Below are 288,358 nucleotides of genomic sequence, written 5' to 3'. Positions count from 1 at the left end.
CGTGATTTGTTTATTCAAAGAAAAACTGTGTTGATAGATTAGAAATAAACATGGTTTGAGTAAATTCAATGATTAATAACCAACAACCTTGTTTATTGATAACTTTGTCTTCGATATTCAAAATCACTCTTTAAACTTTATTCAATCATTCATCAAATCGATTATAAAAACAAACTCAGTTTACAAACTCACAGACATACATACTATATACATATTCTTTAAAAAAAATGAAATTTTAAACGAAAAGCATGTTCAGAACAGTAATTCATGGTGTGCCTTTTTATTACCGTGGAAACAGTAAACTACAATCACTGTGTATGTTATTGAAATTATATATGAAAAGCCCATTCTTTCTTATAGCTTCATAATTACATTATACTGTAAAATCATGGAATAAAACACAATAGATGTGCATTGTTATGCTATAAGGATCATGCACACTCATTCCTGTACGACGGTACATCCTATGGCTAAATCTAACACATAAAGCCACTACATATTTTATAAAATACACTATTTGTTGGTTTTAACAATAAATGATAAGCCCACACATTCCTTATACAAGGGTATATACAGTGTAACAAAATTATAAAAATCACAAAAGAAAACAATGATAATTTTTTGCTAGTATACATTATTGAAATACACTGCTGAAATTAAGCCTTTAAGACAGTCAGCTACAATAGTTGTGCGAGCGTGTTTAATTAATGTGACATCATCTTCAAGAATGAGTCTAACAGAGATAAAAGTGGCATGTTCATTTTCGCAAAAACTCGTATCAAAAATAAGCAAAACAGTACCATTCGTAAGTTTACACAATGTTCAGCTTCTTTTGCAATTTCCAATTATATGTTTTTTTTCTATTATTACTAAATTTGAGTTTAAATTCGATATGAATGCCTTCACATGTCTTATTTTCTCTCACATTCTGGGCCTTTATCTGCCTTTGGTAAAACAATAGTGCAATATTTAAGTATTCATATAAACATTAAACAGGACGTTCAAAACTAAAACTAACAAGCATTTACTCATACAAAGGTCCATTCTCTGGAAAAAATACACAGGATTTTAATGATCATGAAATGAAACTTAGATAAATGTATGTTTAAATGACAGACCCATTCTTTATTTTTACAAAGATACATCATAAAGTACAACTACAAAATATATGTAATTAAATTGAAACACATTCAATGCGCATTTCATATTGTTTCGAGTCCCACATTCTTCCTGGTTTATACAAAAAGTACATCTTGTGGAATATAACACTGGTTTAAAGAAGTGGAACCTAGACAAGTATTTTATAAAACGCAAGTCATTTATAGAATTATATACAACAAGCACGTTGGTAGCGTTACAAAGGTATAATATTAAATGAAAAGACAATTAATTTTTGATTTAAAATATAATTAACAGGTCCAGTTGTTGTTTCAACAAACAACTTGTGCAATTAAACATTGTTATAATATGTTGCAACACACAAGAGATACTGATATAAACAACAGGAATATATATCTTTTGAAATCATGTGGAATAAAGCACAATGATATTTTGTATAATTCATTTGGAATAAAACAAAATGATATTTTGTATTGTACATGTGGAATAAAACACAATGACGTTTTGTATAATACAAAAGTGTTAAATATACTTAACAGGCCAACCCTCTGTACATATAAAGGCACGTCCTGTGGACTTACGAAACCGATAGTTTGAATAACACATAAGTTAAGGTTGTTATTAACAGGCCCACGTTTTGCTTATAGAAAGATACATCCTGTGAAATAAAAACACAATGTTTCAACAATGCACAAGTTTAAATCATAATTATTAGGCCCACTCTTTGTTAATACAGAGGTAAATTCTGTGGAATAAAACACAATACCATTTTTTATAATACACAAGTTTAAAACAGTATTAACAGACCCACCCTTTGTTTATACAAAGTTTCTTTCTGTTGAATAAAACACAATATGTTTTTATAATACATAGACAATAATATATATATAATATAAAATATGTACATAATAATAAAAAGGCAAACCCTTTGTTAATACAAAGGCACATCCTGTGGAATAAGACATTTCTACAGTTTGAATAATACGCATTTATAAAGCATTATAAACATGAACACCATTTATTTTTACAAAAGTACATCCTGTGAAATAAAAAAAAATAGTTTCTATAATATAATAGTTTAAAGCATAATAAACAGCCCACCCATTCGTATTACAAAGGTTCATCCTAAGTATTAAAACATAGTTATAGTTTGAATAATACAAAGTTTAAATTATTATAAACAGGACCTACCCTTGTTTATACAAAGGTTCATCCTGTGAAATAAAACCAAAGATATTTTTATAATACACAAGTTAAAGTTATTATTTACAGGCTCACCCTTTGTTTACACAAAGGTCCATCCAGTTGAATAAAGCACAATGATAGTTTATGAAATACACACATGTTTAGATTATTATAAACCAGCCTACTCTTTGCTTTTATAAAGGTTTATTCTGTGGAATAAAACACAGTGAAAGTTTAAATAAGATACATGTTTAAATTATAACTAACTGGTCAACCCTTTGTTTATACAAAGGTCCATCCTGTGGAATAAACATTACTATAGTTTGTGTAATACAAATATTAACAATTTCATTAACAGACCCACCCTTTGTTTATACAAAGGTTCATCCTGTGGAATAAACATTACTATAGTTTGTGTAATACAAATATTAACAATTTCATTAACAGGCCCACCCTTTATACAAAGGTTGATCATGTGGAATAAAACACAAGTTAAATAATTAATAACAGGCCCACCATTTGTTTATACAAAGATTCATCTTTTGGAATAAGACATAACTATGACTTGTGTAATACACAAGTTTGAATTATTATTAACAGGCTATCCTTTGTTTATACAAAGGTTCATCCTATGGAATAAAAAAACAATGATAGTTTATGTAATATACATGTTTAAATTATTATTAACAGGCCCACCCTTTGTTTATACAAAGGTTCATCCTGTGGAATAAACAATAATAGTTTGAAAACCACACTTACTAAAATTAATTATTTACAGGCCCACCCTTTGTTTATACAAAAGTTCATCCTGTGGAATAAAACACAATGATAGTTTAAATAACACACATATTAAAATTATTATTAACAGGCCCACACTTTGTTTATACAAAGGTTCATCCTGTGGAATAAAACACAATGCCAGTTTTAATAACACATATATTAAAGTTATTATTAACAGGCCCACCCTTTGTTTATACAAAGGTTCATCCTGTGGAATAAAAAACAATGCTAGTTTGAAAAACACACATACTAAAATTAATTATTAACAGGCCCACCCTTTGTTTATACAAAGGTTCATCCTGTGGAATAAAACATAATTCTAGTTTGAATAGTGCACATGTTTAATAGTTTATAACATGCCCACCCTTTGTTTATACAAAGGTTCATCCTGAGGAATAAAACACAATGCTAGTTTGATTAACACATATGTTTAAATATTATTAACAGGCCCACCCTTTGTTTAAACAAAGGTTCATCCTGTGAAATAAAACACAATGGTAGTTTGAAAAGCAAATATGTTTAAATTATTATTAACAGGCCCACCCTTTGTTTATACAAAGGTTCATCCCGTGGAATAAAACACAATGATAGTTTAAATAACACACATATTAAAATATTTATTAACAGGCCCACCCTTTGTTTATACATAGGTTCATCCTGTGGAATAAAACACAATGATAGTTTAAATAACACACATATTAAAATTATTGTAAACAGGCACACCCTATGTTTATACATAGGTTCATCCTGTGGAATAAAACACAATGCTAGTTTAAATAATACACATATTCAAATTATTATTAACAGGCCCACCCTATGTGTAACATAGGTTCATCCTGTGGAATAAAACAGAATGATAGTTTAAATAACGCACATATTAAAATTATTGTTAACAGGCACACCCTATGTTTATACATAGGTTCATCCTGTGGAATAAAACACAATGCTAGTTTAAATAACACACATATTAAAATTATTATTAACAGGCCCACCCTTTGTTTATACAAAGGTTCATCCTGTGGAATAAAACATAATGATAGTTTGAATAACACACATGTTTAAATCATTATTAACATGCATACCCTTTGTTTATACAAAGGTACATCCTGTGGAATAAGACACTGTTACTCTTGATATAATACACACGTTATACTTATAATGAACAGCCTTTGTTCTACAAATGTATATCCTGCAAAATGAAACAAAACTAAGTATTGAAAATAAACCAATAGTGTGATATTTAAGTATTCCTATATACATTAAACAGGGCGTTTGAAATCAAAATAAACAAGCATTTACTAATTCATACATATGTCCATCTTGTGATATAAAATACTTGAAAATAATGATCATGAAATGAAACTAAGATAAATGAATGTTAAAAGCTTATTAATGATAGACAAATAAAATGACATTTATCTAAATAATTAATCAACAGGCCAACCCCTTGTTTATAGAAAATTCCATCTCGTGGAATAAAACACAAACAAATATGGATAATACACAAGTTTTAAATATAATTAACAGGTCAACCCTTTGTTTATAAAACACAATTATATTGTAAAAATATTTATGCGAAATACTTCAGAAACAACAGAAACAAGCTCAGTAACATAAACAAACGCAAAAGACAAAGAACATAAAAACAAAAATTCACAAACAAGAAACATGGATGAACAGCACAAAACAGCATAAAACTCAAATTTAAATGATAGTTGACATGTCCAAACCTTGTTAATACAATGAACAAAAATATAATTAGTATAATGAAATAAATAAAACATTTATTGAAAATAAATAAAACCCAAAAGCACATGACATCAAGATTGCTAATTTGAATTGACAGTGATCATCACATATTTACATAAATACAAATAAATAAATATACAACATGAATTCTAACCTTAAGCAAATTTCTAAGCGGCTTAAAATTAACAGTTTTGATCTGATACACACTTATATGAAAATAGAATATCTTTATAGCCTTAATTTTAAGCTAAGGCAAATTTGTTAAAGGCTTAAACTATTATGGGAAGCAATTTATTATACTCCTCCTTTGACTCTAAAAATATAAATACATTTTTACAGATTACACCAATATATCGCACGATCGGGAAAGACAGTTGAATACTATAGGAGTGTCAAAAAACAAAGAAAAATGGAAAACAAAGAAAAAAGTAAAAGCAAAATGCTCCATACACATATAATAGAGAAAAACTGCAATCTATATCTTAATTATTTACAGACAAACAATTTAATATTTAAACATTATTATTTACTAACAATTCTTTACTAACAATTTTATTTATAGCAAATGACATTTATTATTTCATGTACATTCAATAACACGTTGCTACAATAATTAAGGAAAAAAAGCAACAAATATAGCTCACATGACATGATATAGAATGCTAACGCGTCTGTCATACAAAAGACATAACAAGAATAGATATTTTATTGTCAACGAAACCTATTCTTCAAAAGACCAAACACCGAGGCAATCCTATTGGTGTATGGTTTAATCAATTCACTCGAAGTACTACTTTTGGCGTATGGTTAAAACAATTCACACGATGTAATCCTCCACGAACGTTATAACTTTATGAGCAGTTTCTTTTGCAAATGCGGCATCGTCTGAACTGAATACGTCGGAAGGCAACCTTTCCATTTCAACGGCATCTGGATATCGAAGTCGGAAGTAATGGCTTCCCGATATGTTCAGGCGTGATTCGAACTCTCTTACCTGAAATATGTTAATACCGTGATAACATAAATGATGGGTTACGCCGTTGAATGGTCAATGATAACAGATAACTTGGATATGAAGTATTTAATACCGAAAGTTCAAATTGCATTTAAATCCCTTTAGTACTTTACAAGAAATGGTCAGAACGAGGACTTGTTATGAGAATATGTTACGTGGGAATAACTTTATAGCGCATAGGAAAGGTCATTGATCACTGAGTGGTATTACCGTTTCTGTCATCATAGCATTCACAAATCGTTTTCTGACCAATAAAATTACTGTGCACAATCTGCTGATGGATGGACACATACCCTCAAATTTAGTTTTATTAGACTGGCTTGCATACTTTTTAGTTATTGCAGCGTCCAATTTATCCGAACGGGCGGACAGAGGGTAAACATACTGTACACTCCGATGAAGCCAATATGTACTTATAAGAACATAGCATACAAGGTAGACATTAGATATCTACAACAAAACTGTGCTGTTCTTCTATGTTTCTTGTTTGTGATTTTGTGTTATATGTCTTTGGCGTTTGCTCCGTGCCACTAAACCGGGTTTATGTTTAAACGTTTTGCTACTGAGCTTGTCTCTGCAGCTTTTTGCATAAATATTGGTATATATAGGGGTCACTGACTTTGCACGGTCAATCTCTGAAATCAATTTTGTCGGTTAGTGTAAACAAACGCAATCAATAGAAAATTCCACTACTTTTACATTCATTAACCAACAAAAGACTTAATTTAAGGAAGTTTACTTTTAAAACTGCCAGTTTTAAAATGAATACGCCATTACAATACATTCATTAGATTGTGAATAATTTTGTTAACATATTTTGTTTTTTATGTGACATATACAAGTAAAAGTTACTGCATACACTTATCGAATGGTTAGAATTAAACGCGAGTGACTAGCGTGGGTTGTTTAAACCTAATTTACGAGCGGTGGGTGAAAAACTGTTCTGTGTTATTTTATCTTGGACAAACTTAAAGAAGAGTCACAATAATTAGCGTATATAAAAGGGAAAACAACTAATAATTGTACATGTATGCTCCACATACTTGTAGCGAGGAAAAGCTCAAAGAAGAGCCACTCGTCAAGTTCCGCTTGCGAGTAAATATCAATACATACCTCTCCTTTAATTTCATCAAACTCATCTCCAACCATGAGGCTGCATAGGTCATGTGTCCATCGAGGACATCGGTTGGCATCTCTGGAAAATCTGGCAGCTTTTAGCGCTTTTTCACATGCCTGTAGGGTACAGATATATACTTAAAAATCCATTTTTTTGAAGCACATCAAAATGTATGCGTTTAAGTATCTTCCATGGCCGAGAGTGTAAGAAAGGTTCATTCAGACCCGAGTGTAAGGTGTTTTGCGGAAACAAGTTTACCGAGTTCCCGCAAAACTCGCTGCGCGAGGGTTGGAATGAACCTTTCTTACACTAGCGGCTATGGTAAATGCTTTTTCTCCCACCTCAGTTAAACAAAATTTAGTAAAAATGTATTTTTTGCTGAAACTCTTTTGTGCGTAGTGAAAATAAATGCGTTATGTTAAATCCTCGTAGGACAAGCTTAAGCGGAATTCTGTTTTAAGAAAGTGAACGTAGCAAACTGAAATATAGACGACAGCAATTCGAAGTATAACTGCCTTCTAAGACTTTGCTAATTCTACATAAATAATAAAACATGATTTCGTTATATATATAAATCACTGGTCAATAGTGTTTGCTATATATTGCTACATCAATAGTTCGGTAGGCGGTCAATTCCTCCGAATATTATTGCGAGTAAAAAAATTCTAATTTGTTTATTTGTTTATTGCGTATTCCCTCATTTTGCTATTATACAGTAATTATATTAATATTAAGTCACAAATTTATGAGAGAGCATTTAAGATTTTTTTAGTTAATTTCATTTTGCCAAATCATCAAAGAAGTTTGAACAATTATGACGTCAAATTTAATTAAAATTTATTGTAAAATTACCTCCCTTTCATATTAAAACAGAAGGATTAAACATCCTTAAATAATATAACCGGAAAACAACAGCTTAGGGATATTGTCAACGAACTATCTTTTGACTGATACCGGCAGTTATCTTTAACTATCCTAAAATACATTTCGATATAGTTTTAGAAGTTTATGAATTGATTTGGTTATACGCGAGTCTGGTAAATTGGCAACAACAGAATTGTGTCATGTGTTTAAAGTGGCGTTCATCGGTCATCTGTACAATGCTTTCAATATGTTAGATATTTGTGATTATTGAAAATTATATCTATTTCGGGAGTTATCGCTTTTATACTTACAAAATTCAAACTTTAAACTACAAGTATACCATATTGACATTTCAGTTGGACGTGTGTTACTGATACATTATCCATTCATTTTAAATATAGTTCATAGAAATGTGACAAATAAGAAATGTTGTTTCGAAGTATGGTTATGTATTATTCAGTTGACCAATTGCAAACTTTGTTTCAGTGTATGGTCATGTATTTGTTGGTAAGTCAACCAATAAGAAACTTTGTCTCAGTGTATGGACATGTATTTGTTAGTAAGTTCACGAATAAGAAACTTTGTCTCAGTGTATGGTCATTTATTTGTTAGTAAGTCAACCAATAAGAAACTTTGTCTCAGTGTATGGTCATGTATTTGTTAGTAAGACAACCAATAAGAAACATTGCTTCAGTGTATGGTCTTGTATTTGTTAGTAAGTCAACCAATAAGAAACTTTGCTTCAGTGTATGGTCATGTATTTGTTAGTAGGTCAACCAATAAGAAACATTGCTTCAGAGTATGGTCATGTATTTGTTAGTAAGTCAACCAATAAGAAACATTGCTTCAGTGTATGGTCATGTATTTGTTAGTAGGTCAACCAATAAGAAACTTTGTTTCAGTGTATGGTCATGTATTTGTTAGTCAACCAATAAGAAACATTGCTTCAGTGTATGGTCATGGATTTGTTAGTAAGTCAACCAATAAGAAACTCTGCTTCAGAGTATGGTCATGTATTTGTTAGTAAGTCAACCAATAAGAAACTCTGTTTCAGTGTATGGTCATGTATTTGTTAGTAAGTCAACCAATAAGAAACATTGCTTCAGTGTATGGTCATGTATTTGTTAGTAGGTCAACCAATAAGAAACATTGCTTCAGAGTATGGTCATGTATTTGTTAGTAAGTCAACCAACCAATAAGAAACATTGCTTCAGTGTATGGTCATGTATTTGTTAGTAAGTCAACCAACCAATAAGAAACATTGCTTCAGTGTATGGTCATGTATTTGTTAGTAAGTCAACCAATAAGAAACATTGCTTCAGTGTATGGTCATGTATTTGTTAGTAGGTCAACCAATAAGAAACATTGCTTCAGTGTATGATCATGTATTTGTTAGTAGGTCAACCAATAAGAAACATTGCTTCAGAGTATGGTCATGTATTTGTTAGTAAGTCAACCAATAAGAAACATTGCTTCAGTGTATGGTCATGTATTTGTTAGTAGGTCAACCAATAAGAAACTTTGTTTCAGTGTATGGTAATGTATTTGTTAGTAAGTCAACCAATAAGAAACATTGCTTCAGTGTATGGTCATGGATTTGTTAGTAAGTCAACCAATAAGAAACTCTGCTTCAGAGTATGGTCATGTATTTGTTAGTAAGTCAACCAATAAGAAACTCTGTTTCAGTGTATGGTCATGTATTTGTTAGTAGGTCAACCAATAAGAAACATTGCTTCAGAGTATGGTCATGTATTTGTTAGTAAGTCAACCAACCAATAAGAAACATTGCTTCAGTGTATGGTCATGTATTTGTTAGTAAGTCAACCAACCAATAAGAAACATTGCTTCAGTGTATGGTCATGTATTTGTTAGTAAGTCAACCAATAAGAAACATTGCTTCAGTGTATGGTCATGTATTTGTTAGTAGGTCAACCAATAAGAAACATTGCTTTAGTGTATGGTCATGTATTTGTTAGTAGGTCAACCAATAAGAAACATTGCTTCAGAGTATGGTCATGTATTTGTTAGTAAGTCAACCAATAAGAAACATTGCTTCAGAGTATGGTCATGTATTTGTTAGTAAGTCAACCAATAAGAAACATTGCTTCAGTGTATGGTCATGTATTTGTTAGTAAGTCAACCAATAAGAAACATTGCTTCAGAGTATGGTCATGTATTTGTTAGTAAGTCAACCAATAAGAAACATTGCTTCAGTGTATGGTCATGTATTTGTTAGTAGGTCAACCAATAAGAAACTTTGCTTCAGTGTATGGTCATGTATTTGTTAGTAAGTCAACCAATAAGAAACATTGCTTCAGAGTATGGTCATGTATTTGTAAGTAGGTCAACCAATAACAAACTTTGTTTCAGAGTATGGTCATGTATTTGTAAGTAAGTCAACAAATAAGAAACATTGCTTCAGAGTATGGTCATGTATTTGTTAGTAAGTCAACCAATAAGAAACATTGCTTCAGAGTATGGTCATGTATTTGTTAGTAAGTCAACCAATAAGAAACATTGCTTCAGTGAATGGTCATGTATTTGTTAGTAGGTCAACCAATAAGAAACATTGCTTCAGAGTATGGTCATGTATTTGTTAGTAGGTCAACCAATAAGAAGCATTGCTTCAGTGTATGGTCATGTATGTGTTAGTAGGTCAACCAATAAGAAACTTTGTTTCAGAGTATGGTCATGTATTTGTTAGTAAGTCAACCAATAAGAAACATTGCTTCAGAGTATGGTCATGTATTTGTTAGTAAGTCAACCAATAAGAAACATTGCTTCAGAGTATGGTCATGTATTTGTAAGTAAGTCAACCAATAAGAAACATTGCTTCAGAGTATGGTCATGTATTTGTTAGTAAGTCAACCAATAAGAAACATTGCTTCAGAGTATGGTCATGTATTTGTTAGTAAGTCAACCAATAAGAAACATTGCTTCAGTGAATGGTCATGTATTTGTTAGTAGGTCAACCAATAAGAAACATTGCTTCAGAGTATGGTCATGTATTTGTTAGTAGGTCAACCAATAAGAAGCATTGCTTCAGTGTATGGTCATGTATGTGTTAGTAGGTCAACCAATAAGAAACTTTGTTTCAGAGTATGGTCATGTATTTGTTAGTAAGTCAACCAATAAGAAACATTGCTTCAGAGTATGGTCATGTATTTGTTAGTAGGTCAACCAATAAGAAACATTGCTTCAGAGTATGGTCATGTATTTGTTAGTAGGTCAACCAATAAGAAACATTGCTTCAGTGTATGGTCATGTATTTGTTAGTAAGTCAACCAATAAGAAACATTGCTTCAGAGTATGGTCATGTATTTGTAAGTAGGTCAACCAATAACAAACTTTGTTTCAGAGTATGGTCATGTATTTGTAAGTAAGTCAACAAATAAGAAACATTGCTTCAGAGTATGGTCATGTATTTGTTAGTAAGTCAACCAATAAGAAACATTGCTTCAGAGTATGGTCATGTATTTGTTAGTAAGTCAACCAATAAGAAACATTGCTTCAGTGAATGGTCATGTATTTGTTAGTAGGTCAACCAATAAGAAACATTGCTTCAGAGTATGGTCATGTATTTGTTAGTAGGTCAACCAATAAGAAGCATTGCTTCAGTGTATGGTCATGTATGTGTTAGTAGGTCAACCAATAAGAAACTTTGTTTCAGAGTATGGTCATGTATTTGTTAGTAAGTCAACCAATAAGAAACATTGCTTCAGAGTATGGTCATGTATTTGTTAGTAAGTCAACCAATAAGAAACATTGCTTCAGAGTATGGTCATGTATTTGTAAGTAAGTCAACCAATAAGAAACATTGCTTCAGAGTATGGTCATGTATTTGTTAGTAAGTCAACCAATAAGAAACATTGCTTCAGAGTATGGTCATGTATTTGTTAGTAAGTCAACCAATAAGAAACATTGCTTCAGTGAATGGTCATGTATTTGTTAGTAGGTCAACCAATAAGAAACATTGCTTCAGAGTATGGTCATGTATTTGTTAGTAGGTCAACCAATAAGAAACATTGCTTCAGAGTATGGTCATGTATGTGTTAGTAGGTCAACCAATAAGAAACTTTGTTTCAGAGTATGGTCATGTATTTGTTAGTAAGTCAACCAATAAGAAACATTGCTTCAGAGTATGGTCATGTATTTGTTAGTAGGTCAACCAATAAGAAGCATTGCTTCAGTGTATGGTCATGTATTTGTTAGTAAGTCAACCAATAAGAAACATTGCTTCAGTGAATGGTCATGTATTTGTTAGTAGGTCAACCAATAAGAAATATTGCTTCAGAGTATGGTCATGTATTTGTTAGTAGGTCAACCAATAAGAAGCATTGCTTCAGTGTATGGTCATGTATGTGTTAGTAGGTCAACCAATAAGAAACTTTGTTTCAGAGTATGGTCATGTATTTGTTAGTAAGTCAACCAATAAGAAACATTGCTTCAGTGTATGGTCATGTATTTTTTAGTAAGTCAACCAATAAGAAACATTGCTTCAGAGTATGGTCATGTATTTTTTAGTAGGTCAACCAATAAGAAACATTGCTTCAGAGTATGGTCATGTATTTGTTAGTAAGTCAACCAATAAGAAACTTCGTCACAGTGTATGGTCATGTATGTGTTAGTAGGTCAACCAATAAGAAACTTTGTTTCAGTGTATGGTCATGTATTTGTTAGTAGGTCAACCAATAAGAAACTTTGTTTCAGTGTATGGTCATGTTTTTGTTAGTAGGTCAACCAATAAGAAACTTTGTCTCAGTGTATGGACATGTATTTGTTAGTAAGTTCACGAATAAGAAACTTTGTATCAGTGTATGGTCATGTATTTGTTAGTTAGTACACCAATAAGAAACTTTGATTCAGAGTATGGTCATGTATTTGTTAGTAATTCAACCAAGAAGAAACTTTTTTTCAGTGTATGCCTGTACAAAATAAAGGGGCGGACTTCGGGCGAAATCCCTATACGTTTCTAGTAGATTCTTGGCGTAAAATTATTTAGTCGTGTGTCCGTGTATTTTAATGCAAGTTTTGCACTCAAAACCCGATTTAGTTATTATTTAACACTTAATCTTGAGTATAAAACAATGAATTACTTAAAACACACATGAATAAGTATTGCCTTCGACGCTGTGAAACTGTTGTTGTTTACTATAGACTATAATCCATTGACTAAGACACTGATTTTCATTTAAAACGTGCATTTTAAATTACGAAAACTAAAAGTAACCTGAAAATTAATACCGGAAATAAATAACAACGGTGCGTCCTGCCAAATATTCCCGACAAAAAAACTGTAAACACTATATCGGCTGTTTTGCGCTTACCCGAACCTGATTTTGTCCTGACACGAGGAAATTTTGGTCGCGAAGAATGTAAAGCATTGAAAAACCTTCAAAAAAGGCGACGTTGACGTTGCTGGTTTAAATTATATGTAAACGAACGTCAGAAATAGAGAAAATTCAGAAGTAAACAAAAAAAGGAATATATGAGCGGCCAAAAAGTATGTGCGGACGCAAAAAAAGAGTTGTTTTTTTTAGTTCTTTTTCCGTTTTTCGAATTTTAGGTGCGGCTACTCCGACGAACAAATGATCAATTTTTTGAGGCCTAAGGACACTAATTGGGTTATCATAACATCAACCACTTATAGCAAGTGAACTAAACTAAGCCCAGTCGGCAATAAATAATTGACTTCCACTCGGTCAATATATACAATACTGTGCTACAGTATTTGACTCACCGATAAGCCTCAAAGGCTATCAACGGAATACAAGATCCAGGTTATAATTACTCGCCTAATCTTGCACAAATCTGGCCGGATTTCCCTTTGTGAGCCTTAACCTTTATTTATTCCGGTCAAGAATTTCACAAGATGATCACACGGAAACCATTACTGATAGACATACATGAACCGCGCTTTCGATCCGTCATTAATAACAGATAACTAGACTTTAACCAAGAAAACATTTGAACTTGCGAGAGTAACATTATAGTTAATACGTATGGTTGTGTATTGACCAACAGAGGGAAAATAAGCCTGAATGATAAGAATAACGCGGACTTGAGGATTCTTACAAGCTTTCGGTTCTCTTATGATTAAAGTCTTAACTTTTTTTAAATCTGGTCACCACTAGGAGGAACAAGTATGCGCGATAACAGGTGACAAATACTAGATTGATGAACAATAAGGAAGTACTCATTCTACTGGGAACTTTACTAGTGACTGGAATTAAACCTTATAGCCAATATGATAATTTAATTTAACTTTTATTATTCATGTAAATTATATTCGAAATGCAGAATAAATTGAATAAGCTTTAGTAGGGTAATTCACATAGTTTTCGCATGTAAAATATTGCGCACATGAAATTAAAATAAACTAAACTTCATGTGAAATATGTATGAATATCCGCCCGTAATATCATATCCATAAATTAAGTAACTATAAAGTGTACGTAAAATCAAACTCAGAGATACAGATTTGTATATGTTGATTATTGATCTGTCGATAGCCATGCATTTTTTACTCTGTATATGTGTGCAATTGTCATAAGTCATGTTGGCCAAATTCATTTAGAGTGTATCATGTGTTTGATTTGAAATAAACGTATGTTCTGATTTTTTTCAATTCAGTTACTCTATATGAATGCTTCAATAACTTTTATGTTAATTTGTCATATTATAATGACAGCAATTCAAATTATCAATCAAATTACAGATGTGCTTTTCGTGGTGTTATTGATAGGAACTTGAGTTGAGGCTCTTAAAAGAGCCGTCATCGTCAAGCGTGGCTCATGGCAACAGGTATATCATATTCAAGATTACCCTAACTAATATATTTGAAAGCAAATCCAGTGAAAGTATCCACGTTTGTTAAGTAAACAGTTAGCGAACTGATCATGACTACAGGTGCTTTATATTGTATGATATATCTAAATATTGTTTTATTTACTGACCTGGTGAAATTGATAGCAGATCCAGTTGAACCCCTTGAACGACTCCTCGGTATTGGCAATCATTACACTCGCGACTTTAAAGTCCGTTTTTGCTTGGCAAAGCCATCTGTCTGCTTCTCCGGGATTAGGAACAGGAAGATACTCTTTTCTACTGCCAGTATAAAAGCCCCAGGTGAAAAACGATTGATAATTGCGTCTTCTTTTTCGGAATTCTTCAGCAAACACCTGACCATCGCTTACAATCCTCGAACTAAAATTGCTGTAACGAGACACGAATGTTCCGCTTGATCCAGCAGAAAATTCGCTTCTTTCCAATTCAACGATTAGTTCTTTAATATAGCTAAATATTTCCGTCGCATAATCCTCTAAACCAGGATTTCTGTCGGGATGCCACCTTAACAATAGTCGCTTAATCAATATCTTTCTATCTTTTTCGCACATCTTAAAAGCTGCAGTTAACAATTCCCTTACTCTACGGCGATTTTCGTCAAGAGGTCGTGTGATTATATTTTGTGAGTCGTAAAGTTCCACTTCTGTAGTAGTATTTTGAGAATTTGGGGAAACAAAGCGATAAAGTTTGAAAATCGGCACTTCGATGAAACCTCTAGGCTCGCCAGCATTTACATTGTACCGTAACGCTATGTCTAAAGATCCCGCAACCTTTTGAATTTGACTCATGATATGGACGTATATATATGCGTTATTTCTATCATCTTCATACTCTACTTCCATTGCTACGAATTCAAATTCATGCGCTTTAAAGGGAACTATTTCCTGTAGTAGAAATGGGTAAAATTCTCGATTTACATAGGTACCAGGCTTTGGAAATACGGAAGAGGGCTTAAAATCGATTTCTGCAATGTTACGTCTATCAAGCAGTTCAGCAATTTGTTCAGGATCATTCCTGCAGTTCAATATTGCACTCAATATGTTACATTTGTCCTTGTCCATGATATGGTCAGTGCATTTTTGTACTAAATCGAAAATTCCGTCCTCCTCAGAAAGAATCATTTTCTCGTCTGTAGTGCCACGAGAGTCAAAGTACAGCTCAAAAGACGAGTTTTCCTCGTCACAATTTATATCCGTTATATAGCATTTCCGTTGCAAACTAACCCCATTAAGCACACTGCCTTTATATGACACTTTTGTTCGTAACCCATTCACTTGTTTAATGCGGACATTTCTCAATTTGTTTCTTGACTTATCTTCTAAATCAGTTGCTGGCTTTCCCTTGTTACTTAATCCACACTGAGCACGAATGAGCCTGATTATTCCATTAATAAAACTGTCGCTCCGTAAAAAGTACTGCCATTCATAGGACACAAGTGATTCAACAAATTCAATCGATTGTAACGACACTTTTTCACTCACGACTTTGCTTAAGAAGCATGGCTGCATAGAATTTGGCAATGTCTCAAACACTGCAGCTGAGTCTGTAAACTCTTCTATTTCCATTTCATTGAATCCAAGAAAGTAGTCAATGTCAGTAACATCTTTTAAGATTCCCGCGTATGTTTTGTTGTCACAAACAGTGATACTTGACGATTCCCTCAGTTTCATTACTTTGTTTGGTAGAAACAACTTTGCATTACTATCTCCAAGTGATCCTTCAAGTTTGAACAGAAGTGTGATCGTCTGTGCAACCTTTTTAAGCACCTGCAGTGGCAAACTTTGATCATCGTACTCAGTATGTATTGAATCCAGCACATTTACAAACTGTGATCTACAAACTTGACTCATCGCTCCGAGGTTTTCAAATAAGTCAATGTATTTTCGTAAGGATTTTGGTAGCTGATACAAATATGGCTTGATCTCAGTGCTTTTCAACGCGGAGGTTTCATACACCATATCGGCTCTTACCATAGCTTCGTCAGGTATATAAACAAAATGTGAATTCCTTAGTTTTATCAACTCAGGGCTGTTTAGATGGTTCATGAAAAAGTCGTAGAGTGGAGTGATAAACTTCAATTTGTCATGCGTCCTAGTAGTTTTCTTTTTGAATACTTCAGTCACATTATGACTATGCACAATAACTCTTTCTATTGACGGATATGTCAACACACCAAGTTCATCATGACGTTCATCTGACCTGGTATGAATATCACTGTGCAAAATATGTGTACTTGACCAACATATGTCCTGCCATGTGTATGCTGTTGACCCATTAAAACAAATGAACTCATTGGGCTTGCTGAACGATTTGCATATTGCGCTTCTGTCAGTGTTAACTTCATGAGAGTTAACAAACTTTACATTCTTAAGTTCGTCAAGGACGTTTGAGCTAAAGAAACTTTTTTCAGCATTCAAAATAAATGACGTCAATGTGTGTGATTTTCTTTTCAGTCCGTTTATGTTCCCTTGGACATTTACTGAATCATGTGCAATACATTTGGCGAATTCCAACACTTTTTGTTGTGTTAGCTTTGTGACAAGTCCTAATGCTTCAAGAAATCTTTCCCATACGTCTGTTCTTAAATGATTTGGAAGAAATTCATCATCTGTAAGCATTTCAACAAATACATTGTTTCTGTGGCTAAAGAATTCGTTAACACGTCGTTCTCGATTTCCAATTCGAATAAATGGAATGTCCGTGAGAAGACGAGTAATCTTCTTTGTATACCATGTGTTTTTCGACAAACCTGTACAAATATAATCTCGGATATATTCCAGATGTTTCATCTGATGTTCGGGAGGAATTGCTTGAAAATTTGGCACAATCATATCTGCATATAGTCGATTAACTTCAATGCATGATGAAATATGCTTCAACAGATAGGAATACTTTTCATAAAACATCACAAATGTCGTATTTGTAGCCTCGGCGATTTCTTTCATTCCATCTGGCGGAATTCTTGCAGAAAGAATTACAACATTATTCACGTTTTCAATACTAATCAAATCTCCGTATGCAGTTTCATACAGCGGCAGAGACCGTATCATGTTCACAAGATCGACATGGATAGCCATTGCTGTTATTCTTTCTGAAACATATCCAAGAATTTCGACAGCTTCAAAACGTGATATGGTGTCTTGCAGAGTCTGTTTGTAAAAATTAAGACACTTTATTAGTTCAAATGGATTCGAAACGGATGATATCATTGCCTCTAGTCCATATTCTATTTCAAATTCCATTTGTGTTTTAGTAATAAATAACCAGCTTGTGTCTAGTGTAGGAATATTGAGTCTTGAAATAATTCTATGGACGGTTTCATAACCGCTTCCATTTTTATACAACCTAAAAGGTTGTTCTAGTGGAATAAGCGAATTTAATGCATGTGCTATACCCTTTGATGGTAGGAAAGACCAACTTTTGAAACACGACACATTTTTGACGAATAGGTCAACCGAAAACACTTTGTTGCAGTCGACTGATTTCGCGTGCAAAAAAATGAAGAACATTCTCAGGTCAAAATTTGTGTCTTCTGACTTGAATGATTCCACCTCTAAATCATTGCCACCACGAAAAACATCTAAATCATATGATGAAGGAAGCAAATTACATAGATTTTCCACTCTTAACTCTTTTAACACTCCGGATTGGAAGATATATTTCCTGTTCTTCAAATAATCCACTACATCATTGTGAATAAATTCATTAGAAGATCCGGGTAACAGGGAAAGGTACTTTGAGCAAAATACCGGCCTATGTGAATCAAACTTATGAAGGATGTTGTCTTGTGTAAGACAGAGTGGTAAACCTTCTAGCATCAGTTCAACTGGACTTGACAGAAGGAATGAAATCAAGTTCTTAAAATGCTGGACCGACATAAAGCATGATTGCTCTATATTTTTACCACATATCTGCACATCAGTTTCACGAATGTACTTCAATGCTAAATCAGGTGTGCAATTTAAAACTTTCAACCCCACTTCTTCTATTGATTGTTTAACAACATCGGGACTTTCTACAATTTTCATTCCGATTCTCGCCATTATGGACTTCACCAGGTCTTGTTGTAAATGCAATACATCATGTGCCGTATGCGCTCCGTAAAAAACACCTCCTGCCTTATCGTCTTCACTGCGAGCTAAATGCGTCCATCCCAGTTCAAAACCAAGTGGTTTATCTTGAGAATCAGATGTGAGCAGAACCGGAAACAACTTACACTCTTGCTCCAAAATCATTTTGTAAACATTTTGTACGTAGTATTTCCATTTACTTTCTGTTGCAAAAAAACATTCTGGAAATTTGTTATTGTATAGCTTCAAAATTTTCTTGAGTTTCGCCTGAGTCATCCCTTCCCCAGAAAGATCACAAAGTATGCTCTGTACTTCAAGAAGTGATGTACAAAATGTTTCAGGCAATAGACTTGACAACAAGTATTTGTTCCATGTTTCGCTCACGCCGCTGCTGATTAACATCCGTCGTCCTCGATCTACTGAAAAATGGCCATTCACGTGAAAAGGAAGACCTGTTCCTATAGGCAATGGTAAAAAGCAGAAAGCCTTATGAGCTCGTGTTAGGTCGGATACTTCTGTTTCGAACATCGGTATGGATATTCCTACTGTTGGCATTAAGCCAAGATCCCTATCGGCGAATGCCGGCCTAAGTTTACATGAAGTGTCTTTCTCGTCTGGTTTGGTATCACTTGAAAATTGATTGCATACAAGCCATCGTTTGCACCGACGCTTGTTTTCAACAATAGACAGATTGTACGTCACAGAAAATTGATCCTCTAAAATATTTTTATATTTATCATCCATATTATTTTTACAAACTTTTCTTACATTATCAAAATATTGCTTTCTTTTAATTTCATCCGACTCTGTCAACTTTGCTTCTACGCTGAACTCGGTGCGTACCCTGCCATCTATGTACGTTGAAATTCCTATTGATTTGAGGTTTTTTAAAAACTGAAGACATGTAGTTGCCTCCTCTTGAAGCAGACCAAGTAATTTATCAATTTCATAATTATTTATACAATGCACGCTTACTTCTGACTTTTCTTGTCGCAATGGTAAACGAAACACTGTTCCGACATCGGATTTCATTCCTGGATATCCTTTCAAAATATCTTTAAATTCCTCATCCATGTCGTCGATGTCACATTTTATTCCAGGTTCATCTGTTTCAGGGATATCCTTAAACAAAGGATCAAATATACAAAGAACTCCTTCTTTTCCTAAGCCAGGACCCTTAGTGTAAAACGACGGTGTATCAGTGATATGATAAACTGCGTTAAACCCCAGTCCGTATTGTCCCGTTTTTGTTGGATCATCAGTTTTACTTCCGATTCCCAAATTTCTAATGCCATCTAAATCATTATCACTGAAATGTGAATTATTGTAAATACACAATGCTGGGCCTAAGACTTGGTTTCGTCCGATTGAATGTGCTATATTCTGAGTTTCAAAGAACTTGATGAAATTTATTTCAGTCGCACCAGCGTCATCAGCGTTCTGAATAAACTCCTTAAATATACTGGCATCACTAGGATAATCTCTAAGAATACCATTCAATCGTGTGGTCAGCTTTTCTCTTTGCCCAAAAGAAAATATTCCTTTCGAAAAACCTTTGATCAAACTTGTTTTCTTTGTTTGGACTCCAAGAGCCTTCGCGATATTTGGAGGCACATCACCATGTACTAGTCGGACCTTTCTAGTCCATCGAACAGCTTGATCTTCTAATGCAAGTTCATAAGTGGGGGCTAGAACATTCTTTTCATCCGGTGCAACGATGAAGTCCTTGTGTTTCTGCAGATCCTCTATTTTCACATGTTCAATTTCCATAATTGAATGCAAATTTCTAAGCAAGTTTATTATTAATTTAACTTCTTTGCCTTTGCATGACTTGTCTTTCCACAATAAACGTTTACTTTCCATGACCGCAATTATATCTTCCTTACTGAAGTGTTCTTTTACACCTAATTTTTTAAACAATCGCAATTCTAAATCCGACAAATTTTGCAAAAGGCAAAGTTCCGGCTTGCAATCTGTTTCCATGCTCATCGCGACTTGTTTCACGCTGTAAAATGATTTTCCATACATAATAATCTTCTTATTAAAAACACCTGACATGTTTTCACTTACACATTCCAGATTTTCCTGCAACGATGGTTTCGTCAACTTGTTATCCAATCTAGAGTACACCTGCTTCACTATTTGACTAGTTACTGAGTTATCACTTTCCTTCGAACCTTTATATTCGTCGGCTAACACATTTAATTGCTGCAACAACATATTTACAGTTATTCTCTCCTGCGATCTAATGCCTAAAAAACTTGATAATTCTTGCTTTATTTCAAAGCAACTTTTTACTACACATTCAACGGATCCAATTTCATGCACAAGGCGGCTTTCGTATAAAAAACATGGCCTCCCAATCAGAGCTCTTACAGATGTGTTGTATATCCTGTGCTCGTTGCATAAATGAGTTGTGACTTTTTTCAAGTCATCTCTATTTTCGGATTGGAATGAGAATTTCCATCCTGGCAATCTTGTTTGCACAGGAATAATAAATATGCCTCGAATTACTGCAGCAAGCGATGGGATTATATTCGACAAATGTTTATTTAAGTACTTTTTAACCGCATCTATACGTAGCAAAGTGCAATGTGAGCATTTTTGTGAAAACACTTCTATACTTTTACATCTGTCTATCAATAATTCGTCAGTCAACGTATCACACATCATACCTAATCTTTCTAATTCGTAAAGAACCATTTCATCTCTTAATCCATTGGTTTTAATCACATATCTTTCTTCACTTTCTACAAACAGTCTTGCCAAGTCCTTATCTGGATGAATAAGTTCTTCGATTCTTTTAAAACGTTCATTGGGTTGAGTGGGGATACAGGAAACACGTTTTAACTGTTCTTGAACGAATCCGTTTTGGCATAAGATTGCATGCCGCAGCATTACATTGCGCTCATCCGTTTTTCCTCTCCAATAATCATTCGCCATGTTTTCCAGCAAATGAATATACAACATTTTCTCCGTTATTAAAACATTTTCACAAGCATTGCGATTATAATAAATCAGAATATCGAGCTGTTTTGTAGGCAAATTCACTACAATCCTTTCATTAGGAATAGGAACAGATATCAAAAATTTAAACGCGATTGCGTTTACCGTTGTATTGTTTCGTATTGCTTTGCCGAGCACTAAAATACTACTGAACGGTAAGTATGATTGACTTTCCTTGCTTCTAAATACACGTGGGCCATATTGCAATTCACTTGGATTATCTTGCAAGACGGTCGTGTAAAATGCCTTAACAAACGGTTCGACTGCTTTTTCCCCAGGTTCTGGCCAAGTTCCGTAATAATGCGTGTCAGATACCGTCGAACCAAATGTGTCTTCATTGCCTAAGAAACGCAAGTAGTTCACAAATGATTGAACGGTGCATGTTGAAAGTAAGTTGTCATTCCATTGATACGAATTAACCGTCTTATCATCATCTGTCGCAAGAGTTAAACATCGTCTATTTGAAGTAACGCTAAATAATCCATTTATATGGAAAGGCAACTTTGTTATTACTGGCAAAGGCAAAAAACAGAACAAATGTCCTTCTTTGTAGAATCCCTGTCTTACATCAGATAATGAACGATGTACTCCCGTCTTAGAATAGATATCTGGAATAGCTATTGCCGATACAGGAATGGCTGTTTCCTCGGTACACTGACGTGCATCTGTCGAACATTTATACCAAGATATTACAAATCGTTCTTCATAATTATCTGTTTCGCAGGATTCAAAAAGCTCTGGATTAGAGACGTTTGTTACAAGTGAGACAACTTGAACATGTTCAACTGTTTGATGTGTCTGTGAACAAAGTTTCAATACTGAGAATCTGTTCTTAAGACTAGATGTATCACCTATTATGCTTTTATTCATCTCAAACACAGGCTTTACCTCGTCAGAAGAGACATAATCTTTTCGCAGGTGGAAAATTCTTATAGTCGTCACATTTTGTGAAAATAGAAGCAAGTCGCCTGCATGTTTTCTCAACATGTTTAGAAGCCCAATAACTTCATCCTTGTTGTAAACCCTTTTTGAAATCTCGCTTTTGTCGGCCTGGACTGCAGTTCGAAGCTGCAGACGAAATAGAGTTCCCTCAAATGATGTAAATGATTCACCTACGATCGAACAGCCGAACAAACCTTCAAAAGGCATAAACTGATCGACATGCCTCTTTACCAATGTGCGTTTAGACAAAGGTATCTTTATCCCCTTTTTGGGGTCGCTCTCGTCCAAATACCTCTCGTGAGGATCGAAAATGACCATATTTCGACCTGAAACAAAACTGGGAACATCTGTTAAATTGTAAACAGAACAAAATCCAAGACCGAATTTTCCAATTGTTGAGGTGTCATGCTGTTTTGTTCCTTCGTTTATGCGTGTTATGTTTTTGAAATCATCTTCGGAGAATGTTGTGTTATTGTAAACAAATAACGAAGCTCCTTGACACTCTGAAAGTTCCTTGCTAATAAGACGTTTTCTATAACCTATGTGGTCTCGTTCGTCGTAAAGAAAGCTTATTTCCGTGGCGCCTGCATCGTCAGCGTTTTGAACGAGTTCTTTAGGCACAGAGAGACCATCAATATAGTCCTCTTTCAAAAGCCGATTTAGTCGTGTTGTCAAACGTTCGTTTTGACCCCAATCTTTGACCCCGATATCTTCAGCATCCATTAATGATTGGCGTGTAACCGACTTCACTCCAAGATTTATTGCGTGTTCTATACACAATGGATGAACATATTTGAAAATTTGTTCTTCATCTGAATCATCAAACATGTCTCTTTCTTTGTCATATACACAGTTAGAAATTTGATCAAATTCAATTGTACATTCTTCATTTGTGTCGATCATTATTAGCACATTTCGTTCCATCCACTCTTTGTCTGCTTCATCGTTCTTAATCAACATTGCTAACTTTTCTAGAACATTGCTGACAAGCTTTTTGTCATTAGATACAACAGCTGCTTCATATTGGCCATCTAGATACTTTGTCTGTATTTCTTGCAGGTATTGCGTTAATACAAGCTTATCTTGAATGAGGTTACTTCCTAAGGCCTCCAAAATGCCGTGTACGTCGCGGAAGTCGTCAGGAATATATTCGAAAACCGGACTAAGAAGGATTTCGCCAACAGTGTGCTTCAAGATCGAGCGCGATGGGCCCTTGAATCCCTTTTCGGTCCAGATTAAGGTATTTTCTTCAAATATCTCTTTTTTAATCACAACATCGTCTTTCTGCTCCCTTAACTCTAAATATATACCCTTTGTCACTTTTGCGACATCATGTTGAGTATCAATAGTGCATTTCCCTCTGACAACAATCAGGTTATTAATAAGGTCCTCAATGGAAGGCGGTTTAGTCCATTCATAAAATTCTGCAAGCTCTTTGCAATTCGAATTGATCAAAGGCTTTATTGAACCGATCAGCTTACTGTATCGAGCATCTCGTAAATCAGGTGGACAATAAAGGTGTTTTAAATCTTTAAATAGCAATTCTTTGGGGTACTCTACATTGCCAATGACATTGCTTATACAAGGAAAGCACTGTAGTTTCCGTAACGCATCTCCAAGGCTTGTTGTGATTTTGTTCCTAACATGCACGATGTTCTGAAGAAGATTTGGATTGTTCTCGATGGTGTTAAGAAATGCGTTGGCTTTATCATGCATTTCAGCTTCAAATACTTCACTTTTTTTAGACGAATCTAGTTCTTGTGCAACGCCTAACATGTCTTCTGCGCTGACACACTTTACGGATTTCAAACTAATTGTTCTTAAGCCATCTAAGAATGCCCGGTTATCGAAGTCCTGTTCTGGAAGAAATACATCTTGTTTCCAAAAAAGCTTTTTCAGATTTTCGTCTGTGTGATCAAAGAAATGTGATGCTCGTTTTAATTTGCTATCATGTTTGATAAAAGCGATGTCTGTTGCCATTTGAATAATATCTGTTTGTGGTTTAAACATCTTTATATTCTTCAAAAAAAACTTCATGAAGTCGTCAGTGTCCGATGCGTACCCTCTCTTTGTTATCTCTCGTAGTTTCATCCTTACAAATTCATCCATGGTCAATTCAGTTATATTGAACATTTTGATCAATCTGCTGTTTGTCTTATCACGTCTAAAACACTGAACTGGAATATCAATATCTCCAGGTAGTTTATTTTCAGTCTTTATATCGATAAAAAACCCTGCCAATTTCAGCTTAGCATATTTCTCGCATCCCTTGGTTTTTGATATCATTTTAAATATTTCAAGCTCCTCTAGAAAAGACATTCCGTAATCTTCTTCACTGTAACATAAGTATTTCACGAAGTCTTTCCGTGTTTCGTCATCTGCTTTGCTATTGAATATAGTACGAACAGCCAAAACATTGTCCTCTTCAATTGTATCGAAACATCTTTTGAGTTCGTAGTGGTTCAGCTGAGAAACATAACCATTCAAATGTCTTTTCGGCAGCCAGTTCGGTAAATCCTCAAGCACGGTTATTCCTAGAAGCTGCAATGCCTTCTTCACATTTCCATTCATACCTTTGCTTATGTTGTTCAAATCACTCAGGACATAGGGATACGTTAAAGGCACCAGTTTGACAACGTATGTGCCATCAAATGTCCCTTCTTGTAGTAGTGGTAGAAGTCGCAAATCTTTAAAACGTTCTAAACCGTGTTTAGTCACCAAGCTCCAGACTTTTTCAAGCCACAGTAGACTTATCTTCGAAGAGTTGTCCATGTCTTTGTCTACGAATGCTTGTAGACTCTCTCGCAGGAAAGTACGGAGTGCGTCGGAAGAAAAGTTTGAAATGCGATAGCTCCCTAGAAATGAAACTAAATTGCATTGGCGCTTAACCCAGTCACAACAATATCCAAAACAGGTGTACAATATACATTATAATAATAGTTTCGTGTTTAATGAAGACAAAAAGACACGACGCAATACGACGAAACCAGATACCAATGATAGATAGAAGAACTTCAGCCTTCATTGTGATATTCAGTTTCAACCGTTTTTCTATTTTTAGTAACAGTGACCTTGACCTTGACACCAGGGGCCCAAAGCTCAATCCACTGAAGGTATCCATAAACTCATCCGGAATACCAAGTTCCGTCGAGATATGTCAACCCTAATTTAAGTTATTTAGTTTCAACCGTTTTCTATTTTAGTAGCAATGGCATTGACCTTGATCCAAGGGGTCCAAAACGCAATAACATTAATAGTCTCGATAAACACTTAATAAAAAAACAAGTCCAGTCAAGATTTGTCAACCCTTATTAACGTTATTCAGTTTAAAGTTTAAACCGTTTTTCTATTCAAGTAACAGTAAACTTGACTTCAGGTAAGTTTGACGCCGCCCGTTCTCCCGCCCGAAAAACAACATACGTCATTCTGATTACCAGGTACTCTATGTATACATGTATGGCATTGCAGAACCAAACTCGATTGTTTCATATACCTGACGGTTTTCTTTAAAGAGTACATATATAATTTTCAAATGATGAAGGCGCTTGGCCAAATTGGTAAATGGATTGGACATATACAATGTTTAACCTAGGCATTTAATGAAAACATTAGATACTTTTTCAGAACTGCACTATCACAAATGGACCGTTTTATAAGACTAGGGACAAAATATCAGACCGAAGTTGTTTTACATATTTACGTTCTTAAATGTTTTATGCAGAAAACATCATTTTTCTGAAAGCTTGAGAAAGGCCTTTAGACAAAAAAAATCGAACGTAAATATTAGAAAATTTAACCTGATATTTTCTCACCAATCCAGATATTAACGAAAAAATGTTTAATTCCAAGACAAATAAATTAAAATGTTGCCAGAACGGTCCATCTGTAAAAGTGCAGCTAAAAGGTGTTGATATATTTAATCAATATTTCATATATGATATGAACACTTTCGTTTTTGATCATCAATATCACTCCTCTGCAAGCATTTAAAAAGAAAATGTTTGTTATCTTCCCACTTACCTTCTTCAATTATAGACTGGAATGCTATGTCGCTTTTCGATGATAGAGTTGCCATAACGAAACGGTCTTTAAAATCGGGAAAAATTTCAATAACTTCCGCACTTGTAATGAATAAGGCATTCCCTTCTTTTTGAAAGCTGACCCATGTGCCATTTGCAAGGGGCAATAATTTCAGTCCTTGCAGTAGATTAAACTGTTTATCAGCTGAGAGGTAAACTAAAAGGTCTGTTTTCATCTCATCAGCAAGACATTGGTATGCGTTCGATTCTTGTAGAAAGCGAGTAATCAGATCCGGCGAGACACAAATAACTGAAGTGGTAAAAACAACCTGCAAAGTCTTCAATGTAGTTTCATCAAGTTCAACATAAGACTTTCCCATTCGTTTCATAGAGGATCTCACTGACGTTTTAATTTCTTCTGCGTCAAACGTACCAGCTGTTCCAAATACGCATTTCTGACACACATCCCATCGCCCAACATCATTTGCAAAAACAACATCTTCGGTTTGCATACATTTTATGCCATTCGTCGCAAAACGTTTCCAATTGTCATTAACATTGTCGATATTTGGTACAAGGTTATACACAATTTTGATATCGTCTTCTGAATTTCCAGAAGTATTACTTTTATTGACTGCAGCGGCGTACATTAATCGGTAAGCTCGCGGCAGTACTTCAGATGTCATAAGGTGATTCCAATGGACATTTTTATCGTATTGCTGTTGGTTTTTATCTTCATCAGTTTCCCATTTTAAGTGGTGTCGATTGGAGCTAAGGGCGAAGAACCCGTTTACATGGAATGGTAACCCTGTTAGTTTCGAGCCTTCTTTCGGAAGAGGCAGGAAACAGAATATATGACCATTGAACTGAGAAGTCGTTGTCATAGGAGCAGCAACGCCAACATATGGACTTAGACCAATGCTTTCATCGTTCATAAGTCGGTTAAGCTCATCCGAAGCCGATTCACTAACAACGTAATTGACAACAAGCCAAGTAGTATTTGAACTCGAACTTCCGTCAAAGAAACATTCAATGGGAACTTCCATAATTGAAGAAATGTCGGCGCTTTTAGGTGTCATACTGCTCACTTTGTATGCAAATGTTGCTCTCTGTGCCAAGCATTTCACGCCAGAGTCCGCTATTTTAACCTTTGCATAAACTTTTCTCTCTGGCGGCTGGGACTGATTATCCGTAAACAATGTCACCTCCGAAAGACTTTTCAAGAAAAGGAGGATGCTAGATGAATCCTGTTGAAACGCCCTGAATAAATTCATTACTTTTTCCACCGTGTACACGTTGTCTGATAGCGTAGTCGGAATTTCGCGGAGAGGAAACCAGAACAGCGTTCCTCTGAAATATCCGGATGAGAGTGTTTCTCGATTGAAACCAAATTTACCATCAAGTGCTTGTATAAAAGCGTTTGTATCAAACCCTTCCATTTCGCCTAGATCTCCTATTTCCATTGGTGCCGGTTCGCAGCCAGCCGGATGAAGCGGGTCCATCAACAGCATGCGTTTCCCACTGATTATGCAGGGGTTATCTGTAAATATAGATATTACATATGCTATAACTTTGTAATGCAATGAAAACTACCGGGAAAAGGAACAAGAACAAGATCTTACAGACACTAAACGAGAGACACACGACATCAAAATACAGCAAAGACAATCTGTACATGCATTATTCTGGAATATTGTTTGTGCTGTTTTTCATGTTTATTTTTTTATTTGACTATGACTCTGAATTGACAATTTGCGTGTGTCTTATAGGCTTCCATTTATGTTACCAAAACGCTAATATTATCAAAACGCTAAAATATAAAAGTAGCCTGTCAAGTAAAACATGGCATAGTGTTTATATATTATCTAATTTGTTATAATTAAGTAAAAGGTATAAAAGCGGAAGGTGTTACAGGCCTACGGTACTAGGCAAATTGCGTCGGGCGTTACACTACATCAGTGGACTGTTCAAGTAGTCTCTTCGAAAACAATTTAACTGGTTTCTATCAACTCTGTGATGTTTACATTGTGTCTTTCGTTCAGTGTCTTTATTGTCCTAGCCTTTTAATAGGTGTATGCTTATGTTTTATGACTAAAGCCGCAGACCTAAAGGCTAAAGTACCGCAAATCGAAATCAGGCATCGTCGATCAATCCTTCTTCTTGAGATGAGACAGTCAAAAGAATTAGTGGGCTGTTGTATCAAAGTGGGGCGTATGTTGTTTTGCGGTTTGAAGTAGAGCACATTAAAAGATCACTTTATTTAAATACGTTAATAAGATTGCAACGTTAATGTGAATTTTCTAGCTAACCGAAGAAGCTTAAATAAATCTTGGCGATGACCGAGGCGAATAGGTTATTAATAATTATAGATAATAACGCAAAAAATGGAAATGTTGACTATCATTTACCAACTACAAAACGTCAAAACGTCCATAGCCAATATCGGGTTTATTTTAATTAATTTTAAACTAGCAATAAACATTTGATCGATATGAAAGCAATTTTCAAATCATTTTCCTAATAGGTATACGTTTGTCGGTTACTATTATAAAACTACTTAATTGTATTAAAAATTCATCATTTTACTTTGCGTTTTATTAGATAATGACAGTCAATTATCGGCTACTGTTTACAATCAGGCGTGTTGCGCCTACAGCCTTTCAACGCTTTCAGCGCTTTCAATACTAATGGGCTTGCCCCTGCAGTTTTCGTTGTATTTTTTATCATATCAACAAAAAGTTTCATCATTTTCAAGCTTAAGAAAATTGTAACAAAATATTTCAATGATATGAACAAACCTGTTAAATGAAAAACTGATTTGAACCCGAGTCCGAAACGTCCGACTTTTAGTATGTCAAACTTTTTTACACTGTTATATATCATGATGATTCCTTTCCAGTCTTGTTCAGCAAATTCGGCATCGTTGTGAACGCACAGGGCTGGAGCCTACAGTTATAGCAGTTGTCATCATAATCAATAATAGTATCCGCATTGTTGTTATAAGTATATATAAATGATCGTCAGATGAATTAACACATTAAAGATGCACTTTTACTTCCAAATAAGATTTACCACAATTCATAATATTGTTTTAATCATCCAAAAAGGATTAATAAATAGTGGAAAACAATGATTCTTATGAAGGACACTGGGTTTAATTTGAAAGAAATGAGCATAAAACAGGGTAGTTCAACCTTTTGAGACTATAGTAGACCACAGTTATTCTTTTAGCATTCACCAATCATTTAATATTTTTGCGGATTCTGCTATTTACTACACATTTAAAATCTTCTTATCAGTAGTTGATATTTTCCATAAATGTATTATTAAGTAAGTAGTTAAAGGCTTATTAGTCAAAATGGATGTTTGTTATACATGTGAATGCATTGATTTTAAATAATAGTGTCGCTTAAATAATGGTCATCCCTGTTATTATCACTTTCGTAGTTGTCATTCGACTGATAGCTCTATCATGTACATGTATAAGGTTCCATACAAAACTCTGAAATTGGTTGTCAGTGGCCGCACCAATTACTGAATGTACAATATTATACCTGAAAGAATTTCTTGCATTGTGCAGGACTTGTTTCGTCCGTCCTGTTAAGTCTTCTCTCGTCCAGAAGTATGCCCATCGTTCTTGCCCCTGCATCCTCGGCGTTTTGTATCAGTTCCTTGAAGACAAACATTCATATTGTAAGAAGGAATAAGATAATTATTTTGGCCAGAGTAATGAGCCATGCTAAACATGTGCATATCGTCATAGAAAAAATGTATTTCCTGCTGATTTGAATGTCTTGGAACAGTTCTGGGTTTATGGCCAATATTAAGATTCATGCGTGATGACAACGCTGGTGCCTGCGCCGATGATGACAAAATGCTGTCACAATATGTATATGAAAAATAACAGAAACAAGCTCAGTAGCCAAAAGTTTAAACATAAACACCGTTTAATTTAACAGGGTACATGCCAAAGACTTAGAAGACAAAAACAAAAAATACAAAATATAAACATGGAACAAAAGCACAAAACTCTACAAAGAACACAGTGAAAACTTATTTTATACCCTGAAATCAAATGACGAAAAACATATCCTCATCTATAAATGTAGCACAATATTGTAGAATATCGTTTGTTGGATTGATTTTTATTATCGTAAACGGAAAATGAAGAAACGTTTTAAACCTTCAATATTTGTCCTCCATCTGGATATTCTGCTAGAATATACTTCAGTTGTTCAATAACAGTCGGCTGTTTGAAGCTTGATATGACTGGTTTCTTCTTTTTGACCACGTCTGCCTCCATGTCTTGACTGGTTGATTTCCTCTTCCCCTTCCGTCTGCCGTCACTTGTTGAAGCTGAAAAGATTAATCACGTGAATTATCAAGCAATAAGCTTTAAATAAATCCGATATTGTCACTTATTGCTAGGGAAGTCACTGTTGCTTAGAAAAAGGCAGCTAAATACGGTCGTGGGAGACTCAGACACAGGAAAGTAAAATTGTTATGCTGTTGTAAAAATGCTATTATAGAATCAAAGATGGTAACAAATGCGGAACCGTAACAAATTACCTGATATCAGGCACACATTTGGTCAAATTAATTACATTTTCGATATTTTGGAAATTTAAGAATTCAGTTTCTGAGCCTCAGTCAGACTAGAAACGAAAATGCTTACAGACCGAGGCCCGCGCCAATTATGCACAAACGGGCACAATGTGAACATACTTTTTATGGGACTACAGAACAATGGTACATAGAAAATAGCTGACCTTTGGGCAATGTCACTTCGGAAAACACTTTTTAAAGATTGTCCGTACAATGGTCAATGAAAACCAATTGACTTGCATGGCGGGGCCAATTTTGACCCCAGAGAAAGAATCTAAACAATCCATGCAAAGGACTCTAGTCCTTTACGCATGACAAATTGTTCACCCAAGGGTAATGAGTTAAATAGTCTTGTAAGAGGCATTATAGCCAATGCTACATCCAACATATCTGACATGTAGGCTTTGTCGTTTTGGAGTGTATTTTCCAAATATACGTCAATGTTAAAGAGTGACCCTCAGGCTCCAGGGTCATGATTAGAACAATCGAGAAAATGCTGCTCGCCAAAACACTAAGCTAGGGGTATAATAATTTTGGAAAAAAATATAGCATTTATGTTTTCTCTTTTGGTTGCCATGGCAACCAGAGCTCTAAATGGACATATAACAAAAGTATTAGCCATAGTTCATTCTTGTTGAGTTTGATTTTTTTCCAAGCGGCATAAAATATATCGTATGTAGAAATTGTTAACGATGGACTTTGGACAATCCACCTACAACAAAAGCTAACCTTTGAGAATACCGTGATCAGGTAAGTTTAATGGAATTTAAAGCTGCACTCTCACAGATTGAACGTTTGTCAACTTTTTTTATTTTTTGTCTTGGAACGAGCCAATTTTTGGAAAAATCCATTAAAACCAGTTATGTAAGAGTGCTGACAAAAATAAATCGCAGATTTTTGTATTTAAGTTAAAAAAATTATGTATTATGCATTTTTCTTAACCGGTTTAAGCCATAAAACATTAATTTTCGAACGGAAATATGACAATCGACGATCTGATTTTTTGTCAGCAATCATATATCATTTGTTTGCAGATATTTACGCAATTTTGCCCTTTCCAAGACAAAAAAAAGTTGTAACAATGGCATATCTGTGAGAGCGCAGCTTTAATGTAAGTAATAGATTTAAACACGTGTAGCAATTTATATTAAAAAGTACCTATCACAGTGTATCGTCCACAAACAAAATTTCGGCAAATAATCAGTTGAAAAGGGACCATCACTCAGTAAAATTTGTACTTTGTGAAGAAAGTCAAACCAAAACTTTATTTTATGTTGTTGAACATATGCACTAACAAGTATTAACCTTTGTCCAGCCTGTCATAAATTATCGTCCGGACACCTATTTTGCAAATTATATGTTGAAAGGGGGACATAACAGCATAAAAACACATACAATTACATGAGTTATTGGCTTGACACCGTTTCCTAAGTTGAACCTGTACTTTATGGTGTTGAAGATGTTTAGCAAATACTATTTAAATGCTAAATCTTTTCCGTCCGTACACCTTTTTTTCGCAATTTCAAACAGGGCCTATAGCCCCGTTAATGATTTGTGGTTTGTAATCAAAATTGAAATTGACCTTTTTTATGCTTTAAACATATGTTCAAATGTATTTTAATCCGTCCAACCTTTCTCAAGTTTTTGTCCTTACACCGCACGTCTGGCTATTTTTTTAAATTTAAATTGGCCGTCAAATATAATTGGATTGCAACCATAGGGACACTTGACTTGTATTACATTGTGTTAAATATGTGTACCAACATTTACACCAGACGCCCGTTTCATGAGCTTTCGTCCGGACAAGACTGACTGCTCACTACCGGCAATCTTACTATTTGGTACCACCTTTCCCCAAACTGTATTTGACGGAGTTGTTGATATTTCAGAATTTATTTTGAAAAAGCCTTGTGTCATTACCGGCAGATTATCAAGTCAATGTGTTTATGAGGAAATCTAGTAGTAGTGTTAGTTGGTATATAGCAAAGTAAATGTAGTATACATTACCAAGTAGAGTTTCACGTTCTTTAAATATATTCAACTATTCTTTTATATCCTTAAGCATGTGATCAACCGTAAGTTGAACTTAAACTGTAAGATAAAACACAAACGTAGTTTAAAAACATTCAATAGATTCTTTATCTGCTATTTTGTTTATTAATAATGTTATTCGCTCGATATGTTAAACACTCTAAACTGTAGTCAATCCATTTGTGTTTCGTTATACGATAAAAACACAAGTAGTCGGTACTTTAAACCTTACAATCCCGTGAAAAGAGACAAATAAAATTGAAATCTATACCATATATATGTCTTTCATTTCCTTATCAGTATGCAACACCTGTTCAATGTAACAATATTAACATAGAAGTTTGGTTTTCTTGTTACAAAATACGTGAAATGCACTGATCAGAAAAATACCTTATTTTAGCTAACACTTGTTAAATTTAAAGTTTAAATTCGTGGATTTATAGCTTTACGGCTATGCATGCGTCCGTTGGCTGCCAAATACCGCCTGAGTCGCCCTACCCCCACTGACCCCCCACCCCCACCCCACCCGCAACAGTGCAGTATAAAAGAGAAATTTGAAAACGTGTTTTACCCCCACCAGTTGGTTAGGAATTAGGCCGAAAGAATAAATTTAGACCACCAGTGTGGTCGTGTAGCTACAATAAATGACACCTTCATTGCTACGCTTCTGAAAATTAAGTAACAAAAGACGGACCAGCCTCTGTCTATAAAAGGTCGGTCAGGGTCTGTACACTTCACCTTAGTTTTGATATATACAGTTGAGCACCGTTTATCCGAAATCGTAGGGACCCAACAAAAAATTCTTTGGAATAGCGATGTTTCGGACTAACATTTTTCCGCAAATGACAGAGTTCGCGAATTATAGATGACGTGAAATACTAAGTCGTGAAGATTGCAATGTCGGTTACACGTTACCAATACGATACACTCAGTTTGAGTTATCTTTCGTAAACAAAAGTATTTGTTAATCTAGTGTTTAATAATTTACGAATAATTCGTTATTTTACTTCTTTATTAAAACAACATAAAACCTTTAAAACGAAATGACAGCACATGTATGCATTCGGTTTGTTCGGTATCGGGTTAAGTGAGCAATGCGGCGAACGTATCAGATGATATAGATATTTTCGAATGATATTCAGATTGTGTTAACCAGCAAGTATATACACTCTACATCACCTAAATGAATCGCTCATCTTCTAACATCGACGTTTGTAACATATGCGTGCTCAATGTCATTCTTTAACAAGCGCTTATATAGCTCCATTGTCACCTCAAGCCGATGCCTGAGAGTATTCGCAGTATGGTGTGAAAAAACTTTGACACGAGTTCGAAATAAGAATTGATAAATAGGTGTGAAAAAACAAATCGGGACCGTAATATTTACTTCGGAATAGTGATTATTTCGAAATAGCGATTTCGAAATAAAGACCAACAATTTAGTTAAACAAAGAAGGAGTAAAATCGGGACGGGAAAATGATTTCGAAATAGCGATAATTTCAGATAAACGGTGTTCGTAAGAACGGTGTTCAACTTCATATATATATATATATATAAATGAATGTGAGAAAGGAAATGCGATGATGTTTACTAGCATGCTTTTTTGGACATAAGAATATTAGACTCAATCTTAATTAGTCGTGACCTGAAGCATAATCAACGTTCTGAAAGTAATGAGCAACAGGGAAAATCGATATGTTAATCAAATAAACTTCATATAATTGCAAGTCACCCAACAATTGTTTGTTAAATCGAGGACACTGCAATCAGTGTACACCCAACAGACTCCTGATATATATCGTGTTATGTTTATAAAAATAACTTAACCTATTTGATACCATATTTAGGTTAAGCACAAATATGTTCATCATCATCACCATCATCATCATCATCATCATCATCATCATCATCATCATCATAACCACCACCACCACCACCACCACCATCATCATCATCATCATCATCATCATCATCATCATCATCATCATAATCATCATCATCATCATCATCATCATCATCATCACCACTGGTATTGGTATTTACCCTCCAATTGACCTGTGGCCATAGCAACTATACAACATGTCGAAAACTACCACATACTCGAACATAAAAACAAACACCAATCAAAGCACTAAGAGTGCTGAATGCGGCAATGGCTCAATTATATACAATTATGTCAAACCAATGTCAAAGCATGTTGAGTAACGTCCGTAACTTTCAATGTAGCTCATAAAAAAACTTAATTTGTATATATTATGCATTCTGAACTATCTTCTAACGTACCATTTATAAATGGTGAATAAATCTGCCATAACTAGAACCCATGCATTACAGGATATACTCAATTCTATTTGTTCAGGTGTTGTCAAAAAAATATTACTCAATAGCTCAGAAGGACCCTGTTGGAATATATTTTGTGGAATAAATATTTTAATAATAGAATTATATAGAGATATATATAGTTGACTTAAATAAATTTTGTTTTTAACTAAATTACATAAAAATATGAATTGAACTGTTGTTTTTTCACACAAATAATATATGTTCATTCCTGGATCTTTTGATTAAAAAAAATATGTTTTAGATCACCGGCATCATTGTCATAAAAAACATTAGCCTATTCATATCACTAAAACTCAAAACATGTTCAAGAAGTGAAAGCCCAAAATAGGCAAATACTGAGACAAATGAACTTGGTTTTGTTATATATCAGTGTGTGTATACTACATGATATGGCCAAAAAAAATTGTTTGGTTAGGGTTACATCCTTTTCAAAAATAGGTAGGGTAGGTAGGCTTTTTATTTTTTTTTATTTTTTTTTTTTATTAGGCTTTATATAAGAATGTCATTTTCATCATTGGAGAATGGTGTAAAAGTTATCTTCTATATAAGCAATTAAGGTTTTAAACTACATATTGAAAAGCAAAAAACAAAAAAGAAAAAAGAAAATAATTTTTTTTATTTTTTTTAGTTTTTCATTTTTTTTTTTCAAACTGACTATAAAAACGTTAGGGTCGGCGCCTATTCCGTAGGTAGGGTCGGGTAACCCGAACCAAATGTATTTTTTTTAGGCCTATGTGCAGTCACAAATTGCTGCAACAGTAGGCAATATTCCTTTGAATGACTTAAAAGTTAAAACAGAAGACAACTTTTATTTTTCTTCACCATTTTGAATTAACTAAAGGACAGACAGCTGCAAAGAGCCCTGTATTTGTTTTCTTACTGGTGTTGATAAGGTGATTACTTTTTTTAACACTTAAAAGCTGCACTCTCACAGATTTACCATTTTGACAATTTTTTTATTTTTTGTCTTTAAGCCAATTTTTGCCAAAATATCTGCAAAGAAGTGATATAAGACTGCTGACATAAGATCTAAATAGAATAATTTTAATGGCATAAAGCATTACTAACAGTTTAAGAAAAATGCACAAGTATCCATTTTTAGCTCACCTGTCACTTTGTGACAAGGTGAGCTTTTGTGATCGCCTTTTGTCCGGCGTGCGTGACGTGCATCGTCCGTCAACAATTTACTTAAAAGACATCTCCTCCTTAACCGCTGGGCCAATATTAATAAAACTTCATTGGGATGTTCCTTGGGTGGTCTTCTATCAAAGTTGTTCAAAGAATCCAATTCCATGCAGAACTCTGGTTGCCATGGCAACCAAAGGAAAAACTCCCAAACCACAAGGCTTAGGCCGTTGATATATGGTAGGTATGATCACCAAATGGTCCTCTACCAAGATTGTTCAAATTATGGCCCTTGAGTCAAAATTGGCCCCGCCCCGGGGGGACATGGGTTTTCTCTATATGTTTATAGTGAAAACTTCAAAAATCTTCTCGTCTGAACTTACTTGGCCTAGAGCTTAGATATTTGGCATGATTGATCGTCTAGTGGACCTCTACAAAGATTGTTCAAATTATGGCCTTGGGGTCAAAATTGGCCCCGCCCCGGGGGGTCATGGGTTTTCTCTATATGTTTATAGTGAAAACTTCAAAAATATTCTCCTCTGAACTTACTTGGACTAGAGCTTAGATATTTGGCATGATTCATCGTCTAGTGGACCTTTACAAAGATTGTTCAAATTATGACCTTGGGGTCAAAATTGGCCCCGTCCCGGGGGTCATGGGTTTTCTCTATATGTTTATAGTGAAAACTTCAAAAATCTTCTCCTTTGAACTTACTTGGACTAGAGCTTAGATATTTGGCATGATTCATTGTCTAGTGGACCTCTACAAAGATTGTTCAAATTATGGCCTTTGGGTCAAAATTGGCCCCGCTCCGGGGGGTCATGGGTTTTCTCTATATGTTTATAGTGAAAACTTCAAAAATCTTCTCCTTTGAACTTACTTGGACTAGAGCTTAGATATTTGGCATGATTCATTGTCTAGTGGACCTCTACAAAGATTGTTCAAATTATGGCCTTGGGGTCAAAATTGGCCCTGCTCCCTTGGGGGTCATGGATATATTTATAGTTAAAACTTCAAAAATCTTCTCCTCTTAACTTACTTGGACTAGAGCTTAGATATTTGGCATGATTCATCGTCTAGTGGACCTCTACAAAGAATGTTCAAATTATGGCCCTGGGGTCAAAATTGGCCCCGCCCCCGGAGGGTCATGGTTTTTTTTCTATATGTTTATATTAAAAAAAATAAAAAATCACCTCTGAACTTACGTTGCTTAGAGCTTAGATATTTGGCATGATTCATCATCTAGTGGACCTCTACAAAGATTGTTCAAATTATGGCCTTGGGGTCAAAATTGGCCCCGCCCCAGGGGGTTAGGGTATTCTCTATATGTTTATAGTTAAAACTTCAAAAATCTTCTCATCTAAACTTACTTGGACTAGAGCTTAGATATTTGGCATGATTCATCGTCTAGTGGACCTCTACAAAGATTGTTCAAATTATGGCCTTGGGGTCAAAATTGGCCCCGCCCCCTTGGGGGTCATGGGTTTTCTCTATATGTTTATAGAGAAAACTTCAAAAATCATCTCCTCTGAACTTACGTTGCTTAGAGCTTAGATATTTGGCATGATTCATCGTCTAGTGGACCGCTACAAAGTTTGTTCATATTATGGCCCTGGGTTCAAAATTGGCCACACCTTGTTGTTCATTCACCAGACTCAATGTTATCATCACTGTTCAACATATCATCCTCTTACTTGATATACTCCATAAGTCCTAGCTTATTCCAGACTTCTAAAAAACCTACTTTGAACCATCCAGATTTCTTATCAAACCAATGTGCAATATATGACAGGTGAGCAATTCAGGGCCATTTGGCCCTCTTGTTTAAATAAAAAATTAAAATCGGTGATCTGATTTTTGTCAGCACTCTTATATCACTGGTTTCCATTCATTTTCGCATAAATTGGCTCATTCCAAGATAAAAAAAATAAACTTTTACAAAACGATCAATCTGTAAGAGTGCAGCTTTAATAGACCTGTAAAGACTTGTCATAGTGTGCCAAGAAACTAAACTCTCAATCAAACTTTGGTAAAAGATCAAATGCGGGGCTCTGTGTGTGCGGCAGAGACTGTGCGAATTTTTATTTAATATGATGAAGAGCTAGTTAAGTTATCTTCATATGAAGCAAAAAAATGTTTCAATACCCTGTATGAATTTTCTTCACCGAATATTGATTCATAAAAAAACTTGCTGTAGGGTGCGGAGCTACTTTTCGCTATATGTCTAAATGGAAAAATCTTCTCCTCAGGCTGGCCTGTTTTCCAAATAATGTCACAGAAATGTTCCTAAGGTTACCATCTGTCAAATTCCTTTACCATTATGTTGATCCATAAAAAATATGGTTTCAGAAGTGGGGGATTAGTGGGTGTGGTAGTGGATCTTCACCAAAAGTGTTCAAATGTCCCTAAAGTGAAAGCCCTGAGTTATTTACACCCCATAAAGTAGTAGTCTTACACATTTATTTGTTCATATTCTGTCAACAACTATGCCGTGTTATTTCAATTTTTATATAAATTATATTGTATTATGAAATATCATTGATAATATAATTATGTAGGATTTGAAAAAAAACAACAACTGCATACTGTTATAAATAAAATATGTATATTTTACCAATATATTATCGATGTTGGCCTGAATTTGTATTTTTCCGAAAGTCAATTTTGTTCCCCAATGTGCAAGGCACAAGCGGTGAAAATAATTCCAATAAAAGTCACTAATTATTATTATTGTTATTATTATTAATAAACTATTACTGTTTCAGGAGATAAACAGAAACACAGAGGTGCTATACATTCTGATGTAAAAGACAACAAAAGCATCTCCCATCATTTTGGCGTGGCTCAGATCAAGAGGAAAAATTAAAAAAGGTAATAACTGAGCAACTAAGAACATGCAAGTTGCACTGGTTAGAGTGTAAGACCCATCTCGCTTCATAAGAATTGATAATCATCAATGTATTAAATCAAGAAATTGAAATGTAAGTGTCTTGTCTTTTGCAGTGTTTTTGAAATAGAATTTATTAAAAAAAAAAAAATTAATACGATTGTGAATGTGTGATGTTTTCTTCTGATCATTCTCTCTAAAAACCAGATATAGCAAACATATTTCAAGTTGTTGATTTTTTTGTTTTACTTGTTAATATAGTTCTGAGGTTGTATTTTAGGCAAAGCCTTTTTATTCTGCTCAATACAAACTTATTTTGTAAGAATTATGGCCCTTTTTAATTTTTAAACAAATACATTTTTTTTATGTTTTTGTAAGCCCATTATAAAGGGACATTTAATATTTTCATCAGCTGCATTATAAAGTCAGACCAAAAGTGTCCAGTAAGTGTTCAAACAATAACTAATTTAGAATCCTTTCTCAAATCTGGTGAGCAATATATATAGGGCCATCTCTGTGTTTGTCTGACAAAAAAACAATAATCAATATTTGTGTTAAATTGACAAATATTGTTGTAAAATGTTTTGTGAAGACATACAATTAGATTACTTTTGGGTTAATAGGATTAAGGTTTCTGCACATAAAAATATTTAGAATAATATTTGGGTCAGTCGGTTCATGTTCAATATTACTGATAGTATAAGAGGAAGCAGTGACTTAAAATAAATTACCAAACAGTTTATGCTCAATTGCTTTGAGTTAACATACAAGATATGACACTTGGAATACTAGATCTTGGTGGCATAAATAAAAGACCTTGTTTTGTCACATTGACTTGTAATCAAGCACTAACTTCCTCTAAATTCTCTTCAGGTGATGGTTGGGCACACACAAGAAGACATAGATCACATTCGTCTAGCCATATGAGTAGACAGGAGTTTCACACTCTGCCAGACTTACTTCCTCAGACGAGCAGATTTAGGCTTCTCAAGATCACGCACTGCACACTAAGACATAGTCTTTGACTACAACAAGGCCTTAGGGGATGAAAGTACAGAGAGGTCCAATTGAAATCAATTCTGTGCTGTGTCATTTCTTCATTCTGGAGGTTGATGGACATGATTTATGGCATCAAGTGTGCAGTTTGTCAACTAACTATCAACACAGCAGTCTTGTTCACCAGCTGTGCAACTTGAACTTTTAGCTTTATTGCTTGAAGCCACTGCATAAGAGGAGGGAAGGTGCAGGCTCATCAAAAAGTCTCGAAGTTGAAACTAGGAAAAGAAGTTTGTCAAGAGTGTGAATATTTGCTTTGAAAACAATTGTTACAATGATTTAGTTTCCTTTGAAACTTGATACATACTATGTGTATGTTGAATGAATTGAGATGCTTAAATAAAGAACCGCTATTCAAATATCAGGAAACTGCATTTTTCATACTAAAGGGTAAAATGATGTCGCCATTTCCTGTATGTATTTAAATAAGATATGTTTCCACAATTAATATTTTTAGGGACTATTTCTCAACGTAATGAAATATATTAAATTTGTAGAGCGTTATATGAGCTTAATATGTGTTTTCTGTTTCCTTAAAATTGATGAAAAATTGTCAGAAGGTAATGAGACCAGTATCCATTACTGCAATTATACAATAAAAAATACAGGGACAAGCCCACTGCTCATATAATATGATTAAACCTTGTTTAGGGGCATGAGGCAAACAGAGTTACTTTCAAATGTTAAAGATGCACTCTCACACTTTGGATGTTTTGACAACTTTTTTTCATTTTTAGCTCTACTGGCCAAAGGCCAGAAGAGCTTATGCAATGGTAATGTGTACGTAGTATGTGCGTCTGTAAACAATCCTCGTTAACATGATACAGCCTTCAGTTTTGATTGTATGTTGATGAAATTTGTACAGTATCTACATATCCATTTGAGCTCGATTCCTTTCGAAAACCAGCCAGATCCGCCCATGCATGCCAAGATTATGGCCCTTGATAATAATAAAAAATAGTGTGTCAGTAAACAATTGCTCGGTAACACAATACAGTCTTCAGTTTTGATTGTATCTTGATGAAAGTTGTCCAGTATATCCATTAGAGCTCAGTTCCTTTCAAAAATCTGATCTGCCCATGTTTCCTGGATTATTGGCCTTGAAATTATTAGATGATGGGCCTTGATAGTATAAAAAAATGCTATTTTGTAATAAATGCTTGCGAATATGATACAGTTTTCAGTTTTGAGTATTCAGATACCCATAAGGGGTTGGTTCTTTTCGAAAACAGTGATGTTGACCACACAAACCCAGCCAGTAGAGCATAGGCCCTTTTTGGCCTCTTGGTTGTTTTGGATTGGTACCATCCAATCTTTGCGAAAAATGCATGAAAACCAGTAATATAAGACTACTGACAAAAAAATCAATCGCGGACTTTTCTATTTAAGTTAAAACATTGATGTTTTATGCACCTTCCTTAAACCGTTAGTAACATTAATCTTCGAAGGAAATATGAAATCTGGGATTTGATGTTTTGTCAGCAATCTTTTGCCATTGGTTTGCTGATATTTACGCAAAAATTTGCTCATTCCAAGACAAAACAAAAGTTGTTAAAACGGTATATCTGTGAGAATGCAGCTCTAAATGTTTTGGCAAACATGCTTTTGATTTGGCAGCACAATCAATCATGAAAATTGCTTGATTTTACTGCTGTATTAGAAATTACAGGGGTAATGGGGGATTTTTTTAGTGTTTTTATTGCTTTTTGTGATTCATACAGTCATACTTCATTCCTCATGGCACAACTTACAAATAGACAAAACAGGAAAATGGTCATTTTAAATGGTCAAGGACAATGCAAGTTGAACAATCATATTGTTCATGGCTTGTATTTTTGGTATATTTTGTTGCATATATGCTATAAAACAGTTGAAAGTTAAAAATAACTTCATAGTTGAAATGATGGCTTTGAATGGTATTGTCAGTTGAGAAAAATAGCACTATTAAGAAATATGTTAATGGTACTTTATTATTTTAATCAATTTTAGATATTTGTATGAAAATTATTATCTTATTTTGTACATGAGACCTTTTAAACAGTTATTTATAATATAACAATGTGTAAATGAAGCTTTAGATCAACACTTAAAGCTGCACTTTCACAGATTGTCATTTTAGACACTTTAAAAATTTTGTCTCAAAAGCTGATTTGGTTATCATTCCTTTAATTCAGTCATATTAGATAATTCACAATAGAACCAATCAAAAATGTTTGGTAAGACTGCCGAAAAGTTCATTTACATTAAATTGTTCGTAATGCTACTATACCCATAAAACATCATTTTAGCCATAAATATGACAAAATGCAATCTGATCTTATTTCAGCAGTCTTATATCACTTAAAATTGGGTCTATGCAAAAAATGGTCTATTTATAGACCAACAATAAAAGAGTGCCGTTAGTCAAAATGATCAATTAGTGAGATTGCAGCTTTAAAGTTAAATACACCTTTTTAAGACCGCTGTAAATAATTCCAATGGTTTGCCTCAATCTTTAAAGCTAGCATACTGTTTAATTGACAGCCATACTTTTTGTTTAAAAGTGTCATGATATGTTTGTACAATGTGTTTATATAATTCATTAAAGAAGTCAAAACAAATTTGTTTATCATGTAATTTGTTTTCTATTATTTAAATGACCCAGACGAAAATTGGGAACGTCAGTGCTAGTTCTTTTACTGCTAATATCCAATGAAGTTTCTATTGGTGTAGCAGCAAGGAGGTGTTACATTAAGGATGCATCATATAAACCAAGTTATACATTCATATGCACAACATACAGGCGTGTAGCCGCCTATACGTGAATACGCGACTGAAAAAAACATGGTTCTGAAAAAAAAACACCGAAGTAGCAGTATGCGAACTTGACTACATGATCCAAAAACTGGTTATTTTCCAGTACAAAATAATGCATATCGTAACGCCCCGAATGCACTAGATTGCACCATGATTTTCAAAATTTTCTGAGGGGGGCATGCCCCCAAACCCCCCCCCCCAGCACATTTATGAATCCACACGAATAGAGGGGTAGCTACGCCCCTGACATTATTGAAACCACAGTGTGGCTAAACAACACTTGTATGTTTATCCGCAGTGATCTCCCATGGAAAATGCAATCGTCAAAGAATCTAAAGGGGATGTTTATATGGACTAGATTTGAAATACACCAAGTGTTTAAAAAAGTTGATTTCAGTCACGAAGAGAATCAACCATACTCCTCACTTGTTGGAGTAAGATGAAAAGTCCACTTACCGCGGGAAAGAAAGTACATTGAAAATAATCATTTGATTCAATTGACTTTATCTTTTTATAAATATATGTTGCAATACATAAAATACGTTATTTTTTATAATTGTTTACCCATGTTGAATTTTATTTGGCAAATTTATTAGAGATTTATATATTAAGATACTCAGTTTTTTAGTATGTGAATGGTTTGGACCGGCTTCCTCAGCCGCTAAAGGGGATATGTTTATGACATACTTTTTTAAATCTTTCGAACTTGAGTTTTTGAGTGAATTTAAGCGAAGCGTACAGGGTTTTGAAAATGCATCTTTTACTTGGATTTTATAGATTGTTATTATGAAATAAAGTATTGTGAATCAAACTAAGTGTTAAAGCTAAGCTATTGATGGCTGGAACCCTAAATGTTGATATGTGCTAAAATATATAGTCTTTGAAGTCCAAAATTTTGTAATGCGTTACAAACACGATTCAACAAAAGGCTGTTGCACAATCAGTTGATTGACATAATCTTCGAGTATGTGTTATCTGCACCGGCATGGGCTTGCTCCCATCTTTTTTAAAAATGCAATTGAAGTATAAAAGAAAATCAACCTGGTTACTATTATTTCTGCAAATTCAATACCAAGGAGTAAAATAAATATAAGTGTTCATATGCATTACGAGAAAAAAAATATGTCTAGTGTCAAAACATGAGAGAGTCTCTTTGAACAGAAAAGTTTTGGCAGATACTCAGTCAGTCAGATGATCATAATTGTATAAATAATAGCTTTTAAACGTTGTCATTCCTGTTCATCAGAGGTCGGATGATAACTATAATGCATAGCATCATCGCACTGGAGTACGAGAACGTTGTATACAGAGTATGTTTAAACTGAACATGCGTCTGTTTATTTCGATGTCCTAAAACATTTTAACTGTTTTAAGGAACTATAACATTATGAAACAACAATTCTGATTACAGAAACTCATTGGCTCAATCTTTTCACATCCGGCCCTCCTTCGGAACAGAAATTGAATGGCTTAAAATGTTGGGCCAGGGTAGGTGTACTCCTCTAGTTTATAGTCCGAAATAGGTCATTTTTATCTTAACATTGTATTTTCCCCGATATTGACTGAGAATGTATAAACGGACGATTCAAAGGGGTGGAGGGACCGACCCCCCCCCCCTGAATCCCCCTGGTTTCTGCTTCTTACCCACGACTATGTGGGTTCGATCCCCACCAGGGGTACTATCATTCAGAAGACTACACATGTGACAGCATGACATAATTACTCTTTCTAAGTAAAATGTTTAATACATAGTAATAAAATACACCGAGCAGTATAAATATCATAATCTATATTGATGATGATTTATATATGTTCATTCATAAGACTATTACATACAGTACATGTAGTTATACCTGGTAATGTAAAAAATTCTCATTATAGATTATGACAGTCAGATAGTAAAACAGACTAATATATTATGTGTTAATTTTCAAAACAAATGTTTAAGAATAGATTATAATTATTTGTTGTTAATAATACTCCAATAAGAATAGTAACCGCAGTCTTTTCTGAACCATCTACCCCACCTAGTCTAAAATAATAGACGTGTTATACGGGATTCTTCCAATCCCTAACGTCTAAACGGGAATGTGCAAAAAACAGGGGTGTTTTAAAAATATTGAAATTGTTTTAAGTGAAGTATTTTATGGTTGAAATTGATCATAAAGAGTTATATTCATATTTTACCATGTAAGTGAAATGTTATTTTGCACTAAACAAGCATTTAATGCATTAAAACAAGTTGTTTATTTTTCCAATAAAACGAAAGTTGACTGACACAAAAACATTTATGCGAAGGGGAACAACTCGATACAATCGTAATAACTCGGCCTCCTCCGACAAAGCTTCAAGATGTACCTCGTTATACAATCGTAACAACTCGGCCATGGCCGAAATGTTCCGAGCGATTTAAAACTGTGCCCTGAAGCCTTGCAGGTGCCCTTCATGTATATATCGTTATGTTTTGACAGAATGAAATGAAAAAAAGTCGTCAAACTCATAATTATAAGTTGGATATTTATTTTTTTGTGTACGGAACTAATATAAAATAACATTATCTGGTAATATTTCTTGTTTTTATGATATTTTATAGACTCTATATGCTTTAACCCGAAATCCTGATCGGAACAACTACCCACTTTTGATACTAAACAATTTGTACGTGAAGGATTTGCCATATCAAAAATCTAAAAACAAATCCGCCAACGTACAATTATTTGGACTACTACCCCACCCACCAGAACTAACTGTCCAGGTAAACAGTCAAGCGATTTATAACTCATGACATTCAAATAATATCACAATAATGTAATATAAACTCATTAAAATAACAAATCTAATAAAAATAAATAAATTATAACAAACCTGGAATGATAATAAGTCCGTATTAATCGCTGTTATTATACTTCGTTATAACACGGAAATAAACCGGAAGTCACCATGCCGCAAAGGATTATGGTCTATTGAAAAGTCGAGAATGAATGGCCTCTCAAAATGACACAGTAACAGTTTCTAGCCAGGAAACGGACTCGAGAGTGATTTTATCAGCTAATCACCTTTATCAAAATCGAGCTTGTTTATTTTAGTTAGATTTAACCAATAAAGTTGTAACCCTTCATCGGTGCTTTGAAAAATAATTAAAGGACCCTGTTTGACGCAAGTGCTTGCGCTTTCACGGGTAATCCTTGACCGAGTGGTCTTAAGGAATACATTCAGTGTTCTCTAACCTTAAAGTCGATTAAAAATTCAATATTATAACCAAGTACCACCAGGAAGTATTTTTGGAAAATGCAAAATTAAGCAAACAGTTTGATTTTTTAGATTTATTAGTGAAATATGCATTTTGATAAAACAGTTTTCTGAAAAGGAATAATAAAAGTACACATCTGACGCAGTTGTATATAATAAAACTGCTTTAGATTGCACACAAGTTGAAAATGCCGATGGTATACGCGAAATCAGGTAACAACTAACATCTTGCATTGTTGTTTTCTTGAATATTCTATCAATATTAAATTAATTAGCAATTATATGATGACATGTATATATCCCAACGTTTTTAACCCAGCAGCTGTAATACTGTGGAAATCTCCAACTGGTGATTTCTCCAACTTCTGTGTTCTCCAACTTCTGTATTCTCCAATTGGTGAATTTTATCAATAGAAATTGACTGTGGAATTCTCCAATTGGAAATTTCTCCAATTGGAGAACCATTTTTACAAAATCGTAATTTTTGATTTTTTTTTAGATTTTAATAAAATTAATAACTCTAGTACTCAAAACATAAATAGAAATGTAATTTTCTGTTCCAAATTGTAATATTTGATTTTTTCCCCCGTTTCGGCTCATATGGAAAATTCTCCAATTTGAGTTTGGCAAAACCCCGCGGGGGACCTAAAATCCAATTGGTGGCCAACGGGAGAAATCAATTTTGGAATTAAAATTTTCATATTTCTTAAAACTTTTTTTTTAATTTTACTTAAAATATTTCTAATTTAATGGGCAAACTTTCTATGTGTCGCTTTTGAAGTTGATATCCAAGATAATAAAAAAACTAAGTTTGCAAGTAAACCGGATTTGCAAACTTATACCGGATGCTGTTAGTTACAGCAAATTACAAAATAAAGAAAACGTTAGTAAACTATAAAATTCACTTTAACTTATAAAAAATAGAAACACAAGTTGTTAATACAATATTTTATCCTATGGGTTATTAATAAGTTTGAACCCTCTGTTCGAAATGAAAAAGATAATTCCTCAATAATTTATTTCAGGCCAATACTTGAGTCATTAAAATACTTGAGTCATTAAAATATTTTTAACAAACACCAAAGTTTTCGGTTTCCAGACCTACCCTATGTATTTGCCCCGACCCTAAACCTTTTTACTGCCTTGAGAAATATTTTTTCAGGCCCAGTTTGAACTAAAAAAGAAGTAAGGCAGATCACAAATGTGGCAATGAAACTTGAAGAGTAAAACACATTTGCAAAATTGACAAAAATGACGTTAACAATGTTTTAACCTTAACATAGTTTTGAATAATTGGATCAATGTGTGTGTTTTAGTCTAAGTTCACTCTTTGCTTATACATAAAAAAATGTACATACAATAAAACACTTCTCAACGATTATCAAAACGTACAAAAATAAGACTTTAAGACATCTTTTATAACATATAATAGATGTTTGTTTTTCAGTATAATTAACAGATCCACCTTTCCTTATTCAAAGTCACATCCTGTGGAATTAGGATGCAACTTTCATTTTAGCCAATAAAATATCAGATAGGCAATTACTTATTTCTATACTTAATTATTAAGAATTTAAACTTTCGAGAGTGTTTAAAGGTCCCCCCTACTGCCACTTATAAGATGGACTTTCCCAGAGTCAGAGTTTGTGTTGTATCAGGCAATGAGATTATATTCTAAGTCAGTTAGATGACCAGAAGTAATATCTGAATGATTAAGAAGGGAAACTTTCTTATCGCCAATCACACTCCGCCAATGTTTAATCATTAAGAATTTACTTCATGTCATCTCACTATTTCTTCAAACCAATATGCAAAACAGTGCGTTTTAAATCAAAATGAACAGGCACATCCTTTATTTACACGTCCTGTGGAATGATACACAAACATCAAAAATGAAGTTCAAACAGACCCACTCATGTCTGATACAAAGATACATTCTATGGAACCTTAAAATGAAAACAATTTGCTTTTAAAAAATACACATCGCAAGCCAAACCATGTTATAGACAAAGGTACATCATGTGGAGACAAACACTTTTTCTATGGAGTGAAAATTACAGAAGTAAAAATACGTTAAATAATTTAAACAAATGCAAATCCTGTTGAATAAAACTCCAAATGAATGTTTGTTTAAGTTGCATACAACAGGCCCATATCTTGTTTATACCAAACATACATTATGTTATTGCGAAAATATATATATCATAAAATGATAACACAGCACATGTTAAATGTAAATTTAAATTAACCAACCAACTTTTTGTGTACGAGAATATGCATCCTGTGAAATTATAATATAGTATATGCTACATAAATGTTTGTATCAGTGTATAAACAACATGCCCATACATTGTTTATACAGTGATACGTTTACCATTGCAAACTAATATATCATTAAATGAAAATATCATTAATTTGTGTTTAAATTGTTTTTAACAGGCCCACTATTATATGCAATCAAGCACCATTAAAGTATGTAATGATACACAAGGCGCACTAAAATAAATGTATGGTAAAGATTATATACAACAAGTCCATCTTGTTTATACAAAGATACATTCTGACATTACAAAAAATGTACCTATAAAATGATAACATGATAAATGTGCGTTTCAAATTAATGCCGACCAACTCTTTGATTATACGGAGTTAAAGTATAATATAAACGTTTACAATTAATATAGCAGACCCATATTTCTTAATACAAAGTACATAACGAGTAGTAAATCAAAATCAAATATGGTATAATACACAGGTTAAAATCATAATTAACAGACCCGCTCTTTGTCAATTCAAAGAAACATCTTGTGGAATACAGAACAATCGAATATTGTATAATTGCTCAAGTTTGAAAGATATTTTATAGGCATATTCTTTGTTTATACACAGAAACATCCTGTGAAATAAAAACACAATTAAATATGGTAAAATACACAAGTTAAAATTATAATTATCAAGCCCACACTTTTTTTTACATATTTTTACTTCCAATGGAATAAACAAACAATCAATTTTGAATAATATATATATGTGTTAAATCTATAATTAATAGGCCAACTCTTTGCTTATACAATGTTCCATACTGTGAATAAAATACGATCAAACGGTATAATGAACAATTTAAGATTATAATTAATAGGCCCACTCTTACTTTACACAATGACACATTATGTGGAAAAAAATATAATGGAATATGGTATAATACACAAGTTACAATTATAATGAAAAGGCCCAATCTTTGCTTATACAAAGATACATCCTATAAAATAAAATCCCAAAAATGGTATAATAAGCAAATTAAAATAATAATTAACAGTCCCACTGTTTGCTTATTCTAACATGGATCCTGGGGAATAAAGTAAAATGCACGAGTTTAGATTAAAATAAACATCCCAAATCTGTTTCTATACAAATGAACTTCCTGTGGAAATAGAGCTCAATCAAATTTGGTATAACACACAAGTTTGAATTATAATGAACAGGCCCTCTATTTGTTTAAACAAAGAAACATCCTGTGCAATATAAACGCAATCACATATGCTGTCATACACAAATTTGAATTATAATTAAAAGGCCAATCCTTTGTTTATAAACAAGGTTCATTCTGTGGAAAAAAACACAATCAAATATGGTATAATACACAAATTTGTAATAAAATTAACAGACCCACCCTTTGTATATACAAAGTTTAATCCTGTGGAATAAAAACGCAATCAAAAATGGTGTAATACACATATTTGTAATAAAATTAACAGGCCCACCCTTTGCATATACAAAGTTTAATCCTGTGGTATAAAACACATTCAAATATAATATAATACACATATTTGTAATATAATAACCGGCCCATCCTTTGTATATAGAAAGGTTCATCCTGTGGAATAAAACACAATCAAATAAGGTATAATAAACACATTTGTAATATAATTAACAGGCCCACCCTTTGTTTATACAAAGGATCATCCTGTAAGACAAAAAAAAAACACAATGAAATATGGTATAATACAGATATTTGTAATATAATTAACAGGCCCACCCTTTGTTTATACAAAGGTCCATCCTGTGGGATAAAAACACAATTAAATATGGTACAATACAGGAATTTGAATAACAATTAACAGGCCCACCCTTTGTTTATACAAAGGTTCATCTTGTGGAATTAAAACACAATCAAATATGGTATAATATTAAAATTTGAATTATAATTAACAGAACCACCCTTTGTTTATACAAAATGTCATCAGGTGGAATAAAAACACAATTAAATATGGTATAATACAGAAATTTATAATTAAAATAACAGGCCCAACCTTTGTTTATACAAAGGTTCATCCTGTGGAATAAAAACACAATTAAATATGGTATAATACAGAAATTATAATTAAATTTACAGGACCAACCTTTATTTATACAAAGGTTTATCATTTGGAATAAAACACAATCAAATATGGTATTATACACTCCTTTGTAATATAATTAACAGGCCCATCCTTTGTTTATACAAAGGTTCATCCTGTTGGATAAAAACACAAATAAATACGGTATAATACAGGAATTTGAATTATAATTAACAGGCCCACAAATTGTTTATACAAAGGTTAATCCTGTGGAATTAAAACACAATCAAATATGGTATAATATAGAAATTTGAATTATAATTAACAGGCCCACCCTTTGTTTATACAAAGGTTCATCCTGTGGAATAAAAAAAATCAAATCTGGCATTATACACAAATTTGTAATATAATTAATCGGCCCACCCTTTGTTTATACAAAGGTTCATCCTGTGGGATAAAAACACAATTAAATATGGTATAATACAGAAATTTGTAATAAAATTAACAGGCCCACCCTTTGTTTATACAAAGGTTCATCCTGTGCGATAAAAACACAATTAAATATGGTATAATACAGAAATTTGAATTATAATTAACAGGCCCACCCTTTGTTTATACAAAGGTTCATCCTGTGGAATAAAAACACAATTAAATATGGAATAATACAGAAATTTGAATTATAATTAACAGGCCCACCCTTTATTTATACAAAGGTTCATCCTGTGTAATTAAATCACAATCAAATATGGTATTATACACAAATTTGTAATATAATTAATAGGCCCACCCTTTGTTTATACAAAGGTTCATCCTGACGGATAAAAAAAACAATTAAATATGGTATAATACAGAAATTTGTAATATGATTAACAGGCCCACACTTTGTTTATACAGAGGTTCATCCTGTGGGATAAAAACACAATTAAATATGGTTTAATACAGGAATTTGAATTATAATTAACAGGCCCACCCTTTGTTTATACAAAGGTTCATTCTGTGGAATTAAAACACAATCAAATATGGTATAATACAGAAATTTGAATTATAATTAACAAGCCCACCCTTTGTTTATACAAAAGTTCATCCTGTGGAATAAAAACACAATTAAATATTGTATAATACAGAAATTTGAATTATAATTAACAGGCCCACCCTTTGTTTATACAAAGGTTCATCCTGTGGAATAAAAACACAATTAAATATGGAATAAAACAGAAATTTGAATTATAATTAACAGGCCCACCCTTTATTTATACAAAGGTTCATCCTGTGTAATTAAATCACAATCAAATATGGTATTATACACAAATTTGTAATATAATTAACAGGCCCACCCTTTGTTTATACAAAGGTTCATCCTGTGGGATATTTTTTTTTTTTAAATATGGTATAATACAGAAATTTGTAATATAATTAACAGGCCAACCGTTTGTTTATACAAAGGTTCATCCTGTGGGATAAAAACACAATTAAATATGGTATAATACAGGAATTTGAATTATAATTAACAGGCCCACCCTTTGTTTATACAAAGGTTCATCCTGTTGAATTAAAACACAATCAAATATGGTATAATACAGAAATTTGAATTATAATTAACAGGCCCACCCTTTGTTTATACAAAAGTTCATCCTGTGGAATAAAAACACAATTAAATATGGTATAATACAGAAATTTGTAATATAATTATCAGGCCCACCCTTTGTTTATACAAAGGTTCATCCTGTGGGATAAAAACACAATTAAATATGGTATAATACAGGAATTTGAATTATAATTAACAGGCCCACCCTTTGTTTATACAAAGGTTCATCCTGTGGAATTAAAATACAATCAAATATGGTATAATATAGAAATTTGAATTATAATTAACAGGCCCACCCTTTGTTTATACAAAAGTTCATCCTGTGGAATAAAAACACAATTAAATATTGTATAATACAGAAATTTATCATTAAAATAACAGGCCCACCCTTTGTTAATACAAAGGTTCATCCTGTGGAATAAAAGCACAATCAAATATGCTATAATACACAAATTTAAATTATAATTTACCGGCCCACCCTTTGTTTATACAAAGGTTTATCATTTGGAATCAAACACAATCAAATATGGTATTATACACAAATTTGTAATATAATTAACAGGCCCACCCTTGTTTATACAAAGGTTCATCCTGTGGGATAAAAACACAATTAAATATGGAATAAAACAGAAATTTGAATTATAATTAACAGGCCCACCCTTTATTTATACAAAGGTTCATCCTGTGTAATTAAATCACAATCAAATATGGTATTATACACAAATTTGTAATATAATTAACAGGCCCACCCTTTGTTTATACAAAGGTTCATCCTGTGGGATAAAAACACAATTAAATATGGTATAATACAGGAATTTGAATTATAATTAACAGGCCTACCATTTGTTTATACAAAGGTTCATCCTGTGGAATTAAAACACAATCAAATATGGTATAATATAGAAATTTGAATTATAATTAACAGGCCCACCCTTTGTTTATACAAAAGTTCATCCTGTGGAATAAAAACACAATTAAATATGGTATAATACAGAAATTTATCATTAAAATAACAGGCCCACCCTTTGTTAATACAAAGGTTCATCCTGTGGAATAAAAGCACAATCAAATATGCTATAATACACAAATTTAAATTATAATTTACCGGCCCACCCTTTGTTTATACAAAGGTTTATCATTTGGAATCAAACACAATCAAATATGGTATTATACACAAATTTGTAATATAATTAACAGGCCCACCCTTTGTTTATACAAAGGTTCATCCTGTGGGATAAAAACAATTAAATATGGAATAAAACAGAAATTTGAATAATAATTAACAGGCCCACCCTTTATTTATACAAAGGTTCATCCTGTGTAATTAAATCACAATCAAATATGGTATTATACACAAATTTGTAATATAATTAACAGGCCCACACTTTGTTTATACAAAGGTTCATCCTGTGGAATAAAAAACAACAAATATGGTATAATACAGAAATTTGTAATATAATTAACAGGCCCCCCCTTTGTTAATACAAAGGTTCATCCTGTGGAATAAAAGCACAATCAAATATGCTATAATACACAAATTTGTAATATAATTAACAGGCCCACCCTTTGTTTATACAAAGGTTCATCCTGTGGGATAAAAACACAATTAAATATGATATAATACAGAAATTTGTAATATAATTAACCGGCCCACCCTTTGTTTATACAAAAGTTCATCCTGTGGAATAAAAACACAATTAAATATGGTAAATACAGAAATTTGTAATATAATTAACAGGCCCACTCTTTGTTTATACCAAGGTTCATCCTGTGGGATAAAAACACAATTAAATATGGTATAATACAGAAATTTGAATTATAATCAACAGGCCCACCCTTTGTTTATACAAAGGTTCATCCTGTGGAATAAAAACACAATTAAATATGGTATAATACAGAAATTTGAATTATAATTAACAGGCCCACCCTTTGTTTATACAAAGGTTCATCATGTGGGATAAAAACACAAATAAATATGGTATAATACAGGAATTTGAATTATAATTAACAGGCCCACAATTTGTTTATACAAAGGTTTATCCTGTGGAATTAAAACACAACCAAAGATGGTATAATATAGAAATTCGAATTATAATTAACAGGCCCACCCTTTGTTTGTACAAAGGTTCATCCTGTGGAATAAAAACAATCAAATATGGCATTATACACAAATTTGTAATATAACTAACCTGCCCACCCTTTGTTGATACAAAGGTTCATCCTGTGGGATAAAAACACAATTAAATATGGTATAATACAGAAATTTGTAATATAATTAACAGGCCACCCCCCTTTGTTTATACAAAGGTTCATCCTGTGAAATAAAACACAATCAAATATGGTATAATACAGAAATTTGAATTATAATTAACAGGCCCCCCCCTTTGTTTATACAAAGGTTCATCCTGTGGAATAAAACACAATCAAATATGGTATAATACACAAATTTGTAATATAATTAACAGGCCCACCCTTTGTTTATACAGAGGTTCATCCTGTGGAATAAAAACACAATTAGATATGGTATAATACAGAAATTTGAATTATAATTAACAGGCCCACCCTTTGTTTATACAAAGGTTCATCCTGTGGAATAAAACCCAATCAAATATGGTATAATACACAAATTTGTAATATAATTAACAGGCCCACCCTTTGTTTATACAGAGGTTCATCCTGTGGAATAAAAAAACAATTAAATATGGTATAATACAGAAATTTGAATTATAATTTACAGGCCCACAATGAAACACAATCAACTATGGTATCACAATCAAATATGGGAAAATTCACATGTTTAAATTATTATCAAAGGGCCCACAAAGATATATTCTGTGGAATGAAAGATTTATATATTGTTTATTACACAATGTGTAAATAAAATTATATGTATAATTACAAGACCCACTCTCTGCAAGCACAGCGTTACAACTTATCAAATAATAAATCAAACATGGTATAATGAATCTTAAAACTCTGTTTGTTAAATGTTTGAAATAACACCCCAACACTTTGTTTATACACAAATACATCATATGGATTAATAAATGTACAATGAAGTTACCGGGACCCTTTGTTTTTGATATATTCATAATCTATACTATATTAAACTATATCCGCCAGGCATGCAACACAAGAACGTTATAATCACCAAAAAGCATGTGTTCCAGCTTACAAAACAACAAACTAATATACCAAAAAACATTGTGAAATATAACGGATAAATTCGTATTAATCAAAGGTGAACTATATATTATATACACAATTATGCACATATAGTAAATAAAATAATCGCAATTAAAATTACTAATTAAAATTGCAATGATTTTGAAAATCGATTTTAACAAAAATATTTCACTCACATTTAAAGACATTATCATCTTAAAAAATGACTGCAAATAATTATCTAAGATAAATTACCAGTCTTTATCTGATATACAAATATGTGTACAAATAAAAGTAAAAATATTCTTAAATCTTCTATTTTTAGTAAAGTGACCTTGACCCTAGGGACCCCAAACGCAATCCCATGAAAGGTCTCCATGAACTCTTCCTTTATACCAAATTTGGTCAAGCTATGTTAACCCTGACTAAATTTATTCAGTTTCAACTGTTTTTTTCTATTTTTAGTAATAGTGACCTTAACCTTGACCGTAGGAACCCCAATCGCAATCCCATGAAAGGTCTCCATAAACTCTTCTTTTATACTCAGTTGGGTCAAGATATGTCAACCCTAACTATAGTAATTCAGTTTCAACCATTTTTCTATTTTTAGTAACAGTGACCTTAACCTTGACCATGGGGACCCCAAATGCAATCCCATAAAAGGTCTCCATAAACTCTTCCTTTATACTAAGTCGGATCAAGATATGTCAACCCTAACTAAAGTTATTCAGTTTCAATCGTTTTTCTATTTTGAGTAACAGTGACCTTGACCTTGACCCTAGGGACCCCAAATGCAATGCCATGAAAGGTCTCCATAAACTCTTCCTTTATACCACAAGAAATGTCAACCTTTACTAAAGTTTTCAGTTCCAACCATTTTTCTATTTTTAGTAACAGTGACCTTGACCTTGACCCTAGGGACCCCAAACGCAAATCCATGAAAGACCTCCATGAACTCTTCCTTTTTACCCAGCTGTGTCAAGATATGTCAACCCTAACTAAAGTTATTCAGTTTCATAGGTGAGTTTGACGCTGCCCTGCCGCCCAGCCCCTTGCCCGGCCGCCCACTATGTGGAAACCAGGATAACAATAAAGAAAGCAGATGACCCATAATCAAACTTGACTAAAAAAATATCAAACAACCATTCTGACAGATTTTTTGGGCATGTGACCTAGTTTTTGACCCCAGATGATTCATATTCGAACTTGAGCTAGAAATCATCTGACAAATTTCCAGGATATTTGGGCTGAAAATGTAGCCTCTAGAGTGTTCACAAAGTTTTCCATATTTAGGCTCTGTCACCTTGTTTTTGACCCCAGATGACCATATTCGAACTTGAGCTAGAAATCATTGAAACAATCTTTCTGACAAATTTTCAGGATATTTGGACTGAAAAAAGGAGCCTCTGGAGTGTTAACAAGATTTTTCTATTTTTGGGTCAAGTGACTTAGTTATTGACCCCAGATGACCCATATTCAAATTTGAGCTAGAAATCATCGAAACAACCTTTCTGACAAATTTCCAGGATATTTTGGCTGAAAATGTTACCTCTAGAGTGTGAACAAGGTTTTTCCATATTTGGGCTCTGTGACCTAGTTATTGACCCCAGATGACCCATATTCGAACATGAGCTAGAAATACTCGAAACAACCTTTCTGATATATTTTCCACAATATTTGGGCTGAAAATATTACCTCTAAAGTGTTTACAAGGTTTTTCCATATTTGAGCTCTGTGACCTAGCTTTTGACCCACGATGACCCATGTTCGTACTTGAGCTAGAAATTATCGAAACAACCTTTCTGACAAATGTTCAGGATATTTGGACTGAAAATGTAGCCTCTAGAATGTTAACAAGATTTTTCTATTTTTGGGTCATGTGACATAGTTTTTCATCCCAGATGAGCCATATTCGAACTCGTCCGTGTAATTACTGGGACAAACATCCTGAACAAGTTTCGGGAAAATTGAGGTAAAATGTGACCACTAGAGTGTTAACAAATTAGTTTAAACATACGACAGACGCCGGACATTCAGCGATCCTAATAGCTCACCCTCAACCCACGGCTAGGGTGAGCTAAAAAATCAGACTCGCTAAATATAAAAAAGTCCAAAACTACTAAAATACACCCCACCTACCCCCTACCCTTCCAAATGTGTGACTCAAAAACCCCTTTCATATTTTGAAGTGCATTATCCATTTATTGCATGTGAAAAATATTGAAATCGATACAACAAAAAATGAAGAACCTATGTCCAATTTTAAAATCAACAAAAATCCATCAAAATTTAAAAAAAAAATATCCAAAAAAACAGGTGAGACTCAGCATCTTAAGGGTACAATGTTTTAAAGTTCTAAAATGATAGCTTTGATAGTTTCCATGTGAGTGACTTAAACGCAAAACTTAACCAACGCCTCCGACGACGATGACAATTAGGTGACGACAATAGCTCATCATTTTTTTCAAAAATCAGACGAGCTAATAAATAAAATCTATATTGCTACTAACAGAGCAATGAAAATAACAAAAGATACTAAATCCTTAACTCCTGGAACATACTTAAAAGAGAACAAAACAATACGTCGTAAAATTCATCATCTGGTACAATTCAGAAATAAAAAATGCAATAATATCAATTTATATCATTAAGAGTTTTCTACTTGAGAGAAAACGATAACGTAACGATAAGCGATGTTCGATAACTAGCAGGTTCTATACCAAATTCACAACGGTGATTTCTTAAAATTTGCAATTGCATACAACACTATATATGAAAAAAATCTAACAGAAATAAAATATATAGAATGAAAGCACAAACAAATTTGATTTTTTTTTCATAAGGAGTTAGGGAAGGGAGTTTACAAAATGCCTTATATTACATCAACTGATACAGTTCAAACAAGCAAACGCGTTGAATTGATATCCTCCACCAGATAAGGCAAAGTAGATGGGGTGGAAATGACGTGTTGGTGAACTATTCCAACCGAAACATGCAATACGGCTGCAGAGTGATGGACTCTCATGAACATTGGATATGAGATACAAGTTTGTTTTGCAACTGTTTGAAACAAAGAATATTTTATATGGTAAAGCATTTAGATTTGACCTAATAACCTAGATTTTGACATCATGCTACCCAGTTTCAAACTAATAAAACAATCTCGAAGAGTGTCTGTTATGTCTTAGCATTGTGCCCCTAAACGGGATTATTGTTAAATGTTTGGCCACTGGGCTTCAATTGTGTTTTAATATACTTAAAGAATGTATAATATGAGCAAACATGCTCGGGAGATACTTAACATCTCAAAAAGATGTACCGGTATACCTCCGTTGGGTTTTATCCTGAGCAAAATAAATGTATCATTTCCTACATGTTGTGATGCATTTGTGAGCTGAGAAATTAAACAGGAGATTGTCTTTGTTAAATTAAGTAAAATATTATTCGTATCAATAAACGGGTGTGTTTGAAATTAGTACGAGTTTACGGTACAAAACCACTCCACCACTATTCGTAGGATGTCAGTTACAACTTTAAGTATCCCTTAAGTATATTTATAGTGTTCAGTAGGCCATGCCGAGTTCAATCTACATGGTAGGAAGGTAGGTTTGGGGTTTTAGGTTGAGTTGCTGCATAATGTAGTACAAAGAACAGACCAAAACATTTATTAACCAGAAGGTATTAGACACATGTGGCTGAATATAGTACAAAATAATGTCACCAATCAAGGTTGCATTGAACTTCATTTGTACCAAATTACAAATATTGACAACGGAATTTGTTCTTTTGATGTTAAAATTCCAAACAATTTTTACATATAGCTAATTAATGAGATATAATCATGGAACAGGTTATGAAGTATTTTATCAACCATAAAACATTTCTCTTTAAACATTTTTGAACCTGGAAGTATTGAGCCTTTTTAAGTTTAACATACCCGGATTGCTTTTTCGAGCACGTTATATATATAGCAAAGAAATTTGATAGTGTATTCCTACATGGTAGGTATGTTTATGTAAAGCCTTACCCTTTGTGATGCCTCTTTTACTACTGCCTCAGACGGTAGAACCTGAAATAATGTGAACAAGTGTAATGGCATAAGACACAACTTAAAGTGACACTCGTAATACATGATTGTCTTAAAAAAATGTTTTAGAAAGTTTTTAATTATGTTTACTTTTTCAAAATGCTATGTCTTGAAATACACTAATGCGTTGAATTGGTGTTATCAGTTTTTTATGAATTGGTTGGAATAATTTTATTTGATCAATAAAACATTTAAAGGGACTCGCTCATGTATTTGGACCGAATTTCTTTTTTTACGGAAATGTATCTTAAAACACTAACTTTTTAATTATTTTACTTTTTGATACCGAAATTCAAGAAGTATTACAATGTAAAGTATAAAAAACCTGGTTTCAGATGGAAGCGAACCCACGGCGGAACAGCCAAGAAAAAATAGATGGTTCAGAGAAAACAGTGAAAATTGCCATAGAGGAGTTATATTGATCGCAGTTATCAGGTCTAAAAGTAAATTTTGATAAAACAAAGTTAGTTTGGATTGGAACACTAAAATATTCTGCCAGCTCCATTAAAAAATTTAATTTGTCACGGGGTGATACAAGATTTAAATTACCTGGTGTACATTTTGATGTACATCTTAATGAAATGTGTGAACTAAATTTTGATGAGAAACTGTTAAAAGTAAAGAATAGCATAAGATATTGGAAAAGAAGAAAACTAACACCTATAGGGAGACTAACTATCGTAAAGTCTTGTTTTATAACACTATTTACACATTTATTTATTAGTCTACCCAATCCATCAAATGCTTTTATGAAACAACTCAATGATTTATTATCTGAGTTTGTTTGGGATGGAAAACCTTAAATAAAATGTACTGTATTTGTAAAACACTTAACTGAAGTAAACATATGATACATATGTATAGATGTTGCAAGTTTAAAAGATGTTTAGTTTAAAGATAAAATGGCTTAAAAACTATATTGTGATAGTAAATGTTTCAAAGTGATGGCTAGCTTATTTGATGTGGTTAAGATGTTTAAGTGTGGCAAAATGTTTTGTGAACATATTTGCCCCAAATTGTCAAATATATTTTGGAAAGATGTAATCAATGCATATATATGCTTTATATATATATATATATATATATATATATATATATATATATATATATATATATATATATATATATATATATATATATATATATATATATATATTTGCATATGCCTTTATTCTATAACCATTACTTTAAAAATAGAAATTATGTATTTATAAATACCTTATTTATTAAGGGATTACACTATGTAAAAGACTTATTTGATTTTAACGGTAAAATTTATGGTCTGAGTGCTTTAGAACTGATGGTTGGCAAAAAAATATGTTTTTTTACATTTTAATGGACTAAAATCTGCAAAAGCTTCATATATAAAGAAAAAGATCAATGTCTTAAGAGACATTGATTTTGCTTTTTGTAGTAATCCATAATAAATTGTTATTTATATCCTATTGTAACGGTCCGCTGTAGGCGGTGGATGTGCGTTCATAGTGTAACGGTCCGCTGTAGGCGGCGGATGTGCGTTCATAGTGTAACGGTCCGCTGTAGGCGGCGGATGTGCGTTCATAATCACATTCCGTATAAAACGGAAGTACGCTCGTAATACGTATGTAAACTTGGTTGGTAATATGCAAATTAGCAAAACCCGGTATCTGTGAGAATAGAGAAGTTAGTGTATATAAAGACCAGTGGACCCCTTCAGTGTCGAGCATGCTTTTCCCTGAAGGGATCTGCTGGTGTTTGTTTGGCTCGCATGTTACACTATTTTAATAAAGCACGACCTTAATAGATTTCTATACAAAACATTTATTAAAAACACTGATATAACTAACTAACTAGTCAACATAAGTGAATATTGCTATATGAAATACCAATTAAGGATTAAAATTCGACATGTTGCATTTTATTTGGGTATGGTATGCAATGGGGCTGTTTAAAATGGGTGGAGTCCGAAGGACTAAAATAAATAGATTATTCAAGAGCATTTTCTATTTTTTCTTTCTCTCGTTGTTCTCAACGGTGGGTAAATTAGAACAGCTATCGTAACCTAATTTTGTACAACAATGAATGCGCAGATAAAATAGTTCCTTATTTTTATGTTTATTTTCTATATTTTCAAGGTCAAGTATATCGTATAACTGTAGGGCTCAACACAATAGTGTCGTAACTCCATTTTTTTCACAAAATGATGTTTTTGCATTTTTCACATGCTTTAACAGTTTTCCATCTGTCATAAAAATATTTTTGAAAAAATATTAAGTTTTAAGTACTTATTTAAATGAAAAGTTGTCCAAAAGTCTTATCTTAATTTGACTATTTTCATTTATGCAACACTGTCGTAACTTGAGTTACATATAGTGTTGCACTGAAAACTATGCAAAGTTTGATTTAAAAAATATGCAACACTGTAGTAACTCAATGAATTTCAACAAAATGATGTCATACTAATGATGTTATAGTGCTGTGATGTCACTTTTCTCAGAAAAGAGTACAGCAACAGTAAACATATACATGTACAATTTAAAAATTATGAAATCCAAAGAAATTTGAAGATTTATTTGCGCCACATCTGAAGATAACAGTTTTATAGTGTGTTTTAATATCAATTATTCCGTATCCTAGTTATGTTTTGTAACTTGTGCTTTAAAGAAATTAAATGATTACCTTAATATTTGATATTCTGAGGCGATTTAAGTTATTGCAGTAGCATTTTAAGTGAACGAAGTCTTAGGCCTAACTTAAAAAATTGTTTGGTTGGCCTTTACCGACCCTAAATTTTACAGGTGGGTCGGTAGGTAGGAAAAATATTTTATTTTTTTCTGGAAAATATCCTAATAAAACTGACTTTTTCCATAACTTACTTATCAAACTTATAGGATATGTATGGTAGCATTTAGATAAATAAATGAGTCTTACTAATACTTCTATATCATAGTAGTTAATAGCTTGCATCTTTAATGTGGTATTGGAAATATAATATTTGTAGAAATAAATTACTTAAGGGAAAATATTGTGATTTGGATAAGAATTTTTGCTCCCTGAACTTGATAAGTAAAAATGGTTGGGAATCAAAAAATGCTAATTCAAATAAGTTTTTGTCATGTTTATTATCAATCTTTAGATTTCACATCATGCTCCAAGGCATCAAGGAAGCAAAGTGTTTTGTGGCAGAGGGAGACAATGTGTAGCAAATCTGGTGTGTGCATTAGTAACATCCTATACAATTCAACCAATTGACTGGAATGAGATAACGATGGATGAAATTTTAATTAGGGGTGACAAACTTTATAGGGATGTCAATTTGAAAAGGCTATACTGGTCAACATTCCTGATGTGCTGGACTTTGTTAACACTGTAAAGGAACAGTAACTGCATGGAACTTTAGGTAGAAAAAGTACCAGAAGTTCCATTATTGACTCTTCAAGATGCCCTAGCAGATACATTAGAAATACATTTTTCCCAATGCATATTCACCATGGGTGTTCCAGTTCGGCATACACATCGAAATCATAAAAAGCAGACAAAGCATCTTCCTTTTTTATCCCCATAGTAGGTCCAATAAAGGAATGCCAGTATGTGATGGGTCAGCTGTCCTGATGGGCCATGAAGATATTGAGAGCATGACATAGTTTATTGACCAGTTAGCCGAGTCTCTTGAGCCTGGGACAAGTAGAAATATACCGTTTGAAGTACTCAAAGTCAAAATGAAATGAATACTGAAGAAGATACTGATTCAGATTGGTCGGGGTTTAGTGATATGAGGGAGGGAGGGAGAAATCACTTGCAAACCATATTTAGCTAATAAGCATGTTTGCTAAGGCATGGCTCAGGAAGTGTCAGATGTATCTGACGTCAGCAGTGAAGAATGAGGTTTTATAGATGATGAGGACACAGACAGCTACATTTTAGATGATTTGTTTCTAAATGAGGCAATGACAGACTTAAATAACAGTTCAGAATTCTTTCAAACATTTGATTCGATTAGAGATGCTTGTGAAAATAATGTAAATGTTTGCGAGAGCTGGTACAATGATGATGTTACAGTTCACATCATGTATGACAGCATTGATGGGCATGATATTGAGGGAGCTGATGTTGATGGTTATGATGTTGATAGTTATGATGTTGATTGGGGTGATGTTGAGAGTTGTGATGTTGAAGGAAGTGGTATGGATAGTAATGTTATTGATGGGAATAATGTTGGTGGGAATGCTGTTGATGGGGTTGATGGCAATGACATTGATAGGGGAGGTGGTAATTGTTATGCTGCTGATGATGGACCTGCTGTTGATGGGGTTGATGTTAATGGTTATGATGATGATGCGGTTGATGGCAATTATGTTGATGGGGGAGATGTTAATGGTAATGATGATGATGTGGTTCATGTCAATGATGTTGACGAGGGAGGTGTTTATTGTTATGATGCGGATGTGGTTGATGGCAATTCTGTTGATGGTGGAGGTGTTAATGGTTATTACGCTGATGTGGTTGATGGCAATGCTGTTGATGGGGGAGGTGTTAATGGTTATGATGCTTATGTGATTGATGGAAATGATGTTGATAGGGGAGGTGTTAATGGTTATGATGCTGATGTGGTTGATGGCAATGTTGTTGATGAGTTTGATGGCAACGATGATGATGATGATGGTAGTGGTGTTAATGGTTACGATGCTGATGTCGTTGATGGCAATGATGTTGGTGTTAATGGTTATGATGTGGTTGATGGGGGAGGTGTTAATGGTTATGATGCTGATGTGGTTGAAGGCAATGATGTTAATGGTTATGACGCTGATGTCGTTGATGGCAATGATGTTGATGGGGTTGGTGTTAATGGTTATGATGTGGTTGATGGGGGAGATGTTAATGGTTATGATGCTGATGTGGTTGATGGAAATGATGTTGATGGGGGAGATGTTAATGGTTATGATGCTGATGTGGTCGGTGGCAATGCTGTTGATGTGGGTAATGTTAATGATTGTGATGCTGATTGGGGTGATGGCAATGATGCTGATGTTGATGAATATGATGGTGTTTTTTTAGGAAGATGATGATATGCCGTTGATTTATCTTGTTGACAAAGGTGAAATTTCATTAGCTAATGAAAGGCAACTCCCAATTCAAACACCGACCAATGTAATAAACAGATTTGTTAAGCTTGTGCATAAAGTAAATCATTCTAGATGTCCACCAGCCCTTTTTCCTCCCACTCCCGCATGACACTGCAGTGTCAAAGTCCAGGGTAGTCATCGCAAATAGGAAAACGTGATTATTTTGTATTGATGCTTGAAACACATGCATTCCACATATGTTATAGTCTGAAAATAGTTTTTCAAAGTCACCCGGAAAAAAATAGTTAATTTGTTTTTCTTGTTTTATTTGGTGTAATGCTGCTTTGGCTAAAACATATTTTCTGGCAATGACCTGAAGTGTTCTTGTACCAGTTGAGTAGAGCTATTAGGACAAGTGAACTTGTGTATATTAATAAGAACTACCCCTTTATGGTAACAAACCAAATATTTGAAAACAATGGTCAATATTGCCATTATTAGATTCCTTTGAAGGTCATTTTTTTCTGATATTTTCAAAATCATTTTTGCTGACCTTTTTTTTAAATGAAATTTAATTGGGCAGTCAGATGAAATTATCAAGAAAATTGCCAAATTTTGTCAGTTATATGGGAATGACTGTTATAAAGTAAAGAATATAAAATAAATGATCACTATTAAAAATTGAATGATAAAATTGAAAGTGTGCCTTAAAGCTTTGCGAAATGATGTTAATTATAGCTGTTTGGAATTTATGTTTAAATCATATATTTATGCTTTGTTAAAGCTTAAACTGTCTCCGTGGCCTAGAGGTTAAGGCCCCGGCCTACGGAACGGGAGGTTGTGTGTTTGATCCCTGGCCACGTCATATCAAAAGACGTTAAAAGTTTGTACAAGTAGCTCCCTTGCCTGGCGCTCGGCATTTAAAGAGTAGTGCTTGGAAAAGTGGTGTACTAAGAACTGGTTTAACACAGGAAAGTTGTACCCCGTGTATCGGTGCTTTACACCGAGCACGCAAAAGAACCAAGGGGTCTCTTCAAAAATGAGCTAGGGTATCGCACCCGGACATCCTTGTATCCCACCACTATCTCTTCCGCATGCTGTCCCTTCAGCAAAAACAAAGGACCCCGTTGGAAATAAGTGCTTGCACTTTCACGTTTATCCTTGACCGCAAGGTATAAATAAAAACATACATACATACTAGGGATTGAAAATCGGACCAAAGTCATAATCGATCATCGAAAATAATCGGACGAGCCATTTCGATCAATCATCGATTATATAATCGTAACGGAACAAGTGAATATATTACAAATATATCCAAAACTATATTGGTTTGTACATACATGTCTTTAAATGAATAAACATATAACAATCAGTTATGTTTTATATGCTGTTTTGTTAAACATTCCAGGTTACAATTGATTATTTAGTAAAATGTTTTTAGGAGATAACTTAATTTTAAAATAATTGAGAACAAAAACTTGATTTTTCCACACTACAAGTATATACCAGACAGTAGTTTTATATTTATTAAAAAAGGGTTAACCATAAACTGATGATTTATTTACATAATTATCAGCATTTTCATCACTTTAAAACAGATATTACATAATTTGAAACAAAAATGTAGTACAAAATGTATTTACATGTAGCATTTTAAATATTGTTCCAATCCTTTACATGAAATACTTATCAATTATCATGACATCATGTTGAGATGAATTTAATATTTTTCTAGCGAGATATAACATGGGGAAATGCTGAATAAATAATCATTTTTACTTGATAATTTTTTTTATATTTGATATTACAATAAAGATGTTTTTTTTTACTTTTAAAAGTTCGTATAAGTCCGTACCGTTTCCCGTTTTAAAGAAAATCAGTACATACACAACACGGTTACTTCCCTTTGCCGTACATTAGCGATAATCGATTATGGAATAATGAATTATCGCCGACCTCGGACACAAATAATCGACTTTCGACAATACACGATCATCGTTTTATCCCTAATACATACAAACGTTGATATTAAATTTTAGACACAGGATGAACAAAATCTTGTTGAGTAATTAAATGTTCAAAATTAATACAGTAATGTTGAGTTATGTTCTGATTGTAGCTTCATTGTTTTACAGCTTATACAGCCTGACCCTTTCCCATTATTTAAGTGTTAAGTTAGACCTCTATTAAACTCGAATTATGAGCAATTTCAAAAAGTGAAGCACTACCTTTTAACAATTATCAAACGTAAATTGTCCATTATCTTTTTAGTTATAAACCATATTCAACATTGATAATGACTAAGACAAAAAGTGCTAGTGTTGCATAAATATATTTTCTCAAACTGAAATAATATCAAGCTACGACAGTGTTGCATAAATATATACTTTAATGAAATCTGACTTTTGAGGTGAAAAACTGTAGTAAGTCAAATTTTCATCAAATTCATCTTGTGTTCAAAGTTGTAAGATAATATATTTCTTTTATTTAAAACTAACATACAGTACAGCATTGTTATGTTCAAATACTTGAAATATATCCAACACAAATCAATTAAGAAAGTTTTTTCCTTCTCCTGAAGAATAATGAAAAATGGAGTTACGACAGTATTGCGTTGAGCCCTCACTGTCAACTAGAAATATACAACTTGAGTTTTGAAAAATTAACATAACAAGAAAACAACAAAAATATTGTCACCTACAAATTAAGTTCTCATTATATATCGCGTGATACGCGATACTAGCGTTTGTTAAATCACGAGTTTTCAAATTGGAGAGAAATTCATCAATTTACTTGTTGAGCGTTATTTTTAATAATCAGTTGGTGAATCATGTTGGAATATGGTGTTGGACAAATCAGCAAGTGCATTGTCATTGCTTTGGAAGTAAACATTACGTCTCTGTGGAAACGACAGTGGCGATGGGTGGGGTTACGTGAACTTTCGCGGAAGGAAAGCCAGAGGACACGAAAAGACTCAGTGTTGAACTGAGCTCTTTCTTCTGGACGTTGCTGGGTGCACGACAATATGTTATTGTTTCATTTCCTCGATTTCACGTTTTGTCAGATGCTTTATTTTTACCAAATGTCAATTCCAAATTCTGAAATAAGTCGTCATCAATATAATTTTATATTTTTTCAACTGTTCAATCCATCATGAAAACATCTACATTAAAATCAATCAAATTATCGTTGAATCTTTGCTTCATCTTTTTTGGGATTGTTATAAAATACAGCCTGTGTTACAGCATATTTTACAAAAGAATGTACTCCATTAATCCGAATATTGCCATATATAGTATGTTTGTTATACTAGGGTCGGGAAATTATAATTTCAGTTTAGACTTATTGTTCCTTAAATTCAAAAGATCCACTTTCCTCTGTAAAAGAAAAGACATCATTCCAACAGTATCAGGGTTTATTAATAGCCTTAGACTGGCTTTGAACATTTATAACAACACAAAATTTTTAGATAAAGGAAAGTAGTTGTAGAATATTTTCTAATGTAACTACATTTCTAATAATTATGATTTACTAGAATAATAATTCAATATATAACTTATGTTGATAACATGTGATGCACTGGCATGTTTTTCGTTGTTATTGTTTTTTTCTTTTCTTATTTCCTCGGCGTTTAAAGTGATATAATATAAAACGCTTTATTATTGAGCGAGGCTAAATCACTAAAATCATAAATCACTCAACATAAGATGATCTTAGTTTTTACACACATAATGCACTAGTCAATTGTAACCAATTGTAACCAGGTTCGGGGGTAAAACCAGCTTTCTCCATTAAATGTGGAAACAACACGTAAAATAGCAAATGTACGCATTCATGTGGAGCGTGTCATTGGACTGGTGCGACAAAAGTACACTATTTTAAATGGAAAATTACCGATTGACTTGTTGATGACGAAAGATGCTGACAATACTCCAACTATTGACAAAATCGCTCATGTGTTCTGCCCATTAGTAAATCTGTGCGAGTCCGTTGTTGATTTAGGATGAAGTTTATGCATAGATGAGTGATAAGATTGTTTTGTTGTACATTATGTGTCTGGCATGTATATACATGTTATAATCATAAAAGCTTATTGTTATGAACTTTAATGCCATTAAAAAGAATTCAATACTTTCATTTGGGTTATGTTGTTGATTTTATGTTACTGAACAAATGTCAGGAGCCATGAAGTAACTGCTTACATAAATAAGTAGTGAGACGGTCATGCCTTCTGCCATCATCTGCCAAAATATCATATCATGTTATGTGCCAAGTTTCATACAATAGTTGCAGTTTAATACAATAGTTGCACAACCAGCCCGAAGCTGTTGTTATAGTCAGGTAAAATAAAATACATACAACATATTTCACATTTAATTCTCTTATCTCAATGTCATAAATGTTAAATAAACAGATTAATGCTACAAGACAAAGTAAACAAATGTGATGAGATATACATGCAAGAAAACAATGGTACCTTGCTCAAATCAACAAGAAGTGCATGGCTGTACATTTAATAACAATAGCTTTACAGCATGATGATGTCATAATTGTACTATGGCCAAGTTTTAGAATTTGTTTCTTTGAGGATAACAAATCTCCATGATAAGGCTCTGTGATGGGTTTAACGGGTCAGTGTGGCATGCATTTTGCATTTTTTAAGCAGTCATTCTACCTGCCCTGAAATCATACCAAGATTTTCCTCACATTGTTTTTTGGTAGCCTTTTCAACATTGCTCACTTCTTCTTTGGACACTTCAATGTTTATGTCATTGCACCTTTTAAAAGTTCTGCAAAGTTGAGCATCTTTTCCTCGAAGGTTAGTTAGCATTTTTGGGTACTTTGTAGTTACAGTCTTTGGTTTATATGCATTTGAATGTTCCTTCACAATTGACAGTAGAGCTGGTTTTCTACCTGTTGAAGCTAAATTTGAAAACAAATGATTGTAACTCATTATCAGTAGGTGCTGGAGTGTTACGTTTTAGTTTTTTTGGCAGATGGCTGAACATGTGCAGTACTGACATTATCACAGTGTTAAATCGCTTCTTCAGCACTGAAGTCAATGTTTCGTACTTCATTATACCTTACACCTTACAATGAAGTGGGTAACAGCCAATATGCAGGTTCCTGTGTTACTGTCCTTGAATTTCTTATCTAGATTGTCCCATTAACTGCAAGTATGTGTGCAGGATTCGCCCAATCCTGCCATGCAATCCCAGTGTGACGACAGCACCTTACCATTCTCTTCGGCGATGATCCAGGGGTTCAAGGCTTTTCACGAAGCCGCTGTGAATGGAGGACCTGAAAATAAAACATTAATTTCAGTAAAGACCTATGAAATTATTACACTTGACACATGACCAATATGTACCCTGCAATGAGTGTATCAGCCGCATACCGAGCTCGATTGGTAAATAAATTGATATGCAAGCAGGAGGTCACAGGAAGGAGCTTTATGCTGGGTACATTATTTTCATGAATATATGCCCCAATCAAGCATTTAATTATCACAGTTTAAAAACAATCAAAATACATATTTTAATATAGCACGGCACGGCATGCATGACAATTAACCATGGTGTAAATTAAGTATTTTGCAATCATTTTCTGTTTTAAAGCTGCACACTCACAGATTGAACGTTTTGACAGTTTTTTTGTCTTGGAACGAGCCAATTTTTGCGAAAATCCATGGAAACCAATTATATAAGACTGCTGACAAAAAATAGATCGCATGTTTTAAGTTTTATATTTAAGCTCAAAAAAAGGTGTTTTATGCACTTTTCTTTAACCGTTAGTAACGGTTTAAGCCATAAAACATTAATTTTCTAACGGAAATATGAAAATCTACGATCTGATTTTTTGTCAGCAATCTTATATCTTGGTTTGCAGGTATTTACGCAAAATTTTGCCCTTTCAATTATAAAAAATAAAAAAGTTGTAAAAATGGTAAATCTGTGAGAGTGCAGCTTTAAGCAAATATACAACTAAATCAAATTATATTTACAAAACTACAATGAATACATGCGTTTAGATGTTCACATATAACATACTTAACTTCAATGTCAGAGATTAGAAATTACATTGTTCTTACCTTTGCCTTAACAACATGTCGATCACTGCTGTTGAAATACCAGATACCAATCCACAAATAAACTGGTTGTATGCTTCAATGCCCTTGTAACATTTCAGATCATCTAAAGTGTATTCACTGGGAAAATACACAAGGAAGTTAACAATGTCAGGATATTTCACCGCTGGTAGTAATTTAACGTCTGGCGACCATGTTTTCAGTGTGTATGGGTCGGTTACCGCCAAAAGTTTCAGCTTTTCGCCATATCTTGCACTTACAACTGGCTCTATCTAGAGTATCGCTGTACGATATTTTGACTTGTTTTGATATATCCACTTCCTTGTTTGACAGCCGTAATCCGTGGCCAAGTTGATGTGTTTGTGAAACTACATGTATGCAGCCTGATGTATGTGAGTCATCATTGCGTAATGGAGAATGGAGAAGATGGCCGCCGTGACGGTGTCATGGTTAAAATCGCCCTTTGTTGCAAACGGTCTATATCGGGGAAATGGGCCGTGTTTTTACCTCTCAGATGGCAGCGCCAAAAAATTGCGGGGAATGGGCCTTACCTGGGATGACCCCGGGGTGCGGGGGCATTTGACGGGGATTTTACCAGCAGTTTGTTCCAGCTGGTCCCTAGACCTGAGGGGGAGGGGCGTGGTTACAATTGACTGGTACACAATGATTTGCTCCACTTGTCATAAAAAATGCATTTCCCAAAACATGAGCGAGTCCCTCGAATATTATAAAAAAAAATGACATGGAAAATTGGTCCTTGAGAAAAGAAAATTGGTCCTTATAGAAACCAAGTCAACATTCACTGCACTTAATTGATACAATAGCATACAGAAGTTATATACAATTACAAGTAATAACAGTTGAACACCATTGTCTCGATATCTTGTTATAAAAGTATTATGCAACAAGGTGCTATTCGCATGAAATTTGTAATTCATATCGAGCATATAAATAACATAAACGATAAAAGGGCAGCGTAATATTGATTAAAACTAGTATACTCACAAAACAACCCAGTTAATTTAAGTATCCGTATTAAATCAGTCAGAATAATACTGTGTACAGTAGTGTATTTTAAAAGCTTTACTCGTACCTCAATTTTAAGTGAGTATCGATAGCTGCTATCAACACGCACATATCACGTGTCTATTTTCAGAAAAAGGCCATGTACATCCTAACGCAAATCGAAACTAGATTTTTTTGTTGGGTCGGTATAAAACGCAGCGATTTGCGCAGGCTGCGTTACAGTATGCAGGCTGCGTTATAGGGTATAAAACGCAGAGGCGCAGCTACTACAGATATTAAGGTGCCCGTATTTATATATTAATTTAGGCATTATGGGGACCGCTGGATTAAGGCGACAAAAATTGGTCTCCTTAATATTTTCAGTCCAGATTTGATGTATCAAATGTCAATGAAAATGTCCATTGACAGTAAGTTGATAAGCTTGAATGTTTATTTACGAAATCATTTTATTGTTTTAAATCTTATTCTCTTTTACTTTTAACTGGGGGGGGGGGGTGCATTTCAATGAAATGAATTGAGTTATTTTTTACAGGTTTGTTGAAAATATGTGAAAAATATCACGGTTTTAATAACGATGTACAGTACAATTATTTGAAAGCAAAATTTTTAATTGTTAATGTAGCTTTAAATGTTAACTTCACTACCTGTGAAAAACTATCAGCACTACATCAAAAGAATGGTGTTTCCAAATCGGTATCGATCATTTTAATTAAGAAATTATTTCTCTTTAATCTGTTGTATGTTTTAAGTTATTTTGTGAATAATAAGGCAAACATAGGCAAACTGTTGCTAATGAGTAAAGTTTGATAAGTAAATATTTCATTTTCTTGGTCGAGAATATCACTTTCATAGTCGTTGCAAAATTAATTCCGAAAGATTGCCGTATTTTTCATTATTTTTCTGTAATTTGTGTGATTCCATTTGTAAATTTAAAAGGATTTTGTCTAGATTTGCATGCTCATATAGTTTAATATAGTGAAATATTTTTTTAGCTGGACTTTGTGTTTTCTAAAAGTTTCATTATGGCTTTAATTGTTGGACATTCGCAGGCGAAATCCTTAGGCAATTCAACCAAGTGTCCCGTGTTTTCATACATGTACTCTGGATTTAAAGCGCGTGATTTCCTGGATAAAAGTTTGGAATTTTATCCGTTGGTGCCAAAGCAGTCGGTAAGTGAGGAAGAAGATTATATTATATTTACTCATATTATGCGAAAAGGAAAACTCGATATTGAAAAGTTACTGACCAATTTCTTAGCTGACCAATGTAACGTATAAGGAAACCCGATATTGGAAAGTTGTACTGTTTCTATACGGTCAGTCAACTTTACGGTTCACTGCATAGTGCTGACCAATGTAACGTATAGGAAAACTTGGTATTGAAAAGTTACTGGCCAATTTCTTAGCTGACCAATGTAACGTATAAGGAAACCCGATATTGGAAAGTTGTACTGTTCCTATATGGTCAGTCAACTTCACGGTTCACTGCATAGTGCTGACCAATGTAATGTATTGGAGAACTTGGTATTGAAAAGTTACTGACCAATTTCTTAGCTGACCAATGTAACGCATAAGGAAACCCGATAATGAAAAGTTACTGACGAAATTCGTCCTTGTCTCCGAGATATTACCGAGGGGGCATAACCTATTCCACGCCCAGACTGCAGAACGTGTCGTGTACGAGTCCGGCTTTCTTGGGTACTGGAATGATGTCGCTTCCGAAGTTAATTATCTCCTACACCAGTGGTCGGCGTCATTTAAATGGGTACATATGCAGTGACCATTTTCCCGGAAGAGCAATGTACATGTCCGGCTACTTCGCGTTGTTATCACATCATTGCTGCGATGATGTCCATCGGTATGGAAATACCCGAGGATAAAAAAGTATTTAATCTAAATAAATTAAGGCGAAATATTAGACAAAAAGGTAGTAAAAAGTGTGGAACGAAAAAGGGAAGACAGGGAGATGTTGATATCATCATTAATCCAGCACCAGATTCAATTTTAAAAAGCGAACAACTAAATTATCCGAAAAACATCGGCGATAAAACCGGCACGAAAGAACAGTAAACGGAAATCAATTAGCCGTAAAAGTCTATTCTCTGAGTCAATTCCGATAAAAACGCTGATAACAACCATAAACACACCAAAACAATCTAAAAGCGAAAATAAACAGAAATGTGAATTTAACACCCCCGAAATCGATAATAAATTCCATAAAATGCCTGATCTTTCAATTATAGACGAAATTGAAGAATTTATCGATTTAAGCGACCGTCGCGACGACTACTTGCACATTAATAAAAACATGTGGATCGAAAACCTAAGGCTGACAAGTAAAGATAAGAATACCATAACTGACCATAACGGTAAACTTCACTCACAACATATGGAAGCAGTAAACAAACTTTTACGAAAACAGTTCGTACACTCAGTTGGGGGGTTACAATTAACGGAAAAGGTTCCACAGTTAGATAAATCTAAAAACATATGGGCTACTCACATTTCATTTGAACCATCAAGCAAGGACATCTCCGTTCATATACATCATACACACAAAGACCATTGGGTAACATCCATGGAACATAACAACAAGATATATCTCATCGACAGCTTAGGAAACAACCGGCCGAATGAAAGAATTGTCCCAGATGGGCTTAAAATACAATTATCACAAATTTATGGAGCTACGGAAGATTGTATTAATGTCGTCGTACCTACTGTTCAAAAACAAGACAATGCAGTAGACTGTGGATTATATGCCATTGCACACGCTACATCTTTATATTTCCAAAAAAAAACCTTGTTTTGACTTAATATTTAAATCACTAAAGCTCATAGAACATTTAGTATTCTGTTTAGAAAATCAAAAGATGTCCGAATTCCCAATAACAACAAAAACGATCAGCGGAAGGCGGAAAAAAAACAAAAAATCATTTCATTAGAAAATTATTGTGTGTGTGATTTACCTGCCTGCTTAGGTGATCAAGTACAGTGTAACAAGTGTTCCCAATGGTTTCATAAACATTGCGTAAAAGCACCAATCGATATATCACATTTAGATGTTGAATTCATAAGCCCAAAATGTTCTAAATGATTTCAAAAACCAACTATCTAGCATAAATAACTATGATTTACGGCACTTTTACAAAGTCAGAAAATCTCGAATTGTCTAAATAGAGTACATAGTTGGTATGAGTGACCCCTTTGATGAATCTGAAGAAAAAAATATATAGTTTAGGTTATTTTAGGTAAAATGTCACTAAATTTTGTAAAGGTCAAAATTCAGCTCATTCCCTCCAAATAACTGTGATATTCATCACCTAGAAATAGCAGAACAGAACGATCACCCATTCGTATTGTGGCATTTTGCATGAGTGTTAAATTCCCATACTTGATTATAAATGAAACAATGAAATATTTCCCACCCCTTATTCTGCCACAGTTATGCACCAGTCAAATGTAACCATGGCAGATCAAGGGAAAGATCATGAGAAAAAGGAAGATATCTGAGTATCAATGTTGGTTATACACATTTCTAATAATAATATTTCTGTGTCCAGTTTTGTGCAATTATATGTAATATTTTTATTTGCATCATGTTCGAGAATAACATAACAATGTTAAAAGTCATCATTAATAGCTCGTATTCTGTTTAAGGCCTAATACTTGAAAACTTCTTAAACAAAAAACAACAACATGAATATAAGTGATTGAACTACTTACCGACACCGATTGTATCATGTCAAACACAACATCCAGGACCATGAAGTCTTTGATTTTGTATCCTGGATAGCATAATGTCACTATATTTTCTGAGTCAATGTACTGATGTAAGCATTTAACTTGACTGTGTCCAAACACAGGGGGGGGGGGGGGGGGGGGGAGCTTATTTACCCTCGCCATCGGGTTATACCCATTCGGCGAGCACGCTACGTTTTACAGTATTTCCACAGATTTAATAACATTTAAAACATCTCGTCTTTAATCGTAGCGTGGGTGCTTTGGACTGTATATATAAAAATATTCCTACACAGTATGCAGAGAAATAGAATCAGATATTGACTTATTTTATTAAGGTGAGGATATGAAGGACCCCATGAATGTTGACTTAAAGTGTTGGGGAATGACAAACTACATGGGACTCGCTCACCACACTTCCTGAGATAAGGACCTGCATGTTGCACCCGACTTGTTACCTCTATGTGCCGAACATCTGTGTCATTTCAGAATCCCCTCTTAGAGATAAGGACCTGCGTTTTGCACCTCTTAGAGATAAGGAAATTGCGTGTTGCACCTGACTTGTCACCTCTATGTGCCGAACAACTGTGCCATTTCAGACTCCCCTCTTAGAGATAAAGACCTGCGTGTTGCACCTGACTTGTCACCCCTGTGCCGAACATCTGTGCCATTTCAGACTCCCCTATTAGAGATAAGGACCTGCGTTTTGCACCTCTAAGTGATAAGGACCTGTGTGTTGCATCGGACTTGTCACCTATATGTGCCGAACATCTGTGCCATTTCAGAATCCCCTCTTAGAGATAAGGACCTGGGTGTTGCACCTGACTTGTCACCTCTATGTGCCGAGCATCTGTGCTGGTTTAGAACCCCCTCTTACTTGATAAAGTCTTAGGTTATGGATGGATGGAGTCAGACAGAGCATTTGGAATATGCTCACCTTTGGGGAGATAAAAAGACAGATTTTGTAAATGTTTCGCACTTTATTAGCAAATAAAATCATGAATTCACAAATACTTATTTGCTAGCACAAGACAGGAATGTAAATACCCAAACAATTATTTCAAACTTCAGAAATAAATAACATATTCAGATCTTAAAGTAAATCTAAAAAATACAAAAATCACACAAAAGCTTAGACTTCAGTGTTTTTGTATAAACAAATTTATAAAAGTATTTCAGGGCCACTGTTAAAATATTATATAATAATTTAAAATGTTATATACATTATTTACATAAAAAGGATTCTCACCCCGGAGGAACGGTAAATTTATAATATACAACGGCTGGTGAATTATTAAAGCAACATATAAACAAACTCCCAGAAGCCCTTCTTCCCATAAATGTATGGGGTTTAATGCTTGAAAAATAAAAAAGGAATTAATTGTGAATGCTTGTGCTATTCTACAGGGGTGGCTCCGTTCAGTATGACTATTTTTCCCACCCCGGGATAGAGAAAAGAACGAGTTCGCCGGGTGCCATGATTTAGGCTACTTGAATACTCTCCATTGAAGGAGATACCATGTGGGAGGAAAGTGTCACGTGACAAATTCACTCAATGGCGGAGGATTAAACAGACGGACTATCGAAGGGTAATTTTACCGTTAAATTCACAATGATTGTTAAATAAAACACACACCACTAGTAGTATTTATATGGGTCAGAGTGTGCACAATTATATGACTACGATATATACTACTGATCGATAGGTATTTCTCACGATCGAGAGTATAAACAAACTTGATCAATGAAAATCACGTGACCGTTGGAATGTGTTTCCCACGGTGAATACTATAAAGATTATAGTAAGCAAAATTGTAAGGCTACTATTTAAGCTTTTAAAATTTGGTTGTGGTTGGTCAAAGTTTTGTTACTAATTTCCAACCTGTATAATTTGTTACTAAGAATATTTGGCTAGGCCTTGTATTATTCACTTAGTTTTTCAATTTATGATAGATAATTAAATGTTATTTTTGCTAGGAGTCTTGGGGTACTGAATGGAACCTTCCCGACACCTGACCTGGGTAGGATAAAGCTGCCGGTAAAAGGGGTAACATTAATAATTAAATAAGATAAAATATAAATTAAAAATGTAAATAATAGCTTAGATTATATATATATATGATGTTCAAAAATGAACAACATATTAAATTAGACTGTTCCTGACAGTATTTAATAGAGAATGCTAAATCCAGTTATGGGGCAATTAATTAAAAGTGCCGACAGCTTCCAGACAACCGACCTTTATAAATAAAAATAAAAATATAATTAAAAATATTGTAACATTTTGTATATTATGATATACAACACATTGTATATTATGTCTAAATTTTGTCGGTTATCTGGCAGTCAACCAGGAATTTGGCAAGTGACCTGAAGACAGACCTCTGGGCAGCCTTGCTGGGGTTTAGAATATTGTTTATATTATAATCCAAACCAGAAAAAGTTAGGGCTGCCCTAAGTTCTGCCCTCTGTCCCCTGTAAGTGTCACAGTGTAACAGAATGTGGGAAGTGTCACAGGTCACTCCACACCGAGCACAGTTCGGATCACTTTTGAGAATATATTTCCCAGCACTTCCTGGGAGAAGTGATGTGCCCAGTCTCAGCCTCGTTATGCATTTATCAATTCTAAAGAAATTAGAATATTTATTTGGAGGCTGGAGACTCACAGAGGTCCTATCAAATGTATTAATGTATGTTTTAGGTGTCCTCGCCGACCGCCATTCATTTATGACGTGCCGGCGGGCTAGTGAATAGACCTCTGTGGGTGCAAGAGGGACCGGATCATTCACCTCCACACGCCTGAGGCCCTCCTTTGCAAGCCCGTCAACCACTTCATTCCCCTTCAGGCCGACATGAGCTGGGACCCATACCATGGTAACCTTTAAGTTTTTCTCCAGACACTTATCATTTTGTTCCAAAATGTCTTTTATCAAATCAGGTCTGGAGCTGCTACCTCTGTTTTGTATAGACTGCAATGATGATAGCGAGTCTGAGAGGATAGCAGTATGTATGGGCTTGTTACTGATAACCCAGTCCAGTGCATCTTTAATTGCCAAAAGTTCAGCCGAAAATATGGAGAGATGGTTGCTGAGTCTTTTAATATTTTTGATATTTTTGGATGGAATATAAAAGGCACATGCAACTATGCCAGTTTCTGGGTTTTTAGATCCATCTGTGTAAATTTTTAAATGCTCAGCATAATTTTGATCAATATAAGAGAGAGTTTCAGGGGTGGTTTTAAACACAAATTTAATTTGCAGTAGTTATGTCCGTTTGTAAACAAGTTTGAGAACAGAATGACTAAAACTTTGCTGAAACATTACCAATCATTCCAGTCTTGATTTATTGAGTAATGAAAATTATTTAAATTACAAAAGAAGTTGTCAAAATATAATTTTCACAACACTTCCTTTTCTCATTGACACACTTTTTCAAAGCCTTAAAAGTCTTTTAAGTTACCGACATGATGAATAAACAGTAATTAACAACAATTTTAATGTCACTATGTGTAATTATAAGTTGTTTGCAACGCAAACACGCATGCATGCAAATTATAACAAATTAAACAAACAAACAACAAAATGGTAAAACATTTCTTTAAGGAACAATTAGCATCTTTTATTTCCGAAATTAAACTTACCTTATTGGAAATACACACTTTTGTATCTGGTCAATACTACCAATACGTTTTTTAAAATGTAATATCAATAAAATCAATTTATTCCTTCCTTTTGTAGCACTAAGAATGATTTTTTTTTAAAAAGCTGCGTTTTTCCTCTATATATATATATTGGCTGCGTTGCTGTGTTTTATACCCTAAAAATGTGTATAAAAATCTTGCAGCCTGCGTTAATCGCTGCGTTTCATACCGCCCGCCCCCAGGTATTGGTTATACTGGGGATAGCAGGGGAAATGGGCCATGTTTTTACCTTCGAGGTGGACCAGCAGTGCCGAGTGAATGCGGTGGAATTGTTTTTGCGCTGAAAACCGGGAATGGGCCTAACCTAGGATATCCCCAGGGTCAGGGGGCATTTGGGGGCTTTTACCAGCAGTTTGTCTGTGCTGAGTGGGAATTTTACCTGGGATTGGCTGGACCGAAAGTCAAAGTCCCCGCTATTAGCAGGACCTGGGGGGCCTATGCTGCAATTGACTGTTGTATTACTTGGATTATTTTCTTAACTTTACGACACACCCCTCTACAGTATATTATGGTCAAGTTAAGTAATATTTATTTACAGGAATTGGATAACTTAACAAGTAAAGTAAACTTTACTGAGCTTTTGAAACCGACATACATACTTATAAATCAAAATTGATATTTTAGGATCTACACTGAATAAACCCAAAATGTTAGTTTTGATTTGCTAAATTCGAATTGTATTTTTATCTATCCACACAGAATTTACAGTACCATCAGATAACAAATTTTCTAAATATTCTCTGTTTGCCAAATAGGGAAGACAGGTTAAAAGGTTGCTATCTGTGACCAAAAAAATACTGTTCAAAATTGCGAGTATCGATCATTTATCGTTCGTTCAGAACATGCAATGGCATAGTGGTTAGATAATCTGACAGTGGTGCTGGACGTCAGGAGTTCAAATATTGTCGTGAGTTCAATGTACCAAAAGAATACCTTTGGAATACACAATTATCTATAAAAAATGGCAGAGCAAAATGCTCATATTGAAGTAATAATGCCTTTGATCGAGCTTGGATAACTTGGTGATGAGGAAGCCTATGACACAGTAAGCGGTTCACACCCAGGGAAATTCTCAGATAGAACAGCGCTTCTGAACTTGTTTATTACATTTTTCATTTGTATTGAAACAGAGACAATTAAAGAAAAAACATTATTGCTGATCATCTGAAAACAAACCTTCTAACATTCAAATATTTAATTTGTAAGATGAACTAAGGTTTATATTGATTAGAGATTGCTTCAGTTGGATTTAAACTAACCACCAACAAAGATATATGCATTTAAATCACACAACATAAACAACTGCGCCACAGATCTTACCTGTATGTTTTGGGGTTTTAAAATTTAGCAGTTAAATAAAGATTAGCATACTGATAGGTCTGTTGCTTTAGTTGCTTAGTAAACATAATGTCAGTGATTTCATCACTATTACTATTAAAATATCAGTTTTCTTCTTCAAAGCTTCTCACATTTGCACCGTTTTTTACCATTCATCATAACATTGGGAAACAATTTTAATCAAAACTGAATCACAAAAGATAACAAACAAACACGGATGAAACATTTAAAAATACAATAGATTTCAGTTGGTTTCTATTTTCTTGTTCATTTTTGCTTGAAATTATTCTGATTGAATGTGATTATTGTTGCTTAAATTAGAACTTAACACTTTGTGAATATTTAAGGAATGCAAGGGTTCAGATTTCAGATTGCTCATTATTTCTGAAACACTAAATACTGTATTTGATTGTGTACGAGGGGTTATCAAGAATTACGTGGACTTCTTACATATTTTCGATATTTATCGTCTAAATCATTTATAAATTCATGAATATCTTGTACAAAGTGTTCTGCATAGACGATATGAATTTTAGGTCTGAAAATTTTATGAGTTTGGAAAATTACGGGTTTTAAAATAACAGTAACGCACGGCCGCGCACCGTCTAGAATCTACGTTTACAAACTTTTTATATATCTTTCACAACATGCTTTTCTTCCATGTTTATCTACGAAATTACGTCACATATTACGCTGACGTTATACTGACGTCATACTAATATACTGTTCAAATTTCTGATGCCATTTCCGTGTTTAAGGCGTTATTTTCTGAGTTGATTACAAGCACAGTCTGGAATACAATATGGCGTCATCACACTTTGTAGAAGCGCGAGCGGTAATAAGTTTTCGTTCCATTGGGGGGAAAAACAACACCGACTATGAAAATGATGGCCAAGATGAAAATGAAGCAACCTGTGTGTCGTTCATTAGTATTCAACTGGCATCAATGTTTTAGAGAAGGGCGAGATTCCATAGAAGACAATAAGGGAAGAGGACGGAAGAAGACGAGGGGCACGACGTTAGTGACGTCGGTGAAGAACACCATCAAAGGGGATCGCCGTTTGACAGTCGTGATGTGACATGCGTCGTCGGGGTGGGGTACGGAAGTGTGCAAAGGATTTTAACGGATGATTTAGGCATACGTATGGTTTGTGCAAGATGGGTCCCTGGATTGTTAGACTTGGAGACCGTCGCGCGTCTGCCATAATCGTCAGATCTGGCGCCAATGGATTGTGCCAGTATTCCCAGAAATCAAGAGTCAGCTTAAAGGACATCGTTTTAATTTATTCCATCAACTGCAAGTTAATGTGCATATTAAGATATCCACGTTTTCTATAGAGTGGTATTCGAATAACTATACGCAGTGGATTACGCGCCATGAAAAGTGTGTCACTGTTGGTGGGAAATACTTCGAAAAAATGTGACGCTTTATAAGTGCAACGTCACTAACGTCATTGGACTGCGCCGGTCGGGTTTAACCATATGTCATTAATGCATGTAATTCAGCAAATAAATTATGTTTTGTTCTGAAAATCTCAGGAATTGTACCAAATATGTTTTATGTATTGTATGTGACTTTTCTATGTTCTATGTGCAACGTATTTGAATTATTAAAAAAGTCCACGTAATTCTGGATCAACCCTCACTTTCTTGTTAAGCATTCATCCAAATCATTTGGGTAAATATTGGCAGAAAAACTGCTTTGGGATTTATACTGGTCATCAAACCTGGCACTGACAAAAACATAAGACGTGTTTAATAAATGTGCGGGAAAGAGATATAAAGGTGTCGGCCCACAAAGAAATGCTTGCGGGTCGCTGTACCCCTTCAAGTAGTTCTTGAAAAAAATGATTATCTCAGGTAGCATTTGATTATTAGACGGCGCCCTAGTGGGCGCCGACTATATTTCATATTACTTTGGAAATATTCCAACTTAAGGACTAGTTTATAAACTGCAGAACAATGCTTTCAATAGTTTCCATGTTGCATGATAAAATATGAAGTTTAGTTTGTTTTATAAAAGTTTACACTTTAATTGATAATGAAACCTTAAATTATAACAGCCCTGCTTATCATTTTGAAAATTTTGATTTTAAATACCAACTTACTCATAACAACTCGGCCATCTCCGAGAAAGATACAGGCTGAGGTGTTCCGATAGATATCAAATAGATGATGGTTACACGGTACTATTAAAATATCCTTAATGTTTGTAAACCTCCTACGCAGTAATCTCCATTGGTGACAGCAAAAATGCAGAGTTTTGAAAAATTAATCTTGAGCTTAAAGTTAATTGTTTGTTTTGAAAATGTCATTTGAAGGAATGAACTCCAGTTAATTCCCCATTGATGTATAGTGTTTTTATCCCCGTTCTATACACTCATAATGAGTGAAATGTGTTACAAAAACTTAAACAAAATATAAAGCAAGGTATTAACATAACATGCCGGTACAAATAAAAGGTGAATTTCATGCTATTGAAATCTATGTATTAGACCATTGACTCTATTTCATCCGAAGAAACGCATGTATATTTTAAAAATACGCCTCCGACACTAGGGAACATTCGTTGTATAAAACAAGAGAAACGAAAATTATACACAACATGACAGTGGTAGCAAAAAGGTTTATTTTTTATTTTTTTAAAAAATCGAACATTCGAATATTGATTTTGACATTCGAATACTAAACGTTCGATCGAACATTCGTTTGCATCCCTAATATTTTTGTTATAATTTAGTTTTAACCGGAGGATTAGCTTGGAAAAAACCAGAATATCTTTAATTCCGGGCTTAAACTATTGTAACAATATTATTAACCAAAATGTCCTTCGAGCATATGTACACCCAACATAAAACAAAATATTATCATTGAAATATGGTTATTTGCATGCAAGTTTTTCTTCTAATTTCATTGCGCCGACATGATGCTATGCATCAACTTTTTTCTTGTGTGTACATTGTATTCTTGTGTGTATTTTCAAGTTTACACATGATTTATATTATATTTAATACAGTGATGTGGTTTTGAATGATATTTTGCAGGACGTCTTTCTTGGGTGGATGGATTCAGAGATGACCCCAGAGATGCGGCCATGACTGTGGCACATGTACGTTATAGATAGTGACTGTAAAGAAATGTTGATAGTAGAAAAACAAATCTTGATATGGTTTTGTGGTGTTAAGTTAACTGACAATTAAGTGTTCATAATTTGTCGGAAAAAAGTGTCAAAGCTGAAATATATTCTGCAAATTCAAAATAAAGTGGTGAGCTGGAGTGATATTACATATATATATAACAAGAAGGACAATTTTGTTATGGACCGTGACCTAGAAGTGAAAACCAGACTTTGGAATAACACAGCTTATATGCAGTGTACAGTAATGAAATTTCACACAAAAGTTTCTGAGGGTATAGGCACCTAGTTTCTAAAAGAATTTTACCATGGTTCGTATAATTTTAGTTCTATTTAAATTTTAAAATTTTGACAATTTTTTTTTAAAGATTTGCCTGCCCCTGTCTGAACACTTAAATTCTTGGTCTTTGGACTATTGTCTGCATCTTCAAAACCTGACTTTTTGGAACAGGACACATTTTTCTGATATTTTATCCAGTTTGACTGCAATATAAGTTGTATTTATCAATAATTCAGGTAAAAAATGACATTATTACCATTTAATACCGGGAAGTTATTTGTTAATTTGTTTTATTTAAATCATGGATAGGTTTATTAAAGAGTGTCATGAACAGCTGGAACTTTTCAGTACACAACATGCAAATTAAGAATGAACTGTGTGTGCCGGCTTTGTGAACAAAAACACAAGGCGGCTATGGTAAGTTGCGTCAAGGTTTCTTTGGGACGCCCCTCCTCGGACACGCAATGCAATTTGTGTTTCGCTGATCATCCATTTGGGGATTTAGATATTTTACCCCAGCCAACAGGCTGAATGTTTAATTTTACTCAATACTAGGCTTTGTTTTAGTGCGAACATCAACATGTTTTTCTAATTGCAGTTGCCGCTTGGGACAATAAAGTCAAGTCAGCAACTGTCTACCAGATGGCAAGATTCATCTCTTCCAAAGGATGTCATACCTTTCCAGGTGGGTGTGCATTGATTGATTAATTGACTGATTGCTTGCTTGCTTGCTTGATTGATTGATTGATTGATTGATTGATTGATTGATTGATTGATTAAGTGTGAGTTTGTGTAAGTGAATAAGTGTGAGACTATAACTCAATGACTGTTGGGCTGTAAAGGTGTGTGAGTGTGTGCATGCTTCACATATTCTCTATCCTGGTTGGCATACAGGACCGTCATCAGACATTCTGCCATGAATGAGTTTAAAGCCATTTCTTATTTACTATATTGATGTTTGATTAAATTTACACCGCCGTGTTACTGAGTAACACTTTGAAATTGGGCCTAAATCATCAAGCTAGAGCTTGGCATAATTTTTTACAAACTTCTGCGAGATTTCTGCCCTTGAAAATATTTTCTCGCAGCCCGCCTCAAAGTTACACTTCGTTCAGTATTTGAAAGCTTTCTGATACACTTTTTGTTTATTTGAGATCTTAATGTGCTAATTCTAAGTAACTAGGTGCTCAAAGTAACTAGATGCTCTTGGTGTTCACTGGGTGACAAAGTCTACCCAGTATTGGTTGTTTCTTTTTTCTGAAAAGATATTTCTTGTGAATTGCCCAGTTGCAGTGGTTTTGACGCCACAGAACCAGCACAGCTCCATGACAGATATACATGTTTCGTCATTTATGTCAGTACTGCTGTAATGGAGGCCGCACAATTTCTGTGTGGAAATGTCATCTGATACACTCATAACGGCGTATTTCTAGCATAGCTTCCATAAGTGCATGGCCATTCTCTGTCATTTTCAGATACACTGTGTTGTGTGTGGATAAGAAATCCAGAGTGGTACCACAAGTCACCTAAGCCACCATTCCCCTAACAGACGCAAGGCTCATGGGGACAGTCCCTGCAGTTTACAGCAAAGCTCTCAATTGTAGCCCTACTAACTTTAGGTAAGCGATAAATCTGGGCTTCAAGATATCTCCGTACTCGCTTTAAGTTTATACTTGATTTGAGATGTTCTATAAGCCACATACATGTTCACTACTTATGACGGATAAGAACTTTCGCAAATTGATTATAAATGCGTTTTCCCAGATTTACACCCACCTCTTGCCGAGGGCGTAGCTTGGGTGCCACGGGCCGGTTTTCCAGCCGTGTGGAATCAACATCTCCAGCTGAACTGGGGCCGGGAATTATATAAGACTCCTCAGCAGCACGGTGAGCTTTTGCGTATTTATTTCCAGGCTGGTATATCCGGCCAGACTTCCTGCATTTAAGCTTTCCTTTCATCATTTTTTAAATAACGTACCTCAAGTCTTTCAATGAAATCACAACTGTAACACCTTTGGAGACTAGATACAAATTAAGGAACCATTATGTGTAGAAAGCCTTTTGGGTGATTTAAAATCAGATAAGTAAACAGGATTCTCATGGTTTATAAGAGGCCTTGTGGACCTTTCATTCTTTACTTGGGCAAGAGCAGATTAAGTATGTAAGAAGGGGGGATACAGATGTGATAGTAAACAGTGTTTTTTAGGTATATTTGTTTTTATTTTATCACCGTTTTGAAGGTTATGATTATATATCTACAAATTAAAGTAAAAATAGTTCAATAATCATAACTTTTTTTCATTTTCATTTTTTCATGATTCAAATGGATTGTTATTCCCCCACAAACGAAGTTTGAGGGATTATATAGGAGTGAGCTTGTCGGTCGGTCTGTTGTTGGTCGGTCTGTCGGTTTTCATGGTTTCCGGACGATAACTCATGAAAGTCTAGACATATTTGAAAAATTTTGGTTCACAGGTGTAACATCAGAAGATACAGGTCAAGTTCGATATAAGGGCTGGTGGGGCCAAGGTCATGGTCACTGTTACTAAAAATAGAAAAAACGGTTTCCGGACGATAACTCATGAAAGGCTTGAAAGATTTATACAATTTTTGGTACACAGGTGTAACATCAGAAGATACAGGTCAAGTTCGATATTGGGGCTGGTGGGGCCAAAGTCAAGGTCACTGTTACTAAAAATAGAAAAACGGTTTCCGGACGATAACTCATTAAAAGCTAGACAGATTTGAACAATTTTTGGTACACAGGTGTAACATCAGAAGATACAGTTTGGTACACAAGTGTAACATCAGAAGATATAGGTCAAGTTCGATATTGGGGCTGGTGGGGCCAAGGTCAAGGTCACTGTTACTAAAATAGAAAAATGGTTTCCGGACGATAACTCATGAAAGGCTTGACAGATTTGAACAATCTTTGGTACACAGGTGTAACATCAGAAGATACAGGTCAAGTTCGATATTGGGGCTGGTGGGGCCAAAGTCAAGGTCACTGTTACTAAAAATAGAAAAAACGGTTTCCGGACGATAAATCATGAAAGGCTTGACAGATTTGAACAATTTTTGGTACACAGGTGTAACATCAGAAGATATAGGTCAAGTTCGATATTGCGGCAGGTGGGGCCAAGGTCAAGGTCACTGTTACTAAAAAAGAAAAACGGTTTCCGGACGATAACTCATGAAAAGCTTGACAGATTTGAACAATTTTTGGTACACAGGTGTAACATCAGAAGATACAGGTCAAGTTCGATATTGGGGCTGGTGGGGCCAAGCTCAAGGTCATTGTTACTAAAAAAGAAAAACGGTTTCCGGACGATAACTCATGAAAGGCTTGACAGATTTGAACAATTTTGGTACACAGGTGTAACATCAGAAGATACAGGTCAAGTTCGATATTGGGGCTGGTGGGGCCAAGGTCAAGGTCACTGTTACTAAAAATAGAAAAACGGTTTCCGGACGATAACTCATGAAAGGCTAGTTTTTCTTGTCAGCAGTGTAACTTCTAAATTACTCAACAGATTTAAATAAAACAATACATGCATGATAAAGAAGATGCAGTGTGCAGTAACCTTGGAGTTATGGCCTCTTTTCAAAGGAATGGTTTGCCATTCCTGTGTCCAGGCGTCATTTGGTGGTATTCGTCACTCCTGTGACAGCTCTAGTTTTTCTTGAGTTACACAGTATGTAAGGAGGATTTAGTGTGTACACAACTCCTCATTTATTTTCATATGTTGTTTGCAGACTTTATGTCAGAACAGAAATTTCCTGTTTATTAGCTCGACTATTCGAAGAATAGGTGGGCTATACTACTCGCCCCAGCGTCGGCGTCCGGTTAAAGTTTAGGGCAAGTTGGGATTTTCACTTATAAGTCCAATACCATACATTCAATTGACTTAATATTTCACACAGTTGTTCAGGGCCATCACATGATGAGGTTAGATAACTCCATATTATTCTTTGCACAGATAATGGCCGCTGATTGACTATGGAACTTGGGTTAAAGTTTTAGGGCAAGTTGGAATATTTATTAATAACTTCTATATCCTTTGTTCAATTGACTTAATACTTCACACAGTTGTTCAGGACCATCCCACAATGAGGTTACATAACTCAATATTATCCTAAATACAAGTTATGGCCCCTGATTGACTCAGGTTCTATACCATTCATTTAATGCACTTAATAAAATTCAAAATTATTTACGACCATCTAACAACAAGAAACATAACTCTGTTTTAAGCCTAAATACAAATTATGATATTTTTTTTTAATTTCCTTTGAAAGGCATATTTGTATATTCTTAACCAAATTTTTATAATAGGAAATCAAGTTATTTGAATGACTTGCGTCATTGTTTGGGCGGGCTGGTGGGAGGGCAGCATCAAAGTCACCTTATGTATAGAATAATTTTAGTTAGGTTTGACATAAAGAGACCAAACCTGGTATTATTACATTGTTATTGTATTCTGAGTCAAAGCGGCGTAGTCGAGCGCGCTGTCTTACGACGGCTCTTGTTATTTATACATGTAACATAGATGTGTACAAGACTAACATTAGGAACATGACATAAAAGATATCACTATGATTTTTTTTTTTTCAAAAAAAGATATTTTTACCGTTAAAGTTAGTAAGAAATGTCTTCTGCTCATCTTAATATGACATTATTACATGGAATGATGTTAATTTCCCAAGACACATTTCCACATGGCGCAGCTCATTTATATATTTTGGTGATGGACTGTTTAGAATGGGTCAGTTTTAACTGAACAGAATGTTTTAATCGCCATTTTACAGAGTGCGAGCCAGTCCTGGCCATTCTTTACATTGTTGAGGACAGTCCTGCCAACATAACAGTTCGTTCAATGACAAGTAAAACAAACTTGTCTCGTTTGCATTTTTGATTGCTAACAGAATTTTGTGAGCACAGTTTGAGATTATTTAAATTAATTATACCTGACATCTATTCAACATATACCGGTATTAAAAACTCCAGGACAATATTTTCAACTATCACTTAACATTATCACCCACTGCCAGATTATATAATTTTATATGATGATAACTCCTTTCTTCACAATTGTTGTTAAATATATAATGTTTAAACTAACAATAAAATGGAAATTATGCTCTTTAAATCCAGAACCATTATTAACTGTCAGATGCTACTGGTAAATGAACTGGTCTTGATGTACTTTTTGTGAGATAATAACTATTTGCATATTACCCCGGTACTACTATTGTACATTCAATAGAACATCGTCTTGTTTGTATGGTTAAATGGCTTTATTATGTTCCCCCAGTGTAAGACTACCAGTGATATATCGAGATTTATCAGTGTAATAACATCCTTGCGCTATATGATAATCCTGTTAGTAGTATACCAGGATTCTTGATCATAAGCCATTCACATAACATCCTAATAGGACAGAACAGTTAATGTAAATCATTTCGAGAAATTATGACATAGTGATGCCTTTCTTGTTTAAATTCATTTTTGTATTTTAAGGTAAAGAACGGATCGATGATTTCCTGGATATGGACAAGACCAACTACCTGCAGGGATTAAGCAGAATAGAGCAGTATTGAAAAACAAGAACAAAACTTTTTAATGAAAACAAAACACTTTCGTTAGAAAGCACAGAAGAAAAAAGCAGCAATGACGATACACTGAAGTGATTGGAGTTTCACCACAATAAGATACCATAAAGAAAGTCAACAAGTCGGTCAGTTTTGCAGGTGGTCTGCAAAAGTGCAAAAAATTGTGACGCAAACCAAAATACTTAGACTAAAGTTTTCAAGAAACTGTACTGTCTTTGAACTTTAAACATATGTTCGCATGAAGTGAAGATGTATTTGACATAGTTATGATATGGAGCAGTCCAATATTTGTTAGAGGGGGAAAAGGATTTGTAAAAGTTTCAAGATGCAAACAAATAATCATTCTCAAGACAATAAGGAATTATAAATATTTAAAAGATACATACTGTGGAAGAACTTTTTATACATACTTATTCACATTATTTAAGAAAATTTGGACTCAGTTTGATCTGTACCTAGCAAGCTATAATATGCAAATATGGTATCTTTATTATTCATATAAATTTATTCTGATGCCTTGATTAACAGGTGTGAAATAAATAGCACAGCAGCTACCTAGTTGTTTGACTGACCACTGTGCACACACTGTGATATATAGCCATAGATATTAAAGTAACCATTAAAGCTGCACTCTCACAAATTGACAGTTTTGACCTTTTGTTATTTGTTTTGTCTCAGAGTCTATATAATCATATAATGATAACACAATTTAATAGTTCTTTCCAGGATTAGTGTGTCACTTTGTATGTAAATACACATGGATATTTGCTCAGTAACCACAACATTATGTCATTCTTGTTGTATTTATCAAAAGCTAATGTAGCTTTAAAATGTGTGTACAATGTTCCACCATTCTGTCAACTGCATGCTGCATTGTTGCTACTGTTACAGTGAACTTTTTATAAAAATTGAGATTGATTTTCAAAGAGACAATACATAAATCAGTCAACAATTCATTAAATGGAGATTTTTTGCATTGATGTGATATTGTTGCACACAGATCTAGAATATTGGAGCCTTAGGCCATAATAATACAAAAACCTTGTCATATGTACACAACCATCATTCAATACAATTATTTAAAGAGATTTGGTAACACGAGAGCTTAATTATAACATTGTGTCAAAGTTTGTGAATGTGTGTTCTTTGGATGTTCAGTAAATATTTATAAATAAATTCCGGTGTTTATTCTTTTCTAAAACCTAAATAGGTTTTCAACTGGTATGGACAGGCATAGGATAGCATAGTATGAACAGAGACACCAGTATTTTCCATAACCCTCAGTTTTACTTAATGTTTATAAACATACTATGATACAATGGAACATGTAGCATGAAACAGCATTAGAACTAAATGAACGAGTGAACTGTACAAATACAATTTCACTATAAGAACAAAAAGTTACTGCCTGGAAAGTTTGATTTTTTTAACAATACAATGTAAGTTTATATCAGTTATTTTATCCCCACCAAAGGCAGATGGATATTCTTTCAATGTTGTCTGTCCGCCCCTCCTTCCCCCTGTTCGTCCGCCAGTAACACTTTTTTTCTGTCCCGAGCCATAATTAGGTACTTGATAGTAAAAAATTGTTGAAACTTTGAATGAATATATATTTGATAAGGGTAATGATGTGTTAAGAGCTTTTACATTCCAGTAATGTATAGCAGATTCATGGCCATTTGGAACTTAATACTGGTGGGTCATATATCACTTTCCATAAGGTAATATACAGGAATGGGAATGATGCATGTCAAATGCCGTCAAAATCTATATAGTTATGTATAGTAGAGTTATGGCCCTTTGTTACTTTCAAATAACCATTTCTGCCTATATACAAAAACATGTCCAATCAATAATTGATGAACGGTCAGGCAAAGTGTCCTCAAACTTGGTCAGACAGACAGACAGAAAATTTATTCAAGTCTCACTTTTATTCGTTCATGGGATAAATACAGATAAAACATGCAATAATAATGTATAAAACCACTCCTCATGGAGTTATGAGAGACTATTTGCTCAATAAAAAAAACAATAAAATATATCAACTTTAAAACATGCAATATAACTTAAAAAAATCAGTAATAAAGATAAGGTGAGAATAATCATTATTGTACAAAACATGCAATAAAACATATTAACACTAATTACTTGTTATACAGATACTGACATCGGAGTTTTAGGATATCTTGACAGGTTTTGGCACTGTATTTAACAATAGTTTCATTTGAAAGAAGGAATGAAAGTTTTTCGTTATCCGATAATGAATTGAAATTATTATTAATATCAATAACTTTTAACAACAGTAAATGTCGTAGATTATTATATAAAGGACAATGTAATAAAACATGACATTCATCTATAGATGGGCTCTGAACATAGTATTCTGTTTTATATGTTTGCTTAAAAGTTCTGTATAGCCGCAGTTTGTTGCCTCCATTTATCTGTCGTATGCTTGTATTTACATTTATAAAATTACGCCATTGATGGTGAATTTGGTTAAGCATAGTTGTATGACACTTACCTATTAATCTAAAGTGTTCAGATCTACGAAATTTAACGTTTATATCCAAGTTATAGTCAGCTATATCTTTCACTTTATTCATTACTGTTTTTTATGTAATTAGTTTTATAAGCTAATCTGACCCAATGGGAAATGACAACTTTCCATTGTTTAACAAGAGGTGGGGTCCATCCAATGTCACCATTCACAGCGGCGTTTGGTGTATATTTTCCTACTCCAAGGAAGAAGCGACTGACTCTGTGCTGGACGGCATTAATGCAGGCGTATTCCCGTGTTCCCCATATCGCAGCACCGTAGCTGATGGTTGGCCAGACTACTGTGTCGTAAAGTTTCGTAAATTCGTTAAATGGCATGCCTCCCATTTAAATTTTGATATAATTAGTCCAAGGGATCGTGTAGCTGACAGGGCAACGTATTTTGCAGTGATGTAATAATCGAGAGTGTCGTTTAGTAGTAGTCCTAGGTAACTATATTTTTCTACGCATTCCAATTCATTTTTACTACATTTGAACTTAAACTGTGTTTTCTGTCTAGACGGATTTCTAAAGTGCATAACCTTGCTCTTCTCAATATTAATGGTCATGTCGTTTGTGCAACACCATCGCGATAGTATGTCTAGAAAATGTTGAAGATCGTTTTCATTTTCGGCAATTAACACTAAATCATCCGCATAAAATAGGTGACTTATTATCTTGCCGTTAGATAAAACACCTGTATTTGAATGCTCAAATAGTTCGCTGCAGTCATTTAAAAAATGTTGAACATTGTCGTGGAAACCAAACAGCCCTGTTTCAGGCCAGTGGACAGGTCAAACCAATCGGTTGTATAGTTGGTCACGCGCACGGCACATTTGACCGATTTGTAAAGCGACTTCAGAGCAGTCAACATTTTGCCGTGTATTCCGAAGTTCCCATCCAACTTAGCCCATAGCTTACTTCTATTAATCCGGTCATAGGCTTTGGAAAAGTCGACGTATGCAACAAAGGTATCCTTCTTTGTCTTTTTTCTAGCGTCGATTATACTAGTTAAAGTTGTTAACTGGTCGATCGTACTTCTGTTTTTCCGAAAACCATTTTGAGTGTCAGATACTGCATTGTTTAGTTCGCTCCATTTAGTAAGTCTATCATCAGAGCAATATACTTTGTAAATTGCCGGTGTCACTGTTATTCCACGGTAGTTAACTGGGTCACGTTTATCTGAGTCTTTCTTTTTCAAGATTGGTAGTTTGTTGATATTGACAAGTAGATGACCCCTATTGTTTTTTATGCCAAAAGGGTACTTTAGGATGTTTTTTTTCTCTATTTAATGTTCATCACTATGCCGAAATTTGATCCCCACTTGAAAATCATTTATACCAACGGGTCACAATTAAAACATATAACCCAATGAACAATGTTCTTTAATCATGAGCTAACTGCTTTTTGAGCGTTAACAGACAAATTCGTGTGCAGAGGAAACTTTTATTTTTTTAACAAGCACAAAGTTTGTATTTCGCATTTACAGTATTGTAATTCAATTGAAAGTTCTTTTTAACCATGATATATCAAATATTAAGTCACCATTAACAAGCAGATTGAGAGGGGGGCGCAGAGTTTCCTTTTTATGTCAATATAGGAGAAGAATATAATGAAATACGCACATAATGCATCATTTCCGACTACAAATTGTTAAAATTTTCTTGATTGAGTAACCCCAAATCCTCATGCAAACGGCCCTAAGTTACGCCTCCTCAAACGTCAAAACCTGTACCCGCCCCTGACCATTATACATGTTGTTGACCAAACTGTACACAGACCAAGTGACTGATACTAACTTGTATTTAAAGAACGAGATGGTCGGTAAAAGATTTCCGATGAATATGCTATGAAATTTGCAGTCCTCCCGTTTCGACTGGTCATTGTTTCGGGATTCATTACAAACAAATATGAAAATTTACCATTACTAAGTTGTCTCTTAAGGTTAAGTGTCAAAAGAAAGATATATATAATGTGTCCCCCTAATGCCATAACATATGGATGGCCTTAATGCCTTAAAAATAATATTATATATACACTGGTCTCCATAAACCCTTCGACATATATACCTGTCCCCTTAAAACCTGCAACATACTTACAAATTATTAAGGCGACCGCAAATAACGTATATTTTTTGTTTATTAATTGTGTACAAGCCTAAAGGTTGTACACATAATAAATGATCATTGCAGTATTATATTATTAACAAAAAAGCAATATGAAGTATAAAACAAAAAATATACAATGTCTCCTTAATGCCGCAAAATATATACGGTCTCCTTAATGCCCTAAGTAGATATATATAATATATATATTAGCTGCGCCTCTGCGTTTTATACCCTATAACGCATATATATATATATATTCATTTGACATAAGAAAACGTTAATGTTTTGCTTTAGTTGTTAGGTTAACTACCAGTAATTGTAATGCCAACGTCACCGAAACATGCGCCAAGGGACGTTAGTTTCAGGGGTGCGTAATTTGTTTAGTTTAATTTAATTTTATGCAAAATGTATTGTCGATATTCATGATAGTTTTTTGAAAAAAAATAGCTTTAATTCGATATAATGCTTTTTCTGCATTTTATTCTAGTAATTTGGCGATACTTACCGTACCTATGTGACAATACTTTTTCCGCTTGATGCATGTTCAATTTGAAATATTTTGAGAACCTATGTACATCAATTATTTCCCTCTCAATAAGAGTCCAAGAAATTAATACTTTGAGTGGAAAATCAGAAACGGAAGAAACATTTATGTTTTGTTTGTATTGTTCATTATAGACATATAGTGCACAGTATTTTCTTTTTCGTTTTTATCATCTAAATGAGTGCGTGTAGAGCAAGTCAAATATTATATGATGGTGTCAACCCTCTAAACACTGCCTAAGTTTAGGGTATGCCTACTGAATACGGCTTAAAATTGGATAAACGTACTGAAAACTTAAGTGTTTGTTGTTCGCGTACTGTGTACCGATCCCATTTGCATATTGAATACTGCTATATACGCCCCTTAATATCACGTACCAAAAGAGGGGCGACACCGTCATATATATTCGCCTCTGCATTTTTGCGGACTATTATTGGTACAATTCACTCACTAAGTTTTGTACATTTTTGTTGACGCTCTACGATGTGATAATGTATTTTCGTTGTACAGGCTACTTACTTTAATAATGCTTTGTACTGCGTGTTTCTAGCCCCCCCCCCCCCCCAAAAAAAAAAAGAAAAGAAAAAAGAGTAAGATAAATTAAAATAAATATAATACCCCCATCACTGAACGCGATCCGTGAACAAGGACGCAAGGCTTACTATTATAATGGTGAACTTAGATTTGTTGACACGAGCACTGATCAACTTAAACAGAATGAGCGTGTGTATAAAACTGCACGCAGAGTTTTACCTGCTAATGGTATACACCACAATGAACATGATAATGCTAAGCAGAATAGTGATGACACTAATACAGACATGAATACTCAGTCGCAACAAGTGCCAATCAACCTAAACACTGACATTATATAGGATAGCGGCCGAAGCCCGGATAACAGCGATTTACGTATAGTTGTATTTATTTGATACAATTATACTTGTTTACTTGTCCGCTATTTGTATTTGAATTTGAATTTTGAATTTGTATACGTAAGCTATTGAATTCGATGAATTTGATCACGGGTCATGTTGGCCTATTTCAAATGTATATTGTGTGTTATATTTCCTTGAATAAAATTTCTTCTTCTATGGAATATAGACGGCCTATCTAATACAATTTTTGACAATAATGTATGCAATTTTCTTAACAGCTCAGATATATTTGCATTTTTAGAAACATGGTTAGAGTCAGAAGATAATTTACCTCAATTGTTCAAAAATTATAAATACTATTTTAGTAAGGCAATAAGGAAACATAATGTAGGTAGAGCAATGTCGGGTATTGTTGTTTATTTTAAGCAAAATATTGCAAAATATGTCACACGTTTACATGATTATTGTGAGTTTGCCATTTTCTTAAAAATAGACAAATGTTTATTTAACAAGGATGATGATATAACTATATGTTTTGCATATTTACCTCCAGAGCAGTCCACTTATTATGAAGGTAAAATAAGCAAGGAATTGATATGTTAGAACAAACCCTGTTTGATTAAAATATTGACTTTAATAATAATTTAATTCTTGCTGGAGATTTTAATGCAAGAACATCAACATTGCCAGATACACTGTTATTTAATTTACACATTAATATATTAGAACCTTACGAACACATATTGAACGATTCTCATATTCCTGAGAGAACTACAATGGACACTAAAACGAACCCTTTTGGGCTCAAGCTTATTGAATTGTGTAAAATGTCTAGTTTGAGGATAATAAACGGCAGACTGGGATGTGATAAATTGAAAGGCGAATACACATATATTAGTCAAAACGGGTGTAGTGTAATCGATTATGTTATTTGTTCAGACGATATATTAAACATGATAACTGATTTTGAAATATGTGAAGAAAGTAACTCTGATCAAATGCCACTATGTTTCACTCTCAGATGTAAAATAGCTATAACGAACAATAATGAAGAGGATGTAAATACATATAGATATGCATTTAATGAAAGCAACATACCGGAATATAGGAATAATATAAAGGAATATTTTACAGAGGAATATATAAAATACTATATTGAGGAAATTAAAGATGGCTCTAAAAGCATTTCAACTGTAATTAATGAACTAAATGCTGATCTTGTGAAATGTGGAAAAGTCTGTAAAAGGGTATTTATTAAACGAAATAACTCACAGCCTTCATGGTTTAATAAGGAATGTATATCATTGAAATTTTACAGAAATAGAGCATTAAGGAATTTAAGAAGAGATCATAATGACATAAATTTACAAACATATATAGAAGCCAAACATGAATTTAGAAATTGTTGTGAGCAAAAGAAAATGGAGCATAATACTAGAGAATTAAATGAACTTATGTCGTCATGTGGTGATCAGAAGCTTTTTTGGGCAAAACTTAAGCGTATGACGACCAAATCGGCGCCTGATAACCCTATATCAATTAAAGAATGGGAGGAACACTTTGAAAAGCTGTTTGAATCAGATACTACAACTGACAACTTGCCTGAAGCAAATGAATTTGAATTTAGCAATGATATCACAGAGGCATTGTTTAACGATGGAATTACTGAGGAAGAGATCTTGAAGGCAGTAAAAAACCTTAAACATGGTAAAAGTGGTGGCAATGATTCATTAACTCCTGAATTTTATATAAATTCAATTGAAATACTTCTACCAATTATATATAATTTGTTTAACCAGGTTTTTGATAATGGAAGTTTTCCAGATCAGTGGTGTGAATCTATCATTGTTCCAATATACAAAATAGGAGACCCATCATCTCCTGGTAATTATAGAGGGATATCATTACTTAATGTATTAGGCAAAATTTATACAAGTATAATAAATCGAAGGCTGACATTCTTCGCTAATATTTTTGACAAAATTAAGGAACCCCAGGCCGGTTTTAGACAGGGTTACAGTACAGTTGACAATGCCTTTATTTTACAAGGATTGATTGAAAAACAACTCAGCAAAAAGGGGGGTAAGCTGTACGTAGCATATATAGATTTTTTGAAGGCTTTCGATCTTGTTAGTAGGCCAAAATTGTTTGAAATTCTTGCTGTTAATGGTGTTTATGGGAAGCTTTATAGATCACTACAGGCTATGTACTCAAAAGTAATAGCTAGAGTTAGAGCTAATAAAAATACACTCTCTAATGAATTTGAATGTCCAACTGGTTTAAAACAGGGGTGTTTATGTTCGCCCATATTATTTGTATTTTTCGTCAATGAGTTCATTAAACAAGTTGAAAGCAGTGAGCTGAAAGGCATACAGCTTTTTCCAAACCTACGTGAAATTTTGTGCTTGTTTTTTGCCGACGATTTGGCTTTAACATCTGATACAGTGGTTGGTCTACAGCGATTAATAAATAAATTACATGAGTTTACAAATGAATTTAGCCTGACTGAAAATACAAAGAAAACAAAGGTTGTTGTATATAAAAATGGAGGCAAATTATTTAAAAGTGAAAAGTGGTTTTATAATAATGAACGCCTAGATGTTCTAAAAGGATTCCAATATGTTGGAGTATTCCTCTCCCAGCAACTTTCTTTTCAAAAAATGGCCAGTGAACAAGCAATAACTGCAAAAAGAGTGCTAATGACATTATTATCAAAATTATATAAGTTTGGTCAATTGAACCAAAACACATATTTCAAATTATTTGATACAAAAATTGCACCAATATTATCATATGGATCGGAATTATGGGGTATTGAAAAATATAAGACTATTGAAGCCGTCCTAATATATGCATGTAAAAGGTACATGTGTGTTCCACATAAAACAACACACATTGCAGTTTTGAGTGATTGTGGGCGCTATTTATATTGGAACTTCCAAATATGTTCTGAAGTACTGGCTAAAAATACTCAATATGACAAAAGATAGATATGTCCGGCTGGTCTATGATATGCTGAAATATATGGATGAAAGAGGCCATGAGAATTGGGTGACTAAAGTTAAAAATCTTTTGAATTCAACAGGGTATAGTTATATTTGGGGAGACCAATGTGTACAAAATGAATCATTATTTTTGAAGGATATTATACAACGATTAAAGGACCAATATCTACAGGAATGGTCAAGGGTTTATCTGAATCTCATAAGTTAAGTCTCTATAAGCATCTGAATACAGATTATAACCATGCAAACTATTTGAATTGTGTGAAGATAAGGAAATTTAGAAGTGCATTGGCAAAAATAAGATGTTCATCTCACAAATTAGAAGTTGAATCTGGCAGATATCGAAATGTTCTTTATCAAAATAGACTGTGTAAATTATGTAATTTAGATATTGAAACAGAGTTCCATTTCATAATCAAATGTAGTTTTTATGATGACTTGAGAAGCAATTATATTCCAAGTAAATTTTTCACAAACCCAAATATTCATAAATTTTATGGTTTAATGAACTCTGCATCAAAGAATACCATAACTAATTTAGCAAAGTATGTTTTCTATGCAAGCAAAGTAAGAGATGAAATGCTCAGTAATATTACATAGGCACATTACTCTCCATGTATTATTCTGTTTTCATTTTTTTAGTTAATATTGTTTGGGGGTCTACACAAGGAGATAATCTGTGTTAGCGGTCAAAAATATTGACATTATTTTTGTTACATAGTAGAAATATTAAAAGTAATTTCATTATGTGTACCATTTTACTCTTTTGTATGTTATACAATTTATTTGAATTCCTATGTTCACCATTCACCACTATGTATGTATGTATATTATTGTGTACATAATGTTGTTCTGGGCCGGTGGCCTATATCAATGAAATAAAAAATGAAATGAAAATACCCCCATCACAATAGACGAAAACAATGAAGACCGCACTACGTCCTTGTAATTTCGACAAAACGCAGAGAGGACGCGGTCAAATTCTTCAAAAATGCTTTACTCAAGTTCATTACTCATCCTTACTGCGTCCCTGCCGGCATTCACTGTGTCTCAAACGTTCCAAGTACGTTTTATTTGTGCGCATCTTCACCGGCACATCACATTCAATGCGTTCTTAATACGAACGCACCACGTCCAATTAGTTCTCTGTACGTTCTTACTACGACCAGGAAGATTGCACCACGCGCTTACCAAGTGCTTGTCATGTCCTCATTATGTTCTTATGATTTGAATTTATTTGTAAATGTGATCGAGATGGAATTGCAGTGTTCTATTTATAAAAGGCATATTGTTCAATCATATCAAGTGCTGGTATAAATTAACGTTATAGGGGAGTAGAGTCCCGTATTTATACATGATTACTGTTCAGAACCTGACAGGACGTCGTAAGAACCTGATACAAACGTGTCACTGAGACGTGTTAAGCACCGAAATAACGTATTTACAACCGAATGAGGTTTTCTACAACGTTGAACGAACGTACCATAGTCGTAGTGAAAGCGTGGAAAGGATGTGGTGAGAACCCCATCGACGTAGCAAGAACGCAATGACAACCTAGAGGCAACGCGATGAGAACACCATTCAATATTTACCGTCTAGTACCACGCTTGCACTACGTCAATCAAGATCCTACTAGTTTTTAGTTACACCGTCAGTAGGTCCATGCCGCCGTTCATACGTTCCTATTAAGTTCTGACTACGCCCCGATATGACCACGTCATAACTATGTTCAAAGTCTGTCACGTCCAAAAAGACCATACAACGTCCTTATCGATATCTACTGCGTTCCTTCTACGTTGACCAAGTTCTGAATGCGTCCTGCCAGATTTTTGAGGACGTATAAGTGGTAACGTTGCCAAGTCTGATGGGGGCATAGGATATAAGGAGGAGTTTTAACAATTCATATCTTTCACATGGTTGTCCGCTCCAGCCGAAACTAGACAAACACTAAATACAAAAATATAAGAATCCAACTTTTATTCTTCACGAGTATTAATCTTATATACGATATTCCAACGTTCATGTGAATGAAATCGGTACGAATGGGTACTATAAATATGCTATCAAACAAATTTTGTTACACCCACAACATTTCATTTTTTCTATCCTCGGAGTGAAACGTGTATAAAACATTTAACTAAACCAGTTGTTGTATTTTACTGTTGTCTCATATCTAGCAACTTTACAATAATATAAGGTTTTATTAATTCAGATTCCCTACTATTTAAATTTGGACACTATGTGGGTATGGGTGAAACAAAGTTACTTAACATCCATCTATATGAGTATATCTCGCCTCTAACATGAATGACGCAACGCCATTGGTCACGCAATGACCCAAAAATGTTTCCAAATTGGGTCACTAATTTTATATGGTACCCAAAATGACGTATATTTTCCGATTCCGATGAAGAAATGAAACATTTAAACATGTCAACAGGTTGTCGACGTGATAATTACGTTACGTGGTTAGTAGGTGGCCCGATATGGGATATACGGGGCGCAGGAAACCATATTCGGGTTCGAGCTTCGCTCTCACCTGATATGGTTTCCTTTGCCCCATATATCTCACATCCGGACACCTACTAAGTAACCCGTAACTTATAATATAGTAAACATACAAACAATATTTATCTGACCACAACGAAATAACATTTTAAAACAAATGTAAAATTGCCCTAAATGACATGAACAAAGATAAAACACATGTAACTGATATACCTTACATGCATGGTCAAGAATGGCTGGAAAAAGATACTAAATTTTCTAATAAAAAAGGGAAGTGCAGGTGGTGTTTATGTGACCAATTATATCAAACAAGAGCAGAGCCTACAAGTGCTGGACAAAAGTCGAAGGTTGAGCTAAAATCTATTTCTCTGGTAAATATTAATGTATCTGGTAAAGTATGGATGTCACTTTTGAACACCATAATTTTCACCACTATTTTCTAAAAAAATAAATATATTTTTAAGTTACAATTACAACACTTAAGACATTTTCTGAATATAATTAAACCCACAAATGGCTAACCAGCTCCATGTTTGTTGACAAGAAATAATATATCAATATGAATATATGATTTCAATATAATGACAAATTTTGATACATTCCAGGCTCAAGAAACATATTCCAATACAATTTATTAGTAAACAAATAATGGACGATTAGTTAGTTCCTTATTCCTTATTCCTTATTCCTTTTTCGAATAAGGAATAGGGAACTGGTTCCTTATTCCTTATTCAAAATAAATAATTGTAGATATGCATAAAATCACTTCTTTGTGATATTTTCATCACAATTAAACAACTTTGTGAATAAAATAATGCACGATAATAGAAAAAAATCGAATAAGGAATAAGGAACTAGTTCCCTATTCCTTATTCAAACTCGAATAAGGAATAAAAACTTTTTAAGTAATACATTTTTTTTCCAATAACTATGCAGAAGTGGTCTACATAAAAAGTTTACAGAAATGGATTGTCTATTCAAGAAGGTTTTAGTGCTTCAAGTGCTTTAAAAACGTTCCAAAAACCGAATAAGTAACAGAATTTCAATTTCAAAGTGCTTAATTTGCTAGTTTTTTGAAGAAATATCAAAAATTAATCTTTTTAAACAACTTGAATAAATGCATTTACTTATTTCAAGGGATGGAGAGTTTCAATGTCTTTATAACGCACACTAAGTCGAATAAGGAATAAGGAACTAGTTCCCTATTCCTTATTCAAACTCGAATAAGGAACAGAAACGGTGAATTTTCAACTTTTTAATTAAGAAATATTTTGATCAATTAACTATGCAGAAGTGGTCTACATAAAAAAGTTTAAAGAAATGCATTGTCTCTTTAAGAAAGTTTAAGTACTTTAAGTGCTTTAAAAACGTACCAAACTCCGATTAAGGAACAGAAATCTGGAAAACTTCAAAATGTTAAGTTACTCGTTTTATCACTTTTCGACAAAATAACTGTGCAGAAGTGGTCTATATAAAAAGTTTAAAGAAATGCATTGTCTATTCAAGAGAGTTTTAGTACTTAAAGTGCTTGAAAAACGTACCAAACTCCGAACAAGGAACAACAATCTTGAAAACGTCAAAAAATTAACTTACTCGTTTTATCACTTTTCGACAAAATAACTATACAGAAGTTGTCTATATAAAAAGTTTACAGAAATGCATTGTCTATTCAAGAGAGTTTTAGTGCTTAAAGTGCTTAAAAACGGTCCAAAATCCGAATAAGGAACAGAATTTACGAACAAATACGGAATTTCAAAGTGCTTCATATGCTATGTTTTTGACGAAATATCAATTGCACATTGATCTTATCAAATAGTTTGAATAAATGCGTTGTCTTATTGAGCAGGATGGAGTGTTCCAAGTACTTTATAACGCACACTAAGTCGAATAAGGAATAAGGAACTAGTTCCCTATTCCTTATTCAAACTCGAATAAGGAACAGAAACGGTGAATTTTCAACTTTTTAATTAAGACATATTTTGATCAATTAACTATGCAGAAGTGGTCTACATAAAAAGTTTACAGAAATGCATTGTCTCTTTTAGAAAGTTTTAGTACTTAAAGTGCTTTAAAAATGTACCAAACTCCGAATAAGGAACAGAAATCTGGAAAACTGCAAAATGTTAACTTACTCGTTTGATCACTTTTCGACAAACTAACTGTGCAGAAGTGGTCTATTTAAAAAGTTTAATGGAATTTATTGTCTATTTTATAGAGTTTTAGTACTTAAAGTGCTTAAGAAACGCTCCAAATTCCGAATAAGGAACATTTATCGATTAACCGATCAATATCGTTGTAAGATTTTGGGAAATCATCACGAAATTAGGTCAGAATTGTGACATCATCCGATTCTGGTACCTAGTTAGTAGATAATTTCAATAGAGATAACCAGGAACAGGGACCTCTGGAGAGCTGAGACGAAGCCGAGGCTTCAGGCCAGAAGCAAGCTTTCTATAGTTTAAGGTAAAACGCCACTTTCTTAAACGAATATACGGGTTATGAAGATAATTTAATGGAAGGTTATTGTCCCAAATAACCTTTGTAATTTGGTATATTAAAGCTGCACTCTCACAGATTTACCGTTTTTACAACTTTTTATTTTTTGTCTTGAAAAGAGCAAATTTTTGCGTAGGTATCTGCAAACCAATGATATAAGATTGCTGACAAAAAATCAGATTGTAGATTTTCATATTTCCGTTCGAAAATTAATGTTTTATGGCTTAAACCGTTACTAAGGTAAGAATGGGCTTCGTTGTGTTTTATGAGTATTGATATTATGTACTTATTCAAATAATAGTTTTTGTGTAACACTATTGATATGTTATGTATTTTTTTTATTAAGAAAACATACTTCATTGAAATGTGAAAGGATGGTACTTGAGATGCATAATTTCACGTGTTGTTGCTCATTAAGTTTCAAATCAAACTCAAACTAAACACTTAAAATTAAGACACAAGAAATTAAGGACTGATTCGTTGAAAACTTTCAAATATTACTCGTAAACCCCTCATTGGCTACAACAATTTACCGGGTTACCATAAAGAACACTAAACAGTCACTTTCTTACAAATAATTGGTAAAAAATTACATAACTTTCAGTTTGCAGAAAACTTCCTGATGCACCAAGGATTTGTGTTCAGTTGGTCGGCGGAGCAAATGCGACAAGTTCGAAAATCTTTGGCACTGTTTATTCTTTTAAAAGCAGGTAAGTCTAAATGCAAACACAGTTAGTAGTCACTGCATCAAACGTGTTGGTTTGACTTTGAAATCTTTAAAAAGTGCAATTTATTGTAACCCTTTTCGTGATGTATTTTACAGTATTACAATGTTAATTCGACATTAAATTGTTTCGGCTGGTATAAAAAAATCTAAACTTTTAACATTTTAATAAGGGATATTAAAATTAACACATGATGGGTATTTTTTGGTAAATTTCAATGTTTATTAAATAATTGTCTTGCTTAAGAGAGACGACAAAATGGCGACCATGTAGATGGACGATTGGAGGGAGATGATAAACAGAGACAACAGAAGGAAGGTGACAGAGAGAGGGGACAGAAGGATGATGACGGAGAGCGGGAACAGAAGGATGATGACGGAGAGCGGGAACAGAATGAAGATGCCGATGAGAGGAAACAGGAGGGATATGATGCAGAGATACGAGAAAAGGGTGCTGATACACAAAGGCGAAAGGCGGGTGATGATGATGTGGATGTTAAACAAATGAAAGGCAAAAAAACAAATGCACGGGAGGTAGGTGAACCAAAAGCAAGGTAGCTTTAAAAAATACAAAATAATACCAAAAACACCAAGAAACTTTAAACTATAACAAAATTTAGACAATTTATTTTGTAATATTAAATAACACATCTGTTTAATGGTGTTTGATTGTATTGATTCGCAGATAAAGAATGCCGCAATTTATATGTCCTATTTCTTGTGTTTTCTCTTAGTAAATTACTTACTCGTCCGAGGTTTTTGACATGTTATTGGTGCCCTTTTCCGAAAAAAGATTTCATTTTTCTATGGGCTGAATAAATAGACACACCGCGCTTGTCCAACTTTTTTGTAAATAAGATGTGAATTATGATTTGTTATGGAATATATTCTTTTCAGTTGAACAGTCGTCAAAGTCGAGACAAGCCAACCCGCTATCTTCTCAAAAGAAGAAAAACGGTATGTAATGATCGATGCAACCAGATAAATAATAAAATATATCATGATATTAAGCACGATTTTCCATTGGAAATATATATATTGTGAAGATTTCTTAAAACGAAGCAATTAAAAAGGATAACTGTAAAAATAACTTGACTAGTATGGCCCCAAACAAATTATAATCACACCAGATCACTGTTACTTCTAACGGACCCTAAAGAGTCCTACTTCTTCATTGCCATCTTTTTATATTTCTGTGGAAACTCAGACCACAGATAGATGACCTCTTATTTGTATCTCCTCATGTGAATTATTCCAAACTGCAGACTTTGACCAGGCCATAACTAATGAAGTGAATTAATTTTACCCAATAAGCATGTGTACTGCTGAAGAATAATAACCATTCCATACATTATTGCAGATTCATCTCCCTTTCATTTGATTTTTAATTTCCATTCAACTTCTTAATCAAGTACAATTGTTATAGGGATTTAATTTTATTGTACGTATTTTTATCGATATATATATATAAGTATAAGTGTATATATAAGTTTAATATATATATATATATATATATATATATATATATATATATATAACTTATGGAACAAATAGAAACTTAATAAGGAACTTATTCCATACTAAACATTCGTTCAAGTAAGCTCAAATTTATGGCGGCGCCTGGAAAACAACATGTATAGTTTTACTATAACTGTATTACATTAGGATAGTTGATCACCTTATTACAGTTTATGATGATTTTGTTTTAATATAAATACGCATTGCTATGTTTTTTAGATATTGAATCCATTTTAAAAATTATTTTATTATGTCTGTCTGTGCGTCTGTTTGTGCGTCTGTCTGTATGTATGACTGTATGTGCGTCTGTACGTTATCTGTACGAGCCGGGCTCTCTGTGCGCCTGTAAGTATGCCTGTATGTCTATATACATGTATGTCTGTCTGTATGTATGTATGTATATCTGTCTTGATTAAAATTTCCATGTGTCAGTACTGAAACTGCCCATTTCGCCCCCTCACAAAACACTTACTGTACATTGCTATAGATCGATTTAGAGCGAGCCTTTTTTGCTGACTCCTACAGCAATTTTGTACTTGTATTTATTGATTTTCTTTTCAAGCGACTAAAAAGAAATGCTGTTGAAGAAAAGCTTTCATCATGAAATATATTCTGCACAATTTTGGGATATCAAAATATAAAACTTATGGTGATTTTATGTCTTAAATGGTAATCTTTTGAAGAAGCCTTTGATGCCACGTCATGGTTATGTAATTGGTGAATAAGTCGTACCAACATGTTCACTTTTTCGTTATTATGCATCGCCGTTTTGTGTCACTTAATGTTAATTGCTTTATGATGTAGGGTGTGATTGATCTGATCACAAAATAAATTGGTTCTTATTTTTTATAGCGTCCGGTATACTGGTCCACTTCAATAGGGCTTCTTATCCAGTAGAAACTGGTAAATGGTATATGCAAAATGTAGTTTAATATTACACAAAATGTATTTGAATGTTGGAACGAATTAACAGTGGCATTGAACAAACTGATTGGATTCATATTGGCCTATGATCACACCTAACTATTTTTAATGGAACCATAAATGTGTATTTGTGTGTGTTTTATATTCTTTTTAATGTTGGCAGAGTTACTTCAGATTTAGATGTACCTCAGGTTGTTTTAACTATTTCTTATGCACCGATTTTGTATTTTTGTTAAAATAAATAAAACAAATATAAAAGATAGCTTTACAGAATAGTATGACTTTGATATATCGTAAATTAATGTTTCGGGTGCTACAAATTCATGTATTATTAAATTGAATTTATTGTTATCGGAAAACACGCAAAACACATATTTGTAAAGATATGTTTTGATGTAGTTTGCCATTCTATCCTCAAGATATAATGTGCTTTTATTTAGATAATTTTAAGTCTTAGTTATTTGCCTGTTTTAATAATTATTTGCCATTGCCAGAAAATACGGAAATACGCCGTAGGAGAATGTATTAAAGTCTAACAAAGGAACATGACTAAAAATATACTATATCATTTTTTATGTTGTCTGTTTCCACTATTATAGGTTATAACTGATATTTAGTTTTAACCTGTATTTTAAGGTCATTGTGATTTGCATTTACCATTAAAAGGAATGAGTATTCTGTTAAAGCATTCCATCTTACTACTTTTAAAATATATCTATATACAAAGTTAACTCTATAAATGACAGTGGCTCATGTGAATAAGATACTACCATGATGCTATTTTGAGTGTTTAAACATACAAAAGATCAATTTCATAGTGATTTGCTAAAGCGATGTTAATGTTTATTGTGTGTGTTTTTTTTCTTTAGACTTTAACTTTGTTATTTAGAATTGTTGAATGATGTATTAAACAATTCAGCCGTGTATTCTAGTTTATTTTGATATACTTCTTACTTCTTACTATGTTATATTAGTTATATATTTTCTGATTACATTTGTGTTTTCTCTTCTCAAAGTATTACAACGTTTGTGTCATATAACTTGCTAATTGTTTTAATCCTTACACATTTTTTACTGAATGAAAACTTTAAATTATTTCATTATCAGTGTGCTAGAGATTTTCGGGAAAGTAAAATATCAAACATCTGATAGAAACAATGCATAATTCATTTCGTTCCATTCAATACGTTAGAAACCATCACCCCATCCCAGGTGAAGTATATCTAAAACATCAACACGCTTTGTTGTATAATTTTTGGATTGGATCTTCTTAGCTGATTTATATTTCACTTCTTGTATATAACATTAAAGGTATCGAAAACATCATTCTCGTGTTTATATCCCATATTTGAGTTATTAGATGCACTATAATTAGTTTACTTTACGCCATTATATATCAGCAGAGTAATCACAACATTAATGATATTTCTAATATGCTTTCTTTCAGTGTTTTGAAATGTTTCATATATGACATGTATATGGTATTATTAAGACATCAAACTTTTGTGTGAACTTATAAAATAAATATAGTGATAAGTTATTTTGCTTCAACTTTTTACATTCCTTCAGTTCATTAATTAAAAAGGCAAGGCATATGAAAATGGCAATTAAATCTTAAATATTCTAATTTCGAAAAGGGATACGGTAGAACTAAACTTAAGACCAATAAATGTACTTCTAGTTTGGAAAGAACACGAGACTATTCTTCAACTATTACTTTTTGGTAATTTCGCTGCCTGTTTGATCAATAATTGCATTACATTTTTCAATGAGAAATAGTGACGAATTATATCATGTAAAAGAACGCATGTATAAATTAGAATTTGCTCATTTCAGATGTTTTCCTATTCAAAATCACATTTCACCAGATATTTAATCGAAAGACTTCTAGATTTGCGTTCATATAATTTCCCAGTTAGGAATTATAGGAGAGCATCGAAACATGTTATAGTAAACTGTCCTGTGTTACACTAGAGGCAATATATTAATTTAATTACAACAGCGCCAATCTTCGCAAAATATGCCCTTCTAATGGCACAATGTTTGGTGATAAGTACGTGGAGTTTGGTGCTTAGTGCATAATGCACAAGTTAGGGAGAGGATACTTTTAAACAGTTTTTTGCAATTCAATGTTCATAACTCTTGATTGGCGAAAACGGCATGACTGTTTCCACCCATTACTTTAAAGCTGCACTCTCACAGATTGAACGTTTTGACAACTTTTTTATAATTTGTCTTGGAACAAGCCAATTTTTGCGAAAATCCATGGAAACCAGTTATATAAGACTGCTGACAAAACATTATATCGCAGATTTTTATATTAAGTTCAAAAACTGATGTTTTTTGCATTTTTCTTAAACCGTTAGTAACGGTTTAAGCCATAAAACATTAATTTTCGAACGGAAATATGAAAATCTACAATCTGATTTTTTGTCAGCAATCTTATATCATTGGTTTGCAGATACCTACGCAAAAATTTGCTCTTTTCAAGACAAAAAATAAAAAGTTGTGAAAACGGTAAATCTGTGAGAGTGCAGCTTTAATATACCAAATTACAAAGGTTATTTGGGACAATAACCTTCCATTAAATTATCTTCATAACCCGTATATTCGTTTTAGAAAGTGGCGTTTTACCTTAAACTATAGAAAGCTTGCTTCTGGCCTGAAGCCTCAGTCCTTCGTCTCAGCTCTCCAGAGGTCCCTGTTCCTGGTTATCTCTATTGAAATTATCTACTAACTAGGTACCAGAATCGGATGATGTCACAATTCTGACCTAATTTCGTGATGATTTCCCAAAAGCTTACAACGATATTGATCGGTTAATCGATAAATGTTCCTTATTCGGAATTTGGAGCGTTTCTAAAGCACTTTAAGCACTAAAACTCTCTGAAATAGACTATACAATCCATAAAACTTTTTAAATAGACCACTTCTGCACAGTTAGTTTGTCGAAAAGTGATAAAACGAGTAAGTTAACATTTTGAAGTTTTCCAGATTTCTGTTCCTTATTCGGAGTTTGGTACATTTTTAAAACACTTAAAGTACTAAAACTTTCTTACAGAGACAATGCATTTCTGTAAACTTTTTATGTAGACCACTTCTGCATAGTTAATTGATCAAAATATGTCTTAATTAAAAAGTTGAAAATTCACCGTTTCTGTTCCTTATTCGAGTTTGAATAAGGAATAGGGAACTAGTTCCTTATTCCTTATTCGACTTAGTGTGCGTTATAAAGTACTTGGAACACTCCATCCTGCTCAAAAAGACAACGCATCTATTCAAACTATTTTATAAGATCAATGTGCAATTGATATTTCGTCAAAAAAAAGCACATGAAGCCCTTTGAAATTCAGTATTATTTCGTAAATTCTGTTCCTTATTCGGATTTTGGAGCGTTTTTAAAGCACTTTAAGCACTAAAACTCTCTTGAATAGACAATGCATTTCTTTAAACTTTTTATATAGACCACTTCTGCATAGTTATTTTGTCGAAAAGTGATAAAACGAGTAAGTTAACATTTTGAAGTTTTCAAGTTTTCTGTTCCTTATTCGGAGTTTGGTACGTTTTTCAAGCACTTTAAGTACTAAAACTCTCTTGAATAGACAATGCATTTCTTTAAACTTTTTATATAGACCACTTCTGCACAGTTATTTTGTCGAAAAGTGATAAAACGAGTAACTTAACATTTTGAAGTTTTCCAGATTTCTGTTCCTTAATCGGAGTTTGGTACGTTTTTAAAGCACTTAAAGTACTTAAACTTTCTTAAAGAGACAATGCATTTCTTTAAACTTTTTTATGTAGACCACTTCTGCATAGTTAATTGATCAAAATATTTCTTAATTAAAAAGTTGAAAATTCACCGTTTCTGTTCCTTATTCGAGTTTGAATAAGGAATAGGGAACTAGTTCCTTATTCCTTATTCGACTTAGTGTGCGTTATAAAGACATTGAAACTCTCCATCCCTTGAAATAAGTAAATGCATTTATTCAAGTTGTTTAAAAAGATTAATTTTTGATATTTCTTCAAAAAACTAGCAAATTAAGCACTTTGAAATTGAAATTCTGTTACTTATTCGGTTTTTGGAACGTTTTTAAAGCACTTGAAGCACTAAAACCTTCTTGAATAGACAATCCATTTCTGTAAACTTTTTATGTAGACCACTTCTGCATAGTTATTGGAAAAAAAATGTATTACTTAAAAAGTTTTTATTCCTTATTCGAGTTTGAATAAGGAATAGGGAACTAGTTCCTTATTCCTTATTCGATTTTTTTCTATTATCGTGCATTATTTTATTCACAAAGTTGTTTAATTGTGATGAAAATATCACAAAGAAGTGATTTTATGCATATCTACAATTATTTATTTTGAATTAGGAATAAGGAACCATTTCCCTATTCCTTATTCGAAAAAGGAATAAGGAATAAGGAACTAACTTATCGTCCATAAACAAATAAGGTTGCTACAACTGTAGTGCCTTAACAAACCAACAGTGAATTTGCATTAAAGCGATGTCACAGAAATACAATTTTAAGTTTTCGGCAAGATATATCAAAAGTACCCAATCAGATATGACTTTTATTTTAAGGTAGCACACCCCTAATGAAAACCTCCACTTGAAGCTCTTCAATTTTAATGCTTTAGCCTTTGTTGTTAAGCACAGGACTACACATCTTTTAAGGGTTTCAAGGCAGTGGTTCATATCCAGCCAGAAGCAAAAATATTTATTTGTATTTTTCTTCTTCTTTGTTTTCATTATCTAACATCTTTTACAGAAATTAATATTGTAGTTTCATAAAAAAGCAATTAAATACATTTCTACACAAAAATATTAGCTTTTATAAAGATTTTATAACTTGCAGGCACGGCTGAAGTAGGTGGTTGGGAATTACAAACCTTTTTTTTAAATGAGACAGTAAAACATATTGATTTTTTGGCATAATGTTCCCAAAAGATTCAAGATAATTGATAAAGAACAGGTCATGAGTATTTCTAGACTTTGTTGATTTTGCTTTTAAACGTCGATGTTCTATTTTACACGGTCAAAACAGTATGATAAAATTGAAATACCATATGGCTATTTCAGTATAGTATTATTATGATTGTTGGGGTGATGTGATCAATAATGCATAATTTCTGAAATCAAATATATTTCTTGCCACTCTGATACCAAATTATTACCAAAATGTTGAAAAATAAATGAAATAAAAGATTTTTCTTGTCTCTTGTGTGATGTCGTTTTTATCGACAATTCTGAAATGGGGGTAGGGTAATTGAAATTTTATTAAAATTGTTATTTGACGGTAATTTTTTTTTATTTTATTTTTTAAATCCAGGAAATGATACACATTAAGAAATTATCAAGCTGATCATAGTTTGAAATGGTGCCCATTAGGGGTGTGCTACCTTAGTGTAGATTTACACATTATTATATCACTTTTAAATATCTGGTAATAATCAGACATGAAAGAAGTATTTTTTGTTTAGCGGAAGAAATTGCTTTGGGGGTTTTCTATATAGATACATAGGAAGGTTATTAAAACAAAATACACTCCGTTAGTCTATTTTTCATCTTTAGGTGAACAATTAAGCAAAATACTTTGAAAATGTTTTCTTTAGTTTACAATAACACAAATTGACTTCTCAAGACATCTTTAGATTAAGTAGAAATTATACAATTGGGCATTTTTAATACAAACATCATTCTAGTATTGGGCATTGCATGTGTATCTAAATTGTAGAATAACTCCAATCTCAAACAAGAGGGCCATGATGGCCCTAGATCGCTCACCTGTGTCACGTAACAGAATAGAATGTGACGTAATACGTTATATTTAAGATATAATTAAGATTTAATTAAATGGATATGTGTCTACATACTGTATGTTTAGTAATGTAGGGCATATTTGATTGACATTTGAATATGAAAATGGTTGACAGCCGACCTGGTACTAATGTACAAAATGGTCATGTTAATTACAAAAACGTGTATTCCTTGGGTTGTAAAGCTGTCATATTCAGACCACAAATTAGTATAAGAGAAATGATTTTGGATGTAAAAGGACAGTTGGCTTAGACAAGGCAAGCAACGCGGCCTTGGGTCCTTAATGGACGGCAGTTAGGATGTGAGATTACCTTAAATGTCATGCTGTATTGTATACTGTTTATTATACTTAGAAAGATCGTGGAACAATAAAGACTTAGAACACTTGAACAGTTGTTGGTTGGTTACTGAACGAACTATCACGAAAGTTAAGTGAGCGTTGGCGTTACGTGACACCTGTAAAACGATCTAAACAGTTGTGTTAACAAGGTTTTTCCATATTTGGGCTCTGTGACCTAATTTTTGACCACAGATGACCCATTTTCGAACTTGACTTAAAAATTATCAAAACAACCTTTCTGACAAATTTCCAGGATATTTGGGTTGAAAATGTTACATTGTACCTCTACAGTGTTAACAAGGTTTTTCCATATTTGGGCTCTGTGACTATATTTTTGACCCCAGATGACCCATATTCAAAAATTAAGCTAGAAATCATCGAAACAACCTTTCTGACAAAGTTCCATGATATATGGACTGAAAAAGTAGCCTTTAGAGTAGTCAATCATGCCTATCCAGCACACAACGCACACAGTGACCCCTTCTTATTCTATATAAATGATGCAATCGGGTACGAAGTCAATTTTCGAGCTCAGTCAAGCGCGACGTGATCTCTCCGCTTATGACATATGATATGGTTGTGGATGTGGGACCATTGTTTATCATTCATATTAACTGTTGTTTCTACATGTAGGCGATCGATATGTATGTTAACCCGTGGCATTTCGGTATTCTTTTTTCACTCATGTTTAGTCTAATTTGAATGATTTTTGATTCCGCGTTAATGTCAACACACTTCCAACAGCATTACTATATAATGTAAAGCATCAAATTAACACATTTGGGCTTTAAGTACAACAACCTTTCCACAGCAGAAATATATTCCGCGCAGATTTTAGACGGAATCAATCGTATACTATTATCATTGTGGCAAACACCAGTATTTCCCGCGTTTAATGATTGGTCAATGGTGGTATAACATACCATTTTGATTGGTGTATATGTCTATAACGACTTACTAGACTGATTGCAGAAAATATGTATATAGAACCTGTTTCAAGTAACGGTGACTCATTTGTGAGCTAACAGGAGACCGACCAACATGTACTCTACACGATGTCAAGATTGTCATCGTGACTTTTCGAGAAAAGATGTGATGCTAAGACATCGAAGAAACATACACGGGGAAATTATTAAATCGTACCCGAAGGGGAGTAAAGCGCATCCGCCGCCACCGCCGCCAACATCACCGCCGCCGCCGCCGCCAACATCACCGCCGCCGCCGCCTCCACCATCACCGCCGCCGCTGCCGCCGCCTCCGCCGCCGCCGCCGCCATCATCGATGCCGCAGGGAGCACCTCATAGAGCGCATTCGGGATCACCGGATGTATACCTAGGAGCGTCAAAAGCATTACAGCAGCCAGGAGATAATACGATTGTACCGAATATGGCGTTTCAACATCCATTTACTATGATGATTTCGGGACCCACAGGTATTTATCTTCATATATATTTGGTATTGATATGTACTGATATGCATGGGTTTTAGTACTGAAAAGTTGAATTTATACCACATCCCTGTTTTATTTCAGCATGTGGGAAGACAACATTTGTAAAAACTTTGCTGCAACATCATAACACTTGGATGAAGCCTAGTGTGCAGAGAATAGTTTGGCTTTACATGGGATGTCAACCGCTGTATTCAATCATCCAAAGGATTGTGCTACCGAGAGTGGAATTTGTTCAAGGAATTCCGGCGGACCTGGAAGATGATGACTTTTTTTATCCCAGAATCAACAATTTACTCATTTTGGACGACCTGTTTTCTGAAGCTGGCAAAGATAAACGTATAACAGATCTTTTTACGGAGGATTCCCATCATAGATCGTTATCAGTGATTTCCATCAATCAGAACTTGTTTGGTAACAAGGACCCGACACAGAGAAGAAATTGTCATTATTTGGTACTATTTAATAATCCTGTAGACCGCCAATTGGTGATGACTTTGGCTCGTCAAATGTACCCCGGGCAAACGGAAAAGTTTATGATATCGTTTACAGAAGCCATAAAATTCCCGTACTGATATCTCTTGGTAGATTTGAAGCCATTTACGCACGAGGACCAAAGATTAAAATGTGACATTTTCTTGGCTGAACAGGACAGAACAGATCAAAACGTGAGTCACGTGACCCCAGAAGAGGGTATAAATGTAGATAGAACACCCGTACCTTATCATTCTTCAATCGGAGTTCAAACAGATCACATCGCAGAAACATCGGATAACAAAAATACGATGGCTGAAAAGGGGCAAAATTGTGATGAATGTGGAGCACTATTTGATACTACGCACGACGTGCAACGACACGTCAAAAGTGGTTGGTGTCCAGAAAGCAGGGAACCGCCCGCAAAAAGACCCAGGACTGAAGAAGATAGCGAAAACGAACCGAAAGAGGATATAGAAGAAAACGATGGTTTTATACATCTATGGGAAATTGCTCAAAAACAAAACAAAGATAAATTTAACAAGGTATACGATCAGTACATCGATGACGGACATAATGAAGAAGATTCGTATGAAATGGCTTCGGAACGTACACAGTCGTTTAAAGGAAAACTTTTCTTTGAAAATTATGAGCGTCTTTTGGAAATGTACTTGCTGCCGTTGCTGACAAATGCGTCCCATAAAATTAAAGTGGAGCAAATCGAGAAACTACGACAAAGCGGCGTTAGTTTGCCTTCTGTTGTAAAAAGAGTCCTTCGGAAATATAAGCACGAGTTTCAAGACTTATTCGAGCAATCGGATGACAGCGGAGACGAGAGTGACGACGAAAGTAGTGATAGCGATGAACAATAAATATATAAACTTGAAACATATAACTTCATTTGTACATAGGGTTTGGACGGATGCAGTCATGGCTCCTTGGGAGGAGTATTTAAAGACTATCTACTACGATCCGTCACATGCTGCCAGTTTTGCGGGAACTCAAAAACTGTTCAAAGTGTTGCAACGAGAAGGCAAATACAAACTTGGAATGCACAGAATTCGGAAATTTTTGCATGACCAAGAATCGTACAGTCTTCACAAACCCGTGCGACGGCGCTTTCAACGAAATCATGTTATTAGCGCGGGAAAAGACGATGTGTGGATGGCCGATCTCATCGATATGGTCAAGTTTGAAAAATGGAACGACGCCTACAAGTACATTTTGCTGGTGATTGACACATTCTCCAAGTACGTGTGGTTACGCCCTTTACGACGGAAAACGGGTCGGGAAGTCGCAGATGCATTTGCAGACATATTTGAACAGTCTGGTCGAGATCCAGCAAAACAAATTACGGATAAAGGTACATTTTAATTCAAATATATATGTGTATTTAAGTTAATATAAAAAACATTTGTTCGTTTAAACTGCGTAAATAGTTCATATTTAAATGGTGTTTATTCAAATACTAATAATTCGCTTTAACCATTTTCAGGACAAGAGTTTAAAGCAAAACTTGTTCAGGACCACATGCGCAAGTTCGACGTGCATTACTTTCCAACACAGAACGAAACCAAGGCTTCTACGTCGGAGCGAGCTATTTTGACCATCAAACAGAAACTGCACCGCTACTTTACTGACAAAGACAATTACAATTATCTTCCCGTATTGCAAGACATCGCCGATAGTTACAACAATACCTATCATAGAACCATTACTATGCGACCCGCCGACGTCAAAAACAATAACAGGAAGAAGTGAGAATAGCTACATACTTTGCACAAAACCCCAAAGGGAAGCAATCATCGCCGAAACTGAAGCCGTTTAAATTAAAAGTCGGAAACTACGTACGCATCAGTCATCTGAAAACCGCGTTTACTCGAGCTTACGATCAGACGTATTCAGGAGAGGTATTTCGCGTACATACACGGTACCACAGAGGCATACTACCAATCTACAGACTACAAGATCTGCAGGACGATGATATTAAAGGAACGTTTTATGAAAGTGAGTTACAGAAAGTACACGTGGATACAGATCAGACGTGGAAAGTGGAAAAAGTGTTAAAACGCCGAGGAAAAGGACGTACTAAAAAATATTTTGTGAAGTGGAAGTATTACCCTAAAACGTTTAATAGCTGGATAAATGCTAGTGACATTGAATAATGCCGGTTCAGTTACTGTAACTGTCTTGTGTCATTAGCATTGAATATAAACATGTGTCATTTTAACAATTAAGTTCGTATAGCTCCATGTTGGTTGTACTATACAATTATGAAATAACTGTAAAAGTCATACAAGGCAATGCAGTGTGTGTACTAACATTTTGTAAATAAGCTGTATGATATCGTACTTTTAATGTATGTAAAATATCAATATTGTCAAAACTTTATTTAGGAGTATTTGTGTATACCGTTTTAAGTGTTTGTAAATAAAAAAATGTAAACCTCATATTGGTTATATTTTTTATTTATTAACTTTTGAAACCTCAATCAGTAAACTGTCTTTTTGCTAAGACGACTTGCATTTTACCAGTGCATATTTATTTTATTATCTGAATAGTACCGACCAATAAAATATTCACTAAAATTGAAAGAAGTTTGGGTTTTGCTTTATTAAACGTTCATTTAGTTTTCTTAAAAGAGCCTTTCATTATGCGAAACAGAACAAATAGTTTCAAATTATAGAACACCAATGTGCTTTTGAACTGGATAAATATACCTTTTTACTGCACGTGAGTTATACAATGACCTTAGTATCTAATGACTGAAATACAATTAAACCACACATTAACAACCAAACGAACGTTTGAATTAAATTAATGAAGCATTAGGTAATCAATGTAGATCACATTTCATTAAATGTTTGGATGGACACGTAATTGCACGCTTACAAGATTAATATGTATAATCACATTTCGCTTTTTAAGTTTCAATATCACAAAACCATTCAAATTTTGCGCCATTTTAAAGCCCTAAAGTAACTGGTTAAAGTATAATATTGGCCTAGTTTTATTCAACCAAGCACGTTCAATATATATGACTCAGTCGCACAACTATGCGATTTTATCATATCGGCTATCAATAACATAGTTTAAATAAGTTTACCTGTATTCCGACTATAACATGTTGGCAAAAGGCCGGTGAAATTGGGGAATATTAGAAATAAAATCATGGGATGTTCTGTGTTAATAATGATAAACTGAACAACAAATTATCTTAAAATTATCTGTTGATTTGCGTAAAAGATTGAAGTGATTTTGACAATTTTAAGACACACAATATTGTCCTCTTAATACGGATATGTAGGAATAATTGGGAGCGTATATTACCAGTAATTAATGTGATTTTTCGCGTAAATTGCTTGGTATAACTACATTTTCAGACGAACTAAGAACTGACGTGGTATGTTTTATTCCTATCTACAAACATGTTCCATATATATATGTAAACACTTAATAAGTTGAACCTTGTTTTTATCAAATTAACAAGGCGTTGAAATACTTATTATTAAAATGATGAACTGGGTTTACCTGGTGCTGGTAACGATTTTTTAAATACTATAAACGTTAAAAACGAATTTTTACAACCTGTGTTGACAAATGCAGGCCATGGATTACAGCATAATTTCTACATTTTGGCTTAATTCGTATCATGTTTAATGATATTTCGCTTAAAAAAAAATACGAACAATCGAACAAGCAGGGTCATAAATTTTATTAAACTATCCATTGAAATAAGCTTGCTTCTAATATAATAATACTATACACATACCACAAAAAACAACAAAACGGTTTTCTATACATAACATTATGTACGACCAATGGCGTACTTTTTTACCAGCGAGAGGGAGATTCAAAAGATATTTCTGTTATTCTACTCAACTAGCAATCGCTTAGACCTGAATGTATATGTGTCTACTAATTCAATATGTATCAATTTTTAGTAGAAATGACAGTCAATTAAAAAAAAGACCTTATATTTATTCTATCCCATAAGCAGCAATTAAACACGAGCCGAATATTGTCTGTACTCAAAATAAATGATCTGGCGCACATATGAAATACAGGTGTAAAAACACAATGATAATAGTATACGATTGATTCACTACTCTGTCTAAAATCTGCTACAAATATAGTTCTGCTGTTGAAAGGTTGCGGACCTAAAAGTCCAAATTCGTTAATATGATACTGTACATTATATAATAATGCTATTGTAAGTGTGTTGACATTAACGCGGAATCCCAAAATTGTTTATATAAGACTGTACATTACTGAAAAAAGAGTACTGAAAAACAACTGGTTAACATACATATCGATCGCCTACATGTAGATACAACAGTTAATATAAATGATAAACAATGGTCCCACATCCACAACTATATCATATGTCATAAGCGGAGAGATCACGTTGCGCTTGACTGAGCTCGATAATTGACTTCGTACCCGATTGCATCATTTATATAGAATAATAAGGGGTCACTGGGTGCGTTGTGTGCTGGATAGGCATGATTGACTACACTTTAGAGTGTTAACAAGATTTATAGGTCATGTGACCTATTTTTTCATCCCAGATGACCCATATTCGAACTCGTCCGAGTAATTACTGGGACAAATATCCTGACCATGTTTCGTGACAATTGAGGCAAAAATGTGGCACCTTTAGGGTGTAAACAAACTAAGTGTGGACGGACGACGGACGACAAATGAGGGACATTCAACGATCCTCATAGCTCACCCTCAGCCTATTGCTAAGGTGAGCTAAAACATTCATTGAGTTTCTCCTTTTACCAGTTTTGATATCAAACTTAGTCCTATAATGTTTGACAGACAAAACTTGTATCAGTTCTATCAACAGAAAACTACCTTTTCAGCCTGTTTGTAAGTTCAGAGCCTCCACGGATAGGGAAAACAGCATTATACATAAACCGCATATTAAAATTGAGTCAAAATTGCACTCAAAGAGATCCTTGTATTTGTTTAATATAGCTTAGTGTTATGTGTGATCCATTTGCAAACCACTATAAACTAATGATAACAAGTCCGACTGTACAATATTTGGTGTCCTCAGAACGATAATGATTCCTAAAGTTCAGAAAATTTATGTAACTTTTGATTAGAAATTTTATACTAAGAACAAATCTATACATTGAGTGGTGCTACATATTGATTGTCACCTTTACATAATGTATCTTTATCTTACAAGATTGACCTAGTTTCATGTTATTGAGTTTTGTTCTAGTTTGGGCCAACGATCTTTTGGATAGTTTGGCACAAATGTTTTGACAATGGATTAAGTCTGTTTTATGCACTTGTCAATTCCCCGTAAGATATCTATGGATTTTTTTTTCTGAAGAATAGTCTGTTCAGAATGGGACCATCTCTTCCTTTTGCCTGAAATTCAAAAATGAAACAATTATTGTATTGGCTTCTGACTTACAAGCTGTATACAGAGATCATCTAAGAATATTTTTACTGCTGTTCCTTAAGAAAAATAAAGTGAATAACTGAGGTAACAAAAATGAGTCACTTTTCACTACTGCAAACAAATATTTTTGTTGGCAATACTTCCTTGATAAATTATTTCCAAAGAAAAGAAAATTGTTTTAAAGTAAATGTAAAATAGCTCATTTTTATGATATCCTTAAAAAAATCAGATAAGGTACAAAACTATCACTGTTTTGTGAATTGGAACTTGACACAAAGAATAATTTCAATAATTTTAACCAACATCTGTCATTTGTCAGTATAAATATAACAAGAGCTCCACAGAGCGAGCAATATACACTGGACACAGTATTATAAGGTTTGACCTTTGACCTTTATTTGTGACCTTGACCATATCATTATGGTCATGATTATTTTTAAGAGATTTTAAAATCCTTCAGTAAGTGAGATATACTCTGGACAAAGTATAATAAGTTTAACCTTTGACCTCTATTTGTGACCTTGACCTTTGATTACAGGCCTGCAAGTTGCACTGACACACCATCCCATTATGATTATGATTTGCGTCTGGTGATTTTAAGATCATATGAATGTGAGAAAGATACAGTCTGGACAGAGAATTGTCCAGGGTTTGACTGGCCACTGAAACCATAACATGATATTACCCATCAGGATTCGGGCTTTTAAAAATTGCAATTTAAATACAATGAACAAAGTAAACTTATCACAGGTGGAACTACTTTGATCATTTGGAGCATAGCCACTATGTATTATGGGGGTAGAGCCACTCAATTCCATGGGAAGAGCATTTGCTGTTCCATCCCTCAGAATTTCTTCTTCAGGATCAAGTCTGAAGGTTCCATATCATAGGTTTAATCATTAATTGCCAACACAATTAATCAAACAGAAGACCTAGAAAGTAAGACAAAGGGCCAGAACGATCCAATGTTACTAACATAAGAATCACAAAATATGTCAACAAAAGTTATGGCTAGATAAAATGCATCACAAATATGGAAGCTCTAGACTGGCACTGAGCTTTCTGACAAGAATATTAGAAGATATCTTTATACTAGATGTTCAGTGCCTGACAACAAAATGCTCTCACTTTGTGTGTCTGAAAATGGCTATAAAATACTATTCTTTCTTGCAGCTATTTCTGCTTCTATCAGTGTAGCAAACAACATAGAAAAACATATTATTTTGTATGGCCTTAAAGGGTGAAATGCTCATTTTATTAGATAATTGAAAAAGTCATAGGGGAAGAACAAACTCATCACTGTTTGGTGAATTGAAATATTATAGTTAATAATTTCAGTAATATTTACCAGTATCTGTAATAAGTCAGTATCAATATAAATATATCTGAATTTTAATACATTAGATTGATTTGATGAATGCATATTCATAAAATGTTTGAAAAAAATAAAACCCCAAGCAGGATGGGATTCTGACTCAAGTCTGAGGAGCGTGAGCGATTACAACGCCATCTCTTTACCAAATGAGCTATGCAGCTTTGTGACTGCACAAGAGTTAATTATAATTCTACAGATAACTCTCAATTTAGCCGTCAAGATGTAAACAATGAAAAGACCAAACAAACATGACCCACTGTATTAATTGAATTTCAACTCAAAAAGCGTCAACTATTTTCCAATTAGAAAAAAAAACATTATTATAAAAAAAATATGCCAATTTTAATTGCTTAAATTTAGATATTTAAAAAAATTGACCCCCTTGAGGCCCTTTTCGTTTACATAGTCCCTTTTATGTCCTACCTATAAACACATTAAAAGGCAGTGTATGAAATCATGAACTAAGCAATGAAGAACCTAATTCATAAAATAATTATGTTGTGAGTGAATGTGAGTATTAACTGACTAAATGTATGCAGTTGTTGTTTAATAGTCAAAGATATTGTACAAATCAGCATACAAGGGATAATTCTCTTGTGAAGGGGGTCAACTTGTAATTTTCTTTATGAGTTTTGGGATCATGACCCAAATGTGTAGCCAACATTTCAGTCAAGTTTTAAGTCATGTCCAGAATCTGAAACAAAAACAAACAACGAGGCAATGATAACAAACACATTTCAACTACTCTTGGAAAATTTGGGCCCTAAAATCAATCAACAAATCAATCAATAGCAGTTTGGGCGTCTGGTGGTAGAAGGATATATGCGTCAACATTTTTCCTTGACTTGCCTGCTGATATGAGCTACTTAAAAAGTTACTTATTGCTTGATATGACTAAAGCTTGATGCAGAATAGCACAAGATACAGCTTTCATGGAAAAAGAGGCACAGGACAAGAAAGATGGAAATCTGTAACAAAGGCCCTAGGCCCTAAGCCGACCACAGTTGAAACGGATAAAGACATATTTTGAACAGTAAGCATATTACTTGGTCATTTGTTCCGACACTTTATTTTTTTTATATATATGACCCAACACTTCCTTTAGGAAAATGACAAATTGTCTAAACACAACTGACCCAACAATTACTAATTTCATGATGAGTCCTGGGTTAGGGAAGTGACATAGCGCAAGATGAATACAGGTCTTGAATTTAGATATCACATGCTTGGAAAATCCTTTATTAAAAACCTGAGTTCAAATTATGAGGACTCTCAAAAAGTTTGGAGTTGAAAATAAAGATAGTAGAAAGAGGATACCAAATATTTCTACATTTTTACCAGTCTGACAAAAACAAGGTCACATGTAAAAGTAGTTTGGTTATAATAGAATTAGAAATTAAGTCTACAAAATATGTTTAGAAAGGTACCCAAACAGAATTGAAAGGGCAAAAGAAACCATTTAATATGCAAGATAAAAATAATTTTAAGGGGCCTACCTGCTAAGATTGCCAATACAACCAGTGATAACCATAAAACCTATAGCTTGAAAATAATGTGTCAGTTTTAAAGAATTTACTAAATAATTTAGCAGTAAAATATTTCAATAAATTCAATTAAACGCGTATGTTTGTACAGGAAACCATGAGAGTACCCGGGGAAAACCCATTTGTCCGACATGGTGACCACTTACCAAAGTCAATATCACTACCTTCAAAAACTTTATAATGTTATATTATTGATATCATCAACATCCAGAATATTAAGTTGAGTACGAGTTGTGAAGGTTTTGGCACAACGTCATTCATATTATAGAAGGACGCTTTGTGTTGTCCGTACAAACAAAATTACAACTAAACTCTGATTAAGAAAACATTTATTCGTGAGTTCATATAACATGCAATTCTTGATACATATTCTAGCCTATAAAAACAAAGAAATAAATTTACAGTGGAAGAACAACATTCGTTTAAAGCAGCACTCTCACAGATTTACCGATTTTACAACTTTTATTATTTATTTTTTGAATGAGCGAATTTGTGCGTACATATCTGCCAACCAGTAATAAAATACTGCTGCCAAAAGATCAGGTCGCAGATTTCATATATCCGTTCTAAAATTAATGTTTTATGGCTAATACCGTTTTTAACGGTTGAAGAAAAATGCATAAAACATCAATTCTTTAACTTAAATATAAAAATCTGCGATCTAATAGTTTGTCTTATATGACTGGTTTACATGCATTTTTCGCATAAATTGACTCGTTTGAAGACAAAACTTTCAATCTGTGAGAGTGCAGTTTTAATGGCAATTTGTTTTCCCGTTAAAAGTAACCAAACTTAGAGACTGTAAAAAAATTGTTCCTGCACTTAACTTGGGCTGTTTTAAAATAGTCGTTGTTGAAAAATATTATAATTTCACTAAGTTGGAAAAAATAGATGCTTTATAGATACGGCCCCATATCCACTCTCTGCTTATGTTCATTCAAACATAGTTATTGCTCACACGCCTAAACACAAGGATACTATTGAGTGTTTGAACTTTGCAGGTCCCAGTTTCTCGAAACTTTTTTATATATAATTATTTACTTCCTGAAGAGGTTTTAGACTTCAAACTGGAAAGGGAATAATCTTTTTGATAATAACAATTTAATACTTCAGTTATCGAAATCAAATTGAAGTATGTATTTTGGGATAATTGAAATAAGCTGCTTAAGCCTGCAGTTCAAGGAAACTGGGATCTGGACTATTTACTCTGGTCTGTTGATTATTGAACGTTATTTCAGCTCGTTGTCAACAATAATTTATTGACATCTGGATGTGTCACTATATATTTATTTTTATTTTATTATAACTTATCCTTCATGAATATAACTAGAGAGTTTGTTAAGTGCCTTTTTATATTGTGTAAGGAATTCAATTATGCGCTTCACATTTAGATCACTGGCCAAGTAATTGCTTACTTAGTGTCTGTTGATAAATTAGAAGATAACATAGTCTAAGGCATAGAAATAATGTTTGTTTCCTGTCCTGAAATGCCCTTATGCCTACCCTTTTTTGGGGGACATGAAACCTGAAACAAACATATTGTTTTGTATGCCTTAGCACCTTACGATAATTGACAACCATTTAAAACTTCGTCTTCTATATTTAAATACACTTCATACAATGATTAAATCAATCGATTATTAAAAGATCGGTATTCAAAGTATTAAGCCCAGTATTTCATTTTTGGAACTTAAATTGGTATTTTCCCATGGTTTCAGACGCAAAAAGTAAGCAAACTACAATAATTGAGCGTGTAATTTATCCAACTAATGAAAGTCTAATCACTTACAAATAAAATATGTTTTGTTCTATTGTAAATCTATGCAAAATAATCCATAAACAAATATGCAATAGATATGCGTGTTTTGCTATAACTAGCAAGCCCCCGTTTTGCCTGCATTTTATGGTTTAATCCAACAAATCAATCATCAACATCTTAAATAACATACCATTGGCCGATTGTTTAGAACTTTGAAGTGCGTTTTAAATCAAAATGAACAGGCACACCATTTATTTACACATCATGTGGAATAATACACAATCATCATAAATTGAATTCAGACAGACCCACCCATGTCTTATACAAAGATACATCCTATGGAACCATTCAATGAAAACTAAATTTTGCGTTTAAAATTAAACATCGCAAGCCCAGGTACATTATGTGTAAACAAACACTTGGTTCATGAAGTGACATTAACAGAAATAAAAGTACGTTAATGATTTTACACAAATGCAAATCCTATTAAATAAAACTCCATATTATATAGTATGATACGCATATCTAAATTATGAATAATATTCCCACTCATTGCTTATTAAAAGGTAAACAAGTAAAATAGTACATTGGTTTCAAGTGAAAATAAAATAAATGTTTGTTAGGATGGTATACAACAGGCGCATATCTTGTTTGTACAAAGTATACATTCCACTATTACGAAGATACAGTATATCATTAAGTGATAACACAACATATGTTAATTGTGAATTAAAATTAACTGACCAACTCTTTGTGTATACAAATATACATCCTGTGTACACAGCAGGGAAAATCATATTGGACTCACCTAATGGCTCGTCCAATATGGGTTTCCCAGTTATGTACTCATCCAAATATATTTCCGTACTGTTCAGAACAATGTTAAATAACATTCGATTAAAACTAACTTGCACACTCTATGTTTATGCAATGATACATCATGTGGAATAAAAACACAATCAAATATCGTAAAATACACAAGTTTAAATTATAACTAACAGGTCCACCCTTTGTTTATACAAAGGTTCATCCTGTGGAATAAAAACACAATCAAACATAGTATAATTCACAAATTTGAATTATAATTAACAGGCCCACCTTTTGGTTATACAAAAGTTCATCCTGTGGAATAAAAACACATTCAAATATAGTATAATACAAACATATGAATTATAATTTACAGGACCAACCTTTGTTTATACAAAGTTCATCCTGTAGAATAAAAACACAATCAAATATAGAATAATTCACAAATTTGAATTATATTTAACAGGCCCACCCTCTGCGAATACAAAAAGTTCATCCTGTGAAATGAAAACACAATCAAATATTGTATAATACGCAAGCTTAAATTATAATTAACAGGCTCACCCTTTGTTTATACAAAAGTTCATCCTGTGGAATAAAAACACAATCAAATATAGTATAATACGCAAGCTTACATTATAATTAACAGGCCCATCTTTTGTTTATACAAAGGTTCATCCTATGGAATAAAACACAATCAAATATATTATAATACACACATATGAATTATAATTAACAGGCCCACCCTTTGTTTATACAAAGGTTCATCCTGTGGAATAAAAACACAATCAAATATTTTATAATACAAAAATTTGAATTATAATTAACAGGCCCACCCTTTGTTTTTATAAAGGTTCATCCAGTGGAATAAAAACACAGTCAAATATGGTATAAAAGACACTTTTGTGTTATAATTAACAGGCTCACTCTTTTTTATATAAAGATACATCCTGAGGAATAAAAACACGATCAAATATCGTATAATAAACAAATTTGAATAATAATTAACAGGCCCACCCTTTGTTTATACAAAGGTTCATCCCGTGGAATAAAACATAAACACATATAAAAAAAACCCAGAATTTTGTATTCTAATTAACAGGCCCACACTTAGTTCATATTCAGGTTCATCCTTTGGAATAAAAACACAATCACATATTGTATAATACGCAAGCTTAAATAATAATTAACAGGCTCACCCTTTGTTTATACAAAAGTTCATCCTGTAGAATAAAAACACTAATCAAATATAGAATAATACACACATATGAATTATAATTAATAGGCCCACCCTTTGTTTATACAAAGGTTCATTCTGGGGAATAAAAACACAATCAAATATTTTATAATACAAAAATTTGAATTATAATTAACAGGCCCACCATTTGTTTTTACAAAGGTTCACCCAGTGGAATAAAATCATAATCAAATATGGTATAAAAGACACTTTTGTGTTATAATTAACAGGCTCACTCTTTGTTTATATAAAGATACATCCTGAGGAATAAAAACACGATTAAATATCGTATAATTAACAAATTTGAATAATAATTAACAGGGCCAACCTTTGTTTATGCAAAGGTTCATCCCGTGGAATAAAACATAAACACATATAAAAAAACACAACTTTGTATTCTAATTAACAGGCCCACACTAAATTCATATTCAGGTTCATCCTTTGGAATAAAAACACAATCACATATTGTATAATACGCAAGCTTAAATTATCATAAACAGGCTCACCCTTTGTTTATACAAAAGTTCATCCTGTGGAATAAGAACACAATCAAATATGGTATGATACACAAATCTGAATTATAATTAACAGGCCCACCCTTTGTTTATACAAAGGTCCATCCTGTGGAATAAAAACACAAACAAATAAAGTATAATAAACAAATTTGAATAATGATTATCAGGCCCACCCTTTGTTTATACAAAGGTCCATCCTGTGGAATAAAAACACAATCAAATATAGTATAATACAAAAATTTACAAAGGTTCATCCAGTGGAATAAAAACACAATCGAATATGGTATAAAAAACACCTTTGTGTTATAGTTAACAGGCTCACTCTTTATTTATATAAAGATACATACTGAGGAATTAAAACACGATCAAATATAGTATAATGCACACATAATAAATAACAAATAAAGTATAATAAACCAATTTGAATAATAATTAACAGGCCCACCCTTTGTTTATACAAAGGTTCATCCCGTGGAATAAAACATAAATAAATATAAAAAAAACACACAAATTTGAATAATAATTTACAGACCCACCCTTAGTTTATACAAAGGTTCATACCGTGGAATAAAACATAAACAAATATAAGAAATACACAGATTTGTATTATAATTAACATATCAACCCTTAGTCTATATAAAGGTTCATCTTGTGGAAAAAACACAATCAAATATTGTATAATACGCAAGCTTAAATAATAACAGGCCCACCTTTTGGTTATACAAAGGTTCATCTTGTGAAATAAAAACACAGTCAAATATAGTATAATACACACATATGAATTATAATTAACAGGCCCACCCTTTGTTTATACAAAGGTTCAACCTGTGGAATTAAAACACAATCAAATATAGTATAATACAAAATTTTGAATTATGATTTACAGGCCCACCCTTTGTTTTTACAAAGGTTCATCCAGTGTAATAAAAACACAATCAAATATGGTATAAAAGACACCTTTGCATTATAATTAACAGGCCCACCCTTTGTTTATACAAAAGTTTATCCTGTGGAAGTAAAACACAATCAAATAAGGTAAAATACACCAATTGAATTATAATTAACAGGCCCAACTTATGTTTATACAAAAACACATCCTCTGGAGAAAAAAAACCACAATCAAATATGGGAAAATAGTCATGGTTAAATTTTTTTTTTTTTCATACAAAGAAACATCATGTGGAACATAACACTGATATTGTTTTTTTCACAATTTATAAATAGAAAGTTATATATTTAATTAAAAAGACCCACTCTCTGCTAGCACAGCGTTACAAATTGTCGAATAAAAAATCAAACATGGTATAATGAATCTTAAAACGAACATAACTCTGTATGTTAAATGTTTGAAATAACACCCCAATACTTTGTTTATACACAAATATATCATATGGATAAAAAATGTACAATAAAGTTATCTGGGACCCTTCGTTTTTGATATATTCATAATCTATACTATATTAAACTTTGTCCGCAAGGCATGCAATACAAGGACGTTAAAATCACAAAAACGTGTGTTCCAGCTTACAAATTAACAAACTTATATACAAAAATACATTGTGAATAATAACGGAAAAATACTTATTAATCAAAGGTGAACTATATATCATATATACAGTGAGGCACATATAGTAAATAAAATAATCGCAATTAAAATTACAAGTTAAAAATGTGATGATTTTGAAAATAATTTTAAACAAAATATAATAACATAATGCATAAACCACTACATATGTTGAAATTAAACATAAAGCTTTTTTTAAAACGTATGTTAACCATGTATTCATTAAAAATAATTCGCATACTCGACATCCATTCGACAAACTATTTCACGCACATTTAAAGACATTATTATTTAAAACATGACAGCAAATAATTATCTTAATTAAGATAAAGTAACAGTTCATCTGATATATAAATATGTTCATTTAAAGTTATACATAGTCTTAATTCTGGTTTAAAGCAAATTCCTAAGCATATCTATCTGATGTACACATATTTACAATTATAGTAATCTATTAACTAACATCTAAGCTAATATACTCTAAGCGCCTTTATAGGTTATGAAAACAACGAAATCTTGCAAATTTACATACACGTAAGGAAACACTTTTACCTTAACCTTTTTTTCAAATAACAAGCAAATGTAAAAGCTTTTGTAAAACTTGAATATTTTAGCATGTAAATAAAAGAAGTGGACTGAAATTTATATAAGTAATATTTACAAACAAAATGTTTAATAGCTTAGTCTAATGTATTTAAAAATATTTCTATTAACAACAAAAGACATAAATGACATCATTTCAATTAAATATTATACTGTTTCAATAATTGCAGAATTGTTTCCCCCACATACACATATTATAATGAAGAATGCTAACGCATCTGTCCTATAGAAAACAATACAATAATAGATATCTAAATGTCAACGACACTTATTTTCATAACTGCGATATTTCGATGACCAAACATCGATCCGTCTGGTAGATAATATTCTCTTGACGTAATTTTATTGGCATATGGTTTAAATAATTTACTATATGTAGTCCTCCACGAACGCTATAATTTCATGAGCAGTTTCCTTTGCAAATGCGGCATCGTCTAAACTGAATACGTCAGAAGGCAGCTTGTTCATTTCAACGGCATCTGGATACCGAAGTCGGAAGTACTGCCTGTCCGATATGTTTAGGCGTGATTCGAACAATCTTACCTGAAATATATTAAAACATTGATACATAAATGATACGGTAACGGTTTGGGAAGCATGGTTAAGAGAGAGTTTTATTAGACATATATCGGCAATAGTTAATGAAATTAAACGCGAGCGCGAATTACGAATTGTTTCACTTTAAGTGACGAGGGTCGAAGGTGAAAGAACTGTTGTGTACAGCATAGAGTGGTATATCTACATTGTAAACACAGGGCGCACTGTTATGGCACGGTCAGTCACTTATATTCAAATGATTCTTTAAAAGTTCCACTTCTTTTTCTGTTATTAACAATTTAGTCTATGACTTAACATTCATAGTGTGAGTTTAAAATGTAACACAATACATTCTAGGAAGTGGACAACATTATCTCAAATGCAACATATAAATGAAGTTTAAGAGATGGGTGATCGGCCACAGATTGAAAATCACCCAAGTAAAATACTACATATGCACAATTGTAGTTGAATTAACTGTTTTGTACCCTGTTGTCAATGACAACGTTCAATAACTAGCGCTAGCTACCTCCTGCACTTGTGCCATGCTGTCAATGACATCGTTCAATTACTAGCGCAAGCTACTTCATGCACTTCTGCTGTGCTGTCAATGACACCCTTCAATTACTAGCGCAAGCTACTTCATGCACTTCTGCTGTGCTTTCAATGACATCCTTAAATAACTAGCGCTAGCTACTTTCTGCACTAGTGCCGTGCTGTCAGTGACAGCGTTCAATAACTAGCCCAAACTACTTCCTGCACTTGAACCGTGTTGTCAATGACAGCGTTTAATAACTAGCCCAAACTACTTCCTGCACTTGAACCGTGTTGTCAATGACAGCGTTCAATAACTAGCCCAAACTACTTCCTGCACTTGAACCGTGTTGTCAATGATAGAGTTTTATAACTAGCGCAAGCTACTTCCCGCACTTGTACCTTGCTGTCAATGACATCGTTCAATTACTAACGTAAGTTACTTCCTGCACGCGTAAGCTCCATCTACCTGTCTCGTGAAAGAACTAAAAGAAAAGTCAGTATAAAAAATTAGATTGTGAGTGTATAATAATACATACCTTTTCTTTAATGTCATCAATCTCAATTCCATCTGCAATGCTGCATAGATTATGTGACCATCGCGGACATCGATTGGCATCTCTGGAAAATCTGGCAGCTTTAAGCGCCTTTTCACATGCCTGTAAGATGTAAATATAACATTGAAAAGGCAATCTTCGAAAGCAGGAAGTATCAGATAAGACGTCTCCCATTTATAATCATAATCTCATTGATGGAAACATCTCATATGAAATAATAATACGTTAACGTATGTTAGGCGGTCAGCGGTTTCTTGTAGGTTTATTATTTTCTTGTTTATTGTTTATTGCATATTCTTTCAATTTGCTACATTCGGTTAAAAGTTTATCAGCAAAATAACGTAAAACAAATTTTTAAATACCTTTCAATTAATTATAAATAATGCACATTTTTTACGCTTTTCATGTATCAATACTATCAGTACTGAAATGATGATTCCGATTTTAAATCGAACTGTTCTTCAAAATAAACGCGGGACTTTATTTTATAAATCTTTCCTTTTTAAAATGCCTCGATCCGTTGGCAGTCACTTGTAAAATACTATTAACCTTGTGCCTGGTACAGTTAAAGGAGCACCATGATTATTTTATGATCGAATATTACTGTGAGTTTGTTAACAAATTCCTGCTGTCATTTAATAACATACTTATTGAATGGTTTTTCAGCCAAAATTTAAAACCATGCAAAAATTGTTTATTTATACCTTTTGTATAACAGTGTTATTACTAGTGCGTTTTGACCCGGTAGGTCGTATTCGAGGCTAGAGAATATTGCAGAATTAGATTTCAAGGGGCGCAAGCCGAGTGTTATCCAAAATCTGCAAAATATCCACAAAAGTCGAATACAATATTCTTGATCAAAACACAGTTCTAATAAGCCTTTTATTATATACATTATTGGTAAGATCACTTAACAGATACATGCTTTCATAATGAATTTCATTTTAACGACGTACTATTTTGTATTATGCCGTATTTTTAACATCGCTTCTGATACTTTTATGACGCGACGTTAGCAGAGTGGAACACGGCCGTCCGTATTGCACTGGAGTGGAACACGGCCGTCCGTATTGCACTGGAGTGAAACACGGCCGGCCGTATTGCACAGGAGTGGAACACGGCCGTCCGTATTGCACTGGGGTGAAACACGGCCGTCCATATTGCACTGGAGTGGAACACGGCCGTCCGTATTGTAATGGGAGTGGAGCACGGCCGTCTGTATTGCACTGGAGAGTACATGGCCGTCCGTATTGCACTGGAGTGGAACACGGCCGTCCGTATTGCCATGGAGTGAAACACGGCCGTCCCTATTGGACTGGAGTGAAACACGGCCGTCCCTATTGCACTGGAGTGGAACACGGCCGTCCCTATTGCACTGGAGTGAAACATGGCCGTTCCTATTGCACTGGAGTGAAACACGGCCGTCCGTATTGCACTGGAGTGGAACACGGTCATCCCTATTGCACTGGAGTGAAACACGTCCGCCCCTATTGCACTGGAGTGAAACACGGCCGTCCATATTGGACTGGAGTGGAACACGGCCGTCCGTATTGCACTGGAGTGGAATACGGCCGTCCCTTTTGAACTGGAGTTGTACACAGACGTCCGTATTGCACAGGAATGGAACACGGCCTTTCGTATTGCACTGGAGTGGAACACGGCCGTCCGTATTGCACTGGAGTGGAACACGGCCGTCCGTATTGCACTGGAGTGGAACACAGCCATCCGTATTGCACGGGAATGCAACACGACCGTCCGTATTGCACTTGATTGGAACACGGCCATCCGTATTGCACTGAACTGGAACACGGCCGTCCGTATTGCACTAGAGTGGAACCCGGCCGTCCGTATTGCACGGGAATGAAACACCACCATCCGTATTGTACTGGATTGGAACACGGCCATCCGTATTTCACTGGAGTGGAACACGGCCGTCCGTATTGCACGGGAATGCAACACGACCGTCCGTATTGCACTGGATTGGAACACGGCCATCCGTATTGCACTGAACTGGAACACGGCCGTCCGTATTGCACTAGAGTGGAACCCGGCCGTCCGTATTGCACTGGAGTGGAACACAGCCGTCCATATTGCACGGGAATGAAACACGACCATCCGTATTGTACTGGATTGGAACACGGCCATCCGTATTTCACTGGAGTGGAACACGGCCGTCCGTATTGCACGGGAATGAAACACGACCGTCCGTATTGCACTGGATTGGAACACGGCCATCCGTATTGCACTGAAGTGGAACACGACCGTCCGTATTGCACTGGAGTGGAACACGGCCGTCCGTATTGCACGGGAATGGAACACGACCGTCCGTATTGCACTGGATTGGAACACGGCCATCCGTATTGCACTGGAGTGGAACATGGCCGTCCGTATTGCACTGGAGTGGAACACGGCCGTCCGTATTGCACGGGACTGGAACACGACCGTCCGTATTGCACTGGATTGGAACACGGCCATCCGTATTGCACTGGAGTGGAACATGGCCGTCCGTATTGCACTGGAGTGGAACACGACCGGCCGTATTTTGCGATATGAAGTGCGTTGGGATTTTATAATATATATAACTTAATACCGTTTAACTTCTATCCTTCAAAGAAACAGGAACCATAACCTGTTGTAAAATATTACTTACTGTAATTTAATGTTGATGTTTATATCATTTCATCATATGTTATCCAGTTTGATAATGCCATAACGTGTTTTTTATTTATTAAATGTGTAAGGGACGATATCACTTAGCACGATTAACAACAATTTAGTTGAAAAAAAATGTCTAAATTGGTAATAATCCAACATATCATACGGTTACTACATTTCTGAAATGTATGTAGTGCGGGAAATGACATTGCTATGTTAGTTTGTGGTATTCGTCTCATTATCAGCGCATGTGAAACAGGTAGGATTTTGTGTTATAATTTTACTAGACAAATAACGACATGTGATTAAAAATCAAAATGGACAACAACTCGAACGTTATAAAAAAAAACTGGCAAGAATTTTATTTCAAAGCCTATTGATTTTAGGCATATCTTTACTAAATGCACCGAAATACCCCATTGTGTATGACACATTATTTTCGCTTATTTTATCAAATGATTGCTCGGAAATCTGCATTCAAATCTAATTCCTTTAGTCATATACATATGTTACTTTTTATCAAAAACAACATTTAGGTTTGCCAACAGAAAATATAATTTTCAAGAAAATCAAAGTATGAATTGTTAAACTGCGTACTTTTCAATTGAGAATAGAAGAAAGAAAATAAAACCTACAATAATATTATAGGTGAACGTCAGCGCAATTAAACATTCCATAAACAAACTTTAGACCAATAGTGGATATTAATCTATAATTACTCTTAAACGACTTCCGTTTAAACGCGAACGGAAGCTTTCAAACTGTGTTGCTTTTATGTGAGTTTGTAAAACTCTAAAAAGCAAACCTTTGCCTTTCATTCGAAGAGATGTTCATCTGCGTCATGCTTCCAGAATGTTTTGTTGGAAACGGATGTTTTAATCGGAAATGGGTATTATTCAAGAAGCTTTCATATATTTGAGGGGACATCCTATAAAGTTACAAATGTTTCTATACGTTTAACAATAACATCATGAAACTTCAATGCTACTTGGACATGCATTAGTAAAGTGGTTGGCTCATGTTTTGGACCAAAAATAAGTTATTATTGTTTTACTCTATAATATCAAAATTGCAGAGCAAAGTAGAGTTACAGCATAAAAAAGTATTTTGGTTTTAGTGGGGTTCGAACCAACGCCGGTAAAGTCAAGATAAAAATAGAAACCAGCCGGCTAGTCCACACGGCCACCGTGATTTCTAATTGCGTTATGAACTCTAATTTCAACTGTGGTCTTCATGGACTTTTAGCAAATATCAACATTTGCTGAAGGGTTACAGCTTTTTGATTTTTTTGTTTTAACACTCCTTATGATTCGCAACACTTTATTTTTTAATTAAAAAGTGCATTTTACAAACCATGAGCGAGTCATCTTAACACCTACAGGATTGATATTTTATAGAATACATATTTTTGATATTTTTGTATAAAAAAGTGTTAGTATTTTAGTGTTTGGTCATGCATCTCAATTTTAGAAGAAAGAAAAAGAAATGTTCCCTAAGAGTTCAGTCACTTCGTTGTAGCTAATGCATGTCAGCAATATATCGAGTGCATGAACAACCTATTTCTTTCATTACAAAGAATACCTTGAATATCATAACATTCCTTTGTCATAAGACCTAATAAACAAATTGATTAACACAATTGTCCAACTGGGATCATGAACATTGGTTTACTCTATTGTACATTAATCTAACTGGTGTTATTGATTGCAAATAGAGTTGATGTTGTCTGCGATAGCTAAACATGCAGCTAGCGACTGGAATCATGACTACAGATATATCATGATATATAACACATATACATACTATTTAGATTTACCTGGTGTAATTGATAGCAAATCCAGTTGAACCCCTTGAATCCCTCTTCGGGATTGGCAAGCATACCACTCGCGACGTGAAAGTCCGTTTTCGCTTGGCGTAGCCATCGTTTCGCTTCTCCGATATTTGGGACGGGAACGTACTCATTGCTGCTGCTAGTATTATAACCACTAGTGAAATACGCATAATAATGTCGTTTTCTTTGGTGAAATTCTTGAGCGAACACTCGACCTTTGCATTCAATCCTCGTACTAAAATTGTAGTAACGAGACCGAAACGTGCTCGAAGAAAATGTTCCGCTGGATCGCACAGCATGTTCGTTTTTCTCTAATTCGACTATGAGTTCTTTGATGAAGTTGAATATTTCCTTCGCATAATCTTCTAATCCGGAGTTTCTGTCGGGATGCCACCTTAATAATAGTCGCTTTATCAATATTCTTCTATCTTTTTCGACCATCTGAAAAGCCGCAGTTAACATATCCCTAACCCTTTGGCGATTTTCGTCAAAAGGTAGTGTGATTATATTTTGTGAGTCATAAAGTTCTACTTCTGTATAAGTATTTAGAGGATTTGGGGAAACGAAACGAAAAAGTTTGAATATCGGCACTTCGATGAAACCTCTAGGCTCGCCAGCATTCACCTTGTAACGTAAACGTATGTTTGAAGAATCCGCAAGTTTTGGTATTTGACTTATGATATGGACGTATATATAGGCGTTATTTTCATCATCTTCATACTCTACTTCCATGGCTACGAATTCATATTCATGCTCGTCAAAAGTAACTATTTCCTGGACTAGAAATGGGTAAAACTTTGAATTTACGTAGGTACCAGGCTTTGGAAATACGGAAGAGGGTTTAAAATCAATTTGTGCAATCTCACTTCTATCAAGCAGTTCAGAAATTCTTTCAGGGGTATTCCTGTAGTTCAATAATGCACTCATTATACAACACTTGTCCTTGTCCAGAATATGTTCAGTGCATTTTTGTACTAAATGAAAAATTCCGTCTTCCTCAGAAATTATCATTGTCTCATCTGTAGCGCCCATAGAGTCAAAGTACAGTTGAAAGGACGTGTTTCCATTGATACAATTTATATTCTTTGTATAGCATATCCGTTGCAAACTTACCCCATCCAACACACTGCCTTTGTATGACACTTTTGTTTGTAATCCATTCACTTGATTAATGCGAACATTTTTCAATTTTTTTCTTGATCTATCTTCTAAATCAGTCGTTGGGTTTCCCTTGTAGTTAAATCCACACTGAGCACGAATGAGCCTAATTATTCCATTAATTAAACAATCGCTACGTAAAAAGTACTGCCAATCATAGGACACAAGTGATTCAACAACTTCAATCGACTCTAACGACACACTTTCTCTTACGTCCTTGCTTAAGAAGCACGGCTGCATCGAATCTGGTAATGATTCAAACACTGCAGGTGTAAACTCGTCTATTTCCATTTCCTGGAATCCAAGAAAGTAGTCAATGTCAGCAACATATCTTAAAATATCCGCGTATGTGTTATTGTCACAGACAGTGAGACTTGACGATTCTTTCAGTTTCATTTCTTTGTTTGGGAGAAACAACTTTGAATGATTATCTTCAAGTGGTCCATCAAGTTTGAATAGAAGTGTTATTGTCTGTGCAACCTTTTTAAGTACCTGGGGTGGCAACGTTTGATCACTGTACTCGGTGTGTATTGACCCCAGCACATTTACAAACTGTGATCTACAAACAACACTCATCGTTCCGAGTTTTTCAAATAAGTCTATGTATTTGCGTAAGGGTTTCGGTAGCTCATACAAATATGGCTTGATCTCGGTGCTTTTTAACGCGGAGATTTCAAACACCATATCAGCTCTTACCATAGCCTCGTTAGGTATATGGACAAAATATGAATTTCTTAATTTTGCTAATTCGGGGCTGTTTAGATGTTTCATGAAAAAGTCGTAGAGTGGAGTGATAAACTTCATTTTGTCATGCGTCTTCGCAATTTTCCTTTTGAATTCGTTGTGAAATACTTCAGTTACATTATGACTGTGCACAATAACTCTTTCTACTGACGGATATGTCAACACACCAAGTTCTTGACGACGTTCATCTAAACTGATTTGAAATGCACTGTGCAAAATAGGTGTACTTGACCAACATATTTCCTGCCAGTCGGATGTTGTTGACCCATTAAAACAAATAAACTCATTCGACTTGATAAACGAGTGATATAAAGCGCGTCTCTCATCGTCAACTACATGCGAGTTAACAAACTTTATATTTTTTAGCTCTTGAAGGTTGCTTGAACTAAAAAAAGCATGTCCAGCAGTTAAAATAAACGACGTTAATGTTTGCGATTTTTCCTTCAAAACGTCTGTGTTCAAATCAGCATTTGATGCTGAATCTAGCGCAATTGTTTTTGCAAACTCTAACACTTTTTGCTGTGTTGGCATCGTGATAAGTCCTAAGGCATCTAGGAACTTCTTCCATTCATCTGTTCGTAAATGCTTTGGAAGAAATTCATCATCAGTAAGCATTTTAGCAAATACCGCGTGTCTGTGGCTATAGAACTCGTTAACACGTCGCTTTCGATTTCCAATTTGAATAAATGGATTGTTCGTGAGAAGACGACGAATTTGCTGCTTAGACCGCGAAGCTTCTGTACCATCTCTACAAATATGATCTCTGATATATTCCAGATGTTTAAGTTGGTGTTTCGGGGGAATAGCTCGGAAATTGGGCACAATTATATCTGCATATAGACCGTCGACTTCAAGACTGGGGGAAAACTGTTTCAATAGATAGGAATATCTTTCATGAAACATCACGAACGTCGTATTTGTAGCCTCGGCAATTTCTTTCATTCCATTTGGTGGAATTCTTTTAGATAAAATAACAACATTATTCACGTTTTCAATACTTATTAAATCCCCGAATACTGTCTCATACAATGGCAGTGACCGTATCATGAAGTCAAGATCGGCATGGCAATTCGAAGCTGCTATCCTTTCTGAAATGTATCCAAGTATATCGACTGCTTCAAGATGTGTTACCCTGCCTTGCAGTTTCTCTTTGTATATGTTGAGACACGATATCAGTTTAACTGGGTTTAAAACGGATGCTATCATTGATTCTAATCCTCTTTTTATGTCCAAGTCCCAATTTGTGCTATTCGTATCACTAGGTAACCAACTTGTGTCCAGTGTCGGAATATTGAGCTTTGAAATAATTAAATGAATATTTTCATAACTGTTTTCACCTTTATAAAGTTTGTTAGGTTGGTCTAGCGGAATTAAGTATTTAAATGCGCACCCATTTGCTGTACACCGTGTCGGTAGAAAAGACCAACTCTTGAAATGCGACACATTCGCAACGAATTGGTCCACGGAAAACAATTGATTGCTTTTGACCGACTTCTCATGCAAAAATTTGAAAAACATTATTAGGTCAATTCCAGTGTCTTTGAGAAGAAACGACTCCACATCTAAATCATTTCCACCATGATAATCAGTTTCATTATATGAAAATGATAGCCTACTATGTAGATCGTGCACACTCAACTCTTTTAACACTCCACGTTCAAAGAGATAATTCTTCTTCTTAAAATAACTCACTATATCTTTGTGCATGAATTCATTTGAAGATCCAGGTATTAGGGAAACATACATCGAGCAAAATACCGGATTATTTGAATCAAACTTTTGAAGAAATTGGTCTTGGGTCAGACAGAGTGGCAGTCCTTCCGCAACTCTTTCGAATTGATTACACCTAATTATGAAAGAAATCAGTTCTTTAAAATGTTCGACCGAAGTGAAGCATGATTGCTCTATGTGTAGACCACTTATTTTCACATCGGTTTCAAGAATGTATTTCAATGCCAAGCCAGGTGAGCAGCTAAACACTTTTAATTTCACTTCCTCTATTGATTGTTTAACGATGTCGGAACTTTCTACAATTTTCATTCCGATTCTCATCATTATAGACTTCACCGGATTTTGCAACACCTTATGCATGGAATGCATTGTATAGAAAATACCTCCTGTCTTATCAGCTTCACTTCGGGCTAAATGCGTCCATAGCAATTTAAAACCATGTGTTTTGTCTTGAGAATCAGATGAGAACAGAGTCGGAAACAATTTGCACTTTTTATCCAAAATCATTTTGTACATATTCTGTACATAGTATTTCCAATTAATGTCTGTTGCAAATAAATATCTTGGAAAAATGGCATTGTACAGCCCCAATCTTTCCTTTAGTGTTGCCTCAGTCATCCCTTCTTTACAAAGTATGCTCTGTACTTCAAGAAGTGATGTACAAAGAGCCTCCGGCAGTAAACCCGACAACAAGTATTTGTTCCATGATTCGCCAACACCGCTGTTGATTAACATCCGTCGTCCCCGATCTGTTGAAAAATGGCCATTCACGTGAAACGGCAGACCTGTTCGTATAGGCAATGGTAAAAAGCAAAAAGCTTTATGAGCTTCAGTTGATTCTGAATTTCCTATTTCACACACTGGTATGGATATTCCTACAGTTGGCATTAAACCAAGATCGCCATCGGTGAATGCTTGCCTAAGTATACAAGTTTTTTCTTCGTCTGGTTTGGTATTACTTGAAAACTGATTACAAACAAGCCATCGTTTGTTCGGTTCATTGTTTTCAACAATAGACAGATTGTACGTCACAGAAAATCGATCTTCTAAGATGTTTTCATACTTATCATACATGTGCTTTTTACAAACTATATTTACATCATCGAAATACTGTTTTCTTTTCATTTCATCCGACTCCGTCAATATTGCTTCTACAATAAAATTGGTTTGTACTTTACCATCGATGAATGTTGATATTGCTATGGATTTTAGGTTTTTCAAAAACTGAAGACATGTACTTGCCTCCTCTTGAAGCAGACCAAGTAATATATCGATTTCAGACTCACCAAAACAATGCACGCTTATTTCTGACTTTTCTTGTCGCAATGGTAAACGAAACATTGTTCCAACATCAGATTTGATTCCTGGATATCCTTTTAAAATATCCTTAAATTGGTCGTCCATCTCGTTAATGTCACATTTAATCCCTGGCTCATCTAATTCAGGGATTTCCTTAAACAAGGGATCAAATATACACAGAACTCCTTCTTTTCCCAAGCCAGGACCCTTACTGTAAAAAGATGGGGTGTCAGTGATATGATAAACTGCATTAAACCCTAAACCGTATTGTCCAGTTTTCGTTGGATCATCAGTTTTGCTACCGATTCCTAAATTTCTTATCCCTTCCAAATCTCTATCAGTAAAATGGGCATCATTGTAGATGCACAATGCCGGTCCTATCGTTTGATTTTGTCCTATTGAATGTGCAATTTTCTGAGTTCTGAAGAATTTTATGAAATTGATTTCGGTCGCACCAGCGTCATCGGCATTTTGAATAAACTCCTTGAATATACTGACATCACTAGGATAATCTTTGAGTAGACCATTTAATCTTGTCGTCAGCTGTTCTTTTTGTCCAAAGAAAGATATTCCACTTGAGAATCCTTTGATTAAACTTGCTTTCTTTGATTTGACCCCAACAGCTTTCGCGATATTTGGAGGAACATCACCGTGTACTAGTCTGACCTTTCTTTGCCAAAACACGGCTTGGTCTTCCAAAGCTAGCTCACTTGTGACGGCTAAAATATTCTTTTCATCTGGTGCAACGATGAAATCCTTATGCTGTTGTAGATTCTCAATCGTTATATTTTCGCGTTCCATTATTGAATGCAAATTTCTAAGCAAATTTATCATTAATTTCACTTCTTTGCATGGTTTTTCTTTCCATAACAAACTTTTTCTTTTCATGACTGCAATTATATCTTCTATGACGAAGTGTTCCTTAACACCTAATTTTCTAAACAATCGTAATTTTAAATCCGACATATTATGCAAAACGCACAGTTCCGGGGAGCAATCTGTGTCCATATGCATAGCTACTTGTTTCACGTGGTAAAATGATTTACCGATCATAATGATTTTTTTATCAAACACATATTTTATTTTTTTATCAACGCATTTTAGGTTTTCTATCAACGATGGTTTCGTCAACACGTTATCAAGTTCAGAATATATCTGATTCACTATCTGTTCAGTCATTGCGCTAAAACTAAGCTCGGGGCATTTATATTCGTCGGCTAACACATTTAACTGCTGCAGCAACACATTTGCAGTTAAGTTCTCCTGCGATCTTATGCCTAATAGTTTTGATAATGCTTGACTTATTTCACATCTGATGTCTACAACGCATTCAACTGAACCAATTGCATACATTAAGCGGCTTTCATATAATGTACAAGGCCTCCCAATCAGAACTTTAACAGTTTGTTTCGGTGTCTTGTGCTCGTGGCACCAATCATCTGTGATAGTCTTCATGTCTTCTCTCTTTTCGGATTGAAATGAGAATAGCCATTCTGGCAGTCTTGTTTGCACCGGAAGAATAGATAAACCTCCAATTTCTGTAACAACCGATGGTTTTATATTCGATATTCGTGTATTCATGTAAAATAACAATGCATCTATACGTGACATAGTACACACGGAGCATTTCTGTGATAACATTTCTACACTTTTACATCTGTTTATCAGTAATTCTTCCGTCAACGTATCACACATCATGCCTAACTCAACCAATCTGTTAAGTAATTTGCTATCTCTAAATTCCGCTGTCTTAATTACAAATCGTTCTTCTTCTTCTAAGAACAGTCTCGCCAATTCTGTATTAGGATGTACAAGTTCATCGATTTTTCTAAGACGTTCATTTGGTTGAGTGGGAATACAGGAAACACGTTTTAGCTTATCTTGAACGGTTTTGTTTTGGTATGAGATTGCATGTAATAGCATGACATTACGCACATCCGTTTTTCCTATCCAATATTCACTGTTCATATTATCCAACAGATGAATAATCAACATTTCCTCCGTTATGACAACATCCAGAATGTCACTAGCATCGCGATTATAATGCACTAGTTTATGAAACTGTTTCCTAGGCAAATTCACGACAATCCTACTGTAAGTGATAGGAACACATTTTACAAATTCAAAAGCATTTGCATATAACGTTTCATTGTTTCGTATTTCGTCGTTTAGCACTAATATACCGCTGAACGGTAAATACAATTGACTTTCATTACTTCTGAATACATGTGGATCATCTTGCAAGACGGTGATGTAAAATGCTTTAACAAACTGCTCAACTGCTTGTTCCCCAGAGTCTGGCCAAGTTTCGTAATATTGTGTGTCAGATGCAGTCTGATCAAATGCATAAAATTCGGCTAGGAAACGCAAGTACTTAATAAATGATTGAACGGTGCACTTTGAAAGTAAAGAGTCGTTCCAATGATACGAATTGTCGGTTTTATCATCTTCTGTGGCAATAGATAAACCTCGTCTATTTTGTGTAACGCTGAAGAAGCCATTTATATGGAAAGGCAAATTTGTAATCACTGGTAAAGGCATAAAACAGAACAAATGCCCTTCATTATAGAAACCATGACCTATTTCAGACAATGAACGATGTACTCCCTTATCAGAATAGATATCTGGAATTGCTATTGCCGATACAGGAATAGCTGTTTCATCGGTACACTTGAGTGTGTCTTCCGGACATTTATACCAAGATATGACAAATCGTGTATCATTATTATCTGTTGTGCTTGCCTCGAAAAGCTCTGAACTAGAGACCTGTGTTACAAGTGAGACAACTTGAACATGTTCAACTGTTTGATGTGTCTGCGAACACAGTTTCAATACTGAGAATCTGTCTTTAAGACTAGATGTATCACCTATTATGCTTTTATTCATCTCAAACACAGGCTTTACATCGTCAGAAGAGACATAATCTTTCCGCAGGTGGAAAATTCTTATAGTCGTCACATTTTGTGAAAATAGAAGCAAGTCTCCTGCATGTTTTCTCAACATTTTAAGAAGCCCAAAAACTTCATCCTTGTTATAAACCTTTTTTGAAATCTCGCTTTTATCGGCCTGGACTGCAGTTCGAAGCTGCAGACGAAATAAAGTTCCTTCAAATGGTGTAAATGAATCACCTACGATCGAACAGCCGAACAATCCTTCAAAAGGCATAAACTGATCGACATGCCTTTTAACCAATGTGCGTTTCGACAAAGGTAACTTGATGCCCCTTTTGGGGTTTTTCTCGTCCAAATACCGCTCATGTGGATCGAAAATTACCATATTTTGACCTGATACAAGACTGGGAACATCTGTTACATTATAAACGGAACAAAATCCTAGTCCGAATTTTCCAATTGTTGAAGTGTCATGTTGTTTTGTTCCTTCGTTTATGCGTGTAATGTTTTTGAAATCATCTTCGGAGAATGTTGTGTTATTGTAAACAAATAACGAAGCTCCTTGACACTCTGACATTTCTTTGCTAATAAGACGTTTTCTATAACCAATGTGATCCCGTTCGTCGTAAAGAAAGCTTATTTCCGTGGCGCCTGCATCGTCAGCGTTTTGAATGAGTTCTTTAGGCACAGAGAGACCATCTACATAGTCCTCTTTCAAAAGCCGATTTAGTCGTGTTGTCAAACGTTCGTTTTGACCCCAATCTTCGATATCTTCAGCGTCCATTAATGATTGACGTGTGACCGACTTTACCCCAAGTTTCATTGCATGTTCTATACACGATGGATGAACATATTTGAACTTTTCTTCTTCATCTGAATCATCAAACATGTCTCTTTCTTTGTCATATACACATTTTGAAATGCAATCAAATTCAATAGTATGTTTGTCATTTGTGTCTATCATTATTAGCACATTTCGTTTCATCCACTCTCTGTCGGCTTCATCGTTTGTATTTAGCGTTGCTAACTTTTCTAAAACATCTCTGACGAGCTTCTTGTCATAAGAAACAACAGCTAAATCAACTCCATCAGCTGGGTACTTCTTCTGTATCTCTTGCAGGAGTTGCGTTAGTACACGTCTATCTTGAATGGGGTGACTTCCTAGGGATTCCAAAAGGTTATGTACGTTGTTGAACTCGTCGGGAATGTATTCAAAGTAAGGACTAAGAAGGATATCACCAACATTTTGCTTCAGGATTGTGCGTGACGGCCTAGTGAATCCCTTTTCGGTCCAGATTAAGGCCATTTCTTCAAATATCTCTTTTTTAATTGCAACATCGTCTTTCTGCCTCGCCAACTCTGAGTATATAGCTTTTGTCACTTTTGCGACATCATATTTGGTATCAACGAACCTTCCCTTTACAACGTTGAGGTTTTCAATGAGGTCCTCTATGGAAGGCGGTTTTGTCCATTCATAAAATTCTGCAAGCTCTATGCAATAAGAACTTATCAGTGGTTTTATTGAACCGATCAGCATACTGTATCGAGAATCTCGTAGATCAGTTGGACAATAAAGGTGTTTTAAATCTTTAATTAGCAATGCTCTGGGGTACTCTACATTGCCGATGTCATTGTTTATACATGGAAAGCACTGTAGTGTCCGTAACGCTTCTCCAAGGCTTGTTGTTTTGTTCCTAACATGCACGATGTTCTGAAGAAGATTTGGATTACTCTCGATAGTGTTAAGAAAAGCTTTGGCTTTATCATTGATTTCAGCTTCGAATACACCGCTTGAATTAAATGAATCTAGAACTTGTGCGATGCTGAAAAGGTCATCTGCGCTGACACACTTAGCGGATTTCAATCCAATTGTTCTTAAACCATCTAAGAATCGTGTTGGAAAGACCTGTTCTGGAAGAAATACATCTTGTTTTAAAAATAGCTTCTTCAGGTTTGCATCTGTGTGATCAAAGAAATTCGATGCTCGTTTTAGTTTGCTATCATGTTTGATAAAAGCTATGTTTGATGCCATTTGAATTATATCTGTCTGTGGTTTAAACATCATTGTATTTTTCAGAAAGAACTTCATAAAGACGTCTGTGTCCGATGCGTACCCACTTTTAGTTATCTCTTGCATTTTTATCTTTACAAATTTCTCGGTGGTCAATTCAAGGATATCACACATTGTTATCAGTCTCCTGTTCGTCTTGTCCCGTCTAAAACACTCAATTGGTATATCAATATCTCGAGGTAGTTCATTTTCAGTCTTTTCATCGATGAAAACACCTGCCATTTTCAGCCGAGCATATTTCTCGCATCCCTTTGTTTTTGATATCATTTTGAATATCTCAAGCTCCTCTAGAAAAGACATTCTGTAATCTTCTTCACTGCAACATAAGTATTTCACGAAGTCTTTCCGTGTTTCGTCATCTGCTTTGCTATTGAATATAGTACTAAGAGCCAAAACATTGTCCTCTTCAATTGTATCGAAACATCTTCTGAGTTCGTAGTGGTTCAGCTGAGAAACATATCCATTCAAATATGTTTTCGGCAGCCAGTTCGGTAGATCCTCAAGCACGGTTATTCCTAGAAGCTGCAATGCCTTCTTCACATTTTCATTGAAACCTTTTGTTACATTGATAAAACGACTCAGGACGAAAGGATATGTTAACGTCACCAGTTTGACAACGTACGTGCCATCAAATGTCCCTTCTTGAAGAAGTGGTAGAAGTCGCAAATCTTTAAAATGTTCTAAACCGTATTTCATAACCAAGCTCCAGACCTTTTCAAGCCAAGGTAGACTGAACTTTGAGGAGTTTTTCATTTCTGTGTCTACAAATGATTGTAGAGATTCCCGCAAGAAAGTAAGAAGTGCGTCGGTGGAAAGGTTTGAAATACGATAGCTCCCTAACACTGAAATAAATTTGCATTCCTATTTTTTTCTTTAAAGAGTACATATATAAATTTCCAATGGTGAAGGTACTTGGCCATATTGGCAAATGGATTGGACATACGCAATGTTTAACCTATGCATTTAGTGAGAAACATTAGAGACTTTTTCATAACTCTCACAAAAGGACCGTTTTATAAGACAAGTGACGAAATATCAGTTCGAAGTTGTTTTTCATATCTACCTTCGGAAATGTTATGCAGAAAAAAACTCATTTTTCTTAAAACTTAAGAAAGACTTCTAGACACAAAACTTTAACATTAGAACTTTTCATCTGAGATTTTGTCATCAATCTAATACGACTAGTTTCCAAATATTTACGAAGACAATGGTTCATTCCAAGACAAAAAATAAAATAAAAATGTTTCCTAAATTGTCCATCTGTGACAGTGCAGTTAAAAGGTGTTGATATGTTTTATAAATATGTTTATATTATATATATATTTAACTATGCTATCAACTCTTTCGTTTTTGTCCATAAAAATCACTGATCTATGCAAGCCTTTAAAAAGAAAATATGTGTTAGCTTCCCACTCACCTTCTTCAAGTATAGCCTTGAATGCTTTGCCGCTTTTCGAGGTTCGAGTTGCCATAACGAAACGGTCTTTAAAATCAGGAAAAATCTCAATCTCGTCCACACTTGCAAGGTATATGGCATTCCCTTCTTTTCGAAAACTAACCCATGTGCCATTTGCAAGGGGCAATAATTCCAGTCCTTGCAGTCGATCAAACTGTTTATCAGCTGAGATGTAAACTAAAAGGTCTGTTTTCATCTCATCAGCGAGGCATTGGTACGCGTTCGATTCTTGTAGAAAGTAAGTAATCAGATTCGGCGAGACACAAATAACTGACGTGGTAAAAACCATCTGCAAAGTTTTCAATGAAGTTTCATCAAGTTCAGCATAAGACTTTCCCATTCGTATCATAGAGGATCTCACTGACGTTTTAATTTCTTCTGTGTCAAACGTGGCAGTTGTTCCAAACACGCATTTCTGACACACATCCCATCGCCCAACATCATTTGCAAAAACAACACATTCGGATTGCATACATTTCATGCTTTTTGTCGCAAAACTTTTCCAATTCTCATTAACATTGTCAAGATCTGGTACAAGGCCATACACCCTCTTTACATCCTTCTCTGAATTTCCAGAAATATTACTTCTACTGACTGCAGCGTTGTACATTAATCGGTAAGCTCGCGGCAGTACTTCAGATGTCATAAGGTGATTCCAATGGACATTTTTATCGTATTGCTGTTGGTTTTTATCTTCATCAGTTTCCCATTTTAAGTGGTGTCGATTGGAGCTAAGGGCGAAGAACCCGTTTACATGGAATGGTAACCCTGTTAGTTTCGAGCCTTCTTTCGGAAGAGGCAGGAAACAGAATATATGACCATTGAACTGAGAAGTCGTTGTCATAGGAGCAGCAACGCCAACATATGGACTTAGACCAATGCTTTCATCGTTCATAAGTCGGTTAAGCTCATCCGAAGCCGATTCACTAACAACGTAATTGACAACAAGCCAAGTAGTATTTGAACTCGAACTTCCGTCAAAGAAACATTCAATGGGAACTTCCATAATTGAAGAAATGTCGGCGCTTTCAGGTGTCATACTGCTCACTTTGTCTGCAAATGCAGCTCTCTGTGCCAAGCATTTTACGCCAGAGTCCGCTATTTTAACCTTTGCATAAACTTTTCTCTCTTGCGGCTGGGACTGATTATCCGTAAACAATGTCACCTCCGAAAGACTTTTCAAGAAAAGGAGGATGCTAGATGAATCCTGTTGAAACGCCCTGAATAAATTCATTACTTTTTCCACAGTGTACACGTTGTCTGATAGCGTATTCGGAATTTCGCGGAGAGGAAACCAGAACAGCGTTCCTCTGAAATATCCGGATGACAGTGTTTCTCGATCGAAGCCAAATTTACCATCAAGTGCTTGTATAAAAGCGTTTGTATCAAACCCTTCCATTTCGCCTAGATCTCCTATTTCCATTGGTGCCGGTTCGCAGCCAGCCGGATGAAGCGGGTCCATCAACAGCATGCGTTTCCCACTGATTATGCAGGGGTTATCTGTAAATATAGATATTACATTTGCTATTACTTTATAATGCAATGAAAACTTCCGACAATAGACAAATTGAGTGTGTGTTATAGGCTTCCATTTATGTTACCAAAACGCTAATATTATCAAAACGCTAAAATATAAAAGTAGCCTGTCAAGAAAAACATGGCAAAGTGTTTATATATAATCTAATTTGTTATAATTAAGTAAAAGGTACAAAAGCCGAAGGTGTTAAAGACCTACGGTACAAGGCAAATTGCGTCGGGCGTTCAACTACATCAGTGGACTGTTCAAGTAGTCTCTTCGAAAACAATTCAACTGGTTTCTATCAACTCTGTGATGTTTAAATTGTGTCTTTCGTTCAGTGTCTTTATTGCCCTAGCCTTTTAATAAGTGTATGCTTATGTTTTATGACTAAAGCCGCAGATAAGGCTTAAGTACCGCAAATCGAAATCAGGCATCGTCGATCAATCCTTCTTCTTGAGATGAGACAGTCAAAAGAATTAGTGGGCTGTTGTATCAAAGTGAGGCGTATGTTGTTTTGCGGTTTAAAGTAGTGCACATTAAAAGACTTCTTTATTTAAATACGTTAAAAAGATTGCAACGTCAATGTGAATTTTCTAGCTAACCGAAGAAGCTTGAATAAATCTTGGCGATGACCGAGGCGAATAGGTAATTAATAATTATAGATAATAACGCACAAAAAATGGAAATGTTGACTAGCATTTACCTACTACAAAAAGTCAAAACGTCCTCAGCCAATATCGGGTTTATTTTTATTAATTTTAAACTAGCAATAAACATTTGATCGATATGAAAGCAATTTTCAAATCATTTTCCTAATAGGTATACGTTTATCAGTTACTATATTAAAAATTCCTAATTGTTTTAAAATTTCATCATTTTACTGAGATAATGACAGTCAATTATCGGTTACTGTTTACAATCAGGCTTGTTGCGCCTACAGCCTTTCAACGCTTTTAGCGCTTTCAATACTAATGGGCTTGCCTCTGTAGTTTTCGTTGTATTTTTTATCATATCAACAAAAAGTTGCATCATTTTCAAGCTTAAGAAAATTGTATCTAACAGAATATTTCAAAAACATGAACAAACCTGTTAAATGAAAAACTGACTTGAACCCGAGTCCGAAACGTCCGACTTTCAGTATGTCAAACTTTTTTACACTGTTATATATCATGATGATTCCTTTCCAGTCTTGTTCAGTAAATTCGGCATCGTTGTGAACGCACAGGGCTGGAGCCTACAGTTATAGCAGTTGTCATCAGTATCAATAATAGAATCCGCATTGTTGTTATAAATATATATAAATGATCGTCAGATGAATTAACACATGAAAGATGCACTTTTACTCCCAAATAAGATGTACCACAATTCATAATATTGTTTAAATGATCCCAAAAGGATGTATAATTGTTGAAAACAATGGTTCTTATGAAGGACACTGGTTTTAATTTGAAAGAAAAGATCATAAAACACGGTAGTTCAACCTCTTGAGACTATAGTAGACCACAGTAAATCGTTAGCATTCACCAATCATTTAAAAAATATGCGGATTCTGCTATTTAATACACAGTTAAAATCTTCTTATTAGTAGTTGATATTTTCAATAAATATATATTAAGTAAGAAGTTTATTAGTAAAAATAGATGTTTGTTATACATGTGAATGCATTGATTTTGAATAAGAGTCTCGCTTAAATAATGGTCATCCCTATAATTATCACTTTCGTTGTTGTCATTCACATTATATATCTATCATGTACATGTATAAGGTTCCATACAAAACTATGAAATTGGTTGTCAGTGGCCGCACCAATTGCTAAAATAAGTACGAAATGTACCGTATTATACCTGAAAGAAATTCTTGTATGGTGCATGACTTGTTTCGTCCGTCCTGTTAAGTCTTCTCTCGTCCAGAAGTATGCCCATCGTTCTTGCCCCTGCATCCTCGGCGTTTTGTATCAGTTCCTTGAAGACAAACATTTATATTGTAAGAAGGAATAAGATACTTATTTTGGCCAGAGTAATGAGCCATGCTAATAATGTGCATATCGTCTTAGAAAAAAAATGTATGTCTTGCTGATTTGAATGTCTTGAAACAGTTCTGGGTTTATGGCCAATTTTGAGATTCATGCGTGATGACAACGCTGGCGCCTACGGCGATGATGACAAAATGTTGTCACAAAATGTTTATGAAAAACAACAGAAACAAGCCCAGTAGCCAAATGTTTAAACATAAACCCCGTTTAAAGGAACGGGGTAAACGCCAAATACATAGAACACAAAAATACAAACTATAAACATGAAACAAAAGCACAAAACTCTACAAAGAACACAGTGAATACTTATTTCATACTTCGAAATCAAATGACGAAAAACATATCCTCATCTATAAATGTAGCACAATATTGTAGAATATCGTTTGTTGGATTGATTTTTATTATGGTAAACGGAAAATAAAGAAACGTTTTAAACCTTCAATATTTGTCCTCCATCTGGATATTCTGCTAGGATATACTTCAGCTGTTCAATAACAGTCGGCTGTTTGAAGCTTGATATGATTGGTTTCTTCTTTTTGACCACGTCTACCTCCATGTCTTGATTGGTTGATTTCCTCTTCCTCTTTTGTCTCCCGTCACTTGTTGAAGCTGAAAATATTCATCACGTGAATTTACAGGTAATAGGCTTTATTTAAATCCGATATTGTCACTGTTATTGCTAGGGAATTCACTGTTGCTTAAAAAAGGCAACTAAATACGGTAGTGGGTGCCAACATTATATAAAATGTACAGGACCTCTTCACAATATTTATGTGAAAAAAAACTACAGAAACAAGCTCAGTAGCCAAACGTTTAAACATAAACCCTGTTTATTGACACAGGGTCAACACTGACAAAAAACACGAAAACAAAAAATCTCAAACAAAGATACAATCTGAAGATTTTTCGAAAAAAGTTTGTATAATAAAAGTCCTATATAAGTAAACGTAAAACCAGTGACATCTAGAACCGATATATACAAACATCTTCAGTCTTTTTTGAAGACTCAGACAAAGGAAGTAAAATTGTTATGCTGTTGTAAAAATGCTATTATAGAGTCGAAGATGGTAAAAACTGTGGAACAGTAACAAATTATCTGATATACGATCAGGTAAACATTTTGTCAAATTAATTACATTTTTGATATTTAAAAAAATCAGAATTCAGGTTGCAGAGCCTCAGTCAGAATAGAAACGATAGTGCTTACAAAAAATGTCCTATATAAGTAAACGATATTAGCCGGCGCCAATTATGACCAGACGAGCACAATTTGAACATACTTTTTAGGGGACTACATAACAATGGTACATAGAAAATAGCTGACCTTTGGGCAATGTCCTTTCGGAAAACACTTTTTAAAGATTGTCCCTACAATGGTCAATGAAAACCAATTGACCCGCAGGGCGGGGTCAATTTTGACCACAGAGAAAGAATCTAAACAATCCATGTAGATGTCATGAGTTAAAAATAGTCTTGATAGAGAACCATTAGCCACTGCTACATCCAACATATCTGACATGTAGGCTTTGTCGTTTTGAAGGATATTCTTCCAATATAAGTCAATGTAAAACAAATGACTCCCGACGCGGGGCAAATTTGGACCCCAGGGTCATGATTTAAATAGTCTTGACAGAGGTCTATTAGCCAATGCTACATCCAACATATCTGGCATGTAGGCTTTGTCGTTTTGGAGTATATTTTCCAAATATAAGTCAATGTTAAAGAGTGACCATCAGACTCCAGGGTCATGATAAGAACAATCGAGAAAATGCTTCTGGCAAAACACTAAGCTAAGGGTATAGTAATTTTGAAAAGAATGTTTTCTCTTTTGGTTGCCATGGCAACCAGAGCTCTAAATGGATATATAACAAAATTATCACACATGGGCCATTCTAGTGGAGTTTGGTGATTTTTTTACAAGCGGCATAGAATATTACGTTTGTAGAAATTGTTAACGATGGACTTCGGACAATCAGCCTACCGCAAAAGCTAACCTTTGAGCATACCGTGCTCAGGTAAGTTAACGGGAATTTAAAGCTGCACTCTCACAGATTGAACGTTTGATTAACCTCCATCCAGCCTGTCATAAGTGATCGCCCGGACACCTATTTTGCAAATTATATGTTGAAAGGGGGACATAACAGCGTAAAACACATACAATTACATAAGTTATTGGCTTGACACCGTTTCCTAAGTTTCTAAGTTGAACCTGAATGTTATGGTGTTGAAGATGTAAATCAAATACTATTTAAATAATTAATCCTATTTGTACGTACACCTAGTTTCGCAAATTCAAACAGGGGCTAATCAAAATTGAAATTGACCTTTATTTCATGCTTTAAACGTATGTTTAAATGCATTTTAATCTGTCCAACCTTTCTCAAGTTCTTGTCCTTACACCGCAAGTCTTGCTAATTTTCAAATTTGAAATGGCGGTCAAATATATAGCTGGATTGCAGCCATAGGGGAACTTGACCTGTAATACATTGTGTTAAATATGTGTACCAACATTTATTTACACCAGACGCTCGTTTCATTAGCTATCGTCCGGACAAGACTGACCGACTCTCTACCGGCAATCTTTCTCTTTGGTACCACCCTTCCACAAACTGTATTTGACGGAGTTGTTAAAGGGGCTGTCTCACAGATGATAAAACAGCGGAAAAAAAGAAAATTGTCGAAAAATGACATAAACTTGGCATCGATATGTACAATACATTGATACTTACTAACTGAAGTACCACATAGTTTACAATTTATTTAAGTTTCAGCAGTTATTTCGTATTTTTCCATTAAAAAAGATTACTGGGTATGTCTACCAGGTAGAATTCATTCCTTTGGCAAAATTTGACCCCAGAGAAACGATTTGAATAATCTTTGTTAAGGACCTCTTGACAAATGTCATACCTCTAAGCCTTGTCTTTTGGGGAAGATTATAAAGTATTTTTCTTATATTTATATTTATATATATATTCGTTGATATCCCTAAAACATGTGATTCAACCCATCTATAAGTTGTATTTAAACTGTAAGAAGAAACACAACTGTAGTTTTAACAACATCAAAATAATAGAAAGTATCCTTTACATGTTTATAAATTAATCCAGAATGGTGTTCACTTGATAAAACACGCTAAATTGTAGTCAATCCCTGGTTTTGTAATATGATATAACTTAAGTGTTCGGTACTTGAAAGCTTCAAACCTCGTACTAAAATAGAAATAATAAAATGTAGATGTATATCATGGATGTGTATTTAATTTCCTTATCAGTAAGCAATTTTTGTTTCATGTTACTATTATGGAAGTTTTTTTTTGTAACATAAACGGAAATAAACTGAGGAGAAAATTAACATATCTTATCTAAGCTAACGCTTGATAGTTAATTGTCGTGGCTTAAAGTTTTGCCCGCGCCCATTGGCTGCTTTTTATGGCTTGACTCATCGCATTTCTCTCCTCCAACAACAGTGCAGTGTTGAAGAGAAAATTTGAAAACCTAACGGGTTGATTTATCCTCATCAATGCTTTCACATTCTATACCAAATTCTCAACGGTGGTTTTCTTAAAATTAGCAATTGCCTACCATACAAATTGCAATTGAAAAATTTCTTTGTAATAAACAGAAATAAAATGTAATATAGAATAAAAGCACAAACAAATTTGTTTTTTTATTTCATAAGGAGTAACTTAAATTCAAAGAAATATAATATAATATAGAGAAAAAGCACAAATGCTTTGTTTTTTATTAAGGAGTTACTTGAATTCAAAGGAAAATTACAAAGTGCCTTATATTGCTACAACTGATACATGTACACAAACATTTCAGTTCAAACAAGCAAACGCGTTGAATTGATATCCCCCGCCATATAAGGCAAAGTAGATGGCATGAAAATAAAGTGTTGGTGTAATATTCCAACCGAAACATGCACTACTGTTCCAGAGAAATAGGCTCTTATGAACATTGGATATAAGATATTAGTTTGTAAGCAACTGTTTAAAAAATAAAATATATTTTATACAGTGAAGCATTTAGATTTGACCTATTAACCTATTTTGACACCACGTAACCCAGTTTCAAACTAATAAAAAACACATCAAGGCAAACATCTTGATTAAGTTACATGAAGACTGAGTAAGGAATATTGCAAAAATATAGCCTCAATATTGTTGCCACGGCTTTTATTAGATTGCACATAGTGACCAAGTTTTTGGCCCAATGTTACGTAGTTCGTAAAATAGGCAAGATTTCAGTTAAAAAATCATAAAGGTCCGAGCGGATATATTGCCTATCTTTGTTCACAAGTTTTCTTTAGGATTTGGCCTAACTATCTAGTTGTTGAGCTTATCTATTATCAAGGGGAACATTCGGACCAAGTTTGAACATAATCTAACCAATCCCTACCTAGATATGGTTCCTATGATATAGTTCCAGATAAAAAAAGTCTAGGATTTGTAGTTACCTATTTTTGACTCCATTTGATCCACTTTTAAATGACCTTGTTTCAAATAAATCAAAGAGTGCCTCAATGAAAACATTCTGATAAAAGTTTCAAGAATATTGGAACAAATATGATGTATCTTGTGTATTCCAAAGAGTGTTTAATCTTGACCTTGTGACCAAGTTTTTCGACCCCACGTGACCCACATTTACAAGCGGTGAAGATTTTACGAAGTGGGGCTTTCTGACCAAGTTTGAACATCATCTGACCAATCTGTATAACGATATGGTTGCATTATGAACGATATGGATGGAATTACGGACAACCAACAACAATATGCACCTCCCAAAACCTTCGATTCGACTACGATAATAATAAATAGAATCATACCTACAAACAGATATGTGTTCAAATGCAACTTATCCTACTCTAGTTTATGCTACTTAAGTACCAGCAATAAAAACAAATAGCAGCAAACACTTATTCTACTGATCCCCCCCCCCGTGTGCATCATGTTTGCATGATTTGTCATTGACATTGGATGCCTTTGAGGCAGTTTTAATCATGTTCAGATGATGACTGATAAGAAATATACTCTCTTAATAGCAGGGAATAAGTAAACGTGACATAAATTTTAATGATGCTTACGAGTTATGATCTTGACCTTTAACTCTATGACCTCAAATTCCATACGGGTCATCAACTTGTCACCTCCAACCCAAATAACAAGTTTGAGGGCCATGGTTGCAGGCATTGACGAATTACCACTCGAACAACCTTTTTGCATTCAATGTCACTGTGGTCTTGACTTTTTACCCGATGACTCCTTAAATCAATAGCGGTCATCTACTGGTCATGCCCAGCAACCATGTCAAGTTTGATGATCATAGGTCTTGGCATTGTTGTGATATCACTGGGAGAAGCTCTGTTAACATTTTCATTTTTAAGGTCATTGTGACCTTGACATATGGCACAATGACCCCTAAAATCAAGGGTTCTTTACTGGTCAGGCCCAACCTTCATGTCAAGTTTGATGACCATAGGTCAAGGAATTGCCAAGTTGGAGTTCAAGGTCATTGTGAACTTGATATTTGAGTCAATGAACCCTAAAACCAATAAGGGTTATCTACTGGTCATGCCCAGACTCCAAGTCAGATTTGAGGGTCATAGGTGCAGGCATTGTCAAGCTATTTCTCGGACAAACTTTTAGCATTCAAGGTCACTGTGACCTTGACCTTTGATCCGATGATCCCTTGAATCAATAGGGGTCATCTACGTTTCAGGACTTGCCTCCAAGTCAAGTTTGATGACCATACGTTGAAGGGGGGTGGGGGGTATTGATATCGCTATTCTTTACATATGAACTAAAAAAACTACAAAGAATGTCACAACGCCAAGGAATTAAAGTAACAAAAGACAGGTCGGCCTCTTTTTCTGAGACGCCGGCCAGGTACTCTGAACGTCATCTTAGTTTTGCTTGTGTATTGAAGCGAGTAGCTGTCATAAATGCGCTGTAATGATATACATGTTTACTAATTTTGACTGCTATAGGAAAACAAAAACACAGAAAGTATATAATGGTTCTAAAGGATAATAACATATATGTGAATGTGGGAAAAGAAATGCGCTGATGCATGTAAACAAATAAAGTTTAAAAAAGGGCTTATTTGGACATTAGTATATAAGACTCCATCTTAATCAGTCGACAGCTTATACTGAATAACTGTGAAAATGGATGAGTTTGTCAAATGAAAAATATATCTGTCAATTAGTTCGTCACTGCGAGGACAATGCCTCATCATCATCATCATCATCATCATCATCATCATCATCATCACCATAGTCGTCGTCGTCGTCATCATCATCATCATCATCGTCGTCGTCTTCATCCTTATCATTATCATCATCAGCAGCAGCAGCAGCAGCAGCATCACCATCATCGTCCTCATCATCCGCATCATTAATCATCGTTATCGTCATCGTCGTCGTCATCAAATTACTAAACCTTATTTGGACATAACTAGCTCAATTTAAAGGGCTTTATTGTCATTGGTGTAAACCCGGTTTAACCCTTCAATGGACCATTCGCCGGAGCACTTATGCAACACGTCTAGAATATTTCTTGGATTAATTTCTTCACAGTTTATCCATTGTATTATGCAACCATTTGCTTAAATTAATTTATTATACATGTATATAAACCTATTATTGGTCAAATAGTTGTGAGATTTTAAATTTACAGCTGGCGACTGGTCATTCAAAAATAGTGCTGTGCTTTCAAATATAGATTCGTATTTCATTTTTTTCCAATTGAAATTAAAAGGTACGAGTTAATATTCATCAATGTGTTAGTAGTAATATGTGATATAACCATGTGTCATATTATTGATTTTTTTTCACGTTTTATTCTAAAAATATTTTCGATGATCATATGTATGTTTAACTTATGATATCATGTAAAGAGAAGCATGTTCAAGTTACTTTAATAAATATTTTGAATCTTGAATCTATGTTCTGTGTTCTGTGAAGAGATGTATGGATAATTTTATCGTATGTTTTTGATTGCTAGCCAATGCGATGCATTCATTTAAAGGAAGCATGTTCGCTATGTTCGATGGCATTCGGTATGAAATTGAAATGCAACTGCACGTCGTGTTTCAGTGATTTTTTTGGTGCAATTTACTGCCTTCCAAAGGATGTTTCATTTGCGAAAAACTGTCCATTTTTCCAAAAATGTCATAATTTTTTCCCAATTTGATAAATGTACATTACGTTAATAAATTAAAAAAGCAATGAATTCATTGAAATATGAACAAAATCTTGACAATAGTTACTCTTTCACAGCATAATGTATGCATAAAAAGTTAAAACATGTATATTTGCCTTTAGATATTAGCTATTTTGGCCTGATTTTGTATTTTTCCCAAAGGCAACATTTTTTTCTCAATTTGCAAGGCACAGGCGGTAAAAAATAATTCACTGTGTTTAGTTAATATAAAATTATATGACCGCAACTTTTAATTGCTTTATTTTTTTGTGTTCCTATTTCTATTATGCATGCTACTTTAAAGAATTACTAAATCCCAGCAATGTATGATTTGCTTGTTCCGTTCGTATCCACCTTTAAATCACAACAATGAGTCTATAACAGAAGTTGTCGGATAGCAAAGCCATCCATTTAATTGTCGGGAATAAATGGGAATTTTGTTCAGTTCATATGTATCTATTTCTTTATGAATAGTGACAAGTGACACATTGCAAACAACGACTTTTACGCGATCGAACATTTGAGGACATTGAAAATAAAGACTTTTAGTCGATCGAACATTTGAGGGCATTGCAAACAAAGACTTTTAAGCAATCGAGACGCCCTTGTACGCATTTGATGACAATTCAATAACAGAGATATAGCTGTTTCAATATCGGTCAATGATATGAGACATCATTAAGTTATTTAGACAAAGCACCAGGTATGTATAATTAATAATTGTTAATCTCAGAAAGCCTCTAAACAGTGTTAAAGGCCTGGTTTAATGGCCTAGTTTAAGTCTTCTATCAGTGACCCCCCCCCCCCCCCCTCAAACTGTGTACAGAATACAACCTCTGTGCACAGCAGGGGATTATCGTGTCAAACGTTTATCACGATAACCCCCTGCTGTACATCTCTTAATTGCACTGGTTTGACAACAGGGGTCCAATTTGCTGTGTATTTGTTTATTGACTTGGGGCCACTTTTAAAGTAGATTTAATCTCATTGTTTCATTCATACATCGAGACAATATGCATATCTAATGTATTTATTAATTTAACCGATTTGAAATAAATAATAAACAAATAACAGTGATAAGTTTTTAAAAAGTTGTATAACATATATATTTAAATCCACTTTAAATGCAGGGTCACTATTTGCTACATCCAAATTGTGAAGCATCATGGTTAATTCAAATCAATGAGCTATTATATATAATCTTACTCTTAAAATAAAGCATTGCAATGATAATAGACAATATGTTTTGTTCATTTCGATATTAAAACCTTCAGAACTTCACAGCAGGACACTCAGATCGGAGATCTGATAGACAGCACAAGGCAATAAAGATTAAGATCAATATACCGAAGTTGTGCACTATACACGGATTCGGGGGGATAATCATGAAACAGTTTATGAAGTATTTTATCAACCACAAAACATTCCTCTTTAAACAATTTTGAACCTGGAAGTATAGATCTTTTTAATTTTAACATACCCGGATTGCTTTTCCGAGCACATGATTTATATATATAGCAAAGACATTTGATAGTGTATTCCTACATGGTATGTATGTTTATGTAAAGCCTTACCCATTGTGGTGCCTCGTTTACCACTGCCTCAGACGGTAGAACCTGAAATAATGTCAACAAGTAAAATGGCATTAAATAACCTAAATAATGGTTTACCTATTTCATTTACGACTAATTGTATGGCAATATGTGATCTGGGAAAATACTGATTATCAATACTTAAATCCTGTTTAACTAACCGCTTCGAGGCCGCTACCCCAACATTTATAGATAATAACATTTTGGTGCATGTGTGGTTTTTGTTGCTTACAAAAGTTCGGTGTCTTTTGTGTCTATTTTATTAAGCCCTATAAAAGAATTAGCCGATGATAAAATAGTATTGCTTTCCTAAAAGCAAATCGATACTCATTTAATGTCCTTGACGTTATGTTCTATACATTGGATACAACCTGTTGAAGGCCAACTATGCCGAGACTCGAGGTTAGAATAAATGATTAAATATTGAAGTTGGAATACTGTTATAATTACTGATGTATGCATACAATGTTATTCATACCCAACATACATAAACAAGAGGGCCATGATGACCCTAAAACGCCCACCTAAGCAAAGGGCCACAACTCTGTGATAAAGCATTAATAAAAATGTTTCAATTAAAACATAACTTTAGTGATGACGATGCCTTGTTTTAAATTTGTAAAGGGTCATGCAATGAAGCTACCTGTAAAGTTTCATTGAATTTGGCCTGGTAGCTTTAGAGAATTTTTTAGAGCAAAACGGTAAGTCGGCCATTTTGTTGTTGTTGTTGATCAATCTCAATGCCTTGTTTAATTTTTGTAGAGGGTCATGCAATGAAGTTTCCTGTAAAGTTTTAGTAAATTTGGCCTGGTAGTTTCAGAGGAGATGTTTTTTAAAGCTGCTCTCTCACAGACTTACCGTTTTTACAATTTTTTTTATTTTTGTCTTCGAATGTGCAAATTTTTGCATAAATATCTGCAAATCAATGATAAAAGATTGCTGACAAAAGATCACATAGCAGTTTTCATATTTCCGTTCGAAAATCAATGTTTTATGGCACTAACGGTTTAAGAAAAACATTTTTTTTTTACCCTAAATATCAAAATCTGCGATCTATTTTTTGTCAGCTGTCTTATACCACTGGTTTCCATGGATTATCGCAAAAGTTGGCTCGTTACAAGACAAAAAAAATAAAAAAGTTGTCAAAACGTTCAATCTGTGAGAGTGCAGCTTTAAAGCAAAAGAGGAAGTTGGCCAGATTGTTGCTGTTGTTGATCAATCGCGACCCCTTGTTGTATTTTTGTAGAAGGTTACCCAAGGAAGCTTCCTGTAAAGTTCTATTGAAGTTGGACTGGTAGTTTTAGAGGAGATGTTTTTATAAAGCAAAACAAGAAGTCAGCCATTTTGTTGTTGCTGTTGATCAATAGTGACCCTTTGTTTTATTTTTAGAGGGTCACCCAAGGAAGCTTCCAGTAAAGTTTCATTGAATTTGGAGTGGTAGTTTCAGATGAGATGTTTTTTAAAGCAAAACAGGAAGTAGGCCATTTTGTGGTTGTTGTTGTTGATGATGATCAATCGTGACCCCTTGTAGTATTTTTGTAGAGGGATACCCAAGTAAGCTTCCTGTAAAGTGTCATTGAATTTGGAGTTGTAGTTTCACAAGAGATGGGTTTTTTTTAAAGCAAAACAATAAGTCAGCAATTTTGTTGTTGTTGATGTTGTTGATCAATCGTGACCTGTTTTTGTATTTTTGTAGAGGGTTACCCAAGGAAGCTTCCAGTAAAGTTTCTTTGAATTTGGACTGGTAGTTTCAGAGAAGATGTTTTTAAAGCAAAACAGGAAGTCGGCCATTTTGTTGTTGTTGTTATTGTTAACCAATCGTGACCCCTTGGTGTATTTTATTAGAAGGACACCCAAGAAAGCTTCCTATGATTTCATTGAATTTGGCCAGGTAGTTTCAGAGGAGATGCTTTTTAAGCAATTGTTGACGGATGGACGGACTGACTGACGGACGGACGACGTACAAAGACCGATCACACTAGCGCACTTTGAGCACTTCGTGCTCTGGTGAGCTAAAAAGAAAAACAGAAAACTATTTTACTCCCAAATTAAGCGGTCAATAAACAAGCAGTCAGAAAAATGCTGTATTTAGCGGTACACCAATTTTAAGTGAGTATCAACTGCTATACTTAGACAACAGTTTCATCAATGAGTAAACTGAGTATCAACAGTGTGTATACCATGTGATAAATTACGTCATATATGTCAATTGTAAGCACGTTCCCTTCAGGTCCGTGGGTAAACCGGGGATAGCGGGGGAAATGGGCCGTGTTTTACCTTTCAGGTGGCCTCGCAATGCCGAGTGAATGCAGTGTTTTATTTTCGCGCCGAAAATAGCGGGGAATGGGCCTTACCTAGGATGTCCCCGGGGTGCGGGGGTATTTGACGGGGATTTAACCAGCAGTTTGTCCCCGCTATTCCTCAGACCTGGGGGCGTGGTTACAATTAAATGGTACATACTGATCTCACATTATGTTGTCATAAAAAAATGCATTTCACTAAACAACAGTCCCTCAAATTTTATAAAAAAAAATATGAACAATTACCAAAGGGCGTAAACATAAAGAAAACTGCTTGAAAAGGAAAATTGGTCCGTATAGTTACCAAGTCAACATCCACTGCATTAAATTGAAACAAAAGCATACAGAAGTTATATACAAGTACAAGTAATAAAAGTTTGACACCATCGTCTCTATCGTCTCTATATCTGGTTATGAATGTAAAAATGTTATGCAACAAGGTGCTATTCGCATGAAATTTGTCCGAAATAAAAAAAATAACTATATAAATTGATAATGCTCATTTAATGTAACAATATTCCATAAAGATCCAATTAAAATATCAGCCAAAGAGAAATAATATGAACTTTAAATGTGTGTATACATGTATATAAACCTTTCATTTCCTGTTTCACGCCTACTCAGCTACTGTTATAATCATTGATGGATATATCTATATAATTCATATCTAGCATAATAAAATACACGATAAAAGTACAACATATTATTGATCAAAACTAGTATACTCACAAAACAAGTTAATTTAAGGATCCGTATTAAAACAAGCAGTCACAAGAAAACTGTACGCGTAGTGCTCATGCCTTTCATTTAAGTGAATATCGATCAACATGCACGTATCACGTGTCTATTTTCAGAAAAAGGCCATGTATATCCTAGCGCAAATCGAAACTAGATTATTTTTTTCTGAAAATCACAGGTTACAACCTACATAATTATTTAAATTACATCTATTGACAAAGTTAATCGTCGATCAATGTTCCAAATTTGAGCGTTATTAAATATATACATGTATAAATATATATATGGTTCCTACTGCATTGAAGTGCATACATACCAAGTTATAGTTATATGACGTGAATTGAAATCTTATTGAATAAGATTGGGCGGCTTGATCGTGGCGAATGAGCCTGAGCCCTTCCTTATCATTTAGATTTTAATTCAGGTCAAATTACTTTGGAAAGGATTACTCGCCTGTTCACTTGTTATACTTTTATGACAGGCAATTCAATTCGTATTTCAGAATTGCATTTTTCCTGTAAGCCAGTATGTGGAATTTAGGATTGGTGTTAACACGACTATATAAGAACGCGATGTGACGCCCGAACACTGGATACTAGCATATAGGGGACATCTACGGCTCAAACCTGATACTAGCCAATAAGGGCCCGCTTTGGGACAGGTTCACCAAAATGACTAAAGGGGACCGCATATTTTGCTATCATTAGCCAGTGTGTGTACGTTGGTGGGGGTTAATTCTACTAGAAGGGGGAAATGCGACGCCTAAAAGACCGGGTGCTGCTACGTAGGCCACATATAGAGCTAACATCTGGTATCAGGGAATAAGAGCCAGCTTGGGATAAGGTTGGCCATAAATGACACCGCGTCCATTGTTGTGAGTTTATAAAGGTCTGCCCGCTCCCTATAGTGGCTGCATTATGGCTTGACCTGTCACATCCCCAAGTGTGACTGAAACATATTTTTAAGGCCAAAGGGGGAGTTTTATTCCCACCGTTTTGTGAAATATTCGCCAAACGAGTTATTTTGAACCCAAATTGCCGCGGGCCCTACGATGAATAACATCTAGAGTGGTCCCAAAGCTCTGACTATTTTTTCTTTAATCTTAACTTGTTGTAATTTAGAAATTGGATAGCACGCGTGTCTTTTAAAAACATCTTTAACTAATGTAATTATTGAATATCTTAGTTGAGCAAGGCTCGCGGACAGTTCATTGACAAGAAAGTGTTCTGAGAACAGGACGTTTCGTCCAGTCTGCATACATATATGAGTATATGAACTGACCGACATCGTCTCCAGGATGTGTTTTTTTTTCGATTTATGTATTCGTATTAGAGACGAGACTGATGTGTTCTTATTGGCTTTCAAATCAAGCACGTTTATTGGTGCGCTAAATTTCGAACAATCATACCTGACCAATGGGTTGATTTTAAATGTCAAAATGTGCGATCATATAAAAACAGAATAGTACATGTCGTATTCAAGTTAAATTTACTTAACGTACCATATATTTTGGTTTTGGTGAACAGTAGAAATAGGCTTAAAAACTTAGTTGTACCATCTTTAAGTGACTCTTAACATACTATTGTTGGTCAAAGACACTGCATGGAAAGTGAGTTTAACTTCTAGTTTAAAAACATATACATACAAATTAAGGCAGTATTGCAAAGATTTATCTACATTTTAAAATAACAGTGTTTTAGATAGTAATATTCGTATTTTTAATGTATCTCAACACGTGTTTTGGAGAACTGAAATATATGGTGTCATGTATATAAACATTTGTGAAATTACTTTTCCCACATAACGATTTTATTCATACTTTAAATAAATCTCAGATTTTGTGTATGATTTTAATTCAAACAGAAGAAAGAAGCCTTACCTAACTTATGTTACATGCATGTTCATATATGACCATTGTGTCAACGTACATAATTATAAAGCTCAGAAGGAAAAGTATATAGTGCGATAGACAATCGAATGCCTTCGAAATGTTAAGGCGCATATTTTCAATTTCATCTAAAATTTGTTTCTAATATTCAATAACCTATATAAGTGTTACTATTCAACAACATAAGCTAGGGCAATCTGCAGACAAAACATGGATTGTTCAAATAATGACACAGTCGATAAACAAGACGACGCGCATTACTGAACTGTCAAAATATCTTTATGAAATTATTTTCAGACATTTAAAACTAAATTATAATTTTCTTCACTTACATTTTCTACACCTTAAACACCAAAAACAAGATCCATACAAGAAAATGTCTTTTACGTGTTACAAGAAAAGTAACCGTTGCATGGAGTTGACAACTTATAAGATATTGTGTAGTGTAACCTAAATTCGAAACTTCCGTATAAACTTTATGCAAAGCTGGTCTGCGTAAGATGAATAATTCTGAAAGCTCAAATTTTGACAAGATGTCCTTCATTCCCGTCAGCCCTGAAAGTCATTTTCCCATTCAAAATCTTCCTTATGGTGTATTTTCCACGGCTGATAATGTAAGTAGAACTGTCATTTGATTTTGTCGCTTAAAAAGCTGTTGAAAAAGCGATGCTTCTTGTCATCGCGAAATTGTGTGATAAATGAATCGTTTGCAAGGGAATTGATTTTTTCACTGGTGCACTCTTTTAATTATGCATTTCTTTGTATATTTCTCAGTTTATGATACTAGAATAATCACTATCGTTGAAGTCTAGGTGTTAATGCCTTGAACCAACTGTTTGTCAAGGTCAACAAAAAAGTTCAGCCAATCAAAACATAGCATCAAGGACACACCTCTTTGGTTATATTATACTAAATTTTTTATCCATCCCTGTTTGTTTCTCTTTCCCGTCCTACCCTTATGTTTTGCATCAGAGCCTTAGATTGATTGTTGTTTTGCAAGCAGACAAAAAAAATTACCGCTATTTTTAGCTTCATATGGGGTTATTTTTCAGTTGTTTCTTGTATGATAATGATAATTTATGTGAATGCATACATGCCATATTTTCTGGAGACCATTTAGGCGGATTTGTTCAAAAGGCTGAAAATTCAGGGGGATTTTGGTTGTATTCAGGGGGATACTGTCATACTGTAATGCTCTTGCAGAACAAAGTATGTCATTGGAAAAATATGTTTTCAAGACAATTAAATTAAATTTACCTTCCTCCAGAGTCTTTTAAAAAAATTGTGCTTAATTTTATCAGCTTTGATGACATTTAGACAATAAGAGAATAGAATAAATATATAGTATAATATAAATATATAATATTTCTTCCTTCCAAAATAGTAATATTTCTTTGCCTTTGATAATTATTACAAATTAATTGATCACTTGTTGTAAAAGTTTCCTTTTGGCATTTCACCCTTGTGGAGTTGTTTCTTTACATTCAGTTCCACTCACATACTGTGGTTTCACTTTGTCATTATTGCCTGATGTAAAATTTCTAAAAAAAAATAAAAAAAAAATAAAAAAAAAAGATTTTCCGGGGGATGGATCGAAATTCTGGGGGATTTTTCCTCCCGCCGGGGGATATGGCATATTACCCTTAGTAATGCACCAGTCAATTGTAACCACGGCTCCCCAGGTCTGGGGCTATACCGGGGAAAGCAGGGGAAATGGCCCTTTTTTTAACTTCCATGTGGCCGAATGCAGTGGTTTTGTCCTCGTGCAAAAAAATAGCGGGGAATTGGCCTTACCTAGGATCCCTGGGGTGCGGGGGCATTTGGCAGGGATTTTACCAGCAGGACAGGGATTTTACCCGGGCTTTGCTGGACCGAAAGTCAGTCCCCCCTTTTCCCCAAACCTGGGGGGCTGTGGTAACCAGTCTTCCCGAAATTGTAAAAATTCTGCCTGTCTGCCAGACCAGCACTTCAGAAGTTTTTTGCCTGTCTGAAAAAAGATTTGCCTGTCCGAACAAATACGTCATTACATATCATACGTATATGTAAAAAAATGAATGACAACTGTTTTTAATGCTTTCCTGTTTTAATTCACAAAAAACAACAACATATAAACACTACATGGACAATATGTTGTTTAGTAAAAATAAACACACTTGGTATCGCAAAAAATATTTAAACACAGCTGCCATTAAGGTGCTTTCTGGTTTTTCGGTCTTCTGGTTATTCCACCAACCGCCGCCATTTTTACTGCAGACGAAGTATATGGAGTGCTGACAGTTTTGATTGTACCTGATCCCTGGCAATCAACATCATGATTGCATATTGGAAATGGCCGACTTTTGGCGATGTTATGTGACATTAATATCAGTATGGGATTGACTATCGCTTTCAGGTACCTTTTCACTATTTAGTCATCTAAAAAATATGTCGGTCATCCAGACCATCATTTTCGGAAGACCTGTCGGACCCGTACAAAATTTGCCGGATATGTCTGGCGAACCGGCACATTTGGGGAAGACTGGGTTACAATTGACTGGTACATAACCAAAACACAACACTTTTTTTCAGTATGAATATGATTTTAGGAAACAACTTTACTGCAACAACAACAAAAACATATACCAAGCTGCCAACCCATAGTTTTGGGCAATAAATAAGAAACAATGACTTTTAGAAATTTTATAAATATGGGGGGAAAGCCAAATTTAAAAAGTTGAAACCAGTGTGTTTTTAAAATCTCACGCCTTACTGGGAACAATAACATAGAGGAAGAACATTTGTTTAGAGAATGGATGGTTTGCATGTTTGCATATTGAATCCCCTGCTGTATCATATCAATGCATGAAAATGATACCAGGCCATCAGCATTTACAGGTTCAGTTTTTCAACTGAATTCTGAATGCAACCCCATTCATCTCAAAATGTTTTAAAAACAGATTTGCCAAAAAAAGTTCCAAAATACACTGTCCTAATAACAACAATAACATAGAACAATTTCCAACTCTTTAAAGCTGCAGATTTACAACTTCTGTTTTTTTTTTTTGCAATGAGCCAAATTTTGCGTAAATGTCTGGAAACCAGTGATATAAGACTGCTGACAAAAGATCAGAAATGAGGTTGCAGTTTTTCATAGTTACATTTGAAAATTGATGTTTTATGGCTATACGCCTTATTAACGCTTTAAGAAAAATGAGGTTACCCTTAACTTTATTATATATTACATATATATATATATAATTCAATGAATATTTATGTACAAGCGAATTAAATACAAATTTCTAAAATCAGGTTTGTGGTATTCCATTCAAGCTATTTAAAATTCTTAATCAACTAGCCTGACTTGCTTGCAGGTACTGGTCTTAATTTCTATAACTGACATAGTCAAATTATTTTTATTTCACAGCCCCAACAACGTATAGGTGTTGCCATTGGAGACCAGATTCTGGATCTTGGTGTTGTCAAGTCACTGTTTGAGGGTCCAGTTCTGAGGAACCAGCAGAATGTCTTTGCTGAGGTAGGCACAGCAATTTCTTTCCCATGCTGTAGTAATGTGAAATAGACTATAGGTTAATATTACCTATAGTTTGCATCAATTGTCTAAATGTATTTAATGCTTGTCGAGAATGAATGTCGAGAATAAATTTGTGTAAAGCTTACGAAATCTTAAGTTAATACATTTTTTTTAGACTATAGGTTAATATTATGTATGGTTTCATTGTCTAAATGTATTCAGTTGTACTGTGGTGCTTGTTAGAAATAAATCATTAAATGTGTGTAAAGCTTATGAAGTATTAAGTTATTACACATGCCACTTTTTAAAGCCAATATCCGGCGTATGTAACTGATGCCAAACAGTTTTCCCCCATTGAGAATGCAGCAATTCTGAATGTATAGTGACATTGAAACAATATGATTTGGCCAAGAAGATAAGAGGAAAGGAATTTTACAAATGGTTCAAAATGAATGACTGATCTAATTTCTCCTCTGTTTATAACTTAAATTTATTGTAATAATTATTTAAGTATTTTTTCAGTCAGCGTTGAATGCCTTTATGGGGTTGGGGCGTGCAGCATGGAGCGAGGCTAGACAGACCATACAGAACTTGTTATCAGCTGACACACCGACACTGCGGGATAACGCTTCACTCAGGGAAAGGTGTTACTGAAAGCCAGCCAAGCATATTTTAAAAAATTAACAAACTAGATACCTACGTGACAGAATATGGATGCCCCATAAACAATAATCAGTAACAAAAATTGCCCATATTCTACCCATACAACAGAAAAAGGGTGTTTTCGTTGTCATGGCAAAGATCACCATGATATACTTTTAGATATACAAATTTGTACAGTTGATGTTTCATTTCCATTCTAAAAATAGAAATGGGCTATAGAGGGTAAAACTTTATATTTTTGTTATTATTTTTCGATTTTCTTTAAACTTGAGCACTTCCTTTTTTTCAAGTACTAGTTTGTGATTTAATAGGTTTATACATGTAGGGTGCATTTAAGCATTGTTGCCTTTATTAAGGATGGTAGTTAATGTCTAAATTAGTTATGTAAATGCAAATGTATAGCATTTCCCATTAAGCCAGATGAATATTTAAATCCAGAGTCATCCAAAAAGACTAAACAAACCTTAATTCTTACAAAAGTGCTTGGCGTAAAAACTGTCAATAAGCCCTGCTATATAAAACCCACGGTTTGAGCAAACCAAAAAAGCATTTTACTTTGACCACTAAAAGTTTTTTCTATAATCCACTATCATGCAGTGGTCTAACTAAAATAGCCAACATTTTGTAGGTCCATAACTGTTTTTGCAGCAAAGGAGCAATATATTACAACCAGAGAGAAATTGTTCAAGGTTAAATACTACTCTTACTATAACTAATGACTCAAAACATCACAGGGCTCATCTGAGTGCTGTGTTCTTGCCAGGAAAACAACTTTCATTTGCATAATTGAGTGTCAGTGAATAGCTGTCTTTAAGATTTAGCTTATATTTTTGCAATTAAAATGTTTCACTAAACAAGACCTTCATCTTTAATATGTTGCAGTGTATTTGTATGAAGGATTTTCCCCTATTTCAGAGCCATTGTACCACAGTCCTCTGCCACAATGCATGTGCCGGCCAGGATTGGGGATTATACAGACTTCTACTCATCCAAAAACCATGCATTCAACGTCGGTGTGATGTTTCGGGGAAAAGATAATGCTTTGATGCCGAACTGGTAATTAGATTTCAGACTTAAATAGACTCGTGCTAAATATGGAAATTAAACTGTTGAATAACCAAGCCCAACTTCTGACCTTACAGCAATGCTTAGATTTTAAAAGTTGGAACAAGCCTTAAGGGACTGTATATTGTTTAAATTTAGCATGATCTTTTTTAGCTTATTCCACATTGGTTTAAAATTCATGACACTAAAGTCGAAACCCATTTGCTCAATACCACTATCTCAATTTCCTTGTTGGCACGACCGATTTTATTCCACTCTTTGTAAACATTCCCATTTGGCTTGATATTCTCAAAGTATTTTGGCATGTCCACATATCGAGCCAATGGGTATCGACTGTATTTGAAATATTGATAAAAGTTTTTTGCTAAAGCTTTCTTCTCAAATGTAGACATAATTTTGATGATGTCATTATTGTTTAAACTGTGCATACCTTCGTGATATAAGTCAACCAGTTAACGTTTATCTTGGAAACCAATTACACACTTTAATAAATGTGTACATATTCATGAAAGATGTAGCACTCAAAATGCTGAACATTCACACAAACATGTACAAGAACCGTTTCACAGCCTCTATAAACTTCTATTCCAGGACACATATCCCAGTTGGTTATCATGGTCGAGCCTCGTCTGTGGTGGTTTCTGGGACACCAATTAGACGCCCCAACGGTCAGACACGACCAGACGAAAGTAAGATATCTCCATGAACTTAAATTTCTGTTTGTTTTATAATTGCAATTTCTGCTTTATTACCAATTTAGGCTAAATAATCTACTAAAATAGATAAAATGCACAGTCAGACATACCATATTTTACACTAGATAATGCACTAGGATTGATCCAAATGACAGGGTAATCCATTTTATTTGGGTAAATATTTGGATACCGTTTAAAATATTAAAAAATAAAAAGGATATCTGTTCAATTTTTCAGCACAGCCACCAGTGTTTACCGCTTGTAAACTGTTTGATTTTGAGCTTGAGATGGCCTTCTTAACGGGGCCAGCCACGAAGCTAGGGGAACCAATCCCTATGGATAAAGTGGAGGACCATATATTTGGCATGGTGCTCATGAATGATTGGTCAGGTATTAATGAACAATGGACATGATGTCACAATTTATTACTATTTATAGAAATTATGTCATATATTTATATATATATATATATATATATATTTGTAATGAATGGATAACTAAATATTTGGCATGGCCCTTATGATCAGACAGGTCTATATTGACATGATTTCACAATTTGTTACTATTTACTGACTAACTATATATTATACTATTTATATACTATTTATGTCATGTATATACAGTCATCGAAATTAGACTTTTGGATGAACAAGCCCAAATTCTTATACTATTGCTTGGCATCAAATTTTTGAACGAGCCCTGCTATATAAAATGCAGAATTTGAGCAAGCCCGGAAGACATTTTACCAGTACAGGGCTTGCGGGCTTGTGCTAATTTCGACCACTGTATTTATATATATATATATTTGTAATGATTGGAGAACCAAATATTTGGCATGGTGCTCATGAATAATTGGTCAGGTAAAATTATGCCGACCCCCTACGGAAGCAAATTTTCCCAGTTGGGGTCCAAATTAGCGAAAAAAGACACCCACCCATAATACTATTAAAATAATTGCCTTCCCCCCGGGGGTTTTATGTTTTACTGGAATAGCCCTGAGCATGTCTTCAGTTTGTATTGAAAGATTTTTTTTACATGTTCTTATCTACTTTTATTATTGAAATATTACTTTTTATCCGCAGCCCGGGATATTCAGAAATGGGAGTATGTTCCACTTGGCCCATTTCTTGGCAAGAACTTCGGAACCACAGTTTCACCATGGGTTGTTACCATGGATGCCTTGAAGCCGTTTGTCACGAAAAACATGCCCCAGGATCCCAAACCACTGCCCTACCTTACACATGAGGACGATTATAACTTTGATATCTCATTAGAGGTGGCTATTATGTGTAAGTGAAATACTTTTTATGTTGTCGGAAAAGCGTGACATATTATAGATTTATTACTTTTGGCAATGATGGTGGTGTCTGTGAGATTGTCAGCAAAATCTCGTGTATCTTTAGTATTTATCATTTTTATAACTCCAGAGTTGTCCTTTATGTAAAATATAGTAGTTTGAAGTATTGTTCAGAACTTCAGACAATTACTTGAGTATTTATGATTCAATTATGAACTTGTGGACAGCATTTGTGGGCATAAATAGTCAACCAAGTTGGATATATTGATTTTATTAAAAATGGTTTCATGAGTGCTTTTGATTTACTGCAAGAAATGTCAAATAAATTCTGCTACAGGTGATGGCCTGTCTTCTCCTGCCACGATTTGTCGTAGCAATTTCTCCAACATGTACTGGACCATGAAACAGCAGCTGGCTCACCATACAGTGACTGGATGTAATATCAACCCTGGGGACCTCATGGGCTCTGGTACCATATCAGGAGAGGTAGGTTTTGAGTTGTAATACTCAACCATGGTGACAAAACACTTACCGGTATCCATAAAGTCTAAATAAAATCTCCCCGTTATTATACCCCCGACAAACGAAGTTTGAAGGGGGTATATTGGAGTCACCCTGTGGTCGGTCGGTTTGTCGGTCTGTCCGTTGCAATTTACCTTGTCCGGAGCATAACTTAAAAAATACTGGATGGAATTGGATTAAACTTCATACAATGGTAGAGCATAATGAGAGGAAGTGCAGTGTTTAATAACCATAACTGTATTCTTGCTTAATACTGAGTTATTGCCCTTTGTTACTATTTTTTGTCTGGAGTATAACTTGAAAAGTACTAGATGGAATTCATTGGAACTTCATACAATGGTAAAGCACAATGAGAGGAAGTGCAGTGTTCAAGAACCATAACTCTACTATAGCTAATTACTGAGTTATTGCCCTTTATTTGTTTTTTGCTGTCAATTTTTTTTTTCAGACATGAACTTGCAAACTACTAGATGGAATTTATTGAAACTTCTTACAATGGTAAAGCACAATGAGAGGAAGTGCAGTGCACAAGAACCATAACTCTATTTTTGCTAATTACAGAGTTATGGCCTTTAATACTTTTTTCTTGTCCAGAGCATAACTTTTTAGACTTGTCTATTTTGAGGCATACATGCCATATTTTCGGCAGACCATTCAGGGGGATTTGTTCAGAAAGGCTGAAAATTCAGGGGGATTTTGGTAGTATTCAGGGGGATTTTTTAGCAGATCTCAGGGTTCGAATTTAACTTTGAGGAGCACTCGCAAAATTTTGCGAGTGCATTTTGAGGCAACTCGCAAAATGAAAAATCAACTTGCAATTTTATTATTTGCTTTATTCCCTTATAATATTGTCTAATTAAAGTAGAAATTTACACCTAAGACATATTATGAATATTAAAAAGTATCAATGACTCGACTACTAGAACTTGTTTATGGCTTATTCTATTTGGGGGGTAGGGAAAGACTCATCTGATGCTGGCAGCTTTTTGATAACAAAGCTGTCCAATAATTTGACATTGTTCACTTTGTATATTTACCCTCGCCATCGGGTAATTTTAAATACCCATTCGACAAGCACGCTACAGATTTCATTAAGTCTGTAAGTATTAAAATCAATAACATTATAAATTTGAAATAAAAAAAGCAACAGTAAATGTAGCGTGGATACTTTGGACCATGAAATATATCGATCGACGAAGTCTATTCATTTTGACAGCTGGGCGAAAATATATTCAAAGGATGATGGGGTTTACATATATAGTGCGCGGATGCGCTAAATTTAGCCAATGATTGAGCTAGGTGATTACGTCATTCGTATTCACTTTGTATACTGCACGCCTCGGAGCATCCCGGAAAGATTCGAGATAAAACTCGGCCTTTTCCGTATTTGTTCTATTTTTGAAAACTTACTAGAGCGTGACTCCATACTGTCTTCTTTATACTGGTAGTGTAAACATGCCACTTATAGGCTGTTTAAACTCGACTACGTAGCGGAGTTAATTTCATGTTTATTCTACTTTCCTTTTAACATTTTGTGGTCAAGAAAAAGCCACTCGCAGAATTTTGCGAGCTTGAATAAAAGTCACTCGCAATTTTCAAATGTGGCTCGCATTTTGCGAGTATGCGAGTCTAAATTCGAACCCTGGATCTAATTTGGCTTAATTTCAAAGTATTTTAAGATGCAAGTACGAAAAGAACAAATGGCCATATGTTTGAAAGGTCCCAAGGGAATTTGTCCAGAATTCAAGGGGATTTGGGGTCACATACCAGGGGATTATCATCATCGCCATGTAGCGCTATGGGCATGGCGCATATGCCAATTTACCTTGTTTACCCCTTTTTTCAGCACTTCAACTATATTTCTATGAGACACAGCCATATTGCATAATAAAAGAACTCACTTGCAAAATACAATACTTCATAGAAAAATATGTTTCAGAGACAATTTAATGGGCTTACCTTCCTCTAAAATTGGAGTTCATTAACATATATATATCTCCTTTTGATATTCATCAAAAAATAAAAACATCACCACCATAATAAATAAATACTAGTCATTTCATTCAATTGTCTACTTTCAGTTTCTCTTCTGAGGTTCTGTTATTTTCCGAAATTTGCGATGAAGGTCAATGTCATGTATGTAAACATATTAGTGAGGCATAACAAAGAACAGCATTGTCTATTAGTTATTTTAATCCTTTTCTTTACCGAATAATTTACTGTCACCTTTAAATTATTAATCCTTTTGATGACAATGACACATGTTTTGAAGAACTTTTTAATTTGTTTCACCCTCTCTGATTGGATAAAAATTATAGTTAAACCAATGAAAATCGACCTTTTATCTGACCAGTCTAATTGACATTTCTTTCGCAAATTCTGACAGTTTCAATCAAAACAATGCATGAAATGTGCCCTGCTGATTTATTAAGTGTCACCCAATAGGTGTTATTGAAAGACACCATCAGTTGATAATCCAATTAAGCTTCAGGACAGGAAGGGCATAATAACTGTAAACAGGCTAATATAATTGAACCCTGTAATAAATTTGCGTAATTTTAAACACACTTTTTTTTTTATTCCGGGGGATATTCATTCCCCTCTGGGGATATTCATCCCCCTCCGGGAGACCTTTGGATGGGTCAAAATTTCGGGGGATTTTCCCCCCCTCCGGGGGATATGGCATGTATGTTTGAGGGCAAATGTAGAGTTGTAATAAAAACTTTGCCTTGTTGCCGGCATGCAAAATATTTAACCGTGACGATAGCTAAAAAATATTCAAAACATTTAAATAAAACTTAGTACATATGTTGCCATTTAGACAGTATGGACATGTAAAGCACATTGTCTGACTTGCAATTCTTTCTCAAATGACCTTAACATTGGCACCAGCCAATATTATTATCTGAACTGATAACTGTAGCAAGGATAGAATGTTTTTGAACACCAACTACAGTAATGATGTTTATTTAAAGTGTTTTTCTTGATGTGAAAATATTAAAACATTTCTTCATGCTCTATGTTTTCAGATGGAAGACTCATTTGGCAGCATGTTGGAGCTGTGTTGGAAGGGAACCAAGACTATTGAGCTGGAAAACGGGGTCACCAGGAAGTTCCTGAAAGATGGAGATGAAGTCATAATGACAGGTGGGCAATCACAATAGCGTTTATCAGTGGGCGATTGATTGATTGATTGATTGATAATTGATTGATGGATTATCAATTTATTAGTGATTTGTACCCCTTGTATCGGTGCTTTACACTGAGCACGACCAAAGGGTCTCTTCGAAAAAGAGCTAGGGTATAGCTCAGGTTACCCTTGACTGCAAGGTCATAAGAAATACATACCTACATACATACATTGATAAAATATCAAATGCACTAATTTCTAAAATAAAGGGAGAATACTCATGTGACTCTGATATATTCAATACTTTTGTTGACTAGAAACTACAGTTGGAAACTTAACCTAATTTTAGTGTGAAATAACCTAGTATGGCCTGTGATATATAGTCTTATATAGTATTTAAATCCTCCCTGTTTATGATATTTTCTTAAATATGTATACTTATATAATTATATACTTATCATAAAGTTTGTTATTTTAATTATTAAGCAATATAAGAAGTTAATTAATGGTTTTTATTTTATTCTGAAGTCTGAAAACCTTCTAGCCTTATGATAGAGCTAAAAGTAAATTTAAAGATGCGCTATTACTCCCAAATAAGATTTAACAGATTTAATAATATTGTTTTAATATATCTGAAAGGATGAACAAATGTCAAAAACAATGGTTCTTATGAAGGATACCATGTTTAATTTAAAAGAAATGTGCAGAAAACAGGGTATTTCTACCTTATGAGACCAAAGAAAATTGCAGTAAATCTTTTAGCATTCACCAATCATTTAATATTTTTGTGTCTTTAGCTATTGAATATACTGTTATAATATTGTTAATAGTAATTAAATTTTCCATAAATGCATTATTTAGTGAGAAGTTGAGGGTGAATCACTCAAAATTTAGGTTTGTTTCACATGTGTATGTATTGATTTTGAATAAGACTTAGAGTGTCACTTTAAAATAGCCTTATTGATAAGCAAATACATGTACTGAAAGAGCATTTTAGTTTGAGTAAATGTTTTTAACTTTGCAGGTTTTTGCAATGGGAACGGGTACAAGGTTGGGTTTGGTACGTGTGTCGGAAAAGTTCTCCCCGCTCTGCCTATGTGAAAAGTGCTTCGACATATAGATGATCGTGTTTCAAGAATCAAAATTAGACAAATTTATTGCAAAAAATCATTCTGTGCATCCTGAACAAAATAAATATCATTTCCCACATGTTCACTAAAAGTTTGAAGTTCATTTTACTGCTAATGAGAGTCATTTAATCATTTTGCATTTGTTAGTTAGTTATTAATACCGGTAGTTACTATAAAAATTAGGAACTTTTTTTTGGTAACTTGGACATTATGTTGACATTAGTGAGAAAGATTTACTAATTATGATGATTATTCTCATGTATTTGTTGGGCGGTTTTCATAATGCATCTTAGTGAAGATATTCAACTTAATGAAAATTTCATAATTTTTGACATCAATTATTTGAATTACAGTCATGTACACTTTACTTTTCATCAAATGTTTTATATGCATGCGTCATATTGTTCAGACCTTTTTTCTTACTTATTTTCATATTTTTGGTGTACAAGCGTTGTTAGTTATCTTTGAATATAACTTTAAAAAAAGGCAATTTACCATAAACTTGAAAATTGTCACTAAAATTCTTTATAAATACACCCTCAGATTGAGAAAACAGCTTGGTTTAACCAGTATTTATTTCAGACACTTATACATAAATCATGACCATTGAAACTGAAAACTGTTTGCACCATTTGAGGGTATTTGTTTTATAACATAATCAATGGCGGTAATGTTATCATTTTAGTTCAAGACAGCTGTTGTCTCTCACTGTAGAAGTGTTCTTATTGTTGTTGTTTTTCAATATGGTGTTAACTTTTTATACAAAATGATTAAGATTTTAATAGTTGTGTTATAACAAAGATGGTTATTAATTAAATTTTAATCATGAAACATGTTTAAGTAGAATATTGTTAATTGTGAAATATTTACTAAATTGGAAGTGTTTCTTTTGTTAATTGAAGTTATCTGTCTAATTATCACGAAAATCTGCTTAACAAAATAAGCTACTTAAGTATGATAGGCTTAAGTAGTTCGAAGAAATCAGGGTCAGGCTTAATTATTTTAGCAGTTTTACATAGATATATTGTAAGGAGTTTGCAGTATTGAAATTATAAACTAACTAGTCATACAAACAAACTTATTAAGTAATTAAACATTTATTTAAGATATTTTATCAATATTTATTTTGTATTTTTGAGCTTATAGTACTTATTATAATGGATATAGTCATTCATACATATATGAATGTGTAAATGACTTTGGTGTACTATTCAAATTTAATTACACATGAATTATAATTTCGTTTTTAGTGCATTTCTTTTCTAAAAAATGGATAAATCATGGATAAAATATATGGAAAAAATAACTAAACTGACTACAATACCCATTTTCATCTTTAGCTTAAATGTTTTTAGAAGAATAAATGTCAAGGTATTATCATAGCCTTTGTGTTGGTGGTGTCGAAAGCATAGTGCAAAAACTTGAACCTTGGCTTCAACTAAAAAAATATATAAAGATATTCAAATAAAACTTGATACACGTTTTGCCAGAGACGTGATGCACATATTTTAAGTTTGCGTATGGAAGGGGTTAGCATCACATTCTTACAAATCATGAATAAGGTGTGAATAACTTGTGCCTTGCTTTATGTTAAGGTTATATGATTTTGCTATAATATATTAACCAGGGGCGCTATTCAATATAGTTCTTATCCTTATGCTTAGACATGCTTCAGTGATTCTATTCAGTTTATTGGTCAATTAATTTTACAGTCCAATCAAGATTGATCTAATTTGGTTATTGAATACGGCGCCTGATGTACTATAGTATTTCTGCATTTTTGTGGCAGTGACACTGCTGCCTTACTTACATATTATCTGTATTTTATAAAAAAGATATAATAAAAGTGGTCATCTAATACACAATTTATTTAAAAAATAAAATGGTATTCATCATTTTTTGTTATTCAGTTAAAAATTTTTTTATGTTTAACAACGATTGTGATAAACACTAATTTGATTATTTACAGTGCTGAGTACATAAAAGGTCACTGTTGAAGCTTAGCATGCACATTTTCAACGCTTATGCAATTATGGTGTCACACCAAACCTTACTACAAGAGTTATATTCAAGCATCAGAAATATATAATGTCTCTATTTTTTATAACACAAGTATGTTTAAAAGTAGATGCATTTTCTGTTATTACCACTGTGATATCAGGGTGACCTAACCTTTATGCCAAATTTCATGAAGTTTGATAACAATGTGTCTTGGATTCATAGATGTAATGTTTGTGTAGTGATTGTTTGTATGTACATTGTAATAACCACTCTAGTGCCTTATTCAAGGTTAGTGATATTAAATTACATTTGCTCAATCATAAGTTTAAACTTAAGTGCTTTTTAGCTTGATTGTATTTTGAGAAAAAAAACAGTCAAGTTATTGTCATAGCCTTGGTTTCCTATGCTTTCGTGTTGGTGTCTTCATCAAAGTGCAAAAGCTTAAACATTGGCTGTAACTCAAACACTATTCAAAACATTCAAATGAAACTTGGTACACATTTTGCTACAGCCATTACGTAAATGCCTAACAAGGTCCATAACTCTGACTTCAATAATTGTTGAGTTATGCCTTTTTTCTACTGAAATACAATCAGACAAGCATTGGCATTTGCATGGCAGCACTCTTTTTTATAAAAAAAAAATTTGTTTAATGTTTATAATAAATTGTCAAATTTTAATATATTTTTTTATACAAGTTTGGTTTAATATCAAAATGTTTTCCTAGACAATATGCTCAAAAAGTAATGAAAATTTGACTTAAAAAACAATACTCTGATAACGTCTCTCAACTTTTTTACTTGTTTTCAAACATTCCATATTTTGAGAATCTCATATATGTATTTTATATTTTGCATGTTAGTGTATAACAGTAAATAAAATTTAAAAAGCGGAACAAAATTATGTTTTATGTTTGACTTGAATGCATCTATACCGTAAGAATATTATCATAAGAGTCAACATTTATCACATAAACAAAAACCATAATCCCTGAGCATTATCGACAACTAAGTAAAGCCAGAATCCCTGGGCATTATCAACAACCAAGTACAGCCAGAATCCCTGGGCATTATCAACAACCAAGTAAAGCCAGAATCCCTGGGCATTATCAACAACTAAGTACAGCCAGAATCCCTGGGCATTATCAACAACCAAGTAAAGCCAGAATCCCTGGGCATTATCAACACTCAAGTACAGCCAGAATCCCTGGGCATTATCAACAACCAAGTAAAGCCAGAATCCCTGGGCATTATCAACAACTAAGTACAGCCAGAATCCCTGGGCATTATCAACAACTAAGTACAGCCAAAATCCCTGGGCATTATCAACAACCAAGTAAAGCCAGAATCCCTGGGCATTATCAACAACCAAGTACAGCCAAAATCCCTGGGCATTATCAACAACCAAGTACAGCCAGAATCCCTGGGCATTATCAACAACCAAGTACAGCCAGAATCCCTGGGCATTATCAACACTCAAGTAAAGCCAGAATCCCTGGGCATTATCAACAACTAAGTACAGCCAAAATCCCTGGGCATTATCAACAACTAAGTACAGCCAGAATCCCTGGGCATTATCAACACCCAAGTACAGCCAGCATCTCTGGGCATTATCAACACTCAAGTACAGCCAGCATCTCTGGGCATTATCAACAACCAAGTACAGCCAGAATCCCTGGGCATTATCAACAACCAAGTAAAACCAGAATCCCTGGGCATTATCAACAACAAAGTACAGCCAGCATCTCTGGGCATTATCAACAACCAAGTAAAACCAGAATCCCTGGGTATTATCAAAAACTAATTACAGCCAGCATCTTGGGGCATTATCAACAACCAATTACAGCCAGCATCTCTGGACATTACCAAAAACCATGTACAGCCAGCATCTCTGGGCATTATCAACAACCAAGTACATCCAGAACCTCTGGGCATTATAAACAACCAAGCACAGCCAGAATCTCTGGGCATTAACAGCAACCAAGTACAGCCAGAATCCCTAGGCATTATCAACAACCAAGCACAGCCAGAATCCCTGGGCATTATCAACAACCAAGCACAGCCAGAATCTCTGGGCATTATCAACAACCAAGCACAGCCAGAATCCCTGGGCATTATCAACAACCAAGCACAGCCAAAATCTCTGAGCATTATCAACAAGCAAGTACAGCCAGAATCTCTGGGCATTATCAACACCCAAGTACTGCCACAATCTCTGGGCATTATCAACAATCAATTACAGCCACAATCTCTGGGCATTATCAACAACCAAGTACGGCCAGAATCCCTGGGCATTATCAACAACCAAGTACAGCCAGAATCCCTAGGCATTATCAACAACCAAGCACAGCCAGAATCCCTGGGCATTATCAACAATCAATTACAGCCACAATCTCTGGGCATTATCAACAACAAAGTACGGCCAGAATCCCTGAGCATTATCAACAACCAAGTACAGCCAGTATCTCTGGGCATTATCAACAAGCAAGTACAGCCAGAATCCCTGGGCATTATCAACACCCAAGTAAAGCCAGAATCCCTGGGCATTATCAACAACTAAGTACAGCCAGAATCCCTGGGCATTATCAACAACAAAGTACAGCCAGAATCCCTGGGCATTATCAACAACTAAGTACAGCCAGAATCCCTGGGCATTATCAACAACAAAGTACAGCCAGAATCCCTGGGCATTATCAACAACCAAGTACAGCCAGAATCCCTAGGCATTATCAACAACCAAGCACAGCCAGAATCCCTGGGCATTATCAACAATCAATTACAGCCACAATCTCTGGGCATTATCAACAACCAAGTACGGCCAGAATCCCTGAGCATTATCAACAACCAAGTACAGCCAGTATCTCTGGGCATTATCAACAACCAAGTACAGCCAGAATCCCTGGGCATTATCAACAACCAAGTACAGCCAGAATCCCTGGGCATTATCAACAACCAAGTAAAGCCAGAATCTCTGGGCATTATCAACAACAAAGTACAGCCACAATCTCTGGGCATTATCAACAACCAAGTACAGCCAGAATCTCTGGGCATTATCAACAACCAAGTACAGCCAGCATCTCTGGGCATTATCAACAACAAAGTACAGCCAGCATCTCTGGGCATTATCAACAACCAAGTACGGCCAGAATCCCTGGGCATTATCAACAACCAAGTAAAACCAGAATCCCTGGGTATTATCAAAAACTAATTACAGCCAGCATCTCGGGGCATTATCAACAACCAATTACAGCCAGCATCTCTGGACATTACCAAAAACCATGTACAGCCAGCATCTCTGGGCATTATCAACAACCAAGTACATCCAGAACCTCTGGGCATTATAAACAACCAAGCACAGCCAGAATCTCTGGGCATTAACAGCAACCAAGTACAGCCAGAATCCCTAGGCATTATCAACAACCAAGTACAGCCAGAATCCCTGGGCATTATCAACAACCAAGCACAGCCAGAATCTCTGGGCATTATCAACAACCAAGCACAGCCAGAATCCCTGGGCATTATCAACAACCAAGCACAGCCAGAATCTCTGAGCATTATCAACAAGCAAGTACAGCCAGAATCTCTGGGCATTATCAACACCCAAGTACTGCCACAATCTCTGGGCATTATCAACAATCAATTACAGCCACAATCTCTGGGCATTATCAACAACCAAGTACGGCCGGAATCCCTGGGCATTATCAACAACCAAGTACAGCCAGAATCCATGGGCATTATCAACAACCAAGCACAGCCAGAATCCCTGGGCATTATCAACAACCAAGTACAGCCAGAATCCATGGGCATTATCAACAACCAAGCACAGCCAGAATCTCTGAGCATTATCAACAATCAATTACAGCCAGAATCTCTGGGCATTATCAACACCCAAGTACTGCCACAATCTCTGGGCATTATAAACAATCAATTACAGCCACAATCTCTGGGCATTATCAACAACCAAGTACGGCCGGAATCCCTGGGCATTATCAACAACTAAGTACAGCCAGAATCCATGGGCATTATCAACAAGCAAGTACAGCCAGAATCCCTGGGCATTATCAACACCCAAGTACTGCCACAATCTCTGGGCATTATCAACACCCAAGTACTGTCACAATCTCTTGGCATTATCAACAATCAGTTACAGCCACAATCTCTGGGCATTATCAACAATCAATTACAGCCACAATCTCTGGGCATTATCAACAACCAAGCACATGGTGTTATGTACAGCCAAATTCCTTAAGGTACATATATGTCAAATCAGCGGAGTCCTTATACTCATCGTAACATGAGTCTTTGCCCTACTATTTGTAACCTGCGGCATTGCACTTGGCATGTGTTACAGCACAGGACATTATGTACAGCTAGAGTCAAAACACTTGACAGTATGTGTAGCTAGATTCATAAGACTTGGCATAATGTTTAGTCCGAGTCATAAAACGTTACAGTATGTACAGCCAGTCTTTACACAAGACTTTATGCACAGTCATCATTACACATGATATTATGCACAGCCCGAGTCATTGCATTCGACATAATGCACAGCCCGAGTCATTGTCCTCGACATTATGCACAGCCAGAGTCATTACACTCGACATTATGCACAGCCAGAGTCATTACACTCGACATTATGCACAGCCCGAGTCATTGTCCTCGACATTATGCACAGCCAGAGACATTACACTCGACATTATGCACAGCCCGAGTCATTGCATTCGACATTCTGCACAGCCAGAGTCATTGCATTCGACATTCTGCACGGCCAGAGTCATTGCACTTGACATTATGCACAGCCCGAGTCATTGCATTCGCCATAATGCACAGCCAGTCATTGCATTCGACATTATGCACAGCCAGAGTCATTGCATTCGACATAATGCACAGCCAGAGTCATTGCATTCAACATAATGCACAGCCAGAGTCATTGCACTTGACATTATGCACGGCAAGAGTCATTGCATTCGACATAATGCACAGCCAGTTATTGCATTCGACATTATGCACAGACAGAGTCATTGGACTTGTCATTATGCACGGCAAGAGTCATTGCATTTGACATTATGCACGGCAAGAGTCATTGCATTTGACATTATGCACGGCAAGAGTCATTGCATTCGACATAATGCACAGCCAGTCATTGCATTCGACATTATGCACGGCCAGAGTCATTGTATTCATCATTATGCACGGCCAGAGTCATTGCACTTTATATTATGCACAGCCAGAGTTATTGCACTTCACATTATACACTGCCTAGTCAATACACGTGACATTATGTGTAGTCATTGCACAGCCCAAGCTATTACACTTGACATTACGCACAGCTAGAGTCACTGTACGAGACAATTTGAACAGCCAGTCATTACACATAACATAATAGTCTGAATCATTGCAATTGACAATATGAACAGTCATAGCACTTATCATTATGCACGGCTAGAGTCATAGCACTTGACATGTGTAGCCAGTTGTTGTTTTATCATGATCCTACATGCAACCAGTCATTATACTATACATGTTATACATGTGTGTAGTCTTTAGTTGTGGGGATACGGAACTACAATGAAACCTGCTGACTTGTCTGGCTCTATGCCAACAAACAAGAAAAATAGCACCATGGTTAGTTAGTTATCTCGCTTCTCACCAATAAGGGACATTCTTTCAAATGGGTTTAAAAAACAATGAAAAATGTACATGTAAATTTTAATCATATAACAAATGAATAATATAAATAAATCAAGTCTACTGTTTCTGGTATAGCATACAAATGTACACAGAAAAATCATACATAATAACAGAGAAAAAAGATTTATTTAAAGAGAAAGGTTGGATTAAAACTGGTATAATTGAAACTAATAACACTTTATTTACAAAGATTTGACGGGTTGAACTACTATTGAAAAATCCATTTAAAACTTGTATACAAAAGCTTTTTATACTGTTCATTATTGCACAGAAATTATTTTTTTAATTCAAATACTAGTTACTAAAGAACTTGTATATTTTAAATGGACTTTCTCAAACAAACATTTCAAAATATATATAAAATATTTCGATAACGGCAAAACAACTGGCTCAATATACAAGAAATCTTTGTGTTATTTTACACTAGTTTCAACAAAATCAGTTGTTAAATTACGGGAATGTGTTGGAATAATTGACTTCATTTTAAGGGTGGATATACAAAATTGACAGCTCTTATTGAAGAATTTTATTAAACAAGGGTTTAAATTCTTATGAATAGATTGATCCAAGTTCCTACCAGTATCTAATGAATTAAGACCTTGATGCGCTTAACTGTTTACTTACAGTGAAAATGGAAAAGACCATCACAATGAATAATGTATTCTTGTTAGCAATTATTTATAACACTATTGTTTTTTAGTTTTAAATAAGTGGTATAAATAACTGCTTTATCCACTCCATAAATAATGTTAAAATATCAGGGCTATGCCTAAATATGTTTTGCTATAACTGACATATAACTTGTTCTTTCTTATATCATACTAGTGTATATAACTCGACATTGACTTCATTTTGTTCCACAATTTAAGCGCCAAACGTTTCACTGTAAAATGAATAAAATCGTCATTTTTGGTGACAAATGTGCCCTGTTATAAAACAATCTTAGATTCCTTGCCATTAAATACAAAATCTTAGGACACTTGTAACAGGAGAAATTAAGCTTGCCTAAGGATCACTATAGAAACTTTACTAAACCAGATTCCTGATAGTTTGTTTGTATCAAATGGCAACCAATGTAAGATCCTTCATGCAAGTTTTTGATTGGTAAAGCCGTGATGTGTAATAGTTCCGTAGCCATATTCATAAAGCATCTTAATTCATTTCCTAATGATTTCTAAACATTTTCATAATCAAATAAAAAGAAATGTATAAGTGTTTTTAACATTTATGTAGGTTTTCTTCATCAAAATAATGTAGTTTAGAAATTCTTTATTTTTTTATTTCCTTTGACTAAAATCAGGAAAGTGACTTATGTGAGGAAATGACATCAGAAGTTTTAAGAATACTGCCCAAGTTTCAGAACATTATAGAAACAGGGTGCAAAACTGTACCACAGTATACATGAAGATGTGTTTTCTGTGTCCGATTTACATAATATTTCAAAATTTGCAAGAAGCTCAGGAAAAGTCTTATGCTATGTATGCTCCATATTAAAGGACACATAGAAAGCGTTATTTATGCATAAAGCGGTAACAACACGATTAGTTAATATTTCCAAACATGATAATCTATATCAATAAAAACTGCAAATACAAACAAACAAACAGAGAAATAATATACTTTAAAACTCAATTAACCTCAAACAGCTTTTTTAATTCTGGAATCAACCAATAACACCACACAAAAAGAAAGTAATACTTAATTTCCAAACTATACTGTAGACAGTCTTTTTTCTCCACAGAATATGGTTACATCTAGAACCTGGGCGTGAAAAAATACTACGTACTGTACCTTATATACACAAATAAGAAAAAAAAAAGACTACTTGTCAAATATGTATTTAATCTTTCACTTTCATTTCCTAATATTACCGCTCAGATACTTAAATGAACACATTTACACAAAATGCCTGTTTCTTCATACAATATAACAATATAACCTTTTAAAGCATAAAAACCTCCAATATTCCTATTGTGTAACGTTAATGCCAGTCATAAGTAATGTCAAAGCCTAAGCAAAGTTATTGTTATAAAGTTTTTAACACATTATAACAACTGATTTATATTGGAAGGTTTTGCATACTTGATAAAACCCCTTCATTAAGCCCTGAGTTAATGGTGACCAAGTCACATCATACCCCAGTCACATCATACCCAAGTCACACCATACCCCAGTCAAATCATACCTACATTGGTGAAGGTAAAACTGTCAAAACATTCAAATAATGTTATTTAAGCCGTTTCATGATGTGTTTACTGAACTAATGTTATTTAAGCCAATTCATGGTGTGTTTACTGAACTAATGTTGTTTAAGCCAATTCATGGTGTGTTAACTGAAATAATGTTGTTTCAGCCAATTCATGATGTGCTTACTGAAATAATGTTGTTTCAGCCAATTCATGATGTGTTTACTGAAATAATGTAGTTTCAGCCAATTCATGGTGTGTTTACTGAAATAATGTTGTTTCAGCCAATTCATGGAGTGTTAACTGAACTAATGTTGTTTAAGCCAATTCATGGTGTGTTAACTGAAATAATGTTGTTTCAGCCAATTCATGATGTGCTTACTGAAATAATGTTGTTTCAGCCAATTCATGGTGTGTTTACTGAAATAATGTTGTTTCAGCCAATTCATGGAGTGTTAATTGAAATAATGTTGTTTCAGCCAATTCATGATGTGCTTACTGAAATAATGTTGTTTCAGCCAATTCATGATGTGCTTACTGAAATAATGTTGTTTCAGCCATATCATGATGTCTTAACTGAAATAGTGTTATTTCACCATAACAGGCTCTGTAAACTGAAATAATATTTTTTCAGGCATTACCTGCTGTGAAATAAAATCTTTTAACAACCACAAGTTTTACCATGTTGTGTAAACTGAAATATTATTTTTCAGCCATACATGTATGCTGTTGTAAAAACTTCGCAATGCCGGGTACAGCAGAGACAAAGCTGGATTTCCATTTATCACAGAGAAAATATTTGTCTTGTTTTAGAGGACTCAAGTTTGTTTGTTTCAGTCAAGCTTAATTTTTCATATGTAAATGCACTAGTCTGAACTTGAGAATTGTTCGTAAACATGGGCTTAGAAGCAAAGTGAAAGTCCATAGACACTCCATTGTAAGCTGCTCACAGGTGCTTAGTGCTGATGTTTCAGGCTATTAAAGTACTTGTAAAGAAGATGCTAAAAATGATGACCAAGAATTCTGTAATGTTTATGTTTAACATATGTGAAAATGTTGTGATCGGTTAAACATGAAGAGTTAACAAAGTCTGCATTCATAAATTTCTCTTAACGTCCTGATCTCTTCACAAACATGTACACAATATCCATACAAAGCAAATACACACTGAAACATCGTGAAATGACATACTTCTATGAAATGGCAAAATCATATGAGAAATTTTAAACACATTATCATTGTGTTTTTGATGATTTGCAACATCTTTACAATAAATGTATTTACATGTGTTCCTATTAGCAAAATTGTGCACTGCATTACACCACCACACTCTTAAGTAATAATCATGGACTTGGTGCAAGACAGTCATAACTCCATATATAACACTAGAAGTTAAGCCCGTCTTGCCCTAAGACGTACAATGGTTAATCCACTCATATTTGCACACTTATGAAATGTATGCATTCACTGTAGGTATTGTAGTCAACTGAACAGGCCTGGCTTTTGTGAACATGTATGCATGCAGGTTAATCATGACCTTAAATGAATCATGTTAACATTTATTTAACAATGTTAACAATAATTTAACAATATTAACATTAATGAGGTTAACCCAGTTACTCAATCATATTAACCTCTAACATGTTCACTACGCTACTCAAGTATGTTACACTTAACTTTATCATGTAAGCAAATACCAGCCGTGTTAACTTTTTATAATATGAACATTAACTTATCATAAAGCCAATCTGGAATAATATTAACTTTGTACAATGATAACCTCAACTTAATCATGTAAGCATTAGAAGTCATGTTAAATGTTATCATTAACTTAAAAGATATCATGTAAGCCAAAACCAGCCATCTTAACTTTTAACAATGTTAATGTTAATTTAATCATAAAGCTGATACTGGTTAATGTTAACTTTGTACAATGTTAAAGTTAACTATCATAAAGCTTAATAGTACCAAATCATGTTAACATTATTTACTGTTAAAAAGAACTTAATTATGTAAAGCAGTACAAAATCTTGCCAATTACTGTAACATAACATGAACTAGATAAAAACAAACAATACTCGTGTTTCATTCATCTTCTTGATTTAAACATGTTTTCTTTGACAAAATTTTTTTCACTCACACAATTAGCTCAAAACCAAACCTTTAAGCATGTATAGGTTGTATTAACTTTTCATTCTTTTTCACAAATTCACAATTATTGAAACAAAAACCAAAAAAAGAAAGCTTTATATGATATATATATTCTGTCTACCCAAAAAAAAAATTTGCAAAAAGGGGTGTGGGCAAACTAATTTTGAATTTCACTAAGTCTTTTCCTATATTTTCTGAATTTTCTCGCCAACAATCACAGGGTTATTTTTTCTAATCTGCTCTTGCGCCATCTCGCGGTAGTTGAAGGTACAGTCATGCTTATCTGAATAGCGATGTAAACTGCAGAATAGTCCACCGCACCGGCACTCAAATCCTGCAAGAACAAGATGCATTTAAGTTTAAAATAAGGCAAAAAGAAAGGGTTAGGGTAACATCCTTTTCAAAAACAGGAAAGGTAGGAAGGCTTATTTATTATATAAAGAGCTCTGGTGACAACAACCCGAGATGGTCAAGAAAGTGTCTGAAGTGAAAATGAACAAGGAAGAAGAATTAAGAGTATTCAGTAGGGATATTACTACAATGTGTGCATGAACATGCATGTACTTTGATAAGGTACATGGTCGTTCTACAACAATACAAAGCTAATATTGTGCGCATTGTACGAAAGCACCATGCCCGTGTTTTGGCCCACCCTGCCCTTTTTTTGGCCTACCCTGCCCTTTTTTTGGCCTACCCTGCCCTTTTTTGGCCCACCCTGCCCTTTTTTTGGCCTACCCTGCCCTTTTTTGGCCTACCCTGCCCTTTTTAATTCCTGGCTAAAACACTATTCGAGAAACTCCTTGATTAAAATCCCCTACACCCATGGGCTTCATATATATATATATATATATATATATATATAATATATATAATATATGTTTCAAAGTTGAACAAAGAGGCAACCATTCATTACAGAAAAAAAGAACTAGATCAAGTACTTGGATGGTTGCAAGCTGATTTTTCACAATGACGATTGGCAAATTCCTATACATGTACATATAGGTTGTTTCCTTCATGTTACTGAATTTCTTCCCAGAATATCTTTATATTATTTCCTGCATACTATATCTGGTACAAATGGCTTGGAACAAATAGTTTCAGTTTTTCTTTCGTCTTCCCTGTATTAACCAAAGGAATTGTGAGTCAATTGGTAATTCTTTAAAAATGTTTATAATTGCCACTTATCCATACATTTTCAAGTATCAAAATGCTAGCTCAAAGGTCAATTAAAAACTTGTTTTGCAATTGTACCATTCAACAATCATGGAAATCCTAAAATATGCATTGTCAATATTGATTAATATTTTGATAAGGCTTGTTGCTGCGGGGCATTAGGCATGTCCGTGCAATTAACGTGTGTCGGTAGTCTTGCCACGGTAAGGCACTTGGTCCAATAAGCCATAAAGGCCCGGTTGAAACCCTGCAGTTGTTTTGTTTCTTAAATATTTGAGTGACTTACCAGTGAGGCCAACCTTTTTCTTGCAAGTATGGCATCTGCTGCGCTTCTTTTTATCTTTGCTGGTGTCTGCTCCGTTGTCACTGCCCTCTGTCCCACCTGGTGGCGAAGAAGGTGAAAAAACACTGTTTTAAGGGTAAAGTATAACCAGCTGATCACTAGAAAATATTTAATGTTAAAAAAAGAGTACACAACACCCAGCAAGTAAGACCCACTTTCCCCACTTACTGATTTGGTCAGTGGTTTCGGTTTTTCTCCAAGGGTAAAATTGTTCCTCCAAGCTTACCACAAGTTAACTACAAACGATAATGTTGATGTCGTCCAATTTTATGACTAAGCGGAACTTTGCAATTGATGAGTAAGCAATTAATAATTATTTCTTGTTCAGAAGTTACTTGTTTTTATCCTGATGTACATAATAAATTGCATTAAGTTCTTACCAGCTTTTTATTTCTATATATGTGTGTGTAAACGCCAAATGAATATTGTCTTGACTTGTTAAAAAAAATAAAAATAATAAACATTGAATCATTGACACATTACCTTTGTTTGTATTTCATAGTAAAACAGTCAACATTTTACTTATTCTAAACAATGACCCGTGACATCAAGCGCATGATCAATACAATGTAGCATATAATTATATGATATCTATAATCGGTGGAGTAATATTATTCAGGTAGTATTCAGATATGATTTAATCAAGCATTGTCAACAATGGCAATAAGTTATGATATGCATGGGTAAATCGTCTGGTTTTCTTGTGGTAAGCTAACTAAACTTGATGCAAAACATTACGATTTAAAGTTTATCAAATGTTTCCTGGAAGTGAATAAAAAACACCCCGATATCAGCCATTTACTGTAGGCATCATAATGGAATTTTTATTAAAACAAAATTAATTTGAGTGTATATTCTTATCAAGAGACCGCAGCGATAGCCCCTCAAAGGTACTCCAAGTTCGTAATTCTTCGGTCGACTGATCAACCTCGGACTGCTTAAAAGCCAAACTCCCCGTAACATTGACAGTCGATAAATTCGATGTTTTGTCCGTGTTCGCAAAACACCACAGAGGATATAGAAAAGAGGGTCTTATATGTTTGGGTGTACTGTATGTTACAAACTTAAACCTTTCCTTACATCATGGTTGGCAATCAAATGTTTTATTTAATTTCATTAGCTGTGTTTTTAACTTCATTACTGGCTTAACTTAAAAGTTTAGTATAACATATAAATTTTATTACAAAAATATGAACCTAAGATTTAACAACTAATGTCTATAATGAAACACGCAAAAAAAACCCTTAAGCCATATGAAGCATTTAACAAAAGGCTAAAAAGACTCATTCACACATTTTAGTTTTAAACATCAATTTTCTTTATTTGATGCAAAATGAAAACATCAAGCTTTATACTAGAGCTCTTTTGTAAGTTTTGTTGATGATTATTTCTTAATGTCTAAGCATAAAATCTGTGAATCGAGTCCTTTTAATATATCAAATAGCTTTTAAAGTACCCAATTACTGGTCTGCAAAACCAGTCTGGATACTAACCAGAGGCTCCTTCCACTTTGTCTTTGTCAGCTGCGCTGGTGACGGGTATGGTAGGTGAACCAGTCTCCACACTGGGGGTCGTGCTTCCTCGGCTAATTGATGTATTAGAGCCGGCATCATTGACAGGCACCGTGTTCCCTGGAGAAAATATAACAAAACATAATATTCTATAAACCAATCAGAGTAGTGTTTTGTTGGTGTAAATGTCAACATGGCATCATGCTTGGGGTGCAAGAGCTGTGTCAGTGACATGCACATAATTCCTGTGAAACTGAAAAGAAAATTATGCTGCAGTGTACATGTTTGCAATTGTATTTTCCACAAGACTTGGCTGCTCTTAAGTGTCAAGTGTCATTCGTGAGTTATGAAACTGATTGAGGCACTGACCTTTATTTCAGCAAGGTGGTTAAATTCATGTTCCAAGGCAGGTCAATTGTCACATGAAATCATCATGAGAGGTTCAAGGCCTAGTTTAATCCTTCTATAAGTGACCCCCTCCCCAACCTCTGTGTATTGATCTTAATCCAACCTTTAAAGGCCTAGTTTAAAGTATGTTTGGCTAATAATCCCAATTTCCTATGTATTCATTTGTTGGCTCAGGGCCATTTAGGATCCATTTTGTGAAAAAAATCTCCAAAATTGCACAGCAGGATACTCAGGATACTCAGATCAGAGATCTGATAAGACAATTAGATTGAGATCAATACACAGAGGCTGTTTACACAGTTCTTTTTTTTATATGGGGGGTCACTAATAGAAGGATTAAACTAGGCCTTAATGGGGTTTCCCATTTGTAGAAGGAGTTTTTTTCAGATGTTTTATAAGTCATAACCGTTTTTCAGCTATAGGTGTTACCAATGCTTATTGATGAATCCTTTTACAAAAGTAACCATAGTCTATTATTTATCATTGATTTAATTAGCTTAATTTCTCCCCATGCATGCAATAAATCACATTAGTTAATTAATCAATGGCTCGCCTTCCTCTACAACTTGTGCAGTATCTTACAGTATACACTAATTTGTCAAAGGTTAAGTCATAAAATATATTGTCTTTTGTTCTTTTCTTTCAATTTCCATAATAAAACAGAATTATGTCCAGAGATAAGGTTTCACACTTTTCTGTTAATGTTTGACACAAATGAGAATAGTTCCAACTTGGCTTCAATAAAAAAACATGTTGGGGATTGAAAACAGGGGTTTTATGAATATTTATCTTCATAATATTCATTCATAAAATGAAGGACACCTTAATTGTGAATGTGTTGGTCTTTTATGTAAATCATGTTTGTCGGCACAGTGTTTCTTTCCTCCTAAAATGGGTCGGATATTGGGTCACATTCACTTTTCTGACAAACTTTTTACCTGAAAACAATCATATTCAGTGTTCCCACTTACTATTTCTTTCAAGGGTAAACTTACCCCCTGGGTACAACAATTGGGAGTAAAAATGCAATTTTTGGGGGTATGAAATAACTAAATAAATATTTTAATTTACAACCAGTTATAATAACATTTGCTGTAATGCATTAGATTTTTTCTGAGTCAAATTTGAGCCACAAAATTCAGCAAACCACTTATTGTGAAATCTTCTGATACTTTCTTATAGGATACTTTTTTTTTATTCTTTACACTCATTGTTTCATCGCCTGAAGTATGCACAGGTTCATTGTTCGGATTACTTGACGATTTGGATTTATCTTCTCTAAAACTAAACGCTGTCAGCTTCGATTGCATCAACATTCTGTATGCAGACAGAATTCCAGTGTGTAGATTGGTTACAATGTTTTGCTGCTTATCATTCATTTCGCCAGGCGTAAAAAGTTATAACTTGTCTACATTGTCACCGAGCAGAATCTGCGGTTTAGCCAATCAATTGGACTAAATAGTATTTGTCATGTCTATTTTTAGAACGTGGTGTGGGATTCCAACTGAATTAATATTCGCCGCCATGATTTTCGGACACACGCGACCTCGTACCGGGCGAAAATTTATGCATGATTTTTGTTTTTTGCGTGATTTACATAATATTTTAAGCGAGTGGGAATATTTCTATCATTTTCTTCAATTGTTTCATTAAACTTTGTCATTGTCATTATAAAATCAAGAATTTGGGCAAGCCTGGAAATCATTTTACATTTGCAGGACTTGCAGGCAAGTGTTAATTTCAACCACTGCCATTCACAGTAAAAGGTGAGAAAACACTCTCACTGCTGTTTTTAATATAATATTAATATCCATTTATATTCTGCTTTTGCCATTGAAATTTCTTAAAATGCATAATGCATTTCTTGATTTTATTCGGTTTTCTGTGAAGCTTAAGAAGGACAATTTTGAACTAAACAATGGCATTGCTTAGCTCAAAATTGTCCTTCTTAAGCCTCACAGAAAACAGAAAAAATGTGTTACAGTTAGGTATCATGTTCTCCCCCCCCCCACCCTCCTGTCCATGTCTACTTACTAATACAAATTAAACCACAAAAGACAAAGTTACCAAAAATTAGCTCTGAGCAAGAGTTGAAAGGAAACATGGTTCACAAAACGGCAAAAAAAATATGTCCATCACAGATCCAGATTCGAACAGGAATACTGTAATAACAACGTAGTAATGATACCAATAGTACAGACTTTTAAAAATGTGCTGGTTAACCACATGCCTGAATCTAATAATACATTTCATAAACATGCCAATTTATTTAACAGAAAAATGACAAAATAATAATCCCTTAGAATTTGGTTTCCCAATTTTCATATTCTCAGTCTGAAATTTGCAAGCTTTTTTTTAGCACATACTGATCATGATCGAATTCACTTACCTGGAACCAACTTCAACCACTGAAACAAATCATATAAAATAGTGTATTAATTAATTAAAAACTAAAATAAAACACTGCAAAGTGGTGAAAAATAGGTAGAATGTGGTAAGATTTACCTAGGTTAGTTTTACTGAGGCTAAGGCTGACAGTAGTCACTGCGGCATCCTCACCTGCTGGGCTCAATGAAGAGGCGGGGCTCAGTGAAGTGGCGGGACTCGATCGGCCGGCTGGGCTCACAGGTGACGAGCTCTGCTGTTTGCGTTTTAACTGATCCTTGTAGCATTTCGAGCAAAGGCCCTCAAAAGAATCATTTCCATAAAATCCGCACCCTGAACGGCAGAAAGTTGTAGGTGGAAGATTAGGGTTGTTTTGCTCCATTTGGCAATTTTTTGTTTTTAAACACTCCTCAATATTTAAATATTAGATTTGATTTATCACTTTCAGTTTTCTCCTTTTGACTTTGTCCTTTCCTTTATCTGCAAGTTGTAGTGGAGAATATCTTTCTGAAAAAAAATGCAACTATATCTTAATCTATAACATTTATTAGGACAATAAAGAATATTTACATTAAGAAAATAAATGAGTAATTTCGAAATAGGGAAATAATTATCAAACAATAAATTAAGAATTAAATAAGAGTTAACATGTTTTCATATTGACACTTTTCACATAAAGAATTTTTGAGTTTTTCGTCAAACAAAGACAATTTAAGTGAGGACATTCATCCCACTTTACAATCAGCTGATATACATGTGCCTGACTGATGAGTTCCAAACATCCTTTGTCAAACTGTGACACGCAGTTTCTGCGTGGCCTACTTACGCGAAACACGAGTTTTCTCGCTAATTCGATCGTGTTTTCTTCGAAAATGATGTTTAGACAACCTAGTGGCGTATTTTTTTTAAAGAAATTTTAGTTTAAAAAGTAAAATAGAGATGTAATCAATAGTAGGTGTTGTCCAGCTGAATCCAGAATAAAGCCAAGATGGCGTCGATCAAAATATGTTTTATCACGATTTGTTAGTAAGCTTCTTTTGACCGTCTTGTTAATAGTAAACAGCTTATAACATGGTATTTTAACTAAAAAAAGGTTAATGTTTATACTTACAGAGTATAATCGCGAATTATACTGAATATAGGGAGAACTTCGCCAAAATTCCGTAGCTAAGATCCTGTACGTGTAACCTCTAATTGCTACCCTGCTATTATTTTCATCACGTGGTATTGCATCGGCTTTTTGGTTGGATGACCGTATTACGAAAGCGAGGCGTTGACTATGATGTCATTCAGTACGCAAGAAATTCGATATAAAATTATAATTGCAGATATCTTCCTTGTTTATCTTTATTCTCAAAAACTGGATTTCATTATTTGGTTTTCTTACAAAGTATGAATTCGTATGAATAAACACATCCATCAAATATTTCGATTCGTTTTGCCTTATTATGTCACCAATACACATCACCTCCTTTTGCGGAAGGCTTAAAATAGTAATGGGAGTTCCATGACTCATGGTTACACTCAACTAATATTAATCACTGACTCATGATTGGTAAACATAGGAAAACAAATACTTACAGTAGATCTAAAAATATTGGTAAACCTCAATCCAATCTTGAAATTTTGATTTATATTTTGCGTGACTCAGCTATGATTAAACTACTATTAAATGACTTGTTCGATCATATCAGTTCTTTTTAACATTACGACTACTTTAATTGTCCATTAATTACAATCATTGAATATATACATAAGTCATATTGTCTCGTCATGTACTTATATAAAACAGAAAGAAAAAAAACATTATAAGACGATACAATAATTTCACTAATCTCAAAATGCAGAATAATAATTCTAAATATATTGAAAACTCATTTCTGGTAAAAATTGAAATAATGAATCATAGTTTACTTCCCGACCCTTGTAATAGAAACAGTTTGTGGGGTTCAGGGGTGGGGGGGGGGGGGGGCAGCCGGTGCGCACCCCCTAAAATCGTCCAAGTTTACTTGTTATTTCAATAAAGAAATCGGTAAAAAAAATCAGGGCTAGTAATAAGCCCCTTTCTCAGGGGAATGGCCATACCCCCCCCCCCCCCCCCCCCGCGCGCGCTTTAAACAAAATTCATCTCAGGGGAATGGCCATAACCCCTCCCCCCCGTGCTTGAAACAAAATTCATATCGGTTCTAAAGGAGGGGCGCAATACAAAAGGTTTCACCCCTGAATTACATCCCCACTAATGTGCAATCCTGAACCCACTCCTGTTAACATATTCTAAGAGACCGAAAGTTATGGCGGTATTTTTCATTGAAAAATTAATAAGTGTTAATTAAATAGCCAAATTATAACCTGTGGAAAATATCAAAGTTCTAAGCAAATGACCTTAATATTGAGATGTAAGAGACTGTATCGTGAACATGTTGAAGAAGAGTTTCATTTAAACATTTTACAGTTAATTGTCATCTCAGAATGATTTGGCAATCTGGCTTTTTATATTTATTTGAAAACAAACAAACACAACAACAACAACCAAACAAAAAACAAAATTAAACCGATCATCTAGAGATATATGGGTAAACATTAGTCTTTAAATTTTATCCACTTTTGAAGTGTCTTTCTACCTGAACATTGTTGAAAATGTTAAACACAGACATGCGTTCATCAAGTAAAGATTATCCTCTCACAGACTTAAAATAGAAGAAGGCCGTTATAGGAACATTCCCCGACATGAAAGGAGATGTGATGTATGTTCATTGAATGACATTGAAGATGAATATCATTTTGTAATGATATGTGATATTTATATATATATATATATATATATATATATATATATATATATATAAACACTTAAGAAATCATTATATACCTAGTTATTATCGAACACGACCTAGTATGTTGAAATTTATTTCTCTTCTTAACACTAAGAAGAAGGCGTTGTTACACAAAATGGCTATATTTACTATTAAGGTAAATCAGATCAGAGACAATATAATTAATATTACAGTCTAACTTAAACTGGATGTTATTGCTCTCTTCTTCTTGTTTCTTTTTGTTTGTATTCATGTTAATTTATATATATCCTGTTGTGCATGCTATGATGATTGTGTTGATGATTATAAGCTGTATATGCTTGTATCTAAATAAATGTTCTGTTCTGTTATGTTTAATTTTTATGTGTTATTACTTAGCATATTTATACGTTTTTCTATTTCAAGTTGTGCTTGTTACAAAAGTTTTGTTCATACAATTTAGTTCATGTAACTAATTAACATATATGAGTATATGGACCGGAGGCTTGACACGAAATAAACAACATAATAATAATAATAATAATAATAATAATAATAATAATAATAATAATAATAGCGGCTTAATAAGGGTAATTTAAATATATCATAAGCAGAAATAAAAACAAATAAAAAAAAACAAGAACATCTGTCATATATATATAGTTTGAGTTTTTCGAAGAATGTTAAGTATAATACTATTAATTAATCACCGTGATATATACTACGTGTTTGTTTAACCTTTATCTCTAAATGTTTTGGCATGGGGGATAACACTCCTGGCTCCACCCATACGTACGATGCCAAAAGTGCAATACCTTCTACCGCCCATGTTCAAGGGCGGGTCAGTCGCCGATCTCCTGCGTTGAGGCTGAGCTGACTCCGCATGCCAATTGAATGTAACATGAAGTTGAATATCTTTGTTTAAATTGACTACACATTTCACACTTTTCTAAATTATAATCCTTGAAACATTCCCTTTTTTATACCAGTTATAATAGTGGATGTTAGCCTAAATACTCTTCAAAATGAAAGCAATACTTTCAATATATAGGTCAAGGCCGCATGAATGAGGTAGATTTTTTTCATTAGGTCTCGGAATCTTTTCATTTTGTGACTATCATTGGATTATGTAACGTTTTGATGGTTTGCATTTGGTTTTATGTTAGCATTTTAGCCGCCTGTCATTAAAACCTGGCTGAAATTTGGATTGTTTTTGGAATAAATCGTTGCAGACAGTTCGTGTCTCAGTCGCACTGGTTAGACCGTCATGACCCAGATTTGACCCAATTATTTATTCATTCCATGAGTTTTTGTTGCTCATGAAATCATAGATCATGAATCATATTTTTGATATTTTGTGTATCAAACGATCCAAAAATGATGTTGAATTGTTTTCTGCATCGTATTTTCACTACAATTTAAGTATTAATGCATAAATTCAGTCGAAAAAGAAAGAGGTAAAAAATGTGGAACACTCAGATTTGATAAATGGGCCACTTGACATTTTTCATGATCTGGCCTTTGCTGAGCATACTTTACATATTTGGTACTGATGCAGGTTGATTGCATTATTTAAAAGCCATTTAAGTCATGTGATGTACACACTTATTACAAGAAAGAATCAACAGACATCGATTTTGACAACATATAAATAACATTGTTATCCTGTATTCATGACATATTAACATGTTTTTTGACAGATCTGCATTACTGATAAAGATTGTTGGTTTTTCTACACTTGTACTGGTGTCCACTCTGGTATATTTGCGTAAAGGGTCTTACTGTAACCATTTATGTCTAAAGATCATGTGGTGGGCACAACTATTTACAGCACTGATGATGGTGGATAAAATATATTTGTAAGTGAAAGTCATTAAAACCCAAATACAGTAATTGAAATCAGTCTTCGGAATGAACAAGCCTGAATTCTTACACTAGCTCTTTTCCTTACACTAGTTTGTGGTGAACAGATTTCAGTAATGTCCGATTGTGTCTCTCACAAAATTTAAGAAAGGATATAACATCACTCACGATATAGTAGGGCATCAAAACAGTGTTTCCACCCACAAATAAGATAGCTTTATGACAGCACTTTAAATATTAAATTTTGTTTGCAAGGTGACCTATATAATGTTGGTAAATATCATTTTGAAATACACTTTATGTCTAATACAGCCCAAATCCAGAAATTGAGCCAGCCTGAAATAGATTTTAAAAATACAGGGCTTGTCAAGGCTTATAATTATGCTTATTTCGACCACTGCTAATTACTGCTGCTGATTGCTACTATGCAAAATAAAGGACCCAAGAATAAATTATTATTCATGTTTTGTTTTAAAATGGTATGTTTTTCTCTCTTTTTTTTTCAAAGAAATTCTCCTTTATTAAAAAATATTTAGATACCTGTTTTACAATGTTTTAAAGGCAGTAAAACATGTTTGATATACTAATTTTGGTAATATTTGAAATCTAATATTATTAAGGTTTTCAGTGTTTTTAAAAACTGCTATTTTTACGAATTAATAATGAATGATAATGATTGATTCAGGTGGAAATGCGGGAATGAAGCACTTTCGCCATGCTGTTAAGCCACGAGGGACTGCTTCACAAGGGCTCAGAGTTCTGTCAGGCCATTAAGTTTGTCATTAAACTGCAGATCTCTACACTGGTAAGAACTTTATAGATGACTCTCTAGGCTTGGAGCCAGGTTTTAAAGAGGACAGGGTGCTGCGGAAGAGGGACAGGGGGTTGTAAAAGAGGAACAGGGTGCTGTTGAAGATAAACAGGGGGTTGCAAAAGAGGGACAGGGTGCTGTAAAAGATGAACAGGGGGTTGCAAAAGAGGGACAGGGTGCTGTAAAAGATGAACAGGGGGTTGCAAAAGAGGGACAGGGTGCTGTAGAAGATGAACAGGGGGTTGCAAAAGAGGGACAGGGTACTGTAGAAGGTGAACAGGGGGTTGCAAAAGAGGGACAGGGTGCTTACGTAGATTGAAAGGGTGCTGCGGAGGAAGAACAGGGTGTTGCAAAAGAGAAATAAGGAGCTTACGTTAATTGAAAGGTTGCTCAGAGAAAGAACAGGGGGTTGCAAAAGAGGGACAGGGTGTTGACAGGGTAGATTGAAAGGGTGCTGCTGAGAAAGATCAGGGTGTTGCAAAAGAGGGACAGGGTGCTGCAGAAGAGGGACATGGTGATGCAGTAGAGGGACAGGGGGCTGTAGAAGATGAACAGGGGGTTGCAAAAGAGGGACAGGGTACTGTAGAAGGTGAACAGGGGGTTGCAAAAGAGGGACAGGGTGCTGTAGAAGATGAACAGGGGGTTGCAAAAGAGGGACAGGGTACTGTAGAAGGTGAACAGGGGGTTGCAAAAGAGGGACAGGGTGCTTACGTAGATTGAAAGGGTGCTGCGGAGGAAGAACAGGGTGTTGCAAAAGAGAAACAAGGAGCTTACGTTAATTGAAAGGTTGCTCAGAGAAAGAACAGGGGGTTGCAAAAGAGGGACAGGGTGTTGACAGGGTAGATTGAAAGGGTGCTGCTGAGAAAGATCAGGGTGTTGCAAAAGAGGGACAGGGTGCTGCAGAAGAGGGACATGGTGATGCAGTAGAGGGACAGGGGGCTGTAGAAGATGAACAGGGTGTGCAAAAGAGGTACTGGGTGCTGACGAAAAGGAAAAGGGTGCTGCAGTGGATGAACAGGAAGTTGCAAAAGAGAGACAGGGTGCTGCAGAAGAGGGACAGGGTGCTACAATAGAGGGACAGTGTGCTGCAGAAGAGGGACATGGTGCTGCAGAAGAGGGACAGGGTGTTGCAGAAGAGGGCCAGGGTGATGCAGTCGTGGGACAGGGTGTTGCAGAAGAGAAACAGGGTGTTACAGAAGAGGGACATGGTGCTGCAGAAGAGGGATAGGATGCCGCAGAAGAGGGACAGGATGCTGCAGAAGGACAGGATGCTGCAGTAGAGGGACAGGATGCTGCAGAAGGACAGGATGCTGCAGTAGAGGGACAGTGTGCTGCTGAAGAGGGACAGGATGCTGCAGAAGAAGGACAGGATGCTGCACTAGAGGGACAGTGTGCTGTTCAAGAGGGACAGGATGCTGCTGAAGAGGGACATGATGCTGCAGAAAAGGGACAGGGTGCTGCAAAAGAGGGACAGGGTGCTACAGAAGAGGGACAGGGTGCTGCAGAGGAGGGACAGGGTGCTGCAGAAGAGGGACAGGGTGCTGCAGAAGAGGGCCAGTGTGCTGTAGAAGAGGGACAGGGTGCTGCAGAAGAGGGACAGAGTGCTATAGAAGAGGGACAGGGTGCTTTGAGGCATATGTTCCCAATTCATCATGAATTATGCCTCTACAGCTAGCAAACTGAAAGAGTGGCAACCATCTTAGAAGGAAAATAGCCCTTTCCTTGTCTTTAGTCAATATATATTAGTATGCTTAATGTTATTCCAGCTTTAGCAGATGGCGCAGACTCTGGTGTAGAAAGCATCATTGTTATTGGAATTGCAAACGTCTTAGAAGGAACAGCAGATCATCTCAGCACACATATTCCTTTCATTTCAGCTTCAACAGCTAGCAGAATCGGGTGAAGAAAGTGTCGTCCTAACTGCAAATGTCTTAGAAGGAACAGCGGATCGTCTCGGCTCGTTGCGAGGCACTGGGTTCCTTGAAGATCATGAACAGCTTGGCAATCAGTTTCTCTCATATTGTGCAGGTGAGAATTTAAAATAATTCATTTGGATTTATGGATGATGTTCATGATACTTTAATGTTACCTGACAAATCTCTGTCAATATCCGTGGAGGGGGTTGATACAAAAATACCAGTTTTCTCTGTGCAAATGTAACTTGTTATAAACATGTTGGTTTTCATTTCCACTGACATTAATGATTTAACTTAAAGTAGCTCTCTGTATATCTGTATAACTTGCACTGCCCATATTACCATTTAATGAATTCACTTCTGCAAATTACACTTCTGGTTTTAAGCAAGAAAAAAAAAATGTGTCTGTTTTTATTGCATTAAAATTGAATGCCACCAAGATTCCCACAATTTTGATGAGAAGGCAAGTTGAGGGGTGTAAGCTAAAAGGTCCTTCTTCTTCATTATTTAATGACACATAGAACCTTTTCGAATTCACTCCTCAATTTGCAGTTTACAAAGTTGTAGGGTATCACTGCATAGATTGTCAAGATTTGAATATAGAAAAATGCATATGTATGTAGTAAATGTCCTGTAAGACACACAAAGGGTCTTTTTTCATGTTGCTGTGTTCTGATTCTGTGATTTTAACAATGCTTACCTTACCTTAGAACTTTAAAAAATGCAAGTTGTTCGAATGAAAAGCTTAACATTGGCATCAAATGTTGATAGCGCACCAGCCTATGCTGCTGACGTCATGGATATAAATCCATATCCATAAATTGCATACCACCTGTAATGATAGCAGAGTGACACATTTCTCATTGTTGCAATTGTGTATTGATACACTGAAGCCACTTGTTCAGTTGATCATTTTATTGATTTACACACCATGAGTATAATTACAGTAGCAAGTTTTTCACTCTACCTACTATCTAGGTGATAGTCATACATGCCATATCCCCTGCATCTTGGTGATAGGCATACATGCCATATCCCCTGGCGGGGGAAAAAATTCCCCGGATTTCTGACCCATCCCCTGGTTCCCCTCTGGCGATCCAAATCCCCTGGATTTAAAAAAAATTAAAAAAAAATAATTTTAAAAACTAGCTTGACAGTGGAAAGCATCCATAATATTTTGGGTGTGAAATTCCATGAAGGACCATGACAAATAAGTCCAAAAGTTATTGTAATCAGAGTGTGTTTCTGTATTTATTGTTATATCATAAATGTAGATTTTGCGCTAAATTTCGCTGCGTAAGAATCCCCTGGTGTAAAATCAAAATCCCATGGAATTCAAACCAAAATCCCCTGGGAAGCCTCTCAGAAATATGGCATGTATGGACTGGTTATTGTTTCAAGCTTAGTCAGTAAGTCTAGACATAGGCTCTGTGCATCCAATAAGAACTTTACAGTACAGTTTGTTAAAGTTAAGGTACTAACTTTAAAGATTGAGCCTGTGTCGATAGACAGAGATACTTTGGATGTTCAGGTGCACTCGTTATGTTCCTGTGACAATTATCTCTCTGATGTTATTCAGAGACCCGGCGATTCTCCGTGGACGATGAGGGAGACAATTTGCCAGCCAGAACTACGTACAACGACTCCCTTCTGTCCCCAACCATCCCCAAAGCCACCTCTCCATATAGCCGGGTAAGATGTTAGCTGCTGTAAGTTCATGGTTTTGCTCACCATATTAGAAGTGGGGTTAGGGCTTTTCAGATTGGGAAAATGCGTCATTTTGACTTAAATTGGAAATTTCAATTAGTGTTTTAATATTGGACAGAAAACAAATACTGCCACGATTGTGTCAGTGATTCAGCCCAAAATCCAAATGCGCTGTTTGAGTAAAAGTATCTGCATTATCTCACTTAATTTAAAGGTTTCTGACCGGAATTATAAAATTACAAAAAACCCGATTTAATGAGATGATCAGTTCACAAATATCAAGATCAGTTATACTGGAATTCCTGTCATTAAAGTAACACTAATTTTTGATCAAGCCCAAAACTCTACCCTATTGTTGCATAAAAAAAACAACATTTAATAAAGTTAAGAAACTGAGCAAGCCCGGAAATCATTTTACAAATGCAGGACTTGCAGCTTGTGCTAATTTTGATTTCTGGGCCAATATTCATTAAAAAATATAATCATGAATCTGAGTTTATGACTCAGGCTCAGAAAACTCAGAAGATTTTTTAAATGATTCAAAATATGAGTGACACTCTTAATCAAAATCAATACATACATAAATTTTGAATGATACACACTCAACTTCTTACTTAATCATGCATTTATGGCAAATATCAATTACTATTAACAATATTATAACCGTGTATTTAATAGCTGAAAACGCAAAATTATTAAATTATTGGTAAATGCTAAAAGATTTACTGTGATCTACTATGGTCTCATAAGGTAGAAATGCCATGTTTTCTGCACATTTCTTATAAATTAAACTCAGTATCCTTCATAATGTTTTCGACATTAGTTAACTCTTTTTGGTATATATTAAAACAATTGTATTAAATGTGTTAAATCTCATTTGGGAGTAATATTGCATCTTTAATAATGAAAAAAGAAGCTTGAGTGTAGAGGGGATTATTTGTATCTGATACTGCAATTATTGACCATAAATGCCCCTGTAAAAGTATTTTTACAACAAAAATTATAATTTTGCCTTGTCTGAATCTGAGTCTTAACACTGACTGAAGACATTAGTGAACTGTTTACGGACAGTCTCAAGTCAGAATTTAGACTAAAGTATAACTTTTCCTAGATTATAATATTTTTTTATGTTTTATTCTTTTCACACAACTTGGGAAAAATAATTGTAATAAATTCAGCATTTTTCACACCTAATGTTATGAAAGGGTATTAGCAGGCTTTTAAAAGGGGAACGGTGTTGCAGAAACGGGACATGGTGCTAAGGGTGAGAAGGGGACAGGTTTGCAGCTGTGACTCTTAAATATTATAAATTTGACAAAAATGTTAGAAATGTTTTTAATGAATTTTTTTTAGCTTCCAATTGCCAGATACATTAAGTTTGTCTGTATTTTTTAATCATAAAGTAAGTTTTTAAACAAAAAATAGGACCTATTTGATTAAAACTGAAGCATCCAATTTCGAGAAGGCAGAAGGGTACAATTACTGGTCTCTACGAGGGTGGAATGGTGCTATCAGACAAGCTACAGAACCCTTCCATACCTCTTAAGCAAAAACCTTAGTAACATGTATTTCAAATTGATTGTTTTCCATTTTAGACTGACACTGTACGAGCTAGATACGAAAGGGAGAGCAGCACATCTGACTCAGTTTTCTCCCCTGATAGACGAAAAAGTAGTGCCAGTTCCAAAAGTCTTGACGAGGATGTTGCTATGCTTACAAGCCAGGATTATTCTGACACACCTCGTTCATTGAGTGATTCTTCAACCACATGGCCTCCAGACCTGGTAATGGAAGGTGTGGAAAAGGGAGAACGTTCAGCAGGTTCTGGAAGTCGGTATGTTTCCATTGTGCGTAGCCCGACCGGTCGATCAGGGTCGTCAAGTTTAGCAGAGTCTGAAAAATCAAAACACATTTCTAAGAGCCCTTTGAGTGAAAGCGTGGAACACATAAAGCAGATAACTCTTTCTAGTCCTTCAGAATTTCAGTATAAACGTTACCATCAACACGCCGGTGGATTTCCGGGCGGGAGCGGGTCGGGAACATTTGATCCCCAGTTACTACCTCCAATGTTTGAACTAGTTTCTCCACCTAAACCTCAGGAACTCACCGTTCCCACTGCATCTAGCGAAGAAACTGATGTTTCCTATAACATAAAATCAAACACACCTTCATCAACGGGTAGCGGCACTTTGATTAGCTCAGAAGTAGAAATGGCCGAACAAACGCCAATGAATTTAACTGGGAGCGAGAAAAACCAAAGCAGTGAACTAACTCCCTCTCCTGCTAGTACCACCGGCAGTGAATCAGTTTTCTGTCAATATCCAGTCTACAAAGTTCCTTACCCTGCCTACCCATCAGGAATGGTAAGACCAAAAACAGAAGAAACAAATTCAGATTTACCCTACAGACTGATGCTGGGCGCTTCATACGAGGGTCAAGACGCTGAGGCTAAGTATAAAACTCAGATGATTCAATCCGAGAGTGCAGGTACAAAGTCCCATCAAGGCACTGAGCAGTATTCATCCTTGACAGAAAGTCGTGAATATCAGTCAGAGCTCGGAGAGATTTATAGGCTTCCGAAAAAAATGGAGTCAAAATTGTACCACCAGCGAAATAACAATGGCGGAAGGAAACAGTCTAAGACACACGTTGAAAGGCGTTGTTCCGAGAGTATGATTCAGAACTATGAAACGAGTGGTCTGTTTACAGCGTTTCATAAAGACAAAGAAATCTTAGGCACTGAGACGGTGAAGTTGGAACATGACGTTATTCTGCAGCCTGACATATCAAAGAGCTTTGAAGAAGCAGTGAAAATTCAACAGAGTCTATTTCAGACAAGTCTTGGGATGTTCTCGCCAATTCAGCGTCAATTTTTACAGCCAAGTAGGCCATTCCCGCAACGTGAGCGGAGCCAGTCTTTGAGCGAATTTCATACCTTGGCACAGGACATACCTCATCCCTCTGGTCGAGCGCGATTTCCCAGTTCTAGTTTTGCAGAAAATTTAGACTCTCCCCTCGTCATAGATGATGATTCAAAGCCGGAATCAGAGTCCCGCGAAGGCTTGGATCTTAGTAACAAAAAGCGTAAAATGTCTGCTGATGATATTTACCCCATGTCAGCAGATGATCCCCAAGAAGGGGCTGGGCTTAATGCGGCAGCCAATCAGAGTGAAGAACAAGAGTTTGCAGGTGGAGCTGGCGTGAGTCGTTCACCAGATGATGGGGGTGTTGGGGGAACAAAAAAATACGGGAAAGGGAATTTTATAAAAGTCGCTACGGGGTATCAGTGCCGCATTTGTTGCCGTGTTATACGACACATGAACAACACAACGGCTCACATGCGTATACATGCGAACGTTAAGCCGTATAAATGCCAGGTCTGTAATCAACAATTCAAGTATGAGGTGGATCGAAGATACCATTTCTCGAAAAATCACGTTGATCTCTTTTCGAAAATGTATTTTCCCGACGATAAAAAATCTAGTTAATTGTTTGATTATTTTTTTTGGCTTATTTTAGTATGGTCTGATGTGAAGTCCTTTTTAGTTATCAATGACATTATTAGATTTTCTGTTAAACGATTCTTCAATGCCTTGATATTGATTTTAGAAAAAGGTCTTTAAATTTCCTTTTTAAAAAAGTTTTTTTGAAACATGGATCAAAATGAACAAAAGGCAATATTTAGAGTTATCATTAATTGTTCAAAATATTATGGTATACATAATAAAATATTTTGATTTTTAAAACATTTCTTTCAAATGAATTCAAAACGAGATGCTTTTACTATTATTATTATTGTTAATATTTTATGTGTTTTGTGACATATGCCCCGTCAGTCTTATGAATTCAGTTAGTTCTAAAATGTTTTGTACAATTTTTGTTGTCAAAGATACAATATTGTTATGTTTAATTTAGGTTTCTTATGAAGAATGAATGTAAAAATCACTATGTCAAATCATCTGTGGCTGGCCATTTAAAAAAAAAAGCCTTTAGATTTATAGTTTTTATCTTCAAAAACTGAAAACAAGCATCAAGTAAGTCATACTGAATTTTACTGTGGATTATAAGTTTGCAGTCACTGTTGATTTTTAATTGAAAACTCAACCCCAAAAAGTAAACTATTTTTCACAAAAATTTGGACCCAAAATTCACAACCCTAACAAGTTATCATATGGATGGCCTCTCTTTCAAATGCCAATGCTACAAAATCCTATGTTTTCAGTAGCAACATTAATATCCCCCAAAACTGTGAAGGTTATCTCAATCCTACCCACTAAGGCAGTCAAGTGATTGTACTGTCAATTCAATTTAAATAAAATGTGTTTAGTTTAAGGAATTAATCAAAGCACTGAGGGTACTATAGGAGTGTGCTTTGAGTGATGGATTTTTGTACAATCATGGCCAAATGTGGTATGAAACTTGGGAGTGAGCTGGAATAAAAAAAGTACACTAATCTTGCAAAAAGGATGTTAGTCATCACCAGAGAAATATTTGTGTTTGCCAATTGAGGAAATGAAGTATTTGTCATATAAAAAAGTATTGTCATCATGTAAACAAATAACTAAATGTGACAATATTAACCTTAAATAAAACACAAAAAACAAGCTAAAAGATGTCAGAATGATTTTGCTTTGAAAACTTATGTGATATTGTTAATGTTATTTGTTAAAGTTGTTACTGGTGTTCACTATTGTTGAATTAGTTTTAACATTATACATAAATGATAGTTTGATATGTAGTTTTTATTGCCTTCATGAGAAAACTACCACGAACGTAGTATGGCCAATAAATAATTTGTTTTAATCCCATCATGATTTTTTTCATTTGGATAGAAATTGCCAAACTAACTATTTATTTTTTTGTGGCCGAAGTAGTAGATTTTAAGAAGACAGACACATGTTTGTGTAAAGTCATTGAAGTGTTATATTAAGCACAAAGTGTTATTTATAATTTGACTGCACTTTTACCCTTTTTTCTTGTTTGTTATTAACTTAAGTTTTTAATAGATGTTGCATCGAAATATACCTTGAAAAAATGTAACAAACTAAAAGACAAACTAATACTTAAGTTTCAATATGTAAATATGAAATGAGTGATTCAAGTTTTAATAGATTTTAATTGTAAAATATTTTCTGTTTCAATTTGTAGCTGTACAGAAGTGTATTATATAGAGTCTATGTTCAATGTAATGATAGAATATGTTTTACTCATTTCTCAACATTTTAACAAGTGTATGATATATAGCTTTATTTTTGGTCAATGTAATGATATAATAGTTTTCAACATTATAAGAAAATTAACTTCTATGTGATAATCCTTGTTGAAGCTTAAAGCTGTATTGTTAATTTAACAATAGTTCTATGAGAGTTTGCTGTGGTATCAAATACTGCATTTTATCAAAGTATTTTCCTCTATTCAATATTGTTGTAGTACCTCGTGTTCATCATCTGATAAATTTGAAGTCTTTTAGAATATTGCGTTTTAGTGTGAAAACATTTAACTATTAAAAATTAGCTGTCAGAAAAGTTACTTTTAACCATTGTTACATTTGTTAATTAGCATAACTTTGATACATTATTTATAAGGTAACATAGTTTTGCCTATGATACATTTTTTGTAAGTAAACATAACTTGGACACATTATTTGTAAGTTAACATACATTTGACACATTATTTGTAAGTAAACATACATTTGATACATGATTTGTAAGTTAACATACATTTGAGATGTTAATTGTAAGTTTACATACATTTGATACATTATTTGTAAGTTAACATACATTTGAGATGTTAATTGTAAGTTAACATACATTTGATACATTATTAATAAGTAAACATACATTTGAGATGTTAATTGTAAGTTAACATACATTTGATACATTATTTGTAAGTTAACATACATTTGAGATGTTAATTGTAAGTTAACATACATTTGAGATGTTAATTGTAAGTTAACATACATTTGATACATTATTAGTAAGTAAACATACATTTGATATGTTATCTTCAGTTAACATACATTTGAGATGTAATCTGTAAGTCAACATACATTTGAGATGTAATCTGTAAGTCAACATACATTTGATATGAAGTTTGTATGTTTGCAACTACCTCTAGTATGATATTTACAGGTTAACATATGTTGGCATATATTTGTAAATTAACATACGTTGAACTTATTTAACATACCCATACGACAGGCTCCAATGTCACAAAACCTGAAGTCAAATCTCAGATTCGGTTTCAACTCAGTTTTGCAAAAAATATCAAAAAAAAGATATTCAAAGTTTTCACTGTTTTGAAACACATTCCAACATAGAATATGTTGATTAAATTTTTGGTCAAGATTTAAAGGAAAAAATATTTTACAGCACGAGAAGTAATTCAGTACAACTCATTGTTTCTTAATAATTACTTAAATTCATTTTTTGCTCTAGAATTAACTTTCTTTAAAGCTTTGGCAAAGCTTTGTTTTTATTGACACATTCTATAAGAAAATACATTTTTAATAATTCTCTGCTTTTATGTTTTAAAATGAGTAAAGATTGAGACTTGACTTGCGAAATTTTGTGATATTGATGCTTGATCTACTGAATTTTTGGAAATTTTTATTAAACATACATATGAGTCCAAGTCTACGTGAATTGGTTGTCCAGGGTTATCACATGACTTGTAAATCTTTCTTTTTTTAACAGTTATGAAAATTAAGATTTTTTCGGGACAACGGTTATGAAAATTAAGATTTGTTCGGGACAACGGTTATGAAAATTAAGATTTGTTCGGGGACAATATTATAAATTGACCATTTGCGGCTTAAACAAAAAATACATTTTCTTTACATATTTGTAAAATAATATTTTCTGCATATCAATTACTGTCTGTGATTTTTTTGGTGCAATTTACTGCCTTCTAAAGGCTGTTTCCCATTGCGAAAAAAGTGTTCATTTTTCCCAAAATTTTATATTTTCCAAAATAATCAAACACTGATTCTGTGAATGAATAAAAAAAGCAATACATTTCTTAAATAAATAACAAAATCTTGATAAGAATAGCTCTTTTACAGCATAATGTATGCACAAAAAGTAAAAACATTTGTATTTGCTGTTAAATTTTCTATTTTTAAGCATAACTTTGTATTTTTCCCAAAGTCAATAAAAAAACCAATTAGAAGGAACAGGTGGTGAAAAATTCCAAAAAAAATCACAGACTGTAAAAGATTTGGTTAAATAAGATGCTTTGTAAGCACATGATTTTAGGTGAAACTATAACTGATTAGGAGAAATACCATTGTAATGAACTTTCCTATTAGTAAGTCTTATACTTTTTGCCATTGTCGGCAACCACATTACTTTCTTCCACTACACTTCATACATACTGTGGGAAAATTGACTGACAAAATTTCATTTTAATGATTATGCATGAGGCAGGAGAGATAATTCTTCTTCCAATGAATTCACATGTTACACTCAAATATTGTTCAATAACATTACAGTGTCAGTAGCCTCCATGGCCATGTGGTCTTGACTTGTACCAAATATTATTGTACGGTACTGAGGCGGACCCAGATCAACTCCGGCAATCACCAGAATATTTTCAAATGTAAAGCATCTGGTACCTTGCGGAACCAATAAAAACTGCCTCATTAATTATTCATGATTACGAGATTTTTGTAGCCAAATTGCCCACGGTACACAACGAAGCATAGCGTAGTGTGTATGGGGAGGTATCTGACGATAATAATTCACCTGATTTAACAAGATTGTTTGAATTGACAGAGTTGGTTAAACATTTTACTTGAGTGATAAATGAACCCGGTTAAAATTTGTTATATTATGTTTTTGTTATTGTTTGACTTGGAAGTATTATACCTCTAGTGGTATGTTAAAATGTACATATGTTAGATGTTGATGTTGACCTTATACTGTTTGAATTTGTGAGGCCCTTTTTTTGCACTTCTATGATTATTGCGGGTTTGAAATCAGCTAAACAATTATTTGAGCATTGCGTTGACAAATGTCATTACTTGGGTGGATAAATATCTGGCTAGGTTTGCATCTAGCAACCTGATTAGATAATGTAAAATTGTGAATATTGACACTTATTGGTTTGTGTAAATTAAACCCTCGCAAAATATAATCAGTCTACAGTTTCATTTGTGTATTGGTATAGAGTTTATTTTTGACTCACTATATTGGATAGAGTTCCACTCTACATAAACAGGGTCGGTAAACATTTACATTGCATTTTACAGATACTTCACAGAGAAGTGGCCACATCAACCACCAAGACTTAATCCTCTAGTTATATCATTTTAGAGTAAAATGGGTGCCAGGTATCTATAACTCTGGAGGGGTAAAATGGTGTAGAAAAAGGAAGGGTTAACCTATTAAATTGAAAAAAATAATACTTTGGATTACGTACTGGTAAATAATGTAAAAAGTCGGCATCCGTTTTATAAATCAAAGTAAAATAAATTATAAATCAAAGTAAAATAAATTATCTTGATATTTTTTTGTTATTGACTTTATAGGTTTAAGTTTTTGTTTTTTTATATTTTTACTGAATGATTTACAAATAACACATGGAACTTTTAACGCATAGGTTTTTATCAATATGATTTCATTTCTTCTCTTGATTTTGTAAGATCCTATCAAACATGTATCATACATTTGCTTTGTTTTAATTAATAATTCTTAGTAGTTATAATATCCCCTTAAAAACTAATAACCTTATTTGGTCAATTTAGGCAAAGCTTATTTGATTTTATAAGTAAATTTTTCAATTCAATTTGTGACAGTCACTAAATATACCCTCAGTCTGTTGATTTTCGATAATTTATCGGTCATTTATCGATAAGATTGCCCCTATAATGAATTGTTAAAGTGTTAATTATAGTTGTTCTTCTGCAGTTAGCTATACTAGTGTCTTTTAATTTTAGTTTTATATAGTATTTCATGTATATAAGCATTGTTTTTCTATCATGTGCTTTAATATGAGTTTTATTTAGTTGTATTTTGTTATATTACGTGCTAAATGTGTAAGTGCTATATGTTAGCGCAAGTCTGTTGTAACCAGTTCTTGTTCCATTTTGAGTTACAACTGTGTTGCACTTAAAGCCCAAGAGATGTTTGCTGGATTTATTATTGATAATTTTGCCTATTTTAATGTATTAAGATGAGCAGTTTTACTAGGAAAAGTCATGAGATAAATTTTGACCCTGGGTATTATTATTTTTTACCAAAAATATCTTTTTGGGGGTCTCCTTTAAAATAATGTAACATTTTACCTGAATAAGTAATTTATTTCCTAGGTGTTACATCTTACCTGAATATGTTATAAACAACCTAGGAAGTGCTCTTTATACCTCTTAAACCTTTTTAAAACACTTTAAGGGGGAGAGTGGTCTAGTGGTATAGTTGTCTGCCTCACACCTCACAGGCTGCGGGTTTGATCCCCACCAGGGTGCGAGCGGTAAAGTTGTCCACCCTAGACCCAACAGGTTGTCTGTTTGATCCCCACCAGGGTGCGAGTGGAATAGTTGTCCACCTTAGAGCCAAGAGTCTTTGGGTTTGATCCCCACCTGGGAAACATGCTCATGGTCGCCTGTAATAAACATCAGTACTGGTTCCTGCCCAGGAAACTGACTCAAAATCTGATAAGCTAAAAGCTTTCGTCACAATCAAGCTTTAAGAAATGATTATTTACTAAAACTTTGAACGAATAACGGTTTTGCTCTGTTACAAAAGTACGAAAAGAAACCAATCTTGTGTATAGCAGATTAGAGATTTTTTTGTCACTTTTTCATATAACAATTTATAGAGCTCTGATTACATCTTTTGATGTTGTTTTATCTTTGAAATAGGCATTTTTTTACATTTTTCACTGGAAATTAGTATTTTTGATGTCTGACCTATGAGTCCCTTCAAAACCTTTACACTCAGGTTTTAAACTAAACATTACAAATATTAAATAGCCCCCCTTCTCATGTATAACTCAGGAACCATTCTTATACACATAGTTAAATTATTCACATAAAAGAAACAAGAAAGAAAGGCTAAGTATTTTTTTCTGGGTATTTCACGGACGAATAATAGTATACCTCAGGAACTCGTTTTTTTTGAAGATGTTTAAATTTCATCTAGATATCTCAGTTTGAACGCCATGTTTACCTCTCTTAAAACATATTCATATTCATGATCACATTTGTACATTTGTATACAGTAGCCAATAGCAACAGTAGCCATTAGCTACTATGTTGTTGTATCTAAAATATGTTGTCATTGCAGGTTGAAGAGTCATGTGACTTACAGGGGTTCTCACATGGATCACCTCGGTCAAAATTTCAGAGTTGCAACGTTCTTCAAAATTCTGTCAAATTGACATTTTGACCAAGGATTGCATCATTAAAATACAAGCAAACTAAAATACATGTAGAAGCAGATAAAAGCATAGTTTTTTTATGGGCTGAGAAATATTTTCATATCTTTTCTGTCAAAAAAGTAATTTAGAAATTAACATCACTTACTTGATTGTTTACATTGGTTGTGAGCTGTGGTGACCCCTGTGTGAACCCATTTCAGTCACATGATTCCTCACCCTGCATTACAAAGCTTGAATTGATATTTTAAGCATAGCTGACAAATCGGTATTACTTTGTTCGCTGGCTGCGTCACACGTTCATTTTAGTGTAGAGTCTTCAAACTTGGTATGCACATTGGTCATGGTCAGTAGATGATCCTTATTAATGTTGGGGTCAATTATCATGGGTCAAAGGTGAGGTCATGGTCATGTGACCTTCACTAGGAAATGTATGGCCTATCGATAACTTCTATCAATAAATTAACTAGAAAAAAATATGGGCGCTGACCCGACACGCGCGACACATCATTCTGGTAGTTTCATTAAAGATTCTTTGTTTGAGATGTAAAAATGTAAACTATTAACTTATTATGGTCTAACTTCAAATGGTATGTCAATTTCATTAACTACATCATGCCATTTTGTTGATAGTTTGAACGATGTACCGTTACTAAGGAACGGTAAATATCGTATGAAATGTACATCTGTAATGCTTTTCCTTAATGTAAATATAGTGGTGCATTTCTTAACATTACATGGTTTCAAAATGTTCAGAATGTCTGCTATTAAAATCTTTGATTCCTATTATTTTAAGACATAACAGTAAAAAATGTTAGTTTCTGCTTTCCTGACCTAATTTTTTACACCTGACCATTTTTTTGGTTATCGCTAGTAGACTTTTTTTTCTAAATGTTAAGTAAATTTTCCCGTTTTGTATAAACTTTTGGTATTTTTTGCTTCCGAAAAACTTGCAAATCTGTGAAAATAGTTTTTAGTGTGAAAATGATTTTTATAAACAACTTTATTAAAAATAATAAATAATATCCTAACCCTCGTACCCTTATTTTTGGCGGTGAAATAAGAAAGAAAAATTATTAACATAGATGCCTTTAGAAGAAAAAAAAATCTGCAATACTTGTGGGGAAAAGTGCTATGGATGTACAGGTTCATAGGAACTGTTGCTTGAAATAACTAAATTAAAATAATACAAGTTGTGTTTTAGTACCTCTGATTTGAATACCTCACATACATTATTTTTATCATGATGGTTGGGTAATTTTTTAGCTTGTTTGTTTTTGGAAGCATAGTCATTCGATATTCCACACTCATGTTTATATAATGATAAGCCTAAATTCATATATGTTTATATAGAAATAAAAATTATATTTTACTTATACATGTTGTATTAATTAAAAAAACACATGATATACGTGGTTAGAATGCGCTTTGTTTGCAGAGCGAATTTAATGGTTATTCAATGCATTATATCACCATTTAAATAAACTGATGGCTGAATTAATTGTGTGAAAACCAGTAATTCATTTTAGCCAGTTTTTTTAAACTAAAAATCAGTAATATTTATCATAATTATCATTCCTTAATACCATTGAAGAAGAATTTTTTTTAACCTTTACCAAAATTTAAGGTTCGCTGGATACATTAATCATGAAGCGAGGTGCTGTTTTTCTATGCCTCACGATTGTCAAGCAGTAGCCCCTATGGCCCATCTTTTGTTTCACATTATACAGCTCTTATTAATCAAATTATTCGTCATTCATTATTATTTTGTTAATGTGAATATACGGAATAGTGTAATAGTTGAATGTAACCTCATGGGTTGATGTTAACCTCACTGGAAGTCACTGTCATTGTACAAATTCAAAACATGTGACCTCAGAACGTTAGTACCTCATTTTCCATGATTAATTATGTTTAAAGTGTATAAGACATTGTATGAATATTATCTGATGCTTTAATTTTCGTGCCCAATCTTAGAAAATCATCGTTCTGTTCTGATGTTAGTATTAGAACATTTAGGTTGACACATGACCACTGTTGATGTGTGACCACTGGTTTGAACACACTTCCCGCTTTTTATATGCCCAATATCTTTGTTGGAATTTAGAATTTCTGGTGTGTTGTAGAAAGCATAATGATGCGTCCCTTTATTTCTCTAATGCAGATGTTTGGGTAAAGGTTTGTATTACTAAGTTCTTGTATGAACACATTTCAGTTTCAGTCAGGGGTCTATTGATATATGAAATACTAAAGTTTAATACTTTACTTACAAACGGTCGTATTATGTACCTCTAATATAATAATGGATCGTGAAAAGCAGAAATTGGTCTGTTTGTAAATATGGTTTAAGCAAGATCTATGAGATAAAACTTTCTTGTTGATAAACAAAATAATTGAGGCACCCATGCTGATATTTTCTATTTTTAGGTCAGTTGTGTTTATAACAGCATTTCCATTTTTTGTGTGAAAACATTTTTGGTACAATTTGTATAATGAAAACTCAGAAGTTTACTACAAGACCGATTTCGCTTTGACGCAGTCCAATTATAATTATATATGCTATGATTACCTCCCAAAATTAACCTCAAAATACATGGACATTATAAGTTATGTTAAAGGGTTTGTAAATCTAAAACATTCAAGTTTGTTATTGTAAGGAGATCTAGTATTGTTGGGTTTTCATGATTTGTTGAGAATTGTTAACTATTGTTTGAGAATTGTTAACTATTGTTTGTTAAAAATCGCTGTATTGTTATCTTTTAATTTTGTCTGTTTTCTTTTTTTCTATAGGGCAATAAATATTCATGTTGTAGATCAAGATTAGTTTTGTTTTCCTTGTACCCACCTACACCAGCCCTACCCCAAGTTGTCAACTATGGACCTATCGATGTGTTTCCGCCAGGGCTAGCAGTGGCAGATTCAGGATTTGGCCTGAAACGGGGGTAGCACAACTAGAAAAATACGACCCCCTTCCTGAACAAATGTAGTTTTAATGAGTTTATTAGGGCTTGGGGAATTTTCCAATGAAACATTTAGTCCTTTAAATGTGAAATATTTCTTTCAAGTGCATTATTTCAAATCATTTCTCAGATATTGACATAAAAATAAAATTTAGGTGGTAAACAATTCTAGAGGGTACGCCCCCAACGAAATCCATTAGTGACTATATACACAGTCATGTAGATGACTTCACACAGTGGGTAATTCCCGTAAGGTTTCCTTTGGGGGGCATCATGCAGCCCTAAAAGAGTAAAATTGCTTGATACTGTCAGGTTCTCAACAAACTTGTTGTGCAAGAAAAGTAAAAAGAAATTGGCTCATGTGTTTAGTACATAAAGACATAGAAGACAACTATCGCAAGACCAATAATCTTGCCAAAAACTTCAAGGTAACACTTGACAAAACATTGATCAGTGCATTTTGACTGTGGTTGTCACAGGGACGACCTTGTTGTTAATCCAGAATCTTTCTGATTTTTAGCCTTTCTATTGAGTTTTTTTAAGAAAATATGTTCGCTGAGGGCTGGTATCTTTAAAGCAATGTTAGTAAAATTTCAAATCTTCTATGTTTGATTACCAAAAACAATGAAAATAACAAGAACATTGTTGATATAATATACGGCTATGCATATGAACTCATGAACAAAAAAGGGGACTTGAGATAATCTAGTTTATGAAAATTTTCATCAAGATGCTTTGTACGGCCCTGCCCCACCCATTTTGTAAAAACAGCCAGGCCCCCAATTTTTTAGAATTGGGTGCTGGATAATACATGCCATCACTGTGTTTGAAGTAGATTGCCCTGTCCTTAAAAGAATAACTTTAATAAAAATTATAACTAGAAGCACTCCTGTTGACACTGGAACTACTCTGGTCAAGGGCAGCCCACCAACAGTTCATGAACCTGCATCGTACTACCGTAGGCACGAGTTATTGTGTGGACAGAAACGACTATTGTCCAAGTAATATTTTAACTACTGATTCAAAAATCCATTATATCATTAAGGGCAATACTGACGAGGTGAAACATACCCATTAAGTTTCATGATCATGATTGAATGTCCCACTTTTCTCTAGTTATCTCGTGCATTGACCTTCTAATCCAGAAGTCACTAGATATTAGGTATATCATGAGTAACCTAATTTTCAGTCTTTGCGCCAGACTGCTGTTATATGTTTAATTTCTACATATATTAGGTTACAACTGTCTGGCAATAAGCTTGCGACTGTTTTACTCCAGTTTGTATTTATTTTGTAGTAAAAAGGTCGAGGAAAATGTGACTACATGACTGCAAGGTCAACATATTTCCTTGAAATGTGGACAAGTGGGGATTCTTTTAAAACAAATTGCTTTAACATTTTATTAAAAAATTCATGACAATAGTTAATATGCGTTCAAATAATGATAGTTCATCCATTCAACATACTGCACTTCCAGCTACATTAGTGACACGTTATCATGAGTTCCCATGTTTCCGACGGCCATGTACATTAAGTATTGAATGACTCTTCACTTGACATTTATTCATCTGTACAATATCATACATGTATTTGGCTGTAGAAAATCTACACCATAAATGTCCATATAAAGCATGAAGACCAGCTTCGCTGAAATCATTTGTCTGCACCTGAAAATGAAAACAACACAGAGTTACAAATATACGTGCATAATTTATCATGGTATACAGTCATCGAAACAACAAGCCCGAATTCATATTCCACTGCTTGGCATTACATTTTTGAACAAGCCTTGCTGTATAAAGCCCAGAATTTGAGCAAGCCCGGAAAGCATTTTACCAGCGCAGGGCTTGCGGGCTCGTGATAATTTCAGGAAGCAACACTTTGTTTAAAATGAAGACTTAAATCAAAGATAACTTTTTCTTTTATTACAATATTTTTAATAAAACAAAGGGCAGTCTATGCCGCTTAAAAAGTCCCGACTTCGTTTTATTACCGGAGTTTGATAAGGTGATTAGTTTCATCAAACACTTTGACAAACCTGTTTCCAAATAAATGTGCTCCGTCAGACGGCCCTATTATGAAAAGGTTTGTTGAGGTGTTTAAAGAAACTAAACTCTCAATCAAACTCTGGTAAAAGACCAAAGACAGGGTTCCGTAATCGGCGTTGACTGCGCTATGATTCATTTAAAATAGTGGAGAAATAGTTAAGTTATCTTTGTTTAAAGTCTTTATTCTCAGCCAAATGCTGCCTTCTGACGTAGCATTTATGACACAATTTATCACGTGGTATACACACACTGTACAGACAGGACTTATTGAAGCTAACAGTAACTGTGCCACCAAGGGCTTAGATGATTTCTTCAAATTGAGAAAAACATATTCATGAAGTTGTAATAACACTGATTTCTATAAACAAAAATATATACTACTGTACATTTTAAGTATTCAAAGGTACATAAGATTAAGTTATATTTTATTTTGTTATTCCGTAACGCAAGTCAATATTTGATAAATGTTAGAAGCTATATCATGAACTACAGACAGACCAACATTATTACATAATGTAGGTTAAGCTTTTTACCTACAAAAGAATATAATTAAAAGGCCACAGGTAAGAAAGTTTCTTTTGCATTTTGCCACCTATATAAGAGACATTGTAAGGTATTGTATGCATTTTTTTCTTTACTTCCTAAAAAGGTAAATCAAACATACTGAACAGGAGTACCGGTAAAACAAACATAAAGGCTCAACAAAAACTGGTTCGCAGGGTAATTTACTAAATGTTGAAAACTGTCAAACAAACTATTTATTTATTGAGGTTTAATGTACATACTCTTTCCATCGCAGGCCACTATTTTCACTTTGTCCACTTTAGCGATCTCGCCCACATCTTTAAACTCAGCGGTGTTGAGAACAAAGGTCCACACATTGTCACAGAATCGGTATGTGTTAAGCTTGCCCTGAAGATCGACAATTAACATTATTAATAATAAATAAATCAGTCAACAGAAGCATCTTTCAAATGAAATTTATTTGCCTGCTGATAACTTAAATGTGAAATAAATAACCAAAGGAATATGTTATTTAAAGTAATTACAGTTTTGTATCTTAGTTTATTTCAACTTGAATTAGACATTCAATTGTGGATTGGATACCCTTATTTATAGTTTAATATCTAGAAATAATATCATGTATTGCATGTTTTACATTATATATGCACTTCATTTGGTCTTACCTTGAATGAAACGCGGGACTTTACACGAGTAGCAAGAGCATTATTGATAGCTTTATCAAACTGTAGCAGGACCTTCAGCGCCAGTTGAGGGGTTATCTGACCCATCTGAAACAGGGACAACAGTTGATGCATTGTAATGTGACCCATCCGAAACATCATGAACAACAGTTGAGGGGTTATCTGACCCATCCGAAACATGAACAACAGTTCAGGGGTTATCTGACCTATCTGAAACAGGAACAACAGTTCAGGGGTTATCTAACCCATCTGAAACAGAGACAACAGTTGAGGGGTTATCTGACCCATCTGAAACAGGAACAACAGTTGAGGGGTTATCTGACTCATCTGAAACAGAAACAGGAACAACAGTTAAAGCTACACTCACACAGATTAACCGTTTTTTCCAACTTTTTTTATTTTTTGTCTTGGAATAAGCAACATTTTGCGTAAATATCTGCAAACCAGTGACAAAAGATCAGATCGCAGACTTTCATATTTCCATTCCAAAGTTAATGTTTTAGGGCTTAAACCGTTACTAACGGTTTAAGATACTAACGGTTTAAGAAAAATGCATAAAACATCAATTTTGGAGAGGAAATATGAAAATCTGTGATCGGATCTTTTGTCAGCAGTCTTTTATTACTGGTTTTCAGATATCTGCGCTAAAAAAACTGCTCGTTCCAAGACAAAAATAAAAAACTTGTCAAAACATTCAATCTGTGAGAGTGCAGCTTTATGGGTTATCTGACCCATCTGAAACAGGAATAACAGTTGAACTTGAGGGGTTATCTGACCCATCTGAATCAGTAATAACAGGTAACGGTTATCTGACCCATTTAAAGCAGGAAAACTGCTCGTTCCAAGACAAAAAATAAAAAAGTTGTCAAAACGTTCAATCTGCGAGAGTGCAGCTTTAAGGGTTATCTGAAACAGGAATAACAATTAAACCACGGTGTTATCTCACCCATCTGTTACAGGGACAACAATTGATGTATTATGTGACCCATCTGAAACAGGAATAACAGTTGAGGAGTTATCTGACAGTTGAGGGCAGTGTTTTCAATAGATTTCCGTTGATCAGTCTGAAATAGTAAAGTAACTGGTACTACCAGTACTTATTGTTCTGAAAAATCACTTATTTTTCTGAATTCAAACCAGCCCAATTGCCATTTGAACGTCCTTTTTAGCCAGCAGCTGGTTCTTACTTAGAACACTGGAAGCAGTGGTTGAAATTAGCACAAGCCCGCAAGGCATGCACTTGTAAAATGCTTTCCGGGCTTGCTTAAATTCTGGATTTTATACAGCAGGGCTTGTTCTAAAATGAAATGCCAAGCATTAGTATATGAAATCGGGCTTGTTCATCCAAAATACTAATTTCGATGACTGTGTAAGGGTTTATAATGGCCCATCTGTAACAAAAGCAACAGTCAATGAGTTACAATAACCTATCTGTAACAGAAACAATGGTTGAGGGGTAATATGACCTGATCAATAAAACAAGAGTGAATGAAATTAACAGTACCGGTAGTCTGCAAGTCAAATCTTTACTTTGGAATGTAATTCAAATAAGCTTGATTTTGTAATATTATCTTCATAATTTGGGCTTGTGGGTTTATATCTTATCAGTGGTCAGGATTAACACAAGCCTGCAAGCCCTGCACTGGTAAAATGTCTTCCGGGCTTGCTCAAATTCTGAATTTAATAGCAGGGCTTGATAAAAAAAAATTGAAACCAAGCAATATTATAAGAATTGGGGCTTGTTCATCCAAAAGTCTAATTTCGATGACTGTCTTATGCATAATAATGATAATATATATGTGTAAGGTAAACACTCTCTGTATCATGGTACTGTAATATTCAGTCTCATTATGAAAATCTTAATTTAGTGACTGAAACCTGTATTAAAATTAAGCAAATGAGCCGTATCGTCCTTCATTCTGGAGTCGGACTGTATGGTTTTGCAATGTTGACAATTAATCCAAATCTTTGTACTTTAAGAAATTCAATTACGATTTCTGATATGGCAACTCTCTCACAGCATTACTAGAATCCCAAAAATAATGTGTCAAAGTATTTTTTTTATTTTTTTTTAGTTTAATCTTTGATTATCTAGTGATAAAAGTTCCATCTAATCAAAAATTGTGTTGTTGGAGTAGAGTATACGTTTGACGAGTTGTGAGGAAAATCAGGAAAATATGGCGACTCAAACTGTGAATAACAAAGGGTGTGCTCAGTGCGACCTCACGTTTAAGAAAAGCCAGATGTCTATGAACTGCAGTGTATGCCTACATTGGTTTTGCTTAGATTGTAGCCACATTTCCAACAAGCTATATGAAACTCTCAAAAACGAACCTTCAACAAAGAATCTTCCGTTCAATTGTGATGGTTGTACCCGTGTCCTGCCCAAGCTAACTGAGTTTGGAAGGGCTCTACTTGATCAGAAACAGCAGATCCAGAATTGTGAGCAGAAAGTTGAAGATCTGAAAAAATCTATGGATGTTGCTATTTGTGATAAGGTTGAGTTGGCGATTAAGAGTTACAGAGAAAGGGAGGAGAGGAAGTGCAATGTAATCATTCACAATGTACCCGAACCTGACGCAGGTAGTGAAAACAAAAAAGAAGATGATGAAATTTGTATCAAGAAAATAATGGAGGTGATAGATTGTCAAGATGTTAACATTGTAAAGTCTGTCAGACTTGGAGCACCAGGTACCAAACCAAGACTGATCAAAGTTCAGTTGGATTCTGTCTCTGATAAGCACCATGTTCTAGGGGGAACAAGACTTTTGAGAACCAAAAGAGGGGAAGAATATGCGCATGCATGGAATAAAGTGTTTATCACACCAGATCAGTCTAAGGAGGAAAGGGAGAAAAGCATGATGCTAAAACGAGAGTTAGAAAGGAGGAGGACGGATGAAGGAAATAAGAATTTGGTGATTTTCAGAGGGGAGATAATTGAAAGGGGGGCGAACAGGGGAGCAAGTGGGATCATAAATCTCATTGCTCCAGCACCTCGTTTTCAACGTTAGACCGGACCAGGAGGATGGTGTAAATATGTTAAATGTTCAAACAGTTAAAAGTTTTGAAGTTAATGTTATTTCAGTTGTTAGTGATGAAAATTCGATAAATAGTTATCGATCAGTTGATAACTGTGATATTACAGTAAATAGTGGACAAATGACCAGTGGCTCCCGAGTTAATGAGTCAATTGACAGTGATATTGAGGTGAGTGATATTTCTAGTCCAGAATCATCAGAGTCTAGTCAAGAATTTGAAGAATCATTGATTAATGAACATCGAAAGACTGAAATTGTTTTAAATAAGTGTAAATGTTTATATACTAATGCAGATCAGTTGCAAAATAAGATGAGTGAGTTGCAGGTACAGGTTACATTGATTAATCCGGATTTTATATTTGTAACTGAAGTTTTACCGAAGCTTAACCATGACAATGTGTCCTGCTCATCAGTAATTTATGCTCTTGATGGATATACAGCATTTCCAAGCACAGATGATGGTAGAGGTGTGTTAATTTATGCAAAATCTGAGCTTAATATTTCACCAAATGCAAACTTAAACTTGATGTACCATGATGCTTCTTGGATAGACTGGATTGTTGAAGATGAGACTGTTGTAATTGGATGTATCTATAGAAGCCCTTCTGAAACGGACATTTGTGACATAATTATTGAATTGCTACGGGAAGCAGCTAGAATTTCTGAGAATTTGCTTGTAACCGGAGACTTTAACATGAAAGACATTGAGTGGGAAACATATACAACCATTCACAGTGAATCTCACCATGAATATATGTTTATTGAATGCTTGAGAGATAATTTTCTATTCCAGCATGTACAACAATTTACAAGATGTAGGAATGATCAGCCTTTGAATTTGCTGGATCTAGTACTGTCCAAGGATGAAAATAACGTTACCAATTTTGAGCATTTACCATCTATTGGGTTAAGTGATCATGTGACTTTAGTATTTGATTTTTGCTGTAACTATAAAGAAGTTTACACTGGGAATATGTCTTACAGCTACAGAAGATGTAATTTGCTTGCATTTATTCAAGATTGGGAGTCTGTCAACTGGAAAGAAACACTTTGTGATTGTGATGTCAATGAAATGTGGAGCTCCTTCTCCGAGAAATATAAAGTTAGTGTTGATAAATATGTTCCAAAGTCGAAACCTAAAACGGGCTGTAAAACAAAGCCATTATGGATGTCTGGTGAAGTTCTGTCGCATATTAAGAAAAAGCGTCATGCTTGGGACAAGTATTTGGCTACTAGAAGAAATGAAGACTATGAAGCGTATAAAATAGTGAGAAATAGGGCAAATGACTTTGTAAAGAATAGTAAGAGACAATATGAAAGACATATATCCCAGAAAGCTAAGAGTGAGCCGAAACAATTCTGGCGATATGTAAAGTCTAAAACAAAATCAAGAAGCAATATTTCTAATCTCAAACGTGAAAATGGGGAATTTGTAAGAAATGATAAAGAAAAGGTGGATGTACTGAATGAATTTTTTACTACTGTGTTTACAAAGGAAAATATTGACACCATACCTGATATTGAGGATAAAGATGTGAATAGTGAACTCAGTTCTCTTACTGTTTCTGAAGAAGAAGTTTTGAAGCTTTTGAAAGACATTGACCCTAGTAAATCCATGGGCCCTGATTGTGTACACCCATTCCTATTGAAAAGTATGCCAGATATTTTTGTTGAGCCATTAACTATAATATTTAACAAATCTGTAACTACAGGGAAAGTACCTTCAGATTGGAAAGATGCAAGAATTTCACCACTATTTAAGAAGGGAAAGAAAACTGACCCCGGGAACTATCGTCCTGTCAGTCTTACATCGGTTGTATGCAAACTTCTAGAGAAAATAGTTCGGCAACATATTATAAAGCATTTGAATGAAAATCAGTTACTGTCAAATGATCAATATGGTTTTAGATCAAAACGGTCATGTGCTCTTCAACTTTTAAATGTAATGGAAGATTGGACAGAATTTGTTGAAAACCATCAGAGTTGGGATAGTGTGTATCTGGATCTAGCAAAGGCCTTTGATAAGGTTCCACACAAAAGACTGTTAAAGAAAGTATCTTCTCTTGGAATCAGGGGCAATTTGCTGATGTGGATAGATGATTTCCTAGCGAATCGACGACAATGTGTATCGGTCAAGGGATGTACATCAGATTGGAGAAATGTTGATAGCGGTGTGCCTCAGGGTAGTGTTTTAGGACCTGTACATTTTATCATTTACGTGAATGATATCACAGAGGTAGTTAACTCAAGTATCAAGGTGTTTGCTGATGACACGAAAGTGTATGCCCCAACAACAGATTCCGACAACCTACAGGATGACCTGAATTCATTGTGTGATTGGGCTAAAAAGTGGGAGCTTACATTCAATGTTGATAAGTGCAAAATTATACACTATGGGTATAATAATCCTGAAAAGAAGTATTTAATGAACAATATACCTTTGGAATCTGCTACAGAAGAGAGTGATTTAGGAGTATTGTTTGAAAGGGACTTGAAATTTCATAAACACATATCTACAAAGATAAACAAGGCAAACAGTATATTATCTATAATCAACAGAACTTTTGATTTCATGGATAAGTACACTTTCATGAAGTTGTATACAGCTATGGTCCGACCCCATCTTGAGTTTGCGAATGTGGTTTGGCACCCATATATGAGAAAAGATATTGAAAGTTTAGAAAGACTACAAAAGAGGGCTACAAAATTGATTCCATCTCTAAAAGATATGTCATATGAAGAAAGGCTCAAGCAGTTAAAATTACCCACTCTTGCTCATAGAAGAATGCGTGGAGACGCTATTCAGACTTTTAAGATTGTAAAAGGTATCGATGATTGTGACTTTGAAAGATTCTTTTGCTACGCTTCATCAACAAGAGGGCATAACTTAAAGCTTGAAAAACCCAGATTTAGGACCACTTTCTGCCAGCACCAGTTTTCTCGTTGTGTTATACAAGTGTGGAATGACTTGCCTCAACATGTGATAGATGCTGAAGATGTAGAATCATTTAAAGTAAGGTTGGACCGCCACTGGCAAGGAGACATGCTGTACCAGTTTTGAGACCTGTATCAACGTTGTCTATGGACAGCTGTAATTTAATCATATATACTCATAACTGTTACCAACAACCTTTACACGATAAGATTTTATGAGCTCCGAAGATAGATCGTGATGAAACAAGTTTAGACGAAGAGGGGTTTAAAAAGGGCACAAGTCCTTATACAGAACCCAAAATCATCCTACAGGTATCCTACAGGTATTTGTACTAGGCAGTATATATTGCTGTATCGGCAATTGTGGGTCTCGTCTTTAATCCATACTTTAAACACTATTGATATGTTCAACTTTTTGATTTTGTGAGTCAAAATATATTTTTTTATTATATATGGTGCCAGGTGGTAGGTAAAACACTTTGAAATAATCTGGTACGAACTACAAAGGTACGGATCACCGAAATCGGAGAAGTCTTGAGATAACAAATGTTGATACCTGAATAAGCTCATCCAGGCTTTCCTGCAGACACTGTCCTAGTGTTGTATTTCTGTACAATTGATATGCACTCATCGTGACGAAAAGTTAAAATAAATCGCAACAAAAACGTAAATTATGAGAACGATAAGTAAGTACAATATTAGTATTGCCTCAGGAGCCAAAAATCAGAAGACTACCTTAGTCTGGAGTTCCTTCCCCTTTCTGCTACGCTAACTTTATAATTAGATGCCTGGAACCAGAACAAAGACTACGTATGCTCACGGATTATAGGTCCGTGGTATGCTATGAGTAGCATGAACCACAAGGGGAACAACTCAAATTGACTCAATTTTTACTGTTCCAAAAACTGGTAACAAAATGGATGGATTTTAGTGGGTTCCATTTACGCCATTTTAAGGTGTTAAAACATTAGTGTGAAGCAAAACAAACGACTGATGGTTAAAGTTGATACTTTGATCTTGTGGTGCACGCTATTCTCAAATAAAAAATTGCAAAAAATACTGGAAAATTATTTTTTGAAAATTTTAGATTTAGTTAAAAATGGGTTCAAGATTCTGCACCAATGCAAAAATATAATAGAAGTATAGTTTCATACCCTATCTTTAAAGAAATGCAAAAAAATCCACATTAATGGGCTGTAAGATATTAAAATTTGACCATTGTATACACCTGTTTGGATGCATTGGGATAGAAGAAACCATTCACTTTAGGCATATTAGTAAATATTTTTGTGTATAATAAGTATTTTTAGTGTTATAGTTTGCATATTTTTGTGAAAAATTCTTCTTTTGGTTTCTTTACTGCAGAAATGCTCAATATCAATAAAACCTGAAAAATTAAGTGTGTATAGATTTCGGACGTCAACTATTTCGGACGAATATTTAAAAGTTAGCTTTAAGGGTTTAGTGTCAATTTATCTACTTCGTTTTGATTGAATTTGATACTATTTTAATTTTTGTAATAAATTGTAAGTGAAATAATGAAAATCTTTATATTAAAACTATAATTATGTATGACATTTTTAGTTTATGGATAATGATTTTTTGGTAAAAGAACCGGTATTCTAATTCAGTAAAATAAAATTTAATATGGTAATATTAAAATTATTTTAGATTTATGGAACTTACATTAACATTAATGCTTTAACTTGCAACAAGTGTTATTCATTGCATCATACTGGTATCAACATTTAATGTAGTTAAAGGAAGTGTTTGGTTAGTAAAGTAATACTAATAGTGTGGGTTATTGAAGATTTCAAAATGACATAAATCATTTTATATTCACTCTACAAGCAGAAAATAAAATAATTATGTGATTCAAATACTTTTTTTGTTTGTTTCTCTCTTGTTAAAGATATAGTAACATTTAAGATCAAAATTGAAAAGTGCTAAGTCAATGCAAGCTGCAATTACATGTAACTTTCATTTCCAAGTTGACAATTCACCAATATTCTATAAAATGTATCATTTAATGCTTTTCATAGACAAATATCTTCCAATTGTTTTTTTCAAAAGATGGTTAAATAGAATTTATACTACCATGATTACATAAAAGAGTTACAGAAAACATTTTTACAGCTGGTTAACAACACCTTACAGCTGTTTTAGGCCAATTTACCAGTTTTTGGGTTGAAAAATAAGGCTTTTTTTAGAAGTGTTGGTAACGATTTTCAAAAAATCTTTAAAAATTCATTTTTTGGTCAAATTTGAAAATTTAAACTGTTCTGAGCTTCTCTAAAATTGAATAATATGTGTGTAAAATTTCATTAAAATATTGCAATATTTAAAAAATCAATGGTTCATGCTACTATGAGGTATTGTTTTTGTTCTTTCTGTTTTGCTTCACCATACGAATACTTTGTATTCATGGAAATAAACAGTTTTATTTTAAATTATTCTGAGGATAAGAAATAGTGTCGAATAAACGTTAGCGAACATCATAACATAAGCTGCACCAGTTAATGAAAACATTTGTACTATTTGTGGCTTTTGACAACACGGAAATGATAATATCTGTCACGTGACACTTTCCGGCCAAAATGGCGGACGAAGGAGCGGAAAGACGATTTTTTGGTGAAATAGTAAGAAATGCAAACACGTACGGTTCTACAACAAAACCTAGGCCCAAATACGCAAAGTTTGCTAAACATGATATTTCTAGGTTGGACACACTACAGGGAATCGCTCTTAAATATGGGGCAACAGTAGGTATTTTGTTTGTATGAACTATGATGACAGCTGGAGAAGTTAGCTTAAATAATTATATGTATTACTATTAACTATTTTAGTAAAGAACAAGGATGAACGACTAAAGGAAAAAATATTTGTTTTAGGAATACTTATTTAATATCAATGTTATCAATTTATACCGATTTTAACAGGAAATGCACAGAACCTTGTGATATATACTCAATGTTCGGTCCCTAGACTTACCGAAATACGATTATTTACCGAAAGACGGATAAAATTACCGAAATACGCATGTAAGTTACCGAAAGACGCCTTCTAATGCATTTATTTTATTGTTTTTATATTAATATTATATAAATACATTACCAAACCAAATTTTAGAGAAAAATATTGAAATATAATGATGTAATAGGCAGTTGAAATTTCAGTGTTCGAGATCGAATTCCGCTTGCCGACTCGCCAACCGAAAGATAGATAAAAGCTTCTAAAATAATCAATTATTCCAATTAATGATGATCTCATAATATTCATATAACTAAAACACACTCATAAAAATGAAAAAGTTCATGAAAATATTTACTTATTGTTCAATTGAATAAAGACAATATGTCCGTGAAATAGTTGTCTCCCTTCGCCAACCGAAAGACGATTTAACGCAGGTAAAAATAACTTATGAGTTGTTGTATTATGAAAATGATTATGAATTTGGATTCAAATAATAGCATTTATATTCTTATGGAAATGTTAGATCAATACACAGCATTTGAAAGTATTTTGGAATATACTTGAAACATTGCCTTTGAAATAGGTCGAAAAGGTCGCTAATATCATTTTCTTTTAAACTAACTTAGATCTACAGTATAGTTCAGGGCTTTCAAATTTTAATTTTTGTTTATATGAAAATTGAAAAAAGAAGTTTTTAAACAGCGAAGTTCTCATCTTCAGATAAATTAGCTTACTTACAATAATAACCAGACCACACCAAATACACAAAATCAGGCGATGTTTAAAACAACATAATTATCACCCGGTATATGACACCCCACAAAGTAGCGGCACGTTTTTTGGGGGACAGTTTGGTATTATTGAAAGTGTGTTAATTTGGGTTAACCCTTTTCGGCTCTGTGACACGTGTTGAGTAAATACCATAATAATTACGCATTAAAGGACCGCATTACGTGTACATTTATAATTGCGGGTGATTTTTGCGGATCCAAATCCATTGCAGACACTGGAAATGCAGGCTATTATTTCTAATGCACCATGCTAAACCATAAAAAATAAAGTATTTTAACTTTAACTGTTTGATTTCAACGATGAAGATATCTACATAGTTAATAATAAATATTGCACATAATAATTAAACATAATTCAATTCGGGCAACATTTTTGCCATGTACATATGAACTTAGGTAACAACAACTTTCTTTTCTTCATGGTCATATATACTGGTACGCATGGTGCATTCAAAGGTAATTATTAATATATTCTTATAACTCAATCTCAATTTTACTGTTTGTATATCTGACACATTTGTTTGTAACACAAGGTGAATTTTCAATGTACATTTACCATAGCTTTTGTCATTAACATGTATATGTCTTTGTCAATGATTTAAATACATATTGTAAGTTAATCATTTTATTTTGTATTTGCAGCGTTCAATATTTCATGTAATTTTATTATGTGTATGACTTATGTTTTATGCAGCCTTCCATGTTCGATGTTAATCAGATGTATATGTCATGTATGTAGAGAAATGATGAAAAATAAAATAAAAATTGAGTATTAAGTTAACTGTATATATTTGTCATGTTCTTACTTCACCTTAAACATATCAATACATCGTATTTTGGTTGAGAACAGGAGAATACTCTTATTGGCTAAATAAAGGAAATTCTTTTGTCAAAAAACTCATTATTTCAAGATATTATTTTATAATTTTTGGCTTCAATGTGTAAAATCATCAAATATATGAATATTAAAAATAAATACAATAGCAAGCGTCTTTCGGTAAATTTCTATCATGTTTACTCCAGTTTAACCATATCCATAAATCGTATTTCGGTTGACGACGGGAGATAACTCTATTTGACTAAAAAAGGGAAATTCTTTTGTCAATAAAGTCATTATTTCTAAATATTTTTTTTATAATTTTTGGCTACAATGCGTATAATCATTATATATACAAGATTATTTAAAAATAAATGCATTAGAAGGCGTCTTTCGGTAACTTTCATGCGTATTTCTGTAATTTTATCCGTCTTTCGGTAAATAATCGTATTTCGGTAAGTCTAGGGACCCCTCAATGTTTCATCTATCGGTGTATACCGTCTATCGATGTAATCCGAAACATGCCGAATATCGATCACGTGAACGGGTACCTGCACTTCATATTGTTTATATTCATTCGAGAGAACTGTCAGCTACAAACATTTAAAGATCATGTCGTTTCTACGAGTAAGTATTCCCCCAAAATCAAAAAAATATACGTAATTACATTTTTTCTATATTCTAATTCAACTTTCTAAATGTTAGCCATTGCTATTGCTAGAATCTCGCAAAACCCAGATCGGATTTTCCCGATTTCATCTATTTATATATGCTGATGATGTCACTGACAGGTGCTTCTTAACAATGTGCATATTCGCGGTCACGTTACCTCCATGTTTGGTATTGTTATCTACTGAAAATGTCATATACACCGGTTGATTGTACATACGTCACAAAACAAAATGGCCGACCCCTATGTCAACAAATAGGTCAGGTGTCGGACATATACTATAGAATACTTTTATGGCCACATAATTTTAAAGGTAATTAAATCCTCAAAATATATGTGTTAAAAATTATACATTTATATCAACTTTGATTTTACAATAAGCAAAGGAAGTCTTAGTACACAGATAGATGAAACACACAGGCTATACTGATGATTAATGAGAAAAACTATAATCAGCTGTGAAAATGTAGAATACAAAGTGTGGTTAACATATTTAAGTGTGAATCAGAGTGTCACAAGTTTTGAGCTTTCAGTTCAGGTTATCACCTAGGAATGATAAACATATATAAAATGGTTCTACATAACATCATATATATGATATTCTGCATCAATCCGACAAATTACAAGATCTATTTTTACATAAAAAATATTTTACCAATTTGAATTTAAAAAAAGTGAAAGTTTTGCAGTCCTACTTGTGTTATAATCCAGGGTACATTTAGTCCAGCAGCTGGTTCTTATTGAGAACACTGATAATCATGAAAATTGACGTCTGCAATTATGAATGTGGGTTTGCCCTTTTGGATAAATGTACTGATTAACAGCGAATCACTTTTTCTGACAGCAGTATTTAAATAATTAATAATTTATGTCCTCAACAAATTCAGTCAAATCATCAAAACTGGATTGATTATGGTCCAATGGACAATAAAATCTTGACTGCCTAATGTAAAGCACTTTAAAAAGTGCCATTTTAAGAACATCTATTTTATTTCTAAAATCTGATTGTAGTGTTGGTAATCAGTTCCAATTTTACAATCGATAATTGGGTTCCACTCAAGTTACTGATATTCAAGGTACAATCATTTTTTTTTTAAATACTAGATAGTACCTGTAGGCTGAATTGTACTTTTATTCATGTACAGTATTAAACTTTTAATAATTATACGCATTTATGTTATGTCTTGTTATGATTGAAGTTATTAAGTGTTGTTGTATAAAAAATAGTTCATTTTCTTGCTCTTTGTGGCTTTCATCAGCCATTTTGTTTAAGATAACATCTGAAGACTTACTAAAAAATTTTTTTTGATGATCGATTATAACCAAAAACAAGCGATTTGTGCCGACTTCAGGCCCAACCAATCGATTTTTGATTATAATCGATCATCGGAACAACACTACCTAATTGTCTTACACTTTTTACAGGTAGAACAGATCAAACGAGAGAACAAACTATGGACAAATGACAGTTTATTTCTTCGTGAATATTTATATATTCCAATTACAAATGAGAACACTCATCTCATTAAAGATGATTGGGAACTACTTTCTTCGGACGAAGTAAGATCAAGGTCAAATAGCGAATTACTTAATAGTAATGAAGACTTGGGTGCTAGAGGAAGTGACAAAACTGAACCTAACGTTAATGTGGGTGAAAGTGTAAATAGTGCCAAAAGTGAAACTGCGGGCATGGACTTTTTCTCAAAATATGATTCCAGTATTGCAGCTTTAAAGAGTAAAGTGGACAAATTGGAACAAAATTCTAGGTAATGGTCTTATATATATCAAATACTTAAGAACTTTAATATTTCAAACAGTTTAATATATATGATGGTCTCCTGGTAGTTAGTTATTATTAAAAGATAAATGATAAAATAATTTAAAAATAGGAATTTTGAATTTGTAATTTCATTTTTGGGAAAAAAGTATCTTTTAGCATTTGGAATGGAGCCAAACTTTAGCTTCAATTTCTTCAGAGAAATATCACTGAATCCTTCATGTGACTTGTATAAATGAGCAGTATTAACTGGGATATCTTTGCCCACAAATACTAGGAGAGTCATAATGGCATATACTGAATTTAACAAATAATTTTTCTCCCAGAATAAGACATATAATATAAAACATTTGTCTGTTACTACTGAACGTATTAATTGGAACAGATTATTTTGTTTTCCCCCAGTTTACTTAACATAGTATTAAGAGTTTTTACCCTATTAACATTTTTTTCAAATGCATAAATATTATCTATTCTGTTCAATTATCTCCAGTACAACCTGATAGTTCAAATATTTCATGAATAATATTGGTGGCTTTGATAAGTGGGTGTAATTTCTCAATTTTGATTGTTCATTTTTTTATTAATGGCTTCCAAGCCTAAGCAGCATGTTTTATAATTCTAAATAGTTACATGTTTATAGTAGTACATTGTACTTAGAGGGTTATGGGAGTGTGCTGTACCCTGTCCTTTTCTGGTAGCACCCTTCTGCCCTCATGGAGATCAGAATGTGTACCCTTTTGTTTTGATTAAAACTTGAAATATGATTATTAATTCAAACAAACTTAATATATTAAATAGTTAAAACCTTATATATTACTGGTACTTCAAATAAGCACAATTTTTATGAAATTCATGATGCTTTAATTATTCACTGCCCAATACAATGTACCCTTTTGTCCCTCAGCACCCTGTCCCTTTTCTGCAGTACCCTGTCCTTTTGAGAATCTGGCTAAAACCCTACAGTGTACATGTATGTACATGTACATCATAATCTGCAGACATCCTTTATACAGTTTATGCCTCACAGAGTGAAACATGAGTCACACAGTATAATGCAATTGTTAGACTGTACATACATGTACATGTATGTATTTATAAAAGAGCCACACTGCAGCAGGAATTTAATATAAATCTGAAAACAATTTATGATCATTTGTGTGCTGAAGTAGGGTTTTAGCAAGGTTTTACAATGGGCAGGGTGTTGCAGAAAAGAGACCGGGCGCTAAGGGCGAACATGGCAAATTGTCTCAGGCTGTGAAGATTTTTTTACATATAAGTTATTATTTGACAAAAAATGCTAGCAATGTGTTTAATTGAAGTAGTTTTACTTATAAATTTATAAAATAGATGTATTATGTTTGTATGTATTTATGACCATAATATTATAATAAGCTTTTAACCAAAACAAAGGAAATATTTGATAATCTTAAGCATTTTAATTCTAAGTACCCAGAAGGGTGCACAAGCTGGTATCCATTTATAAGGGCAGAGGGGTACTACCCTGGTACCAAAAAAGTGCAGCCGACCAAGCAACACCCTCTTTCAACTTTTTAGCTAAAATCCTAATTGAAGGTTAAATTCAATATATAAAGTAAAAGATTTACAATTACAACATTAAAGTCACAATTTTAATTATGATATAGCATGTCAATGCAGTGTGAAAAATATAGTTGACTGAAAAAGTACATAATTTTTTTATATAATCAAGTTGGTATGTTTGTTAAAATAAAATTTAGAATGAATAATCGTTGTTCCGATCAGATATTGCACAATCACGCATGATGTGTAAAGTATTAATAAAATTTCTCATAATATTTATTTGGTACGGCGAAAAATGAATATGGCAAGTTTGTTTAATGTAATATTATGTCTTGTAAATTTTTAAAGTTTAATCTATGAATCATTTCTTATCTAAGATTGGTTTCAGTCCATGATACATACATGTATTTGTATTGTAAACAAGATTTTAAATCTATGTATGTTTATTTGCTTGCATGTATATTAAATTAAGACCGCAATTATCTATTTATTTAGTAATAAATTCAAGGCCACAATTATTTAGAAGTTTGTCTGTCGTTTCCCTACCCACATAAAATGTTAGGTGAGGGTCGGTAGTAAAATGTAGTTTTTGTTGATGCTTTTTTTGTTGTTTTTTTCTTCCTTGCCCCTTAAATTCCAAAATGAAAATGAAAATGATAGCAATTATATGACCCCTGAAAATGTTTCAAAAAGATTGGTCCGTATGTATATTAGAGAGTCTGGCGGGAAACGTCAAACAAACTGTCTATAAATTGTGACTCAATGGTCTTAATTATAAAAATAATAAATTATCATCTTATTATTCTTTTGTTCTGCTTGCAAGTGTTGTAAGTACATTATTTTAGTCATTATTTTCATTATTCTGTTTCATATAAACGTCACAAGGAACACATTGTTTGTAATAGTTGTATGGTTTTAGCTGAAGGTTTATGGAAGCGTGCTGTATCCTGTCTTTTTTGATAGCACCCTTCTGCCCTCATACAGACCAGCTAATCTACCATTCTGCCTTAAAATAATCAGATATTTATTTGTTTTAATAACACTGTTAATATGATAATACATATATATATGAACAGTACATATTTTGTAGTTGAAACCTAACGTTACTTCAATTAAATACAATTTCTAACATTTTCTAACAATCTATAATTTTCAAGTTCTTCACAGCATAACATTTAGTACTCTTCTCTTTGGTAAAGACAGTATGTTTAATACGAACCAAACCATCTACAAGAAAGTAAAATTCATCTATGATGAAATTCGATAACTAGCAATGTTTACAGGTGTCTGAGCCCCTTAACCCTGCATGGGACCTGTTTACTTATTTAAAGTCAATTTTCAGAACTTATCTTTTCAATCTGTTATGACATCCCTGAAGAATGAATCTTTTCAATCTGTTATGACATCCCTGAAGAATGAAACCATTTGGCTTATCCCCAAACCTGATATGTTTATGGTATTAAAATGGTATGTAGGGCCTGTATTCACTAATGCCTGAGTCTGTGTTTCTTGTAAAAATAATATTATAGTAGCAAAGATTGTAAAAAACTAATCGGTTCTACAATCAGTTATACATCTTTTGTCATAATTAGTTCTATTCTAGATATTTTGAAACATTTAAGAATTCATTTTTCTGGGCTCGAGTCTGAAATTCAGACTCAAGTCATTAGTGAATATGGACCCTGCCAGTCACTGTGGATATCTTATGGTCACCTAGACCTACAGGGATAACGTTAGAAGAAGTCCTGAGCTCCCCCCCCCCCCCCCCCCCCCCCCCCCCCAATTTCTTAAACAATCTTTCAGGGTCTTGCTCATGTTTTTGTACAATGTATTTTTTTGTATGACAAAATTGAGTGTGGCATATCATTAGCAGGGTTAAAAGTACCGGTAAGAAATCTAAAGCTGGAACTCTTCAGCAAATGTTATTTGCTCAATTATCATCATGAAGACCACAACTTTCATTTGGTTCAATTACAGCTATGAGTGATTTGTTGATGTGTGATCTGATCAATGAATTGTTAAAAGTTAAAAAAAATATCTATGGTATAACTTTTGTACTGGTGGCCTAGTGATTAAGGCATCTGTTTTCTATTTTTTTCCTGACTTTACTCCTATGGGATTGCACCCCTCTAAAACTAAAATACTGTTTTTACACTGTAATATGTGTTGTGTTTTAATGTAGGTATGTAATAAAGACACTTAAATATTTACTACATTTATTCTACAAGTGTATAACATGTGAGTACATCAATAGTCCGAATCATACTGCCTCTCTGATACTTCTAGGGGTTCCACCTTGGTGCCTTAGCAGGGCGGTTACTAATTTGCATATAGAGGCGGAGCTTCTATGCTCACAACATTACAATATGTTAGTATTTTTTTCTGCAATTTCGATATCATCAAGTGAAATAATGATAATAACAGTGTTTTCATTTGCATTACAGGGAAAACTATTTTTTGGTACCAAAACATGAGCGAGTCCCTTTAAGTCACTTGTTTACAGGATCAAGGCATATCAAGTATTTTTGTTTTGGTAAAATTATTTTACTTTCTCCTATGTTCTGCTTGATTTTTAAGTGAAACTATAAGGCTCCTTTAGGTCTGTATTTCCGTTCAATGTCTGGTTTTGGTGTTGTCTCCAATCCATCTTAATTAACGATACTATGGGTTACTTTTATAAAATCAAGTTGAAGCAATATTTTTTGCTTAATCCATTATGAATCTTTTGCCTGTTATGAAACAAAGAAAATATCCGTTAATATATTTATAAATACTATTGAAGGAACTTGGAAAATCTCCATTAATTGATACAGACTTTAGTCGAAAATGGGCAAGTCTCCATTATGATAGTTTTATAGACCATAAATATATATGGAAATAAGAAAATATTTATTATGATACAGACTATAGAAGAAGATAAGAAAATTGCCATTATGATACAGACTATAGAAAGAAAAGGGGGAAAATCACCATGATGATACAGTCTATAGATTGAAATGGGGGAATTTCTCCATTAATACTCATACTATAGAAAGGAATTGGTAAAGAGCTATTATGATACAGACTATAGAAAGGAATTGGAAAAGCCCCATTACAATAAAGACTGTAGAAGAAAATGGGAAAATAAAGAAGTCTGCATATTTCTCCCAAGAACTCTCATTTTTTAAAAATCTGGCTGAACACCATATTTTAAGTGCCTAAGATTAGGGTCCCCTTGAATGTTTGCTTCATTTGAAGATAACATACTGAGAGTTTAACATTGCTTGATGTACATCATGAATTTCTATATTCAGTCCAGCGCCTTCACCTCCCATGACAAGGCTTTTAGACCTTGAATCGCCTTATCAAATCACGGAAAAGGAAACAGCGTGTTGACCTTGATGCTTGTCATTTATAGTGATATCATTAATTCTAACTAGGTATACTTGCTTCATACTCACCCTATGTAACCAAGACTGGTAGTGGGGTCACACATTGTATTCCATTAGAGGTTTTGTATTCCATTAGAGGTTTTATACGATTTTTAGCTTCTTTTTTTGAAAATCAGTAAACATAATTGTCATTGTGCTTGACGCATTGTCCTCAGCAGCTTCGGTATGCAACTCTTACCTTGGTGGCTCTAGAAACCCTTATATATTCACATGGAAGCTTTTCACTAGGTGAGGAGCGTAGGCATTCATTTGAAGTGGTCTTGTTCTATTTTTGCACTAAGTCTAGGTAAGTACCCCGATAGTTGAGGTTGTAGCTCCCTCTTTAGGTGCGTGGTATTCTGGGTCTTTTTATTCAATTGGCTGCGGTGGTCCCAACAATGCAGAAACTAAAAAAGTGCTTTTTACGGTATGCATACTCTCAAAATAGTTTTAAGTATGTTATGCAGGATTTGGATAGACATTGAATGAGTATTTAATGGAGGAAGTTCTTTGGTATAATGTCTGTTGAGGCGTTACTTGATTTATACAGTATAATGGTCTATACCTTTCTCATAACTTTTACAACTCTGATAAAGATATGTCTATACAGTATACACTCATATTCATAGTTCAGACAAGCATGTAATTCAAGTAACAGTTAACCAACTTATTGAATAATACCCAATGAGGGAAGCAATAAGTATTATTTTGTCACCTTAATGCAATAAAAATCAATATCTGCTTCTTATCTATATGCAGTTAATGAGTTTTTGCACTAGGGTTACGATTGGATCAATTTTGAAGAAAGTACCTTGTTAGTTTAAGATGATACTTTATTAGTTTCATTGTTTGCTCACCATACTCATGCATTTAGAATGAGTTTTTGAAACACAGTAGATTATTTGTATTTAAAGCTGAACTCTCACAGATTGAACATTTTGACAACTTTTTTATTTTTTGTCTTAGAATGAGCCATTTTTTGCGAAAATCCCTAGAAACCAGTTATAAAAGACTGCTGACAAAAAATTAGATAGTAGATTTTATATATTTAAGTTAAAAAATTGATGTTTAATGCATTTTTTTTAAACCATTAGAAACAATTTAAGACATAAAACATTAATTTTCGAATGGAAATATTAAAAATTTGCGATCCGATCTTTTGTCAGCAAGCTTTTATCATTGGTTTACAGATATTCACGCAAAAATTTGCTCTTTCCAGTCTGACAAAAATTCAAAAAGTTGTAAATATGGTATATCTGTGAGAGTGCAGCTTTAAGTAATAATTCCCCTGCGTTAACCATATTAGATTTGTGATTAGATCTGATTAAGCTAGGAAATTCAAAACCATAGACATGGAAACTACAGGGACAAGCCCAGTAGACAAAAAACAATGTGATCACCCTTGGAGGCACCAGGGTCAAGGCCACACTTAGGCGACAATAATATCTTTAATATTAAATGTTGTCTACTGCCTTGAAACGGCCATCAAAACATGAAATTCATCGAGGAAATTATTCTAGTTTATGGATGCTTTAGGGACTCAAAGGTTTCATGGTTTAATAACACACATAAAATACCGAGTCGATGGTATGCACTGAAGCATTTTTGAAAAATGAATGCCTGCACACCCCTTTGTTTATTTATTCATGCTGGCCTTGCTTTTCCCAATTGATATATGCATTCGGTTTGAATAGATAACAATGAAATTCAATAGTTGAATAACCCCTAGTTAAACTTTATTCTTTGTTTGTTTCTTTTCTAAGCGCAAATGGATATTTTCTTAGGAACACTAAAATGGTCCAACAGCATTTATCTATGGCTGCATGCATATCCTTACATATTTGGTTTTATTTATTACTTATCATTAACACTTCTCCCTTTTATCATTGCATTAAAGGCATTTTTCCATTTATTTTGTTAAATTATGGTGTTGGCATTTTCCCATTGGTTATTGTTGTATAACAGGTATTATTCCCCTTTAATTTTCAGTTTAGACACCTAGCTAGCACAGTCGGTGTAGGTTTTGTTTGCCCATGTATTCACCTGGTAAGCTAATCAGTTACATTTCACATTCACCGCATTTGACTGTTCTATCATGCATTGAAAATATGCAATTATAGGGCTCAGTGCAAGGTTGGCATCACTGTATTTGGAAAGCAAAGGGCAGATCATTCATACTTTGCTAATATTTCAAAGGGCCACAACTCAACTATTGGAGTGTCATTTTCAAAATTCAAACTGTTTGGAGCTTGTCACATTAAGACCATTCCATTGATATAAAACTTAAAAATGGCATGTTCTTCCTGCTGTAAGGATATTAATTTTTAGCTTGTCTGTTTTTCATAGAAGCAGGTCAAGATATTGTCTTGGCCTTTTATTGGTGTCATTATTGTTGATGTTGTCATTGTGATAAAGCGCTAATCTGCCATTACTCCGAAACTTTTCAAGAGATTCACATGAAACTTAGTATATATGTTGCCAGGTATAATACACACACACATATAGCAAGGTCAATAACTCTGGCTTGAATAATTATAGAGATCTGCCCTTTTTCTCCCTAAAATAATACATGACCATGGCATTTTCTCCACAGCACTTTTTTCATAATGGAGAGGATTTAAGCCCCTCTTGCACTGAACCCTCAGACTGTGTATGCTCCTTTAAAAAAAGTATATGCCAAGTAAACATCTCTTCTGTTTCATTTTACAATCAATACATTCGATTCAGAATTGTACCATCTTGCATTAAAATAATGCAATTTTGTATTCTCCTTTAAAACATTAAACGCCCTTATTCATAATAAGGTTCATATAGACATCAATGATAAACTCAAAGACCAAAGACAACAATGGTTTTACATAAAGACCATAGACAACACTTGTTTTACATAAAGACCATAGACAACACTTGTTTTACATAAAGACCATAGACAACACTTGTTTTACATAAAGACCATAGACAACAATGGTTTAACACAAAGACAATAGACAACAATTGTTTAACATAAAGACAATAGACAACAATGGTTTAACATAAAAACAAAAGACAACAATTGTTTAACATTAAGATCATGGACAACAATGGTTTAACATAAAAACAAAAGACAACAATGGTTTAACATTAAGATCATGGACAACAATGGTTTAACATAAAAACAAAAGACAACAATGGTTTAACATTAAGATCATGGACAACAATTGTTTTACATAAGACAATAAGCAACACTGGTTTTACATAAAGACAACAATGGTTTACATAAAGACCATACACAACAGTGGTTTTACATGAAGACCATCGACAACAATGGTTTTACATAAAGACAATAGACAACACTTGTTTTACATAAAGACGATAGACAACAATGGTTAACATAAAGACAATAGACAACAATGGTTTAACGCAAAGACCATAGACAACAATGGTTTTACATAAAGACCATAGACAACAATGGTTTTACATAAAGACAATAGACAACACTTGTTTTACATAAAGACCATAGACAACAATGGTTTTACATAAAGACAATAGACAACAATTGTTTACATAAAGACAATAGACAACAATGCTTTAACATAAAGACCATGGACAACAATGGTTTAATGCAAAGACCAAAGACAACAACGGTTTTACATAAAGACAATTGACAACAATTGTTTACATAAAGACAATAGACAACAATGGTTTAACATAAAGACAATAGAAAACAATAGTTAAACATAATGACCATAGACAACATTGGTTTAACATAAAGGCAATATACAACAATGGTTTAAAATAAAGACAATAGACAACAATGATTAAACATTAAGATCATGGACAACAATTGTTTAACATAAGACAATAGACAACAATTGTTTAACATAAAGACCATAGACAACAATGGTTTACATACAGACCATCGACAACAATGGTTCAACATAAAGACCATAAACAACGGTTTAACATAAAGACCATAGACAACAATGGTTTAACATAAAGACCATAGACAACAATGGTTTAACATAAAGACCATAGACAACAACGGTTAACATAAAGACCATAGACAACAATGGTTTAACATAAAGACCATAGACAACATTGGTTTAACATAAAGACCATAGACAACAATGGTTTAACATAAAGACCATAGACAACAATGGTTTAACATAAAGACCATAGACAACAACGGTTAACATAAAGACCATAGACAACAATGGTTAACATAAAGACCATAGACAACAATGGTTAACATCAAGACCATAGACAACAATGGTTTAACATAAAGACCATAGACAACAATGGTTTAACATAAAGACCATAGACAACAATGGTTAACAGGAAGACCATAGACAACAACAGTTAACATAAAGACCATAGACAACAATGGTTAACATAAAGACCATAGACAACAATGGTTTAACATAAAGACCATAGACAACAATGCTTAACAAGACAATAGACAACACTTGTTTTACATAAAGACAATAGACAACAATGGTTAACATAAAGACAATAGACAACAATGGTTTAACGCAAAGACCAAAGACAACAATGGTTTTACATAAAGACAATCGACCACAATTGTTTACATAAAGACAATAGACAACAATGGTTTAACATAAAGACCATGGACAACAATGGTTTAATGCAAAGACCAAAGACAACAACGGTTTTACATAAAGACCATAGACAACAATTGTTTACATAAAGACAATAGACAACAATGGTTTAACATAAAGACAATAGAAAACAATGGTTAAACATAATGACCATAGACAACAATGGTTTAATATAAAGGCAATATACAACAATGATTTAACATAAAAACAAAAGACAACAATGGTTCAACATAAAGACCATAGACAACAATGGTTTAACATAAAGACCATAGACAACAATGGTTTAACATAAAGACCATAGACAACAATGGTTTACATACAGACCATAGACAACAATGGTTTAACATAAGACAATAGACAACAATTGTTTAACATAAAGACCATAGACAACAATGGTTTAACATAAAGACCATAGACAACAATGGTTTACATACAGACCATAGACAACAACGGTTTAACATAAAGACCATAGACAACAACAGTTTAACATAAAGACCATAGACAACAATGGTTTAACATAAAGACCATAGACAACAATGGTTCAACATAAAGACCATAGACAACAACGGTTAACATAAAGACCATAGACAACAATGGTTTAACATAAAGACCATAGACAACATTGGTTTAACATAAAGACCATAGACAACAATGGTTTAACATAAAGACCATAGACAACAACAGTTAACATAAAGACCATAGACAACAACGGTTAACATAAAGACCATAGACAACAATGGTTACCATAAAGACCATAGACAACAATGGTTAACATAAAGACCATAGACAACAATGGTTTAACATAAAGACCATAGACAACAATGGTTTAACATACAGACCATAGACAACAATGGTTAACAGAAAGACCATAGACAACAATGGTTTAACATAAAGACCATAGACAACAATGGTTTAACATAAATACCATAGACAACATTGGTTTAACATAAAGACCATAGACAACAATGGATTAACATAAAGACCATAGACAACAATGGTTTAACATAAAGACCATAGACAACAATGGTTAACATAAAGACCATAGACAACAATGGTTACCATAAAGACCATAGACAACAATGGTTAACATAAAGACCATAGACAACAATGGTTTAACATAAAGACCATAGACAACAACGGTTTAACATAAAGACCATAGACAACAATGGTTAACAGGAAGACCATAGACAACAATGGTTTAACATAAAGACCATAGACAACAATGGTTTAACATAAAGACCATAGAAAACAATGGTTAACACGAAGACCATAGACAACAATGGTTTAATATAAAGACCATAGACAACAATGGTTAAAACATAAAGACCATAGACAACAATGGTTTAACATAAAGACCATAGACAACAATACTTAACATAAAGACCATAAACAACAATGCTTAACATAAAGACCATAGACAACAATGCTAAACATAACAACCATAGACAACAATGCTTAACATAAAGACCATAGACAACAATGGTTTACATAATCACCATAGACAACAATGGTTTACATAAAGACCATAGACAACAATGGTTAACATAAAGACCATAGGCAACAATGGTTTAACATAAAGACCAAAGACAACAACGGTTAACATAAAGACTATAGACAACAATGGTTAACATAAAGACCATAGACAACAATGGTTTAACATAAAAACCATAGACAACAATGCTTAACATAAAGACCATAGACAACAATGGTTTAACATAACAACCATAGACAACAATGCTTAACATAAAGACCATAGACAACAATGGTTTAACATAACAACCATAGACAACAATGCTTAACATAAAGACCATAGACAACAATGGTTTACATAATGACCATAGACAACAATGGTTTACATAAAGACCATAGACAACAATGGTTTACATAATGACCATAGACAACAATGGTTTACATAAAGACCATAGACAACAATGGTTAACATAAAGACCATAGGCAACAATGGTTTAACATAAATACCATAGACAACCACGGTTAACATTAAGACCATAGACAACAACGGTTAACATAAAGACCATAGACAACAATGGTTTAACATAAACACCATAGACAACAATGCTTAACATAAAGACCATATACAACAATGGTTTAACATAACAACCATAGACAACAATGCTTAACATAAAGACCATAGACAACAATGGTTTACATAATGACCATAGACAACAATGGTTTACATAAAGACCATAGACAACAATGGTTAACATAAAGATCATAGACAACAATAGCTTACATAAAGACAATAGACAACAATTGTTTACATAAAGACAATAGACAACAATGGTTTAACATAAAGACCATGGACAACAATGGTTTAATGCAAAGACCAAAGACAACAACGGTTTTACATAAAGACAATAGACAACAATTGTTTACATAAAGACAATAGACAACAATGGTTTAACATAAAGACAATAGAAAACAATGGTTTAGCATAATGACCATAGACAATATTGGTTTAACATAAAGGCAATATACAACAATGGTTTAAAATAAAGACAATAGACAACAATGATTTAACATAAAAACAAAAGATAACGATGGTTTAACATTAAGATCATGGACAACAATTGTTTAACATAAGACAATAGACAACAATTGTTTAACATAAAGACCATAGACAACAATGGTTTAACATAAAGACCATAGACAACAATGGTTTAACATGAAGACCATAGACAACAACGGTTAACATAAAGACCATAGACAACAATGGTTAATCATAAAGACCATAGACAACATTGGTTTAATATAAAGACCATAGACAACAATGGTTTAACATAAAGACCATAGACAACAATGGTTTAACATAAAGACCATAGACAACAATGGTTACCATAAAGACCATAGACAACAATGGTTTAACATAAAGACCATAGACAACAATGGTTTAACATAAAGACCATAGACAACAATGGTTTAACATAAAGACCATAGACAACAACGGTTACCATAAAGACCATAGACAACAATGGTTAACATAAAGACCATAGACAACAATGGTTAACATAAAGACCATAGCCAACAATGGTTTAACATAAAGACCATAGACAACAATGGTTTAACATAAAGACCATAGACAACAATGGTTTAACATAAAGACCATAGACAACAATGGTTAACAGAAAGACCATAGACAACAATGGTTTAACATAAAGACCATAGACAACAACGGTTAACATAAAGACCATAGACAACAATGGTTAACATAAAGACCATAGACAACAATGGTTTAACATAAAGACCATAGACAACAATGCTTAACATAAAGACCATAGACAACAATGCTTAACATAAAGACCATAGACAACAATGCTTAACATAAAGACCATAGACAACAATGGTTTACATAATGACCATAGACAACAATGGTTTACATAAAGACCATAGACAACAATGGCTAACATAAAGACCATAGACAACAATGGTTTAACATAAAGACCATAGACAACAACGGTTAACATAAAGACCATAGACAACAATGGTTAACATAAAGACCATAGACAACAATGGTTTAACATAAAGACCATAGACAACAATGCTTAACATAAAGACCATAGAGAACAATGGTTTAACATAACAACCATAGACAACAATGCTTAACATAAAGACCATAGACAACAATGGTTTAACATAACAACCATAGACAACAATGCTTAACATAAAGACCATAGACAACAATGGTTTACATAATGACCATAGACAACAATGGTTTACATAAAGACCATAGACAACAACAGTTTACATAAAGACCATAGACAACAATGGTTTACATAATGACCATAGACAACAATGGTTTACATAAAGACCATAGACAACAATGGTTAACATAAAGACCATAGGCAACAATGGTTTAACATAAAGACCATAGACAACAACGGTTAACATTAAGACCATAGACAACAACGGTTAACATAAAGACCATAGACAACAATGGTTTAACATAAACACTATAGACAACAATGCTTAACATAAAGACCATATACAACAATGGTTTAACATAACAACCATAGACAACAATGCTTAACATAAAGACCATAGACAACAATGGTTTACATAATGACCATAGACAACAATGGTTTACATAAAGACCATAGACAACAATGGTTAACATAAAGACCATAGACAACAATGGTTTACATAAAGACAATAGACAACAATTGTTTACATAAAGACAATAGACAACAATGGTTTAACATAAAGACCATGGACAACAATGGTTTAATGCAAAGACCAAAGACAACAACGGTTTTACATAAAGACAATAGACAACAATTGTTTACATAAAGACAATAGACAACAATGGTTTAACATAAAGACAATAGAAAACAATGGTTTAGCATAATGACCATAGACAATATTGGTTTAACATAAAGGCAATATACAACAATGGTTTAAAATAAAGACAATAGACAACAATGATTTAACATAAAAACAAAAGATAACAATGGTTTAACATTAAGATCATGGACAACAATTGTTTAACATAAGACAATAGACAACAATTGTTTAACATAAAGACCATAGACAACAATGGTTTAACATAAAGACCATAGACAACAATGGTTTAACATGAAGACCATAGACATTAACGGTTAACATAAAGACCATAGACAACAATGGTTAATCATAAAGACCATAGACAACATTGGTTTAATATAAAGACCATAGACAACAATGGTTTAATATAAAGACCATAGACAACAATGGTTTAACATAAAGACCATAGACAACAATGGTTACCATAAAGACCATAGACAACATTGGTTTAACATAAAGACCATCGACAACAATGGTTTAACATAAAGACCATAGACAACAATGGTTTAACATAAAGACCATAGACAACAACGGTTAACATAAAGACCATAGACAACAATGGTTAACATAAAGACCATAGACAACAATGGTTAACATAAAGACCATAGACAACAATGGTTTAACATAAAGACCATAGACAACAATGGTTTAACATAAAGACCATAGACAACAATGGTTTAACATAAAGACCATAGACAACAATGGTTAACATAAAGACCATAGACAACAATGGTTTAACATAAAGACCATAGACAACAACGGTTAACATAAAGACCATAGACAACAATGGTTAACATAAAGACCATAGACAACAATGGTTTAACATAAAGACCATAGACAACAATGGTTAACATAAAGACCATAGACAACAATGCTTAACATAAAGACCATAGACAACAATGCTTAACATAAAGACCATAGACAACAATGGTTAACATAAAGACCATAGACAACAATGGTTTAACATAAAGACCATAGACAACAATGGTTCAACATAAAGACCATAGACAACAACGGTTAACATAAAGACCATAGACAACAATGGTTTAACATAAAGACCATAGACAACATTGGTTTAACATAAAGACCATAGACAACAATGGTTTAACATAAAGACCATAGACAACAACAGTTAACATAAAGACCATAGACAACAACGGTTAACATAAAGACCATAGACAACAATGGTTACCATAAAGACCATAGACAACAATGGTTAACATAAAGACCATAGACAACAATGGTTTAACATAAAGACCATAGACAACAATGGTTTAACATAAAGACCATAGACAACAATGGTTAACAGGAAGACCATAGACAACAATGGTTTAACATAAAGACCATAGACAACAATGGTTTAACATAAAGACCATAGACAACAATGGTTAACAGGAAGACCATAGACAACAATGGTTTAACATAAAGACCATAGACAACAATGGTTTAACATAAAGACCATAGACAACAACGGTTAACATAAAGACCATAGACAACAATGGTTTAACATAAAGACCATAGACAACATTGGTTTAACATAAAGACCATAGACAACAATGGTTTAACATAAAGACCATAGACAACAATGGTTTAACATAAAGACCATAGACAACAACGGTTAACATAAAGACCATAGACAACAATGGTTAACATAAAGACCATAGACAACAATGGTTAACATAAAGACCATAGACAACAATGGTTTAACATAAAGACCATAGACAACAACGGTTTAACATAAAGACCATAGACAACAATGGTTAACAGGAAGACCATAGACAACAATGGTTTAACATAAAGACCATAGACAACAATGGTTTAACATAAAGACCATAGAAAACAATGGTTAACACGAAGACCATAGACAACAATGGTTTAACATAAAGACCATAGACAACAATGGTTAAAACATAAAGACCATAGACAACAATGGTTTAACATAAAGACCATAGACAACAATACTTAACATAAAGACCATAAACAACAATGCTTAACATAAAGACCATAGACAACAATGCTTAACATAAAGACCATAGACAACAATGCTTAACATAAAGACCATAGACAACAATGGTTTACATAATGACCATAGACAACAATGGTTTACATAAAGACCATAGACAACAATGGTTTACATAATGACCATAGACAACAATGGTTTACATAAAGACCATAGACAACAATGGTTAACATAAAGACCATAGACAACAACGGTTAACATAAAGACCATAGACAACAATGGTTAACATAAAGACCATAGACAACAATGGTTTAACATAAAGACCATAGACAACAATGGTTTAACATAACAACCATAGACAGCAATGCTTAACATTAAGGCCATAGACAACAATGGTTTACATAATGACCATAGACAACAATGGTTTACATAAAGACCATAGACAACAATGGTTAACATAAAGGCCATAGACAACAATGGTTTAAACTTAAAGACCATAGACAACAATGGTTAACATAAAGACCATAGACAACAATGGTTAACATAAAGACCATAGACAACATTGGTTTAACATAAAGACCATAGACAACAATGCTTAACATAACAACCATAGACAACAACGGTTAACATAAAGACCATAGACAACAATGGTTTACATAATGACCATAGACAACATTGGTTTACATAAAGACCATAGACAACAACAGTTAACATAAAGACCATAGACAACAATGGTTTACATAATGACCATAGACAACAATGGTTTACATAAAGACCATAGACAACAATGGTTAACATAAAGACCATAGACAACAATGGTTTACATAAAGACCATAGACAACAACGGTTAACATAAAGACCATAGACAACAATGGTTTACATAATGACCATAGACAACAATGGTTTACATAAAGACCATAGACAACAACAGTTTACATAAAGACCATAGACAACAATGGTTTACATAATGACCATAGACAACAATGGTTTACATAAAGACCATAGACAACAATGGTTAACATAAAGACCATAGACAACAGTGGTTTACATAAAGACCATAGACAACAACGGTTTAACATAAAGACCATAGACAACAATGGTTTACATAATGACCATAGACAACAATGGTTTACATAAAGACCATAGACAACAACAGTTAACATAAAGACCATAGACAACAATGGTTTACATAGTGACCATAGACAACAATGGTTTACATAAAGACCATAGACAACAACAGTTAACATAATGACCATAGACAACAATGGTTTACATTAAGACCAGTAAGTCAGTTAGATGAACTGAAATAAATCCTTATGATTAAGAAGGGTTTGTTCGCAATGCTCACTCTGCCCATTCTTAATCATTTAGATATTAATTAACGTCATCTAACTATTAAATAGAGATGTATCTGCCTTATTTATGCTTCTGGTTTAATGTAGATAGAGAATGAAGGTGTTCCATATACAAATCACTTTGCATTCATATGAAAAGTTTTCTTATGGTGAACTCTCTTCTTTAAATTAAATAACAAACATAATTTTAAAGACTTAATTCTATGTTTCCTTTGAATCATTCATAAGAATAAGATAATTTACATTTGTTTGTTTTATATCTATATGTTATGTTCATTATATTTTAGCTTAGCTGTGTCAATGTTGTTCAGCATTCGGTCTTGTTGGTCCAGTATTCATAAAAATTTATGTCATCTCCTAACTTAAATCTGTTTCCTTAAGAAAAGAATTCAACTGCTCATACGAGGAATTCATTTTCCTAAGATGAGTATTAACTGGTCAAGATAAGTATTTAACTGGTCACTAAGGAAACAATTGCTGTATTATTTCTGAAGGACTTCATTTTCCTTATAATTTATATTTTTGTGTTAAAGAAAACGCTTACACCTGTTTTAATTTGGTGATTACAATTAAAAAAAACAACTACCGGTTGTATTTGAGATAGAAGATAACTTGTGATGTTTAATGAATACTGGCAAAGGGTGATTCATGTTTGTAATTTGTGTGCTTCTTCTGTTTGATGTTATCAGTTAATTTTTGTTCATTTTGATTTTTTTTACTTTTTTTAATTTTCAGTTCATGACAACCTGTTTATTTTAAAGCTACAAAATTGCTCACAGATTGAATGTTTTGACAACTTTTTTCAGTTGTCTTGGAATGAGCCAATTTTTGCGAAAAACCAAGGCAATCAGTTATATAAGACCGCTAACAATAACTTAGGTAGATTGCACATTTTTATATTCAAGTTCAAAAATATATGTTAGTAACGGTTTAAGCCATAAAACATTAATTTTCAAACAGAATTATGGAAATCTACGATCTGATTTTTTGTCAGCAATCTTATATCATTGGTTTGCAGATATTCATGCTAAAATTTGCATTTTCCAAAACAAAAAATAAAAAAAGGTGTAAAAATGGTATATCTGTGAGAGTGCAGCTTTAATAAAGGGGAAAAAATACATACAATATATACAATTAACAGTAAAGATAAACAGTTATACAATCGGGCTGAATAGAAAATGTTTTGAAAAGTTGCTTAAATTGTAAATATAAGTTTACAAAATTGTTCAATTTCAAGTATAGACTTTCTTTTACTTTAGAATAACTGCTTTTATTTGTTAGCGCTTGCTGATGCTAACCGTACCCAATTTTCTACTGCCGTTATAACTAAATCCACTAATCAAAGTGAGTTGTGTCCCTTTGAAGTGAAATGTAAACAAACATATTTCGGCCTGAAATGGCTTTGAAAAACCCTCAAAAGCTTAGTACTATATATAAGATGCAGGCATTTTATTTATGGGAATTCTGTGGGGGGGGGGGGGGACGTGTGTCCGATACACAGTGATTGACGATATCTTTCAAATCAGTTTGAATAACTATCAAATCATATATAAATGGTACATAATATTTATTGGTTTGGATCTCCTTTCACAAATAAAGTAGGTCTTCTTAATACAATAGGCAATCTGACTTAAAACTATGTTTACAGTACTATTATATGGTTTTTGGTCATTTTTTTAACCAAAAACTATATATCTATTATTTTTATTTCTCTCTGTATTAATCCACATCTGTTAAAATGTCATATATCTCAGTTGTCCAAATTTTGTCAAAGCTGGACATTTAACAAAAAAGTGTTCATATCTTCTACTTGAGCCATTGAAATTAGTACGTAATGGTGACTTTCCTTCCTTCAATCTCCAAGTAAATAAATTGAAATTCGTTGCTACAACTTGTAACAAAATTATGCAATAACTTTTATATTAAACTGATTGACTTTATTGTCCACAATGGACACAATGGATCTAAATTACCATGTATGTAAGGCTTTTCATAGAATTTCTTATTACACCAGTAGATTTGATATATTTGTTTAATTGTCATGTCTTTGAGAAGTTTGTTTTGGACTCTATATAGTTGTTCTGTATTGACTTTGGTATTGTAGTGAACACAGCAAAGAAAGAAAAACCTTAGCAACAAACTTTAAACAACAACAGCTTTTATTAACTTACAGTTTTACCAAAGAATTGTCCAAAGGGTAATTCTTAAATTCAAACATACCTAGAATAAAGAATAATGTACAAAATCTAAAAGATCACAAAGTATCTTCACTGATCCTGGTATTTTTAATGTCCACAGAATTAATCAACATGAAATATTGAACACTTTATAGGCACTACTTATATCCAACAACAGTTTCAAAATACACTACCAACCACGCGTTTTTGTGGGTTTTGCTAAGTGCTGCAATTTTTCCTTACCACAGACTTTATCTTCTTAATCTATTTTTCACTATGCCCCGCAATATTTTCACTATGCCCCGCGCAATATTTTCACTATGCCCCGCGATATTTTCACTATGCCCGCACAATATTTTCACTATGCCCTGCGATATTTTCACTATGCCCAGCAATACTTTCACTATGCCCCGCTATATAAGCTTATCACACACCTTGTTCATTTCTATATTTAATACCCCCGTCCTGTCCCCCCGCGTCGAGTCAATAAGTTTAAATGCGAATAAGGTGACAAAAGCCTCTGATATATTTTCACAGTTGCAAAGCATAATTTTTAGGGATCAAACTACATTTGAGTATGAACCAATTGATCTGTAGATTACGGGTCGAGTATGAGTAACACTTTGCAACGCCGTATAATAACTCAAATTTCAGTATAAATGGACATTGGACAAGTCATCCTTTTTTAATGTGTTGGTCTTTGTTAATTGAATCGTTCATACCTTAGAAAAAAAGTTTGGACAATAACATATCCTTAAAACATCAATTAGTTGAATCAACATATTTCTAATGAACATTTTTGACAAAACTTAATGAACAATATTATTGGCAACAAAAAAGTATTCTGCAGATTAGATATTCTATCATTTACAACTTTGCCAAGTTCATATTTGAATCCTTTTAACTAAGAGATTATTACTCTCTCTCTAAAGCAATATTTAAACACTAATGCCATTATACAAATATTTAAGTTTATTAACTGTGTAATACTAATATCACTTCACCATAAAACAGATCATATATCATCTTGTATTTTGAGCTGGAGGCCTTTAACTACATACTAATTATTTTAACCAGTGTCAATATACTCTATCTAGAAATGTAAAATATTTTGTATCATGCAACGGTTTCTTATATGTACTTATAGTGTTCGTATGTAAGGTCGTCTGCGAAAATGCGTTATGTTGAGGAATTCAGGTTAACAACAAAGATCAATTTTCACAAAGATATAGGATTAAAGAACAAGCTTATAACAATAACAAATTAAATAACCTTTTTGAAAATATACTAAAAAAATGTGATTGCCTGGTTAGGAAGTCAGGCACAAAAACTTGCAAAAACGTCACTTTTTCCATCACTGTGAAGACAATGAATTTCGCTGACGACGTTGCATCATATGTGTTATCTTTGCTTTTATTTTGCATTAGTATTGTAGTTTTAGTTTTCTTTCATTCATTGATACATCCCTTCTTAACATGGATTTCATTCACAGTAATTTTTTGTTTAATCTCTATATTATATAACATGACAATATAATATTTAGTAATAATATTAATAATAATGAGCTGTTCCATCACAAAACTTGTTGTTATAAACTTATTATTAAGTTATTGAAAACTCCTTCTGTGTGTTTCTTTCACAGTCTTATATCCATCTTTAAGATGAATATTATAACTTTTTTTAAGGCATTAGGACATATCTATGAAAGAAGTCTACTCCCATATCTTATCATATTCTCTTTTATTCCACTTTTCAGTGATTTAACATATGATATAAGTGACATGGCATACAATGTAGTTAATAATATAAATAATACATGTTCAAAAAGTACATTACTTATACATATTATATAGTTGTATGATTATTTACAAATGATTGGTTATAATGATTGAACCAACCTTTCAAATTTTGCATTCAATATGTACACGCATGCATACTGTATATTTACCCGTCATATAACTAAGAGCTTATCGAAAACGAAAAATAAGCATTTAGTGACAGGTTTAAGATGTGTATGTTAGGGTACTTATGCAACAAAATGCAAGCAATATTTTATCACACTTACACACTATTATTTTTATTGTACAGACTGATAGGTTTATTGATTGGTCAATATTTATCCAATAATGACTGATGATCAATTAAATTGCTTGAATGTGCTAACTAACCAAAATTTAACTTATCTAGTTTTAAACAATTGGGCCCAGTCAACGAGTTGTATAAAAAAATTATATGTTGTTTACAGGTTATCTTTTGGTTAGTTTGCACATTTGAATTATTTCATTGAATATTTCCTAATTAATATAATATTAACATTTAACATACCGTAATACATTTCCGCTAACCAAATCAAAGAATTAACCTGTTTTACGCAATTATCTGCTGGTCTTTTGAGGGTCAATTGATGCCTAAACGAATACAATGATATAAAACTCTTTAAATGATTATGTACAGTCATTCACCAAGAGCTAGGCACATTATTGCATTTAATGAACTGTTTTTAAGCTTGCGCAAAGGTATATTAAAGAGACTCTGTCACAGATTTAATATGTTAGCAATGATTGTTCTTAAACTTTGTTCAGACTGAATTACTTAAACTTACTTATAATAAATACCAAAGTTCAGGAAGACACTCGTTTAAAACCAGTGTTGTAGAACCAAGCCTAACATGATTCCATGTTCATTAGTATTGCAATTGCTTTTTGGCAAAATAGACTATTTTCTGTACATATTTATAATATATATATCAACATAAGAGCTCCTTTTTCAACTTTTGATGGTGTTTCATCATTGAATCAAACAATTTCTTGGAATTTCTCATGAAATTATTTTTTCCTTGTCTGATTTAGTGAAGTGTGATCGTGTCCCTTTAATGGTATGTTCCAATAAAACAGTGAAAACTACAGGGCCAACCTTAATAACCTAACATTGAACCAGTTTAAAGGCACAAGGATCAAGGCCAATAGTTATAGATTTAATACAAGCATAAAACAAATATCTGAATTTTATTTGTCTAAGCTTTCACACAAATAGGATGATGATGTTAAATTATGTTACTTAATGATCTAAAACCACTTAAGTGTTAAATTTTCAGAATAAAAAATTCTCAAATTTGATGGATTTTGTTTGGTTATATTTTTATCGAATTTTTGGACTCAAAAGAATGATGGAAACCAGGAAGCATAAATGATGTTCTTATTTCTAAATTGAAGACTCCATGTAAGGCTTTCATTACCTCATATGAAAATAGGAGTAACGTAAGCCTTTCTAAGTTGTAGTCACGAAGACAGGTTTTGTCATGGAACGACTGAAACTAAAATGATCACTTCAAGAATACCGAGAATATGGTTACCTTGTTTACTTACTTATAAACATGCTCTTCTCTTCCAGTCGTGATGCCAACCTTAGCGAGTTGATCCCACGGAGACACTCCGACTATAACAAGGTTTCCCATACCCCACCCAGGAAGTTCTCAACAGGCGAACCGGACAGTCCCGTGCTGGTCATCAGATCAAACACTCGCTCATCAAAGGTGCAGTCGGCCGTGAAACGCTCGGAAATGGCTTATGATAATCTTTTTGAGTTGTGATACTAGTTTGTGTTTATTTGTGCTACTTAAGAACGACTGTTTAAGTTGTGATATGTATGTTGATTAATCAAGGCCGCTATTCATAAAACATCTATAAGTTATTTCCTAACTTAAGTTACTTTGTTTTCATTGATTTAATTGAAAATCCTTACTTTTATGTTTAACAAACAGGTACAATTATCTCTTTGAATTTGTCTAGGAACTTTTAAGGAATGACTTAAAATGTTTTATGAATACTAGCTCAGAGCTTTTTCCGCAAATATTTAGTAGAGGCCTGGAATTTTGTGTTAACACGTTTTTTTAAATTATTGGGAAATTTATGTTAAAACATAAATTGGGCATAAATGAGGAAATGTTAACACGTAAAATGGGAAATGTTGACACGTAAATTGGGAAATGTTAACACGTTAATCGGAAAAATTTAATAGTGTTTTGTGTAAATGCATCAAACTGGTATAGTAAAAGTCATGAACAACTGACATACAGATACAAACACAGCTATTTTGACATCAGCACAAACAACAATTAAATGATTATTTTCTTTTAATTTGTTGATTATTTTATGCATTTATCTTTGTCTAAAAAAGTGATCAAAAATCAAGGAATTGCCACCTAAATATGAACAACCTCTGCAAGATTTAATTCAAATTATTGAAAAAGTTCATTCTTATGTATATGTATGTTGGTATGTACATATACAAAATCCAAGATAATCTCATATGTTCCTGTCTTACTTAAAGGTATTAGTTGTGATATGTATGCCAATATACTTAAATCCCAATGTACATGTATTATGGTTGATACTTAAAGTTTGTATTATATATTTATCTGATGGATGTTCACAGAACTAGTAGATTTATTAGTTATTTGTGTTTTTTTGCCTGCAAGCTTATATCCCATGCATTGAAAATCATCCTTCTTTGGAATGTTATTGTACCCAAATGAAATTCAACTTGTAATACAGATAAGAGACCCTGATTGTAATTGTTATGACATTATATATATGTAGTTGTTTTTTGTTTTGTTTAAAGGCAGATATCTGTATTGTTATAAGGAATAAGGAAAGTGTCATTAGGGTTTATGTCATCACTTCCTGAATCAAACATTGGACGCCCTCATAGTTGATCCAACCAGGGGTTTCATATAGGCTGTATATACTTAGATCCCATGTGTTTTTGAGTTGTGCTACTTGTGTTTGCTTTGATAATACGTTACTTAAAAAGTTAAGATATTCAACCCATAGTAGGTATCTAATTCATATATTATGAGCCCATATGATATTTGTACGAAAATAATTTTCTCAAAAACCTTTCCTTTAAATATTTTCAGCTTATGGAACCTTTGCAAATGATATAAACACCAATATGGTCACACTAGCAACCGAAATCAAAATTGTTTGACCGAAATTATGAAATATACCAAACAAATTGATTGGTTGATTGCCTTAATTGATTTTTAGTTGTGATAATTATGTTTAATATACTTAGAAACCTTGATTTACAGGGTATGATTGTATTACTTATATACATTCTTTGTATAAATTGTAAATAGGTATTTGTAAGTACCGCACTCTTGTATAAAAAATAGCTTAAAATAATATATTCAAGTTGTGGTTGTTTAGTTTATTAAACACATGTTATTTAACCAGTCTATTTGAATTATTCATTTCTCCCGTTGCCCTTCTTCTTTAGTGTACAAACCAAAATGAGAAAAAAATTGCCTTATTGATTTCAGTCATTTCACCATTGATGAAAACCGCAGGGGGCAGAAACAAATAAATCTGATAAAAAAACAATGCCTCCTGTTGATGAAAACAAGGCATAAACAGGTGATGGAATAGGGGCTGAGTATTAAGACATCTGGGAAACTATTATTTTTATAATCTCTAGCCTATGTTCCCTTTATATACAGTATAGTCTAAAAAAAATAAGAAATAATATGTATAAAAAAAAGAAAGAAATAATATGTTTCTGCCTCCTGTGGGTGAAAACAAGGAATAAATATTGAAGTGATAGAATAAGGGTTGCTGTATAAAGGCATCAGAGAAACCACTGAGTGAACAATCTCCATCTTATCCTGTGTTATGTTGGCATTGTTTTGTAAATAAAGTAGAATGTGGCATGGATTAGATGGTTTATTATGTATAACGTCAGTCATGTTTGTTTTATAATAATTTCAGAAAAAAAAATGTTCATTTAAAATAAATCAAAACAGAAATTGAATCATTGTCAAGTTCTAATAATTATTGAAGATATTTTTGAAGGGACTTAAAAAAATAAGGGACTCAGATTTTTTTTAAGGCACTAAGATCTTTTTTTACAGGACTAAGATATTTTTAAGGGACTCATTCACAGGTATTTTGTTGGCAACAATTTTTTCGTCTTTGTTATTTTACTTTCATTCATCGCCAAACATATTGCAACAGATGGCAGCTACACATTTCAACAGTTTTATAACAGTTTTATAAATCTAATTTGCTATCACATTATTATTATAATTTATTCACATTTCATATTAATTTTCATATTAATTTTTGTCAATGTCTAATGCTTTAGAAAATGAATGAGTCTCTTTTAAACGTGAATGCATCCCTATAAAGATTGTCAATATGACTGAACACTAAAGTTCAGAATTCTGGGGCCATCTTACAAACCTACATTTAAGGCAAACTTTCCAAGATCAAGTATTTATTTTATATATTTTGTCATGTAACAAATACAATTTTTCTTGCAAAGTCAAATTAAGTTTGTTCAAATGAAAAAAAACACACACAAAAACAACTACTTACAGGTAACTCAAAACCAGTTTCTATTTATGCCTACAATTACAAGTATGATGATGATAAAAGACATAAAACATGGATGGCTATGATTATAACTACTTTTACACTCAAAACACATTATTACAGATGAGTCCAATTTTTCTAGAATCTTTGGTAAGATGGGTCCTATTATTCTACTTAAGGCGCCGTGAGATATATAACCTTAATGGGGAATTATGAAGTTTAGGACGTCCTGCATTATTAGGAAAATATAAAATCCTCACTTAAGATGCTTCATGAGTGAGATCACATACATGTACATGATATTTGTTATTCGGTATTAGTTTTCATGTTGAAAGAAATAAAAGGGTGATTTGTCAGTGTAAGGATATTTTGAAATTTTGCAGTACTTTTGCCACTTTGCCAAACGATTCTTTTATATGGCCTTGATGGTCTCTGTTCATTTTGATATATGAAAATATAAACCACCCTCAAGTTTTAAAATAGGAATTTATCAATGCAATAAACGCTTTTTTATTTCTCATGTATAAACTTTATTACATACAATTAGTTGAACCACAGTTATGTTTTGTAAATATAATTGCAATATGATTTGTGATACATAAAAACTGCATGCAAATACTTTGAGTTTATAGAGTTATGTTTAATTCCCTTTCGACTAAGTCAATATGCCACAAAGATATAGATTAAACTAGTTATGTTAATAATTCCAATTCTAGGAAGGCAATATGCCAAATGGATATGAATTCATCTATATTATGTTTATAAATCCCTTTCTAGGAAGTCAATATACCATATTGGAATTGTGTTAATCTAGCTATGTTAATAAATCCCTTTCTAGGAAGGCAATATGAAACATGGATATGAATTTATCTATATTATGTTTATAAATCCCTTTCTAGAAAGGCAATATGCCATATGGACATTAGGTTAATCTAGCTATGTTTATAAATCCCTTTCTAGGAAGGCAATATGCCATATGGACATTGGGTTAATCTAGCTATGTTTAAAAATCACTTTCTAGGAAGGCAATATGCCATATGGACATTGGGTTAAATAAGCTATGTTTATAAATCTCTTTCTATGAAGGCAATATGCCACATAGATATAAGTTTATCCATATTATGTTTGTTATTCCCTTTCTAGGAAGTCATTATGCCATGTGGACATTGGGTTAATCTATTAGCTAGTTATGTTTAATGTTCCCTTTCTAGGAAGTCATCTTGGAAGGCTATCTTGATATTGGTTCATCTAGTTATTTTTATTATTCCTTTTATGGTGAAATCAATATGCCACATGGGTATGGGCTATACAAGATATGTTTATAAATCCCTTTAAGGGAAGTCACCATGGGCATGGGTTCATCTAGTTATGTTTATGAGTCCCTTTTGAGGAAGTCAGTATGCCACATGGCTTGAACTTGCTTTACATTCTTGATGTCCCTTTTAATTTTATGGAATGTGGGCATATCCAAATCACATTGTCTGTCCGTGTGTGCATCTGTTTGTCGGTGTTCTGTGTCTAGGCTGTAACTTTGTCATGCACGGTTGGATTTCAAAATAAATGTGGAACATACAGGCGATGTGTCGTGTGCAAGATTCTCGACTTAACCCAACATTCAAGGTCACACTTAGAGCTTAATCATTATCAGTTAGGGTGCAGTTGCTTGTGTCTGTGCTGTAACTTTGTCATGCATGGAGGGATTTAAAAGTAAATTGACACATGTTTGGTATTTAAAGAATACCTGTCGAATGTGAGTAGCCTTAAACATTATGGTCAATGCCACTACTCCCTTCGGTGAGCTGCAACAGTGGGAGTAGCCTTCACATGATGGTCAATGAGAGTCGCCTTCACATGTTGGTCAATGCCCCTACTCCCTTCGTTAAGCTACACCAGTGAGAGTAGCCTTCACATGTTGGTCAATACCTCTACTCCCTTCGTTGAGCTACGCCAGTGAGAGTAGCTTTAACATGTTGGTCAATGCTCCTACTCCCTTCGTTGAGCTACGCCAGTGAGAGTAGCCTTTACATGTTGGTCAATGAACATACTCCCTTCGTTGAGCTACGCCAGTGAGAATAGCCTAAACATGTTGACCAATGCCTCTACTTCCTACGTTGAGCTACGCCAGTGAGAGTAGCCTAAACATGTTGACCAATGCCTCTACTTTCTACGTTGAGCTACGCCAGTGAGAGTAGCTTTAACATGTTTGTCAATGCCCTTTCTTTCTACGTTGAGCTACGCCAGTGAGAGTAGCCTTCACATGTTAGTTAATGCCTCTACTTCCTACGTTGAGCTACGCCAGTGAGAGTAGCCTTAACATGTTGGTCAATGCCCTTTTTTCTACGTTGAGCTACGCCAGTGGGAGTAGCTTTAACATGTTGGTCAATGCCCTTTCTTTCTACGTTGAGCTACGCCAGTGAGAGTAGCCTTAACATGTTGGTTAATGCCCCTGGTCCATATGTGGAGTTACACCAGTGAAAGTAGCCTCAACTTGTTGGTCAATACCCCTGTTTCCTACTTTGAGGCACGCCAATGAACGTAGCACTGAACATGTTGGCCAATGCCCCTATGTCCTACGTGGCGGCCCGCCAATTAAAGTAGCCCTGAACAAGTTGTTCAATGTCCCTAGTTCCTACGTGGAGGCACACCAATGAAAGTAGTCCTTAACATGTTGGTCCGTGCTCCTAGTTCTTATTCGGAGGCACGCCAATGAAAGTAGCCATAAACATGTAGGTCAATGTCCCTATGTACCTATGTGGAGGCACGCCAGTGAAAGTAGCCCAAAACATGTTCTAATGCCCCTTGATTCTACGTGAATATACGCCAGTGAGGGAGCCCTAAATATGTTGGTCATTGCCTTAAGTTCCTACGTGGTGACATACAAGTGTTAGTAGCCCTAAATATCTTGGTCAATGCCACTAGTCGCTATGTGGAGTCACGTTAATGAAAATAGCCCTAAACATGTTGGTCAATGCCCCTAATTTCTACGTTGAGCTACGCTAGTGAAAGAAGCCCTGAACATTTTGGTCAATACCCCTACTCCCTACGTTGAACTACGCCAGTGAGAGTAGCCCTGAAAATTTTGGTCAATACCCTTACTTCCTACGTAGAGCTACGCCAGTGAAAGTAGCCCTGAACATTTTGGTCAATACCCCTACTTCCTACGTTAAGCTACGCCAGTGAAAGTAGCCCTGAACATTTAAGTCAATGCCCCTACTCCCTACGTTTAGCTACGCAGGTGAAAGTAGCCCTGAACATTTAAGTCAATGCCCCTACTCCCTATGTTAAGCTACGCTAGTGAGAGTAGCCTTTACATGTTGGTCAATTCTCCTGCTCCCTACGTTGAACTACGCCACTGAGAGTAAACTTAGCAAGTTGGTCAACGCCCATAGTTTCTTCGTGGACCTACGCCAGTAAGAAAAGCCCTTGACATGTTGGTTCATGCCCCTAGTTCTTACGTGGAGCTACGCCAGTAAGAGAAGCCCTTAACATAATGGTCAATGCCTCTAGTTCCTACGTGGAGCTATGCTAGTTAGAATAGCCTCAACATGTTGGTCAATGTCCCTCGTTCGTACGAGGAGCAACGCCAGTGAGAGTAGCCTCAACATGTTGGTCAATGCCCCTAGTTCGTACATGGAGCAACGCCAGTGAGAGTAGCCTCAACATGTTGGTCAATGCCCCTAGTTCCTACGTGGAGCTATGATAGTGAGAATAGCCTAAACATGTTGGTCAATGCCCCTGGTTCCTACGTTGAGCTATTCCAGTGAGAGTAGCCCTAAACATGTTGGCCAATGCCTCTACTTCCTACGTGGTGCTATGCCAGTGAGGGTAACCCTAAACATGATGGGCAATGCCTCTACTTCCTACGTGGAGACCCCTACCTCAAAGTTCAAGATCACATTAGCAGGTTTGTCATTATTGAATGCTGTATTTATGTAGATATGATATAGTTGGTCATGTTCGGACTGAAACGTTTTCATGTACAATTGGATTTTCAAATAAATTGGCACATATTTTCGGAACATTAAGGCACTACCTGCTGGTAGACCCGTATCCCTACCTTAAAGGTCAAGGTCACACTTAATCATTATGAGTTGATGCATACACCAGCAAGAGTAGCCCTAAACCTATTCTCCATTGCCTAAGTTCCTACGTGGAGACACACCAGTGTGAGTAGCCTTAAACATTATGGTCAATGCCACTACTCCCTTCGTTGAGCTGCAACAGTGGGAGTAGCCTTCACATGTTGGTCAATGCCCCTAATCCCTTCATTAAGCTACGCACATACGCACAGCAAGAGTAGCCCTAAACCTATTCTTCATTGCCTAATGTTCCTACGTGGAGACACACCAGTGTGAGTAGCCTTTAACATTATGGTCAATGCCACTACACAATATGTATACAATGAAATTGAAAGGACAACTTAAAAGCATGAAAAAAACATTTGTTTTCTTTTTATTATTTTTTCTGTTTAGGTACATAATGACAGTCTTATTTAAAGATGAAAATGGCCAATACATCGACCAACGCACAATGTACATGAACGATATTAGTAAACACGAACTTGTCTTTCCCGAAAACCAATTCAAGTTATCCGAGTAATCGAGTACCCAATGACTCGATCGGAAGATTGTCCGAGTATTCGAGTACAAGTTTAACTACTCGTTGCCATCCCATATTATATTTAGAGCAAAACATACCCAAGCAAGACACATAACGGGTGATACATATTTATATGATATGATATTTTTGGCCAATGAAATAAGAATTTTGTTCTTAGTTTTAAATTGACTAGTATATCCTATAATTTTAAATAAATTAAACCACTTTTTAATCTTTTTAAACAACCGAACTTGAAATACCTTTAAACAGATACTACATAGATCGGCAATTTCGAAAAGTAATCTATATAATAAAGCACCATAACCTCGTACATGTTTCAATAATGAGAGTAGAGGGACACGTAACTGTTGACAATGGAAATGTCAAATAACTATCATGTGTATTAAGTGGATTGCTGGTTACCGTTCAGAGTTTGGAGTTATTTTATAGACGAAAACAAAGAAAGCACTCCAACAAGGTACATTTTTGTCTTATGACCTTAAAGATAACTATGACCATTTTGAGGTCTGTCTGTGGGTTAACTTAAAATTTAAGTATAATAGAAACGATAGTTGTATTAAGATGTAGGTATAAAGTCAACAATTTAACTGGAAAGCTTACTGGTAACGTCAATTTATTTTCATTATGCAACGTGTACTAGTATGACACCAAATCGTTTTAAGAATTTCTGACATCTTTCTCTGAAAACTGACCTAATACTGAAATGTAAATAAGTTCATGATAACCAGTTCTGCAATCACATGTTGAAAATGAACATACCATAATAAAATTTAAAAAGGGATGAAAATTGAAATAACATTGAAATGAACTTGACCTTGACATTGATGTGATCATTCATGCATGGAAACATGAAATAGATGCATGCCATGCATATAGATATACAATTGACCAAGAGTTAGAGCGTAACACTTACACAAACAGCCTTTTTATTAAAACTCTTACAGCAATATCAACATTTAGAACACCTTTAGCACTCTTTAATGGTAAAAAGTCTGCACCTATTCAACAAAATCTAAAAGATATACATTAAAGTATTGTTTGAAAATAAAGGACAGTACAATATGCTGCTACTTTTGGACTAAAACTACACATAGTTATAAAAGAAATATTACAGTATGACAGGAAAATATTTTTTGTGGTAAATGTTACCTTTTTTTAAACCTTGTAATAAACTCCAACTTGAAGAAGTTAAGGTTATATATCAATTTAAAGAATTAAAGATTGATTCATATCCGCTAAGACGCATGATACTTGTTCTAAGCTTTGTTCCATGTTCGCCATGCCCCATCATATTAGGTTTAATCTTTGTTCCATGTTCGATACGACGCACAATACTAATTTTAAGCATTGTTTCAAATCATTGTTCCGATACATTTTAATAAGTTTAAGCTTTGTTTCATGTTAGACACAACGCATACTCATAGTTTTAGATACGACGCAGAATAGTAGATTTAAGTTTTGTTTTATATCCGATACGACGCTTATTAATAGTTTTAAGCTTTAATTCATATCCGCTACGACACGTTATGCTAGTCCTAAACTTTCTTTGATGTTTGCTACGACGTTTACTAATAGTTCTAAGCTTTGTTTCATGTCCGCTAAGACACATACTAATAGGATTGAGCTTTGTTTCAAGTTCGCTAAGACACATAAAACTAATTTTAAGCTTTATTTCATGTCTGCTACGATGCATGATAATAGTTTTAAGCTTTTTTCATGTTCGCTACGACGCATTATAATAGTTGTAAGCATTTCTCATGTTCGCTACGACCCATTATAATAGGATTAAGCATTGTTTTATATCCAATACAACGCTAACTTATATTGTTTAAACCAATAGTTTTAAGCTTTGTTTCATGCATACGTTCGCTACGACGCATGCAAACAGTTTTAAGCTTTAAAGTCCGCTTCGACGCATACTAAAAATAATAACAAATTTAAGCTTTGTTTCATGTTCGATACAACGCATACTAATAGCTTGTTTCATGTTTTGATGCGACACATTATCAACTAATCAATTTAAAAGTGGTAAATTTACCTGTTTTCAAAGTCAAAGTAGTCAAGTTTTATTATTATTATTATTATTATTATTATTATTATTATTATTATTATTATTATACCAGATTTGTTGAGCGCTCTTTTCATAAGAATAAACGTTCAAGGGCGCTTTACAATTAAACATGTGACATATCGCAGATATGAAGAAATCACAAAAATGACATATTTTAACATATTAAAACAATTCAAGTGAAACTCGAATTTTGTAAAAACACACACACATAAAATGTCTTAAAATGATACATGCAATAAAATAAGCATAAAAAAGAAAATAAGAATAAGAAATCAACAACCTAAAACCAAATATATATATAGTTACTGTAGTTCTGTATCGTAAAAATAGTAGGGATAAAACAGTCACGGTTGTTATCTATACGTTGTAGGAAGTTTTGAAAAGGTGTGTTTTGAGAGCTCTTTTGATTGAATTAAGTGATGAATCTTTTCTGAGATTTTCCGGGAGAGAATTCCATTGTTTTGCAGCAGCAACTTTGAAACTCCTATCACCGTAAGAGACCAGTCGACATTTTTGTGACACAAGGGTGGTTGCTGCACTTGCTGATCTCAGGTTTCTAGTTGGCACGTAAACCTCTACTAAGTCTCTCATGTAAACCGGCGACTGCCCATGCAAGGTCTTGAAAGTTGGAATGATAATTTTATATTTAATTCTATCTTGTATTTAAAGCCAGTGAAGATCTTTAAGGATTGGTGTTATGTGTTCAAAACGGGTTGTTTTCGTAATGAGACGTGCAGCTGGGTTTTGAACAGTTTGCAGTTTGATTTCGGCACGCCATACAAAAGAGCATTGCAATAATCTAACCGTGATGTCACAAGCGAGTTTATAAGAGTTTTGGTGGCATCAGTGGTCAAATATGGCCGAATATGACCAATCTGTCGTATCTGGTAAAATGATGATTTTTTTTGTCAATATTTAAGCATAATAATATTAGATTTAAAAAAGTGTTGAACATATATTTCAACCACGATTCAATTAATACAATGCCATGTTTAAACATTCTCAAAACCATTCTAGCTAGGCGATTGTCCTTTATACCATTTCGCAAAATATCAAGTAATTGATAAACATATCTATCAAACCGAAGAGTATGAGTTTTGGCAAATTTATTGTTATCAGTATGTTCGACCTACATTGCTAATGTTAATGCGTTATCGTTTTGAAAATTTAAATTGACTCTCTCATGTAAAATGTAGCCAAACATCGAACAGCTTATATGTACATACACCGTATTACTTATTCTAGTATGCGTATAGGAGAACATTTTAACATATAATTCTTTATATAAAAAGCTTTATTTTGCCTACTAGCGCAAATAAAGAACTTGTTCGTTTAAAGAACGTTATAAGTGTTAAGTAAAGGATCTAGAACATGTTTATTTTCTTGCTAGATAAGAAGCCATGGGAAAACCCCTGTAGTTTCACATACACACTTTCTTTCTCGTCCGCAGAAGAAATCGGAGAACAGCTTTGATCGATAAAAAACAACGGTAATGTTTATTTTTATTTGTTCTGAAATGTTTGAATATATATTATTTAGTTTAGTTTATTCACAGCACATAAAGACATTATGTTCATGAGTAAGCAGATATTAAAATAAAACATTCACAAGTAAAAAAGAACTCACGACGAAATTAACAATACCGAATATTAGGGAAAGGCCATTTAGCCTAATTATTACAAATAAAACAATTGATTTATATAAATTATACATTTCTACAATACTTACAATGCAAAGTGTTTGTAATCTGCAAATCCAATGTATGTTTCTTTTATTTTGTAAAACTATTTAAAATTACTACCTTCCTCTTTTCCGATGGTAAAAGGCTTATTCCATGCAGATATAAGACTTTATAAAATGCACATCCATTTTAATGTCCGCAACTCTAGACACAGTTATACTATAATGTTATTTATAAGGTTTCATACTGGCCAAGTCATTTGTACGAGGTAAGCTGTATTTGCTGTAAAACATATTTTCACGAGTGTCGAAGCTCACGAGTTTATTAGTTTTATTCATTTATTTATTTATTACCCCTTTTTTGATAGGGGTGGTTTTTACGCCGCTGTCCGTGGGGCGCCCCTCAAAAATATTCAGGCAGTTGTTGTTCAGTGATTGGAAGAAAAGTATTGTTTAATATAGCACTGGTGGTCAGAATCCATCCCTGTTTTGTGTTTAAAGTATCAATTTTTTAATAAATACTTATGTTTCATTTCCTACCAAAAAATAAAACAAGATTGTGAAATTTTATTTCCTCCTCCTTCGAACAAATTCAGTCATGGCGGTTCGTTAAACAAACAATAAAAAAATAAAAGGCCTTACTAAACTAGTTACAGCAACACTATTTATGAAGCAAATTAGACCTGGTAAGGCTATTTTGCTAAATGGTTTCCTAAAGTTGTAAATAAAACCGAGATAAATAAGCAGATCTTAAATAGCTTTTGACAATAATTCCCTCACTTAAATATTGATAAAGCTGGTAAATACCTCCTTCTTTCATTTTCGAAGTATACACTGTGGTGGAATCGGCACCGGATATAACTCAAAAAGTGATAAATCGATAAGCGTTTGATTTTGACACATCTATTTTCTATCATTTTTTTTGTATTTTATGGTTATATATTTATCAAAATCGAAGAGTTTCGAATAACTTGATCCTATGCAATATACGACTATGATGGAAATGTGTCTCCTCTTTTGTATAATAGCCCAATTATATCCGAAAGTTGCATGATCGCTCACAAATGTCCATTTATATGGTACGATTTCAAACATAAATCAGCAAATTGAAAATCAGAATAAAAACTGAAATGAGCGATTTCTATGTAATAACATTATCTAGTAATGTGTAAGATATCAATGTTTTGTTGTTACGGAGAAATTCATACCTTTTGAAGCCCTGGCGGTGTATTGGGGATATATGGAGCAAAAAAATAACTGCACAGGGGATAGCTATTAAGTGGACCGAGGATAGTAACGATGGATTTAGAATGACTGTGCTAATGATAATGGCCATTTACTTGTACGCGAGCTCGAGGGAAATTGTTTGATGTTATCCATATCGAGGGTTGAGAGCAAACAAATGTTGTTGTTTTTTGTATCTGTATGCACTTAAAACTGTTTTATTCATACAGTTAAGTTAACCATGATGTGTTTTTCACAAGCATCAACGTTCGAGTCGCAAATATCTAATAATTTGAAATACGCCGGTAATCTAATTTATTGAGGAACACAAAACATATGGCCGTATAATTTATGTGGTGTTTGTTATTCAAATATATATTATTGCTTTGTAAATCAAGTGGGTACGTTTTTACACACAGACAGTCATCAGTAGGGAAAGAGATAATTGTGATAAAATTGGAACACGTGAAGCATTTTTCTAAGCTTGGGTCGATGTTGCTATTACAGAATAATGGTCTCTGCTCGTTTACTTCAGTGAGAAAGTATGTATTGTGACAAATAATTATGATAATTAAGCAGCTTGCATATATACGTTAATTTAGAAGAGCATGGGTCAAACTCATTGTTAACTAAAGTTTGCTAAGTAATTTCTTATCAAATTGTACTCTAACTTTTTGCAGATTATTTGAAAATTGGAAAAAGACATACATGTTTATTGTATAAAAGTCTAAGTTTTGTTAAATTGGTATAACATTTGGTTCGAAAACATTGCAGACAGACGACAAATCCAATTCACGGAGTTCTAGTTATCTCTGTCGCGTGTCTTGTAAAATGAAATCAGTTGCATGCCTATCGGAAGAGGCTTTATTGACCACAGTCTCTGTCGAAAAATGTGCAAAATCAATTAACTGCTAAAGCCTTACTAATGCAGTTAGGGACCGTCTTTCCAGTCCATCGTTAGACCTTTGCCAACTTAACATGCACCTTTTATTTCAAAATATAATAATCCTTAAATAAAGTCAGTCTAGAAGAATAACATGCATGCTGATATTTAATATCAGCGTTCAACTTCTTTAAGTCAGTTGAATAATTGACATAATTATTTCAACAAAGCAAGCTAAAATAATATACACATGCTAATTTTGTCAAAGTTTGAAAATTGTCCTTTTCTCCCGCAACGCTTAATTTAAGAAAGTATAATGTTTCATTAACCTTTAGTTATGTTAAATATCAATTGAATGAATGTCAGAAATGCCAAGTATGAAGTTATTTGCCATACATTATTGATCATATTTACTTGTTTGTTATTTTTGGTCTGTATTTCAGAATCGAATGCACCTAAAACATGGCCAGTAGTCAGGAATTGGGAGGCGAAAATTACGCAAAACTATGTCAGATACTGGCAGTTGTCGTAGACGTTCAAAAAGCTCTTTTAGTTAGAGAGACTAGTACCAACGGAAACACGATTGATCAGCTGCTGTTAACCCAAAAGAGAAAGATACTTTTATATGATATTGGGAAGCGTTTCAGTAGCGTTCTGTTTCCGCAAGGAAATCAAGCCACGGATCTGGACGAGTGGGATCTCACATTGTTCTGTTTCATTCTAAGAACCGTATGTACGTTGCCTCCTAAACAAGACAACGATGTGAATGATGTACGTTTAACAAGAAATGCAATTCATCATTTACCAAAGCCAATTATTAGTGATAGTGACTATCTAAAATTTGCGAACGTCTTAAAGACATTCATTGCAAATGCGCTGAATTATCTGAATGATCAACACTTGAAGGCAGAAATCAAGCAGCAAGTAGACGAAGCTGAACGACCAGTGAGCAAACAGGTTACAAAAGCATTCGAACTTTCCCACAAACTATATTTGAAAGATAAATCCATTGTTGAAGATCTGAAAGGTAATTTTGCTAAACAGTTTATGTTTTAAGTACTAATGCATTTTGATTTACAGTGTAATGTAGTATTACTATTAGAAATTGTTTATTAAACATTTATTATTTATTTAAATTAGGCAACACTGATATACGCGTTGTTCGATGTAATCATTGGTAGTATTAGCTATTGTCAGTAATTCTTTGTTTTCATTGTACAGAACACATGAACGAAAACATGAGCAAATTTCATGAGGAATTAGAAGATATTAAAGCTGTTATATGCTCACTACCAGATAAAATCAAGTCGCATTTAAAGCAACGACGTAAGTTTCAAGTACATTGAATTGTTGTAAAAAGTGTTGTGAAGTTGCAGTCAACATTCTCTATAAAATAGCTACATAAATGCTCGTAAATATGCATATTGGGCAAAATTAGTTCGAGAATGGTTCCTTCGTGAATAATTCGACGGGTTCTGCTCGCTGATAAGGCAATACTTTTGATTAAATGTATTTAGTTGTTGTTGTTATTGATATTGGTGTTATTTCTGTTGTTGTTAACTTATTGTTGCTGTTGTTGTTGGATAATAAGAACGCGTTTGTATATGTAAAAAGGCTGTGTGGCGTTTTGTCATTCACTGTTGTTGTAGAGCTACTTTTGTATTCTACATTTTTTATCTTTCGGCGCTACATAATTTTTTGCCGCAATTCAATACCTATGAATATAATTAAATAATATTTATTTTATAATTATTAAGGCATATGCTTATTATTCTTCTTATTTGTTTTCTTTGTAGTATTTATTCATTTTTCAAAAATGCAAACATTTCTACTATTATTACCTTCTTAACAACGGCAGTGTATACACATTCCATGCCATGCACTACCAAAACAATTTAGTAAAATAGGTAATATGCTATATTTTTTTTGCCACAGAGGAAGTTAGCTTTAAGCTACGCTTTCAAGACTGCAGCCATGAAGAAGAAATTGAAATCTCGAAAACATTAGTGAGACTGTTTGAAGATGAGATTAAGTTACTTAAAAGTGAAGGTTTTGGCTTTTCCGATTTCGTTAGCGCAAGGCTTAAAGATGCTGTGAGGACACTTCTTAAACGTTTTAGAGACAAAGGAGGTAAAGAAAGCAATATGCTCCTTTGTTGGCTTCTACCTTATTTGTTTATGCTTCATTTCACTTTATGGTTATGTGACTACTTAAGCTATTACGCAAATAGATCGATTGATTATGAACTTTTATTACATGGTGGTCTATCTATTGAACTATGCGTTAAAAAATTAAATGTAATACATATCGTGCGCTTCTGAACTTAAGTTGATTCGGGACTGCTTGTTTTTTTGAAAACACGTGTTGATATTTATGTTTATACATTCTGTTTCAGTTGAACCAACAAATGCTACACACGGCTGCGTGTGTATATTCGTTCGCTTCATTGACTTCACATCGTATATGGATTTTTTCGAGGATGTACTCCATGGAAAACTAAATGAAATTGCACTTCCACTGCAAAAATCACTACGAAGTTGTTTTGAAAATGACGATTTAAAAGTAGAGATGGCCATGAATTTTGAGCAAATTTTATTTTGCTTTTCAAGCACATGTAAAGTATTACAATTGCTGTTTTAAAAATCTAAAAATGACAATCTTTCTCTTAATCAAACATGCACACTTGAATAACACGCAGGTAAGAAATAAAATCTTATGATTTCTTGTGATAGCAAATAGAATGACATGGCATATATGTAAGAGGGTGTATACATGCTGTGGTTTAAATGCACTGCACCATGTTATTGTATCAGTCTTTCTTAAGAAACAGTTCACATAACTGACAATAATAACGTTACGTGGCTTTTACGAAAATAATGTTTATTTGTACATAATATTAGTATGACTAAATCGTTTCTGCTATTTGTTTTCAGTAAAATGTTTGAAAGATGCATTTTTACCCATGAGTAGCACGGACAAACACGCTCGAAGTACTACTTTACCTAGCATGGATTCATCGGGTATGTTACTAAATGCGACCATCAGGTCATATATAAACATATGACAATGTATGGTCATATGAAAAATACTATGCTTAAATTTACGTTAGTATAGAGCAATGACTCTAGTGTAATTTACATTATTCCGCTAGTTAATCGCCTTTGTGTAACATTATTTCTTTTTTCAGGTCCGTCCAAAGTAACAGAGTCAGATATTATGTCAACATTTGCGTCTGAGCTCAAGAAAATAAGTGATGTATACCTTTCTAAAAGTGATGTAGAAAAATGTCAACATGCTCAAGAAGCTGTCATAATAGGACAAATAGGTATACCCTTTTCATTAAAAGTATTTCAATATGTTATTACCAAAGAGGACATTTGTATGTTGAAGTATGTAAGGATAGCCTCCACCATGCTAATTTATTGATTGACGATTATTTCACTTTTTAACTGTTTTCCAGAACAACAATATCTTATGAAAGCAATAAAGGAACCAATTGTTCATCCAAGTAAAAGATGAAAAAAGGTTACAGAAAGTAGTTTCCGTTCAAGTGATTCTGTGCTTTTTTCATTTTTCTTTTCATTTTGGATTGTTATAACCATCTTTAGCATGTTTAAGTTATATCGTATGCGCAAGAGATAACAATAAAAAAGAGGGACGAGCCCTAAAATAAAACATTGGAAGGCACAAGGACCAACATCCCTAGACACTTAACGAAACATACAACGCCATCAGACAACAGGCACAAACTACATAAATACTAAACTTTCATAATCAATAACATTTGAAGAAATAAAGAAAGATAGTTGCCAGTAAGTCAAAACAGTTAACGATATATCAATCTTTTACATGTACAAATATTTAACAACAATACCCAAAATGTTTAATTCTCATCACGGCCAAAGTACAACCTGCTCGCTCACATATTTTATTTTGCAACAATCTTTGTTCAAATTTAATAATTGTTCTTATTTTTATAAACACACAACAAATAGCAACTGGCAGAGCTCTTATTTTAACGTTTGTTGATGTTTTATCATTGTCTTATACCATCCATGTTTATGTACTTAAAGTACCAATGATGCACCACTAATACAAATAAGTCATCGTTGAACACCTTTGATGGGATAGAGGCAAAACGGCAAAGTGAGAATTGAGAAAGCTAGAACTCGTCCGTGTTCATTCCGAGTTGTCGGGATGCGTGTGTTTTGATGTAGTGGACATCCGTTAGCCGGAAATATGATGCTATTATATTTCTCAAGGACAGAACGATGCAAAACACAGTTGAAGAGAGCTATGTCGTTTCAACTTAAAAGGAAACAATACGTTTAGCATATTCTGTACCTTTCAGCTCTCAAAGACATTCGTAGAGACAGACATACAGTGGGTAAATTGCTGCTACATAACGATGCTTTTGGAATATTACATGACTCCACAAAGGATAGAAAAGCCAAACAAGTAAGCTTAGACCACTCGAAAACTAAAGAAATTAAACTATTTTGAACTTTCGTGATATTTTTACAACTGCTCAATACATTGCCACGAAGTAAAATGTTTAAATATGTAGGTAATTTGATTGTTCTAACGATCACAATTATACCAGTCTCATAAACGCGAATTTATTACCACCGGAGAAATAAGTATTGTTGTATCTGATCGGCCTTTCTGTTCTACTTTACATGTTCATTATCGGATATTCAAGGAAATATACCTATTCCAAATCGACGCATGTTTATCGAATGTTGAAACATTTAAGAACATAACTAACATCATCTACTTAATACAACGTTTCTGATACCTACGACAAAGTGCATTGTAAACTGTTCTGTACGTAAACATACGATATATACTGTTCACAAGGAGACTTATAGTTTAGACAATACTTACAACTGTAACAGAAATAAAGTCAGAAAGGAATAGGCTTTTAAATCTATAAAAAAACACCGACGAAATAATAAGAGACAAAAGGATTCTAAGAATCTCGAACCAATACATGAAAAGTACATGCTATGGTATTTTGGCAGCCACAGACGTTATGAATAGATTTTAAAATGTTGGGTATCTTACCATTACTCTCCTGACTTAATATTTTAGATGCTATTTTGAAACACTACCAAAACAAATGTCCTAGTACATTACGAAATAAACCTAGGTTCTCACGTACGTTTTAGTATACCTTGGTTGTGTATAAATCAACACTAGGAGAAGAGCGTTTGAATAACAAATGTTACGATTGTATAAAGAAATTTAACCAACAGACGATGATGTATAGACAACATATACACGCAAATATTTACATTAGCCTAGCCCTTTGTATAGATTAAACATGACGTTGATATTGTATAACACGCAGTTTTATTTCAATATTGCACTCCGATTGGATTAGCGCGACGTCATTAACCAATGATATACGACGTTACAAATATCAGCTATTCTTTTATACCAACGTATGTTGCCGGCTACATTCCTTTAATAACAATTACTCAATTGCAGAAGATACTGCTATTTTTAAATCGTAATTAATAATTATGTAGAGTGTAAATATAAGTATTGATCGCATTTTAGTTTGCATTTATGCTGTATGAACGCAATAGTTCAAGCGAGCAAATAACCAAGAAGCGCAAGCGCGCTTCATGGAATTTGCTCGCGTGCCCATCTGCATTCATACAGCATAAAAGCCAAAAAAAAATGCGTTCAATTCTTAAATAAACCCAACGTAAATACACATTTTGTGGGTAAATACGCTTTCGTAAGTAATTCATTTGATGCATTAACACAGAAACTAATTTGCTTTCTTATGTATGTGAAGTTTAGGTAGTGTTTCTCAGTAAATGTTCGACAATGAAGCTTACAATTGGAAGTGAATGTGTTAAAAACATAACTTTTTATTTTATCAAAATTATGACGTTTGACGAAAAAAATGTTCATAGATCCTCTTCATTAATATCGGCATTAACTATTTCCGTTACGTTTTAACTACTTGGTATTTCTTACAGTCATCTCAATTTCTAAATGTAAATGAGTTAATACTGGTACCTTAACAAAAAATATTTTCAGAAAGAGAGCAAACGAATTATGCATTGGTTTTATGCGGTCGCTGCAAAATGATAATGAAATTATAACACTCCATTGAAATAGCTGAAGACATTGTAATGAAATGTTATTAAGTTATTACCTAGTGCTTAATAAGTGGTTTGGAATAAACAGTGCTATTTTTTCTTTACAAAAATATTTTATGAACATTAAATACACTTCTATAATATACAAGAGAGCTGTTCAAAAAGTTTGTAGACTCTAAATTGTTGATGTATTAAAATATTTTTGGACAGGATAAAGCAGGGAAATGTTCTTTATAATTTAACATGAACAAAAATGCTAAAATTATACTTATCTGTTACAAGGCATGTGAAATTACGATTAAACATATACAAGAATGTGATGCCTCTTACTTTCATATTTTGTCAGCTTATCCCAAAGCGGTATAGTAGAAAAATGTCGGAAGGATATCAAAAAAAAGTTGATTTTGTTTCGTCGAAACATGTATCATTTAATTTATTTGAGGTTGTCCATCTAGCTTTACCACATGTTAATAACACATTAATTATTCTATGTAAGGTCGGTGTACCAAAATAAAATCTTGCTTATTAAGAGCGGAACCCTGACATGATAGTGTACGATCTTTTGTTTATGTGATTACCAAAACAATACTTACGTAAAATAACTTTTAACTTTATGAAATTCGTGTCAAGTTGATGATGAAAGATATAAATGCAATTCCATGCAACGAGTTGTGTCACTGAGTATATGTTTATATTACACAATAATTAATACGCCTTTAAACTGTCTACCCTACTCTTTCATAGACAGCATAAATTATACGTGGCACGCAAATGAATGACGGCGTATTTCGAATTTAAAGGTTCGGTTTAATATTCAAATAAATGGCGTCAAGTATGGTCAGGCTTATTTACCTGTGTTGAAAAAAGTTGATTTTTGGTGTTAATTTCTTATTAATAGTGATCTATATTCGGGGATAAAAAGGATTTAGAATCTCTTTAGAGTGTCTTTAAATAGAATTGTATTTATAAATTATTTAAACTGGAGAAAATGGATTTAACAGCCCAAATCGGTTTGAGATTTTATCTTCGTGAGAAAAGGAATCAAACAAAGAAACTTCACATTTTTCAAGAGATGACTTTATGCAATGGAACATGGATAATAAACTGATGTGTATGTTTAATGAACTAAGATTCATACGTAACGAACATGTAAATTTAAGCTTTTCAATGAACGCATTTCAACAAAATATGATGGGCGTAAACGACAAGTTGAACCAAGTGATTAAAGTGGCTAACTCTCAAACAGACTTTATGAAGACGTTAGCCTATAAATCTATAGACTTGGAAGCTCGGTCGACAAGAAATAATTTAATTTTTCGTGGTTTTGCCGGGAATGCCGGAGAGAACTGTACAAGCATCATCAGAGACTTCCTCCACAATAGGCTGTCCATTATCTCGGGGCACAATTATTTTTCTCGGACTCACAGGTTGGGTAGGCCCAATCCAAATAGATGTTTTCAACATAGGCCCATCATATTGAACTTTCGAGACTACGGCGTTATAGAACTAGTAATGGCGAAAGTCTGTTCTCTTAAAGGGAGCCCCTTTTCAATTGACATTGACTTCCTCCGTGAAATTCAGGAACCGCTTTGGCCGCGTATGAAGGAACTGAAAAGGGATTTCCCATTATCACGGGTGCAAATCGTTTACCCAGCAAAACCTATCCATGACGGAAGAGTGGTTGGTGATGAGCTTCCCGAATGGAATCGTTTCGTAGGGGCGAACCGGATTACGTCACTCAACGTTCTAGGGCAAATCAGTAACACACACATGAATCGGTCAGCACAGTTGCTTAATAGTGACAGCACGAACAGCCTGCCGGGTGTTATAGTCTCTTACAGCGGTGTTAACTCCGCCGATGCGAACACTTTACCACAGGCAACCCCTAGCGTTTCCCGGGTGACATTCGACCCGCAGCCTGTGTCCACTATCCAGGTTAGCTCTAATTTTGGTTACTCCGAGCAGGCGGATCACGTCACCATGGAAACCCAGACGAGTGCAGTTTCTTCGAAGGCCGCAGTTCTAACAGAGTCCATCGGCTAAGTTCGTGATGCCAAAGCCGGTTTTACAAAGAACAGGTGCCACCGTCACGTGTCCGGATTTACAGACGTCAGACACTGATGAGACACTGTTAAAAACTGTTCCCATCGACGCTACTCGTGGTAGACCTCGCTCCGTGGCCAGATCTAAGAAAAGGTCGCAATCCGCAAAGCTGTAAAGGAAACAGAGTCTAAGCAAAACTCGGACTGAAAATGGCCCGGTTTTCCCCATCGCCCAAAATAGTAACAATGATACAGGTCATATTGACAGCGGTGGTCATCAGGCGGAACGGAGTCAGACCGTTACAGCATAGAACACTGATTAGAAGATGTACGTTGTTAAATGTTCAAGGACTTATAAGCAGACGAACTAATAAACTACAATCTCCGGACTTAGTTAGTATTTCTCAGACAAATGACGTTATTCTCTTAACAAAAACTTGGACTAACGAAATTTCTGATTTACATGTTAACAATTTTGAATGCTATGTTTTAAATAGGAACGAACTTAATCCAAATAGTGAACGGTCTTCTGGTGGTATAATTGTCTATTTGAGGGATACCTATGTTACAAACGACAGTTTGATTTGTTACCCGATAATTATATAACGGATGTACCTATTGCGCGATGTTCGAATGATAAAGGCAGGATAAATAATTACGGATTAATGTTATAAAATTTATGTAAACGAACCGGAGTATTTTAAATGGTCATTTTGATAGAGATAAAGTGGGCAATTTTACGCATGTTGGCAGTCGAGGGTCAAGTGTTGTAGATTATGTTTTGACAACACAGAATTTATTTGAGCATGTTTCTAGTTTTGTTGTTGATTCACCAAACATCTTGTCAGATCATAGCGCTGGTAATTTGCATTGTCCTTTAGTAAACATGGAGTAGTTGCAACATGTAATGAGAGTAGTCGTAGCAGCGTCCAAGGTAAATACGTGTGGGATGGTATTAAAAAGGATATTTTCATTTATCATGCCAATATACACTTTATAATTTACAATCTTGTAATACTAGGATAAACAATGCTATATCAGCCCAAGATTTGGATTCTTTGTATTTCTGAGTTTTCTACTATTATTCATAATTCGGCACAACCATTTAATCGTAAATGTTTTACTCAGTCGGACACAAATCGTTTTGAACATAGCTTAAGCAATGACCAACCTTGGTTCGATGAAGATTGCTATGGGAATAGGAGAATATTTTATAACACATTAAATACTTGAAAACTCAGAAGAAAATAGATTAAATATGGTGAATGCAAGATCTCGGAAGAAGTTCTGCATTCGTAAAAGTAAGCTATCTTATGATAAGTTGCAAACAAAGAAGTTAAATGAATCACGGTTTAAAAATGCAAAGTTAAATTGAAATATGTTTAAAGGCTGTGCTAATATTAAAGCCACCAATATATCATAAGATACTTTTGAACGGTATTTCAAAACTGTAAATAACCACAATGACCCATTTTTTCTTGATAGATGAGGATGTAGTTGATTTCATAGATAGATGTTCAATGCATTAAATACACAGATAACCTCTGATTGTTTGATAAAGGCTATTTCACAATTAAACACAAATAAACGTGGTGGACCCGATATGCATATAAATGAAATTTTCATTAATGGAAAGTCTGTGTTGTTACCGCATCTTTTTAATAAGTTCTTTGAAATTGGGTATTTCCCAAAGACGTGGTCTGAGAGTTTTATTATACCATTGCATAGAAAGGGAAATGTTAATGATGAAAATAATTATAGGGGGATAACATTGTTGAGTACCATTGGTAAATTATTTACGCGAATATTAAACAATAAGTTGACTGATTAAACAGAACTATACAATGTGTATATCGAGGCACAGGCGGGTTTCAGGTCAAATACGGGAACTGTTGACAACATTTTTGTCTTACATGGTATTATTAATCATATGTTAAACCAAGATAAACGTTTATATTGTGCTTTAATAGACTACACAAAGGCTTTTGATTATAGTGTTAGGGAGGATCTTTGGTACAAACTCATTAAACTTGGAATTAGAGGTAACATATTAAATATAGTTAAATCAATGTATGATACTGTCAAATCGAAAGTTAAACATAATAATTTGCTAGGAGTAGGGTTTAACTGTATGTTAGGTGTACAGCAAGGCGAAAGTTTGTCGCCCTTCCTCTTTTCTCTATTTTTAAATGATTTAGAAGATGTTTTTATATACAAAGGCCTAGATGGCATAGATGTTGATATGTTTAAAATATTTCTTATTTTATATGATGATGCTGTAGTTATATTTTCAAATTCTGCAAATGAACTACAATTAAGTTTAGATGCTTTGTTTGTAATAGATGGAAGCTTGTAGTAAATACCAATAAAGCTAAAATTATGATATGTAATAAGGGTGGACGATTAAGGAGGGGTATGAAGTTTTATTACAAAAATGTTAAAATAGAAATTACGAACAAGTTTCCGTACCTCGGTAAGGTGTTTTGCAATGGAGGATCGTTTTCTGATGCTCAAACAGCATTAGCTGGTCAAGCTCTGAAAGCTATATTTCAAATGAATACATATCTGTATAAGTTTACCAGCATATCAGTTAAGCATAGACTTGATTTATTTGACAAACTTGTTGCCTATTTTAAATTATGCTGGAGAAGTCTGGGCATTGAACGGGTTCATTTACAATTCTGTAAACGTCTTCTCGGTGGCAAAATGACGACACAAAATGACTTTATTTACGGAGAGTTAGGGAAGCTTAGTTTTAAGACAATTATATATATATATGAGTATAATTAAATACTGGGTGAAACTATTGCACAAATATTGAAAACAGATATGGAACAGCATCCTAACAAACCAAATTGGTGTTCACTCACAAAAGACCTGCTTTGTAGTCTAGGTCTATATGATGCCTGGTTTTATCAAGAAATTGGAAATGTCAAGTTATTTTTTGTGTTTAGTGAAACAAATGTTAAAAGATAATTTCATACAAGATTGGCAAAGTAGATTAGACATGTCCAGTAGGGATAGATTTTACAAGAATGTGTCCGGATTTAAATTTCAACCATATCTCAACATATTAAATATTACTAAATTAAGAATATCGGTGTCGAAACTGCGGCTATCTTCACATATATTAATGCATTGAGACGGGTCGATGGAATAGACCACAATCGACGCCCTTAAATGATCGTATATGCACTGTTTGTTCTTTACTACACTTTTTTCTAGAATGGACATTGTATAATGAACTAAGAGTGAGAGATATAACTAGGTATTATAGACAACATCTATAGACATTTATATGTATAAATTAGTTGAGTTGATCAATACAGAAAATGAAACTATTTTAAAAAATCTGAGTGTGTTTATATACAAGGCTTTCGAACTTAGAAATATTTCATTATATCTGTGGTATCGTTCGGTACTGGTACCCAGCAAGTAGATTAGTCCAAGGGAGATAACCGGGAACTAGGCCCTGGGAAAAGGGGAGACGAATCCGAGGCATGAGGTCAGGAGTATGCTTGCTGTAGTTGAAGGTAAAAAGCCACTTTCTAAGACGAATATACGGGTTATGCAGATACCTTAAGGAGAGGTAATTGTCCCAAATAACCTATGCTAATTGGTATATCAAAGTAAGCTGAAAAACACCACAATGGTGGCAGGGGTGTTTGAAAAGAACCCGTTGCGATTTTCGTCCGCTCGGAAAGAGGTGTGACTCTGCTGTTCTGGCTTCGTTCACATTTCTTTTTTGGCTTGCTTTTAAAGATGCAATGCAATAAAGCTCTTGTTCAGTACTGCCTGCGAGTATTGCTTTATTGGATTGCTTTACCAATATGATTGCAATTTGGCAAATTTTGGCATTTTCCTGAGTTTTCATAGCCGGAAAAAGTAAATTTGTTTTTCAAATTGGCCGCCATTTTGTTTCATCATTCTGATTTCTAACCTTTTATAGTGGCTGGGACTTTCGCTATTTGTTTACAAAATGAATGAAAATAATCATAAAAATGGTTAAACAAATTGGCCTGATTTTAACGTCTCCGACAGATTTTACACTGAAATCTGTCCATAGTTGCAGCGACCATGGTGTCACTGCTACTGTGACTCGGTTCCGTAATAATCGGCAACAAACATTTCCGAGTACTCTTCCATAATCCCTAATTTGGGATGGGGAGGGGAATCGGGGGGCAGTTATTTCACTCATGCTGGGTGTTCTGGGTGGACAGAAAGAATGTTTGTGTGCTCTCTGCTAGTGCCTTTCAGGCAAAGGACCTGATTATTACGTTTTGAAAGCCAATTCGTACTCCAATGGTGAGGGACGCTTTGGTAACACTGAGCTGACAGTAACTGAGTTATGACCCTTGGAAACCTTTTAGGCACTTCCCTGAAAAGTTTATGAATGCCGGCAATACAACTGGTACAAAGGTATCAACAAGTTAACTCTATTGTGTATTGTTCTAGTTCAGAGAGGGTGTATATGTATTTGCCGTGGGTCCGGCTGCAGGTAGAGCTGCGGGTGCCATCCAGGTAACCATGCCCATCCTGATGTGGGAGGGGTTGGACTCTGGTATGTTGTAATTAATGTTATAAATGCCTCATAGATCCTACTGACATATTTTGAGTGGTAACCAAAGTTGGGTACTACCTGAAATGGTTTGAGCTTAGTCGGGGGGCCTCTCCCGATGGTAGCTTCAGGCAAAGTTAGATGCCTAGTGAATGACTGCCGATCATTTAAAATAGTCTGAAGGGGTTGACACATTTCCTGGAACCACAGGGGCAACGTGTGAGAGCCTGATCAGCCCTTAGTGAATATGGTACAAAAGTACCATGCTGGCCGAGATCATGGATGGAGAAGCACTTTCTCGCTTACTCTTAAATAGAGAGTGCAAGGGTTGCCATGATAGGCTAGCTGAGTTGCCGTGTGGTTGGGGTAGGATTGCGCAATGGTTCAGGAGAGCTAGGAGCTTTCTTGGCCAGTGTAGACAAGGTGTGCTGTTAGTGCCAGACATAGCAGTCTGCAACGGATCGACGGGTCAGGACTGTTTGGGAGGTCTTCGGGACCTGGAAACAGCCGTCTACGAGGGCAAATGCTTGATTGCACTGTCTCCGTTACACTTTCATAGATAGTGCAAAGGTCGCCACGGTGGGGTAGCAATGCTACCTAGTGGGTGCAAGTATTGCGCATAGGTTCAGGAAAGGTGGGGACCTTCCTGGCTAGTGTGGACAACATGGTGCGTTTAAGAGCCCGGTGTATACAGTCTAACTAACAATGGTCAGGATTGTTCAGAGGTCTTCAGGACCTGGGTGCGGCCGTCCACTGGAATGCATGTAGAAATGTGGTCAATCGCTTGAATAACATGATGATCCAGGGTTCTCCAGGTATCACGCTTTTGTTAAGTGTACGGTTAATTCTTGGCATGTCACTGTAAAACGGGTAAATGGAATCCAGGATACCATGTAGACATGAAATGCATGGTTGGATGACCAATCAGTTATCCATAGCCAAAGGCGGGTTATGCTCAAAAGATGAATTTTGAAGCTTAGTAGAAACCAAACCAGGATAATGTATTCTGGTAGGGTAATATCAGCTTTAAGGTATCAATGTATGAAGCCTTAAAGTACATGTACACCTTTGTGTAGTAATGTAAGTTTTCCTACCAGCAGACTGTATTGCTGTATAGCAATGCAGTCACAGTATTTCTGCAATGGAAGATGGCTAACCATTTTCTTTCTCTGCTGGAGCCCCAAAAGGTCTCTCACTTTGTGAGACGTTCTGTCTCACACATGGGGAGAGAGAAAGGGTGCTACCCTCGCTGCCGGTAGCCATTGATAGTCACTGTCATCGGACAGGACAGACATCCTTTGTGTTGACCAGGTGTGTGGGCCCTGTAAATGCCAAGACTGAGGCAATGAAAAGTATGGATGCTGGCTGTCTTTTCCTAAAGACAGACTGTCCATATTTCAGTCTTGGGTTTGTCACGGGACATGGGAGGTCCTCTCCTGGACCAGCTTCCTTAGGGTCACTACGCAAAGCGTTGGTGAGGTCCTGTGACTAGGCTTGAGGGATGTCCTCCAGATCTACAATATACAGTTGTGAAGTGGGATCTGGAGTGGTGGTCGCAGCATTGCGTCTTGGAGAGATTTTCTATTTAGAAGTTAAGGTAACTTTTGATTTTGGCCATCTAAAACATTAAGATTTCATCAATTTAATGGAAAGTACAGGGACAAGCCTAGAAGTATTATTGGATATGCAGTTTCAGTATTAAAACAATAACCTTTGTCAAAATGAGCTATTGTGGTGTAGGTCACAATACTCGTGTATCTCAGTAGATTTTCCATATATATATTATACCAAAATTAAGCTTTCAAACTCAGTGAGACGTGCTGTCTCACTCTGGAGTAGGAGTATAATTCCACTAAGTTTTATATATCACATGGATAGAGACATACTGTCTCTTAAAGTATAAATACCAATTGGTGTTTATTCAGTGATCACCTGTTTTTGAAACTGCTATGCAAATTATCCTCTAAAACAAATATGCTGTATGGGGAAGCTAGAGTTCTGGCTGGGCTGATGAGTACTGCTTCTCATTATTAACTAATACAGAGGTCTCTCTGTATTTAGATAAATGCTCTTTGATATTTCGTCTGAAGTCTCAAGTTAGTCTTGCCAGTTCTCTTTCTGGCTTGGCTGATGAGTACTGGTGCTCATTAGTAACTAATACAGAGGTCTCTCTGTATTTCAATTATTCTTTGAGATTTCGTCTGAAGTCTCAACGTAGTCTGGCCAGTTCTACTCATGCCGGCAAGTATCTCAGGGGTTCTCTCTGGGGTCCAGCGGTCTGAGGCTTCCCACTGCTGCTGATGAGCACTGATGCTCATAAGTAACTGATACAGAGGTCTCTCTGTGACAGGTACTCTTTGAGGTATCATCCTAGCCCTCAAAGTAGCTTTGTCAGTTATCTTTCTGGCTTGGCTTATGAGTAGTGGTGCTCATTAGAAACTAATACAGGGGTCTCTCTGAAATGAGACCGGTACTCTTTGATTTATCGACTGAAGTTTCAAAGTAGTCCTGACCAGTTCTTGTCATGCCGACAAGTATCTCAGGGGTTCTCTCTGGGGTCCAGCTGTCTAAGTCTTCAAAGTAGGTCAAAAGCTTTGAAGTATCTGGGTCCAACTGGGGACAACACAAGTCTGCTAGCATCACGTACTCCCAATCTTAATAATAGCTAGGATGGGGGAGAGTGTGGTCTCGCTGGGAACTGGTACCCAGCTAGTAGATTAGTCCAAGGGAGATGACCGGGAACCAGGACCTGGGAAGAGGGAAGACGAATCCGAGGCATGAGGCCAGGAGTATGCTTGCTGTAGTTGAAGGTAAAAAGCCACTTTCTAAGACGAATATACGGGTTATGCAGATACCTTAAGGAGAGGTAAATGTCCCAAATAACCTATGCTAATTGGTAAGCTAATGGTAAGCTAGTAAGCTGAAAAACACCACATATCCAAAATAATTATGTGTGTTTATATATATGTATATGTATGTGTTTATGTATATGTATATGTATATAAAAGATATAATCATTTATAATGTCATTTATCACTTGTATGTATTGTTATTATGTTGATTATTGTCTCTTTATTGGTATGTTATATGTGTCTGTATTGTATGAAATTGCATATATATGTATAAATATTTACACATGTTTTATACTTGTCGCCATTTTGTATGATATTCGGCCATATGGGTCTATGATCTTCTGTTAAATAAATGTTCTGTTCTGCCAAATAAAAGGAATTTTCTGAATAACCCCACTACCATGATGAATCTTGACATTTGGCTCGCCTGTTTCTTTATGGAAATGACAAAAATTATAGACTTTTGATGCCAGACCCATAGCCATATCAAATATGTTTTTGATGCTGTAATTTTTTTATGAATATTATTTCACTTACATGTTAGGGTAGGTAAGAGTTTATATTTTCCAAACATGTATAACGCTTGTGACTGAAAAATATTTATTTGTTTTGAAATATCGACAATTAAACGCCTTGTCGCATGACCTCTTTTGTCGAGTATATATGTATGTTCGTGATTATCTCTACTGAGTACATAAGTATTCTGTTTAAACTTTAAGATATGTATGTAAAAAGTATGAGCTCTCGTATGTGTCTATAGATAAAAAGTACCCATTTTTTGGAAATATTTAAACGTTAAGTCCACTCCTCATTTCCCGTATAAGCACAATAAATAAAATGTAAATGTAAAAACTATGTTAGTTTATACAAAATAACCATAACCGTACTACATTAATATTATATATAATGAATTCATACACACTCGTTGTAATTTGTGAATTTCAATATTCAATAAAATTACGAACGTTTTTCTTATTCCATTTTAGCAGCTGATTACTGCCCACAGGAAGATGTCGGCACTAGTTTACGAGACAATTAAGCTGACAGAAGTGTACATTGCCGACAGTATAAACATGTTCGATCATGAATACACATTTCAATACCGGAATGAAGGCTTGATGACATCAATCAATAATGCTTTAATGCTAATAAGAGACTATGTTTTGCGGATGCAATTGTCAGAACAAAATATTTTGAAAAAGCGATTCGGTAAATATAATAAAACATTATCTTTAGGCTAAAATGCTCAATATAGTTATTTATTACATGATCTAAAAAAAACTTCATAAATTGACCTTCTTTTGAAACAAAATATATTGTCATATTAACTGTTTTTGGTTGATCACTTTTACATGTGGAAAGTGTGTATTTTTTGCATCTGATTGGTTAAACCGTTATCTCTTTAATTGTTTTCTAAAAGTGCGTACTAGTTTTAAAGGCTTTTATATATCATGTTTAAAACATTTGTAAACATTGTTCAACTATGTTTGTTTTATTTGAGTCAGAGTATTTTCTTTGGTGATATGCAAATCAACGGTTGCAGATAGAAACATTTCTCAAAATTAATACACTAGGATTCCTAGAAAATGTACTAAACATTTGGATTTTCAGTGATTTATGTTACTTAGTATCTATGTTTCATGATAGTAAATCAAAACATAAAATACAGACTGCCATATCCGCTAAATGAAGTACAATGTCTTCTCTGCGTTTTGACAAAGGATAGAAAATGAACAAAGGGCAAGAAATAATGCAGCCAGAGTTCATGTGCACCGCACTCTCATTAATATGCTTTTTCTGTATATGAAATTTGAAGTAAATACCTAGAAAACCTTTGGAGTTGTGCTCCGAACAACAATAAGGTATAAAAATGAAAAGTTGCAATAACTCCAAAAGTATCGCATCCAGAGTTATGATTCCTGTGCACTGCACTTCTTCTTTGCAATTATTATATAACTCTTCAAAATCCCATTTTTCCCCTTCATGCGTAGCCATAGGCAATGTCGATATACTACAATCAAACGATATATTTTAAATGTTTAAACAACTGTTTTACTTTTTAAATACATCTAAAGCAGGTTTGTCATCTCTGAAACGTACACAACTATGTTATGCTATTCTCCATTATTCCGTCTTGTACGGTTACAGGCTGGTATTTGACGTTGGCTTTGTTATTCGCACTGCTGGCTGCTGCAATTCCGTCGCAGGCGGGACCGATTAGAATAGTGCTAGCGGCGATGACGGGGTTTTTAGTGGTGATAATAGTGTCGACATTTATCCGGTCAGTAACTTCTGAAACCAAAATTTACTATGTAGGTATTTCAAAATGTTTCTCAGATCGATTAGGTAGATTTAACGAAACAAAGTCCATTTCACGTTACTTTTTAATAGATAGCGCCTCTAGAATCTAATTATTATTGTTTTGAAATTTAGACGAATTATCTATAATCACGCGTTATGACGGTTGCTAAATAAATGTTGCATTACGTATGTCTAGAGAACATACATAACAATGTCAAAATGAAGGAGATAATATTCCAGTATAAAAAAAACTCTAGTGACTGATATTTTTCAGGACTGTGCCATTCCTTGAACGCACACATCGGAAATTGTTAGCAAAATTAGGTAAATTACCGAGTATTATTACAAAATTAGTACTGCACATTGGGTGGACAAAACGGTGTAATAATTCCTAGTTTCATGGCCAAAATATGGATAATGACTAAGCGCTATGGATCTGCAGAAAAGTTGCAGAGTACTTGTAATGAAAACCATTTACATATGGGTTTTTTTCCGACTGCAGTGTCAAACACTTTAACAATGTAGAAGTTTATGGAACGACTTAAATAGAAAAAACATGTAGTTAAAGTTAAAAGTACGACGATATTGTGCTGCTACCCGCTGACTGGACATTTTTTAAAGTAATATGTGACTACAAGCAATTCGATATGAAACAGTGTATGTGTGTCCTTGTCACTAATGACACATCTGATCAGTTATAGCGGGCGAGCATTGCAAGCCTTAACAAAATTCTTCAAATTGACTTTACAATTTTACAGAGCAACTGAAAGGCCCCTCATCGTTTTACCGGAAACTGGATTCTGGGTTTTCGACCTTCGTGCGTGACGTCGACAAATTGTTGAATGCGTTTCAGGTAATCGGTCCTAGGTTTTCATTTTACAATG

At 34.1% G+C, this 288,358-nt stretch overlaps 10 protein-coding genes, 1 long non-coding RNA gene and 1 pseudogene across 19 annotated transcripts in view; 7 read left to right on the top strand and 5 right to left on the bottom strand.

Annotated features, from left to right (window-relative positions):
- LOC128241865 (sacsin-like) overlaps positions 1–72,276 on the bottom strand; it is a 72,607-nt gene extending 331 nt beyond the window's left edge. The window contains exons 1-9 of one of the 4 annotated variants that reach the window (XM_052958976.1): positions 72,206–72,276; positions 59,920–59,961; positions 30,896–31,068; positions 30,267–30,383; positions 29,511–29,658; positions 26,714–28,252; positions 14,786–25,548; positions 6,962–7,081; positions 1–5,827 (exon numbers count right to left, since the gene is read on the bottom strand). The exon at positions 1–5,827 is cut by the window's left edge and continues 331 nt beyond it. In XM_052958976.1, coding sequence (XP_052814936.1) covers positions 5,651–5,827; positions 6,962–7,081; positions 14,786–25,548; positions 26,714–28,252; positions 29,511–29,658; positions 30,267–30,383; positions 30,896–31,015 — 12,984 coding nt within the window. In that variant the 5' untranslated portion in view covers positions 31,016–31,068; positions 59,920–59,961; positions 72,206–72,276 and the 3' untranslated portion in view covers positions 1–5,650. Of the gene's footprint in view, positions 5,828–6,961; positions 7,082–14,785; positions 25,549–26,713; positions 28,253–29,510; positions 29,659–30,266; positions 30,384–30,895; positions 31,069–34,086; positions 34,175–46,421; positions 46,492–59,919; positions 59,962–72,117 lie in introns of those variants that run through there. The other 3 variants (XM_052958975.1, XM_052958977.1, XM_052958978.1) reach the window with 3 other exon arrangements.
- Positions 63,906–65,021, top strand: LOC128241342 (uncharacterized). Its single transcript, XM_052958270.1, has 3 exons — positions 63,906–64,460; positions 64,593–64,839; positions 65,014–65,021. Exons 1-3 carry the CDS (start codon positions 63,906–63,908, stop codon positions 65,019–65,021), a joined length of 810 nt encoding a protein of 269 aa, XP_052814230.1.
- LOC128241340 (uncharacterized) lies at positions 69,386–74,669 on the bottom strand (annotated as a pseudogene).
- A 2,606-nt stretch (positions 74,670–77,275) lies between these two features.
- Positions 77,276–91,115, top strand: LOC128239853 (uncharacterized). Of its 2 annotated transcripts, none has more exons than XR_008261946.1 (8): positions 77,276–77,467; positions 77,856–77,925; positions 78,580–78,752; positions 83,961–84,025; positions 84,931–85,017; positions 85,808–85,951; positions 86,097–86,219; positions 89,854–91,115. It is a non-coding gene; the product is annotated as an uncharacterized LOC128239853 (long non-coding RNA). The 2 variants fall into 2 exon arrangements; XR_008261945.1 differs by having other exon boundaries at positions 77,277–77,467; positions 77,856–77,916.
- A 25,079-nt stretch (positions 91,116–116,194) lies between these two features.
- Positions 116,195–117,025, top strand: LOC128241339 (uncharacterized). The gene is made up of 2 exons (XM_052958269.1): positions 116,195–116,627; positions 116,760–117,025. The coding sequence occupies exons 1-2, from the start codon at positions 116,195–116,197 to the stop codon at positions 117,023–117,025; spliced, it is 699 nt and encodes a 232-aa protein (XP_052814229.1).
- Positions 117,026–123,922: 6,897 nt separating this feature from the next.
- Positions 123,923–163,016, bottom strand: LOC128240641 (sacsin-like). The gene is made up of 9 exons (XM_052957354.1): positions 162,934–163,016; positions 159,887–159,928; positions 151,545–151,717; positions 150,921–151,037; positions 150,163–150,310; positions 147,519–149,057; positions 136,193–146,943; positions 131,704–131,823; positions 123,923–130,636 (listed from the first exon to the last, which is right to left on the bottom strand). Exons 2-9 carry the CDS (start codon positions 159,888–159,890, stop codon positions 130,463–130,465), a joined length of 13,026 nt encoding a protein of 4,341 aa, XP_052813314.1. The 5' UTR covers positions 159,891–159,928; positions 162,934–163,016; the 3' UTR covers positions 123,923–130,462.
- Positions 163,017–165,317: 2,301 nt separating this feature from the next.
- On the top strand, positions 165,318–179,744 carry LOC128240357 (fumarylacetoacetase-like). The gene is made up of 10 exons (XM_052956976.1): positions 165,318–165,444; positions 168,234–168,344; positions 168,864–168,985; positions 169,920–170,060; positions 170,661–170,758; positions 171,002–171,154; positions 171,847–172,053; positions 172,399–172,547; positions 175,613–175,730; positions 176,738–179,744. The coding sequence occupies exons 1-10, from the start codon at positions 165,331–165,333 to the stop codon at positions 176,812–176,814; spliced, it is 1,290 nt and encodes a 429-aa protein (XP_052812936.1). The 5' UTR covers positions 165,318–165,330; the 3' UTR covers positions 176,815–179,744.
- A 973-nt stretch (positions 179,745–180,717) lies between these two features.
- On the top strand, positions 180,718–182,843 carry LOC128241338 (uncharacterized). The gene is made up of 4 exons (XM_052958268.1): positions 180,718–180,755; positions 180,821–181,367; positions 181,482–182,015; positions 182,058–182,843. The coding sequence occupies exons 1-4, from the start codon at positions 180,718–180,720 to the stop codon at positions 182,841–182,843; spliced, it is 1,905 nt and encodes a 634-aa protein (XP_052814228.1).
- Positions 182,844–184,540: 1,697 nt separating this feature from the next.
- On the bottom strand, positions 184,541–198,442 carry LOC128240358 (AN1-type zinc finger protein 6-like). Of its 3 annotated transcripts, none has more exons than XM_052956980.1 (5): positions 198,299–198,442; positions 194,812–195,198; positions 191,881–192,018; positions 190,331–190,426; positions 184,541–189,205 (listed from the first exon to the last, which is right to left on the bottom strand). In XM_052956980.1, exons 2-5 carry the CDS (start codon positions 195,071–195,073, stop codon positions 189,057–189,059), a joined length of 645 nt encoding a protein of 214 aa, XP_052812940.1. In that variant the 5' UTR covers positions 195,074–195,198; positions 198,299–198,442; the 3' UTR covers positions 184,541–189,056. The 3 variants fall into 3 exon arrangements, with proteins under 3 accessions (XP_052812940.1, XP_052812941.1, XP_052812939.1); XM_052956981.1 differs by lacking the exon at positions 198,299–198,442 and adding an exon at positions 195,803–196,110 and having other exon boundaries at positions 194,866–195,198; XM_052956979.1 differs by lacking the exon at positions 198,299–198,442 and adding an exon at positions 195,803–196,099.
- Positions 198,443–199,956: 1,514 nt separating this feature from the next.
- On the top strand, positions 199,957–216,958 carry LOC128241434 (uncharacterized). Its single transcript, XM_052958354.1, has 4 exons — positions 199,957–200,151; positions 202,035–202,185; positions 203,653–203,765; positions 205,376–216,958. Exons 1-4 carry the CDS (start codon positions 200,062–200,064, stop codon positions 207,266–207,268), a joined length of 2,247 nt encoding a protein of 748 aa, XP_052814314.1. The 5' UTR covers positions 199,957–200,061; the 3' UTR covers positions 207,269–216,958.
- A 1,545-nt stretch (positions 216,959–218,503) lies between these two features.
- Positions 218,504–227,063, bottom strand: LOC128240636 (transcription initiation factor IIA subunit 2-like). The gene is made up of 4 exons (XM_052957348.1): positions 226,899–227,063; positions 220,353–220,457; positions 219,951–220,077; positions 218,504–218,784 (listed from the first exon to the last, which is right to left on the bottom strand). The coding sequence occupies exons 1-4, from the start codon at positions 226,971–226,973 to the stop codon at positions 218,771–218,773; spliced, it is 321 nt and encodes a 106-aa protein (XP_052813308.1). The 5' UTR covers positions 226,974–227,063; the 3' UTR covers positions 218,504–218,770.
- Positions 227,064–228,792: 1,729 nt separating this feature from the next.
- On the top strand, positions 228,793–260,669 carry LOC128240635 (lysM and putative peptidoglycan-binding domain-containing protein 1-like). Of its 3 annotated transcripts, none has more exons than XM_052957347.1 (4): positions 228,793–229,108; positions 233,023–233,359; positions 238,206–238,331; positions 256,141–256,247. In XM_052957347.1, the coding sequence occupies exons 1-3, from the start codon at positions 228,940–228,942 to the stop codon at positions 238,285–238,287; spliced, it is 588 nt and encodes a 195-aa protein (XP_052813307.1). In that variant the 5' UTR covers positions 228,793–228,939; the 3' UTR covers positions 238,288–238,331; positions 256,141–256,247. The 3 variants fall into 3 exon arrangements, with proteins under 3 accessions (XP_052813307.1, XP_052813306.1, XP_052813305.1); XM_052957346.1 differs by lacking the exon at positions 256,141–256,247 and adding an exon at positions 240,312–240,350; XM_052957345.1 differs by lacking the exon at positions 238,206–238,331 and having other exon boundaries at positions 228,794–229,108; positions 256,141–260,669.
- Positions 260,670–288,358: the final 27,689 nt, after the last annotated feature.

Source organism: Mya arenaria, chromosome 7 (assembly GCF_026914265.1).
Source record: "Mya arenaria isolate MELC-2E11 chromosome 7, ASM2691426v1".
NCBI classification, from domain to species: Eukaryota; Metazoa; Mollusca; class Bivalvia; order Myida; family Myidae; genus Mya; species Mya arenaria.
This window is presented reverse-complemented; position numbering and strand designations above follow the sequence as displayed.

Excerpts from the sequence above, each read along its gene's own strand:
- LOC128241342 (XM_052958270.1), top strand. The coding sequence starts at position 63,906 with ATGACAGACTTAAATAACAGTTCAGAATTCTTTCAAACATTTGATTCG. Across the intron at positions 64,461-64,592 it reads ATGGTTATTACGCTGATGTG|TTTGATGGCAACGATGATGA; the intron begins GTTGATGGCAAT and ends GTTGTTGATGAG.
- LOC128241339 (XM_052958269.1), top strand. The coding sequence starts at position 116,195 with ATGGCTCCTTGGGAGGAGTATTTAAAGACTATCTACTACGATCCGTCA. Across the intron at positions 116,628-116,759 it reads AAAACAAATTACGGATAAAG|GACAAGAGTTTAAAGCAAAA; the intron begins GTACATTTTAAT and ends AACCATTTTCAG.
- LOC128240641 (XM_052957354.1), bottom strand. Across the intron at positions 149,058-150,162 it reads GTCAGTTTTTCATTTAACAG|ATAACCCCTGCATAATCAGT; the intron begins GTTTGTTCATGT and ends CTATATTTACAG. Across the intron at positions 130,637-131,703 it reads TTGATGACATTAAAGAAAAG|GTAAGATTGTTCGAATCACG; the intron begins GTATGTATTATT and ends AATATATTTCAG.
- LOC128240357 (XM_052956976.1), top strand. The coding sequence starts at position 165,331 with ATGAATAATTCTGAAAGCTCAAATTTTGACAAGATGTCCTTCATTCCC. Across the intron at positions 168,345-168,863 it reads AGCAGAATGTCTTTGCTGAG|TCAGCGTTGAATGCCTTTAT; the intron begins GTAGGCACAGCA and ends GTATTTTTTCAG. Across the intron at positions 172,548-175,612 it reads CTGGTACCATATCAGGAGAG|ATGGAAGACTCATTTGGCAG; the intron begins GTAGGTTTTGAG and ends CTATGTTTTCAG.
- LOC128241338 (XM_052958268.1), top strand. The coding sequence starts at position 180,718 with ATGTACAGCCAGCATCTCTGGGCATTATCAACAACCAA. Across the intron at positions 181,368-181,481 it reads TGGGCATTATCAACACCCAA|CCAGAATCCCTGGGCATTAT; the intron begins GTAAAGCCAGAA and ends AACTAAGTACAG. Across the intron at positions 182,016-182,057 it reads TGGGCATTATCAACAACCAA|CCAGCATCTCGGGGCATTAT; the intron begins GTAAAACCAGAA and ends AACTAATTACAG.
- LOC128240358 (XM_052956980.1), bottom strand. The coding sequence starts at position 195,073 with ATGGAGCAAAACAACCCTAATCTTCCACCTACAACTTTCTGCCGTTCA. Across the intron at positions 192,019-194,811 it reads CCTCAGTAAAACTAACCTAG|GGAACACGGTGCCTGTCAAT; the intron begins GTAAATCTTACC and ends TATTTTCTCCAG. Across the intron at positions 190,427-191,880 it reads CAAAGTGGAAGGAGCCTCTG|GTGGGACAGAGGGCAGTGAC; the intron begins GTTAGTATCCAG and ends CTTCGCCACCAG.
- LOC128241434 (XM_052958354.1), top strand. The coding sequence starts at position 200,062 with ATGCTGTTAAGCCACGAGGGACTGCTTCACAAGGGCTCAGAGTTCTGT. Across the intron at positions 202,186-203,652 it reads GTTTCTCTCATATTGTGCAG|AGACCCGGCGATTCTCCGTG; the intron begins GTGAGAATTTAA and ends GATGTTATTCAG. Across the intron at positions 203,766-205,375 it reads CCACCTCTCCATATAGCCGG|ACTGACACTGTACGAGCTAG; the intron begins GTAAGATGTTAG and ends TTTCCATTTTAG.
- LOC128240636 (XM_052957348.1), bottom strand. The coding sequence starts at position 226,973 with ATGAGTGCATATCAATTGTACAGAAATACAACACTAGGACAGTGTCTG. Across the intron at positions 220,458-226,898 it reads GCCTGGATGAGCTTATTCAG|ATGGGTCAGATAACCCCTCA; the intron begins GTATCAACATTT and ends TCCCTGTTTCAG. Across the intron at positions 220,078-220,352 it reads AGTCCCGCGTTTCATTCAAG|GGCAAGCTTAACACATACCG; the intron begins GTAAGACCAAAT and ends GTCGATCTTCAG.
- LOC128240635 (XM_052957345.1), top strand. The coding sequence starts at position 228,940 with ATGGCGGACGAAGGAGCGGAAAGACGATTTTTTGGTGAAATAGTAAGA. Across the intron at positions 229,109-233,022 it reads TAAATATGGGGCAACAGTAG|AACAGATCAAACGAGAGAAC; the intron begins GTATTTTGTTTG and ends TTTTACAGGTAG. Across the intron at positions 233,360-256,140 it reads AAATTGGAACAAAATTCTAG|TCGTGATGCCAACCTTAGCG; the intron begins GTAATGGTCTTA and ends CTTCTCTTCCAG.